Genomic DNA, 282,282 nt, shown 5'->3' on the forward strand with positions numbered 1-282,282 from the left:
AATTAGGGAGTGTTCATGCTTGCTGCTGGGAGTGGGTGGGTGTGTTTGCCGCATGTGAACAACTTATTCATGAGAAGCTAGGTAGAAGAAATGAATTTTGCATTCATTTTGAGTGTGATGTGGCCTGTGGTCATTCTTCTCACTTGTGGGAGTGAATTTCAGGTCCAACTCCTGTGAAGGGTCTGTCCCTGGCACCACAAGTCTCTCTTAGGCTCCCCTGTACTCACAGATCTGCTGGCTGACACTTGCATTGTTTGGCTGGAATGCAGCTGTTGTGGGAGGTTGCAGCTGTGAGGGTGGGGAGGTTTCTCAAATAGCGAGGGCATGTGCATGGAGGACTTTGACCATCACAGCAGAAATCCTGATCTGGATTCTGTATTCCACAGGGAGCCAGTGCAGAGAGTGGAGTACTGGGGAGATATAACCTTGGCAGCCTGTGCTGCTGTGTTCTGTACCAGTTGGAGTCATTTCAGGGGGTGAGGCTTCACTCCTAGGTAGAATGAGCTGCAGTAATCAAGTCTGGAGATCATGAATTCACGGGTTATCATGGCCAGGTCTGTATCTGATAGGATGAGGCACAATCTTCTGGTCCCCTGCAGATGGGAATGGGCACTTTTGTCATTGTCATATTTCGGTACTAGTAGCATTAAGTCCCAAAGGACCCCAAGGGGGTAAAATGACACAACAATGAACAGCAGATGCCTTTGATCGTGGAGAATGTTTGAAAGGAGGCCAGGTGTGATGCTGATGGACCAGGTGCCAAAGCCCCAGGTCTCACTGAACACTTTCACTTCATGAAAATTAATGGATGCTGCATGCATTGTTTTCCCTTATCTGTATCCTGTTATAATGTAATAGCAAACATTTACATTGCATATATCTCTGTAACTAAATAACCCATCAAATGAGAAAGAAGCCTTGGGTAATGCAAATGAAGAACTTTAACAGAAAAGTGCTAATTCTTGCACATTTCAAAGATCCCCAGAGTTATTCAGGGAAGCCCTAAGAGACTTTTGGGAAACTGGCAGAAAACTACATCTCTGCTACCATTTGGGAATTAGAGACTGTGACTCACCTGCACATATATTTTACCTGTTGTAACCTCTCAATAACTCCCATTTATTCTTCCCAGCTAATAAACCTTTAGTTAGTTTACTACAAAATTGGTGACCAGCATTGCCTTTGATGGGAGATCTAGAATACAAATCGATCTGGGTCAGTGACTGATCTCTTGGTACTGGGGGTAACCTGAATATTTGTGATTTTTGGTGTAAGTGACCATTTGTCATATAGTTCAGCTTGCCTGGGTAGCAAAATAGACTGAAGTGTCTAAGGGGACTACCTGTGAATCCATTATAATATTACTACAGTACTTTAGGAGTTCACATTTGTTACTGGCTTGGTGAAATCTAATTATAGAACCAGGTTGGAGTGTCTGCCCTGGTTCTGATAGTCGGCCCTGAGGTGGGTACACACAGTCATGAGCACTCCAGACAGCGGGACACCAGGTCTTACAAGTGCTTCTTTCTTTTGCTCCCTCTTGGCTAGGCTCAGCCCTAGACAGCTGCTGTTCACCCGGACACTGGATGTGTAGGAGATGTGGAGCTTGGTGTCCACTGTGAGCTGCTGGCATTAGCCCGGGCTGTCTCACCAGCTCTCTTGATGGCTTCTTATATCATGTTAAATACTGTGGTGCAGAGGGCTGGGCCCTGTGGGACTCTGGGGACAGGAGCAGTTCCCAGGACAACCTTCTGGGTTTGGTCTGAGAGGAAGGACCTAGAACTGCTTCAGAACATTCCCAATCCTGACTGCAGCCCTGGCAGATGGGACAGGAGTGTTTAGTGACCAATAGTATCACATGCTGCTGAGGGTTCAGCTGGGTGAGTCTCTGGCTGGAGTTCCCTTGTCTAGGGGCAGCAACAGTCATCTCTGTACTGGTCTTTGGCTTAAGTCCTGGCTGAGAGGGAACCAGGATTCTCACAGCTAAGAAGTTGTTTTTATTAGGCTAGACACCAGGCAGTAGTTTGTGAAATCTCTGCCATCAAAAGAGCACATTAGTGCTGTCATAATGCTGCACCCCCCCCCACCTCCCATGAACATGCACACGTGCGGGCGCGCACACACATGCACTGGCACAGACACAATCTGGTGCTATCTGCAGTCATAAATATACTCACTAGTGCAGATAAACTCATGTGTCTCCTCAACCCCTGCCCCACCCCGCCCCACTGCAGGTACTGCCACCCTCTTGCTAAGTAGTATTTTCAGCATTGTCCTTTCAAAATGTCTCCTTGCTCTCTAGATGGAGAAGTGCTGCTGTGGAAGGACAGGGCTGTGGAAATGGAGGCAATCGCTATTGTTTCCATGATGTTACAACGAGTACCTGCCTCCCCCACCTCACAGATGTGTGCAGCCTGCAAATGCTGTCTCCATACCATGCTCCCTGTTGTATGTTCCTGCCAGCTGCTGCTGGCTTAGTCCTGGGGGAGCTTCTTGACTCCCCACCCCCTGAGCTTCAGTGATTTTCTGGGTGTCCGAGAACAGGCAGGTGCCTGGAACAGACAGCAGAAGACTGTTCAGAGGGACAGAAGCAGCCCGGAGCCTGCCTGGTTTGTTCCTTCCCGAGAAGGAGAAGGATGCTCCCGGCCGTAGCCAGCGGCAGGGATGCTGGGTTGCTAGGAGACAGGTGAAGAGAGAGGACCGATGTGCAGAGGCGGGACGCTCAGGTACCTGCTGCCCTCTGGCAAACGCTGCCCAGGAATGGCAGGAGGGACAGTGGCGGCTGCGCCCGGGCTGCTGAGGTGGCCTGGAGCCCGAGAGCAGCCGGCTGCAGGACGGGGACTCCGGGACAGGCCCGGAGCGGGGAGCTGCGGCGGATGCTGAAGCCCAGGCAGAGCCCTGCCAGGCTCCGGATCGGATGCTGGAGCTGCCGGCTCCCTTTGCTGCTCCCGAGCCCTGCCGGTGCTAACTCCGCTCCCCGGGACTGACCGTCCCCTCTGAGCCCCGCCGCCGTAAGTACCGGCCGCGGCCCGCGCTGGGAGCGCCAGGGCGGCTGCTGCAGGACTGCGGGGCGGGCGAAGGGGCCGAGGGGAAAGCGAGGCACAGCGAGGGCGGCTCTCCCAGCTGCAGAGCCTGAGCGCGGAACCAGTGCCCTTGGGGCCCCGCAGCTGCGGCCGGAGCGGGGGGAACGAACCCGTCGGGAAAGCCGCAGCAGGGCCCCGAGGGAGAGACACACCTGGGTGGGCTGAGAGCGGGGCTGCTGGAGCCCGAGGGACGGAGCCTGCGGCTGCTCGGTGGGGGGGATGGAGCTAGGCGTGCAAGGCTCGCGGTGTCCTTGGGAAACCCGCAGCAGCGCCGGGAGCGAGGAAATGCAGAGAGACGCGGGCAGGTAAACAAAACATGAGGCAGGGGCTCCCCGGGGTTCCTCCGACTCCCGCCCTTGTGTCTGACCCTTCCCAGAGCAGCCGGGAGGGGCGCCCCGTGTTCAGGAGCCCCGGGGGGGACGGGACGGGGGACAGCGTGCCGGTAGTGGTACAGCGCGGCGTTTTGGCATGGCAGAAGGCAGCGTGCCACTAGCGGTATGGCAAGGTGGTATGGCATGGCAGAAGTAAGGTGGCATGGAATGGCAGAGGGCAGTGTGTCGATAGCAGTAAAGTGAGGCGGTATGGAATGGAAGAGGGCAGTTTGCCAGTTGCGGAATGGCTAAGCCATACGGAACGGCAGAGGGTAGTGTTCCAGTAGCGGTATAGGGAGGCGGTATGGCACAGCAGAGGACAGTTTGCCCCTCACTCTATGGCTAAGCGGTATGGCATGGCAGAGGGCAGTGTGCCAGTAGCAGTACGGTGTCTCTGTATGGAATGGCAGAGGGCAAGTTGTGGTATGGCTAGGCAGTATGGAATGACAAAAGGCAGTTTACAAGTAGCTGTATGGCGAGGCAGTTTGGCATGGCAGAGGGTAGTGGTATGTCAAGGCAGTATTGCACAGCAGAGGGCAGTGTGTTGGTAGCAGTGCAGTGAGGCGGAATGGAATGGCTGAAGACAGTTTGCTGTATTGCTAAGTGATATGGCATGGCAGAGGGCAGTGTGCCAGTAGTGGTATGGCCAGGCAGAATGGAATGGCAGAGGGGTGTGTACCAGTAGTGGTACAATGAGGCAGTATGGCATGGCAGAGGGCAGAGTGGTGGTACGGCGAGTTGGTATGGAAGGGCAGAGAATAGTGTGCTGGTAGTGGTACAGCAAGGTGGCATGGCATGGCAGAGGGCGGTATGCCAATAGTGGTACGGTGAGGCAGTGTGGAACAGAAAAGGGCACTGTGCTGGTAGCAGTTCAGCAACACAGTACAGAAATGCAGAGGGCAGTGTGCTGGTAGTGGTACGGTGAGGTGGTATGGCATGGCCAAGGACAGTATACTGGTAGCTGTATGGTGAGGTGGTATGGAATGTCAGAGGGCAGTGCCAGTTGTGGCATGGTGAGGTGGTTTGGCATGGCAGATGGCAGTGTGCCGGTAGTAGTATGATGAGGATGTATGAAATGGCAGAGGGCATGGTGCTGGTAGCGGTACGCCAATGAGTTATGGAATGATAGAGCTCAGTTTGCCCGTAGCAGCATCATGAGGCGGTGTGCAATGACAGAAGGCAGTGTACAGCTGTGCAGCGAGGCGGTTTGGAATGGCAGAGGGCAGTACTGATGGCTGTACGGTGAGGTGCTATGGAATGGCAGAGAGCAGTGTGCTGGTTGTGGTACATCGAGACGGTAGGAACAGCAGAGGGCAATTTTCCAGTAGCAGTATGGGAAGGCAGTATAGATCGGCAGAGGGCAGTGTTCCAGTAATGGTACGATGAGGCGGTGTGGCATGGCAGAGAGTAGTGTGCTGGTAGTGGTACGGCGAGGCAGTATTGCATAGCAGAGGGCAGTGTACCAATAGCAGTACGGTGAGGGGGTATGGAATGGAAGAGGGCAGTGTGCTGATAGCGGTATGGCTAGGAGGTATGGCATGACAGAGGGAAGTGTGCCACTAGCAGTACGGTGAGGTTGTATAGAATGGCAGAGGGCAGTGCCAGTTGCAGTATGGTGAGGTGGTATCGCATGGCAAAGGGCAGTGTGCCAGTAGTGGCACAGTGAGGTGGCATGGATTGACAGAGGGCAGTGCCGGTGGCTGTACGGTAAGGTGGTATGGAATGGCAGAGGGCAGTGACGGTGGCTGTACGGTGGGGTTTTATGGAATGGCAGAGGGCAGCATGCCAATAGCGGTACAGCGAGGTGCTATGGAATGGCAGATGGCAATGGTAGCGGTACGGTAGTGGTACATCAATGAGTTATGGAATGTCAGAGGACAATTTCCCAGTAGCGGCACAGTGAGGTGGTATGGAATGGCAGAGGGCAGTGCTGGTGGCTGTATGGAGGAGTGTTATGGAATGGCAGAGGGCAGTTTGCCAGTAGCAGCACGGTGAGGTGGTATGGAATGACAGAGAGCAGTGTGCTGATAGCGGTACGGTGAGGCGGTATGGAATGGCAGAGGGCTGTGTTCCGGTGGCGCTACGGCGAGGCAGTATTGAATGGCAGAGGGGAGTCTGCCAAGGGGTGAATGGTAGGGCTCTGAGTCTTCTTCCCTGCTTTCTCCTAGATCCCTATGTCGGAGCAAAACAGCACCAGTGATGGTGATGCGGATCCCCATCACAGCATGTCTATGCTCTTGCTACTCGTGCTGGTCTTCTTCATCATGGGACTTGTAGGGTTCCTGATCTGCCATGTCCTGAAGAAAAAGGGTTATCGCTGTCGGACCTTTCGCGATGAGCTAGACCTGGAGCACAAGGAGGTGCTGACGGAGCTGCAGGCCAGTGAGTAATGAGGCAGCAGGGTGTGGGAGGGGCTTTCAGCTGGACCCGCTCTGCATGTCTTGGCAGCCCCAGGTCACTGACAGGCTGGAGCTGAGTAAGGGAGTGCTGAACTTGGAGAGCCTATGGAAGCCAGTGGTGGGATAAGCTATACAGCGAGTGTGAATGGGTCACATCAAGTAAATGGCAATATAGTAAATGGCAAGCAACACATGCACCGTACATGTCACATGAGTGGGAGGGGCCGGAGAGCAGAAAAAACAGCCAATATCAGGGTGGAAGATAAAGAGCCCTCATTTTAGCATGTCATCAATAGGGTAAGTTTACCCTTGGTGTAACTGAGTACAAGTCCCACTGATTTAATCGTGCCTGCTTATGCTAAGGGCTAAATGTATAATTTACACTCCTTTTCCACTCATACTGACTGCCAGATCAATGACAGTTCCACTTAACATTCACAGCAGCCATGTAATTTACACCATCATTATGTCACCACTGAATTTGGCCCTGAGAAAACAACTCTGTTTGAAAAGGAGTACTTGTGGCACCTTAGAGACTAACAAATTTATTAGAGCATAAGCTTTCGTGAGCTACAGCTCACTTCATCGGATGCATCCGATGAAGTGAGCTGTAGCTCACGAAAGCTTATGCTCTAATAAATTTGTTAGTCTCTAAGGTGCCACAAGTACTCCTTTTCTTTTTGCGAATACAGACTAACACGGCTGCTACTCTGAACTCTGTTTGACTGTGTCTGGCTCAGAGATGCAGCAGTGATGTGCCTGGGGGATTAACAGGGCCAAGATCACGAGGGAACGAAAAGCAGGGGTGCATTGCCTATGAGCCCCTCTCTGTTTGGCTATTCCAACCCTACCACGGGAAAGGGAGAGCCATACACCTCGACTGCCTTAGCTGAGAGAGATCTCTGGGCATATCTTAGGCCACCAGCACTGGTAACAAATGAGTTCCTGCATCTAGAGCCTGCTGGGCACTGGGTCAGGATGACAGCACAAGGTTGCTTTCCTAATATAATCCCACACACGCTTTGTAAAGGCAGAGGTGGTGCAGAGTGTGTTGCTCAGTAGTAGTGTTAGTATCACAGATGGTTCTTAATGGAAGCTAGAAACTCGGTTAAGGTTCCAACACTCACGTCCCCATCTGTTTTCAATCTACAAGCAGGAGACCCTCTACAGCTGTGACACAAAATGCCAGTCTGTCCTGTTGAGTATGTTCTTCAGCTGCATGTTTCTATAGCCTATATGTGCACCCTTCAGCCTAGATCATGAGTAGGGGCATTTCTACTATGGATCAGGAGGCTGTCAAGGCTGTCCGTCTGTGAGATCTGGACCCCAGGTAAAGGGCCCCCAGATCTGGCAGTGCAGAGCTGAAGGCTGCTGGAGAGCCCTGCCCTACTGCCCTCTACCATGCAGGACTCAGACTGAGTGGGCAGAGGAGCACGCGAGGGAGCTACAAGGTGGCTTGCCACCAGGGCCGATTAACCTTTTGTGGGCCCGGTGCCAAACATATTTGGGGGCCCCCATGGGGGCAAAGGAGCATGGTGTGGGGAGTTCAGTCCCCAAAGCAAGGGGTCAGCCGAGGCCAATGGGGCATAGCATGGGGGGCCGGCCCCGCTCCACCCAGCCCAGTTCAAGGGAACTGTATACAAACCGGCAGTTGCCAGATGCACACTGGCCCACCCAGCCCTGTGCTGCCAGCGTACCCCTTGGTGGTGGGCCCATGCCATGCCACACAGCGCTCGACTCCCTATGGCCAGCCTCCCCCAGAACTGCTATGCCCATCAACCCTACACACAGACCCTCCACCACAAATGCACAGTGGCCTGCACACCACCACCCCTGCCCAGCACCCCACCACACACAGCTGCACCACTACTGCCCAATGCACTTCCCCACTGCCCACCACCACAACTACACAGCACCCCACTCAGATCCCCCCACTGCCCAGCATCCCAACACACAGACCTCCCTCAAGAGACCCTCCCACTGGCCAGCATCCCCCCCACACCTCCAGAGACCCACTCCCTCACACCCTGCCCCCACGCACCGGCCCTGCTGGAAGGTGACAGTGTCTACCAGGCTGAGCTGGCAGCGTGGCCAGGGCTGGTGCAGTGTCAGGGTGGGGAATCACTCCAGCCTCTCAGGAGTGGTGTGATTAGCCAGGCCGAGGTCTTTCCCCGCCCTGGCCGGACTCCCTTAGGACCCTTGCCTGGAGATAGGGTAACCATACGACCCCGTTTGGCTGGGACAGTTCCCTTTTTAAGCTCTGTCCCAGCCATCCTGACTTTTTTTGACAAAAATGGGCATTTATCCCATTTGCTCTTGCCAACCAATCAGTTGGCAAAAGCAAATGAACAAATGCCCAGTTTACCAAAAAAGTCTGGTGCACCCCCCTCACGGGGCGGGGAGGAACATGTGTGTGTGAGGTGGCAATGTGAGGTGTCATGCAGCAGGGCTTGGGGGTCAGCCTCAGCCCCTGCCAGAAGGGAGCTTGGGGGGAGGGGGTTAGGGGCCAGCCCCAGCCCCTGGCAGCAGTGTGGGAAGGGTGTCAGCCCCAGTTCCTGGCAGTGGAGCTCGGGGAGTGGGTGGTCAGCCCGTGGCTGCGGTGTGGGGAGCTATGAGGGAGGGGTCAACCCCAGTGGCAGATTTAGAGTTAGTGGGGCTCTGTGCTCAGCTTCATTTTGGGGGCCCCTCCTTGGGACCCAGCCAAGAAAAAGAACATTCTCTCTTATCTCCCTCCCGCCCCTGTTTTTCATTCTTTTTTTCTTCATCCTCCTCCTATAAGTTATAGCAAGTAAATGAAAATAAAGGGAGGTACCTTGATTGTTCTTGTAGTCTGACTTATTTTTCCACAGATCACTTGAAAATCGCGGGGGGTCTTGGCGGACACTTAATGATCTTTCCAAATATTGTTTGTACCGTTAGCTAACTATTGTAAAGCGCTTTGGATAAGAGCACTTTATAAAAAAAATGTAAAAAGACATTGGGGTGTGGGGTCTGACCAGGACTTAGGGTGCAGGAGGGGGCTCAGGGTTGGGACAGGAGGTTGGGGTGTGGAGCGCTTACCTGGGGCAGCTTCCATTTGGTGCGAGGGGTGCAGGTGGGGATGTGGGGGGGTGCAGGAGTCTGGAAGGGCAGGGAGCTGGGTGTGTGAGAGAGGGATGCAGGAGTCATGGCTGGGAGTGTGTGAGGGGGTGCAGGAGTCAGGGCTGTGTATGTGTGAGAGGGGTGCAGGACTCAGGGAGGGCAGGGGCTGGGGGTATATGAGGGGGTGCAGGAGTCAGGGCTCGGGTGCAGGGTCTGGGATGGAGTTAGGGTGCAGGAGTGGGCTCAGGGTTGGGGTGTGGAGTGCTTACCTGGGGCAGCTCCCATTTGGTGCGAGGGGTGCAGATGGGGATGTGGGGGGTGGGGTGCAGGAGCTCCCATTTGGTGCTCAGGGTGGGGGTGGGTATGTGCAGGAGTCAGGGCATGAGGAGGGGGGGCTGGGTATGTGTGGGGGGCCAGTGGCACCATGGTAAACCCGGTACTGCTTGCCACTCCCCGGGTGACTTGGTGTGAGAGCTGAGGGAAGGGTATTTAGGGCAGAGTCAGGTGCTGCCAAGCAGGGGCCTCCCCTCTAGCTGTGGGGAGAGGAGTAGAAGTAAAGCCCCTGCTCAGTATATGAAGTGTTCTGGCTATGCTGCTCTGTATGTTGAGTGGGTGGGGTAAAGTTGGATTTCTGGCTGGAATATGAAAGATGGCATCTCCCATCCCTATGGGGAAGGTGATCAGGTTAGGAGCAACGGGGCTGCTAGTACATTTCTGGGGCGTGGAGTCTACTCTCTAGCCCCAAGTGAGACAGCAGCTGAGGGAGGGGACCGTCTCCAGATCGAAGGTGAGGGATAAATGCAAGATGATGCAGTCTCTGGCTGGGAGCAGGTGGGTGACTGAGCCTCTGGCTTGTCTGGGGGGAGCAGTTACAGAGGAAGGGTAGGCATGGTGCTGGGGAAAGGTCTGTGTTGCCAGTGGGGAGGGGTGAGAGAAGCAGCATTAAGGGGCTCTGGTTTGGAGGTGGAGGAGAGGGTAGAGTTAAGGCTGGTTTGGAAGTATAGAAGTTTCACTGCAAATCTCCTGTATTAATTGTGTTTAGTCAGACACTGAGCCATTCTGTCAGTGCTGTTCTAAGGGGCGATGTATTATCAGCCAGAGCTCAGCCTTAGCCGTGGTTGTTTGGTAATTTCCTTAGCTTTTCCTGAAGAGGAAAAAATATATATTTTTCATGCTTCTTTCATAACTCAGACTGGCTGAGCAGCTCTTGCATAATTGCAGTGAGTCCTGCATTTCAGCAGTGGGTTTGGGAGAGCTGCGGGCTTGGACTGCCCAGATCATCTCTATCTGGCAGTGCTTACATCTTCTGTGGAGCACATGTGGCTCTCACCTCCATCGAACCCCCTCCCGCAGCTGCACAGATGGAACTTCCAGGAAGCCTCAGACCTAGGTTTGTGTAGCTTGGCTTAGTGGAAACATATCTGGGCTTCCCTGAAATCATTAGCTTTGTACGCTCAACAACTAGAGGGCTCAATCCAAAGCCCATTGAAATGAGTGGGACTTTCCTTTGGTGGATCGGGCCCAGAGATTGCAGACATGGGGAATGCTTAGTTTCAGGCCTCCCTAAAGTTACAAGCTCTGCTGGCATAATACTTGGGGGCTCCACGCTTCATGGTACAGCTCAGCTTTTAAATAACTAGAAAAGTTTTCATGGGGCTCAGAATTCAGGGCCCCTGTGGGAGCCACTGAGGAGGCCACTCCTTGACATTTTGCTCTGCCCATTGCAAGCAGAACACATGAGGCTCTGAGAGTGGACAGGCAAACCTGGCACCCCTACATGAGCACGGCCTTGGCGAATGCATCCCAGGAAATGTTTTTGATGTCCGATGACAGATCACTCAGGGGCATTCGTTCAAACCAGGTTTTAAATCAAAATAAATCATATGGTGTATGGAAAACTGAATTAAAATTACAGAGCTAAGATTTTAAATGTTCTGGGGTTTCCCAGTCCTGCTGGCAGCCGAGGGGGTTCTGAAGGCCATGTGTAAGCAGCAGTCAATTCAGCAGACAGTCGGCTTCAGTGATGCAGGGGGAGCTGTGCCACTGGTTTAGGGAGCAGCCTGCTTTGTCTCTGGTTTTTGGAGTTCCTATGTGCTATTGTTCTGAATTTTAAATAATAAAATAGGGTTAGATTGCAGCCACCCATGCAGGAGCAATGGTTTGTTTAGGTAACCTCTGTGTAGGTATGTACACTAGGAACATAACAACCCTTCCTCACTCTAGGTGGGGAAGATGGGGCAGGCTAGGCCCAAGGCCAAGCATCTGACACCATGTTCCCCTTGACTTAAGAAAGCAGAAGTCCAGCTTCCTGTAGTGGGCTTCAGTGATGCACTGCAGCTACCTGACCTGATCCCCAGCACACTGCAAATCCAGGAGCATGATTGACAGTGAAGCGTGCATGTCTCAGGGGGGCTGCGTTCTGGGATTTTATCTGAAGTTGTTTCTCTTGGATGCTGTAACATTCCTGCCTTTTGAACTCCAGTGAGTTCAGGAGCCACTGCCACGGGGAGCCATGGTTCCCCATAGGATGAAATTAGAGATGGGTATTCCACCTCCATCTGCCTACTTCGCCATAGGCATGAAGGCCCAGAACTTCAAAGGTATTTAGGCTGTGGGGGAAAGGGAGGGCTTAAGTACCTTTGAGGATCTGGGCTGAAGGTCCTACCACCACATGTCTTCTAAGGGGGATGTGAAGATTCCCTCCCGCCCGCCGCAGAGGAGAACGAAGTACCAGAGCATCTAGTTTCTGCTGCTGCTAAGGGGTTCCTGTAGCATTGAGGCTGGAAGGTGAACGAGAAGGCCCAGACACGTGGTGTGTCAGCCCCAGGGCACGGTGGCAGGGGAGCTCTGCTTTCAGGGCTCTCCATATGTAGCTGGGGAGAACTGGGCTTTACTCTGCTGTACTTCAGAGCTGGGGCTGGCTGTGGATGGCCTCCTCACCAGGCGACTGCCTGAATCCCTTCACCTGCTGCCACTTTCTCTCCTTCCAGACGAAGAGGAGGAGCTAAACGAGGACACGGTGGAGAAGATAGTGAGATGTATCATTCAGAATGAAGGTGGGTGTTTCCTGGCTCCAGCTCGGTGGGCTTGCCCAAGCACCTGGCTCCCTCACACATTTCCTCATTCTTCTCTTTGCCAGCAAATGTGGAGGCCCTGAAGGAGATGCTGGGGGACAGTGAAGGGGATGTGCCGGTGCCAATGCTCAGGTGAGGCATGCATCCACCACTCCGTGACTCTTGCAAGGTGTGCAGGAGTCGACTGGGTGCAGCAGAGAAGCTCTTTCTACTCTAGCAGCCTCTACTGGCAGCCACTCCAGTACTGTGGCGATCTGCCTCTTCTCACACCTCGGGCCTCCAGCCAGGTTACGTGTAGCCCCACCCTCCTGTTGAGCAGGAAGTCCCGTACCACAGAAGTCCAACATCCTTACGTCAGGTCTTTTGCCCCAACTCTGGGCCCCATGCTTCTTATGTCCTCTTATCTCAGGTCTCTCAAAAGTCCTTATCCCCTTATATCATGGGGCTTTACACCACCTTTTGCAGTTACTGGCTGGGAACCCAGGCCTGCTCTGTATGCTGGGTTCTAGTCCAGGGACCTATAACCAGCAGCCCAGATCTGCTCCATCAGCCTCTCTATGTTCACCCTTCTTTCAGGGCCAGAACTCACAAGCCTCTCCCCTGGAATCCACCAATAAATCCCAAACCAAAACCAACCTCTGCCCTCCACGAGCTTCACCTTTCATCCTTCTCCTTCCCTTACACATGCTCTTCCACTAAACACCTCCCAGGGCTCTCTCCCCCAGACTTTTACCAGGATTCACCACCACAGCCTGCCCACCCTCCTGGCTACTCTGTGTCTCTCTTGGCCTCTTGCCAGACTTCTCCACTGAGGACAGGATCCCTAGGCCAACTCTCCCACGGGCTTCCTCCTGGTCCCCACCAGTCTCTGGTTTCTCTACTGCCAAGAGAGGGACTACAGAGTTTCTCTCTGAAGCCCCCGTCTGCCCCAGACTCCCTCTCTTTAAACTATGCACTGAGAACCATCCTTAACTGAGCCTGGCATCCCCTCCTGGTGTGACCTGATGAGCTAATTTGCCTCTCCAGCTCCAGTTAACTTTTTCTGAGCCCATCACACAAAGATCTTAGGGATCAGCAGTGCCAAGGGAGGCACTCCATTCTGAAGCCCCCTGAGTTCACTCCAGCCCGTTGGCCAGTCCCACTCAGCCTCAGTGCCTGACTGGAAAGTATCTTGCCATTGATGAGGACGAGAAGAGGTTGAGGCCTTATGGTTCAGCCATGGAGAAGCCAGATCCTCCAATATATGGAGGCCTCATTTCTTTAACTCCATGTGAATGCTGCCCTGCCAGCAGGCTGGCACATGCCTTCCCTGCCTCCATCCTGTTGCCCTCATGTTGTGAGATAAAGGGGCATTTCCTCAAGAGCTGCTGCTTCTCAGAGTACAACCTGAAGCCAGGCTGAGGTGAGAGGTGGACCCCCAGGTGAAAGGAACTGACTGTTTCTTTGTTTGCTCTCCTACTGCAGCCTTTGTCCACATCGTAACAGCCAGGATGGGGGCCTGCCACATCACCATACGGTGCATCTGGGCTCCACACAGACACCATGCATTCACTGCAGCAAGAGGAAGAGGCCCCCACTGCAGCGCCAAGGCAGATCCAAGGACGGCAAAGGCAAGATGCACCCTAGAGAGACCACGGTCTTCTCCGTGGGCAGGTACTTGGCGAGACCGACCACCACATGTCTGTCTGCCCTGGTGCTGTCACCAGGTTGGCCTTAGGTTCTGAGAGAGACAAGGTGGGTGAGGTAATATGTTTTATTGGACCAACTTCTGTTGGTGGAAGGTGTGTAGCTCGAAAGCTTGTTCCTTTCACCAATAGAAGCTGATCCAATAAAAGATGTTCCCTCCTGCACTGAGTCTCCACCACATTTCTGTCAGCCTTAGCAGTTATTGTGTGTGACACTCTCCTCAGGGAGCCCAGAACTGTAAGCCTTGGTGTTACATCTCTGCCTTAGCAAGGGAGAACTTTGCTGGTGCTTGAACTGTGTCAGCCCCCTGCCATGCCAGCCTGCCTCGCAACTCTGCCAGTCAAAGCCTTGCAGTATAAGTCAGTGAACCCCAGCTTCTGAGTTCCCCAGAGACGTCCCAAGCAGTGGCCAGTCCCTCTCACTGAGCACTCACAGAAATGATTAGCTTCACTGCCTGCAAAGAGACAGTACACCCCACTAGCCTGTTAGCCCAGCCATGGACACCCACTTCATCTTAATCCACTGCACAGAGGCAGGTTATAGTAAAACTAAGAATAAATTTATTAATAAAGAGCAGAGATTTAAGTGATACTAAACAAGAGAAAAAGACAGGTCTAGTTACAAACAAAAAACAGTCTTTCTAGTGACTACAGCTTAACTTTAGCAAGCTATAATCTTCTCCTAAGCAGGTTTCTCATTTCCATCAAGCTGTCACCATTGCCTGGCCCTGAGACAGGAGGCTCTACCATTGTTCTCTACGTCAGCGTTTCTCAAACTGGTACTCCAGGGGGTCAGCAGGCCCCTCTGATCAACTCTTCCCCCTCCCTCCCAGCACCTCCTACACACTGGAAAACAGCTGTTCAGCAGTGTGCGGGAGGTGCTGGGAGGGAGAGGGAGGAGCGGAGACAGGGTGCACTCAGGGGAGGGGGCGGAATCATGTCCGGGGCCACTGGCCCCACTGATTAACTCCTCCCCCTCCCTCCCAATGCCTCCTGCATGCTGCTGTTCCATGAAATGCAGGAGGCACTCGGAGGGAGGGGGAGGAGCAGGGACAGGTGTGCTCAGGGGAGGGGTGCGTTCGGGGGAAAGGGTGGAAAGAGGGGGGAAAGAGGAGGAGTTGGGGAGGAGCGGGGGCAGGAAGAGGTGGGGTGGAGGGTTGGGGGGAAGGAGTGAAGTGGGGACAGGGCCTGGGGATGAATGCGGGGATTTGAGGGTCCATGAAAAATTTTAAATCAAAATGGGGGTCCTTGGGTTGCTAAATTTGAGAATTGCTGTTCTAAGCGATGGGTAACTAATGGCTTCTCTCCCCTGCTTTCTATCATCCATGAAACCTTTGCAATATATTCCTTCCAAGTACTCAGCCCAGACAGAGTGCTTCTCCGCCACTGGCATGCAGAAGCCATGCTGTCATCCTCATCCCCTGCTGTAACGCTGCTGGTTCTGGCAGGATCCAACTGAGAGTGCCAATTCAGGACAAATTGCTCAAAGCAGGGCAGTTACAGCCCGAGGCTGGGGTTTCTGTGCACACCAAGGCAAACCAAACCAGCCAAACAGAGAAGACTTTGGTTTTACCCTGCTGGCTAACCACAAGTCACACAAACAATTCCCTTAGACACCCCAGTTTCTCAGTATTAGCACCAGTGCCACTTGTTATGGGGACAAATGGTTATGAAAACCAATATCCCAGTAAAAGAAAAAAAGGTTCTCTTGATCCCAAAGGACCAAGCCCCAGACCCAGGTCAATATACAAATCAGATCTTACCCACAAATCACACTGTTGCCAATCCTTTAGAATCTAAAATCTAAAAGTTTATTCATAAAAGAAAAAAGATATAGATGAGGACAAGAATTGGCTACATGGAATCAATTACATACAGTCATGGCAAAGTTCTTGGTTCAGGCTTATAGCAGTGATGGAATAAACTGCACGTTCAAATCAAGTCTCTGGAATACATCCACAGCTGGGATGGGTCAGTCAGTCCTTTGTTCAAAGCTTCAGTGTAGCAAAGTTCCTCCAGAGGTAAGAAGCAGGACTGAAGATGAGATGGAGGAGCTGCAGCAGCTTTTTATATTCTCTTGACATGTGGTCTCTGCTTTCTTTGTCCCAAGGACAAGCTGTCCATCACATGGCCTGGAAAAACCTCAGAGTTCTGTCCATAGGCATGTCCCTGCATACCTTGCTGAGTCACAAGGCATGTCTGCCTTCTCTCAATGGGTCAATTGTATAGCTGATGGTCCTTAATGGGCCATCAAGCAAGCTAGGCAGAGCTGACACCAACTTGTCTGGGAGAAAGAAAAGGAGTACTTGTAGCACCTTAGAGATTAATAAATTTGAGCATAAGCTTTCGTGAGCTACAGCTCACTTCATCGGACGCATGCAGTGGAAAATATAGTGGGGAGATTTTATATACACAGAGAACATGAAACAATGGGTGTTACCATACACACTGTAACAAGAGTGATCAGGTAAGGTGAGCTATTACCAGCAGGAGAGAAAAAAAATCCTTTCGTAGTGATAATCAAGGTGGGCCATTTCCAGCAGTTGACAAGAACATGTGAGGAACAGTAGGGAGGGAAAATAAACATGGGGAAATTGTTTTACTTTATGTAATGACACATCCACTCCCAGTCTTTATTCAAGCCTAATTTAATGGTGTCCAGTTTGCAAATTAATTCCAATTAAACAGTCTCTCGTTTGAGTCTGTTTTTGAAGTTTTTTTGTTGAAGAATTGCCACTTTTAGGTCTGTAATCGAGTGACCAGAGAGACTGAAGTGTTCTCCGACTGGTTTTTGAATGTTCTAATTCTTGACGTCTGATTTGTGTCCATTTATTCTTTTACATAGAGATTGTCTGGTTTGGCCAAAGTACATGGCAGAGGGGCATTGCTGGCACATGATGGCATATATCACATTTGCTGGCACATCTACCAATGTGATATATGTCATCATGTGCCAGCAATGCCCCTCTGCCATGTACATTGGCCAAACCAGACAATCTCTATGTAAAAGAATAAATGGACACAAATCAGACGTCAAGAATTAGAACATTCAAAAACCAGTCGGAGAACACTTCAGTCTCTCTGGTCAACTGCTGGAAATGGCCCACCTTGATTATCACTATGAAAGGATTTTTTTTTTTCTCTCCTGCTGGTAATAGCTCACCTTACCTGATCACTCTTGTTACAGTGTGTATGGTAACACCCATTGTTTCATGTTCTCTGTATATATAAAATCTCCCCACTGTATTTTCCACTGCATGCGTCCGATGAAGTGAGCTGTAGCTCACGAAAGCTTATGCTCAAATAAATTTGTTAATCTCTAAGGTGCTACAAGTACTCCTTTTCTTTTTGCGGATACAGACTAACACAGCTGCTACTCTGCAACTTGTCTGGGGTGTCCCCCAGAAGCATAGCATAAGTTTGAAATACACACAGTATAGAGCCAATATTCATAACTTTCACTACAAAAATGATACACACATATAGACAGCATAATCATAACCAGCAAACCATAACCTTGTCTGAGACACCTTATTTGATCCCCTTTATACAAGATTTGGTGCCACTACAGGACATGCAACCATGTTCTATATGGTCCCAGTTCAAGTCAATAACATGACACCTGCCCAATTTGCTTTTCTGATTGGCTCAATCACTTTGTTTCCCTGAAAAAAAGTAAAGCGTTCCCTGAGCCATCAATATATGTCCATTGCCCTTTGCTTGTAATCAAGCCAGGCCACCAAGTAAATCCACCTCCCTTTCCCAAGGGCAGGCTTGTTTATCAGCTGCCTCCAGAACATATTTTAAGAAGCTTTTTCCAGCCCACAAACACAGCTCTATATCCACAGCCTGTCCATGCATCACGCACTGAGCGCGGCACCAGCAGGTCATGAATTTTACACGATACTGTAGGCGGCACTGTTTGGATACAAGGGTGTGTGGGGCAGCAGGTTTGTATAATTTTTGGTGGTGCCCAGAACGGGGCCAAGTCCCACCCCACCACACCTGCCTTGTAAGTCAATATATATTTTTAAAAATAATGTAAAAATGTGAGGGCTCTGGGGTGGGGCGGGGGATGAGGGGTTTCGGGTGTGGGAGGGGCTCAGGCAAAGGGTTGGGGTGTGGGGTGAGGGCTGTGGGGTGGGGCCAGGGATGTGGGGTTCATGGTGCAGGAGGGGGATCAGGGCTAGGGGAGAGGGTTAGAGTGTGGGGGGATGAGGGCTCTGGCTGGGGCTGGGGCTAAGGAGTTGGGGGTTTGGGAGGGGCTCAGGGCTAGGACAGAGGGTTAGGATGTGGGGGGCTGAGGGCTCTGGCTGGGGATGAGGAGTTTGGGGTGGAGGCAGGCTGCCCCAGGCTGGGGGGAGTCCTCCTCGCTGGCCCCAGCCCCCTCCCCGCTGGCAGCAGCAAGTTTCGGGAAAGGGGCCCCTGCCCCCCGGCACCACACTCACCTCACACCACTGTCACTGCAAGTGCTCCTAGGACCCCTCTCAGGTCCAGGAAGGCCCCCTTCCACCCCCCCCACCCCCCGTGGTGGATGCTGAGGTGGGGCAGGACTGCCATCATGTGTGCACCTCTTCCCCTGGTGCTCCCCTCACTGTAGCCTCACTGGGGGGTGGGGGATGGGGCTGTCCCTTGCCTAGCATGGGGCAGGAGAGGTGACTGTGAGCGGTGGAGGGTCCCGCCAGAAAAGGGAAGAGTCTGAGGCGGAAGGGCAGGGTCAGGGTCTGCCTGCTCTGGCACTAATGGATGGCGGGGGAGGGCGGCGGCGCTGGGACCCTGCAGCGGCAGGTGATGCTGGGAGCCGGCAGAGGGCAGAGCAGCGTGGGGCTGCAGGGGACAGCTGCCCATCTGAGGCAGGGATGCTCCGGGGCCCAGGGGAAGGCATGTGGGGGAAACAGGGGAGCGCTGGGGAACACTTGGGGCTGGCGCGTGGGAGCAGCAGGCAGGGCTGGGTCTCGGCCCCGAACATTGGTGGAGCCGGGCCCACGGGCCCTGAATATTGCCGGAGCCCGGGCACCATGGGCCCATATGACTCATCACCCCTGGGTATGTCCTGTGGCATTGGAGTAAAGGAGTTCCTAGGGTTCACAGTGGAAAGGGAGAAAGGAATAGTGTGACCAGATGTCCTGTTTTTATAGGGACAGTCCCAATTTTTGGGTCTTTTTCTTATATAGGCTCCTATGACCCCCCACCCCCGTCCCAATTTTTCACACTTGCTGTCTGGTCAACCTAGAAAGGAGGAGTCCTGGGGAGAGTCTCTCTCCTGCCCCCTTACTCCTCCCTTCTTAGTTAATACAGCCCAACAGGTTCCTGGCAACATGAGCATTAGGGGCCCCCCGACTATGTGTTTATGGCTCCGCACCACAGCACTGGGTCTACGCAGAGAGGGGTGTCCATCCATGGCAACACTGGCCTCTTACCTTTATACTGATTGGAGGAAAGAGAGAGGACAGGGTCTCGCCCAAAGTCACCCCTTGAGCCAGTAGCAGAGCAAGGTCAGAGCCAAGGGTTCCTTGCTCCCAGGCAAGCGCCCCTTCCCCCACCTCTTTACAGTCCATATTGGAAGAGAGAGAGAGCTTCTCCTCTGCCCAGTGCCCACTGACTAGTTGCCTTCCATAAAAAGCCAAAGGGAAGCCGATCCCTGTGTCCTCTCCCCCTAGGGAAAGTAGGCAGCTCCCACTTCCCTGGCTTGGCTCTGCTGGCTGAGTGATGCATGCTCGCTGATAGTCAGCACAGTGCCCTTTGCTCACAGGCCCAGCGACCCAGCAGCAAGTGACTCATGCTCTCCTGTCATGCAGGGGCAGGAGACCCCTGTCACCACTTTTGGTGTCGGGGTCTTCTGGGGTCAGGGGGCAAAGGGACCTAAGGCAGGGCCTGAGGACAAGCTGCCAGCAGCCTCTAGTGACTTTGGCAAAAGGCAGAGTGGAGCAGCACTAATAAATGGCTGAATGTGTCAAGGAAAGGCAGTGCTGGGCCCCTCTTCTATCAGGCTGGCTAAGCCACATGGGGAAACTCCATTCAGAGTTCATGGCTTGCAGGGCCACTGGGCACTGGGGAGGGGAGAAGGGGCTGATGCTCCATTTGCTAGAGAAATTACCTTCTCTCCAGAAGCCGAGCTACATAGGGCAATGCACCATTTGGAAATCATGTGGGACTGTCCCATGCGTGTCAGTAGGAAAGTTAACCAGACAATCTTCATACCAACTGGCATGAGGGATAAACAAATGGAGAGAGACACACGCCTTCTCCCTTGAGAGGGTATTCCCAACTGAAATGGTACCCTCTTTGGAGGATGACTTCAGGCTGGTCTCAACTTACGCCATGAGATTAAAACGGGCAGCTGCTGTCGGTCAGCCTCTCTCAGAGTTTTGTGACCAGCTAGCAAGACAAATATGACAGCAACAGCCATTCTGCAAAGCATGAAGGGAAATGTGTACAAAGAGGAGGATCAGGGTCAGGGAGGGCAGCATGTCCAAGGGGCGGGAACAAGGTGTGTGTGGGGGGGTTCAGGATGTGCATAATGAAGGTGTTTGCTTGAAGAGGGTCAGAGGTCAGTTGTCAGCAAGCATGCTAAAGTGTTGTGAGGGTCTGAGGTCCAACATCAGATGGCCTGTGGAAGTCAGAGGTCATTAGTGACATCTGAAGGGGTTGGCTTGATGGGGTCAGATGTAAGTACTAGCATGAAGGAAGAGTCAGAATGAGAGTTCAGGATTCAATTACAGTATGTTGAAAGAAAATATAAAGGAACTAGGGGTCAGAGACAGGAGGGGGGCATCAGCACAGCAGTAGGATGGGAACGAGGGGTCCGAGGCTGGAGGGCGGCACCGAAATGGAAATAGGATGGTGTGGTGGTGTATGCACACTCTGTCCCCCTCGACTGTGAGTATGCTGACACTGCAATTAGTCTACCCCAACTGTCCTGGGCCTCAACAATGTGGCCCAATGGCCAGAGTCAAAGTGGTGGCCCTTCGGCTCTGGGCTGCATTGTTACCTGTACAAAATTCTCTGTTACTCACACACTCTAGGGGGCACCCACTTTTACCCAGTTCCTAGGGCTCAAGGCATAATACTCTTAATTTAGACACACACACCCTTACCCAATTCCAGTGCTCAGGGTGTACTCTTTGTGGGTCTGCAGGACCTTTTACCAGTGAAAGAGCCTTACACAGTAATGACAGGTTTCAGAGTAGCAGCCGTGTTAGTCTGTATTCGCAAAAAGAAAAGGAGTACTTGTGGCACCTTAGAGACTAACAAATTTATTAGAGCATAAGCTTTCGTGAGCTACAGCTCACTTCAAGTGAGCTGTAGCTCACGAAAGCTTATGCTCTAATAAATTTGTTAGTCTCTAAGGTGCCACAAGTACTCCTTTTCTTTTTACACAGTAATATCCTTATCCTCTATTTATTAACAAATTACCAAGCAGAATACACATGCTAAGTATACAATGCTACACTCACCAATCCTGATCAGGCAGGCGGATTTTCCCTGATGACCAGGCAAGGTCAATCTCATCTGGATTCTGGTTGCTGCATGTCATGGTCGTGCAGAGGATTCATAGCAGCTTTGATCTTAAGCTGTCTTAGAGGTGAGTTCTTTTTCTTCTTCCTGGTCTTTCCTTCTTCTTATTCTTCTGTTCCTTCTGTTGATCTTCTTCTTGGACCCCAGTTTATATAGTGAAACTTGAGTCCTGCTTAACTATACCTTAACCAATCATTTTACTAAAATTTTACTAACCAATCCTAACCTATTGTAACAAAATTCTCTAGCCTAATCATACCCCACTACCTTATTAATTTACACCTAGCAAACTTAATTATGTAACAGACAGAAACAATCAAAGAACCAGACAGATCATACTTACAAATAATAGAGAAGTGGGTACCATAAAGAGAAAACAATAAAGAAATGAGGATTTCACAACCACAACTATTAATAAGTGATTTCTTGCCAAACAGAACACTATCAAACTAAGTTTTCTTTAACCATCTTAAGCTCTGTTTCTTTATCTGGTGATGACAGATGCTATTAGGATAGGACCTCCTTCTTAACAGCCCAATATTACCTTGTTTTAATGTAATTGAGATGGAATGTGAGGATGTGACTTCCTGCTTCATAGCTAATGGCTGCTGCTCTCCTAATATGGTTGCAGACAAAGGACTTAGGCCTTACGATATGGCTACAGGAAAAGGGCTTATCCTTATAGCACGGCCTAATGGCCCAAGAAAATGTGGCCGCCCATGAGCATAGAGCGATGTGGCCTAGTGGCTGGAGTCAATATAGCGGCCCTCGAGTGCAAGGCAGAGTGGTCTAGTGGCCAGAGTCAGTACAGCGGCCCTTGAGTGCAGGGCAGCACAGCCTAATAGCCAAATCTGGGGGCTGCCACCAAAGGGGGTGGCGGCCAGGATAGGGGACCCAGGCCCACGCAACAACACCAGGTCCCAACCCAGGGCCCTAACAGTGGCAGAATAGTCTAACACTGGGTCAGTGGGGAATTCAACCACACCACACTGACCTTACATGGGTGGGAGAGTCCACTCACTCCATCTCCCTGGGTTACTTCCTACCGGGCTTCCTGAAGCTGTAGTCCATGTGATGTCAGGCTCTCTGCGCTCCTTGGCACAGGTAACTCCCTGGGACTCTGACTCCAGCTGGTCAGCTGTAGGCAACAGGTCTCCAGTCTGGGTCTCAGGATCTCCAGCTCCTACAGGCAAGGGCTGTAATGGCTTCTGGGCTGGAGTCTCCACCACAGGTCCTTTCTCCTTGGCAGTCAGCACAGGCTGAGTTGGGCTGCTCTCCTTTATACTAGCACAGCAGTTGGAACATGCCCAGCAGGATTTGAGGGGTGGGATTTCCTCTGCCCATTGTGTGGGATTAACCCTTTCCTGCCTAGTTCGGGGTATGCATACCACATTACAGATGGAAATGATGGGTCCAAGGCTGGAGAGCAGCACCGGCATGGCGATAAAATGGGAACAAGGGGTCAGAGGCTGTAGGGCAGCACCAGCACGGAGATAGAATGGAAACGAAGGGTCTGAGGTGGAGGGCGGTGCCAGCATGGCAATAGAATGGGAACAAGGGGTCAGAGGCTGGGCGGCGGTGCTGGCACGGGTGATAGGATAGGAATGAGGGGTCCAAGGCCTGAGGGCAGCATTGGCATGGCGATAGGATGGGAACAAGGTGTCCGAAGCTAGAGGGCAGTGCTGGCACATTGAAGGGCTGGGTGAGATTGTAGAAGGGAGCCATCACCACTTGTGACCGGACTCTCTTGCCCCGGTAGGTTTCATGTGACCCACATTGAGAAGAAGCCCATTTTCCCGGAACAGCAGGATGTGTTGCTTCCTGATGGCAGCAAGGAAGCTGGGGCCAGAGACCCGGCGGCCCACAGCAATGAACAGCTCCATCAGGAGGGTCTGCACAATGGAACCATCCAGACAGAGGATTGTCCAAATGGAACAGGCCAAGGGGAGGATCCTCCTAATGCACCAGTCAAGGCAGATGCTCCCACCAATGGGCCAGTGGGGAAGAGGTTCGGTAAGACAGGTTCACTGCAGGACGTTGACCTCCAAGACCTTACCCCAGGGAATGGACATGACCAAAGCAAGGGGGAGGGGCTTCAGGCCCCAGGAATGCAGGGTGCTGGAGCCCCTGCAGATTTGCAGGAGGAGGTGAAGTGGGCTGAGCCACACGATGCCGTGCAGGAGGAGACTGTGCCAGGGGCAGCTAATGAAACGGCAGAAGTTAAAGGAAGCCAAGGTGTGCAAGAAGGAACCCGAGCTGCCATGGCAGGAAACAAGGATGCCAGCAGGAAAGAATCTGGAGTGGAGGACATGGGGCAACAGGTAAGGTCCCCTCCACTCGTTCCTCATCCCCAGTGCAGGGTATGCAAAGTCTGCCTGGGGCTCCCTCAGCAGCCACTCTGCAGGGAGTTGTGGCTGAGGAGTGTAAAACTACAAGGGGATAAGAAAGTTCAGGCAGATATCAAAGCCTGCACAGCGTATCCAAAGCCTGGAAGTTTGGTGCTGCTGAACAGACCAGGTACCATGAGTCCCCAGATCCACTGAGTTAGTGCAATGTGGATGCAGCACAGTGGGCGCAGTGCAGGACAAGCAGCAAAAGTGTTATGCTGTGAGTCATTGTTCAGGTTTCCTTTAGACTTGGGTTCTGGAGACAAGGAGCAAATCTGCCTACTCCAGTGTAACCGCCTGCTGGAAGAGTTCTCCAAGAGCAGCTCCCTCAGCACCAGGCCTGCAAAGGCCCCACAGACTTCAGCCCATTAGTGTGATGAGCCTCAGCTCCTTGAGGCAGAAATTGCTCAGACATTGGTGATGTGAATCTGTCTCCTTCCCTGGAGCAGAGCCCAGGGGCTGCGGGCACCTTCCTTGTCTACAGACCCTGATGGGAGGAAATGGCCCTTTTCTGGGAGGGGCTGGGGAAAGGCCAAGCATGTACTCAGGGAAGGCTGGGATCCCTGCATGGGGCAGCTGTTACCAGCTTTGTCCGTTACTTTGGGGTATCCTCGTTTATTAGGATTACTCTTCTGGGGAGGAGAGGGGGTTCTGTACTTCTATCAATGTACTGCTTGTATCACTTGTGTTCTCATACAGAGCTCTACTTCTCCCTGCTGCAAGTCCCTCCCAATGGAGCTAACCTGCAGGACCTAGGTTCCCCAGGGCTGGGTTCTTCGAGTCCCAGAATCAGACTAACACACACACGCATACACACACACAGAGCACATCTGAGAGGACCAGGTTAATCAGCACTCCCAAGCTGACCCCTTATATGTCCCTGGACTCAGTAAGCTTGGTCGAGCAGCACCTGCAAGCTGTCACCCTCATATGCCATCAGTACCGCACCGGAATAGAGCACGCCTGAGCAGGCTGGGTCGAGCAGCACTTCCAAGCTGCCACCCTCATATGTTCCAGGTTCAGCACATCTCTATCCCCACTTTCACGTTACAATTGTTCTGGTAATATCCCACTTCATGAGCAAACCCCAACAGGATTTTTGGGCACTGCAGGGATCGTTAGCTTAGGTACAAGGAGCATTGCTGCAGAGTGAATGAGGAAACCAAAAAACACTCACGAAGGGGAGAGAGAAAGAGACAGAGAGAGAGAGAGAAGCAACCAGCTTAATCATGAAAGTTATTTATTGCTAGGTAATAACCATAGGGGAGCCAAACAAACAAAACAGTTATAATATTAAATCTAACTTGCACTTGATTATAAAAGTTAGGTTTAGAAAACTATAACCAATCACAGAAGTCAGGGCCAGAAGGCTATACTTAGAGAGAGAGCGAGCTGGGTTCTCACCACTCTGTGAAGCTTGAATCGATCGGGGGTCCGAGGTGGTGGTGGGTAGCTTAGGGTCCAGAATGCTGGAGACAGGCAGAGCCCCCAGCATGATCAGTCAGGAGAAGATGAAGTCCCAATGGCACTGATACAGACTTTGGATTCAGGCATCACACCACTTACTTGAGCACGGATAGGGTTTTTTGTAAAGAAACAACAATGGTTCAAGGGAGAACACTAGATTTTTTTATATGTAAACAAGGTAGTATACCAGAGTTGTTTTGTTCAGGCTAGACATGGAAGCTGATCATTCCTGGCTATGGGCAGTGTTCCTTGGAGGGAGCTCACAATGCAGTTAGGGAGCTTCACTATTTTGGATACAAATAAAGGATTTATTACTAGAATCGGTCTGATAACTACTGAGCTGGCTGTGTGTAGGAGTGGGTTCATTAACATCTGGAGCGGAGATCTCCCATCATGCAGTGCTTTCCTTCTTTTCTGGTCCCAGAGTTCTGTGGGGTTCTTGCCTTGGAATCTCTCTTCTCCATTCTGTATGCTAATGGAGATGCCTACTTGTCCCATCTTCAATGCAAATGAAGCTAGGGGAGTTTCCTTAATCCTGTCATGCTTATCCCAGGGGTTTAGGTGTGCCTCTCACTGCCTTTTCATTGCTTTTTGTAAGTCTTTCTTCTGATGCAGATATTGTTCAAGCAGAGGCTGGGGGAGGGCAGGTGTCTTTCATGAGTCAGACAGGCTGGGTACTGTTCCCCCTGCTAGGTAACAAGTTCCCCCTTTGATAGGGTGCTTGCAATGAGCGAGTAACCCCATCACATCCTTACTCTGTGGTACCAGGTCTGATCTTCAATCCATTGCAGCCACCGCATCAGTTCCTGGATCCAGCAAACCAGAACAAGACTAATTGCTTGTATAATTTGGAAACCGATGATCACCACAATGGGGTGAAGCATGATATTCAAAAGACCTGTTGCACTGGGGCTCCATCCAAGCAAGTCTCCCACCAGGAGTGATTTTTAACTGTAGCTGCTAGCCTAGAGAGATCCTGGTTGTGGTGTTGAATCTCGAGTTTGCTATTCTCCCGCAAAGTCGGAGCTTCTGCAGCTCAGTCTGTAAGGAGAGATGAGTTAATAGTCCCTTAATGGCAGTGAGACCCATTCCCAGTGAAATGGGGGAAACCTCCTTGTAGAGCTCAGGGTAGGCTTTTAAATATTGTACAGTCCGTATAGGCACTGTACACTTAATATTACAACTAACAATAGTGGTTACATTACAGAAACAGCGATTAACATAAGGCAACATGGGTTAAATCCAATGTCCATTAATCAATACAATATTACATTTTGTTCTTACACACACGTGCTTTACCAACATAGATAAAAAACAAGACCCCTTTTCCTGGGTAACATCTAAGGAACAGTGAGACTTATTCCCAGGTTGTGGGAAGAAGTATTCATCATGTTCCTCCAATGCTTGGTCTTCACAGATATAGCCCAAACCTTCTTTTCTCCTAGACCCTTTTACATTTACTGTGTTCCACACATTATCTTTCTGCCAGGCCCAAGTGTTAGGATCTCTGGAGTACATTATTGAGTTATCATTCGTCTGTAATCCCAGTGGGACTACTGCGTGGATTACTCTAATTTCTTTACCTGCCACAGTTATCAAGAATAACTGCAAGCTTTGCTGGTGGTGATCGTACAAAGCGTTAAAACTAGTCTCCACCAGGGCCATAGGACTAATTCTTCTTCTGTTACATGGGACCGAATCAAGTTGATTGCTTCCCTGGGAATTTGTCCTGCTATGGGTTGCTGAATCATTCCCATGATTACGTTCTTGGTGAGAACCTGAGCTTGCTCACATGCTGAGGTCAATGAGACATTATTCTGGAGGGACTGTACATCAGACATCAACTCTTCATCTTTTTCTATGAGTCTTTCCCACCCAGGAAATACCTTACTTACTAACTGCTGTTCCTCACTTAACTGTTTCAAAGATGCTGTTAATGGGGTTCCCATCTTTCAATGCTGATTCCCTACTCTGGCACTTCGAGTGCAGAAGGCGGGGGCCCTCAAGGATTCTAAAAATTAAACTCCCAAGGTTACAGCTTTTCTCTGACCTTGGATGGGTAGATGCTGCCACCACCCAAGTGCCAAAGCCCTTTGAACACCCAGGAAGGCGAACTTGGGAATTCCTTCCTGTGGAGTACCCTCAAGTTCTTTCACCTCCCCTCCAGGGAAGAGCTGAGAAAGAAAAACAAAGGAAAATCAGAGGTTGCCACCAGCTAATTAAAACAACATGCACAAACTTCTTAGGACACAAAAATTCAATTCTGTTTTTTAAAAAAGGTAAATTTTATTAAAAAAAGAAAAAGGAAGAAAATACATTTGGGAACTTAGGCTATTGCTAGATATAAAGAGAACAACTACAATGATTAAGCATCAAGAATAGTTTCTTGAGGACCAGCTTAAAGGTTATAAGCAAAACAAAAGCATTTGGGCTTAGCACAGAAAAGTCCACAAACCATAAAGAAATAAAAAGAGAGAAACCTAATCGCATCTTCCTAGATATTTTCTGATCTACTTACATATCTGGGATTTCAAATGAGTAGTTTCTAGGTATGATACCAATGATTTTTCATACCTGGCCCCAAGCTTCTTACAGCATAGTTGCTCCCTGTCTGCCTCTCCCCGAGAGCAACCACAGACAGACAAAGGGGAAGTTTTTTCCCCAATTTTAAAAAGTTCTAGTCTTCTCATTGGCTCTTTTGGTCAGGTGCCCACTCCCTTTCTTTTACTTATGCATAGCAGGGAGACTTTTTAACCCTTTACAGGAAAAGCAAGTAGAGAACAGCTACTAAGAGGGATTTTATAGCTAACTGGCTGGCTGGGTGTCCATAAAAGGGAGCTACCCCTCTTCCCCAACTTCATTTATCACACCATCTTTCTAAACATATTCAGTGGCATATGATACAAGTTCTGGCTAATAAACTATGTTTGCAGCATCAACTAAAGAGATTCCTGTTCCTGCACATGCAATCCAATCACTTAATTCCCTTTTTACTTTATTTACATGGTCAGCCCCTTGCCACATTCTTACCCATTCATCCCAACCCTTATGGGTAGTTCCAATCAAGGGAGCGCATACAGGTGCTATGTGAGAGATAGTCATACCTTCTAAATGGATTTGAACCTCTTTCAGAGAATTCTGAAGTTGAAGAACCAAATGTTCTTGTTGATCCAATTTCAACACACGGGGTCCTGAAATTGGGGCTCTTAAATGTCAGAGAAGAGTGAAGTTTGTGATCAGAGGGTCAAAATTTAAAACTGTTTTTTGTTGTTGGACCAACCTGAGGAGTTGCCGACAGCATAGAACTGGTAGTGATGCTGCAGGGCCAGGGGGTTGCTTCCATTCCCATAGAATCCATGCATGTGGCACAGCAATTTTACTTCCTGGGCTCCAGCTGGCAAGCACCTCCAAAGGTTCAGAGGGATCACAGGTTCAGCATAGAGCCTGGACAGCATCAGACTCCAGACACTTGTGAACAGCAGGGTGCTGGTGCAATGGTGGGATGTCATGACTCGTGTTCAGGATCTGTGAGGGGGCAGAGAAGAGAGAACAAACTCCCACACTCCCCTGGTATATACTGGGAGAGTCTGGGACCAATATTACATGGTGAACATGAAGCAGTGACCTATGTGAGTGTGGCCATAATAAGTTGAAGACTTCTCTGGCCTTTTTCTGCCTCAACATCAGGGTAGGCACTGACAAGCCCACCCGACACATATTTTCCAAAGGCCCCAAGCTGTTCCTTCTTGCTAGCCAAGAAAGGTGGCTAGCAGAATGGAGAAGACAGTTATACTATTCCGTGTCAAAGAGTGCTTCTTCATTGAAAACTTCCTGTACGTTACTGGTTAGCCTAATTGTTACCTGCACAAAATTCTCTGTTACTTACGCTCTAGGGCAGGGGTGGGCAAACTTTCTGGCCCAAGGGCCACATCGGGGTTGCAAAACTGTATGGAGGGCAGGGTAGGGAAGGCTGTGCCTCCCCAAACAGCCTGGCCCCTGCCCCCATCCGCCTCCTCCCACTTCCTGCCTCCTGACTGCCCTACTCAGAATCTCTGACCCATTCAACCCCCCCTGCTCCTGGTCCCCCGACTGCCTCCTCCCGGGACCCCCCAACCCCATCCAACCCCCCTGCTTCCTGTACCCTGACAGCCCCGCTCCCTATCCACACCCCCATCCCCTGACAGGGCCCCTGGGACTCCCACACCTATCCAACCCCCCCATTCCCCATCCCCTGACTGCCCTTACCGCTCCAGAACCTCCGCCCCATCCAACCACCCCCTGCTCCCCGACTGCCCCCCCAGGACCCTTTGCCCCTTATCAAACCCCTGATCCCGCTCCCCACCCCTTACCATGCCACTCAGAGCAGCAGGAGCTCACAGCCCTGCTGGAGCCAGCCAGCCAGGAGCCGCAGGCCAGAGCACTGGCGGCACGGCGAGGTGAGGCTGTGAAGGAGAGGGACAGCGGGGGAGGGGCTGGAGGCTAACCTCCCTGGCCGGAAACTCAAGGGCCGGGCAGGACGGTCCTGCGGGCCAAATGTGGCCCGCGGCTCTAGTTTGCCCACCTCTGCTCTAGGGGCACCCACCTTTACCCAGTTCCTAGGGCTCAAGGCATAACCCTCTTAATTTAGGCACTCACACCCTTTCACAGTTCCTAGGGCTCCAGGCGAAAGGCACCTAACTTTACCCTCCTAGTGAAATAATTTTTCCTAATATCCAACCTAGACCTCCAGCACTGCAACTTGAGACCATTGCTTCTTGTTCTGTCATCTGCTACCACTAGAGTGACCCAATAAAATTGGGACTGTCCCAATTTTTAGTACTTTGTCCCACGTCCCAACTGATGCATGGTCGGGACGCCATTTGTCCCGATATTGCGGCTTTGGCCGCTCTGGCCGCTTTTTTTTTTTTCCTTCCCCCATGTGTCCCGATATTTTGTCCATTTCATCTGGTCACCCTAGCTACCACTGAGAACAGCCGAGCTCCATCCTCTTTGGAACCCCCCTTCAGGTAGTTGAAGGCTGCTATCAAATCCCCCCTCACTCTTCTCTTCTGCAGACTAAATAACCCCAGTTCCCTCAGCCGCTCCTCATAAGTCTTGTGACCCAGCCCCCTAATCATTGCTCTCCGCTGGACTCTCTCCAATTTGTCCACATCCTTTCTGTAGTGGGGGGCCTAAAACTGGACATAATACTCCAGATGTAGCCTCACCAGTGTTGAATAGAGGGGAATAATCACTTCCCTCAATCTGCTGGCAATGCTCCTACTAATGCAGCCCAATATGTCCTTAGTCTTCTTGACAACAAGGGCACACTGTTGACTCATATCCAGGTTCTCATCCACTGCAATCCCCAGGTCTTTTTCTGCAGAACTGCTGATTAGCCAGTCAGTCCCCAGTCTGTAGCGGTGCATGGGATTCTTCCATCCTAGGTGCAGGACTCCGCACTTGTCCTTGTCGAGCCTCATCAGATTTCTTTTGGCCCAATCCTTCAATTTGTCTAGGTCACTCTGGACCCTATCTCTACCCTCAAGAGTATCTACCTCTCCCTGCAGTTTAGTGTTAGCCGCAAACTTGCTGAGGGTACAATCCATCCCATCATCCAGATTATTAATGAAGATGTTGAACAAAACTGACCCCAGGACCTAAATTCCCTGTAAACTGTGTGGCTATGCAGCAGCCTATTTAGTGCCACGCAGGTACTCATCGAACCCGCCCAGGGACTTTCTGTGGCCGGGGACTGGCCGGGGGAGGAGCACCCCTTCCCCAGCCCCAACCTAACCAGGCCCCCAACCTGACGTGGCCAGGGCACCCCTCCCCCAGCCCCAACTTGCTATGGCCAGGGCACCCAGCCCTGCCGGGGTGGCCCAATGGGCCCAGCCCAGCCCGGACCAAGGAGCAGCTTGGGGTGGCGCAGACCCAAGAGGGGCCTGGCCTGGCCCGGCCCAGACCCAAACATGGACAGAGCGGCCCAGCCCAGCCCAGCCCTGTGTGTGGCTGGAGCGGCCTGGCCCAGCCTGGACCCAGGCACAGCAGAACCAGTGTGGCCCTGCCCAGCCCAGCCCAGCCTTAGCCACGGCCAGGGTGGCGTGGACGGCCCGGCTCCAGGCGCACCCAGGGCAGCACGGCCCGGACTCAGGCACAACTGGAGCGCCCTTCCCCTGGCCTGAACCCAGTCCAGGCCCGGACCTGCTGAGGCCAGGGAAGGGGCACCTATCCTTCAGCCCCAGCCCCAGAGATGCCACAGCATGGAGAAGCACCTCTCCCTCACAGCCCAAGTGTTGGTGCGGGGAGAGAGAGCTGGGGGGAGTCCTCTCTCCTTGCCGTAGCCCCAGAGCCCCCTCCTACACCCCAATCCCCTTATCCCAGCCCCACCCCAGAGCCTGCACGCCCAGCCAGAGTCCTCACCCCTGCACCCCAACCCTCACATATCACCTCCATATTGGTGCACATCAAAATTAATTCCGCACATAGGTGGGAAAAATTAGTGGGAATGCTGCCCAGGACCAACCCAGTCCACTTGATACTGGCTGCCAACTAGACATGGAGCCATTGATCACTACCTGTTGAGCCCAACGATCTAGCCAGATTTCTATCCACCTTATATAGGATGACCAGATGTCCCGATTTTATAGGGACAGTTCCCATGTTTGGGTATTTTTCTTATACAGGCTCCTATTACCCACCGGGGGGGGGAGGGGGGTTTGAGGCCCCAGGTCTCCCCCCCCAGAGTCTGGGAGGCATGAGCTGTGTGGGGGCACTTCTGGATGCCCCATAGGCCCAGAGTGGCCCGGGGAATTAGCGGGGGGCCGGGAGCAGCCCGCTCCGCTTCCCTCACCCTGGCCCCAGCCATGTCGCTTGGGGGAGGAGGCTTGGGCGAAGGGATCTGCCCCCCACACTCATGGAGCAGCAGCGGAAAATGAAGCAGTCCGGCCCCAGCCCGCTCTACTCTGCCAGCTCCCAGCCGCAGGGCTCCGCTTCCCGTCGCTGCCAGTGAGTGCGGGGTTGCTGGGGGAAGAGGTGGAATAGGGGCAGGCTAGGGGCGGAGCATGGGGGAAGGGTAGAGGTGGAACGGAGGATGTTGTCCGGGGCCCCACACGCCCCTAGGGATGGGGCCTGCTCCTTGCAGTGGGCGCAGCCCGTAGAGGGGGTGGGGGCGGCCGAGGGATAGGGCTGGTTACCAGGGCTCGTGCTGCTGCGTATGCAGCAGGCAGCTGCCTAGGGCACCATGAAATTTGGGGCAATTTGGTGCCCCAAATTTCGTGGTGCCCTACGCAGCTGCATATGCCTAAGGTAGCCCTGCCTATTACCCCCCACCCTGTGTCCCAATTTTTCACATTTGCTGTCTGGTCACCCTAACCTTATAGTCCATTCATCCAATCTATACTTCTTTAACTTGCTGGCAAGAAGCCGGCGGGTGGGGCCAAGGGGTGGAAAGGAGCCCTCCACCGGCTGATGGGCAGGCCAAGCAGAGCAAGTGATGGGTGGGGTGCGGTGGGGTGGGGGAGCTGGCGGGGTCTCAGGGCACAGTGCAAGCAGAGTAGGCCAGGGCCCCTTCTGAGCATGGGCCCAGCTCCATCGAGCCACTGGTGAGCTGGAGCCGGTTTGCTGGAACCGGTTGTTAAATTTAGAAGCCCGTTTCTAAAAGGGCTTCTAAATTTAACAACTGGCCAAAAGTGGCGCCTTAGGCGCAGACTCTGTGGGTGCTCCGGGGCTGGAGCACCCATGGGGAAAACTTGGTGGAGAGCACCCACCGGCAGCTCCCCGCCCCGCACCTGGCCCCAGCTCGCCTCTGCTCCGCCTCTGCCCCTGAGTTATGCTCCATCCCGCTCTGCTTCTCCAGCCCCCTAGTTTCCCGCAAATCAGCTGTCTGCACGGGAAGCCAAGGGGGGCTGAGAAGCAAGTGGCGGCTTCGCGCTCAGGCCCTGGGAGGCAGAGGCGAGCTGGGGCGGGGGGGGGCGCAAGGAGGGCCATCCGCAACGCAGCAGGTAACCCGGGGGGGTGCGCAGGGGAACTACTCCCCGCCCCAGCTCACCTCCACCTCCCTGGGCCTGAGCGCGAAGCCGCTGCCTGCTTCTCAGCTCTCACAGCTGATTTGTGGGAAGCCGAGGTGGGGCAGGGCGGAGAAGCAGGGCGGGGCGGAGGTGAGCTGGGGCTGGATATGGGGCAGGGAGCTGCCAGTGGAGTCTCTGCACCCACCAAATTTTCCCCGTGGGTGCTCCAGCTCTGGATCACCCCCAGAGTCAGTGCCTAAGGCGCCACTTTTGATGTGATCAGTGAGGGGAGCAGCTGCTCCCCCTGCTCCTCCCCTAACTACACTACCCCACCCCTAGGAGCCAGAGGGACCTGCTGGATGCTTCCTGGGAGCTGCCCTAGGTAAGCACCACCGGGACTCCCCACCTCGCCCCCCAGTAGGTCCCTCTGGCTTTTAGGGGTGGGGTGGGCACCCACTACAGTGGCCTATGGGACCCTCTTGCCTGGTTCTGGGGGCAGTCAGGGGACAGGAGTGGATGGGGCAGGGGTCTCAGGGGGGCATCAAGGAATGTGGGGGGTTGGATTGGGCAGGAGTCCCGGGGGGCGGCTGTGGGCTAGGACCCCCTCGTGGCGTGAGGGGGGAACTGGTTGTTAAGATTTTGGCAGCTCATCACTGCATGGAGCCACTTGCACCATTGTAAACCCGGCACTATCTGGATGGCAGTCTGCACAATCCCCCTCCTATGGCATCACCAAGCATCACGGGGTCAGAGCCCCCAGCCTCACAGACTGCTGCCCTAGGTCATGAGCAGGAGCTCAGTGGCGTACACTGCTGCCCCACTAGGCCCTTTCGGAATAGAGCCGGCATTTTAATTGTAAAGTGGGATTTTCAGCAGGCTCCCCACTGGCCTATCTCTGCCCTGAGTCCAGTGGGAGCCACATTAGGCAAACACTTTGGGAATTCCCACCCATGCAGCTGGAGGAGTTAGAGTTAGGGGCAGGCTTTTTACACACTTTTGGGACCAATCTGGCCATTGTGTTTTCTTCATGTTTTCAGGCCTTTCCTTTATAACTGAGACCAAGTCCTCTGGCCTCAAGCCATGTCCTTTCTGTGATGGTGCCAGGGCCATGACAGAGGTGTATGATCGATGTCTTCTCTGCCTAGAGGAGGGGTACATTCCCAGATGAGCTCTTTGTGCCAAGCTTTTACCTAATGCACATACAGAGCTAAAAAGAGTTGCCCTGAGCTCCAGCTGCTAGAAGTGGCCATGTGGGCGACTCTTCCTGGTTCTGATTGTTCAGAGGAGTCGCCACCCACACTCTTGCCCCTTGAGTCAGGAACAGGTAGCCAGATGGGTTCTGTGCTTGGGTTAAATGCAATAGCCAGAACACAGTGATGTCATCCCAGATACTATGCATCTGGTCTGAGAGTCGGTGTGAAGAGCCTGCAAGGAACTCTCTGGCCTTTTTGTCATATTCCCAAAAATCTAGCAGCAAGAGTAGGAAGAGGCTGACTCCACTACAAGCACTCGCTGACTTGGATGAAAAGTTCATGTGCCAGGCCTATGGAGCTGGTTCTGGAACTGGTTCCTGGCATGATATTTCATCCTCCGAGTTGAGGAAGGAGAAGCCCAGCATGAGTCACACACCTTGTCTTGACATCATGACTGCATGATGCAATACCAGCTTTGCTGCCCAGAATGATGGGGACCTGCCTCTGGAACCGCAGACCCAAGGGTCTCTGCTGCACAGGGCCGGAGCGTTCTGTAGTTGACTGCCCTGGGCTCAGTTGCCTTGGTGAGAGCCTTTTAGCACTGCATGCATCAAGCTCTCTTCCCTGGTGCTCAGTATTTTGGTTAGGGATCCTGAGCAGTGGGACAGTCAGTCTAGGGTGTCAGTTATTCTGGCACTGTCTGCTACTTTGATTGAGATCCTGGTCACAGATCTGGTTCCCTCGGCACCAGCCCTCCTGAGCCATAGTTTCTGAAGGCTTTGTTATCTTCTACAGCTGTGAGCTGGGAACCTTTCCCTGCTTCCCTTGTTCGTATCTCCCCATACCACATCCTGGAGGGGTCAGTCCTGTGGCTGTTGATGACCTCACTGCCTTCTGGGATGGTGCCCGAATTGCACGCCAGGAGCACTTGCCCTTATGGCCTACTTACATGCCTCAGCTCAAGTATTCCCCGGGTTTGTGGGTTCCTCTGGGGATGAATCCACCTCCCCTTAGGGGCCACTAGCACTTAGTCCTTTTGGATTACGTGCACTCAGTCACCTGAGACCTAGGAAACCAACCACTGCTCTACCAGAAGGACTGGGGAGTCCCATGTTATCTCCTTTTACAAGATGCCTTTTATCAGTCTGTGACGGGTTGGATCACAGAAAACCCTCTTGGGACTGCCAACTGATGTGCTGAGACTACTTCTGCCCCTGCCTTCCCTGCCATCTTGGGACTCCAGCAACCTGCCTGGTTGTGCCAGACACGCCTGCCGGCTACAAATCCAGATCCAGGTCTGAACCACATCCCACAAACTGCAGGCTTAACTGAAAGAGGCTCAAGAAGTGTTCCAGTCTCTAACACTCAGATGCCCAGCTCCCAGTGGGGTCCAAGCCCCAAATAAATCCATTTTACCCTGTATAAGCTTTATACAGGGTAAACTCATAAATTGTTCGTCCTCTATAACATTGATAGAGAGGTGTGCACAGGTGTTTGCCCCCCCCCCGAGGTATTAATACATACTCTGGGTTAATAAGTGAAAAGTGATTTTATTAAATAAAAAAAGTAGGATTTAAGTGGTTCCAAGTAATAACCAACAGAACCAAGTAAATTACCAAGCAAAATAAAATAAAAACATGTAAGTCTATGCCTAATACAGTAAGAAAATTGAATACGGATAAAACCTCACCTTCAGATGTTTCAATAAGCTTCTATCACAGACTGGACTCCTTCGTAGTCTGGGCCTAATCCTTTCCCCTGGTACAGCCCTCGTTCCAGCTCACGTGATAGCTAGGGGATTTCTCATGATTGCAGCCCCCTTTGTTCTGTTCCACCCCCTTATATAGCTTTAGCACAAGGCAGGAATCTTTTGTCTCTCTGGGTCCCCAGTCGCCCCTTCTAAATGGTAAAGCACCAGGTTTAAGATGGATTTCAGCACCAGGTGACATGGTCACATGCCCTGTGAGACACCAAGCCTTCATTCCTCCCAGCCTGACTCACAGGAAGGCCTGCCTGCAAACAGAGCCATCCCTAGTCAATTGTCCTGGCTGATGGGAGCCAGGAAGATTCCAAACCACCATTAATGGCCCACACTTTGCATAATTACAGTAGGCCCTCAGAGTTATATTTCATATTTCTAAAAAAAGAAAAGGAGTACTTGTGGCACCTTAGAGACTAACAAATTTATTAGAGCATAAGCTTTCGTGAGCTACAGCTCACTTCATCGGATGCTGTAGCTCACGAAAGCTTATGCTCTAATAAATTTGTTAGTCTCTAAGGTGCCACAAGTACTCTTTTTCTTTTTGCGAATACAGACTTTCATATTTCTAGTTTCAGATACAAGAATGATGCATAGATTTTTATTTCATTTGATTCTACATTTTCCTTACAAAAGACATTGCAGCTCCAGCAGTGGCCAGTCTCTCACCCTCTCTCAAGGTTCAGGCTGTGCCTCTAGGAGTGTGACCTGGGGCTCCCACCCCATGCGGATCCAGTGTAGGGGATGTCCATGGGCCATGTGCCCTGGGAACCTCACCGCTTGCTCTAGGCTTCCTGAGAGGAGGCAGGAGAGCTCACTCATGCCCCCATCTCCTCCAGAGTGATGATAGTGCTGTGCCAGCCTCCTCTTCCTGCAGCTCTCACTCGAGTCTGCATCCTCTGGGTGCCCAGGCACATGCACACACCCGCCTCCTCCTCTCTGTGCTGTTGTGGGCGCCTGGGCTCTGGAAATCACAGGCAGGATTAGCCGCCTATTACCAGCCCAGATTCAGTGCAATGATCCCCCAGGGCCAGCTAGTCTTGGTCCCTCCATAGGAAAACCTGGTGCTGCCTGCGTATCCCCACCCACTGTCTACATCCGCCTGGGACCCCTCTTTACTGCTCTTCGGTTTCCAGGAGAGCCCTCCCAATTCAGCAGTCTTCTCACGCATCTAGTCAGTGGCCACAGCCCAGCTCCGCAAAGGTATTTAAGCTCATAGCTTCCACTGATTTCAATGGGAGTCAGGTGCCTACATATCGCAGAGGAGCTGGGTCCAGCCAATCCTGGCCAGACTTGGCCTCTACCCACCTCCCTTGGTAGGCTCTAAGGAACCTGAATCTTACCTCTTGTAGGCACACAAAGGGCACAGACTCAGACTCATTCTTCCACAACTCTGCTTCCAACTTCGGTCTCAGAATCAGAGTTTTTCCTCACCTTACCCTCCATGTGCACTTTTCAGACATCACCCTCCTTCCCCCACTGCCCCCTAGGAGCCCAACAACTTAACATCACCCCATCTCTGGTGCTTTTCTTATGCAGACTGGAAGTAGCAGAAAACCCATCTCATTCCTGGCCCCACTTGTCACATGCAAGTGGGGATCTATGGGCACCCACCTCCCATAGAACTGCCTTATGCCCTGTAGGCACAGCCCCATTTTAGTGGGGGAGGAGAACAGGACATGCCCTGTTGCTGGGGTCTGCTAGGAGGAATGCTGACTGACATGGCAGTTCCACCTCTCTTTAGCAAATGCAGCATGTATGATCCTGACCTAGCAGTGCTGCTAGCACGGCTCTGAGCAGCCTCACACCTCCATGCAAAGACAGCCCCACTCTGGCCTCTATACCGCTTACACTAACTGCACGTGTCCACGGAACCCGCTCGCTGCCCCGTGCCGTGAGATCTTCTTCAGAAAGGGAGAAAGAACCCACATTACCATAGACAATGTGATATTGATCTTGCTAGTCAGTCAGCACTGTCTGTGACATCCTATAATGACAGGTTTCAGAGTAGCAGCCGTGTTGGTCTGTATTCGCAAAAAGAAAAGGAGTACTTGTGGCACCTTAGTGACTAACAAATTTATTTGAGCATAAGCTTTCGTGAGCTACAGCTCACTTCATTGGATGCATTCGGTGGAAAATACAGAGGGGAGATTTATATACACACACAGAGAACATGAAACAATGGGTTTTATCATACACACTGTAAAGAGAGTGATCACTTAAGATGAGCCATCACCAGCAGGAGCGGGGGGGAAGGAGGAAAACCTTTCATGATGACAAGCAAGGTGGGCCATTTCCAGCAATTAACAAGAATGTCTGAGGAACAGTGGGGGGTGGGGGGGGAGAAATAACATGGGGAAATAGTTTTACTTTGTGTAATGACTCATCCACTCCCAGTCTCTATTCAAGCCTAAGTTAATTGTATCCAGTTTGCAAATTAATTCCAATTCAGCAGTCTCTCGCTGGAGTCTGTTTTTGAAGGTTTTTTTTTTTTTTGAAGGATAGCCACTCTTAGGTCTGTAATCGAGTGACCGGAGAGATTGAAGTGTTCTCCAACTGGTTTTTAAATGTTATAATTCTTGATGTCTGATTTGTGTCCATTTATTCTTTTACGTAGAGACTGTCCAGTTTGTGCCAGCAATGCCCCTCTGCCATGTACATTGGTCAAATGCATCCGATGAAGTGAGCTGTAGCTCACGAAAGCTTATGCTCAAATAAATTTGTTAGTCTCTAAGGTGCCACAAGTACTCCTTTTCTTTTTGCGAATACAGACTAACATGGCTGCTACTCTGAGACCTGAGACTGGCTATCCTTCAACAAAAAAACTTCAAAACCAGACTCCAGCGAGAGACTGCTAAATTGGAATTAATTTGCAAACTGGATACAATTAACTTAGGCTTGAATAGAGACTGGGAGTGGATGAGTCATTACATAAAGTAAAACTATTTCCCCATGTTATTTCTCCCCCCCCCCCACCGTTCCTCAAACATTCTTGTTAACTGCTGGAAATGGCCCACCTTGCTTGTCACCATGAATGGTTTTCCTCCTTCTCCCCCTCCTGCTGGTGATGGCTCATCTTAAGTGATCACTCTCCTTACAGTGTGTATGATAAAACCCATTGTTTCATGTTCTCTGTGTGTGTATATAAATCTCCCCACTGTATTTTCCACCGAATGCATCCGATGAAATGAGCTGTAGCTCACGAAAGCTTATGCTCAAATAAATTTGTTAGTCTCTAAGGTGCCACAAGTACTCCTTTTTCTTTTTGTCACATCCTAACGTCCCCACTGTCTGGTGATGGACAGGACCACAGGACAACTAATGAACTAACCCCAGCCTTGAATTCAGTCATTTTTGTTGATTGACAGAGCCAGAAGAGTACCCAGAAGTCACCTACTACAGGACAGGCCCAACAAAGAAAACAACAGAACGCCACTAGCGATCACCTTCAGCCCCCAACTAAAACCTCTCCAACGCATCATCAAGGATCTACAACCTATCCTGAAGGACGAGCCATCGCTCTCTCAGATCTTGGGAGACAGACCAGTCCTTGCTTACAGACAGCCCCCCAATCTGAAGCAAATACTCACCAGCAACCACACACCACACAACAGAACCACTAACCCAGGAACCTATCCTTGCAACAAAGCCCGTTGCCAACTCTGTCCACATATCTATTCAGGGGATACCATCATAGGGCCTAATCACATCAGCCACACTATCAGAGGCTCGTTCACCTGCGCATCTACCAATGTGATATATGCCGTCATGTGCCAGCAATGCCCCTCTGCCATGTACATTGGCCAAACTGGACAGTCTCTACGTAAAAGAATGAATGGACACAAATCAGACGTCAAGAATTATAACATTCAAAAACCAGTTGGAGAACACTTCAATCTCTCTGGTCACTCGATCACAGACCTAAGAGTGGCTATACTTCAACAAAAAAGCTACAAAAACAGACTCCAACGAGAGACTGCTGAATTGGAATTAATTTGCAAACTGGATACAATTAATTTAGGCTTGAAGAGAGACTGGGAATGGATGAGTCATTACACAAAGTAAAACTATTTCCCCATGGTATTTCTCCCTCCCACCCCACCCCCCACTGTTCCTCTGATATTCTTGTTAACTGCTGGAATTAGCCTACCTGCTTGTCACCATGAAAGGTTTTCCTCCTTCCCCCCCTGCTGTTGGTGATGGCTTATCTTAAGTGATCACTCTCCTTACAGTGTGTATGATAAACCCATTGTTTCATGTTCTCTGTGTGTGTGTATATAAATCTCTCCTCTGTTTTTTCCACCAAATGCATCTGATGAAGTGAGCTGTAGCTCACGAAAGCTTATGCTCTAATAAATTTGTTAGTCTCTAAGGTGCCACAAGTACTCCTTTTCTTTTTGAGTCATTTTTGTGAATTTCATGTTTGGTTTTATAGTTTTTGCCTTTTTTCCTTGTCAGCCTTGGCCACAGTCTTGCTGACTCAAAATGGTTTTTGTCTAGGAATTTCCAGATTTTATTTTTAAGGGAGTTGATTTAGATTCTAGACATTTCCAAGAGTTCTGCATGATTCTTTCTGACTCTGTTTTAAAGCGGTAACCATCCTGGAAAATGCATAGTGAAGAATACAGACAACTTGTAGGGAATTTCCCATGCATCAAACCCAGGAAGGCATTGAAGCAGAATTAGTGGGGGCTGCTTGTTGCCTCCCAGGAGATCTGGGACATGGCAGCAACAGGGCTCCATTTTGCTAGCTAGGAGACTTAAGGAACAGAAGCACTGGTGACGTCACTCCCTGGGGAGAGATCCTAGGAGGAGACCAAAAAAAACAAAACAAAACACCAAGGAGTACTTGTGGCACCTTAGAGACTAGCAAATTTATTTGGGCATAAGCTTTTGTGGGCTAAAACCCACTTCATTAGTTGCATGCAGTGGAAAATACAGTGGGAAGATTTATCTATCTATCTATCTATACACACACACACCATGGAAAAAAAAATGGGGGTTGCCATACCAACTGAAATGAGACTAATTAATTGAGGTGGGCTATTAACAGCAGGAGAAGAAAAAAAAACTTGTGATAATCAGGATGGCCCATTTCAAACAGTTGACAAGAAGGTGAGTAACAGTAGGGGAAAGTTTTTATTTTGTGTAATGATCCATCCACTCCCAGTCTTTATTCAAGCCTAATTTAATGGTGTCCAGTTTGCAAATTAATTCCAATTCTGCAGTTTCTCACTGGAGTCTGTTTTTGAAGTTTTTTTGTTGGAGAATTGCGACTTTTAGGTCTGAAATTGAGTGACCAGGGAGGTTGAAGTGTTCTCCGGCTGGTTTTTGAATGTTCTAATTCTTAACGTCTGATTTGTGTCCATTTATTCTTTTACGTAGAGACTGTCTGGTTTGGCCAATGTACATTGCAGAGGGGCATTGCTGGCACATGATGGCATATATCACATTGGTAGATATGCAGGTGAATGAGCTTCTGATGGTGTGGCTGATGTGATTAGGTCCTATGATGGTATCCCCTGAATAGATATGTGGGCAGAGTTGGCAACAGGTTTTGTTGCAAGGATAGGTTCCTAGGTGAGTGTTTTTGTTGTGTGGTTGCTGGTGAGTATTTGCTTCAGGTTGGGGGGCTGTCTGTAAGCAAGGACTGGCCTGTCTCCCAAGATCTGAGAAAGTGAGGGATCGTCCTTCAGGATAGGTTGTAGATCCCTGATGTTGCATTGGAGAGGTTTTAGTTGGGGGCTGAAGGTGACGGCTAATGTGAGGCAGTGGTTCCTTTTTGCTCCCAGGGGTGGCAGCAACAAGACTCTGCTTCCTTCCTCATGTGCTGCAAGCACAGGGCCTATTAGTCCCTCTCAGAGCAATTGGTCTGTGAGGAATTCTCCTACCTGCTACCATGGAAGTAATGGTGGAAGGTTTCTGTGCAAAACACAGTTTTGTTGTAATGCCTAGACCAGCATCTACACAACAGCCTTCCATAGACGGCTTTCCATACACAAGCACACTGGCTAGAGGTTTGCTGTGCAAGGATTTCGGAGCTAGAAAGGCTCAGGTGTGAGGGAGTTGGGGCTAGAGCTTTCCTTCCATGCCCTGGAACACTGGGGAGGACTCCAAGCAGGTGTAGTAACTTAGACCCAGATCCCCAAAGATATTTTGGCTTCTAGCTTCCTTTGCTGTCAGTGGAAGTTAGGAGCCTAAACGCCTTTGGGAATCTGGCCCTTAAGCTGGGATTTTAAAAGGAGATCTAACGAGCCCAGCTCTTAGATTTTCATTCTGTATGCAAACTGCCACAGCTACCTAAACATGATACCACATCTTTCTCTTCAAGGTTCACAATGACTGGTTGGCTGTTTAAATGCAAGATACTGAGAATAAAGGATTTTTACGTTCTAGAGCAAACAAAAGTGGCCACTATAATTAAGTCTGTAGAAAGGAGGGGCTTGCACAATGTTGGCTTTAGTCTTTCCTAAGGCAGGTCAGCAAGAACTGGGCACCTAATTCACTTAGGCCCCTTTGAAAATTCCAGCCTTAATGATTTCCCCGATATTTCTGTCTTCAAATGTAATGATTGACCTTGATGAAGAGCTATTTGAGTTCTGAGACCTACAATGCAGGTTAGTACCTTGAGTGTAGCTGTTGGCCTTTGATCCTTGAGAGAGCTGTCATGGGTTCATGGTAATCAGCACTGGGTAAATGGCCTGCAGACTTTGTAAGCTTCCTAGCTGCACACGCAGAGTTTACCAGCTCTGAAGGCCGAGGGTCTTGTAAAGTCGGGGGGGGGGGGAGGGGCTTTTACTTTCTCTGGAGGTACTACCAAGCTGTGATGCCAGCCAGCAGCAACCACCCAGCTCAATGTCTACAAAGCTTTGAGCAAAGCTGATCTCCTCATGGGGGGAAAAAAAAAACCTAAGGACCATACCTCCAAGGGACATGGAAGGGGGGAGTTCCCACTCTCCTGCATCATTTCCCCTCTTAAGACCCCACAGGTGCCTCTTTAGGGAGACCCCAGAGGTAGGGTTGAGCATGGTTCTGGGGCTGGGGTGCTTTTTGCACCCCAGTGCCTCTAGCAGGGAAATTATTGCTGACCTCATCAGCCTTAGCTCACCCACTGTCCCACACTCCTGTGTGAACCCTGCCCTCTTAGGGGAATGGTGAGTGCATACAAGTCATAAGGCATAAAAATCAGAAATGCTTACAAGACAAATAAAGATAAAACACTTCCTGATGCTTAACTTAACAAACTACATTAGATTCAAAGCAAATTGTCACACCACATGCTATCAGCTTTGTTACTGACCAAATGCCTTAGGTCATGATCTCTCCCCCAGAGTTTATCAGCTGTTTCCTTTTTCTCTTCAGGTGCAGAGAATACAGTGGGAGGGGAGAGGTTCCTTGAGGTGTTTTTCCCTCCTTTTTATAGCTTCAGTCCCCCTCTTGCAAAACATTTCCAGCTGAGATCCAGGAGCCAAAGAGTCCATGTGGAAGGATGTTCCCTGCTAGTTTTTGCACCTGTTTGTACTTCCTCTGTTTCCCCTCCCTGCTTGATGACTCTGTTTATCGATTACATGCAAATTAAGCAGAGTGCATATTCCTTTGTTTAGGACAGAGCTGTTTGCCAGGTTCCATTTGCACAGGGCTGTGTGGTTTGGAACATGTGTTCATAACATCACACAGGGGAATCTTGTAACTTCTCATACAGTGTTGCCATACATATTTTACCAGGACTGTACTGACCAGCAAATTATGAGTTTTCAAAGGATACAAGGCATACCTTGTATACAGCCTAGTACCCTAGTGTGTGAACACAGGGGTGTATTCTGTCACACAAACGCACACAAAAAGGGAGAGACGAGACCAGCAAAGACAGAAAAATGCAGTTTCTGGCTCTGGTGTTTACTTTCACTTGCAACCTTATCTGCTGGAAAAACACAGGCCGTGCACAGGGTCTGATCAGCACCTCTGAGACCTGCCAAACTTCTACGAGCATCAGGCTGTTTAGGTCATTGCTTTGAGCTGCTTCTTTCTGGTTACAGCCTCACAGCAGCATTGCAAAATATACAGGCTTAGTTGAGTAAGACAGACTTTAATTAAACAGAAGGCAAAAGGAGAGAGAGAGAGAGGAAAGTGAAGAAATAAGGTGGGTATGGGCAGTAGGTATAGCTGCTGCAGGATGCTGGACTGGGTCTGCTCCAGCTCACATGGTTGAGACTACTCTGGCCCTAGGCAAGCCCGAGCTGCTGGGGCCGCTGGGGCCAGGTCTCGGGTCGGTTGGCCAGCTGGGGCTAGGCTGGGGCTCTTTGGCAGCAGGGAAGGGGCTCGGGGTTCTGGCTGGCCCAGGGCTTCTCTAGCCATGGGGGGGCGTAGTCTCAGGGCTCTGGCCACAGGGGGGCCTTGTGCAGAAGGGGCGGGGCCGCAGGACTAGCCTCCCTGATGCGGGGGAGAGGCACCTCCCACCCATTAAGGTGAGGAAGGAAAAGGATGTGTGGGTGTGGGGAGATGATGTTATCTGGGTCTCTCTTACTGGCCCAGTCTAGGCAGGACAAAGGCCCAACAGTATTAGGGGTGATCCCAGGGTCCCAGGAGATGGGAGGAGGTGGCAGCCATGAGGATAAAGCTCACGCCTTTCCTTCCTCACAGCCAGCAGTTGTTGTCAGACAGCTCCGTCTGCCTTTCCCCCCACAAATGACCTTTCTTGTGAGACCCCCCAAAGAGGGGGGGTGGGAGAAATATCCCATCCTCTCAGTATTTTGTTCACCAATTAGGCCTAATTGCCAAGACACCAATTTTGGTTTATTGATTTCCGGTCCCATGTGTTGCTTATTCACCAGACCTGATCCTCGCACAGCCCTACTGCTAGGAGGATGTTTTGTTTAGACTTATTTAGTTCTTTTATGTCTCACATTTGCACCTTTTTCCCATCAACAGTCAGTGTTATAAGTTAGTTGCATCTGAAGAAGTGGGTTTTTTACCCACAAAAGCTTATGCCCAAATAAATCTCTTTGTCTTTAAGGTGCCACAGGACTCCTCATTGTTTTTGTGGATACAGACTAACACGGCTACCATTCTGATAATAGTGTGACACTTTACACACTTTCACTCACTAGTCACAGTTGAGCTTGTATGTAAGCAGGGTCTGAATGAATGCTTCCCTGACAGCTAGCTGGGAGGGGAGAGGGAGAGACTTGAGTGTGTTTATGTGAATACAGGCTTCAGCGTAGCAGCCGTGCTAGTCTGTATTCATAAAAAGAAAAGGGGTACTTGTGGCACCTTAGAGACTAACAAATTTATTAGTCTCTAAGGTGCCACAAGTACTCCTTTTCTTTTTATGTGAATACAGTTTGCTTGTGCTCTGTTTATGTATTCAGCAGAATACAGTGGTGTCAAACTGGTGTTTGGTACAAATCATCTTAATACTGAATGCAAGAGTAGTGAAGTATGGTTTCCAGTGTTGTAATTGTTGTGGGAATACAGGAAAGCAGGACTATGCTTAACCTATCCCAAATGGGTGGGGGGGGCATCCTCAGATAAATGAACCTCATGAAAGCAGAGGCTCAAATGTCAGAGCTCTGTGAAAATGAGGCGGGTGGGGGAGAGGAGTCCCGGTATCATGGTCAGGAGGCTACATAATCCCCTCCCTCCAGGGTCCTCTCTACAGTGGCTTAACCTGTTCTTCCCCACTGTTTAAAGACTGGAGCTAAATAGGCTTTATTAGGAGCCTCTTGTTATTTTAATTGCTCAATCAGAGCTGAAAACAGTTGTAGTAGGACAGTATTTCTGTCCTGCCTGTGATGAACTAAAATCACTGGAGATGGGGCCGTGTTTCTGCCCAACAACCCAAAAGTCCCTTTCACATGCCTGACCCTTATCTGCACCCCACTCACAGTTGCTGTTCTTGGTAAGTGCAGACCCAGAGTTCAGAGGTGCATCTGCAGAGTTCACCTTCCACACTGGGGTGTGTGTGGAAAGAGGCATCTTACTTGCTCTGCATTGTGCCTCTCTGTCTGTGGCCCTGCTGGCCACTCATCACACCTCTCTGCTTCCACCCATTCACCAGCTCACTGTCAGTCATCTTCTGCCTCTCTGCTGTGACCTCAGCACATCAGTCACTCAATGATTTTAAGCTCTTAGCAAGCAGAGCAGAAGCATAGTCCTACCACAACTGGTTTCAGCTCTGATTGAACAATTAAAATAACAAAACTGGTTCCTAATGAAGCCTATTTAGCTCCAGTCTTTGAACAGTGGGGAAGAACAAGTTAAGCCAGGGGAGAGAGAACCCCCAGGAAGAAGATCATTCCACCTCCTGATCACAATACCAGGATTCTAACCCTGCACATGCCCCTCCTTCACAGGGCTCTGACATTCAAGCCTCTGCTTTCACATGGTTCTTAGAGGTGAGGGTGACCCCCCCAACCTCCATTTGGGACAGGTTAAACACAGTCCTGCTTTCCTGTATTCCTACAACAATTACAACATTGGTAACCATATTTCACTACTCTTGCATTCAGTACTAAAGTGATTTGTACCCAACACCAGTTTGACACCACTGTATTCTGCTGAATACGTAAACAGAGCAGGAGCAAACTGTATTTACATAAACACACCGGAGTCTCTTCACCTCTCAGCTAGCTGTCAGGGAAGCATTCATTCAGACCCTGCTTACGTGTACATTGGTGGGCAAATTTATCGCACCAGTCCTCACACAGCGCCATCGCTGCACCTGACACTTGACACATCTTGTTCACGGCGAGGGGGGCCCCTGCACAGCTCTGCCAGCATCCCCCATCCTAACCTGCAGCACTCCCCATCTCCTTTGTGTAGCATGAGCTACAAAACGCTCTCTGGTCTTGTCTCTCATGTTTCTATCTGCCTTTCCCTCAGGAGCAGAACTCTGTGGCGCACAACCCAGGAGTGACTGTGTGACGTAAGTACCACCTTCTAGATACTGGCAGCAGGGACCAGAGCCAACTTTGTGTGTGCGTGTATGTGCGTCTGTGCATATGTCCATGTGTGCATGCACATGTGCATGTGTGTGTGTGTATGTGCGCATGTTTGGTGTGGACACGTGTCAGTGATGCAAGATGTAACTCTGATGTGCAGCCACGCTGTCTCAGGTTGTGAGTCTCACTACGGTCACATGCTGAGCGGGCCCTGGCCTTGCAAATACCTGTGTTAAGAGAGCTCCAAGGAATTCCCGGGTGCGGCAAGAAATGGAATTGCTGATGTAGTAGGCACACGTCTCCCTTAGGCAGCACTGACCCCCGTGCCCTCAGTTAGCTGCAGTGGGGTGGTATAATGCTCTTGTGGTGGTTAAAGATGCCCTTGTGCTTTTCTCAGGAGTAGGAAAATCAGCCGCAGCCTCCTGGCACAATTCCGGCTTGTGTAGTTACAGTCTATTTCTCTAGACCTGCCACTGCATTTTCAGCCAGACACCGCATTCTCCATGCCTGTGCGAGGCTGCTGTATGTCATTCCAGTGGCAGCTGCAGTACAGTGGCAAGTGAAGTGTTGGGGACGGGAGGAAGCCATAATCAATGTTCCTGGAATCCCCCTGGCTGGAAGCCATCAGAGCTGCGCACTATAGAGACAGAGGCTCAGTGCAGGTTGGATGCAGGCGAGGTGCCAGCAGTGGGCTGCATTATCTCTATCCCTCTTACATCCCTGTGTTCTCTTTGTTGTTGAAGCACCGAACCATGAGATAAGGGCAGCAGGAACTACATCAGCGGCTCAAGACAGGCCTAGCTGGGGCAGGATGTCTTAAACAAGAATCCTGAACTACGTCATGGAGGGGCAGGGGGTGTTTGGTGATGATAGCGGGAGAGTGTGTGTGTTGGGTTGAGATTGCCAAGGCAGACAAGAGGCTTCTCTGCCTTTACACTGCCATTCCCTGTCTTCACCATTCCCATGTGCCTTCTCCATAGCAGCCTTACAGCTGTGTCAGCATAGGAACCCAGAACACGCCTATGCGTGGCAGGGCCCAGGCAGAGCACAAACACTGGGCCTACCAGCATGGTGGGTGAGATGGTCAAAGCTAAAGGAAATTACTTAGCAGACAGGAAACTCCATTGCTTGGAGACACAATTTTATGGGGGAAATCCATGGAAGTTAGGAGCCTAAATACCTCTCAGGATCTGGACCTCTGTGCCTGCCAGCCCTTCCCCTTGTGGGGGCCTTGTTCTCCTAGATCCCTGTCTCCACCGATTCCCTCCTCTTGCAGGCACTCTATGCCCACAGATTCCTAGACCTGCTGTGTGGGCCATGCCCTTGGGCTTTCCCCCCAACCCTGCCCATGGGCACCCGGGGAGCCAGCAGAGGAACTGGTGTTTGCAGCACTGAGAAAAGTAGGCCAGAGAGCTACAAGGGGCGGGGGCAGTGAATTTCTCCTCCTCACATCCTGGCCTACAGAAACTTGGTGTGATTTGCAAGGCTAGTGCTCAGCTGGCTCTAAGCCTTCTTGGGAAGGAATCAAGCTCTTCAAGGTGTTGCCTGGGGGTCAGAGGGAGAAGTACCCTGACATGGGTCAGCAGGGGCCAGACACTAGCCTAGCTTTGCTCACCACTGTTCTCTCTGATAGAGCAGGGGCCCTGCCAACCGAAGGGCAAGACAAGAGCCAGATGAAGGTTGGCATGGGTGGCCCAGTGCCAGTAGCAAGAGGAAGCAGGATAGGTGGGAGCGATGGCCAGGCTGGGAGGGGAATTGAATCCAGGTTTACAGCTGGGAGCGCCCTGGGAATTCCCCACTGACTGGCAGGACCTGGCCCAGGACAGTCTTGCCTCTCCGAGGGTTTCTCAGGTGCCAGCTTTAACCAGCACTAGCCAGAGCAGCACTCCAGCTTCTGAAGGGCCAGTGGCAGCCCTCGGGAGGAGAGGGGCCCGTCTGCAGCCAACACCTGACACGTTTCTGTTCATTCTTTCCTCTCGCAGCTCTCTCCATTCCCACACAGACACAGCCAACCTAAGGCAGGCTCAGCGCGAGGAGCTGAGTAGGGACAGTAGAGGCAAGCCCTGGCCCAGAAGAGCTAAACTACACTTGGCATGGCCAGAGCAACGCATGGATGCGCTGCTTCATTAAACAAATGACTACTTGGCGACAGACTCATACCCATCGGCAATAGTCATCGGAGCTTCCAGCCCCCCATGTGCCCCACCTCAGAGTGCAGGCTGCCCCATGCCCTGGGGACACCCCACATTTGGCCCTCTGGGGAACTCTTCCACTCCCACAGCCAGACTGGCACTGGTAGGAAATCACCAGCCCCATGAGCTTGGCATGGACATGCTGGGCGGGCCCAGCTCCGCAACCTGCACCCTGCTGCTATACAGATCTTCCCAGCTCCACCAACTGACTGGGCAGGACGCCCGCTCTGTGAGCCTGCCTAGCTGGGGCACTTGGACCGGCTCAGCCCTGCACTTCACTCTGGGGCTCGAGGGACTGAGCCATAGACACTTGGCTCCAGTCCAAGCTCCACCTCACAGCCATGGTGCTTCAGCGACACTCACCCTCCCAAGGGGTGACCCAGGGCCCAGTGCTTCTGAGTCATTCGTGGTTCTCAGCTCGGAGCTCACTCCTTGGAGGATCCGCTCTGCCCTCTCCTAGCGTCTGCCATTTCAAGCATAACCCGCGTTGTCTCAAACAGACCAGGGCTGGGCACCCCCTAGGAATTGCCATTCTGAGACAGCTAGTGAATGCAAAGGGGCCAGAGCTGGGATAGCGCAGCCTATGTCAAGCCCAGGGCAAGGACTCACACACTAACCAGCACCGGCTGCTGTGAGCAGCCTTAGCAAGCCAAGCCCAGCATGGCAGCAGCAGTGTGTCTGCACCAGCCCCTGCCTAGAGAGCTAAGTGCCATGCAGAGCACAGCATCTGGTGCAGCTCAGGCAGAGTCTGTCTGTGTGTGGCCCCACCAAAGCAAGCTGAGACAGACAGTCACTACCTCCGGCAGAGGGCACTGCCCAGACTACCACCAGCCAAGGACTGGCAGAGCTGGTACGGCAGTCTCTCTGTGAGGACAGAGCCACAAATGGCACCATCTCCTAAGCAGCTCCTTGCACAGCTGCTGCCCAATGAGCAGAGGAGAGCTGCCTGGATCAGCTCTGCTGTGGGACTCCAGGGCAGGGGACCTTGGCCATGGCCTGGGACAGACCTTGTGGAAGTGGCTTTCACCCAGCCCTGTAGCAGAGGGGCAGGAGCAACCTGCTCTCCACAGCCTAGCTAGGAAGAAGGGGTCAGAGCAGGATGGAAGCAGCTTCCCTGTAGCTACATTGGTGTCTGTTATAGTGTAGTGTGTGGGTGGTGACCAGAGCAGCGCGCAGCCCAGCTACAGGGGCCCAGCTTTGGAGTTTAACCCCACTGTGAATAGACAAGCTGAAACCATTAAAGCTGCTGAGCACACGTGCAGAATGAAATCTGTTTATTGGGGCCCAATGACCAGGCCGTCCCCAGCACAGGTGGGAGGCAGCCAGGGACCAGCCTGAACACAGTGGCTCAGCAGAAGCATCCACTGCTGAGCCCAGCAGAAAGAGGGGCACAGTGCACTGGCGCCCCGTGCAGTTCTTCCCATCCTGCCCTTCGCGCAACTGCAGCCTGTTCTTCCCATCCTGCCCTTCGCGCAACTGCAGCCTGCTCTTAGGACAGGGCACAGGGCAGGTCTCGGTGCCTTTCACAGGGCATGTGCAGAAATGCCAGCTACCAGCAGAAGAACCAGGGAGGAGCAGGATGGGCACAAAAGATGCTAGATACCCTGCACTGAAAGAGCAGGATTAACCCTCACATGCCCACAGGTGGGAGGGCCCCTGGGCTCAGCACTTGACAGGGGCAGGGGGTCTGGCAGAACTGAGAGCCAGTTGGAAGCGGGCAGTGAAAGGAGGAGGGAGACAGTGCTGGCTACAGGCCCCGAGCCTCCTAGGGGTGGGAGCACCCTGCTGGTAGCTGCCTGGAAGGGAAGTGGCTGCAGATGTCCTTCTCCATCCCCCTGCTGCAGGTCTCCTGGGGTGGGGGAACCACTGTCCAGTCCCCTCAGTGCTGGGGGAGCAAGGAGCATGCATTCGGTAGCGCTCTGCCCTCCCCTGGGACTATGCTCCCCCAGGACCCCTCCAGAATGATCAGCCCATGGGAGTGCAGACAGGCAACTTGGGCTGCTGATCAGACTCTCTGCCACACTAGGGGTGAGCTCCAGCATCCCCATCCCCACTGTGGGACCGTCCCCAGATTTCTGCTGCTGGCTGGGGAGGAGTGGAAAGGCTGTGAAGCAGCAGGAAGCCAGCACACCCACAGGGTGGTGAATTTGGTGGCAGCAGTTTTGCTCAGGCGACACACTGTGCTCCCAGCTGGGTAGCATCAGCTGATGCGTGGTTCAGGCTCAGGTTCTGGGGCTTTGGCAGGGGGTGGAGGCGGCGCTCGCAGCTGCAGAGAGAGAGAGAGAAAGAGTGTGATACTGATTACAAGAGGCCAAGGCCCCTGCACTGCACCCACGCATCTCCACTCCGTGCCATCTCCCCGCCCTCCCTCCCCACACACGGGGCACATGGGGAGTAGGAACACACCCCTCAAAGAGGAGAAGCTGCTCCAGGCAAAGGTGTAATGTCTGCAATCCCCACGGGAGGACTGGGGGCAGTGAACAGCACAGGACAGTCGGAGGCTGCCTTACATACCAAGCTCAGCAGAGATCCCCAAACCGTGGAGTTGCAATGGAGAGGCAGGGGTTAAGGAGGGACTCGCAGCTAGGGGAGAGAGGACAGGCCAGGGGACTAGGGTTGGACGATGGCTGTGGTGCTAGCACGGAACAGGGTGAGGAGATTTGGACATTTGGGAGGAGGTAACGGGGTGACATTGCTGGGAGCCGAGGCAGGCTCATGGCCCCCCCCAGGAAGCCTTTGTCCTCACACGCCACTTTGTGAGCACCAGCCCGAACCCCTGGCTGGGGCCGACGTGATTCATCCTGTGCCTGCAAATGCTTCTTACCGGGCGGATCCGTGCTGCTCCCAGGTCTGGAGAGCTGGATCCACTGGCTGCACCATCCTGCCTGCAAGCTGGGAACACAGACCGGTGTTAATGGCAGGACACCGGGCTGCTCTCCACGTGCCTGCACACCAGCCCAGCAGGGACCCCTCAGATGCTGGGCCCAGCCTCTTTCCACCCTCACCAGTTCCCTCCCTATCCCCCCAACCTCCACAACACAAACACCCCATGCGCCAAGCGGCCCTAGCAATACCCCTCCCACCAGGAACCCTCTTTCCATCCATGGCTGACATTGGGGGATCCTGCACAGAAGAAATGCCTGCTGTCTTGCTGAGGGAACATATTTCTGGAGGTTTCATCACATGACAATCTTTAATTTCTGGAGATTCCAGGACAATTCTGGAGAGCTGGCAACCCTAGTCTTGCCCACTTCTGAGCATTCTGTTTAGGCCGATGCCCTGGAGCCATCTGGGGGAAATCATTAGAGCAGCGGGAGGCCAGCACCCCATGAGGCACTCACCTCCCAGCAGCACCTCCGGAAGGGGGTGGGAGCCCAGCCTGGCACCGGGCACAAGGACCGGAGGGGAGAAGGCTGGAGGAGATGGTGATGGGAGCTCCTGGAAATACAAGCACAAGCAGGCTGCAATTAAAGAATTTTGGGGCCTTCATACTATGGAAATTGCTCCCGCCACCTTCCTTAGAGTGCCCCCACTCACACAGACCCCGCACGGCCCTCAAACCCACCAATCACCCTGGGGCGCTGTGACAATTTCTAGAGGAGGTGCTGAAAGCCATTGAACTGTAACCCTGGCATGATGGAAGCCAGGCATTCACTTGCTATTACTTCAATAGCACCCCTAGTTCCAGTGCCCTGGTATGCCCCACTAACCCGCCACCAGACCCCCAACATCCCAGCCATACATCCCAATCACCGCAGCCCCCAACTTCACTCCACAGCTCCCTCAACACTCCCCACAGCCCACCAACAACTTGTCCACATCTACTTCTTCCAGGACCTTCCTGGCCATTCACTGGTGCCCCCCACAGCTCAGCAATCCATTCCCGTCTCAGGCTAGGGTGGCTCCTTCCAATCACGGGGACCCATCACCTGCCCCACACATCCACAGCCCCACGCAGACAAAGTTCCCAGGCTAGGGGAAGAGTCTCCCCATGGGAATTCAGTGACCAGGAGCCAGAAGCAGAGCCTGGAAAGGAATTTATTCAAGGCAGTGCCCCCTCCTAGGCATACAGAGGAACTCAATCCACACCCTGGTTTGGTCCTGGGAGGAACAGGGAACACAGGCCTTGTCTACAGTAGGGAACTTCAGTACTTCTGAAGCCAGCTGCCAGTACCCATGTTAGCTGAGCAGGGCTGGGAACAGGGAGTCCTTGTCCGCTCTTACAACTGCTCTAGGCCACTGGCACAATGCTGGGAATCGGGGCCTGTCTCTGTCAGTCTGTCCTGGAGAGGGGGACACAGACAGCCAAGCCCAAGAACGGTGAAAGGGGAAGGGGAGACCAACCTGCCCAGCCACTCCTATGGCTCCAGTTATTTCTTCCACCACCAGTGAAGGGAAGACCCCAACACGCCCGTTGAAGTCCCCTTTCCAGAAGCCATCGTCCACTTCCCCCTCCTCTCTGGGGAGCACTCGGATTATGGCTCCCTCGGGGAAGGACAGCTCCTCCACACTCTGCCCCTCGTAATCATAGAGGGCTCGCACCAACCATGCTGCAGACAGCCAGAGAGAGCAGGCAGAGCTGGCACCAGCTGAGGGCACAGCTGCTCAGCACATAGAGACATTGAAGAGGCTCCACCCCACGTAGGATGGGCTGAGCCCATTCTTCTGACACTGAGGGACACTGAGGCAGAAGTGCCAAGGCTCAGGGGGACTAGGCAAATGCTGATCCCAGCTGGAGGCACTGGGGTTTTCAGAGGTGCCGGGAGCCCACATTGGCTCTGCAGGTCAGGGGGAGCTGCGGGTACTGAGCACCCCAGGAACCAGGCCCTGGGCATGACCCATGGCATGCCTGTTAAGTCAGGGGCCACTCTTGGAAGTTGCTGGCCAAAGGTCCCAGGGGAGACAGGCAGAAGTGAGCTCATGGTCCCAGTCCTGTGGCCAAGCCAGCGGCCCGTCCCCCTCAGCCACGCTGCAGGCAGAGCTGCTGGTCCCCAATCATCCAGGGACGGACCCTGGGAACTGAACTCCTTCCCCAGGTGTGTGTGCCCAGGGCACCCCTCTTCCCACATGTGGACACAGCCCCATTGTCCCAGTGCACCCACATGGAGCCCCAGGGCTTGCCACATACCTCCTGGCTCCAGCATCAGGTCCATGGTCATAATGCTCGTGAGCTCCCTTTCCAAGGCGGTCTCGGAGGAGCCCTCCTGGCAGCTCCCGGTCAGCGCCCTGCGTTCACTCCCCATGGCGTCCAGGAACATCAGGTACTTCTCGGGGACATAGCCCACCTGCCCCGCCTGGTTCCGAGCCTACAGACAGCCGCCGGGGGCAGGAGAAGCCAAGTTAGGAGAACCCAGCCAGCTCCCGGGGCCAGGCAGCAAGGACTCAGCCCTGAGCCAACCGAACTCCTGCATGAGAATCCAGGGCAGCCAACCCAAGGCTCCCCCATCCCATCCCAGGTCATGGGCCAGCGCCCAGGAGGGAGGGAGGCCCGAGGAAGCCAGCATCCACAGCCCATTCCTCAGCTCTCTCCGGTGCTGCCTCCAGCGAGGGAGGAGACTAGCTAGCTGCTGTGCTGGAAGGGGATGTGCCTGTGGCGGTTCTTCTCCTCCCTCATCACAGACACATCCCCACTGCCCCATGCCCACCTTGACCCATTCTTCCACATCGCCGTCCTCAATGACCTCCAGCTCCTCACCCTGGCGGATGGACAGCTCGTCAGACTGGCAGGCCTGCACAAGGGACAAAAGCCATGGGACAGGTCGGAAGCAGTGCTCCCTGCAGCCAGCTCCAGCTGCCAAGCCCCTGGAGGAATGCAATGTCCCAGCCTGGGGGGGAGGGAGCAGAGAGCCTGCTGCCAGCAGGCATTACCCCAGCCTGGGGCATAGAGCCCTTCACTCAGCATCCAGAGCACCCTGAAAGAGAGTTGCATGGTTCAGAGGTCTCCTGGGTGCTAGGCTTGTGTCCCTGGGGTGGGGGCCTTACCTGGTACCCAAAGAACACCCTGCAGGTGGATGGGTAGATGTGGGCAGTGCCAGGGCAGACACCAGCATCCTCAAAGAGCTCCTCATTGTCGTCATAATCGTCAAACTCTGCCAGATCGAACTCTTCTGCCTGGCGACAAACCCAGCATGAGAGAGCACCCTGCACCCTTTCGCCCTGCCACTCTCTCCAGGAGTGTAGACTGGAGTGTAGTGGCCCAGGCCACCCCAGCAGCAGATGCTCCCGCTCCCCACAGTCGCTGGCACAGAGGGCTCCACCCTGCGGGAGGGGTGCTCTGGGCTCTCAGGGGCGGATGGGAAACCAAGAGCACAGGGGCAACTCTCACCGTGGGAGTCAACTCCTTGTCCGACTTGCGGGCCTCGCTCAGCCGTCGCTCCTGCTCCAGCTCCTCCAGGACTTGCCCCATGGCCCCCGCCAGCCAGGTGTCCACGTCTAGGCCGGCCTGGCGCAGCAATGCCAGCCGGGCATCGGCCTTTACTCTGCTGACCTTAGGGACAGTTGGAGAGCAAGCACCTAGTCAGCCCAGGCCTCAGCACCTGCCACGGGCCTGAGCCCCGAGCCAGCCAGCATGAGGAGTCCCTCCTGCCCCAGCAGCATGGCTGGGCTGGGGCCATCAGCTGGTGCCAGAGCCATGCGGGTATAGGGTTGCCAACTTTCTAATCACAACAGACTGGACTTTTACCTGTCTATTAAAATCTCCCAGATTGCTTTCAATAGCCACCAGGAGATCAAGGCCGATTCCAGTACATGCACGGACAGTCCAGGAGGGTTGGTAACCCTAACGGGGCAGGGGCAGGAGGCCTTGAGTCTTGTTCAAGTTAGAATCATGTTTTTATGCAACTCCACTTGTGTCTCCAAGGAATAGCCCTGTCCCTGCTCCCCCCCGCAACCCTCTTGGATTTTTTTCCCACCCCAAGAGTTCTGCTCTACGAATGATTTGGGGGCAGGTCTCTGGCCTGTGCTATACAGGAGGTCAGGCTGGATGATCCCAATGGTCCTGTCTGACTTTAGAATCTATGAGTGCGTGTGAAATACACCCTGGACCTGCTTTGACCCAGACTAGATGAAGTATAACAGAATAATAGGGGACTAAGCGTGCCAGATTTGCCCCTACATGACCATTGACATTCACTGTGGCCAGAGCGCGCTGCACAGAGGGCTAAGGGTCTGCAGAGATGCATACCACATACATGGCAGGAACTAGAGATGCCGGGCCAGACTGTTGCTAGTGACATGAGTAGAGCCCTACCAAATTCACAATCCATTTTGGTCAATTTCACGGTCATAGGATTTTAAAAAGAGTAAATTTCATGATTTCAGCTTTTTAAATCTGAAATTTCAGTGTTGTAATTGTAGGCATCCTGACCCAAAAAGAAGGTGTGGGGGAGCAGTGGTGCTGGAACATTTTAAAAAGTGGGGGTGCTGAAAGCCAGCCCCCCTTACCCTTGTCCACTCCCCGACCCACCTGAGGCTGGGAGCAAAGCTTCAGGCGTGGGACTGGCAGCCAGAGCCCTGGGCCAGCTGCCCTGGACCGGCAGCACTCCCTGCATCTCTAGTTCCTGCACCTATGTGGGGGAGCTGCAAAGTTATTGTGGTACTGCTACCCTTACTTCTGCGCTCCTGCTGGCGGTGGTGCTGCCTTCAGAGCTGGGCAGCTGGAGAGCAGCGGCTGCTGGCAGGGAGCCCAGCTTTGAAGGCAGAGCCACCGCCAGCAGCAGCACAGAAGTAAGGATGACATGGTATGGTACTGCCACCCTTACTTCTGCACTGCTGCCTGCAGAGCTGGGCCCTCAGTCAGCAGCTGCTGCTCTCCGGCCAACCAGCTCTGAAGGCAGCGCAAAAGTAAAGGTGACAATACCGCAACCGCTGTAAAATAACCTTGCGACCCCCCGGCAACCCCCTTTTGGGTCAGGACTCCCAATTTGAGAAACGCTGTATAGTATAGAGTAAAAGCACACACAAGACCAGATTTCACAGGGGGAGACCAGATTTCACGGTCCCTGATGTGTTTTTCATGGGCGTGAATTTGGTAGGGCCCTAGACATGAGAGTAAGAAAAAGCCAATTCAAATACCGTGCAATGCTGCATGTGGAGCAGAGACCCTAGGACAGAGCCCAAGACTGCTCTATTGCCTTGAGAAGAGTTCACGGCCGGGTAATCCCAGACCAGCATGTCTGCTAAGGGGCAGAGGGAAAGCCAGGGCCACCCTGCTGATTCTAAGCAACACACGTGGCAAGCAGCATGTTCTCTCCACGATGCTTTCGTAATGCAGCATTATCAACAGCGTTGTCTGTGCATTGTGGGGCCCCATTGCAGCTGCCACAGAAGCATGGCGTGTCAGGAACTTGTGTTACCCAGCCCGTCTACTCCCCCTTGCTGCTGGGATTCACTTCCTGGCCAGTCCTTCCCACTCCAGCTGCATGGAGAGCTCTGCGGGCACAAATCCTGGCAGAACAAGCTGCATACAGCAGCAGCAGTGCTGGGTGCACTGGCCAGCAACAGGAGCAGCAGCACAGGAGCGGAGGATGGGTAACCAGTGGGCACAGTACAGGTGGTGCACATGGAACAAAGCCAGTAGCCAGAGGGATGCGTAGCCCTATGGACCTGCCCCCCACCTGCCAGACCCACCTCTGCCTTCCGGACGTTCTCGCTCACTTCTTCCATCCTTCTCTCCATGCTGGGCGTCTCCGCTTCAGGAGCCTGCTGCCTCCTGGCTTCCATCCTCTGCAGAACCTGCACAAGCCCAGGCCAGACTGAGCCCCACTGCCGCCTGGGGCTGCGGCTTCACCACAACCCCACCAGCCCCAGACCCCCGCCCCGGAGAGAGACCGAAACTACTGGGTTGGGGGCTGCCCTCACCTCCCCCGACGAGGCCAGAGACCCCCTGGCCATGCCCCATGAGAGTAGAGAGGTTGTTTGGGGGCAGGGAGAAGTGGATCCGTCCCCCACCGGAGGCACAGGACAAGCCCTGCAGCAAGGATGCTCGTTCTGCTCTGGGACGAACCCAGGGCTGGGGCTCAGCTGGACAGCCCTAGGCACTCACCTGCTTGCCATGAGTCTTTATTTTGTAGTCTCTGGCTGCCCGAGTGGCCCAGCGCCGAGCCTCCTTCTCCAGCCCGCTCTCCCCAGCGCTGCCACTCCTCGCCTCCAGGAGGCATGTCTAGGACAGAGTATCACAGGTCAGAGTGCATCCTGCCACCCCTGCTGCCAGCCCTCAGACAGGACTCTGGTGCACCTCTCCGGCTGCCTGGCACCATCCTGGGGGAGTCCTTTGTGCCAGGGAGTCCTTTGTCCCCACTGCTACGCGAGCCCAGCCTCCCATCTTACCTGGTCGGCGCCCGATGGCTGGAACTGCTGCTCAGGAGTTGGGGTGAAGGCAGTGTTATCCTGCAGGAACAGGAGGAGGCTCTGCTCCCTGCACACCTGCAGGAGCAACAGGGGGAGAGTGACCGGGGCAGCACACTGGCCCTGGGAGGGGATTGGGGTAGGGGCAGTCGGGGCCAAGTCACTGCTTGGTCACTAGGAACCCATGACCCATGGCAGTCCACATCCAAGCTGGGTGCAGGGGCACAGGCATGCCTGGGGGCTGGCACCATGCCAGGAGGTAGAGGTGTGGGGACAGCCAGCACTACACAAGGTGTGGAGATGGGATGGGACTGGCCCTTCCTTGCAAAGCAGGGCAGATCCCATTACCTGTGTGGAGGCCTCCAGGATCCCCTGAAACCGTTCCTGTGTGGCGTGGCAGGCCTCTAGTTCTGTCTGACTGACCAGGGTCAGGTGGTCCCGGAGCCGCTCGTACAAGTCACCATCCAGGGTCTGGAAAAGCACAATCAGGCCAGTTACTGGGGGGAGGACAGGGTTGGTGGGACTCCCGAAGAATGCCCTTGTGCGCCCGCAGGAGAGGAGAGTCCTCCTCTGAGCTCTGCTGCACAGGGGGAGGGATAGCTCAGTGGTTTGAGCATTGGCCTGCTAAACCCAGGGTTGTGAGCTCAATCCTTGAGGGGGCCATTTAGGGATCTGGGGCAAAAATTGGGGATAGCTTCTGCTTTTGAGCAGGGGGTTGGACTAGATGACCTCCTGAAGTCCCTTCCAACCCTGAGATTCTATGATCACACAGACCAGAGGAAAACTAGGACGGCTCCTCAAAGGACAAGAGAGCCCCCTACTGCCAGGGGAGAAGGCAGCCAGTGAATGGCAACAGGATAAGCTGAAGTGAGGTCTGCTTGGAGAAGGGGCTGGGGAGAAAGGCGTTAGAGGTGCACGGGGCTTCGTGTGGGTTCAGGCTGATCCATGATTTGCAGCTCCTGAGCCGGGCCCAACGGACATTCTGGAAAGAACTGAAGGGATGGCTGCTTGGCTTACGGGACAGGGCTGCACTCAGGGAAGGCAGGGCATCCCCCTAAGCTACTGTCCCAACACAGCATGAGCTTGTGTGGATCTCCCAGCTCCTGGCCTGACCCACCAGGGCGTGCTGTGGGAGGCAGGGCAGGAGTTCTGGCTGTAGGGGAGCTCACCATCCCAGCCTCTGCCAGGAAGGCTGCTGTAGTGCTGGGGAATCTCTTTCAGCCCATCAGCAGTTTCGCGCCAAATGACAATGGGCGTCTTCCCTGCCCGTGGGACACTAAGCTGGGGCTGCCCATTGGCAGCAACCTTGGACTCCTCCCCTCCCAGAATCAAGCGGTTCCACCATGCCTGATGTGCGGGAGAGGACCGAGCGCTGCATCCCCAGCCCTGGGAGCAGGTGGGTACATGCAGCAAACCCTCTAAGCCAAGAGCCACGCCCTGGTGCTCAAAGGTAGAGCCCAGGGGGCAGCTGCACAGGAGACATATCACAGGCTGCCCTGGACACTGGGGGGCCCAGGCAGGAGGGACCTGGCTTCAGGTCTCAGGGGAACCCCAACAGGAGGGAAAGGCCTTCACCCATTTTTGGTCCCAGCTGCACAGCAGATGCTTTTCAAAGCAAACCTGGAACTCCAGGACCTCAAGCCCACCGCCACCCAAGGCCTCTGCTCCCAGCTCTGCCACCCTCCTGGGGCAGGGCTAAGAGGCTCCTGCCTCCTCAGTGAGCTACACAGGGAACCTCCACAGGCCCCAGGATGCTGTCACCCTAGGGAACCCGGCAGAGAGAGGGGCTGGGGAACTCAGTAAAGCAGCAACACAGCTGGAAACAGCTCCAGGATTCGGGGTTGTCTCCCTCCCCTCTAGTCACTGGTTCCCACCTCCTGCCCCTAGACTGGCTCCTTATGGCAGGCAGGAGCATGAGTGCCCCAGCTGGAAGAGGGGCTGGCTGGCTGCAGGGCGAGGCTCTTCTACCTTCATGACGGCAGGCAGCTCGATGTGGTAGTAGTGTCCCAGGTGGGCATTGGCAGCTCCCAGCGTCAACAGGTATTCATTCCGCGCCACTGCCAGCTGCTGCGAGTACTCAGCCAGCTGCACAGAAAACTGTGGGTGGTGGGGAGAGCACAGCCTGGGTAATGGGGCAGAGCATGGCCAGCTGCCCGGTGTCCTCTGCGAGGAATCCCCCGATCAGCCCCAGCATCCCCCTCTCCCCACAATCAGCCCCTCCCTCAAAGGGCTCTGCCCTCCCCTCATATGGTGTCCCAGGGCCTCCCAGAAGCCCTGTACCCAAAGCACTGCCCCTCCCACAGGAAGAGCCAGGCTTTCCCCACTGTACCCGCCAGGCTCCCTTGACGAGAGGCCGGGCCTGCAACAACTCTGACCTTGGTGCTGAGCTTCTGCAAACTGGCCTTGGTGTGGAATATGCCATGGTCACTCCTCCGGAGCCTAGAGAAGGGACATGGTTATCAGTGCTCAGGTCGCTTCCCCTTCCCACAGGCCCCTCCAAGACAGGCACACTCACCCCACACCAAGGGAGCCATGCCTGCAGTGGGGGCTCTCTCTAGGCCCCACAGAGCACCCTGCTCTCATGGGGTGCAGCCAGAGGCAGAGGTGGGTGGTCAGGAGATCCCTCCCCAGGACTGGTGGGATCATGTTTCCTGCATGGACCATCTGACCAACACCCAGACACCTGGTGCCCTCTACCAGATGCCCTTACAGGCCCCCCCAGCCCCAATCCACAGGGCAGGTGCTGCTTGCTCACCGGGCCTCCACATCAGTCGCTTTCTCCTTGGCCACCTCGCTGACCCGCCGCAGATGCATGTAGCGCTTCTTGGCTTTGCCCACTTCCTTCACTGTCTCCAGGAGCTCTGCCTGTACCCTCTGCAGCTGCTCCGTGCTCTGGGGCAGAGAGGGGGTGTGAGCCCCACAGTCCCTCCCCCAGCCCACCCGGTGCCTGCCCCCTGCTCTGGGAAGCCCTCTGAAGAGCAGGAGGTTGGGGCCTGTACCCCAGTCTCTCCTCCCCTCCCCCACCTCCACAGACTGTACCTTTTTGAGCAGGTGTTCCTTGGACAGTCGGGTGGTTTTAGCCACCTCCAGACTCAGGCTGCGGTAATTCTCTGAGGCTGCCACCCGGGCCTGCCCGGTGCACACCGTGCTGTCAATTGCCCCCTTCCAGACGGCAAAGGCACTCCTGCAGGGAACGGACACTGGAAGGAGTCTGGCTGCCCCCACGGAGCGGAGCAGAGCAGCCCCTCTCCCCCACACTGGCCCTGTCTCCCACCCCGTCTCCACAGCAGCTGCCCCAGCTCCCCTATTGCACCTGGATGGCCAACCTGCTCCAGGGACCCCATGGCTCCCAGACCCTGAATGGAGAGCCTTGGGTCGGGTACTGTGCACAGCCCAGCCTGGCTGGCTCTTCCCTGGGTTTCTGCCGACGTGCAGTCCCAGATCTATCTCAGGGCCATTATCCAGCCCTGCCTCTGAAAGTAGCAAAGCCATTTCCTGAGCTTCTGTCCACCCGCCTCAGTTGCCTGAGCCCCACCCACATCCTGCATCAGCCTTGCGAACGACTGGCCATGCTTGCAGGCCATGGCAGAATCGCTGCTGTCCAGCTGATTTTTGGGAAGCCCTGTCCCTCAGGATCTAACACTGCTGCCCAGAAAGTCTGATCCAGAAAAACCCCGTTATTACAGCACAAAGCACCCCCACATGCTTCTCCACAGCCCCTGCAGAACATGACATGGACTAATGCTGCATGGCCTCCGATAGCTCCCTCCCCAGCTGCCTTTCCCTTCTCGCCCACTCCAGCTCCTAGCTCTCCCCTCCCACTGGCCTCCACTCAGTAGCTTTGGATTTCTCTCTGGCCCTGGACTTTTCTTCTCTCCCCACATGCGCTACATCAGCAAGGCAGGACATCTCCACCTCTGAAACACTACCCCTGCCCTCCCCTGTGCGGAGACCCTCTCTGAGCCTTCCTCTCCTGTACCTCTTCCTCCTCATCCCCACCCAACCTCCAGCTCCCCAGACCAGGGCTGCCCTCCTTCCACACAGGAAGAGGTGCAATCCTCAAACTTGGGCTCCCAGCAGGCACCACAGTGCAGGGGACAAGAGCCCCCATTTTAAAGCCCTTGGGGGAAGAGGCAGATTACCATTTTGAGGGGCCCTAGGCTAGAATAAGTGGGGGCCACTCCCCACCCCTTTTGCCTGCAGTCACCCTTGCCCCCCGCCTCTCCTCAGCACTCCTGCTGGGGAAATGACCTCCGGGATCTAATTTGGATATGGATAGAGCCCTTTTTAATGTCTTTAATAAAGTAAATACTAATGGAAACTGCGTGATCTTGGGAGACTTTAACTTCCGAGATATAGACTGGAGGACCAGTGCTAGTAATAATAATAGGGCTCAGATTTTCCTAGATGCAATAGCTGATGGATTCCTTCATCAAGTAGTTGCTGAACCGACTAGAGGGGATGCCATTTTAGATTTAATTTTGGTGAGTAGCGAGGACCTCATAGAAGAAATGGTTGTAGGGGACAATCTTGGCTCAAGTGATCATGAGCTAATTCAGTTCAAACTAAATGGAAGGATTAACAAAAATAAATCTGCAACTAGGGTTTTTGATTTCAAAAGGGCTGACTTTCAAAAATTAAGGAAATTAGTTAGGGAAGTGGATTGGACTGAAGAACTTATGGATCTAAAGGTAGAGGAGGCCTGGGATTACTTTAAATCAAAGCTGCAGAAGCTATCGGAAGCCTGTATCCCAAGAAAGGGGAAAAAATTAATAGGAAGGAGTTGTAGACCAAGCTGGATGAGCAAGCATCTTAGAGAGGTGATTAAGAAGAAGCAGAAAGCATACAGGGAGTGGAAGATGGGAGGGATCAGCAAGGAAAGCTACCTAATTGAGGTCAGAACATGTAGGGATAAAGTGAGACAGGCTAAAAGTCGAGTAGAGTTGGACCTTGCAAAGGGAATTAAAACCAATAGTAAAAGGTTCTATAGCCATATAAATAAGAAGAAAACTAAGAAAGAAGAAGTGGGGCCGCTTAACACTGAGGATGGAGTGGAGGTTAAAGATAATCTAGACATGGCCCAATATCTAAACAAATACTTTGCCTCGGTCTTTAATAAGGCTAAAGAGAATCTTAGGGATAATGGTAGCATGACAAATGGGAATGAGGATATAGAGGTAGATATTACTATATCTGAGGTAGAAGCGAAACTGAAACAGCTTAATGGGACTAAATCGGGGGGCCCAGATAATCTTCATCCAAGAATATTAAAGGAATTGGCACCTGAAATTGCAAGCCCATTAGCAAGAATTTTTAATGAATCTGTAAACTCAGGAGTAGTACCGAATGATTGGAGAATTGCTAATATAGTTCCTATTTTTAAGAAAGGGAAAAAAAGTGATCCGGGTAACTACAGGTCAGTTAGTTTGACATCTGTAGTATGCAAGGTCCTGGAAAAAATTTTGAAGGAGAAATTAGTTAAGGACACTGAAGTCAATGGTAAATGGGACAAAATACAACATGGTTTTACAAAAGGTAGATCGTGCCAAACCAACCTAATCTCCTTTTTTGAAAAGGTAACAGATTTTTTAGATAAAGGAAATGCAGTGGATCTAATTTACCTCGATTTCAGTAAGGCATTTGATACCGTGCCACATGGGGAATTATTAGTTAAATTGGAGAAGATGGGGATCAATATGAACATCAAAAGGTGGATAAGGAATTGGTTAAAGGGGAGACTGCAACGGGTCCTACTGAAAGGCGAACTGTCAGGTTGGAGGGAGGTTACCAGTGGAGTTCCTCAGGGATCAGTTTTGGCACCAATCTTATTTAATCTTTTTATTACTGACCTTGGCACAAAAAGTGGGAGTGTACTAATAAAGTTTGTAGATGATACAAAGCTGGGAGGTATTGCCAATTCAGAGAAGGATCGGGATATTATACAGGAGGATCTGGATGACCTTGTAAACTGGAGTAATAGTAATAGGATGAAATTTAATAGTGAGAAGTGTAAGGTTATGCATTTAGGGATTAATAACAAGAATATTAGTTATAAGCTGGGGACGCATCAATTAGAAGTAATGGAAGAGGAGAAGGACCTTGGAGTATTGGTTGATCATAGGATGACTATGAGCTGCCAATGTGATATGGCTGTGAAAAAAGCTAATGCGGTTTTGGGATGCATCAGGAGAGGCATTTCCAGTAGGGATAAGGAGGTTTTAGTACCATTATACAAGGCACTGGTGAGACCTCACCTAGAATACTGTGTGCAGTTCTGGTCTCCCATGTTTAAAAAGGATGAATTCAAACTGGAGCAGGTACAGAGAAGGGCTACTAGGATGATCCGAGGAATGGAAAACTTGTCTTATGAAAGGAGACTTAAGGAGCTTGGCTTGTTTAGCCTAACTAAAAGAAGGTTGAGGGGAGATATGATTGCTCTCTATAAATATATCAGAGGGATAAATACAGGAGAGGGAGAGGAATTATTTAAGCTCAGCACCAATGTGGACACAAGAACAAATGGGTATAAACTGGCCACCAGGAAGTTTAGACTTGAAATCAGACGAAGGTTTTTAACCATCAGAGGAGTGAAGTTTTGGAATAGCCTTCCAAGGGAAGCAGTGGGAGCAAAAGATCTATCTGGTTTTAAGATTCTACTTGATAAGTTTATGGAGGAGATGGTATGATGGGATAATGGGATTTTGGTAAGTAATTGATCTTTAAATATTCAGGGTAAATAGGCCAAATCCCCTGAGATGGGATATTAGATGGATGGGATCTGAGTTACCCAGGAAAGAATTTTCTGTAGTATCTGGCTGGTGAATCTTGCCCATATGCTCAGGGTTTAGCTGATTGCCATATTTGGGGTCGGGAAGGAATTTTCCTCCAGGGCAGATTGGAGAGACCCTGGAGGTTTTTCGCCTTCCTCTGTAGCATGAGGCATGGTTGACTTGAGGGAGGCTTCTCTGCTCCTTGAAGTCTTTAAACCATGATTTAAGGACTTCAATAGCTCAGACATGGGTGAGGTTTTTCATAGGAGTGGGTGGGTGAGATTCTGTGGCCTGCGCTGTGCAGGAGGTCAGACTAGATGATCAGAATGGTCCCTTCTGACCTTAGTATCTATGAATCTATGAGGTTGGGGCATGGGGGCTTGCCATGGTGCTCCTGCCAGGGAGTGGGGGAAGCCCCTACACCCCAATCCCATTCCCCAGCAGAAGCACTGGGTGGGTGGGCAGAGCAGGGCACGGGGGCACCCATTTTTCCAGGGCCCCGCAATTAGCGTGGGCCCCACTGGCCCAGTAACTAATCCACCACTGCTTCATGGGTTGCTCCAATGAGCCAACAGGTCTTATCTCCTGGCCCCTATATGTCTTTCCTCTCTGCAACTCCTGTTGCCTGTACTGAGCTTCCTGCATCTCTCTACCTCTGACTCTTGCCCCTCATATCTCCCAGGTGAAAACCTCTCTGCTCTCCACTGCCCCTCTCATATACCAGAAAATAAATAGCTCTGGACAGTGTTCAGAGGGAGCACCTTCCCCCTAGAATACCAGAGCTCTCAAGAACGCCACATGTATGCACACGCACTCCCATACACACACACACGTGCCACTGCAGTACATGATTAAACTCTGCCGCATTTCACCCCAGAAATGGCTGAATTTTCGTGGTAGATAAGGGACTCTCACACAGGTATCACTCATTCTGTAAATGCAGTCACCTCTGGGGAGAAACATGGCAAAGTTTAACAATACACTGCAATGCCACAAAACCTGTTTGGGGAATGGGAAGCAAAGAAGAATTTAATTGTGATGCTGGCAGCTTGTGCCAGGGTCCTAAGTCTTGCTGAACACTTACAAATGCATAGCTGGAAACCAGTCTTTCTTCCCTGTGTGTTGGCACAATCAAAATAGATGTTAGATGTGAAGTTGATAAGAATGTGATTAGTGTTTTATAAAATGCTTGTAGGATGCTGCATGTATTGTCCTCACTCATCTACGCCCCATGTTATAAAGTGATAGCAAGCATCTGCATTGTAAACCTCTGTGACTGCGTAACTCACCACACAGGGAAAAAGCCTTGTGTAATGCAAACGATGGGCTCTGACAAGATGTTAAGTCTTGTTCATTAAATGTAAAGGAGCCATTGGGTGTGAGATCAAGGCCCAAAGACTTTAAGTGCTTTCCATCCCATGAAGAAGGGACTTGCATGGGAACTGTTGCGATTGGCTTGATTTCTGAGGAAATAAGATATAAAAATGCCTCACAAGGAAAACAGACCATCTCTTTGCTGCTTGAAGCAAACAAGTCCAGGGCCAGAGACTCTATACTGAAGTGAGAGATCTTCCAGGGTTATCCCTGGGTTTGCCCAGAAAGACATTTTGAATGGACAGATTATTACATCTCTGTCATCTTTAGGAATCATACATGGCAACTCACTCGTGTATACATTTGCTTGCTTCAACCTGTAAATAACCCATTTCTTTATCTAGAGGTTTATTAACCAGGAAAATTTATTACAGGATTGGCTACAGGCATTGTCTTTGGTGTAAGACCTACAGTACCAGTTGATCTGGGAGTAAGTGACTGATCTCTTGGGACTGGAAGCAATCTGAATATTGTGTGATTTTTTGGTGTAAGTGACCATTTATCGCTAAGTCCACCTTGCCTGGGTAGCAACATAGACTAGAGAGTTTGAGGGGACTGTCTGTGACTCCATGGTGAGACTGGTACAGTGATCCACGAGTTCACAGTTATTACTGGGTTGATGAAATCTAATTATAGAACACACTGCCAGCTTGGGGTATCTGCCCTGTTTCTGACAGTCTGCCCTCAGTTGGCACTCAGTATCATGAGCCTTCAGACAGCATGACACCCCTCTCCAGTTCAAACGGGCAGAAAGATAATTGCCCACTTTCAGTACCAAGAAATTCCAACGGCCAAGGCACAAAGGCTGTGTCTGTACCAAGCATTCACAGCTCTCTCCCCACGGTTGGCCTAGGACTGCTCAAGCTCTGCCTGGGCTAGCAATGGTAGAAAGACCCATGATGGCTAGACAAGGGTGAAATGCCCACAGCCAACTCTACAGAACTGCTCCCACCCGGGTAGGGGAACAGGGGAACAGCAGGGAAAATGCTGAAATTCTACTCTAATAGCATTAGCTAGCAGGTGCCTCCCACCCCAAGGCCTAGCTACACCATCCTCCTTCCCCAACATCCGCATAGATCTACACCCTGATATAGACACCACCCTGCCCACAAGACCTAGCCGCACCCGCTCTGGGATCTACACAACAGACACCCCTGCACCCCAGACATCCCCATGTCCCCCTACCCTGACACCCCTGGGGATGTACACTCCAAAACAGAAACCCCAATAATCTAGCCTCTCCCCCATGCACTGTTCCTCTGGGATCTAGCCCCCTGCACCCACCCACATGCACTCTCTCCCCTCCTCGCTGATCAGCTGCCATAGCTAGGCCATCTTCCGCAGCAGGGCTGGGGGGGGGGGGTCTCTGCTCCAGTGCAGCTGGGAGTAGCACCACCTCTGCTTGAGCGCTGCTCCATCCCCCTCAGAGCCCCCGGCACAATTCCCTGCTGGCTGAAAATCCGGGACATTCAAAATGGGCCTGAGAGTGAAGCTGCCAAGTCCATGTACAGAACCAGCCAAACTGTCAGTGTGAGCTCAGGAACCTCCTGCTGGTTCAGCACTTGCACGTGCCATGCCATGCAGGGAGGCACCTGACAAAGACTTCAGGAACCTCACTGCAGTAACCTCACCCCATTGTTTACATTCTTGGCCTGAATTAGCTCTGACCTCCCCACAGCCAGCACTCCTGCCCCATTCCTCATAGCGCCCTCTGCTGAGAGAGGCTGGGGCTGGAGTACCTGGGAGCTCCCCACAGCCAGTGCTCCTGCCCCATTCCTCAGAGTGCCCCCTGCTGGCAAAGGTGGTGAGCTTTACTAATAATTGGGACAAATGTATCCTGCTTGTGAACCTAACTGTGGGAAGTGGCTAAAGATTTATGAAATGTTCCGATAACAATAAAGGTTGATGGGAAAAGGTGCAAAAAGGAGACAGGGAAACGGAATTAGTCCAAATAAAAAGGCTCCTGCTATCACTCAAGGATTGTACTAGGATCAGGCCTGGTGAACAAGAGAAGTGTGGGAATGGAAATTAATGGACCAAAATAGGGTTGCCAACTTTCTAATTGCACAAACCTGAACACTCTTTCCCCATCCTGTTCCTTCCCTGAGGCCCTGCTCACTCCACCCCTGCCTCCATCTCTCGCTCTCCCCCACCCTCACTCACTTTTACCAGGCTGGGACAGGGGATTGGGGTGAAGGAGGAGGTGAGGGCTCCAGCTGGGGGTGTAGGCTCTGGGGGGGCAGAAATGGGGGTTCAGGGCATGGGAGAGGGCTCTGGGCTGGGGCAGAGGGTTGGGGTGCAGGAGGGGGTGAGGGCTGTGGGCTCTGGAGTGCAGAAGGGCTGGGGCCAAGGGTTTCAAAGTGCAGGAGGGGGCTCAAGGGTGGGGGTTTGGGGTGCAGGCTCTGGGAGGGAGTTTAGGTGCAGAAGGGAGCTAAGGGCTGAGGCAAAGTGTTGGCGGGGGGGCTCTGGGAGGGAGTTTGGGTGTGGGAGCGGTTCCAACCTGGGGTAGGGTGTGGGGTGCGCTTACCTCGGGCAGCTCCTGGAAGCAGCCAGCATGTCTGGCTCCTAGGCTCAGGAGCAGCCAGGAGGCTCTGTGTGCTGCCCCTGCTGAGGAGCTGGTGCTTGCGGTGGGGGAAGCACACAAAGACCCCCTGGCCACCCCTCTGCCTAGGAGCCGGACATGCCAGTCGCTTCTGGGAGCCATGCAGAGCCAGGGCAGGCAGGGAGCCTCCCTTAGCCCTGTTGCGCCGCCAACTGGACTTTGGCCTATTAAAATCTCCCAGATCGCCTTTAATAGTTACCGGAAGATTGAGGCCGATTCTGGGAGACCCCCGGCCAATCCGGGAAGGTTGGCAACCCTAACTGGCAATTAGATCTAATTGGTGACCAACATACTGAGAGGATGGGCTAGTCCGCCAACACTGCTCCTTGTGTTCTCAGAAAGAAACTTCGGGGGAGGGAGAGGGGTGCTGGCTACTGAGACGCTGGCTGGCTGAGAAAAGGGAAAAGAGTGAGCTTCGCCATCATGGCTGCTACTCCAACTGTCTCCTGGGACCCCAGCCTTCTTAGTCCTAACCCTGAGAGCTGTCCTGACCAGATCAGACCAGAGAGAGGTACCCACATAGCATCACCGCCTCCACCGGCTCTGATTGAATCCCAACCACCACCTGGGATGGGAGACTGCTTTCCCCCTCCCCCCTCATGTGTCTTTTTTCTTCCCTACCTTCTTTATTTCTTCTCTTTCCTCTTCTCTTCTCCCCCTTCCCCTTTTTCCGTCTGTCTAATATAAGTCTGGCTTAACCGGCCAAGACTGCATATTTTGCAACACTTCTGTGAGTCTGGCATCAAAGAAGCAGCTCAAAGCAATGCCCTAATCAGCCTGATACTGGTACTAGTTTGCCAGGACTCAGGGCAGCTAATCAGACCATGTGCTGGGCCTGTTTTGTTCCAGCAGTGAGGCTGTGAATGAAAGTCAACACCAGAGCCAGAAGCTGCATTTTCTGCCCTTGCTGTTCTCATCTCTCCCCTTTGGTGTGTGTTTGGCTTGTTTTGTTTTCTAGACAGCAGGATCAGCCTTTAACAATTCCAGCTCACTTCTTTTCCCCGAAAGGCCAGTTATTACCATCTCTGATACCATCTAAGAGATTGTCCAATGAGGGCTTTTCCTTCTAAAGACTCTCCAGCTAAGGGGAAGGGACCCAGAGATGTGGTTACACTGACAGCCTGACTTAATACTTCACATTTCAAACACTTGAACTGTTTGTTCTCCTTTGCTGTATCTTCAATAACAGGCTGCTTAATGGGGTGTTGCCACAGTAAGATCCTGGCTGGGGTCTCTGGGTAGCAAACCCTGACCCTTGTTTAACCCTGTTTAGTGCTGGACAGTGAGTGAGTGGGTCACGTTAACACCTCTGACTCTTTGGGTCCATATATTTCACCTACTTATTCATCCCCAAACGGTTCTAGAGCAACCGTCCCTCATTCAAACTGGGTACCCAGGCTCAGCCCATATGTTGCTGGCCTGTGTACTGCAATGGTGCTGGCTGAAGTTATTGCTGACTGGCGTGGGCAAGCAATAAGGCTGCCATCCCCAGAAACCTTCAGGAGAGGATTTCAGGGCACCTCCATGAAAATTTAATCAAGATCTCTCAGGAGGATTCCTGTGACAGCGTGGGGCACAGGTCACTTGCTGGAGGATTCTCTGCACCTTGAAGTTTATAAACCACAATTTGAGGACTTCAATAGCTCAGACATAAGTTAGGGGTTTATTACAGGAGTTGGTGGGTGAGATTCCATGGCCTGCATTGTGCAGGAGGTCAGACTAGACAATCATAATGGTCCCGTCTGACCTTAAAGTCTATGAGTCTAAGTTAACAGACTAGAGCTCCCCCAACAGCCCGCTCTCCTGTTCTGCTTCCTACAGCGCCCCTGCAGGGGAAGGCTGGGACTGGAGTTACTCTGAGCTCCCTACAGCTGGTGTTCCTATGCTATTCTTTATAGTGCCTCCTGCTGGCAAGTCCACGACTAATGTAGCAGAGAGCTGCCCCTGGCTGGAGCTCCCTCACAGCCCCAGATGCTAGCCCAGTACAAACAGCGCGTGGCTAGCCGGCTCAGGCCCCAGCGAGCTGTCCCACCTGGAGTCGTTGGTCTCACTTCGGCCCCGCTGCCAGTCTCTCTTCAGGAACTGACCCGCCAGCCTCTGCAGTGCCTGCAAATAAACCCTAGATCAGTCACTGGTGCGTCTCCTCTACCGGCCCCACCTGGGGCTTCCAGCCAATGAGGGGAGGAGGCTTCTCCCAGACGGGGCTCGCACCCATGACACCAAGCTCCTCCGCCTCCTGGTTTGTTCCCAGCAATGCCCCACTCAGAGAACAAAACCACGGCTGTTCCTATGCACACTGCACTTGTCCCAGCAGCCCCCCCAACCCCCCAGGGCATACTTCCCACACCAGGATAGTCAGAAGAACTGGGGAATGAGCGTGGCACCGACCAAGACTGTGCAGTCACTCAGCCGGGTACAGAGTCAAGTGCGTTGTCTCTAACCATGAGCCCTCCCCCCCCCCCCCGGGCCTCCCTCTGGGAGAGGCCGGCAATGGAGCAGCGAGGAACCAGCACTAATGCACCTCTCCCTCCAGCGCCTCCTGCTGCGGGAGGCTGAGAGCGCCCCAAGGCCAGAGTTTGGCCATTGCTCTCTGCCCTTTTGGGCCCTTTGCTGCCTGCGACAACAATGAAATGGGAGTGAGAAATGGAGAGGCAGTGCAAGCAAAGGGATAGAATGAGTGGGACGGGAGGCCAGCAACAGAGCGAGGCAGCTGGAGAGCGAGAGCACAAGTATCTATTACAGGAGAACCCTGGTCTGCAAGGGAGGCAGGAAACGAGGCAGCTGAGTGGAGCAGGGGTGATGGAGTCACAAACCAAGAGCAGGCCTACACTCAGAAGGCTTGGCCAGGGTGGTTATACCACTGTCCTACACTGGCAACGTGGTCCTTACATAGATGCAGCTCAGCCTGGCAAACTGTATTTGGACCAGCCCATCTTAATCCAGTCCCCTCAGTGAAATAAGCCACTCTGGCAAAGATGCAATATGATGAGGGTTTGTGTTATCATCTCAGTGCGGCTGTGCCTGCACTAGGGGGTTTGGCTGGCACTATTCGGGCTATACAAATCCCTCTCTTCACCCCGCTGACCGACATGGCTAGGCCAGCGAAGTCTGTCATAGAGACGGGCCAACAACACAATCAGCTGCGTCCTGGAGGCAGGATGGGGTGGGGGCAGGGAGGGGCACCAGCCACTGAGACGGGAAGCCAATGGAGGGCAAGAGGCCAGCAATGACCCTGCTTCCAGCACAGAGAACTATGTGGGCAGCTGGCACAGGCTCCTGAGGGGGCTCAGAGCCTGGCACAGCCCCCTCCAACCCAGGGTCTGGGCCTGACTGCACAGCCGCCTTACACATTGTGAGCATCTCTCAGAGAAAGCAGGTAGCTCTGCTGCGGGGGCACATCTCCCTCCTGAGCACCACGCAGAAACAGAGGCCTGCTCGAGGCAGGGAGCTTGGCAAACTCTGCTGAGGCTGTGGCATCATTACATAATTGGTCGGCGAGACAAGGCCCACTGCCGCCCAATGCAGCAGGCACAGCCCATCCCCTCTGTGGCACTCACTAAGGGCTGTCCACACAGGGGTGTTGCACTGGTTTAATCCAGGGCATGAAACCCTTGTATGAATGCTCTTATTCTGGTTTAAACCAGACTTTTGTCCGTTTTGGTTCACTTGAGTGGGGACAGGTTCAGGCTACATGGAAATGAGCCGCTCGGGAAGAGAGTGTCCACGGCGGGGTCTGCATCACTTTAACAACACCACCTTCGCAACCAGTTCAAATGAATCCGGCGCATCCTTCCTGTGTGGTCACAGCCCAAGGAACATGAACCTCATGCAAGTGACACCTGCAGCTACTGGGAGGCCTGCATGTTACCTCCAGTAGGGGCCCCATTCTCCCAGCGAGCTCGAGAGCACAGAGCCTTGGGGAGGAGGAGGGAGTGGAAGAACCAAGCTCTGGCTGACGCTGGTTGCCCAGTCTCTTTGGCTAAGGGGACTGACCCAGTGAGCCCCAGTGCCCACAGGGTTCCAGAGCTTAGATATTAGCATGAGCTGGCTCAGCTGGCAGAGTCAGCAGCTCTCAGGAGCCTCCTAGCAACAAGGACACTATAGAGCTGCTGCCAGGGGACTGCAGCGAAATGTCAGCCTGGACAATAAGCCCCTGAATAACGTGATCTGGAAAGGGAACAGTCCTACCGCTCCTGGGCCTGCTCACCCACCATGGGGGGAAACCAGCAACAGGATTAAAGCAAATAAACAGTGACAGTTTTCAGGAGTGAGAGCAGCTAGAGATAAAGGAGTGAGGTCAGAGCCCCCTGGGCAAGCTGGAGAGCCTGCAGCGTGCCAGAGTTCAAGGCTATGAAATAGCTCGACCAGTCAGCCAATTCACTTGCACCTTCCAAAATATTCTCCTCCAACCCCAGACTAAATCCAAGACATGTCAGACCAGGAGGAGGGTCTGGGGGTTTGAGGAGTGACAGCAAGCTCCCTTCTCCGCCCCATCTCTCAAACTGGCTGAGAGTCATGACCATGACTGGCCAGCGAACACCCAGCTCTTAGCATGGGAAAAGGTGCCCATGCCAGGGGCCAGTTCAGAAGACTGTGTAGCAGCCTGGCAAATGGGGGCTTGCTGACAACACAGAATGATCTATTCTATGGTAATCAAGGCTGAGAGATTTAACCTAGGAAATGGGACATGGCAGCAGATGGAATCAACACAGACAGGTGGAACGCAACACACAGCGGGGCCACATCAAGTACTCACACACAGCTGGGTGGGGAGTTAGTGGTAATCTCTCGAGCTAGGCCTAGGAATCAACATGGGCAGTGACGACATCTGCTCAGCGCCCAGCAGCAGCCAGGAGAGAGAAGAAGAAGTTAGGTCGGAGCAGGGGCAGGCAGGAAATAACACAAGAAGGATGTCAGGTGCACAGGAGACACCTCTGTATTCACTCGCCTACCCACCTTACCAGAGGAGCGGGCCAGACAAGGAGACAGGCGGCCGGAGCAGCCGCGAGAGGAAGCAACACAGATCAGGGCCCTTTCATTTTGGAGAGGAGAAAAGCAAGAGGCACAGACAGGCCCCAGCCCGCAGTCACAGAGGCCTACAGCCCCCATCTCTGAGGTGTGCTTAGGACCATGGCCCCTCTCACAGGGACACGCAGCCCCCCTCTCTGGGGTGTCCCAGCACCTCCGTCCCTGTCACAGGGGCACACAGCCCCCCTCTCTGCAGTGTCCCCACCACCCCGTCCCCTTTCACAGGGACACGCAGCCCCCCTCTCTGGGGTGTCCTCACCACCTCCTGCCTTGTCACAGGGGCACACAGTCCCCCTCTCTGGGATGTCCCTTAGTCCTTATTCCCTGGAAGGAGCCCGTGTGCGCATCTGTCTCAGGGTGTTCCCAGGTGCCCTACTCAGCTTTGCTTGCTGCGCTCATCCACTTGGTGACACTGTCTCGGTTCCTGGCCAGCGGTGCCATCAGCACACAGAGGGCCTCCCACTCTCTGCGTAGCCACCTCTCTCTCCACCTTGCCCTTCTCCACTTCCTCTTGAGTGAAGGCAATTTGAACAGGGCCTGGCAGCAACCCTACCCTCCCTCATGCGAGCATGCCCCATATCCTCCTGGTGTCACCACTAGGAGCCCCAGCTTCCTCATTAGTCAGCTTCTCAGTGCAGCCACGTGTCTAAACTTGTAGGCATCTCACAGCCCTGCCACAGAGCCAATGGGGCCAGAGCCTCCGCAGCCCCGGCAGCCACTTGCTGGTGGGTCACACCTCTCGTCTTCCTTCCGCTCATGGCACAGTCCTCAGGCACCTCTGCTCTCTTTCAGGAGAGCTCACGCTCAAGCCCCTCTGGGAGGTCTGGCCCCACTAGGGGCACTTGGGAACCCTAACCCTTAACGCCACAGGCTGACCCAGCACTCCTCCCCTCATTCCTTCACGCCTGTCTCCTTCACTCCTCCTGTCTCCACGAATTCTTCTCTTGCTGAGTCTATCGCACTCTCTTTCTATTACCCCCAGCTCTTTGGGGAGCTCATTCTCTTTCCACCCGTTCAAACCCTCGCCTGGTACCTTCAGGTTTCTTCCCTTCCTCATCTTGCAGGCTCAGCATTTGGTTCTCCCTTGGGGGCTGCAGCTCAGGTGGGCTGGTGTTATTTATTGTCCTTTGTAGCAGAAGCTCTGTACCATGAAAACACAATGTAATACTGGAAAACGAACTCTCCTGAGAAGGCCACTTAGAGGCTTTCATTGCCTAAGGACCAGGTGGCACATGAAGTAAAAAGGCTAACGTTCTGAATGAATCAAAGGAAAGGATTCTCTGTTAACCTACGGAATTCACTGCAGCAGGACATTTGAGGGAAACCACTTAAGAAAAACCTGCCACTTAAAAGAGCAGCACACACGATGGCCCTAGCAAGAAGAACAGGGAAAGTGGGCCCCATTACCAAGTCCCTGAAAGATTATAGCCATTCCATATCCACTCTCTGCAAGATGGAGATTGGACTGGAACTTTACAAGAGGATTCTCCAGCTTCAGGGCAGAAGGTGGAGCTCAGCCAGGCTCAGAGAGGAATTTGCTTCCAACGGGTAACACTGTGGACACAACACATAGCATGATGGGCATTTCATGTTTTACATCAGACCAGTGATCTGCTTAGGAATGACGGTGCCTCTGTTTCTATTGCAGGTGGGAGGGAGCTATGTGGGGGAAGGGGGAGGGAGATCATGAGGAGGAAATCCAGAGTAAGGGGGATGGGGAGCCGGCGGGGGGAGCTGTGAGAGTGCAGGAGGCAAAAGGGTTTTGCTGAACGAACATCAAGCTCCTCCTTGGGCCCAGTTCTACAAACGCTTAGTCCCAGTCACGGCCCAGCTGGCTCCAATGTGGCCGTGTGGGAAAATTACTGCAGGATCAGGCCCTCTCTAGATATTTTGATTGCACCCACCGCCATGGTCTCTCTCTAGCGCCGGGAGAAAACAGCCCAGCAGAAGCGACCGAATGTCCCTGCCTAGGGGTGGTGCAAAATCATTTATCCTGGAAGCATTCTCATGCGTGACCTACGCCCGAGGAGAAGCTACTGGGCCAGGTGGGAGCAGGAGGAGAAAAGGGGCTAACGGCAGCAACACCCACTGCTGGTGGGACTCACCAGAGCCGCGAGGGTTAAACATATGCCCCCACCCCCCTCCTGCAGTCTTCCACCCAGCACTGCAGGCAGCAGGACGGAGAGATCAGAAGTGTGCCGTGTCAGCCTGGCAGAGATGCTCCCCTCTGACCAGGTGCTGAGCAGCCCTGCTCCACATGGCTGTTATGCCCAGGGCTCTGCACATCACCCAGATGGTTTCCCCAATGACAGCTCCATGGTGGTGCCAGCTGACACCAGAGGAGGCATCACTGCTGGGAGAGGTAGCGATGGAACCCGGACGCCGCATTGCCCCCACTCAGGTACCACTGGCGAAGGAGGGCTGACTCAGAGCCTGTCCAGCTGAGGAATGGCGAGAGCCGCCCGCTCAGCTACACCATGTCCAATGCCAATAGATCCTTTTGGACTCCAGTGGAAGGGCCCAGCCTGGCTTTCCCCAAACTTCACCCCAAGGAATAGACATATGACATGTGACCTGAACTCTGACCTCCCGCTAACAGACCTGATTCATCCCTGGGCTTTGGGCCTCCCTCACATGCACTCTGATGGCTCCACAGCATTCATGTGCCCAAATAACCAAAGCCTGGAGAACGAGACGATGACAGCGGCACAATTTGTCCTCCACCAGACCCCCCCAGTGGCTCTGGGGTTCATTCCACAGCTCGGAAGAACACTGGCTTCAAACAGGTGGAACAGGCCAGCCCTATTCCTCCTGCTTGGCGTGACATTACTGTGAGCTCTGAGCCATGACAAACAGACCATGACTAAGGCTGCCAAACTGCTTTGACTTCTTGCCCTAATTGCCTTCGAGTCACCCCTGCCATGGCCTGTGATTAGCCCCTTGGGATTCAGATTACACACACCTGTACCGGAATGCGCTCAGTGATGTCTCTGAACAAAGGCCAAGACGTGGCCCCTCCTTACCTGCCCATACTCCCGCTCGATGGCAGATCTCTGCTTGCTGTAGGACCTGCAGGGAGAGCACATGGTGGTAAGTGGCAGCATGCACATGGCTCAGGACATGCGCAGAGCCCCTCACCCTTCATCTGTCAGCACGGCTTCGTTGCAGCTCCCCATGCACCCTGCACGGCATCTGGGACACCACATCCGTTTGTCCCGGGGATTGCCTGCATCAGAGCTAGTAAAAGGGCATGGAGCCTTTCGCCTCCACGGCGCCCATCCCAACATACTCCAGCTGAGCAGCAAATGGAAGCTGTTCCCACGGGACGGCTGCTCAATGGCCCACAGGTGGAACAAGCGGCTGAGACTTAGGTCAGTCCCTGATTAGTACATATCCTCACCATGTAAAGCATGATCACAACCAACACCAGCCAGCACAGGCACAAAAGAAATTGGCCCACATTGGGGTGGGACGCAGGGGACACAAATGGGCCCCGCAGATGACACACCATGTCCGGTGGGCCAGCAGAAGTGTATTGCCACTGCCTACACCTTATAGGGCTGAGGGTTCTGTCTGTCTCCAGCCTTGGCAGTCAGTGACCTCTTAGTAGCTGCTAAATGCATTTTAAATTACTGTCTCTGTAATATATCCCCACTACTGCTGTCCCCCAGCCTGCATTCCCATGGGTCTCTTCTGGCACCATCACCAGGAGCTGCTGGTGAACAGCACAGGGCACAGGCTGCCCAGAGGGTTCCTGCTTCTCAGCTTCATTTGTCTCCTTCCTCCACCGTGAAGAAGGAAAAAGACTCCACCTAGCTCATTGCCCAAATGAGGGATGTCCCAGGGGGAGGGGTACAGCCTGACGGAGTTTGCAGGTCTCAGCCAGAAGGATCAGCCTGGGGGGCTGACAGCAAGGCACAAGGCGCAGGATAGACACAGCCACTCTCTGCTAGTCCCTGATCCAAGGCAGCTTTGGCCTCCGGTACCTGATGTCCTCCAACAGCTCTGTCTCTCGCTGCTGCTTACTCTGCAGGCTGGACAGCTGCTCTATGAAGCGCGCTTTCACCTCCTGGGTCAATTTCACCTGCCAAGGAAGGAGTTCTCAGGTCAGGGCCCGGACCCGAGCTCTCCACCCCGGGCCTCCCTCCCTCTGCAGCATCAGCGCCCCCCCCCCACGATCGGCTCGCCGCTGTCCACACCACAGACCCTTCCCCCCGCCCGGGGCGGCCTGACTTGCAGACCCAGCAAAGCAGGAACCCAGGAATAGCCTGGGAAAGCAGGAGCTGAGCGGGCAGGGCGAGGGCCGAGCGCGGCCACTGCCCACCGCCTGGACCCACAGCCCGCCCCGGACACTGCCGGTCTGGGCACCGGGCTCCTCCGCTCCGCTCCGCGCCGCGCCCCAGCCGCGTCCTGACCCACCTTGCGGGGAGGCGGCTGCATCCTCCCCGGTGAGCTGCGCCGCGTCCTGCAGCCGCCGGGTTTGCGGGAGCCCGGAACTGCCGGGATCCGCCCCCGCCTGTCGGCTCCGCCCCGGGCTCCTCCCAGCTGCCGGGTGCTGCTCTACGGGCACGGCCCGCGCCGCCGGCCCGCGGCGTGGGGAGGGCAGTGATCTCAGGCGGAGACTGGCCACGGACCGGCAGGGAGAGGCGTTGGGCTGGGCAGGGCACAGAGGGAGCCCTGGGCACAGCTGGGCAGGGAGGGGGCGCTGGGCTGGGCACAGAGGGAGCCCTGGGCACAGATGGGCAGGGAGGGGGCATTGGGCTGGGCACAGATGGGCAGGGATGGGGCACTGGGCTGGGCACAGAGGGAGCCCTGGGCACAGACGGGCAGGGAGGGGGCATTGGGCTGGGCACAGATGGGCAGGGATGGGGCACTGGGCTGGGCACAGAGGGAGCCCTGGGCACAGACAGGCAGGGAGGGAGTGCTGGGTTGGGCACAGAGGAAGCCCTGGGCACAGATGGGCAGGGAGGGGGCATTGGGCTGGGCACAGATGGGCAGGGATGGGGCGCTGGGCTGGGCACAGAGGGAGCCCTGGGCACAGACGGGCAGGGAGGGGGCATTGGGCTGGGCACAGATGGGCAGGGATGGGGCGCTGGGCTGGGCACACGAGGGAGCCCTGGGCACAGACCGGCAGGGAGGGAGTGCTGGGTTGGGCACAGAGGAAGCCCTGGGCACAGATGGGCAGGGAGGGGGCATTGGGCTGGGCACAGATGGGCAGGGATGGGGCGCTGGGCTGGGCACAGAGGGAGCCCTGGGCACAGACGGGCAGGGAGGGGGCATTGGGCTGGGCACAGATGGGCAGGGATGGGGCGCTGGGCTGGGCACAGAGGGAGCCCTGGGCACAGACGGGCAGGGAGGGGGCGCTGGGCTGGGCACAGATGGGCAGGGATGGGGCGCTGGGCTGGGCACAGAGGGAGCCCTGGGCACAGCTGGGCAGGGAGGGGGCGCTGGGCTGGGCACAGAGGGAGCCCTGGGCACAGCTGGGCAGGGAGGGGGCGCTGGGCTGGGCACAGAGGGAGCCCTGGGCACAGATGGGCAGGGAGGGGGCATTGGGCTGGGCACAGATGGGCAGGGATGGGGCGCTGGGCTGGGCACAGAGGGAGCCCTGGGCACAGACGGGCAGGGAGGGGGCGCTGGGCTGGGCACAGATGGGCAGGGATGGGGCGCTGGGCTGGGCACAGAGGGAGCCCTGGGCACAGCTGGGCAGGGAGGGGGCGCTGGGCTGGGCACAGAGGGAGCCCTGGGCACAGCTGGGCAGGGAGGGGGCGCTGGGCTGGGCACAGAGGGAGCCCTGGGCACAGATGGGCAGGGAGGGGGCATTGGGCTGGGCACAGATGGGCAGGGATGGGGCGCTGGGCTGGGCACAGAGGGAGCCCTGGGCACAGACAGGCAGGGAGGGAGTGCTGGGTTGGGCACAGAGGAAGCCCTGGGCACAGATGGGCAGGGAGGGGGCATTGGGCTGGGCACAGATGGGCAGGGATGGGGCGCTGGGCTGGGCACAGAGGGAGCCCTGGCCACAGACGGGCAGGGAGGGAGCACTGGGCTGGGCACGGAGCTCTGGGCACAGACCAGCAGGGAGGGGTCATTGGGCTTGGCACAGAGGGAGCTCTGCGCACAGACCAGAAGGGAGGGGGCACTGGCCTGGGCACAGAGGGAGCCCTGGGCACAGACCGGCAGGGAGGGGGTGTCAGCCAGGGATGAGCACCCTGGAAATATTGCTTGGTGTTACTGTTACACCTGTGTCTGTTGGTTGCACCAACCTCTGCCTGGGGCCCTGTGCCCTTGTCTCTACTCTCCCAGTTGCAGTTCTCAGTGCCAAGGCAGCCCCGGGTCTCTCTGGGGCAGCTGCATGCCCAGTGTCCATGCAAGGTGCTCACAGCCAGCCTTGCCCTGGACTCATGGCCACAACCACCACCTGGTGCTTCCTGTGGGAGCCTCACTCCTGCCTCAGCCAGCCTCAGCCTGGATGTTCTCTCTCCATCTCATCCAGCTGGATCCCCCACACCAAGGGCTCAGAGGACCAACTGGTGGGACAGGTCTCTGCCTGGTTGGGGGGATCTCATCTGGAAAATGTACAGTAGGGGCCCCCAGCAATGCTTCCCACCCCATCAAAGCTAGTTGGGCTACAACAGCTGCTTGCCTGGAGCTAGAGCTCTGTCCCAGTTATGCCCCTCACCCTGCCCTGGCCCAGAGGTGGGCACAGTGTGGGACTCGCACATACCTGAGTCCTGCGGGAGCTGGGCCCTTGGGGTGACTGGCTCTGGCTCTCTTCTGATGCCTGTGATAGTCCATAGGAAAGTGAGGGTTGGCACATCTGTGCCAATGCAGTTATGGGGGAGAAGCAGCATGACCAGCACAGAGGACATCCCTCCAATTGCAGGACGGGTAAGAGCTGTGGCCTTAGCTCCTGATGTGGTTCCAATTCCTAGGAGATTCCTTGGGCTGGGAGTCTGGACAGAGCCGGAGGACTGGGTTCAGCAGTAGTGCTGCAGTATGTAAGGACCTGGCTGGCCAGGTAGCCAGCACAACTGTCCCCTGCACCCCAGGCTCGGTGGTTATCCTGGCCAGCCTTAAAGGACTGAACAGCAGCTCTGGCCTTTCCAAAGCTGGTACACTCACAAGAAGCATGAGCAATGTCTTTCCTTGGGGGAGGGGCTCAAAGGCCCCTGGGGGGAGGGGAGATTGGGGGCAAGTGAGTCGGGTGGGGGGGTGCTGGAACAGTGCTGTGGTGTGGAGGGGGCCCCCTGGAAAAGGCTGAGATTATCACCTGATAAACTGTTGCCATTTGGTGTCAGGGATCCAGGCCAATCCTGCACTTGCATCCATCATGCACTACCTGCAAAGCTGTGTCTTTCCTTACTTTCCCTTGCCCTCTTCCTGCTCTGCCATCCCCTTCTTCCCCTTCCCCTCTGCCTCCAGCTCCCTCTCTCTGTCTCATACCTTCCTATCTGAGGCATTGCCACCCATGTGTTCCCTCCTCGATTAGCCTCATTTGCCGTGACTCGTTAATATTGCCCGATCCACCATTCCCCTTCCCTTTGCTCCACCTTCTCTCCACAAGGAGCTTCCCTGCACCCGGGGACCTGACTGGGGATGGGGCTGAGGGTGCTTCATGGGACAGGGACAGCCTGGGGTTTGGCCCACAGGAGCCAGGCTGGAGAAGAGATGTGTGGTACATAGAGACACCCAGATAAACCCTGGAGCGGAGTAGAGCAGATCAGGGTGAATAACTGAGGTTTTGGATTGGTGGCAATTCTGAAATATAGAAGAAAAACACTGGGTTCAGGTCCAGCCAAATCTGAACTGCTTTGTGATTGTTAATGAATCGAAAAAGCCATTTTTGGTCTGTTCCAGAGCGGGGATGTCCTGGGGTGGCACTGGGCATGTGGAGCTATTGCTTAGCCTGGCCCTGGGGGAGAGGGCTGGGGAACAGGGCAGTTCTCAGTCCTGGGACTGAAACATTCCAAGCCCGCAAGCTGGGGGAGCTTTGGGGGACCTGTCACTGAGGGATGTCCGGGGCTGGAAGGCTCCTCGCCAGCTTTGAAGAGTAGCTGTGGCTCACTCGCCCCATGCAGCACCCATGGCCCAAGCGCTGTCCCTGCACCGTACACAGTTACAAGGCCTGGGGCCCCTTGCTGAGTGGGCAGTGTCAGCCCCTAGCACTGTGCCCTCACCTGCCGCTCCAGCGTAATCTGGCCCGTGGTTCTGAGCTACACAGGTCAGTGACTAGTAGTGAGTATTAGTTAAATCCCCAGGGACGGGCATTTGCTCAGTCCTACATTTTCTGCTGTTACTTTAAACCAATCCATGGATCAGTGCTGCTCTCCCCACTGTGCTCTAGTGACTTGCCCACTATGACTTTTCAGCGCTCAGGCTCTTCTCACCTAAACAAGGTCAGAACTTTATAGCTGGGCAAATCCCTCTTCTGACTCCTAGCCCAGAAACACAGCCTGACTTATCTCAATTCATCTGAGACTAGCCAGTCTCCCTGCAGGGGCAGGTTTCGGCTGGTTCTCTGGCTGGGCCAACAGGGATTTGCAGCTCTAGCATGGGAACGTTAACCATGCAACGTTTTGCAACGTTAACCATGATGATCACACTCAGCATGTCAGCTGACGTGCTAGGCCCCAATCCTGTAACCAGATCCAGGGGGGCAAGCCCAATGGGTCTCTCATGGACACAGGTAGGGCTCCCAGCTCTGAGGTGCAAAATATAGGCCACTTGGGCTGATCCTGAGCCCATAACACTGGCCAGCTGGCAGTGGGCACTGAGCACCCGTCCAGCTTTCCTGGGACAGGAACCTCAAAAAATGGATGCTCCTAAGAAAACTTGGACAGGTGGCAGCTCTACTGTGGTTGTCCTGCTGCACAGATATGACCAAGCGACTGGGGCCTGAGTGAGTTTATTGGTGGTTTAAATGACAGAGGCTGGGCCCCCCTGTTCCAGGCCCATTCTTAATCTCACCCCAGGCCCAGCCTGACCTCCAGGAAAAGGTGTCATGGGGCCTCACTGCTTCTGATGCATCCAGTGAAGTGAGCTGTAGCTCACGAAAGCTTATGCTCAAATAAATTTGTTAGTCTCTAAGGTGCCACAAGTACTCCTTTTCTTTTTGCGAATACAGACTAACACGGCTGCTACTCTGAAACTGCTTCTGAGCTCTGCCATGTTCTCCACCCCAGGTCAGTTCTCTGAAGCGTGGCACAAGCTCTGATGTTGCTAGGCCTGGCTCCTGCAATGTCCCTGCGGTGCCCTGTTCCACCAGCCCAGCTCTTCGGAACATTCTGAAAATAGAATTGGTTGAATAATGCAGAAAAGTCCTGAATTATTTATTCACCGAATAACAATATTATTCACCATCTCCATTATTCAGTCAGCTGCACAGGGCTGGAGCCCGGCTCAGGGCTTTTTGCTGTTCAGAAGGCGCCACACTGCAGGAATGCTGAACTGCCCAGTCTGCCCCAGTCTTGCTGGGAGGTGGCGGGATTTCTGCTTTCTTTGCTGGTGCTTTATTGGTGTAAGGTGGCTGCAGGTGAGAGAGGTCCTGGGCAACAGCGCAGCACAACCTGGGCTGTTAGTTATGGCTTGGAATAAGGGGGTGAGATAGAAGCCATAGGGCACGGTCACCCTGCTGCCCTTTCTCTAGGGGACCCATAAAGGGTGCACAGGGAGTTGGGCCAGTGGATCCTTCTTCCTTTTTCCCATTGCTCGTTCCCCCTGCCCCCAGTATCTCATTGCAGGAAGCTGCATGGTTGGCTGACCAGGGAAGGATGGGGGGTAGAAGGGAGTCATGGCCAAGTTTCCCAAAGTGCTCAGCTCCCAGAGAAGGATGAGAGTGGCAGGGGCTGCTGGGGGTTGTGCTGCCTTGTCAGCCTGCTGCTAAGGAAGTGCCTGCACTGGCCAGCTCGCAAGAAAGCTAAAGGCAGCAGGGGGTCAGGGGGAAGCTGGACAGCAGACCAGGAAGCTGCATGTAGAGGTGGGTTGTAGCAGCTGCAAGATTCACACTTGGTGCTGCAGCTTGGCCCTGCTCTATTGGGTCCTCTCCATGCATCATTGGTACGTCCAGCAATGGGGCAAGTGGGGATGAGTTGATCCATCCCTGCACCATGGTGCTTGGGGGGGGGATGCAGGAGGGGAGTTCCCCTTGCAGTAGCTGCTGCAGCTAAAGCAATGATGGATGCTCCCACACCGTTGCAGTGGCCTGAGTGAGCGGCAGCTGGCTCAGTGCAAGCCTCAGCGAGAGCTGGATGTCTTAGCAAGCAGCCACAGCATTTCTGGGAGCCTGCAGCACACTGTCCTACCCCACCATGCATCCGATCCCTGCCCATCCTAGTCATTCCACGATTCACAGCTCTCTGGGAATCACCCATCTGTCACTGTGTCGCTGGACCTTACAGTGTGTGCACCCTGTGGAAAAGTCCTCCTGGGTGTAAAGGAGAACGAGGAGTCTCCAGAGGCTTCCCCTTGGAAAAGGACCCCGTTCTCTATGAAATGCTCCAGATGTCTAGAGTAATTTCTACAGGCCCCTATTAAACGGCTAGAGAACCCAGTAGTTTAATCCTTATTCCAGCCTGTTGGTCTGTCCCACAAGGGCATGGGGTGGGGAGAAGTCTTTGGCCAGCCAAAGAATTGCTTGTTCCTTTCAGCCCCAGTAACTGGTTGCTGGCCGTATATGTTTCCAAGGGACCTGGGCCAGATTTTTAAAGTTGCCGAGAGGCACTGGCTGGGACTTTCCAAAGTGCCTTGGTGCAGCTAAATACCGTTACAAATATGTTACACTGCTGAGCTGCGATGCTGCTGCTTAGGGCCCAGGACTGGCTCCCCAGGCTGACTACAGGGTGTCTTGCAACCTGCTGGCTGCCATGTGTGCCTATGGCATGTCTATGTCTCTGGCTCTCCCTGGCAGGTGTAGGCATTTGAAAATCCGGACCCCCTGTCTGGTTGCCATTACGCTGTCCCGGCTGTATGCCCCCAGAGACATGCTGTGGCTGGGAGCATTTCAGGCCTCCTCTGTCAGCTCCTCAGGTGTGAGCACCTGCCCTGGGCGTTCAAACGCAGAATCACAGAGACCCCGGCCTGCAAGGAAAGAGGAAGAGAAAGTGACAGAAAAGGAAGCAGAGAGGGAGTTGTCTAGAGCCTGTGCCATCTGTAGGACTCTCCCCTCAGGGGCCACTCCCTCATCCAGCACTCTACAGAGCCTGACAATGCACCACGCATGTGCTGCACTCGCTGCCCCGGTTCAGAGGAAATCAAACCCACCTGGGCTGCAAACATGATGTCCCTGAAGTCTGGGCCATACTCTGCAGCTCTCTGCACTTCACTTCTGCTCACCTGCACCTCGCTTGGCTGGGCTGAGCAATGCCCCACAGGTAAGCACCCTGCAAGGCTCCTTTGCTCCACCTGGTAAAGAGGTTTTCCCCTCCCACCCCCCCCCCCACTTCAAGCCATCCCAATGCCCAGGGGGAGTCTCCCCTCTTGGGCTCACTGCAGCAGGGGCAAGGAGCGACTACGGGGGGGACTCCTCAGCACTGGCTGGGTAGAATTGGACACGCTGCTTATAAGCTGCATAAGGCAAGTGGGTTCTTCCTTCTCTCTGCCTAGGTATCGAGCTGCCTGGTGGGTGAGGCTAGGGCCCCACAGGCCATCGGGATGAATGCATTGCCACGGCTTCCTGTTTGGTGCAAGGATTTCTTGTTCCCAGAGGCCTCGGCTGGACACCCTGTCTGATGGGTGAGATCCTGGCTGTGAATCCCATGACCTGGCTGGGGAAATTCCCACCCATAGCCCAGGGCTTGTGCATTGGGACCGAGCCCTCCTGTCCCCACTCTAACCGGTTGGCCCAGCCGCTGTTTGTTGTCAGGATGTCAGGGCCGGTGGGCTCTGTTATCACCAAGGACTGCTATTGTGAGGTGGTGAAGCAGGGATGTGCCTGCCCATTTGGAGCTGGGAGCATTTGGGGCAGGCTGTTTGTTCATCTCAGAGCAGTGGCTCTCAACCTTTCCAGACAACTGCACCCCTTTCAATCTGATTTGTCTTGTGTACCCCAAGCTTTACCTCACTTAAAAACTACTTGCTTATAAAATCAGACATAAAAATGCAAAAGTGACTCAGCTCACTGTTACTGAACAACTTTCTCATTTTTACCATATAATTATAAAATAAATCAATTGGGATATAAATATTGTCCTTACATTTCAGTGTACAGTATATAGAGCAGTATAAATAAATCATAGTCTGTATGAAATTTTAGTTTGTACTGACTTCACTAGTGCTTTTTCTGCAGCCTGTTGTAAAACTAGGCAAATATCTAGATGAATTGATGTACGCCCTGGAAGATCTCTGCATACCCCCAGAAGTGCACATACCACTGTTTTAGAGACAGTCAGACTGAGACTCCACTGGGGTTGGGGGAGGCGGGATGGGGGCCATGAACTTCTTTCTTCTCAGCTGGTAGACTTTCCAAATGAAAAAGCCATGGACTTGTGGGTTGGGCTCCCTTCCTTCACCTTGGCTAGGTAGAAATAACACCAAATGCCCCTGCTGGCCTGCAATGCTCCCTGCCTGGTCCGAGAGCCAAGGGGCAGGCTTGAGCGCAGGCTACAGGAAATCCATCCAGCTGGGTCTGAAACATGACCGAGGAACATTGCAGGCTGCTGTTTGGCTCCTACATCCATCTGCAGGCACCTAAAGGAATGGTTTGATTTTCAAAGGTGCTGAGCTCTCACTGGAGTCAATAGGAGCTGCTGGGGATTCGCTGCTTTTGAAAATCAGGCCATCTACTTAGGTACCTAAATATGTACCCAGGAGCCTGACCTTAGGCCACCCATGTTGACAGTCTTATCTGAAAGTTTTTGGTTTCCCCTGGTGCTTTATGCCCTCCTGTCTGCAACTCTGGTGAGCTCTTGACCTCCCTCCCTGGGAACTGCCCCTGCCCCACGCGCCTGAATTCCTGGGTTCAGCTGCTCGGTGCACTCGTAACATTCTCCCTGCTGTGGACGATGGCAGGGCTGGATGCACAGTGCTTCACAGACATAAATGGGGTTGGTGCACTAGGCCCACGGTACCATATTCAGGAAGAGCGTTGCGGGTATCACAACCACAGCAGGTCGATGGATGGCCTCGCTGCATGACTACATCCTGGATGCGGCAGTGTCCAAAGCTCTCGGCCACTCGGCCAGCTGTCATAGAATCCAATGGCTGTAAAGGAGGCTGGGGAGGACGGCTCAGTTTTATGGAGCACAGCATGAGCAGCACTGTGCTCATGTGCATATCTTACAATGCTGTGCATTCTTTATGCCCGTGCCAAAGGGGATGTTACAAATCGATACATTAAGCTCAGCTGCGTGGACCAACTACTTGGCTCCACACAGCGGAGTGTAATGCATTGACTTGTAACATCCTCTCTGGCACGGACATAAAGAATGCACAAATGCATTAACCATCCAACTTGCAACCTCTGCTAGACACCCAGTCAGCACTAATGCTTGCACCCTGGCAAACCTCTCTGTGTTTAGCAAGAGCAAACAGAGACCACAATCCCAACTGCTGTCTGCTGCTGCTTGCCAAGTCTCTCTTTCTCCTGAGCCCTGCAACCCTGCTGGGGCTGCAATCACCCTTGTGCATGAGGGGAGCTGCAGGCACCTCCCAGCTCTGCAGATTGCTCTCTCGGTTGACTCAAGCACCATGGGAAATGTGGCTGTATCTCTGATGTCGCTATATCTGCCTCCCCGGGGCTGTCGGCTCAGCCCAGGTCCCCCTTTCCAGTGGGGTGGTTGGAGATGGCTTTCCTTGCTGTGTCAGCCCAGATAACACTCTGGTTGCACCTTGGCTTGGCAATCAGTGAATTGTGTGTTCAGTTCCTCTTTCCTCAGTTCCTTGTCTGCTGTTCCCCTGGACGTTTCCCATCACTCAGGCTGCTACCAGTGCAGTCCGCTGAGGTATTCCACCCGGCTAGTGCAGCTCCTTGCCAAGCTCTAAGCAGCTGTGGCCAGGCTGCTGACTCAGGCTTTCCGCTGGGCTGTGAAGCTGAGTTCATGTGCTCCAACAGCCAGCCTTTGCTCAGACTCAGCACGAGTGAGTTGGGTGCCATTATCAGTTTTCACTTGCAGCACTGGCCAGCTGGGGTTGTGTAGGTGTCTGCGAGAGGATCCAGCTCCCAAAAGCCTAGCCATCAGCTCTTACTGAGTAGTCTGGCCATTTTGCTACAGTTCAGGCCATTCTCACTTGGTCCAAGCTTGGGTTGCCATGTCACATGTTATACATGGCTCCTTCGCTTGGCCTTTCACAAGGGCTCCAATTTTCAGTCCCCCTCTGGCCAGAATGGCGCCTCTCAAGAGTTGCGGACACTCGTGTGTGCAACTCAGTCGCTAGCAGGGATCCCTGCTGAAGTCTCAGGCCTCAGAACTCTGCATATGCTGGATCTTGGCCCTTTGGGTGTGGCCCCATGCTATACACACATTTCCTCCCCATTCCTACCACTGTCAGCGCCAGGAGCTTTCTCATCAAGCCATCCTGCTGGAGCAGTTGCTTCAGGGCCATGGGGCCTCATTTTGGCACTGATGCTATTGAATCTGCGTCAGGTGTGGCTTTGACACACAGGAATTCAGCAGAGCGACTTTGCTCAGGTTCTGCACTGAAGGTTGCTAAGGCAGGAGTTCGGGCCCATCCTGTAGGGCACTTCTAGGCTGTGTGGTGCAGCAGCAGCAATGAAGTGTTAGGCTGATGGCAGGTGTTGAGTCTTTGCTGTCTGCACAACATTAAGAAAGAGGAAGCCACATGAGCACTGCTGGTGACTGGTTTTAGTAACCACATGCAAAGCAGGCCTAGTTATATATATGTGCACTATTGCCCTGTTAAGATCTGGTGGCTTCTGCAATTGAGGACTGGAAGACTCACTGTCCAATGCCCGTCCATTACACAAGGTGTTCTGAAGATATTTTCCAGAAGGGGATGGTTCAAATTGACACTGACCACATCTTGGATATGGCTGAATCTCTCACATTCTGCCACTTATCACAGATGGGGTCAGGTTCCCAGAGCAGTGTGCTGTGTGGGAAACCCAGCCTCTAGACTCCTGTGTGTTTTAAGCCTCCTGAGTCTGAACAGTGTCCAGGCACTGCCCCAGGCTTGGGGTCCCTCTAGAGTGACCAGATGAAACGGACAAAATATTGGGACACATGGGGGAAGCAAAAAAAAAAAAAGCAGCCAGAGCATCGGGACGTCTGGTCACCCTAGGTCCCTCAGCATACTCAGGGTGCACACCATCGATCTAGCACCCCCTCCTGAGAGCTGGAGCCTACATGGTGCCCCTGAACTAGTACTGGCCCTTGGACTCATCTTGGAGCATAAACACACATGCTCTCCCAGAACTTCAGTGAAAGTGTGAACCTTTTGGGTTACGGTTAACTATCTCAGGGGTAGCACGGAACACACAGAAACTTTGCACAGAGCTCCATAACACTGGTGCTCTTTACTAAATCACACACAAGAAATACACAGATTAGGGTTGTTGATTAATCACAGTTAACTCACGCGTTTAACTCAAAAAAATTCATCACGATAAAAAAAATTAATTGCGATTAATTGCAATTTTAATCGCACTGTTAATCAATAGAATACCAATTGAAATGTATTAAATATTTTGGATGCTTTTCTATATTTTCAAATATACTGATTTCAGTTACAACACAAAATACAAAGTATACACGACTCATTTTATATTATTATTTTTGATTACAAATATTTGGACTATAAAAATGATAAACAAAAGAAAGTATTTTTTCAGTTCACCTCATATAAGTACTGTAGTGCAATCTCTTTACCATGAAAATACAACTTACAAATGTAGACTTTTTTTTTATTACATTACTGCACTCAAAAACAAATCAATGCAAAACTTTAGCGCCTACAAGTCCACTCAGTCCTACTTCTTGTTCAGCCACTTGATAAGACAAACAAGTTTGTTTACATTTACAGGAGATAATGCTGTCCACTTCTTATTTACAATGTCACCGGAAAGTGAGAACAGGTGTTCGCGTGGGACTTTTGTAGCTGGCATTGCAAGGTATTTACGTGCCAGATATGCTAAACATTTGTATGTCCCTTCATGCTTCAGCCACCATTCCAGGGGACACGCTTCCATGCTGATGATGCTCATTAAAAAAATAATGCGTTAATTAAATTTGTGACCGAACTGTTTGGGGGAGAATTGTATGTCTGCAGCTCTGTTTTACCCACATTCTGCATATATTTCATGTTATAGTAGTCTCAGATTACTCAGCACATGTTGTTCATTTTAAGAACACTTTTGCTGCAGATTTGACAAAACGCAAAGCAGGTACCAATGTGAGATTTCTAAAGACAGCTATAGCACTCAACCGAAGGTTTAAAAATCTGAAGTGCCTTCCAAAAATCTGAGAGGGATGAGGTGTGGAGCATGCTTTCAGAAGTCTTAAAAGATCAACTCTCTGATGTGAAAACTACATAACCCAAACTTTCTACTGATGGCATCTGACTCAGATTATGAAAATGAACACTCATCGGTCCGCATTGCTTTGGATCGTTATCGAGCAGAACTCGTCATCAGCATGGACGCATGTCCTCTGGAATGATGAATGAAGCACGAAGGGACATATGAATCTTTATCACATCTGGTATGTAAATATCTTGGGACACTGGCTGCAACAGTGCGAACGCTTGTTCTCACTTTCAAGGGACATTGTGAACAAGAAGCAGGCAGCATTATCTCCTGCAAATGTAAACAAACTTGTTTGTCTGAGCACTTGAACAAGAAATAGGACTGAGTGGACTTGTAGGTTCTAAAGTTTTACATTGTTTTATTTTTGAATGCAGTTATTTTTTACAAAGAATTCTACATTTTTAAGTTCAACTTTCATGATAAAGAGATTGCATTACAGTACTTGTATTAGGTGAATTGAAAATACTATTTCTTCTGTTTTTTATAGTGCAAATATTTGTAATCAAAAGTAAATATAAAGTGAGCACTGTACACTTTGTAGTCTGTATTGTAATTGAAACCAGTCTATTTAAAAATGTAGAAAACATCCAAAATATTTAAATAAATGGTATTCTATTATTGTTTAATCGCACAATTAATCGCTATTAATTTTTTAAATCATTTGACAGCACTGACACAGATCCATACAAAATAAACCCTACCTGCATTTCCCCCCATTCAGCTCCTTGGGAAGCGATCGTCAGGTAGATGGGTCCCACCACCACATCCAGCTTCCCTCATCTTAAACTGGTGAAAAATGAGCACAGAGAGAGAGACACACACACACCAGCTTCTGCCCTTCTAGTCCTGCAGTCACCATCAGGTGACTTTGTTGCCAGACAACCGCACCCCTGACAGACCAGTTCTCCAAGGTAATATCCAGCCTTTTGTCCAAGGGGCTTCCTTTTACAATGGAGGCCCATCAAGATTTAATGCCCCTCTGCTGTCCTAGGAGGAGGTGACACCAGATCATAAAGGATACACAGAGCCCAGGGGGCATTCCTGATTAAGTTGTACAGGTTGATTTCCAAAATCACTGCAACACTACAGCAAGTAGAGTAGGTCAACATGGTTTTGAACAAAAAAATCCTGGCTGGATTTTATTGGAACTCCAAAAGACCAGGTCCATTTGGCTAGAAGTTTTCTGTGGAAAAATGATGCCACTGTCCAGAGAAAACATTTGAGTATTTTGTGTTTCATGTTGATGTTTGGAAACTGAAAAACAACAACAAAAATGGTTTCCAATTTGGTTTGAGTATTTTGGGGACTTCCATTGGTAAAAGGGGTGTTTGCCAGAGTTGTGCCCAGTTCCTGCTCCTGTGCATCTCAGTGATTTGTCATTTCTGCGTTGGCATCAGGACTGGGTGGTGAGTACTTGTCTCTGTTTGATAGCTTTGTTATGTGCTTTGCAAACCAAGACACTGTCTGGGAATGGCACACGGTGGTGGGCAAACTGGCAGAGGTTGCTGTCAATCTTCAGCTCCCCCTTATGGCAAAACCAGGCAACACAGCAACTCTGCCTCATTTTCCCTATTCCTTTGATGTACCAATTGCCATCTAGCCTGCTTGTTTGAGTCTTTGATGTCACCTCAGCCCTTTGGCTAGGTTGTTGCTAGTCCTTTCCTCTTTTGGGATGGTAAAGAGTCCACAATGTCAGGAGGCCAGATGCCCTAGATGAGGGGCTCACAGTCCCTGGCCTCTTTGGGCATGGCTTGCTTTTTCAAGGCTTTAACAACCCAGGTGTAAGGGCCTGGGACGTAGGCAATCTGGCCTAGCAGTCACAGCTGGGGTGGTGACCACACATCAAGGATGGCATTGAGGCAGCAGTCAGCAAGCAGGGACTGGATTAATCACTACAGCCATGATCCATAGGCAAGTGCCAGGTTCAGGTAGGGGTGGAGAGCTGAGGTTGCCAGGCTGGGGTCAGATACAGCGATCAGGAAGCCAGGCGCAGTCTGGAGTTACAACTGACCAGAAGTCTGTATTTCTATCCAGACAACTTCCTGGCCCACCCTCCAGGCTTAAATAGTGAGCATGGGCCAATCAGAAACCTGCAGGGTGCTATCACTCTGGATCCTTTGGGCAGTACTTCCTGTGGTGCCTAATCTTCCTGTTTCAGAGTAGCAGCCGTGTTAGTCTGTATTTGCAAAAAAGAAAAGGAGGACTTGTGGCACCTTAGAGACTAACAAATTTATAAAAAGAAAAGGAGGACTTGTGGCACCTTAGAGACTAACAAATTTATAAAAAGAAAAGGAGTACTTGTGGCACCTTAGAGACTAACAAATTTATTAGAGCATAAGCTTTCGTGAGCTACAGCTCACTTCATCGGATGCATTTGGTGGAAAAAACAGAGGAGAGATTTATAGATTGTGTGTATATAAATCTCTCCTCTGTTTTTTCCACCAAATGCATCTGATGAAGTGAGCTGTAGCTCACGAAAGCTTATGCTCTAATAAATTTGTTAGTCTCTAAGGTGCCACAAGTACTCCTTTTCTTTTTGCGAATACAGACTAACACGGCTGCTACTCTGTAACAAATTTATATGAGCATAAGCTTTTGTGAACTACAGCTCACTTCATCGGATGCATTTGGTGGAAAATACAGTGGGAGATTTATATACACACACAGAGAACATGAAACAATGGGTTTTCCTTACACACTGTAAGGAGAGTGATCACTTAAGATGAGCTATTACCAGCAGGAAGGAGGGGGGGAAGGAGGAAAACCTTTTGTGGTGATAATCAAGGTGGGCCATTTCCAGCAGTTAACAAGAACGTCTGAGGAACAGTAGGGGGTGGAGTGGGGGGAGAAATAACATGGGGAAATAGTTTTACTTTATGTAATGACCCATCCACTTCTTCCTGTGGCACTCTGCATGGCCTCCTGGTAGTGACGTGGAAACGTCAGCCAGTCCAATCTCGGTCTCCTGCCCTACTTCCTTGCAAATGGATGAACTATTTTGGCTACAACTTTCCCCCCAAAGTTCTGCCTGAGGCAGGCACCCTGCGTGGACAATTTCAGCCCAAGTGGATAAGTAAAGCTGTAGGGAACTGAAAACAGGGCCCTGTAACAGGAAGTGCTAGGCCACCTTAGTAACATGTGGTACTACCAGCCCAGTTCACTCTGTGAAAAGTCCACTGCTATTTTCCTATGTACATTTCCCCTTAACTTCACCCCATTGCTCCTAGTCGGACCCCCCTTCTGCCTGCTCTGCCCTTGGTGTGCTCCCACTCAGATCCCTGCAACTGGGGAGTGCGGCCCTGCTTAGCCATTGCTTCTTCGCCACGCTAGGCTTTCTTCTTTCTTTACCAGGGAGGGCTGAGCTGCGTTGCACATACCCTGGGTGAGGGGTAGGGGCAGAAGGCATGCTGCTGTAATACATGTCAAACTCCGATAGTGGGCTCTGTGGGCACGGGATTCTTGCTCAGTCCTGCTAGAACGAACACCTGCAATCAGAGCAGCAAGAGATTCAGGGTCTATCTGGAGCAGGGCTCAGATGGAATTGTCTCAAACACAGTTTAATGTGCGACTCAGTAGTCTACTACCATGAGCCCTGTGGTTAAAGTGCTCTGCTCCCAGCTGTCAAGGACTACCACACAGAATACCAACAAACTGCAGCTAATTTCCTGTAACAGCGTCTGCCTGGTACTTTGAACCAAGCTTTAGTTAAGCATTAGCTGCTCTCGAACCTTTAAAGCATAAACTCCCCGCAGACACCTGTAACACATAGCAGAGCACCAGGCTCCTCCTCAGAACAGGGCTGAGACTAACTGCCCCTGGACCAGAGCAACCCCAGCCACCACAGCACACCCCTGGTGCATCTGCCACTTTGCAGTGTGTCCAGGCTGCTGCTGCTGGCAGCATCCTTTGATCTAGGAGATTTTCAACTGAGTCCTTTGGCTTCTCCCCACTGCTCTGGCAGCTCTCAACAGGCTGGGCCCAGGAGAAGAGCTATCAGAGGTTCAGGTCCTTCCTTCTTTTTTGAATATGGTTCCTGACACCTAATCTGGAGCCTCACCAGCCCAGCCCTGGGGATGGAGGCCGTGCTGGGCCAGTCCACCTGGACTGACCTGATGCCAGGAGTCATTGGAGGAAGCCCTGGCCCTGCCATCCCCTGCCTGCAACTGGCTTCTCGCTCCAGGGATGGCTGGGGGGAGGTGATGGATTCTTTGGGGCTCAGTGTACAGGGATCAGCTCACCAGGATGGGAGGGCTCTGGGTGGGGGCGGATAGGGAGGACAGCAGGGGCTATCAGTCCTGGTCACTTCTTACACATCCACCCCGGGGCTCCAATGACAGCCTCTGGGAGCCTGGGATTTAAAGGCAGGGCCATGTGCTCACAGTGGCTGTACAGCAGGGCTCATGGCTGGGCCTGGAGAGCACATCCATGCCACTCGTTCCTCCCCCGCCTGGGCCACAAGCAGGAGTAGGATGCTCTGTGGCTCTGCCATGGCTGCCCTGCACAGTGCCCCCTGCAGGAGGCAACTATAACAAAGACTGGGCCCAGCGTGTCCTCTGGGGAGTGCCCCCAAGATGGGGCATTGCCTGGGTCTGCCCTCCAAACACCCCAGCCTGCTCCCAAATGGGGTCCTCCTGGTTTAGTCCACGGGGCCCACCTCTACAGCGGCTCCCTTCTTGCCCTGCGCTCCCAGCATTCTGTGTGCTTCTGGCTTCACCGGCATGGGCAAGACTGGGGAGACCCCGCGGCCAGGAGCCAAGAGCAGGGGCTGAGCCCTGACAGCATCTCCCTCCCTACCCCTCCCATGCCTTGGGGCTGTGTGCCATCCCTGCCCCCCGTATACACCACCTTCCCCTGCCTCCCCCCTCATAGCCCACTGCTTCTCTGCCATCTCCTTAGGGGGTGCTCCTGTCCCATTTCACGCTGACCCCATCTCCCCCCACCTCTCCCTCACCATGTGCTGTGATGTGCTTGTCCTAGTGCTGATTCCTCTTTCCTGGCCCCCACACCTGCTCTCCCTGCTCCCCCCAACCTGACTGCGCCAGCCTCTGCACCATGCAGGCCATGCAGACCATGCAGACACGCCCTCTTCACCACCCGCTTGCCTACCTCAGCTCCGCCCTGGCTGCCTGGCCCTGCTCCTATTCCAAGTCCACCTCAGCCGCTCCCTCTGGTTCCCCCACACCGAGCGCCCCTCCCCCAAATGCTTATCCTGCTTTCAGAGTGGCAGGGTGACACTGGCAACTCATCAGGGTAGGCACCCGGCCTGGTAATGCAACCCTGCTCCTCAGCTGGAGCAAGAGCTATCCCCTACCCCCAACAAACATCTGCCCCCCAAGAAGTTGCCCCCTCCCTCCCCATTGAGCTGCCAAGGGGAGAGGGGTGTGATCAGTGTGGTACACTACCGGTCCTTGGTATCTCTTTGGCCAGGGCTGGGCGATGGGTCTGGGGTGGCTCCTGCTGGGCTACATTGGGGATAATCCCAGGGATGAAAGGGCTCCAGGCAGAGCCCAGTCTGGTATTCCAGTGCCTGGGAATCCCGCTCAGTCCAGAGCCAAGGCAGGTGAGCTCAGATCTGTCAGTGGGAGAGCCGAACTCTGAGGCTACACAGAGCTCTTCCTCAGCTGGCAAAGGGGCTCAGTCCAGGGTAAGGCAACCCAGCTCCCTCACTTGGGGTGAAAAATCCACCCCCTTGAGCCTCGAGTGAACCGGACCTCCCCCCATGTGGACAGCACTCTGGGGACAGAATCCTTCCAGCGCCTGCCTGGTGTGGGATTATGGCAACACTGGGAGGACCCGCGCCAGTGGCTACACTGAAGCACTGAAGTGCAATAGCTGTGCCCCAGGAGCGGTTTGAAAGTAGATGTAGCCTTGGAGTGTCACAGCTGAACACAGGGTGGAGAGGTCATTAATGGGTATTGAAGGGCCCCTGCCAGGTGATGGGGCCTGCAAACACCTCTGGCTCCGGGTACCTTTCCCAGCCCTGAAGGAGAGCTGTGTGTGGCTCAAAGCTTGTCTCTCTTCCCATCAGCGGTTGGTCCAGTGAAAGCTGTTCCCTCCCCCACCTTGTCTCTCTAGCATCCTGGGACCCACCTAGCTACTGTTGCAAATCCCCATCCATAGTCACTGGGACCCAGCGTTGTGCTAGAACGCTGCCCTCTGGTGGCTACTTACAGCCATGGGAAGACTGGTCTGTGGCTTACACACAGGACTCAGATCCAGGACTCCTGGGTTTTTATCTTGCCTCTGCCTGTCTTCATGGCCTTGGGAGCCTTCTTGCCTTGGGTCCCCTTCAGCAGAATGGGGACACCCATGGGTCTGAGTTCCCCCTGCCTGCGCAGTGCCCCAAGCAGGGGCTGGGCAGAGTGTTGGTGATCTGCAGGTCTGGCATGGGGGGGCAGCAGGCTGTGCCCAGGCTCCTGGCCTGCAGACTGTAGGAACACCCTAACCCTTCTATCTTGGCCTTGCAGCACCCAGGCAAACCAAAGGCCGAGCCATGATCCGCATCTCAACCTGTGAGGAGGCCGGCAGGAACACCACGTTCTCCAGCTCCTGGCTGGAATCTCACCTCCGCAGCCCAGTGACCACGCTGCTCCTCCCTATGCTCTACTCCACGGTGCTGCTGATCGGGCTGCCAGCCAATGCCCTGGCTTTCTGGGTGTTGGCCACCAAGACCAAGAAATGCTCCTCCACCGTCTTCATGCTCAACCTGGCTGGTGCTGACCTGCTCTTCGCCCTCCTGCTGCCCTTCAAGATCTCCTACCATCTGCTGGGCAACAACTGGCTCTTTGGGGATTATGCATGCTGTGCCCTGGTCACCCTTTTCTATGGGAACATGTACGGCTCCATCCTCTTCCTCACCTGCATCAGCGTGGACCGCTACATCTCGCTGGTGCACCCCTTCCTGTGGAGGGGCTCCTCGCATGTCTGGCAGGCAGTGGGAGTCTGTGTGGGTGTCTGGCTGGCCGTGGGGCTGGGTTTGAGCCCGCTGCTGCGCTACTATCATTCCCAGCACGTCCCAGAGTTGAACATCACCACCTGCCACGACATCCTCGAGCTGGACACAGAGCGTGAGCTGGCCTACTACTTCCCTGCGCTGGTGGTGTTGGGCTTCGCCGCGCCCTTCATTCTCATCACCTTCTCCTACACCTGGGTGCTGGGGTGGCTGCTCCTCAAGAGGCGGCACTATGGCCACGTGGTACGCCTCCTGACCCTGGTGCTGCTGGTCTTCGCCCTGTGCTTCACGCCCAGCAATGTGCTCCTCTTCTTCCACTACCTGCAGCCCCAGCCCGAGTGGCACAACCGCACCTACACCTGGTACGTGCTGGCCCTGGCCGTCAGCGCCTTCAACAACTGCATCGACCCCTTCATCTACTTCTACGTCTCCCGAGACTTCCGGGCCCGGCTCTGGGCTAGGCCCTGCTGCTGGAGGGGGGATGACAAGTCCTCCTCAGGCAGGGCCTCTGAGAACCTTGTGCTGCCCCAGAGGTCCAGCGAGCAGTGCCAGCTCTAGGCCACAGCCATGGGGAGCCCTCAGGCAGTGGGAGGGGACTGGGAAGCTGCTTTCTGTTTCCACCACCACTGCCCATGGGGCAACCAGGCATTTGGATATGGATTGCTCCCCAGCTCTACCCCCAGTGCTTCCTTTATGGTTCAGGGCCCGCACCTAGCCCTGCCCCAGCTCTGGGTGAGCTGCACAGAGGGCACCTCCAGCCATGCCATGGGCGCTATCTCAGGAGAGGGAGACAGAGACCAGGAGCAGCACTGACACTCCCTTCCTCTGGGTCCTTGGCTGAGTCCCTTCCCCTTTAAGCGGTGCAGCCCTACCCTATGGGGCTTGGTATCTAACGCACGTCAGCCCATCAGTATCCTCAGGTTCTGCATGCTCCAGTGAGCTGGACTCGCCAGCTACAGTAGGGTCCCCGTGGCCTCTGGGGACACACACTGCAAACTGGTAGTGTTCTGGATATCCAGATGTGGCCAGGGTCAGGGGTGCCCATGGACACATGGGCCTCAGTTACAGAGTCTGGAACTCAGCTCCGCACTGGCTGCTCCCCCCCGTCAGGTGTCAATGTGCTGCCATGTTGTATTGACTGTGTGGAGCTGCGCTGAGATGCGGCCAGGGGCATGTGGTCAGCTTGGTGGAGGGGCTGCTGGCCCCAGTTCAGCCTGTTTGGAATCAAGGGGGTAAAATATTCACTGCTGCGATGCTCAGTAGTGGGGTCATGTTTGTGCTGTCATTAGGTTTCAGAATCCACCCCTATTCAGATGAGGAGGCAGTTCCTCCCACTGGGATCTGTTGTTTCAGGCTGGCTGCAGACTCAGGCAGGCTCCCTGCATCGGCAACACGAGGGTCATGGTTTTGAGGTAACTGCACCCTTGCAAACAGGAGGCTGAGATCCCAGTACAGGTGTCTGCAGTGTGGGCTCCGCTCCCAGCCGTGTCCATTAAACTAAAGGCAAAGTGATTTTACCCTCACTGTTTTCTGTGTCCTCGTGTGTCTCGTGTACAGTCCCCAGCTGGCACCTCTCCTCCCCCGAGTGAGCCTGGGATAGTGGGTGGGGGAGCTGTTCCTTGGGAGGCCATCCCTCCCTCACCGCAGGGTGCTCTCAGCTCAGCCCCAGTGTGACCCTGAGACTCCCGCAGGGCTGACCCACACCCACCCCTTGACACCAGCTCCATGCCAGTAACTCAGTGACCCACTGCAGCCTGGAGCACCCCCAGTGCTGGAGCACAAACCTCGCTGTGACCCTCCTCTCAGCTCTGGCCCTGGGCTCCTGATGGGACCCTCAACCCCCCAGATGTGCCCAGGGTCCCAGATGGGAGTGCACCCACTGGGGCTCCTGCCATGACCGCCATATCCCTGCTGCAGCTCTGAGGCCCCCGCTCTGCCCCTTTTCAACATCAGTGTCAGCCCCAGCCCTCTCCCTTCCCCCAGGGCTCCCTGCAGGATGAGCACTGTCCCATGATGTGGTTCCCAGTTCCCCCCATGATCTCCAGCAGGTGGCCAGGGGCTGCTTTCCTGCTGACAGCTGTGTCATCTCAGCCACTGCCCGTCATAGAAAGCTGAGCACAGGCTCGAGAGCCAGCACAGTGCTGCTTCCCTCAGAGAAACCCCCTTCCTGCAGAGGCATCCCCCCCTCCCTCCCTTCTCTCTCCGTTTCCTTTTCTACCTCAAGTATTAACCTTTAATAATGTAACTGTTATGTTGGTTTAGGTTCTCCTTGTGTAGTTATCACTATTATTCAATAAATAACTTTTATGGTTAAGCTGGTTGCTTCTCTCTCTCTCTCTCTCTCTCTGAACTTTACTCTTGTGTTTTTAGCTTCCCCCATTTACTCTGCAGCAACACTTCTTTTACCTAAGCTAAAGATCCCTGCAGTGCCCAAAATACTGTGGGGTTTGCTCATCAAGTGGGTACAACCAGTACAATTGTGATGTGAAAGTAGGGATAGAGATGTGTTAAACCTGTGGCATATAAGGATGGCACCTGAAAGTGCTGCTTGGCCCAGCCTATTGAGACCAGGGGCATATAAGGGTGACAGCTTGAGAGTGCTGATTGACCCGGTCTGCTCAGACTTGCTCTGTTAGTGTGCATGCGTGTTCATCTGGTTCTAGGGCTAGAAAAACCCAGTGCTGGGGAACCTAGGTCCTGCAGGATAGCTCTATTGGAAGGAGACTTGCAGAAGGAAGGAGTAGAGCTCCATATGAACACACAACTGACATAAGCAGTATATTAATAGAATTACAGAATCCCCCCCCCGAAGAATAACCCTAATAAATGAGCATACCCCAAAGTTATGGGCACATCTGGTAACAGAGGCCCCAATGCTGCTGGGCCCTTCCCAGGGGTACTGCCTCCACCAGCTGGACCTGGGCTCTAGCTACACAGCAAGGATTGGGATCTTCTTGCATCTCCCCTTCAGTTCTGGACCCCTCACACCATGGGAGGTCAATCCCTCAGTACAGGAAACTACATGTCACGTAGGCATCATGCACATGGGAACCATAAACAGCCATCGCATATCTCCCACACAGCCAGCACAGGTATTGTGCACACTTGAACCACACACAACCATTGCACACCTCCTGCACAGTGGGCACAGGCACTGTGCCACAGGAACCACACACAGCCATCGCACACACCTCCCCCGCAGATGTAATGCACACTGGAGACACCCAGACAGAAAGATGCACACACTTCCCACGCAGACACCCAGACACAATGCAAGTCTGCAAAAATTCACCTCGTTCCTGTAATTTAGTTTCTGCTTTTCCCTTCTCAGAGACTTCCCTTTGCTTTGCAGAGCTGATCTCAGACACAATCTCCTCCTCCCGCCTCAGTTGCCCTGCCCATGACCCAGGGCAGGTTCCAGTCCCATGCCCTCCTGTGGGGGTATTGGAGCTGGCGTGTCCCCCTGCAGTGGGTGCAGTGCTCTGGTGGCAGACACTGCTCTGGCTCAGTGCTCAAGGGGCAGAGCTGACTTCTGCATCCCACTAACAAGCGCCTGGAGATGTCCCCCTTGCTGCCTTTAGCCGAAACCACCTGGCCTAGGCAGGAGAGCTGGAGGAACCCTGGGAGGGCAGTTTGTGATGTTATTGACCCAAACTGTGACCGTGTAGACCATTGTTGCAACCAAGATTCTGTAGTGGCACTAAATATTGTACAAAGGTTGTCGAGTGAGGTGTCTATGTCCAAGTTATGATTTGCTGGTTATGATTACGCTGTCTGTATGTGTATATCATTTTTGTAGTTAAAGTTATAAGTATATAGACTTTGGGAGATGCCAATCCACATCTGAGCTTTTCTGGGAACATTCAAACTAACATGTAAACAATGGCGTTGGCCTGCAAACTGATTCATGCATGGACATGTGACTTGCCCATGTGACTCCAGACTCCATCTTGCTGCTGTGATTTTCTACAGTAAAAACAAAGGGGTGTCCTTCCATGGGCAGAGAATATAAAAGGCCCTAAAAACCTCTCCATCTTGTCTTCAGTCCTGCTTCTGACCTCTGGAGGAACCCTGCTACAAACGGAAGTTCTGAACAAAGGAGTGAATGACCCATCCCAGCTGTGGATGTACTCCAGAGACTTGATTTGAACCTGCAGTTTATTCCATCACGGCTACAAGCCTGACCCAAGAACTTTGCCATGACTGTATGTAATTGATTCCATTTAACCAATTTTAGCTCTCATTTATATATCTTTTTCCTTTTATAAATAAGCCTTTAGATTTTAGATTCTAAAGGATTGGCAACAGCACGATTTGTGGGTAAGATCTGATTTGTATATTGACCTGGGTCTGGGGCTTGGTCCTTTGGGATCGGGAGAACCTTTTTTCTTTTACTGGGGTATTGCTTTTCATAACCATTTGTCCTTATAACGAGTGGCACTGGTGGTGATACTGGGAAACTGGAGTGTCTAAGGGACTTGCTTGTGTGACTTGTGGTTAGCCAGTGGGGTAAAACCAAAGTCCTCTCTGTCTGGCTGGTTTGGTTTGCCTTAGAAGTGGAGAAACCCCAGCCTTGGGCTGTAACTGTCCTGCTCTAAGCAATTTGTCCTGAATTGGTACTCTCAGCAGTGTCCCACCAAAGGCAGCATCGTTACACAGGGCTGGAGGCTTGAATGCTGTGTCCCGTCCCGGGGTGGCTTGCTCAGCTCCTCAGGGGTGGGGAAGGCAGGGGCACAGCAGTCAGCCCTGAGAATACCAGGTGGGAAGTGATGCAGGAGTGTCCAGAGAGGGCTCAGGTATCACAGGACGAAATCTGTGGCTGTCCCTGACACACAAGGTCACGTGACCTGCTGCTCAGGCCCGTCTGCCTGGCACTCATTCTTCTTGAGGATGATGCTGCTGAGTTCCTGCATGAGTTTCTCATTGATGGGCGACGGCAGCTGGGCACTCCTCTTCCTGGCACCATCCTGCGGGGACTCGGGGCTGGGAGACAGCTCCAGGGGAAGGGGCAGCAGCACAGCGTGTGGGTTCCGAGTCCAGTTCTGCTCCGTCCCCACAGCAGGCAGTGTGCGGGGCAGCTCCATGTTTCTCTCGAGCGAGGCTGTTTGGGTGGCTCTAAGCCCAGGGGACCTGTCCCACCCCATGGCCGTTTCAGAATCCAGGGTCGGGCCCCTTTCAAGGGAAAGTGACTTGGTGAAGTGGGCGCCAGACGCTCTCTGCTCTGGGCTGATGGGCCGGACGGAGTGAAGTGCTGGGGGCGCAGGCTGCTCTGGGAACAGGACCGGCTTCTTGGATCTGTCCACGGCGGGTACCTGGGAGAGCTCGGCCAGGAGGCCTCCATCCAGTCCCAGCGGGGCCAGCACTGGGAAATCACCCACCTCCTCGTAGACAGGCTCTGTGTCCGCTGTCTCCTCCTGCTGTTCCTCTACCGAGTCCTGGTGCATTTTCATGGGCTGAGCGAGGGCCAAGGGGAGAGAGGTGAGAGGGCTGGGAACTATGCCCCATGCTTCCTGGGCGAGTCCCCTGCAGTACCCAGCTCTGCCCTGGGGCCAAGCAGCAGGGGGCCCAGACCCGGGGAACACTGCGCAGGACTGATCCCTTCCCACACGGGCTGGGGGGCAGAGAGAGAGAGCAAGTACCCACAGACCCTCACTGCACAGCAAGCACAGGAACAGCAAGTGGCTGCCAGGGAGCAGGGGCAGGGCTTTTCTGGGACATCTGCCAGCGGGGGGGCAGGGGGGTGGTGTGAGCCCCCGGTTGCTGCCCCTGCTTCAGGGGGAGCTGCTGGGTCCAAGTGGCTCCTGTGCCTGACTCATATCGGGGGTCTAAGCCTCCCCCAGGCCTGGGCTGGCCCTAGGCAGGTGGGGCTTCTCCTGCCCCACTGCCAATCTGGGGCCTTCTCAGCCACCAGCTTTGCCTGAGACAAGGCTGGGAGCAAGCATGGGCTAGGACAAAGGGTGTGCCAGCTGCATCCCAGACAGCCTCCTCCTCTGCCCAGCCTGACACCACCCTCAGTGCCTGCCCAGCCAGACTTTGCCTGGGTGAAAGGGGTCCGTGGCCAGGCACCCAGAGCAGGGCCTAGACCAAGCCTGAGCTGGAGTGATCAGCTGGATGGATAGATTCTGTCCCTGGCCTAGGCCCACTGGCTGAGAGTGCTCGTGTTCGTACCCACAGCTGGAGCTGTGTCACCAGGGGCAGCGACCCCAGAGCAGGGGCAGGATGGCAGCAGCCCAGGAACCTGGGGTACAATATGCAGGATGTGCAAGCTAATGCTGCCCCTCCCCACTCCCAGCATGGCTGCTGACCCCCCTGGCCCAGCTTGTTCCCTGGGCTGGCTTTCAAGGCAGAGGCGGCTGGTAGAGTTTCTGCATCACAGCTCCTGGCACAGACCCTATTCAGCACCAATTGGAGCCATTCTGAGTGCCAGGCCCTGCCTCTCCCAGCCCAGCTACACTGCCTCCACCCCCCAGCTCCTTCCTCGCTTGTCGGGAGACTCCAGCGTGTGGTCAAGACAGAGCACAAAGCCATGCAGAACCAGCTCCCCCTGCCAGCTCTAGCCACCCGGCATGCTCCTTCCACACGCGCTCAGACTCCCCCAGCAGCCCTGGGCTGGCAAGATGGGGCCAGATAACTCCAAACACATGGGGGGAAAGGGTGATGAAAACAGTCCTTTCCTGCTGACACCCCAGATGTGCCCTTGGGGCAACCTGACCTGAGCCATGACATCACAGCACAGAGCATCTGGGGGGCTCTCGGCAACAGCAGGGAGTATTGGAACGATGCTAACACCTGCCTGGCGCTCGCTGGATGGGGCTGCATCGCTCATCTCTGGGCTGGGATGCGGCAGCTGTTGGACAGCACATGGAAACAGCCATTTGGGTCAGCAAAGAAAGGGGACTCCCATGCCCAACTGAAGGGGCAGGGGAATCTAGGGAGGCCAAATGGACTGACCCAGATTCGAATTTGGCCAGGAAACCAAAGCTTGAGAGAAAGGGCCTGGGATCTCTAAGGAGTGCAAGTGGCTAGGGCCTCCGCTTCCCAGTCCATGCTCCTCAGAGCTAGGTTCCCAGCCCATGCACAGCCTCTGGGCATGGTACTGCACTGGCCATGCCCGGGTCGGCACTGCCAGGAAAGCAGATTGTCCGTGGGGTGTGAGCTGAGGCCCTGGAGTGCAATGGAAGCGCTGTGACTGTAGCTAATCCAGAGCTCCCCGGGATACCCTGGGCATGGCACAGCACAGCACAGCAAGGTACACAGCAAGGCACCCTGCGGAAACATGCAGCCCACATGCAGATACTTACAAAGAACATAGACAAAGTCCTTCGGGTGTGCAGGCGGCGCTAGAAACAGAGGGAGACGGGGAGAGTAAGCGACTGCCAGTGCAGAGGGGTTGGGCTGCAGGAAAGGGCAAAGCAAACCCCTCTTGTGGGGCCAGGCAGGACACACTGCTACGCACAGGGGCGCACGGCTCACTGTGCAGCCGGGCTGGGAACGCTGCACAGACACAGTGTCACCCACAGGCACAGACACAGCCCTGGGGGCAGTCCCCCCCCTGCAGACACAGCCCTGCAGGCAGCCCCCGCAGAAGCGCCCCCAACCACAGACCTGGCCCCCACTCACTCTATCCCCCTGTCCCTCTATCGCTCACTCTCCCCACCCTCACTCTCTTGCTCGTTTTCACCAGGCTGACTCAGGGGGCTGGGGTGCGGGAGGACATGAGGACTCCAGCTGGGGGTGTGGGCTCTGGGGTGGGGCCAGAAATGAGGAGTTCTGGGTGCAAGAGGGGGCTCGAGGTTGAGGCAGTGGGTTGGAATGCAAGAGGGGGGTGAGGGCTCCGGCGCAGGGCCAGGGATGAGGGGTTTGGGGTGCAGGAGGGGGGTCCCGGATGGGGGGTGGAGCCGAGGGGTTCAGAGTATGGGAGGGGGCTCTGAGTTAGGTGGGGGTTGGGGTGTGGGAGGAGATATGGGCTCTGGGCTGGGGGTGTGGGTTCTGGAGTGGGGCCAGAAATGAGGGGCTCAGGGTGTGGAGGGTGCTCCGGGCTGGGGCAGGAGGTTGGAGTGCAGAGGGGGGTTGAGGGATGTGGGCTCTGGGGGCAGGGGCTGGGGATGAGGGGTTTGGGGTGCAGGAGGGTGCTCTGGGCTGGGACTAAGGGGTTTGGAGGGCAAGAGGGGGATCAGGGCTGGGGCAGGGGTTTGGGGTGGGGAATGAGGGCTCCAGCTGGGAGTGCAGGTTTGGGGACAGGGTCAGGGGTGCAGGCTCCAGAGCGCTTACCTCAAGCAGCTCCCGGAAGCAGCAGCATGTCCCCCTTCCCGCTTCTACGCAGAGGTGTGGCCAGGCAGGGGGAACACAAGGGGGACATGCTGGCTACTTCCCGGGAGTTGTGTGGCGTGGAGGCTAGCAGGGAGCCTGCCAGCCCCGCTGTGCAGCGCCACCAACCGGACAGTCAACGGCCCAGTCAGCAGTACTGACCGGAGTCGCCTGGATCCCTTTTTGACTGGGCGTTCTGGTCAAAAACCAGATACCTGGTCAGCATAGCCACCCTCCCCCCACAGATGCGGCCTTGCAGGCAGCCCCCCACCCGTTATGCGAAGACGTGGCCCAACCCACAGACGTGGACTCGCCCATAGCAACCCCCCCATGCAGATGCGGCCCCGCCTACAAACACAGCCCCATCCGCACCCTGTCCAGCCCCAGCCCCAGCCCCACTCACATCCAGCACTCCCTGCCCAGCCCAGCCCAGCTCTCACACCTGCAGCACAGAGAGACAGCCCTGCATGACGGACACAGCCTGCAGTACCCCTGCGTGTTTCACTGGTTCTCCCCTGAGGCTGTCTGGAGCTGGGTGGGGGTGTTTGGAGGTGGCGAAGTGGGCTGGCAGCCTGTCGCTGCCAGGCCCTGCGGGTGCTGGCGCTCCCTTACCAGGGTCTGGTTGGCGGAGAGCATGGTGGCATCTGAATTGTCTCCCCGCAGAGGGATCAGGGGCATGGTGCCAAACTTCTGCTTGGCGAGGTCAGAGGAGGAGCGCCGTCGCATGATCACTGGGCGCAGGTCGTCGTGCTGCATGAGAGTGCCAACAAGTCACTGCTTGGTGTTCCCAGCCCCGACCCTGCCCTAGGCCCACTACATGCCTGGCACACCGGCTCTCACCCACCTGAGCCTTCAGAATGCTTGTGGTCCAGTCCCACAGGTCGGCCTGCCCCATGCACGCCAGGTACCTGCAGAGCCAGAGGAGACACTGGCTGGATATTGGGGACTTGGTATCTGCTGCTACCCACAGAGAGAGGTGCTACCCCAGGGCAGTTCGCTGTGATGGCATCAGCCAGCGGCAGGGCTCTGCCCGCCTGGCTCTCAGCTCCCCCAGGGGCTGCCTGAAGATGGGAAGTTCCCTACACAGGAGCCGGGGGCTGGGAGCCCAGCAGGGATCAACTCACCCCACAGCCCGGGGATCTCTAACTAGCACCAATGCCAGCACTGCCTCCCTTTAGTGCTGAGAACTTTGTGCACAGTCACAATCCCCAGTGTTGTGGCTCTCACAGCACGGGCATGTGAGGGGAGACAGCTGGCAGACGAGCCCTGTCCCCCAGACTCTCTGGCTGTGGGGAAGTTACCATTCTCAGTCTTCATGCAGCACAGCCACAGGGGTCACATGCACTGAAGGGGAAAGAAAAAGGAAGCGGCTTGGCTGGTGTCACGCAGCCTGCTTTTATCATCCCTAGCAGTACTGCCAGCTACCAGCCCCGAGCCGGACCGGGCCGCTAGGACTGCTGGCTGCTCAGCACTGCTCCAGCAGAGCACAGGGGCAGGGACAGCGCTCTGGGGGCTGGCAGTAGGGGCGGGGATGCACAGCTGTCCCAGGGATACCATGTAGAGCAGTGTGTGATGCAATGAGCTCATGGGGGTAGTGGGAACATGCCATCAGGACCACACGCCCTGGCAGGCTCACTGGGCGGGGACCCAGATTGTGAGAAAGGACCAGGAGATGGACAAGCATCTGGCCCATCACAGGGGACGGGCTGGGGCCAGCAGACTTTTGACTGAAACCAGGAGTGTGGGAGGCCACCTGCTGGATGCTCTTAAAGGTACAGTGCATGGCAGGCCCTGGAGCCCCAGAGCAAGTCTGGACAGTCTGGAAAAATCATGTGGGGAGCAGTGAATTCAGGGGCAGAGGCCAGTGCAAAAGTGTGTGTATGCAGCACAGGGAGCAGGGGCCAGTGGGGGGCAGGGAGCAGGCAGTGTCCATGCTGCTGATGCTCTGCAGTCTGTGCCCCCAAGATGGGCAGCTAGTGGCTCTGGCAGAACCTGGCTGCCCATGCAGTTAGTCAGGGCTTGCTTATTTTCAGGCTCAGTAGGTGTGCTGAAGGCCCCGTGCTCAGCTGGGGCCAGGGAAATCAGCAAACAGAGGGTGTGAGTGCACGCTTACACACAAACAAAAGATGTGTGGGCACACAAACAGGGGTTGTGCACGCACATAGACACATACAGGGCATCACACACAAAGGATGTATGTGCACATGGAGCACATGCACATAGAGCACACGTGCACAGGATGCACATAGTGCACTTGCACACAGGGCACACACAAACACACACTCACACACACACACGTGTGCAGGTGCACCAGAATTTTTGAAGTAGACACACAATTTGCTTTCCCATTTTCGGGGGTCTATGCAGCTTCCCTGCCTAGGTCCCTCTGCTTCTGCTCCATCAGCTGGGGCTGCCAGCCCAGCTTGCGGCCTCAATAACCACTGGGGCCTGGTGAAAGCCAGACACTCCTGCCGTGCGCCCTCTAAGTGCCCAAGTCCGGCCTGTGCTCTGACTCCATGTCACTGTGCCCCTGCTGGGGTGCTCTCAGGTTCCAGCTCCCCAAGTCAGGTTCCTGACCCCTAGTTGCCAGGGCTGAGGGAAGGGGGATCCCAATGGCCTGACTGGAGCTGGGGATCCCGAGCAGCAGGCCATGGCTACCGGAACCCTGGCATCCTGTGTCCCTGGGGCGAGGGGACCCCACGAGATACTCACAGCTGCTGCTTGTCCAGGATCAGAGTGAATCCCCACCTAGAGCAGAGGGACACAAGGCACAGTCAGGCCAGGGCAGGCACTAGAGCCAGAGCTCAGTCGGGGGGCGGGGTTTGAACTGGGGGGTCGCAGTGTCTGAGCTGGGGCAGACTGGCAGGTCCCTACCAGGCTGGTTCTGGAGCTGAGGCTTGGGGCTGGTGCACTGCAGCTGGGCGATGGGATTAGAGCTTGCCTAGCACAAGGGGGGTTGAATCAAGGCTCCACCTGGTGGAGGTCACGCCCTGGGCTGTAGGACAAGTCTGGGGTAGGGTTAGGGGTAGCGCTAGGCAAACGGGGCCAGGGGTGCTGGCAGAGGCTAGGCACAGTGCTAGGGCCGGCTCTGGGCAGAGGGTGCAGGGAGGTTACCATCAGGGCAGGTGTTACCACTCAAAAGGCTCCTGCACCCCGGAGCCCAACTCTTACTGGGACGGCGGCTTCAGCTTCTTCCGAATCCCCATGTAAACCTTGGCCATGTCGAGGGGCCACTCCCGCTCTGGCCGGGCACTCTGGGGAGCGAGAGCCAGACAGACAATCAGCCCTGCCCATGGACACTCCCCATCCCCCCAGCCCTGCCCTGCCGTCCCCTCCCCTTTCTGCCGGCTCCCCTCCCCTCTCCCAGCCCTGCACTCCACTCTCTACCAGCACCCCCCCCCCACACTAGCCCAGCCCTTTCGGCCTTGCTGGCACCCCTCTCTTCCTCTCTCCGAGGCCTCCTATCTGCACCTGCCCCAGAGATGGGACAGGGCCCCCCCTGCACAGAGGGAAAGGGTCCCAAGACTTGGCTGTGTGAGGGGCACAGAGAGAATCCAGAACCTTCCCCTGACACAAGCTGGTCGAACGGCCGCCCCTCATAGCCAGCTCTGGCAGCCCCTCCCCCTGGACTGCACGCCCCATTCTGTGGCTGGAGGTAGGGCAGGCGTTGGCCTGGCTGCCCGATCTCTGGGAGAGCTTTCCACCACAGGAGAGGGGAGCCCTGATCCCAGGGGCCGTGGCAGGGCCCCTCCTAGCCCAGCACTGACCACGTGTCTGGGCTGCCCCAGAGTGCCAGGTCTGGGTCCTGCTTTACCCTTTTCTCCTTCAGCAGCAGCAGCTTGTGATCCTGGATGACGAAGTATCGCTCCTGAAACTTGCAGCCCAGGAGTTTGGGGGGCTCCTCCCGACACTTCAGCACCCCACACTTGGGGCTCTTGCGCTTGGCACCTGTACGACAGGGGAGAACAAGGGGGTGAGGAATATCCTGGGCACCCAGAGAGAGGGCCTGGGCAGGGCAGGAGCAGGATGGGGACGGGGATTAGGAGTGGAAGGGGTCGGGGGGGGTCAGACAATAGTGGGGGGGCAAATAGTAGGAGCAGAGGGGGTGTCAGACAATAGGAGCAGAGGGGGGATCAAGGCCCGCCTCGCCCTGGCTCTGTCCCCCTGGTTCACAGCCCTGGCTGGCTCTGAGCGCCACTAACAGGACAAGTCTCTTTTCACCTCCAGGGTGCGAGGCCTGGCCCAGCCTGGGGCCGTGGCATCACAGCTCACTCAGCGGCCTGTGCGTTCCCAGCCTACAGCCTGCGTCACACAACAGGCACTGACTGCCCCCCTGCAGGCAGCCTCAGCTCAGGCCACAGACTGCGCGGGCCATGGGAACCAGCCAGTGCCACTGTTCTGGGTCCCATGGCTGGGCTGGGCCAGGCTGGGGCCAAGGGCCAAAGCCATGGGCAAGGAAGGGCCTGACTGAGGCCATGGGCAGGGGGATCTGTGGCCAAGCTGGGCTGGGGCCATGGTCGGAGAAGCTGGTGCCAGGGCCAGAGCTGGACTGGGGCCATGGGCAGGGGGAGGGGGAGCTGGGGCCAGGGCTGGGCTGGAGTTATGGGCAGCAGGAGCTGGCTTTGCTGCGTGTGCTGCACCCTATTCTGCAGGAATGGCCGTGGGCTCATGCAGGGCCTTGCAGCCCAGCCACGGCAGGTGGCGCTCACCTGTGAAGAGACAGCTGCCTTCTCCAATGGGAACCTTCCTCACCAGTAGGTAGGCGGTACTGGGCTCAGGCAGCTTACACCACTGCAGAGCCTGCTCCAGGACCTTCTCCTTGGGGTGCAGGGGGCGCTCTAGGGAGAGGAAAGGAGGCCGTTTGCACCCCGGGCAGCAGAGGAACTGCCATGGGCCCTGAGGCCAGGGAGGGTCCAACTCCCTCAGCAGCGCCAGGCCCGCCACAGCTCAGACAGGGCCAGTGGTGCCCTGCTGCCATGGCGTGGGGCTGTCAGAAGGCATAGGCTCCCCCTGCCTCTGCAGCATCTGGGGCTGTGTAGGCAGGGAGAGGAGATCCAAGGTGTGAGCGCTGCATGGATGGAATGGTCCAACCTTCCTCCCCCCACAGCCCTATGGGCCTCTGTCCAGCACCTACCCCCAATGGTAAGCGACCACCCCCGTTCCCATGGAGAAGTGCTGTCCCCATTCCGCCCCCACTCCAATGACGAAAGGCCATCCCCATCCCTCCCTGTCTCCACCGCCACTCACCCAGCCCCTGCCCCCATGGTGAGGTGCCACCGCCGCTACTCACCTGGCCCCCCATCCTAATAGAGAGACAACACTCCCGTCACCCAGCCAGCCCCCCAATGGAGAAGCACCGCTGTCACTCAGCCAGCCCCCACCCCCAATAGAGAGATGCCCACGTCACCCAGCCAACCCCAGCCCTCTCAGTGGAGAAGCACCCCCATTACTCAGCTAGCCCCCGCTCCCCCAATGGAAAAATGCCCCTGTCACCCAGCCATCCCTCAGCCCCCACAGTGGAGAGGAGCCCCCGTCACTCACCCAGCTCCCCATTCTCCAGGGCCTCAAAGGTCAGCCAGATGTCCAGGCTCGCTGACACGTTGCGCATCTCCAGTACCTGATTGGTCAGTTCCTCCGCCGTCATGATAGGTGACACCTAAAGGGAGCGCAGAGATCAGCTCGTGCCCAGTCCCCACCCCAGGCCAAGGACTGGCCTGAGCCCTCTGGGCACCACCAAGTCTGTTGGCATCAGGATGGGAATTAGCGAGAGAGTGGCGCGCCCAGGCAGACCCTGGACTTCAGAAAAGCAGACTTTGACTCTCTCAGGAAACTGATGGGCAGGATCCCCTGGGAGAATAACATGAGGGGGAAAGGAGTCCAGGAGAACTGGCTGTATTTTAAAGAATCCTTATTGAGGTTACAGGGACAAACCATCCCGATGTGTAGAAAGAACAGTAAATATGGCAGGTGACCAGCTTGGCTTAACAGTGAAATCTTTGCTGATCTTAAACACAAAAAAGAAGCTTACAAGAAGTGGAAGATTGGACAAATAACCAGGGAGGAGTACAAAAATATTGCTCAGGCATGCAGGAGTGAAATCAGGAAGGCCAAATTACACTGGACTTGCAGCTAGCAAGAGATGTTAAGAGTAATAAGAAGGGTTTCTTCAGGTATGTTAGCAACAAGAAGAAAGTCAAGGAAAGTGTGGGCCTCTTACTGAATGAGGGAGGCAACCTAGTGACAGAGGATGTGGAAAAAGCTAATGTACTCAATGCTTTTTTTGCCTCTGTGTTCATGAAGAAGGTCAGCTCCCAGACTACTGCACTGGGCAGCACAGCATGGGGAGGAGGTGACCAGCCTTCTGTGGATAAAGAAGTGGTTTGGGACTATTTAGAGAAGCGGATGAGCACAAGTCCATGGGGCCGGATGCGCTGCATCTGAGAGTGCTAAAGGAGTTGGCGGATGTGATTGCTGAGCCATTGGCCATTATCTTTGAAAACTCATGGCGATCGGGGGAGGTCCCGGACGACTGGAAAAAGGCTAATGTAGTGCCCATCTTTAAAAAAGGGAAGAAGGATCCTGGGAACTACAGGCCAGTCAGCCTCACCTCAGTCCCTGGAAAAATCATGGAGCAAGTCCTCAAGGAATCAATTTTGAAGCACTTAGAGGAGAGGAAAGTGATCAGGAACAGCCAGCGTGGCTTCACCAAGGGCAAGTCATGCCTGACTAACCTAATTGCCTTCTATGATGAGATAACTGGCTCTGTGGATGTGTTATTCCTTGACTTTAGCAAAGCTTTTGATACGGTCTCCCACAGTATTCTTGCTAGCAAGTTAAAGAAGTATGGGCTGGATGAACGGACTATAAGGTGGATAGAAAGCTGGCTAGATTGTCGGGCTTAACAGGTAGTGATCAATGGCTCCATGTCTAGTTGGCAGCCAGTATCAATCGGAATGCCACAAGGATCAGTCCTGGGGCCGGTTTTGTTCAATATCTTCATTAATGATCTGGAGGATGGCGTGGATTGCACCCTGAGCAAGTTTGCAGATGACACTAAACTGGGAGGAGTGGTAGATATGCTGGAGGGTAGGGATAGGAAAGAGGGTCCTAGCTAAATTAGAGAATTGGGCCAAAAGAAATCTGATGAGGTTCAACAAGGACAAGTGCAGAGTCCTGCACTTAGGATGGAAGAATCCCATGCTGTGCTACAGACTAGGTACCAAGTGGCTAGGCAGCAGTTCTGAAGAAAAGGACCTAGGGGTTACAGTGGACGAGAAGCTGGATAGAAGTCAACAGTGTGCCCTTGTTGCCAAGAAGGCTAACAGCATTTTAGGCGATATAAGTATGAGCGTTGCCAGCAGATTTGGCACTGGTGAGGCCTCATATGGAGAACTGTGTCCAGTTTTGGGCCCCACACTACAAGAAGGATGTGGAAAAATTGGAAAGTGTCCAGCGGAGGGCAACAAAAATGATTAGGGGGCTGGAACACATGACTTATGAGGAGAGGCGGAGGAAACTGGGATTATTTAGTCTGCAGAAGAGAAGAATCGGGGGTTTGATAGCTGCTTTCAACTACATGAAAGAGGGTTCCAAAGAGGATGGTCCAGACTGTTCTCAGTGGTAGCAGATGACAGATCAAGGAGCAATGGTCTCAAATTGCAGCGGGGGAGGTCTAGGTTGGATATTAGGACACACTATTTCACTAGGAGGGTGGTGAAGCACTGGAATGGGTTACCTAGGGAGGTGGTGGAATCTCCTTCCTTAGAGGTTTTTAAGGTCAGGCTTGACAAAGCCCTGGCTGCGATGATTTAGTTGGGGATTGGTCCTGCTTTGAGCAGGGGGTCAGACTAGATGAGCTCCTGAGGTCCCTTCCAACCCTGATATTCTATGATTTTATGATCTCCGCACCCTGCAGGGCAGCTCCGGCCCCCTAAAGGTTCCCTCCCAGCTGACAGCGAGGCTGGGACACGGAGAGTGGGCGATGCAGCTGCCCTGCCTGAGCCAGGGCTGCAGCCAAGACATGCTCACTCACCTTCAGGGTGACACAGCAGTCGGGCAGCTTCTGCTCCAGGTAAACCTCAATGATGAGATCTCCAGCCTGTGAGAGCTGCGGGGAGAGACGGCAGAGGGTGGGCAAAGCCTGGGCGAAGTGCTGGACTGGGAGGCTGGCATGGGTGCGGCTGAGCCAGCAGCTCTCAGCATCTGCCTGCAGGGAGCTGAGGAAGGGGCTGCTTGCGTCCAGAGTGGCTGCATGCTTTGACTGGTGCCGGGGGTGAGAAGGGTGGGGGTTACAGAGCAGGTTGGGGGCCCCACCCACCAGGGAGAGGGACCAGGAGAGCGAGGGCCTGGGGCAGGGTGATGGGGGGAGGCAGGGCCCTTTCCTGTTCCTGGGGAGCCCTCGTAAGAGATTATCTCATTGCAGAGCGAACACAGGGCCCATTGTGTCGGTAGGGCAGCCCATGCTGGAGCTGGGATCCACTTGCAGCTAGGGCAGGGGTGGGCAAAATTTTTGGGCCAAGGGCCACATCTGGGTGGGGAAATTGTATGCAGGGCCGGGGCAGGGGGTGGGCGTGCGGGAGGGAGTGCAGAGTGTGGGAGGGGGTGCAGTGTGCAGGAACGGGCTCAGGGCAAGGGATTGGGGCAGAGGAGGGGTGTGGGGTGTATGAGGGGACTCAGGGAAGGGGGCTGGGGTGCAGGAGGGGTGCAGAGTGCAGGACGGGGCTCAGGGCAGGGGTGCAGGAGGAGTGCAGACTGTGGGAGGGAGCTCAGGGCAGGGGGTTGGGCTGCAGAAGGGGTTCGGGGTGCTACAGGGGGCTCAGGACAGGGAGTTGGGCTGCAGGAGGGGTTCGGGCTCCGGCTTGGGGCTGCTTACTTAAAGCAGCTTCGGGGTGGCAGTGGTGTGCACCGGGGCCAGGGCAGGCTCCCTGCATGCCTGCCCTGGCCCCATGCTGCGCTGCTCAGGGAAGCAGCCCCCTCTCAGAAGCGACCGGCACCACGTCCCTGCGGCCCCTGGGGGAGGGGGAGGCACAGGGCTCCGCTGCCCTTGCCATGCGTCTGGGTACCTCCCCCGAAGCTCCCATTGGCCATGGTTCCTGGCCAATGGGAGCTGCGGGAGGCAGTGCCTGGAGGCAAGGGCAATGCACAGAGCCCTCTGCCCTGCCCCCTGGGGCCACAGGGACGTGGTGCTGACCAATTCTGAGAGCAGCGCAGGGCCTGCGGCACCACAGGGGGCAATCCCATGGGCCGGATCCAACGCCCTGAGGGGCTGGATCCGGCCTGCAGGCCGTAGTTTGCCCAACCCTGAGCTAGGGGCCTGTGCTGGGCTGCTCTCCAGCTGTCTGCCTCCACTGTGGAAGCTCACCGATGTCCATGGGCCCAGGCAAAGGCTGATGGACAAATCAACAGGAGGATCCAAGGTATGAAGAGTGGATGACACCAATACCTGCACATCCCTCCAGGTGGTAATGAGGCTGTTCTCTAGATCCATCTGTGACACCTGGTCCTCGTCAATCTAGCGGGCAAGAGAAGGGACGTGAGGTGTAGGAGGGAGAGGAGACGGTGCTGGGCGAGGCAGGGCGAGTGGGGGGCTTACGTTGAAAATGCGGACGTAGTTGTCAATCAGGTCCTCCATCACCTTGACCTCATGCTCCCCTTTGCCATCTGTCTGGAAAAGGCTGGGAGCAAAGAGCAGTGACAGGTTCTTGGTGTTCATCTGATTGAAGTCAGCACATTTCTGCACACTGCAAGCCAGGGCAGAGAGAGAGAGAGTTCTGAGCATGTGCCCAGCAGCCCCAGCATGGGACGAGGCTGGGCCGTTCAGGACCACCCATCCAGCTGCTGGAGTCAAGCAGAACTTCTTGTTCTAAATGTTTTTCTAACTTCCATGAAAAAAAAAAAGGTCACAGGGTTATGAAATTTTCCACTTATCGCATCAAAACATAAAATTAAGAACTTTAATTTCAACACTTTGAATGTCAAGTTTTTAGCCTTTTGTTCCCCCTTTCGGCCACTGAATGCACTTGAACGTGCAATGGCCTCGGAGTGGGTTTCCCCTACTTCTTCCAATTTCTCTCTGTGTTCTTTGTAACATTTCCACCTTTAGAAAAGTCACATAGCAGCAAAGGGCAGAATTGACTGGCATCTGGCTGCTCTGTGACTCCTCTGGCATCAGAAAAGTTTTGAAAAGTTACAAAGTAATAAAAGGAAGATGGAAAGAAGATGAAAGTGTGAAGCCCCAACTGTGGGACATCCATCATTTTCTGGCAAAATAGAACCAGAAGATAACAAGTGGGGAGAAAGGAGGAAAAAACCTCACAAAGATTATAGAATGCTAACCCTGTAAGCTGGTCTGTGCCAACCTCTGAGAAATGCAGACAAGTCACCTTCAGTTGCACAATTGCTTGCCATTTTTTGCTGCCAGAGGGAAGGCCAAGCCCCAGGCTTACTGCACGGTCCTCCCAGCCTTTCTACACAGCTCAGAGACAGGGGGTGTCCCAGGGTGTCAAACTCTATCCCTGGATCACCCCCCGCTGGCACTGCCTCTCCGTATCCCCGGAGGACCCAGAGACCCTGCAGCTGAGTGGGAAGTGAAGGGGGCAGACAGTGGACATAGCGTGTCTGGACTGAACCATGTCAGCTGGTGACGCTCCCCTGATGTCCTGGACCATGCTGTTCCCTGAGGAAGTGACATATGCACACTGCCCAAGGAGGGACAGACTGACCGGTAGAGGTGAGCAATCAGAGCAGCCAGTGTCCTGCGGTTGAGGCGGGGCAGGTGGTTGATCAGTTCTTTGTAGCGCTCCAGCCGTTGGGACTTCAGGGCTATTGCTGGAGGAAGCAGACCATCACAAACACAACACTGCGCAAAGGCACAACTACCATCACCAGGCATGAGCCGCTAGCCCCAGGCCATGCACGGACTGGCAGGGAGCTGTGCCCCAACCTACCCACACTCATACCAATCACCCAGCCCCTCGTGGGGCCAGTGCTCCAGGTCAGACTGGGATGATTCCCACCCTCTGTGCATTAGCGCAAATGATGGAGTCAGGGGCAGGGGAGAATGGGGCCCAGAGCGCCCCGCACCAGTGGAGCTCAGCACTGGGCTGGCCTAGGTCTGTTCCTGGCATGTGGCCCTTGGTGGCAGGAGAAGGGGCATCAGTGTGAGAGGGAGCCCAAGGCAGAGAACAGCTGCTGCATGGTAAGGCTGGGGGGGACAGCAGGGAGATGGGTACCCGCAGCCTCCTTCCACTGGGGGTGCAGCTCCGAGGTGAAGACAGGGTCCTCGAGCTCCCGGAAGAATCTCTTCAGCACGTCGGTCACATCCTCGATGAAGTTGTCACTGATGCGCAGCTTGACGTTGCGGGCATCCCTGCGGAACTGCTCCATCAGCACCTTGATCCGGGACTTGGCTCCATTCTTCCGGTAAATGCCTTCATGTCGCAGCCCTGCAGGCAGAGCAAGAGAGAAACCATATCATGGGAGCCGCGTGCTAAAGGGGGAGCCCAGATCAGCACCACCAGTGCAGGGGTGGGGCAGGTAGCGGACTAATGGGGAGCCCAGAGTGTGCCCTCCCAGCTCTAGATCACTCTCTGTGTGTGTGTGTGCGGTAGTTGGGGGTGGTGTAAGCGGGTAGATCACAGCATGCCCTCCAAGGCCCAGATCAGTATGTGTGTGTGGGAGCTCAGAGTGTACCCTTGCAGGCCCTGATCAGTGTGTGTAGCTTAGAGTGTATCCTCGCAGGGCCAGATCAGTGTGTTTGTGGGGGGATGGGGGTAGCTCAGAGCATACCCTCACAGGCCCTGATCAGTGTGTGTGTGTGGGGGGGGTAGGATATGGGGGGGTAGATGTGAGTATGCCCTTGCAGCCTGCTCCCAGTGGCTGCCCCATGCCAACTCGGGAGATGCCTGACGGACAAGCGGGCAGCTCTGCACTCTCCCCTGAGGCGATGCCACCTGCCTCACAGGAGAATATGGCACAGGGCTCCTGGCAGCACTGCCAACACCCAGCAGGAGGTGCCAGGCCAGCCCCAAGCAGAAGGGCTCACCGTATTGGGTGATGAAGGCAATGCAGCTGTCCACGAGGATGGGGATGTCGCTCCTGCTGAGCTGCTGGTCGCGCAGGGCGTTGCCCCGTCCCCCTGCCGAGGCCTGGATGTCCGTGCACCATGCTGCAAAGTCCATCCGCGACACCCCCTGCAGGTAAAAGGTCCTGAGGACAGGTGTGACGTTATTAATATAACCTGTGACCGTATAGATCATTGGTGCAACTACTGTTATATATTTGCAGCAAATATTGTACAAAGGTTGTCGTGTAAGGTGTCTATGGAAAGATTCGCAAAAAGAAAAGGAGTACTTGTGGCACCTTAGAGACTAACAAATTTATTTGAGCATAAGCTTTCATGAGCTACAGCTTACTTCATCGGATGCATGCTTATGCTCAAATAAATTTGTTAGTCTCTAATGTGCCACAAGTACTCTTTTTCTTTTTGCGAATACAGACTAACATGGCTGCTACTCTGAAACCTATGGAAAGGTTATGATTTGCTAATTATGATTATGCTATCTATGTGTGTCTCATTTTTGTAGTTGAATTTATGAACATCGGCTATGTACTTGTATATCAGTGTGTTTTGATTCTGAAGTAGCCTTAGTAAAGCATTTGGTCAGCTTCTTGAGAAAGGAATTTGCAAATTAAATGCCCAATCAAGAAACACTTAACTGACAATGGGCCTTGGAAGACTCCAATCCCCATAAGAAATCTTGCTGGGAACGTTCAAGATAGCATGTGAGCAATGGCTGCTGCCTCTAAAGAACTGAGTCATGCATGGATATGTGACTTGCCCATGTGACTCCAAACTCCATTTTGCTGTAATTTTCCACAGTAAGAACAAAGAGGTGTTCTTGCACCTGGAAGAGACTATAAAAGGCAAATGCCTCATCTCCATCTTGTCTTCAATCCTGCTTCTTACCTCTGGAGGGACTTTGCTACAAACTGAAGCTCTGAACAAAGGACTGAATGACCCATCCCAGCTGTGGATGCACTCCAGAGACTTGATTTGAACCTGCAATTTATTCTATCACTGCTACAAGCCTGAACCAAGAACTTTGCCATGACTGTATGTAATTGATTCCATTTAACCAATTCTAGCTCTCATGTTTATTTCTTTCTTTTTATAAATAAACCTTTAGATTTTAGATTCTAAAGGACTGGCAACAATGTGATTTGTGGGTAAGATCTGATTTGTATATTGACCTGGGTCTGGGGCTTGGTCCTTTGGGACCAGGAGAACCTTTTTTTCTTTTACTGGGGTATTGGTTTTCATAACAAGTGGCACTGGTGGTGATATTGGGAAACTGGAGTGTCTAAGGGAATTGCTTGTGTGACTTGTGGTTAGTCAGTGGGGTAAAACCAAAGCCCTCTCTCTTTGGCTGGTTTGGTTTGCCTTGGTGCGCAAAGGAACCCAAGCCTTGGGCTGTAACTGCCCAGCTTTAAGCAATTTGTCCTGAATTGGCACTCTCAGTTGGGTCCCACCATAGCTATCGTTACAACAGGGCAGAGAGCGGGAGGTGAAACCCAGCTGGGGACACAGCGCAGGGCCTGACTCCCCCAGCCCCCTTCCTGCCCCTGGCATGCCCCATTGCCCTGGTGCAGGCATGGGAGAGCTGGCTGGCCCAAGATCCTGGCTCCTCCACCAGACACAGGCCTGTCCATAGGCACTGCCCTGCCCAAGCCTCAGGGGGCAGGGCAGACATTTAGGGGAAACCCAGGGGGTGTAGCTTGGAGTGTACCCTCCTAGGCCCAGATCAGCTAACCCCAGTGGGGTTAAGAGCAATGCGGGGAATTAGACAAAAGGAAAATCTAGGCTGAGTCTCAGGGTGCCCCCCGTGGTGACGGGCCCCACTGCGAGGCTGTTCAGCCTGTGCTGGCCCAGCAAACACAGCACTTCTCCCATCCCAGGGCAAGGATTAGATCCCGCCCGCCCCCATGTGGGCTCAGGCAGACTCCTCTCCCGGGCTGTGCCCAGACTCCGCTCCCTGGGAGTCCACTGACCAGGCTGTCTGTGTGTTTATTCACCCCCAGGCTTAGTCTGTCCAGACCCTGAGCCAGTAACATCTCCTTGCAGGTAGGAGGTGCTGCCAATCTGCGCCATGTCCCGCAGAGCTCACCTCCCCATCTCCACCAGGATCAGCACCTCCTTCTTCTCAGGAGTCTCAGTGAGGGGCACCACACCTGCACAGGAGCAAATGGAGACTTCAGACGCAAATCCCATCCAGGGGCCAGGGAGAGATCTTAGGAGCTGTGCTGGGCCCCCCAGGGTCAGCTAGAAAGATCCCCGATGGCTTACATACTGTGTAGATGCAATCGCTGACCCAGCACCGCAATGCATCCCCTCTGGGGTGGGTCACAGCTGCTGTTTCCCACAGTTGGGAGGGGCAAAGGCTGTACTCACTGAGCTCCTGCAGCCTCCGGAGGTTGATGCTGTCCTCGGCTGCACCTTCCTCCCCTGGGCAGAAGAACAGGTGGGCTTTCTGCAGGATGAAGAAGCCCTGCAGCCACTGCTCAGGACTGAGCATGGATCTGTAGTGCAACCGCCCCACTCTCTGGAACTCGTAGCCCAGCAGGCAGTGACACCTGAGCGGTGTGAACCACTGCATGGGACGGAGAGACCGGTTAGATCTGGGCTGAGTGCAGGGTGAGGGCATCACAGAGGGCTGTGCCCCAGGTTGGGTGGTTGCAAGTGGGGACAGGAATTGGGTGAAGGACTATGCCCTGCATTGCGGATGGAGCCAGGCAGAACACTATACCCTGTGTGTGTGTGTAAGGGGGCAGTGCCAGGGCGGAGGGCTATGCCCCATGTGGCAGGCAGGAGGGATGCTGATTGGATCCTGCACACACACCCCCACCAGCAGTATGCCAATGTGGGGGAGGGTCTGTCATGCCAGGGAGATGAGGCAAGTTAGTGCTGCAGCTTTCAGCAGCTGCTTCTCAGCCTGGCCCATGCAAGAGGCTGGTGCTGCTGGGCGCGGTGCCGCACTGGACCTGTGCCCTGGCTGACTTGGTCACACACCTTGCCGATGGCACTGGCCCAGGCCTGCAGGGTGTCTGGCCCATCAGCTCCCAGCTGCTGCACTTTGTCACCGCTCAGGAAGAGCTCCAAAGCGAAGCGAAACCTGTAGACGAAGACAAAAGCATGAGGGGGGGCAGGGCTCCCACAGCAGCCCAGTGCCCTGCCCCCCACAGCCCTTGCACTCTGGTTCAGCAGTGAAAGTGACCCTTCCTGAGGCTGCACCGTACTGAGCTCTGCGGCATGGAGGCCAAGGCCCTGAGGACTGGCCCTGCTCATGGGGCTGGCTAAGCCCAGGATGCAAGGCCAGCAGGTGGCCAGAGGGCAGCAGGTCCTTCCAAATGGCCCAGCTCTAGCTGCCTCCCCACACACAGGAGCCAGAGTGCAATTTCCCCAGGCAGCAGGAGCAGGGGGCCCAGGGTCACTAGGTAGCCTTCACTGGAACATCTGCAGCACCAAGCAGGAGACCCAAGCAGTCAGGGTTTGGGCCCAGTGGGGCGAACTCAGAAGCCTGGCTATGGAGAAGCAGGGAGCTGGCTGTAGGGACTCAGCAGGCCTGATCCCTGCATCACAGCCCCTTCAGCATAAGGGCATAGTGCCCCTTCAGTGCTAATCTCCCTCCCTCCCCAGTGCATGTCCCCAGAACTGCTTGGACCCCCAAGGTGGCTGCCTGCCTCTCCGTGCAGGGCAGCCCCATGCCCAACCCAGTGCCTGGGGGTCTGGCTGCCTCTGATCCGCTTGCCACATGGGGGTCCCAATAATGGACTGTACCCTGGGGGATTTCGGGGAGTAACCTGCCTGTGCTCCGGCAAGGGTGCCGACTGAGGTGAGAGAAGGCGGGCATGCCCCGGGGTGTGGATGGGGGGAAGGGGCTTGTCCCCTCGGGGCAAGGTACCTGTCCGGAGGTCCAGGACTAGCCAGTTCATCTGCTCTGCTCACGCCCAGCGAGACCATCTCAGCCATCTCAACCTTCCCTACTGACTCAGCACATTTGTCAGTCTCATAGAAGAGGAGAGACTTCTCCAGGGAGCACCAGACGCGGTGCAGTTCTGCAGGAAACACACTGTCAGCAAGGGCAGGTCCCTGCTGCACCAAGAAGACTCTATCCATCCTAGCCACCATGGGGCCTGGCCCATACCTACCATCTCTGCTTTTCCTGGTGCCGGAGAGCTTGGAGAGGGCTGGTGCCTTGTAGAGGTAGCCACTGTGCACCACGGGCTGGGTGATCTCATTGTAGACCCCTTCCAGACTCGGCTCCTGCACTGAGTGTGACATTATTGACATGAACTGTGACCATACAGATCATTGAAGCAACCAGGGTCCTATGTTGGTACCAGGTCTTGTACAGAGGAGGTCAAGTGGGGTGTCTATGGAAAGGTTGTAGTTTACTGGTTATGATTATGCTATCTGTATGTATTTATCATTTTTGTAGTTGAAGTTATGAATATTGGCTATGTACTTGTATCTTAACGTGTTTGATTCTAAGTAGCCTCAGTGAAGCATTTGGTCAGCTTCTTGAGAAAGGAATTTGCAAATTAAATACCCAATCAAGAAACACTTAACTGACAATGGACTTTGGGAGATGTCAATCCACATCTGAGCTTTTCTGGGAATGTTCAAACTAACATGTAAACAATGGCATTGGCCTGCAAAAAGCTGAATCATTCATGGACATGTGACTTGCCCAGGTGGCTAAAAAGTCCATCTTGTTGCTGTGATTTTGCACAAGAGAACAAAAGGGTTTCTGCCCACAAGGAGAGAATATAAAAGACCCTGGAAGCCTCTCCATTTCGTCTTCAGCTGGCTTAAGAGATAGCTTCTCCACCCCCAAGAGATGCCTGAAAGAAACTGGAACAAAGGACAGTAACTACAGGGGTGTGAGTGACTGCTGGACCCAAACTAGGAAGGAGTCAGGTCTGCGAAAGAAGCTTATTGGAACATCTCTGTACAGTAACTCCTCACTTAACGCTGTAGTTATGTTCCTGAAAAATGCAACTTTAAGTGAAATGATGTTAAGCAAATCCAATTTCCCCATAAGAATGAATGTAAATGGGGGGATTAGGTTCCAGAGAATTTTTTTTTGCCCTACAGTACAGTACTATAGTTGGGAGGGGTCCCTGCCTTACCCCACACAGGCACAGCCCACTGGCACTGCAGACAGTGAGGTAGGCAAGGAAGATGCTGTAGGCTAGGAGAAGCACGTTGCGCAGGGGCAGCTTCCCCTACTCTGCAAGCACCAAGTGCAGGGGGCTCAACCCTTGGTCCGCCCACTCCACCCCTCCCCCAAGTTCCCACCCTTAACCCCCCTCTTCTTCCTCCCCTCCTCCCCCTTTACTCCGCATGCCGCATCCTCACTCCTCCCCCTCCTTCCCCTGCCTCCTGCCCGGGGCAATCAGCTGGCTTGTACTGTTCAGGGGGCAGGAGGGACGGGGAGCCTGCGCACTGTGTCCTTGCTCCTCTCCCCTTCCTCCTGAACGCCGCAAGCCAGCTGATTGCCGCAGGCAGGAGGCGGGGAGAGGAGTGGGAGGGTGCAGGGGAGCTGATGGGGGGCTGCCAGCTGTGGACAAAGCAGGCTGCCAAATGACGTTATAGCGAAGCATTGCACAACTTTAAATGGACCATGTTCTGTAATTGAGCAGGGACATAAGATCAAACAACGTTAAGCGAAAGTGGGGAGTTAAGTGGGGAGTTACTGTATGCAGTTTCTTAATGTATTAGTCTTAGACTTGTGTGTTTTGTTTCATTTTGTTGGTAACTTACTTTGTTCTATTACTTGGAATCACTTAAATCCTACTTTTAATACTTAATAAAATCACTTTTGCTTATTATTGAACCCAGAGTTAGTGACTAATACCTGGGGGAGCAAACAGCTGTGCATATCTCTCTATTAGTGTTATAGAGGGCAGACAATTTATGAGTTTACAATGTATAAGATTTATACAGAGTAAAACAAATTCATTTTGGGGTTTAGGCTCCCAGAAAGACTGAATACTGGGGGCTGGGAAAGTCTCTGTTAACTAAGAAACCCCTGAGCTGAGTGGATCTCAGTTTCAGTGAACTGCAGGGGGGCGTGGCCCAAGCTCTTGGTCTGTGCTGTAACTGACTGGAATGTCTTAGTCAGTAAGACAAGAGTGGAGGGAAGCCTTCTCTGGCAGGAGGGTTTGTCTTCAGTGGTATCCCAGCACATCTAGTGACAGTCTAGTCACATCTAGTGACCAGACTGTGACCAGAATTGCATGCAGTATTCAAGGTATGGGCGTACCATGGATTTTACTCCTGAGGGCATTCGGCACAAAAATATTAAAAATTATGCTCACAATATTTTAAAATTCTACAAATGTTATTTGTCAAATAAATGTGAAGGCTCCAGCATGGCATGGGGGAGCACAGGCTACTGGCTGCACAGAGGTGGGAGATCACTTCAGGACACAGACTCAGTGGTGAGGCTGCACCCAATCCTGACACAGCACAAGGACTGGGCCTGCTCCAGAAACATCCCAGGGCCCTGCCCCTCCATGCCAGGTGCACCAGGTGTGGGCAGGCAGCCTCAGCAAAGCAGGATCCAAGTGTGGAGGGGTTTAGTGTGGGAGGATCCAGGTGTGGGTTGAGAGCAGGGGCGGGCAAACTATTTGGCCTGAGGGCCACATCGGGTTTCTGAAATTGTATGGAGGGCCAGTTGGGGGAGGCTGTGCCTCCCCAAACAGCCAGGCATGGCCTGGCCCCTGCCCCCATCTGACCCCCCCGGTTCTTGCCCCCTGAAAGCCCCCTTGGTACTCCTGCCCCATCCAACCCCCCTGTTCCCTGACGGCCCCCTGGGGACCCCTATCCCATCCACCCCTCCCGCTCTGTCCCCTGACCGCCCCCGGACTCCCCACCCCTAACTGCCCCCTGCCAACCCATCAACCCCCCCCTCTCCTTCCTGACTGCCCCCCCAGGATCCCTGCCACATCCAACCACCCCTTCTCCCTGTTCCCTGACTGCCCCCGGAACCCCTGCCCCAGACTGCTCCCCATTGCCCCATCCAACCCCCCTCTCCTTCTGGACTGCCCCCCCGGGACCCTTGCCCCCATTCAACCACCCAGTTCCCTGACCTCTGACTTCTCCGACCCCATCCACACCCCCATCCCCTGACCACCATCCCCAAACTCCTGTGCCCTCTAGCCAACCCTCCCTGCTCCCTGCCTCCTTACCGCGCTTCCTGGAGCACCGGTAGCTGGTGGCGCGGTTGCACCAGGACAGGCAGCCGCGCTGTCTGGCTGGAGCCAGCCACACACCACGCAGCACAGAGCACTGGGTCAGGCCGGGCTTTGCAGCTGTGCTGCCCCAGGAGCTCACTTTTCCACCAGCCAGAGCATTGCACCGGCGGAGCAGTGAGCTGAGGCTGCAGGGGGAGGGGGAACAGCAGGGAAGGGGCCGGGGCAAGCCTCCTGGGCCAGGAGCTCAGGGGCCCCATGGGCTGGATGTGGCCCACAGGCTGCAGTTTGCCCACTTCTGGTTGAGAGGGTTCTGTGTGGGGCAATCTGGGTGCAGGTGGCTCGGTGGGGGATCCAGGTGCAGGGGGGCGATCTGGATGCACATGGGCTTGTTGGAGGGTTCTGCAATGGTAATGGGACTCTGCAGGGGAGACAAGGTGAAGGTGGTTAGGGATCAGCGGGGTGCAGGGTCTGGGTGTGGGGGGTTCCAGATGCTGGGGGAGTGGGGCTCAGTGGGGATGAGATCCATGTGCAGCTGGTTGGGGTTCGGTAGGATGGGGATTCGGGTGTAGATGGCTTGTCAGGGTGGTCCAGGTGCAGGGGGAGTGAGCTCATCAGAGGGGGTTCTGGGTGTGAGGGAGTCTGGATGCACAGGGATTGGATGGATGGGGGTGCAGCTCCCAGTATAGTAATACCTCGCCCTGTAGCTCAGGAGCGATAGGCGCAGGAAGCGTGTGGTGGGGGATGGGGGGGGGAGAGTTTGCAGAGCTTCCTACAGCCAGAAGAAAAATCTGGGGGTGGGTCTGACATGGCCCTGGATGCCATGCAGGGAAAGAGGTAGTTCCATCCTCCCCAGCCCAGCCGGACCTAGCAGCTGAGCCCAGCACAGCGTAGGAGCCACCAGTTGGGTCTTCTCCAATCCCGCCCCCTGCCCCACAGTGATTTACCTCTCTGCTGGCTGCCCTGGGCACCTGAAACATACTGCTGGGGAGGGCTGAATGACCGCGCTTGTGGCTTTCTCCCCTGTCAGAAAGTCATTTTTCTGCAGGGAAGCAAATAAATCTGCAGGGAACATAAATTTTGCGCAGTGGTGCAGAATTCCCCCAGGAGTAGGATTTATATAGTGGCATTATGATATTTACTGTCTTATCATCTATCCCTTTCCTTATGGTTCCTAACATTCTGTTAGCTTTTTTGATTACTGCTGCACAATGAGCAGAAAATTTCAGAGAATTATCCACAATGACTCCAAGATCTCTTTCTTGAGGGACAACAGCTAATTTAGATCCCATCATTTTGGTATGTATAGTTGGGATGATATTTTCCAATATGCATTACTTTGCATTTATCAACATTAAATTTCATTTGACATTTTGTTTCCCAGTTATATAGTTTTGTGACGTCCCTTTGTAACTCTTTGCAGTCTGCTTTGGACTTAACTATCTTGAGTAGTTTTGTATTGTCTTCAAATTTTGCCACCTCACTGTCTGCCCCTTTTTCCAGATTATTTATATTGAACAGCACTGGTCACAGTGCAGATCCTGGGGGACACCACTATTTAGCTTTCTCCCTTTAGCTTTAGTTTCTCTGAAAACTGACCATTTATTCCCACGCTGTTTCCCGTCTTTTAACCAGTTACTGATCCATGAGAGGACCTTCCCTCTTATCCCACAACAGCGTACTTTGCTTAAGAGCCTTTGGGGAAGGACCTTGTCAAAGGCTTTCTGAAAGTCCAGGTACACTATATCCACATTGTCCACATGCTTGCTCATGCCCTCAAAGAATTCCAATAGATTGGAGAGGCATGATTTCCTTTTACAAAAGATGTGTTGACCCTTCCCCAACACACTGCAGAGAGTAGCAGAGCAAAACCTGTGGGTGCCCTGACCTCATGGAAACATTGACACCTTGCTGGAGTTGGGTGGTGACCCTGGGAAGGTCAATGGCATAGAGATCAATGGTTCAAGTGTTTGGGGAAGGGGTGTGTTCCAAAAGCAGTGGATTCCATGTGACGCTCGGAGATTCCAGGTGGGGCAGGGTGGGTTCCATGTGGGGCAGTGGGGGTCCAGGGGAAGTGGAGTTCTGTGTTGGCAGGGGGTTTCTGGAGGTTGTGGGTTGCCTGCGGAGCAGAGAGTCCCCTGTGCAAGACACAGGGGGCTCACAGGCATCCCTCTCAGTCTGCCATGGCTCAAAGGTGGGCACAATGTGGGATAATGACAAAGCTGGCCCCTGCGGGACCTGGAGAACTGTGGGCTTGGCCCCTTGGGATGACTGGCTCTGGCCAGAGCCTCAGCCTCACGGTTCTCTTCTGATGCCCCTGACGTTCCATGGGAAAAAGGGTGGCACAACTTTGCCAATGCTGAGGGGGCAGGGACAGGGGAGGGGGCAGTGACAGATAAGCCACCCCCACCACCGCTGTGGGGTAGGAGGCTCTGGGATCTCTAGTTACCTGGATGGTTCCCATGCCAGCTGCTCTCAGGGGTCCGCCAGAGCTCGGTTCCCTGTGACCCATTGCAGCCCCCTGTGTCAGCTGCCATCCCGGCTTCAGTGGCAGAGAAGAACTGCAGGATCGTCTTCAGCAGGCCGGGCCCTGCCACAGCAGCACAGAGCGCCTGGGGCGAAAGACACGATCAGATCCCTAGCCATGGCACATCCGCTGTCCATGGACACCTGGCTGCCAGCTCCGGGGCAGGAGGGGGAGCAATGCAGGCATGTGTGTGTGCCCACACAGAAGGCCAGGACTATCCTGCCCATCCCCATGGCTTCTGAACCCCTGCCACAAGTGCAGGACGGAGCGTTGGGTCAGTGAGGGAGTTCACTGTGCTCTCCAGAGCCTGTGCCACTGCCCCAGGACTGTCCAAGCCCAGTCTGCCGATTACCTGCAGCACGTCATCCTGGGAAGGGTAGCGGGGGTGCGGGCGGCGGTACCGCCCGTCGCGGTATTTGTGAGTGATGAAGGCCTGTCTCTGCTCCGTGCTGGCGTCTGGGTAGAGGGCCTCAGAGGGCGGGAGGCACGCGGCCCAGAACTGGTTTGCTCGCTCGTTCCCCAGCATGATGAACAGCTGAATGAAAGCGCAGAGTCACTGGGGAAGGGGGCGAGATAGCACGGGGGGATTCTGTGGGTTGTTGAGGGGGGACATTGCAAGCCCCTGGAGGGGGCTGGGTTTCAGAGATGGAGAGGGGATTCCCTGGGGGAATGCTCTGGGTCCTCTCCGCACTGCCAGGGCGTCCCCAGGAAGATCAGCCCCCCACCCCAGACCCCAACTGTGACACACATTTCTGTAACGTCAGCTCTGTCTTGTGGGCACTGGCCATAGCAGCACATGGGTGGGGGTGAGCAGGGCAGTCTCTGTACCTGGACAATCTCATTGCTCCAGACACTGGTGTCGAGCTTCAGGCTCTGCACCTTGGACACGCTGGAGCCCAGGCTCCGGTGCTGACCTGTCAGGAGCAGCAGAGAGACTGTGAGCAGCCCGGCTGCATTGCAACTGCACAATTGCTATGCCACTGACCTGGCCAGCCAATCAGCTGCCAACCCACCCACCTGCCCAGCCAGCCAGCCAACCTTCTGACCCAGCCACTCAGCTCCTCACTGATCCTCCAGGCCCCTATACTGACCGATCCACCCACCATCCCACCAACCCGCATGCCCCATATACTGACCCACGCACCCCCTGCCATCCCACCAACCCACTTGCACCATATACTGACCCACCCATCCCCTGCCATCCCACCGACCCGCCTGCCCCATATACTGACACTCCCACCCCCTGCCATCCCACCGACCCACCTGCCCCATGTACTGACCCACCAACCCCCTGCCATTCCACCAACCCACTTGCACCATATACTGATCCAGCCACCCACCATACCACTGACCTACCTGGCCAATATACTGACCCACCCCCTGCCATCCCATCAACCCATTTGGCCTATATATTGAGGCCCCCCCGGCATTCCACGAGCTGCCTGCCCCATATACTGACCCACCCTCCACCATCTCACCGCCCCATATACTGATCCACACACCCACCATCCCACCAACCCTCTGCCACATATATTGACCCCTCCACCTGGCCTGCCCATATACTGGCCCACCCACCCGCCATCCCACCGACCCACCTAGCCCATATTCTTACCCACCCACCCACCAACCCAATATACCGACCCATCGACCCACCTGGCCCATATATTGACCCACCCTCCCACCCCCTGCCATCCCACCAACACACCTACCCATATATGGAACCACTCACCCGCCATCCCACTGAGCCGCCTGGCCCATATGCTGACCCACTGATCCACCATTCCTCCAACTTGCCTGGCTCATATATTGACCCACCCATCCGCCATCCCACATTTCTGCCTGGTCAATATACTGACTCGCCAAAGTGGAGCACAGAAACTGGTCCAAGAGGTAACTATAACAGGACCGCTTGGAAATAGTAATCATAATATAATAACATTTAATATTCCTGTGGTGGGAAGAACACCTCAACAGCCCAACACTGTGGCATTTAATTGCAGAAAGGGGAACTATGCAAAAATGAGGAGGTTAGTTAAACAGAAATTAAAAGGTACAGTGACTAGAGTGAAATCCCTGAAAAGTGTCCATGCAGCTTGCAAAGACACCATAATAGAGGCTCAACTTAAATGTATACCCCAAATTAAAAAACACAGAAAAGAACTAAAAAAGAGCCACCCTGGCTTAACAACCATGTAACAGAAGCAGTGAGATAAAAAGGCATCTTTTAAAAAGTGGAAGTCAAATCCTAGTGAGGTAAATAGAAAGGAGTATAAACACTGCCAAAATAAATGTAAAAATGTAATAAGAAAAGCCAAAAAGGAGTTTGAAGAACGGCTAGCCAAAAACTCAGAAGGTAATAACAAAATGTTTTTTAAGTACATCAGAAGCAGGAAGCCTGCTAAACAACCAGTGGGGCCCCTGGACGATCGAGATACAAAAGGAGCACTTAAAGACGATAAAGTCATCACGGAGAAACTAAATTAATTCTTTGCTTCAGTCTTCACAGCTGAGGATGTTAGGGAGATTCCCAAACCTGAGCCATCTTTTGTAGGTGACAAATCTGAGGAATTGTCAGAGATTGAAGTGACACTAGAGGAGGTTTTGGAATTAATTGAGAAACTTAACAGTAACAAGTCACCGGGACCAGATGGCATTCACCCAAGAGTTCTGAAAAAACTCAAATGTGAAATTGCAGAAATATTAACTACGGTTTGTAACCTGTTCTTTAAATCAGCTACTGTACCCAATGACTGGAATACAGCTAATGTAATGCCAATATTTAAGAAGGGCTCTAGAGGTCACCCTAGCAATTACAGACCGGTAAGTCTAATGTCAGTGCCGGGCAAATTAGTTGAAACAATAGTAAAGAATAAAATTGTCAGACACACAGAAGAACATAAATTGTTGTGCAAAAGTCAACATGTTTCTGTAAAGGGAGATCATGTCTTACTAATCTATTAGAGTTCTTTGAGGGGGTCAACAAACATGTGGACAAGGGGGTTCCAGTGGACATAGTGTACTTAGATTTCCAGAAAGCCTTTGACAAGGTCCTTCACCAAAGGGTCTTATGTAAATTGAATAGTCATGGGATGAGAGGGAAGATCCTTTCATGGATTGAGAACTGGTTAAAAGACAGGGAACAAAGGGTAGGAATAAATGGTACATTTTCAGAATGGAGAGGGATAACTAGTGGTGTTCCCCGGGGGGTCAGTCCTAGGACCAACCCTATTCAACTTATTCATAAATGATCTGGAGAAAGGGGTAAACAGCGAGGTGGCAAAGTTTGCAGATGATGCTAAACTGCTCAAGATAGTTAAGACCAAAGCAGACTGTGAAGAACTTCAAAAAGCTCTCACAAAACTAAGTGATTGGGCAACAAAATGGCAAATGAAATTAAATGTGGATAAATATAAAGTAATGCACATTGGAAAAAATAACCCCAACTATACATACAATATGATGGGGGCTAATTTAGCTACAACTAATCAGGAGAAAGATCTTGGAGTCATCGTAGATAGGTCTCTGAAGATGTCCACGCAGTGTGCAGCGGCAGTCAAAAAAGGGAATCATTAAAAAAGGGACAGAGAATAAGAAGGAGAATATCTTATTGCCCTTATATAAATCCATGGTATGCCCACATCTTGAATACTACATATAGATGTGGTCCCCTCATCTCAAAAAATATATACAGGCATTAGAAAAGGTTCAGAAAAGGGCAACTAAAATGATTAGGGGTTTGGAACGGGTTCCGTATGAGGAGAGATTAAAGAGGCTTGGACTTTTCAGCTTGGAAAAGAGGAGAAAAAGGGGGGATATGATAGAGGTATATAAGATCATGAGTGGTGTGGAGAAAGTGAATAAGGAAAAGTTATTTAATTGTTCCCATAATATAAGAACTAGGGGCCACCAAATGAAATTAATGGGTAGCAGGTTTAAAACAAATAAAAGGAAGTTCTTCTTCACTCAGCGCACAGTCAAGCTGTGGAACTCCTTGCCTGAGGAGGTTGTGAAGGCTAGGACTATAACAGGGTTTAAAAGAGAACTGGATAAATTCAAGGAGGTTAAGTCCATTAATGGCTATTAGCCAGGATGGGTATGGAATGGTGTCCCGAGCCTCTGTTTGTCAGAGGGTGGCGATGGATGGCAGGAGAGAGATCACTAGATCTTTATCTGTTAGGTTCACTCCCTCTGGGGCACCTGGTATTGGCCACTGTCAGTAGACAGGATACCTTTGGTCTGACCCAGTAAGACCATTCTTCTGAACCGCCATCCCACATGCCTGCCTGGCCCATATACTGACCCACTTACCTGCCTAGCCCATATACTGATCCACTGACCTGCCAACCCAATGACCTGCCTGGCACATATAGTGACCCACCCGCCACCATCCCACCGATCCACCTGGCCCATATACTGACCCCTTCTGCCATCTCACCCACCCACCTGCCCATATACTGAACCACTCACCTGCCATCCCACTGACACTCCTGGCCCATAAATGGACCCACCCACCCACCAAACTGCCTGCCCCATATACTGACCCACCAACTCCTCCCCACCCTCCCCATATACAGACCCACCCTCCTGCCATCCCACTGACCTGCCTGGCCCATAAACGGACCCACCCACCCACCATCCCACTGACCCATCTGGCCCACATACCGACCCACCGATCCGCCGCTATCCCGCTGACCTGCCTGGCCCATATACTGACCTGCTGAGCCACCATTCCTCCAACTTGCCTGGCCCATATACTGACCCACCAACCTGCCATCCCACATGCCTACCTGGCCCATATACTGACCCGCCGATCTGCCATCCCACTCCAATTGGCCAATATACCCACCCACCCAACCAGCCCATCTACCCGCCATCCCACCTGGCTGATATACTCACCCAACTGATATACCTGCCCATCCACACACAAACCCACCCAGCTGATATATTTCCTCACCCACATGCCAACCCGCCTGGCTGATATACCCCCCGACCACCTGATATACCCAACCACCAACCCGCGCAGCCGATATACTAACCCACCTACACACTGACACATCCAAGCAGATATACTGCCCCACCCAGTCAGTATACCCACTTACCAACCTGCCCGGCCAATATACCCACCCGCCCAAACTATCTACTGATCCATCAAGCGCTTTTACCCACCCCTCTCCCACCGTCAGGGAAGGGAGAAAGGAAATGTACTGGCCTGCACACTGCTTGCAGATCACCACGCACAGGTTGATGGATGCCCAGTCAGGGCTCAGGGCTCTGCAGTCAGCACAGAACTTGTTAGCTTTGTTGGACCAGATTTTCTCAGCCACCTCGTAGTCATACAGCATCTCTGCAATGGCATCCTGCAGGGCCTCCATCCACTCCCGTTTCTCTCGCTCTGACTCGGCCACGAAGCTGGGCAAAGGCATAGCCAGGAAACTCAGAGCGTCCTGGGCTCGTCCTTGGGCACCCGAGTTAAACAGAGCCCCGCTGCAGCACCCAGGTATGCTGGGGCACCCAATACACTGCCCAGCCTCCAGCCAAACCCCAGACTGGCATCCCCCAGCGCAGTTACCTGAAGATCTTGAATGGGCTGATGAGCTCGAAGCTGCGGTTCTTGGCCTCCCGGATGGTGGCGCCGTGGAGCTCGATCAGGCAGATGGCGATGCCCATTTTAAAGAACTACGAATGGAGATGGATGCAGTGAGAGGCTGCAGCCTTAGCTCTGCAGAGCCATGGCCCAGCAGGGGGTACAGCACCCACAACCCTGCAGAACAGCTGCACACGCTCCAGGCACACCCACAGACAGCAATGCCTGCATGGGGCACTCTCCCCCTTGGCATGCCAGCGGGCCCGCTTTGCCAGCATGCACTGAGACTCCACACAAGCACATGTCCTGTGGGGTGGGGGTGGGTGGGTACACACCCCCTCACACGCTACCCATGTCAGGAATAACGCATCCCTGGTGAGGTGGGGCTCAGACTCTGGTCTTACAGCCCAGGCCTGTCTGCGACACTATCCTCTCTGCCCTGTCCCCCATCCCTGGCTCCTCCCGCACGCAGCTGGGGGTGGGCCAGGCCAGGGAGAATGGCCACCCAGTGTTACGGAGGGGGAGCAACTGGCTCTGGAGCCAGAGGCCATCATTTCCTCATCCCAGTCCAGTGCCCTCTCCTGTCAGGTCCCACAGGGGAAAGGGGCTGGTCCCCAGTCAGAGCAGCCTGGTCTGCACTGGCATTAGGCACACGTAATCCCTGAGCGGGCATCCACAGCTCCTTGGCCTGCTCACAGACATGGGCACACAGGCTCTGGGCCATCATCTCTGATCCCAATTACAGGGGACTCAGCAGCATGTGGGTCTCCCCTTGGGAGTCCCAAGCTGAGGCCATTGGGTGCTGGGCCCAGGCCCATGGGGGAGGCCTCAGACTCAGCCTGGTACCATGCTGCTGGGGACCTCTAGGACTCCTGACCTGCAGCACGGCCAGGCCCTGCCTCGCTCACCTGCTCACTCTTGTACAGCCACATGGTGGCCAGGCTGAGGGCTGCAAACAGCTTGGACTTGTGGCCCTTGAGCTCCAGGGTGCCACACTTCTGGCAGTGAGTGCTGCTGGCCAGGCGGGGCCGGGGGCTGACCAACCGCTGCTCTGCCACCTTTCTCTGCAGGGTGGAGCACCACTCGTTCCTCTGAGCTGCAGGGCACAGCAGGGGTGGAGTGGAGACAGGCAATGAGTGTCCACACGCAGTCCAGCACCACCAAATCTGGGCATAGCCAGGATACCACGGATGGAGCCCAGCCAGGAGCCAGCCCCGGACACCCTATCCCCAGGGCCTGGGAAGGAGAGCAGGGATGAGCAACTGGACCAGCAGCAGCAGAGGGGCGCTTGCTGCGGCAGACCTGGGGGAGCTCCCCATGGTGGCAGGCTGGGCCAGGGGAGCAATGAGCACTGGGAAGCAGGGACTCCATGGGGAAGCAGTAACTGAGGGAGGCCATGGATGGGGGGGCAGGGAGAGGAATGGTCGATACCAGGGGGCACAGAGATCAGGCTGGAGGAAGCAGCTGGGGCCAGGGAAGAGTTGTGGATGCAGGCACCTAAGGGAGTTTGGGCTGAAGGACCTGCAGTGGAGGTGAGGGCTCTGGCTTGGGAGGAGAGGGCTCTGGCCGGGGGCTGTGGATTAGGGGCAGTCTCTGGCCATGGGGGCTCTGGCTGTTGATGGGAGGCAATCTCTGGAAGCGGGGCTCTGGCCGGGGCCTGTGGATGGGGGGTGGTTTTTGGAGGGGGGGCTCTGGCCAGGGGTCTCTCTCACCTTCATTCTCAGCTCTGAAGACAAAGATCCTGTGGCTTGTGACAACCTGGAACTTGTTCTCCTTGGTGGCGCGCGCCATCTCAATGACAGAGAGTGGGATCACACCCTTGGGATATGGTTCCTGGAATGGCCCCAAGAGGGTTACACCCCAGACTCTGACAGGACCCCATTGCTGCTGGTGGCAGTGCGCCCCCTTCAGGCAGGGCCCAGGGAGTTTGCTTTGGGCTAACTTAGTGTTTACATTGCTCTTTTATTACCCAGAAGCTCTGTGTTTTTGGGGAACCAGAACGCAGTACTCAGCCTGTCTGACTCATGAAAGACCTACCCGACCACCACCTCTGCTTGAACCAAAACCGATCAGAAGAAAGACTTACAAAAAGCAATGAAAAGGCAGTGGGAGACACACCTAAACCCCTGGGATAAGGGTGACAGGATTAAGGAAACTCCCCTAGCTTCATTTGCATCGAAGATGGGACAAGTAGGCATCTCCATTAGCATGCAGAATGGAGAAGAGAGATTCCAAGGTAAGAACTGCACAGAACTCTGGGACCAGAAAAGCAGGGAAGCACTGCATGATGGGGGATCTCTGTTCCAGATGTTAATGAACCCACGCCTGCACACACCCAGCTCAGTAGTTATCAGACCAATTCTAGTAATAAATCCTTTATTGGTATCCAAAAGAGTGAAGCTGCCTAATTGCATTGTGAGCTCCCTCCACGGAACACTACCCATAGCCAGGAATGATCAGCTTCCATTATCTAGCCTGAACAAAACGACTTTGGTATACTCCCTTGAGCCATCAGTGTACACATAAACAAATCTAGTGTTCTCCCTTGAACCATTTTTGTTTCTCTACAAAAACCCCTACCCATTCTCAAGTAAGTGTTCTGATGCCTGGATACAAAATCTACCTCAGTTCCATTCGGACTTCATCTTCTCCTGACTGATCGTGCTGGGGGCTCTGCCTGTCTCCAGCACTCCAGACCCTCAGCTACCACCACCACCTGGGACCCCCAATCGATTCAAGCTTCATGGAGTGGTGAGAACCCAGCTCTCTCTCTCTGTATAGCCTTCTGGCCCTGACTTGAGTGATCAGTTACAGTTTCCTATCCTTGCAACAAAGCCCATTGCCAACTCTGTCCACATATCTATTCAGGGGACACCATCATAGGGCCTAATCACATCAGCCACGCTATCAGAGGCTTGTTCACCTGCGCATCTACCAATGTGATATATGCCATCATGTGCCAGCAATGCCCCTCTGCCATGTACATTGGTCAAACTGGACAGTCTCTACGTAAAAGAATAAATGGACACAAATCAGACGTCAAGAATTATAACATTCAAAAACCAGTCGGAGAACACTTCAATCTCTCCGGTCACTCGATTACAGACCTGAGGGTAGCTATCCTTCAACAAAAAAACTTCAAAAACAAACTCCAACTAGAGACTGCTGAATTGGAATAAATTTGCAAACTGGATACAATTAACTTAGGCTTGAATAGAGACTGGGAATGGATGAGTCATTACACAAAGTAAAACTATTTCCCCATGTTATTTCTCCCCCCCACCCCATCCCCCACTGTTCCTCAGATATTCTTGTTAACTGCTGGAGATGGCCTACCTTGCTTGTCACCATGAAAGGTTTTCCTCCTTTTCCCCCCTGCTGCTGGTGATGGCTCATCTTAAGTGATCACTCTCCTTACAGTGTGTATGATAAAACCCATTGTTTCATGTTCTCTGTGTGTGTATATAAATCTCCCCACTGTATTTTCCATCAAATGCATCCGATGAAGTGAGCTGTAGCTCACGAAAACTTATGCTCAAATAAATTTGTTAGTTTTTAAGGTGCCACAAGTACTCGTTTTCTAAACCTGACTTTTATAATCAAGTTTAAGTTAGATTTAATATTATAATTGTTTTGTTTGTTTGGCTCCCCTATGGTTATTACCTAGCAATAAATAACTTTCATGTTTAAGCTGGTTGCTTTTCTCTCTCTCTCTCCCCCACCCTTGTGGGTGTTTTTTGGTTTCCTCATTCATTCTGCAGCAATGCTCCTCGTACCTAAGCTAAAAGATACCTGCAGCACCCAAAAATCCTGTGGGGTTTGCTCATGAAGTGGGTTACTACCAGAACAATTGTAACATGAAAGTGGGGAGACGTGCTGAACCTGGGACATAGGAGGGTGGCAGCTAGGAAGTGCTGCTCGACCCAGCCTACTGAGTCCAGGGACACATAAGGGGTCAGCTTGGGAGTGCTGATTAACCCGGTCCTCTCCTATGTGCTCTGTTAATGTGTGTGTTTGTCTAATTCTGGAGCTGGTATGGAGGTGTCAGAGCTATTAACTGCCAAGTCTAGAGGTGTTAAATGGCTCACTGAGAGCTGAAAGCAGTTGTGGTGAGACTGTGTTTCTGCCCAGACCTGAAATCACTTGTGGCAGGACAGTATTTCTGCACAGAGCCAAAATCACTAAGAGACTGCCCAGCGGGAGCAGCAAGCAGGCAGCCGGTGATGAGAGGCCAGCAGGGTGGCAGCGGAGACGTGTGATGAGCGAGTAAGATGCCTCTTACTGCCCACTCAGGGTAGGAGGTGAACTCTGCAGATGCACCTCTGAACTCCGGATCTGCACTGACCAAGGGCAGCAATTGTGAGTGGGGTGCAGAGAAGGGTCGGGCATGTGAAGGGGACTTTTGGGTTGCTAGACTTAAGACCCTGAGGGAAAAAGAAACATTGACAGCGGATCGAGGAAGTGATTATTCCCCTCTATTCTGCACTGGTGAGGCCACATCTGGAGTATTGCGTCCAGTTTTGGGCCCCCCACTATAGAAAGGAAGTGGACAAATTTGAGGGAGTCCCGCAGAGGGCAACAAAAATGATCAGGTGTCTGGGGCACATGACTTACGAAGGAACTGGGCTTGTTTAGTCTGTGGAAGAGAAGAGTGAGGGGGGATTTGATAGCAGCCTTCAGCTACCTGAAGGGTGGGTTCCAAAGAGGATGGAGCTTGGCTGTTCTCAGTGGTGGCAGATGACAGAACAAGGAGCAATGGTCTCAAGTTGCAGTGTGGGAGGTCTAGGTTGGATATTAGGAAACACTATTTCACTAGGAGGGTGGTGAAGCACTGGAATAGGTTACCTAGGGAGGTGGCTGAATCTCCTTCTTTAGAGGTTTTTAAGGTCTGGCTTGACAAAGCCCTAGCTGGGATGATTTAGTTGGGGATTGGTCCTGCTTTGAGCAAGGGGTTGCACTAGATGACCTCCTGAGGTCTCTTCCAACCCTAATCTTCTATGATTCTATGAAAAGGAAACTGCCCAACCTACTTGGGGTGGGTCTTTTACTCATTGTTTATGTTTATGAACTCTGTGGTGTTTTCCCAAATTAATGCCAAGTTACTTTCCTCCTTTTATTAAGTTTCTTTTCTACACTCACTGTGCTTATGAGTGGGGAGGAAGTATTGCCGCTCAGAGGTGCCCAGGGGTGCTATGTAAATTTCCCAGGTTACTGGGTGGGGGCTCAAACCAATTCTGTGTTGGATCGATGGAAAGGAACCCCTAGATATTGAACCCGGCCCTGGCTGCAGCTGGCTCCACCTGGCAGAAGGGTTACACATGCATAAGTGCTGCCCTGCAACGCCTCTGGGATGGCAGGGGGTGTGAATGGACAGGCCTTGGCCCAGCTTGACTCAGAGCCCAGACCAAGTCCCTGGCACTGACAAAGTGAGCAAACAGCTTGGCCCTTGGGCCCAGGTGCATGCAGTGCATGTGCCTTGAGAGGCCATGAACAAGGAGCCCTTCAGCATCATGCACCCACGTCTCAAAGCCAAGCGCATGCGACTCCATGGCTCTGGCATGTTCCTTCAGGTGCCTGCTCCTGGGATATTCCTCATTCACAGCTCTGGGGTGGACACATATACAGCCTCTCCTAAGGATGCTGCCCTGGTCAGGCCAGAAGCACTTGGGCCCCTTCCTGGGCTGTTCCCAGGATCAGGCCACGTATGCACTGGGAGCTGCATAGCTCCTGGCTACTAGCTGCACCATTCCAATGTGCCTGGGGGCAGGAGAGTCCTGAGTGCCCAGGAGAGCAGCCCAGCTCCTTGGCACCCTGCTGGGGTGCTGCATGTCACTAGTGCGGTGGGCCCTACTTCAGCCTTAGCTCCCCTCTCCCTGAGCACAAGCACAGATCCTGCTGGGCGCCCAGGGCAACACAAAGGCCTCCAGCTCAGGCCAATCCACCCTGCTGTCCTGGGAAGGCTCCCAAGGGGACCCCTTCCCAGAGCTGGAGGGCATGGGGCTGTTCAAGGGGGAAAATACACCATTGCCCTTTCCCACCTCCCCTCGGACTCACAGGGCAGAACCAGTTTCCCTCATCCCCCTCCTCTCCCCTTGGCAAAGCCCAGCCTGGTCACAGCCCAAAGCGGGAGGGGCAGTGGGCACTGCAGCAGGGAATACGGGGGCAGAAAGAAAATGGAAACTGCTATGCCCCAGGGCACAAGAGGGTGCTCCTGCTAAATGAACTGGGACTGGGATACCCCACTCCCACTCCTTCCCCTTTCCCCTCCCCCATTAACCTCATCCCTATCCCCACCCTGGCCCTTCCCCTCCCCCATCAATTTTATCCCCTAATCCTTACCCCATAACCCTGCCCCTTCCCCCATTAACCTCACCCCTATCCCAGCCCTTCCCCCTCATTAACCTCATCCCCTAATCCCAACCCATCCCCCAACCCCAGCCCTTCCCTGACCTCATCAAACTCATCCCCATCCCCCACTCCTTCAACCTCATACCCTAATCCCACCCCATCCTCTAACTCTTTCCTCTCCCCCATCAACCTCATCACCTAAATGCACCCCATCCCCTAAACAGGGCTTAATTTATAATGGAAGAGGTGCTGGGTCTTAGACCCTGCACAGATTAAGCACTGGCTGTGAGGTCAGAGAGTGGCAGGTGCTGACTGGGCACCCAGCTCAGGACAGAATTAAGGGTGGCATGGTATGGAGGTGTCAGGGCTATTAAATGCCAAGTCTAGAGGTGCTGGGGCTCAGCCCCCGCACAAATTAAGCACTGCCCCTAACCCTACCCCTGTCCCCTCCTCGTAACCCTGCCTACCCCAGCCCCACCACACTCCCTGTCCTGCCAGCCCATCCCGTGACTGGGCCCTGGTAGTAGACTGCTCACTGTGCAGCTGGGCTGCGGTCCATGCAGACTCACCTTCTCGCTGTGGAAGTACATGAGGTTTTTCCCATCGAATCTGATGAAGCGCCTCTGGAAAACGTAATTCCTGGTGGAAGGACAGAGGAGGGGAGGCTGCTGGGGTCAGACCTGGCAGAGCCCTGGCCCCAGAGACACCCTCAGACTACCTAGAGCCCACTGCAGAAACAAGGGGAGGGCACCCCTGCAGGAGGTGAGAGCAGGGCTCCCTGGGTTGGACTCCCCGTCTCAGCAGTCGTGCTGCACTATCCCAGAGAGCCGACTGGCCCAGCAGGTCTAGGAAGGCATGTCATATATAGCAAGGCTCCCAGCAGTTGCAGGCTTACTTGCAGCTGGCAACCTCACCCAGCATGGCAGCACCCAGCGTATTCACATGCCAAGATGCACCAACACCCGCCATGGAGCAAACCAGCCTCCTGTGAGCAGAGAGTGATGCCAGGAGTGGAGCCTGGGCAAAGCCAGTGTGGATCCCAATCCCATCTCCAACCAGAGCTGCACATGACCTTACCCAGGCACAGGGCGGGGACCTGCTCCTCACTCACTGAGGTCCCCTGAAGGGCACTCACAAACCCTCCCCGGGGCTGGGCACTTACCCCTGCGGGGAGAGCTTGTCCAGCCAGCCGCTGAGCACAGTGGGTGGGCGCTCGGACAGCAAGGTGTAGCTGGCATATGGGGAGATGGTCAAGTCATCCAGAACCTCATCTGGGTAGAGGTGAGACGGAAGACTGAACCGGGAGCCCTCGGCCTGAGGAGCCTCCACCATGGCATAGTCCTTTGTGTTGTTCTGGAGCATCCAGCTGATCCGTTGGGCCCGGCTCTCGTGCTCCTCTGCCGTTCCCTCACTGCTGCACTCGCTGCTGGTCCTGCAGGTGGGACACAGCCTGCCTGCTGCTGCTTTTTGGACGAGGGACAGCTGGGGTCCAGCAGCCCCCAGGCAGCACAGACACAGCCTCAGACTTAGCCCTACCCCACTCCTCCCCACAGAGCCAGAGCTCAGCCCCAGCGCATGATCCACAGGGCACCAGATGAGATGTTTAGGCTGCACCTGTGGGGTCCAGGAGTGGAGACGTGGTGCTGAGTGTCACTGTCACACAGAGTGCCCCACAGACCCCAGCTGGCCCCCACAAACTTTAAATGACAAATTGCCATGTGGGACCAGCATGGGCACAGAACACCCCCTAAACATATACTCTGGTATTGCTCACAGAAAGCAGCAGAGCCTCTGAGGGGCATCCTTGGGCTACTAGTGGGGTCCAACCCCCCTTCTTCCCCTCAAACCCAGCACCAACCTGCCCCTGCCCCACAAACCCCGGCACTGACCCTCCCTCCACTCCTCAAACCCTGGCACCGACCCACCCTTCTCTCCCTCAAACCCCAGCACCGACCCACCCTTCTCTCCCTCAAACCCCAGCATCAACACCCTCCCGCCCCACAAACCCCAACACTGACTGTGTGGGAGAGAGGACTGTAGCATGGCACACAGGGTAACAACTAGGGCCAGGAGATGTTGCTGCTGTTGCGTACTCTGACCTTGTCTCTGTTTGTTTCCCCACCTGTTTTCCTTTCTCTAGCGTTAGCACCTGCCCCACCTCCGTGGGGCACCCCTCCTGTCTTGGTCTGTCATTTTTAATCCTCTTACTTCAGCTCCCTCCATTTCTTCTAGAAGGCCTCCCTTTGTAATGGAATGCTAAACTGCAGCCAGTCTATATGTGGTACAGAAGAACATGACATGGTGTCAGGAGTAAACTAAGAACAGAAACAGAAGGTAAACAGCAACAAAGGTTGCAGACGAAAAGAACAGCAACAAAGGTTGCAGAATCTCATCAACATGCCCCAGAGAACTTCAGCTTTAACAAACCTTCAGATTGGACAGACCAGAAACAATATTTTCCAAGATTTCACATTGCTCCCAAGCTGCACAATGAAACTGGAGATATACAGGTATCTTCTTTAATTTATGCTATAGGGAGGCAAGCTGGATGAATCTTTCAGTCCTCTGACTTTACTGAAAACAATCACGAAGTCTATGAAAGGGTTCTGGCTATGTTTGATGCATACTTTAAATTGCAGAGAAATACAACTTATGAAAGAGCATGTATTCACCAGAGAATTCAAGAACCAGGGGAAATGTTGAATGTTTTATAAGAACTCTGAATAAATTGGCTGAAAACTGTGATTTTGGGAATGCAAACCATGAAAATACACCTCTACCCCAATATAACGCGACCAGATATAACACAAATTCGGATATAATGTGGTAAAGCAGCGCTCGGGGGGGGGGGGCAGGGCTGCGCCCTCCGGTGGATCAAAGCAAGTTCGATATAACACGGTTTCACCTATAATGCGGTAAGATTTTTTGGCTCCCGAGGACAGCGTTATATCGGGGTAGAGGTGTATCAGAGAGAGGCTGGTCTTGGGTTAAGAGATATAAAACTTTCACAGCTGCTACAAGTGAAGAGAGATTTAACCCTAGCCACCGCTATACAGATAGCAAAACAGTCTGAAATGATGAAAAAGCAAAACCTAGAGAAACTTGACAAACTTGCAAAACCTGTGTAAAGCTGAGCCAATGAAGGATTAACAAATAGCAAGCTAGGGGACCTAAAAACAATCCTTAAGGGCATATCAAAAGAGTATTGCAATGGTAAACAGGGTCATTCCTTGTAGATGGTTAGCAAAGCCATGTCAAGTAGTCTAGAATCTTTAACATGTTTGTCTGAATTGTTAGCAAACCAAAGGGCAGATGCTAAGTCTATTCGTCTGTGTTTACTTATATCTTGTTAGAAGTTTAACCATGTAACCAGATTAGCTTGTAGATGCTAATTCGTTTTCATGTCTTAATTGCCTTATATTATGTATAAAGAAAAGGAGTACTTGTGGCACCTTAGAGACTAACAAATTTATTTGAGCATAAGCTTTCGTGAGCTACAGATCACTTCATTGGATGCATGCTTATGCTCAAATAAATGTGTTAGTCTCTAAGGTGCCACAAGTACTCCTTTTCTTTTTGCGAATACAGACTAACATGGCTGCTACTCTGAAACCTTATATTATGTATGAGGCTGGTTCAGTTAACCATAAGATCAAAGATGTAAGATATTGTAGGAAACAAATAATATTATTTATGTTGTCTTCAACTCACTATGCTATAATGAAATATTAGCTAATTGCCTGATGTCAATGAATGCAACTAGTTTACCGGTGTCTGCAGAGGAAATAGAAGATTAGCTTCAAAGCAACGCTCCACAGACAATCTGCACTGCCTATTCTTCCTCAGGGGCAGGTCCTGCTGTGACAAGAGGCTTGTCAGCTTGCTAGAGGGCTTTAAAGGAACACCCCAGGCCTTATCCTGCTATCTCTAGTCTGCTTAAACTTTGAACAGGAAAAATATAAGTCATAAGACGGAAATCTTCCAAATAATGATTTGGAATAATCTGGAAAATACTTGGAAAGACTTGAACAGATTCTACACTTGGACTGCCTATTGGACTATACCTCTTAAATTGATTCCAGAAAGACTTTTACAAATCAGCAGCCTCACCTCACCATCTCTGCTGTGAAATTGGCCTACGGACTTTACACATATCTGTATGTATATTGAGCTTTTAACCATTCTAACTCTCCTCTTTGTATTCCCTTTTTAATATTAAACCTGTAGTTTTTAGTTACTAAAGGACTGGCATCAGCGGGATTATTGGGTAAGATCTGAGACTCAAACTGACCTGGGGATAAGTCCTTTGGGATTGGCAAACCTCACATATGATGTACCAGGTTTTCAATAACCCCTCTCTATATTACACTTAGTCTGTCTAATTCAGGGGTGGGCAAACTTTTTGGCCTGAGGGCCACATCTGGGTGGGGAAATTGCTTGTAGGGCCATGAATGTAGGGCTCGGGCAGGGGGTTGGGGTGCAGGAGGGAGTGTGGAATGTGGGATGGGATGCAGTATGCAGGAAGGGGCTCAGGGCAAGGGGCTGGGGTAGAGGAGGCATGCAGGGTGTATGAGAGGGCTCAGGGAAGGGGGTTGGGGTGCAGGAGGGAGTGCATATTGCAGGAGGGGGCTCAGGGCAGTGGTGCAGCGAGGGGTGCGGAGTGTGGGGGGGGCTCAGGGTAGGAGGGGTGCGGGGTGTGGCCGCTGGCTGGGGTGCCAGGGAGGGATTTGGGGTGCAGGAGGTACAAGGGGGCTAAGGGCAGGGGGTTGGGGTGCAGACAGGGTCTCAGGGCAGGGGGTTGGGGTGCAGGAGGGGTTCAGAGTGCGGCAGGGGTTGGGTGCAGGCAGGGGGCTCAGGGCACGGAGTTGGGGTGCAGGGTGCATTCGGGATGTGGGCTCCAGCCCAGCGCCACATACCTGGAGCAGCTCCCTGCCTGCCTGCCCTGTCCCCGGCCCTGTGCTGCTCTGACACCACCTCCCTGCGACCCCTGGGGTACCTCCCCCAAAGCTCCCATTGGCTGTGGTTCCCCGTTCCCAAGACCAACAGTGGAGAATTCAACAGAAACCATTGACATCTACAATTTGTTCTTCAGAAAGATCAACAGAGAAAACACTACAAATGATAAATGCAGAACAAGAAGGCGGCTCAAGGATTCCAAACTGACCATAGCTAGTCGTTGCAACTAATGGACAGCCAGCTGACCAAGTTGTTACATGTTCGGGTATTGTAATTAGAAAACCAGCACAATTCAGAAACACTTAACAGACAAATCCTTATTGAACTTCAAAGACAGCATAAATATTGTAAATGGTGGAATATAGGACTTAAAGTGGGAGATGTGATGGAATGCTAAACTGTATTATACTGTTCAGCCTGTAGGTGGCAGTATGTAAAATACTGCATTTAAACTAACCTTAGTAAGATCTGGGAAAGCATTACAAGATCTTATGATGAAGCCAGCTGGTGTGTACAAGTAACCTCTGTAGCCACTCCAGATCTGGTAGAGAAGAACATGACACCCTCCATCCACCTCAAGTGAAGTGTGTGTGGGGGTGGGGTAGATCATCTGCTAAATCTGACCAGTTTTCAGAGTAGCAGCCGTGTTAGTCTGTATTCGCAAAAAGAAAAGGAGTACTTGTGGCACCTTAGAGACTAACAAATTTATTTGAGCTCACTTCATCGGAGGCATCCGATAAAATGAGCTGTAGCTCACGAAAGCTTATGCTTAAATAAATTTGTTAGTCTCTAAGGTGCCACAAGAACTCCTTTTCTTTTTGCGGATACAGACTACTAACATGGCTGCTACTCTGAAACCTGTTAATCTGCTAATGAGACCCTGGTACCCATTGATCAGCTAAACCATGCTCATGCAGCAGTAACTCCCTAGGACTCAGGGATTCTCACTGTTACACACTGTGTGCACCTGGCACTAAATGAGGGCAGCAGATCTTCAACTTAGATCCTTCTGTTCCAAAGGCACAGGCCCCTCATTCTTGAGCTGTAGGAGAGCCTTCATTGGTTAATGGCTGGCTAAAGGGAGCTGATGACATGCAGCCTTTGACACCATCCAGTACTAACTGGTTCATTACCACACACACATATTTGTGGCCGTGTACGTAGTCACCTCCTCCATGTAAAGAACATAAGACAAGACCGCTCTGATGATTGGAGGCCATGACAAATCATCTCAGCTTTGCTCTTCTGATTATTGTTTATGTCACCAAGGCTCTTTGATCCCACATGTACCTAGCACATTCCTCTCTATATATTTTAAAATATAATCTCCCAGCTTCAAGGACACGGAAAGAGTCAATACTAGATACCGAGTCTCCCTATGTCACTCAACATTAAGGAGTAGCAAAATAACTCTACTCCAAATACTGAACCTATTCACGGTGGCTTCCCTCAAGCACTAGCACAGAGAGGGAAAAATTCACCCCTGTGCAGAGATCAGCACGAAGAGGACGTAAATGAAGCCAAAGTGCGGCACAGATCTTGGGCTGGCCTGGGCCACAAAGTTTTAAGCCAGAAATGAACATTCACCAAGTTCCAACTGTCTGGGTCTTGGGTGTCTCACTGCAGAGATTTAGGAAAAAAGCAGTGACTTGGCTTCATAGAATCATAGAATATCAGGGTTGGAAGGGACCTCAGGAGGTCATCTAGTGCAACACCGTGCTCAAAGCAGGACCAATCTCCAACTAAATCATCCCAGCCAGGATTTTGTCAAGCCTGACCTTAAAAACTTCTAAGGAAGGAGATTCCACCACCTCCCTAGGTAACGCATTCCAGTGCTTCACCACCCTCCCAGTGAAAAAGTTTTTCCTAATATCCAACCTAAACCACCCCCACAGCAACTTGAGACCATTACTCCTTGTTCTGTCATCTGCTACCACTGAGAACAGTCTAGACCATCCTCTTTGGAACCCTCTTTCATGTAGTTGAAAGCAGCTATCAAATCCTCCCTCATTCTTCTCTTCCTCAGACTAAACAATCCCAGTTCCCTCAGCCTCTCCTCATAAGTCACGTGTTCCAGTCCCCTAATCATTTTTGTTGCCCTCTGCTGGTCGCTTTCCAATTTTTTCACATCCTTCTTGTAGCGTGGGGCCCAAAACTGGACACAGTATTCCAGATGAGGCCTCACCAATGTCGAAAAGAGGGGAACGATCACGTCCCTCGATCTGCTGGCAATGCCCCTACTTATAAAGCCCAAAATGCCATTGGCCTTCTTGGCAACAAGGGCACACTGTTGACTTATATCCAGCTTCTCATCCACTGTAACCCCTAGGTCCTTTTCTGCAGAACTGCTGCCCAGCCATTCGGTCCCTAGTCTGTAGCGGTGCATGGGATTCTTCCGTCCTAAGTGCAGGACTCTGCACTTGTCCTTGTTGAACCTCATCAGATTTCTTTTGGCCCAATCCTCTAATGTGTCTAGGTCCCTCTGTATCCTATCCCTACCCTCCAGTGTATCTACCTCTCCTCCCAGTTTAGTGTCACCTGCAAACTTGCTGAGGGTGCAATCCACGCCATCATCCAGATCATTAATGAAGCTATTGAACAAAATCGGCCCCAGGACCGACCCTTGGGGCACTCCACTTGATACCGGCTGCCAACTAGACATGGAACCATTGATCACAACCCATTGAGCCCAATAATCTAGCCAGCTTTCTATCCACCTTATAGTCCATTCATCCAGCCCATACTTCTTTAACTTGCTGGCAAGAATTACTGTGGGAGACTGTGTCAAAAGCTTTGCTAAAGTCAAGGAACACCACGTCCACTGCTTTCCCCTCATCCACAGAGCCAGTTATCTCGTCATAGAAGGCAATTAGATTAGTCAGGCATGACTTGCCCTTGGTGAATCCATGCTGACTGTTCCTGATCACTTTCCTCTCCTTTAAGTGCTTCAGAATTGATTCCTTGAGGACCTGCTCCATGGTTTTTCCAGGGACTGATTTTTCCAGGCTCTGTTAGCAGGGCAGGACAATGACCTGGTGTTTGCTAAATGAATCAATGGGAAAAGCCATTTTCTTTTGCCATGCTAAGGGGCTACCAGAAGTAATAGAAAGTCAATTTAAAAATAAGTATTGGATAGTGAACCTTTAAATTCTGCTGGGATTTACCTGGTGTGGGAGGGGCTAATTTAAACTCCTGAGACTTTCTGATGGGCCGAGGGAGAGAAGTGGATTTCTAAATGGGAAGATGCAGTTGGCTAAGTAAATTCTACAGAAAGCAGCATTGCCTCGATCTCGTTAACAAACAAAGGTGTTTGGGAAAATAAGAGCTGGTAGCAAAGAACAGTGATACCCATGAGGGGGAAAAATGAAAAAAAATCTAATGTCTGTAAGAATCATTTTAATCTAATCTGGGTCCCAAAGATTGAAATGTTTTAATCGTAATTGTGCGGACTTTGTATGGTGTCACAGGGCAGTTACTATATGGTAGTTTGCAGAGTTAGTGTTATTCCTAAACTAATTAACAGATTTACATGCTGTGACCAAGTGGGAATATTTTTATGAGTCCTGTTTGTGCCTCAGTTTCCCCTATGTACTGCACTGTTACCAAATGAGTGGAAGGGGACTGTTTGCTCTCAGGGCAGGCTGACACATACAGGTGTGGGTGTCACCTACTGTCTGGGCTTTAGTCTCCATATGAAGGGAGCATCTGAGAAGGCAGTGGCAAATCCAATCACTAGGACATTGGCACCTGGCAACCAACAACCCAGAGGGGAGATGGATTTCCATGCCTCTCCTTAGGGAACATGTACAACAATCCCTCAAGTTGGGATCAAAAGACTGGAGAGATGGGGAATAAAAGCTGGCTGCTGTAAGGAGTCAGGGCTCTCAACTGGTATCTGAGGAAGGAGATCAGACAAAGGGACAGACCAAGCTTGAACCAAGGGGTTCCCTATAGCTTGGCTGGGCTCTGGGCTGACCAGAATGGACTATGCGTTAACCTTCAGTTCTCTGTACTACCCTAAGGCCTTTCTGTGCTGTGTGCCAGTTAACAAGAAAACCCGACTGTGTCAACAGTGCTGGGTGAATGTCACTGCCAATGCTGGGCGAGGTGCATTGATCTCTGCAGAGAGGATCTTGGGGTCTGGTCTCCATTGGGGTCATCTCAGTTGGACTTGCTGAGCAGAGCTCATGGGGTGCAGCAGGGGGGCTGGAGCCCCAGAGGTCCAGTCTGAGGAGACAGTGAAGCCATGTGGCTGATTGTGGAGGAAGAGTGAGATCCCTGGGTGTCTGGCACACTGAGGGGTTCCTCCTAGACACTGTTACACAGCTGGGGGTGTAGCCCCAACCCTGTTGATCCGTGACATGCCCATGCTGTGCTCAGAGAGTGAGTGATGTCGTTTTGAGAAAACTAAATCCTCGGCATTTTATACATAAGAGCCTGAATCAGGACTTCAAGTGCAAACTTCAACCCTACTCTGGGGCCGCAATCGATGCCTCTGCCTCTGCATTAGGCCCCAGCCCCCTGCAGCTACCATCACCCTGGCACAGGCCATCTGCAAGCAGGCATGAAGCTCGGGAGGAGCGTGCTGAGGACACTAACAATGGCTGAGAGGAAAAATGCATGCGACACCCAACCAACCCTTGGAGCATCCATCCAACCAACCCCTGGAGCATCTGGCCAGGCAGGGAATAGCTTCTCTGCAGAATCCTCTGTGAGCATGTGGTGCCATACCTTGCCAGGAGCGCTGCTCTGCCCCCTACATACCAGGGGCTGCTGGTCCATGGCATGGCACGACTGTCTCACCCCAGCTAATGGTGAGAGAAGGAGCACATCCAGCTGCAAGGGACATACAACAAACACCGGTTCCAGCCTCGCCCACCCTGGCATCCCCACCTGCTCCTCCATGGGCTGGCAGCCAGGTTCTCCCCACACACGGAAGGAGCAGTTCCCTCAGTCAAACCAGATTGACCCTGGCTTTCCTTGCCCTCTATTGCCCCAGCAGCAGACACCTCTCCCCAAAGCCTGGAAATTACCATCCGATCTGCTTCTCCTGCCCCCTGAGAGCATAGAGGCTCCATGGAGCAGATTTGGGGCCAGGGGCTATAGGCAGAGGTGCTTACCTGGGCCTCTCTCTCTCCAGCTCTGGGAAGTGCTCTGGCACCGCTTCACAGCCTGGCAAAGCGGGGGTCCCTGTGCTCTGAAAGGAGACCCTGGTGAGAGCTCTGCTCCATGGCTCTGTCTGCGCAGCCACCCACCCCTCAACCTCAGGCCTCCTTGGACTGCCTTCCCCTGCATCAGCCAGTTCCCAGGAGCCAGGGCCTACCACCACCCCATTGCCTGGCTCTGCCAGGGCCTGCACTCTGCCAAGCAGCCGAGGCCTGTGGTCCAGCACACACTGCTGCGAGGTGCAGCCAGAGGGAGCAGAAGCCGGAGTGTGGTCTCACTCCTATTTCATCCAGACTCGAGGCAGGAGCTGGGCCCAAACATCCCCGCCCTCCAGCCTGCACCCTTGGTGGCCCTCACCTTCTGCTCCCGGGCAGGGAGCCCACGTCCAAACACGGCCTCACAGTAGGGACTGATGGGCTCCTCGGCAGGCTCTGCGGGCACAGACACAGCAGGAAAGGCAGTGAGCTGCTAGTCAGAGCTCTGCTGGATCTGAGAGGTTGGGGGCCCAGAGGGGATGGGGATGGGGTGGGGGCCCACAAGAGCAGGAGAAACCCCCCTTGTGACTCTATCCCTCAGCACTTGGGCAGTGCTGTGGGAGGCAGGAGGGCCTGGCGTGGGACGCAGGGCACGCCATTCACCCCCTGGGATGTCCCTGACAACAGCAACTCTCATAGGAGCACGGCCCAGCACTGGGGGCAGCGCCGCCTACCCACAGCGCTTCCCAGCGGGGCGGTCCAGGCATGGGTCTGGGGACAAGCCCCTTGCTAGACAGAGAACCCAGGAGTCACCCTGGGTGACCTGACAGTGACCACCATGGAAGCAGACACCACTGGGTGGGTTCTGGGGGGCAGGCAGCTTCCAAAGCCACAGAAAGACATAGACTCCCCAACTTCCCTTTGCTCTAGCAGTGCCCTCACCCCCATCCCTGTATGGGCACCAAACCCCCATTCTAGCAATGCCACACCCCCAAACCGCTGTGGGCCTCAACTCCCCGCATTCTAGCCATGCGCCCCATGGGCCCCAAAGCCCACCCAGCCCTAGCAGTGCCACAGCCCCCATATGAGCTCCCAACCCCTCCCTACCCAATTCCTCTATTGCCCACCCCCCACTCCAGCAATGCCCCACCCTGCCTCCCTGTATGGGCCTCAATCCCCTCCTACTCTACTAATGCGGCCAAAAGGGCCAACCCCCCAACTCCATTTTTGCCCCTGCACCACCCCCGTCCCTGGGAGGAGGCGACACGGGGGCTTTCAGGGGGACAGGCTGTGCATGTAGAGTGCCACAGCCCCCAGCTCTCACCTGGCCTCTGTGGGATGGGGGGCAGGTCCAGGCTGGGCCATCTGGGAGAGCTAGGAGAGCAGAGGAAACACATCAGAGCCTCGGGCAGCAGGGTCACCACCTGGCACCCTCTAGAGTGGGGCCTGCGCTTGGGTCGACCCTGCCTGTGATGCGCTGCCCAGACAGGGAGCAGCAAGGCAGCATGGGGCAGAGGAAGGCCCAGTACTGGGCTGGGGGGAGGGAGCTGCGGAGCCTGGTGCAGAGTGCTGGTCAGTGTCTACAGGGAAATCTCCCAGGGTGAGGGGAGGACTCCGACCTCATGGCTGGCAGCGCCCTTGGGAGAAGGGCTGGCGCTTGCACCCGCTGTCTTCCCCCAGCCTCTGACTGCACAGGCCAGACTGGTGGGGGAGGGGCTTCCTGGTTCCTGCCATGGGAGCAGGGCTGCTCCCCTCCTCAGTGCCACCACGGAGGAGCCTGTGACTGGAAGGAGTGCTCCCCTCCCCAATGCCGCAATGGGGGAACCTGAGACTGGCGGGGAGCTGCTCCCCTCCCTGGCACGGCCACGGGGAAGCCTGTGATGGGGGCTTGGTTTGAAGGCTTCTTTCCCCTGGATTTCCCATCAATCCTGGACTGCAACGAGGGTCATCTGGAGGGCAGGGCCTCGGCCTGTCCAGACAGCCCCCTCCCCCACCCGGCCCCCAGCTTTACTTTCCTAGCTCTCCAGTGGGCTCAGGCCATTACTGCTGCCCACACCCCAGGCCTGGCACTGATGCTTCAGATTCCCTCCCCCAGTGGGTCTGCCCCAGACACCCAGCTATTGGCCACCAGCTCTAAATCATCAGCCAGGCCTTCTGATGCAGCAGCCTGGTGCTGCCTGCCCCACCTCACCCCACTCCACCCAGCCCAGCACTGCCCACTCTCCATGGCACAGTAAGGCCCAGGCTGGCTCCCTGCAGACGAGCCCTGGGCTGCCCCTAAGCTCCAGGCAGTGTGCCAGCTGCCAGGAGGGCACGTGCGTGCTGCATCGGGACTGTAGGCGAACGCATTCCCCAACTAACTGCAATCTAGCTAGACAATTGCAGTGTGGCCCTGGCATCATGGGCAGCAGCATGGGTGAGCCACCAGAGTATGCACCCAAGGTCCTGGGCAGGACTGGACCCAGACAGCTGGCCCACTATTCCACCACAGTTACACTGCTATTCCCAGGGAGCAAGCTCCATCTCAGCTAGCGAGGGCAGGGGAACATGCACCCGGGAGGCAGAGTCTGTTTCCCCAGGTGAGCGAGGAGGAGACCGGGGACGGAGCAAGGACTGAGGGAGATGACTAGAACCCTACCAAATTCACGGTCCATTTTGGTCAAATTCACAGTCATAGGATTTTTAAAATCATTGATTTCAGCTATTTAAATCTGAAATTTCACAGCGTTGTAATTGTAGGGCTGCTGACCCAAAAAGGAGTTGTGGGGGTGTTGCAAGGTTATTTTAGGCGGTGAGGGTTGCGGTACTGCTACCCTCACTTCTGCGCTGTGGCTGGTGGTGGCGCTGCCTCCAGAGCTGGGCAGCTGGAGAGCAGTGGCTGCTGGCAGGGAGCCCAGCTTTGAAGGCAGAGCTGCCACTAGCAGCAGCGCTGAAGTAAGGATGGCATGGTATGGTGTTGCCACCCTTACTTCTGCGCTGCTGCCTGCAGACGTGGCCCTCAGTCAGCAGCTGCCACTTTCCAGCCAACCAGCTCTGAAGGCAGCAGCGCAGAAGTAAGGGTGGCAATACTGCAACCCCTGTAAAATAACCTTGTGACCTCCCCCCTGTAACTCCCTTTTGGGTCAGGACCCCAAATTTGAGAAACGCTAGTCTCCCCCCTGAAATCTGAATAGTATGGGGTAAAAGCACACACAAGACCAGATTTCATTGGGGGAGACCAAATTTCATGGGCTGTGATGTGTTTTTCATGGCCATGAATTTGGTAGGGCCCTAGAGATGACCCAGCCCTCCCCATCCCGCTACAGCCCCTGCCCTATGACCCGACCATGGGACCCTGAGCCCTTCCCAACCTGGCCCGGCCCCTTGCACTGTGACCCAGTCACTGGGCCCTGATCCCTCCCCAGCTTGGCCCCCTGCACTGTCACCTGGCTACAAGACCCCGAGCCCTCCCCAGCCCCCTGCGCTGTGACCCAGACAGGGCCCTGAGCCCTCCCCAGGTGGGTCTCTGAGCTGTGACCTGCAGGCACAGCTCCTTCCTCTTTTAACCTTTAGTAACTGGTTCCTGGAACAACAGCAATGCTGCCCACTAACCACAGGCACCTCCACTGCTCCTGAGCCAGCCCCAAAGTAACCTCAGCAAGTCCCCTTCTGCCTAGAGGTCCGCAAGACCCAGCAGATCCCTTCCTCAGGGCGTAACCCGTGCTCAGGGCCCAGCACTAGCCTGTCCCCCAAGGCCTGAGAGATCCTGGCCTGGCCCATCCATGCTGTGCGCCTTGCCGCAGGGCTCTCCTCATTTCTGACCTCAGTACAGAGGAGTGCTGTGAAAGGGTCTTTGATAGGGTTGGCTGGTAGGCTACTTCCAGAGGGTTGGGAGCTGCAGTGAAACAGGGCCTGGAGCTGTCATTTAGGCCAGATGGTTGCACTGCTGGATGAAGCTCTCAGAGGAGACCTAAGCAATGTCTACAGGAAACATGAGGAGCACAGCAGGAGTTCGGCATGCCCTGCCCTGCCTGAGCTCTGCCCCTTTTCCTGCTTCCAGGTAGAGGGCAGACCGTGGTACTAGAAGCAGGCTCACACTTACTCAGGCTTCTCTGCTGGTGTGGTCCCTTGCTGCGTGGCTGAGTCCAGTGGCCATGGGGTAGGTCGGTTTCTCGCAGGCTCCTCATACCCTGAACACCCAGCTGGTTGTGAAGGGGGCTCCAGTCCCTCATAAATGATATTGGAAACCATCTCCATCCTGCCCCATGCAGAGGCTGGCTGGGAGGGGGTGCCCGGGGCTGGCGAAGGCTCTCTTTGTGCGCTGACAGAAGGGCTGGTTGGAGCAGACCATGGGAAGCTGCACAGTGAATGGCTCATCCCTGGGCTCGCGGGGCTGCAATCAGCTTGCTGAATCCCTTGGCCAAGGCATGGAGAGACACTGGGGATGGAAGGGGAGGATTTTCCACACCCAGCCTGGATATCCACATCATCCAAACCCACTTCAGCCACCCCAGCCCGGGACGCTGGCGTAGGCTCCAGAGCACTCTCCCTACCCACAGGCTGGAGTGGCTGGGGGCCTGCTAAGCCTCTCTCTCCTGAGCCGGCCTGCTGCTCCAGGGTGAACTCCGAGCGCCCAAGATCCATGGAGCTTTCCCCTGGCACAAACCCCTCGTGTACAACGAAAGCAGCAGAAGGCCCCTCACAGCCAGGTTTGCGTGTTGGCACCGACGTCCGTGCCAGCGGCGTGGGCACCAGGCCCTGCTCTGGCCTCACTGCTTGGCTAGGGCGTTGGAAGAACGTCCTGGGCTTGGGTACCGGCTTGGCAACTGGTGGAGCAGGCGCCCTTTCCAGAGGTGGGTTTTGGCTGGGGCCAGCTGAGCACTGGTGGTTCCCAAGCCCAATGGTTGCTACTGGGGCTCCATTAGCAGTACTTGTACCATTGTCCTCCTGGCCTGCTTGGCACACTCTGGGCACATCCAGGGGCTCTGTACATGTGCCAGGCTTGGTACAGGCATCTCCTGCCATTGGCCTGCCTTTGTCTTGCACCAACAGCTGCGTCTGTTGCACCAGACTCAGGATCCTTTTGCGGTGCCCAGTGGCAGTGATGCCGATCCGCTGCAGGTCCTCGTTACCCAGGGAGATAGCATCTCTGGTTACTTGGTACCCATGCTGCTTAAAGGTTTCCTGGTATCTCTCCAGATGGATGGTGGCCAGCCAATCAGCGATGTCAGAGTCGGCATCGCACGGAGAGAACATGGCCTGCGGACCCCCACCAGGGGACTGTCAAGACATTATCTGAGGAAAGAGAAGAAAGAGGTTGCGGCAGCATTGAGGAGACAGGAGGAGATGGCAGTGCCACAGAATAGCCAGAAGGCCCAGTGCTTGGGAGAGCCTGTAGGATCCATGTCCACTCCAGCGCTTTGCTAGGACACCCCTCTGAGCTCTGATTGCTCTGCTCCCAGCTCTTTTAAAACCTGCCATGGGCAGTCAGTGGGCTCACTTGCTGTCAGAGAGTGTGAGTGCCCTGAGCAAGGGTCGGAGTATCAATTGCCCAAACCCTGCCCCAAGCCTTCAAACCCTGACCCCCCTTTCATCTGAGAGGTCACGACCCCAGCCTATGCAGGAACAGTCCCGCCCTTGCAGGCTGTGAGGGTCTCACACAAACACAGGCCTCCGGCTCCTGAGAAAGAGCTGATTCGATCAGACACAGGGTTGTCCCTGGCCAGACAAAAGCAAGCCCTGTCAATGGGCATCACTGACTCCATCCCTGCCAGCCCCTCCTCAGGCAAGTCAGACAGAGGAGCCAGTGCCTGGCTCTGGCTGGGATTTGTGCTTTGCTGGTAGGGAGGATATCGGGCCATTTGCTGTATCCAGAATCTCAACCCATCCCTTGTGGAGGGGGGCCAGGGAATGCAGATACCCATGGTGCAGCTGGCCCCCTCCCAGGGACGGTTCTCTGTTGCTGGCTGGCTTGGGGAGGGCTCTGCTCAGCTACTGGAAGGACAGCATCAAAATCTCCCTGATGGTAGGGAGGCCATGGGAGAGGTCAGCATAACTCATAGGCAAGCCCAGGGAGACAGCATCTGGGACACAGCCCCCAGCCACACGCATTCCAGGCAGACAGGCTCCCAGCTGTGCTCCCCACACTGCCTGGGGAGATTGCCCACACAGCTTGGAGGGGCAGCCCCTCTCCCTTTGGATAAGGGCCTCTTTCAGATACCTTGGGACTCTGCAGGGCTGGGGCTGTCTCTCCCTGTATGTCTGTGCAGCACCCAGCATGACAGAGGTCTGATCCTGCTTGGGGCTTCCATAACACAAACCATAATAACACCAGCTCTCCTCCGCCCCCAGCTCAGAGCTGCCAGCAGAGCGCCCTCCATCCAAGGTCCCAGGACAGAGCTCAGGAGCCCTGTCTGCAGCAGGATGCGGCTGCTGTGAGGTCCTTTTCCCATGAATCATACTGCTCTGTATCAAGCCAGCTGCGCTGATTCCACAGCCACCAGCAGGGTTTCCAGTTCTTCCATTTCCCCCTATTGTTCAGGGCAGACTTCCTTCCTTCCTGCCGCTCACATTCTCCCACGCAGCCCCCATCCCGCCTCCCCGGAGCCCTGTCGGCCCTGCACTGGGAATGTGCAGCACTGGGAATGGGTAGGTGCGCATCTGTGCACAAGTGTGCGCTGGTGTGTCTGCGAGCGTGTGATATGTGAGGCTGTGAGAGTCTGTTGGTTTCCGCAGCAGCTTGGTGCAGATGTGTTTGTGTGTGTGCAGATGTGGTAAGAACAGAGGATACATTAATCTGTCCGGAACCAATTAGCTAAAAAGCCTGGTATGCCAATTAACCTGGAAAGCTCTCCCCCTTACAGCAGGAAGCACTGCTGTTTACATGTAGGACCTACACTAAATGCCATGAATGTTTTTAATGCCATTCAGTTTTGGAAAAGTGCCCAGGCTAGAGCAGGCCTGTACATCAGTGGGAACATTTGCCAGGATCCAGGCTGTGCTGGCACTCAACCATCTGGACCTTTGCTGGCAGGCCCATGTCTGCAGTATGGAAAGGGAAACCTAGTCCGCTGAGGTGGGGCAGTAGCAAAGCAGGGTCCCAGGCCTGCTTGTGGCTTTATAATCACACCTTCCTAACAAAACAGTCGCTCTCTCCTCTGTCAGCGCAGGAGGGCCCCAAACAACAACTAGGCAGAGACTGTGCAGGGCAACGGTGATCCGGCCAAGCAGAGGGCATTGGCTGGCAGAGTGGGGGGTTTCTCAGCCACCCAGTACCAGGTGCCAGGGGGCATTGGCTGGCAGGGGGGTTCTCAACCCCCTGTACCAGGCACTAGGGGGCATTGGCTGGTGGGGGGGGGGGGTTCTCAGGCCCCTTGGTACCAAACGCTGAGTGCATAGACTGGGGTGGGTTCTCAGATCCCTGGTACCAGGTGAATTGGCCGGGGGGGCAAAGGAGAGGGGAGAGGGCACTGGAAGCTGACCGCCCCTGCCAACTGTCCAACAGAAAGAGAATGTTTCCTGCCCACCGGAGAACAGAACCCCCCGCCCCTGGCCCGGCTACCCGAGCCCACAGAAGCCCAAGCGGGAGGCGAACCGCGCCAGTCACCGCTCCTGGCGGTTAACTCTGGAGCCGAGCGATGTCGAGTCCGAGGGTGGCCACCCCGTTCGGGCTGTCAAAGCCGAGCCCCAAAGGGGAGCCGAGTCGGCCCGGCCCCGCGGGCCCCTCCGCACCACCGGCCCTGCCTGGCGGCGCCCTGAGCCCCGTCCCGTCCGGTCCCTGGAGCCCCTCACCTCTCGCCCCGCAGCGCCGTCCGCTGTACCCGGCGCGGCCGCCAGCCCGGGCCGCTCCTCGGCACAGGACTCTGCGCCGCTCGTCGGGCTCAGAGGAACTGCGGCTGGGGCTCAACAGCAGGACGGGACTAAGCGCCCTCCCCCGGCCGTCCGGCCCCTCCCCTCGCCGGCACTTCCTCCTGTACCCTTGCCCCCGCCCCGCAGTGCCCTTGCCCCCTGCCCTGGCACTGCCCCCTGCCCTCCTCCCACACATTACCCCTGTCCCCTCCCTCCCTGGCCACTACCCCTGCCCCCCTACCCCACCTGCATTGCCCTTGCTCCCTCCCTCCCTCCGCATTTCCCCTCCCTCTCTCTTTCTGGGCACTGCCCCCCTCACCCCTGTATTGCCCCTGCCCCCTCCCTCCCTGGGCACAATCCCCTGTCCTCTGCATTGCCCCTCCCCCACCCTCCCTGGCCATGCCCCCCCATTGCTCCTGACCTTCCCTCCCCCCAGCACTGTCCCCTGCTCCTGTCCTTCCTCTCCCATCCACCAGCCCCTGCCCTTGCCCCCACCCTCCCCACATTGCCCCGTCCTCTGCCCTTCCACTCCCCTCCCCTCCCGAGCACTGCTCCTTTCCTTCCTTCCTCTGGCACTGCGGCTGCCCCCTCCCTCCCTGGGCACTGTCCCCTGTCCCTGTGCTTCCACTTCCCTCTCTTTGCTGCCCTTGCCCCCTCTCCCCCATCCATCAGCCCCTGTCTCCACCTCTGCCCCCTTCACATTGCCCCTGCCCCCTCCTTCCCTGCGCACTGCCCTCTACCACTGCACTTTGACTCCCCCCCGGGCACTGCCCCATCCTTCCTCTTTCATCCATCATCATTGTTCCAGCCCCTCTCTTCCACCCGCCCTGCCCCGGCAATACCCCGGCCCCTGCTTTTCCTCTCATATACACAGGACCCTGCCCCTCCATCTGTCACTGCTCTGTCGCCAACACTGGATCTGCTGATCTGCCCCTGCCTCCCACTCTGCCCATGGCCTGCCCCTTTGCCTTGGCCCTTCTCTCTCCTTCTCAGCCCTTTTCTTGCCCTGGCAAGACTGTCTGGCAGTCGATCTCTGAAGCCTCCAGTGTAAGCTGCTGTGGGGTGAAGATACTGGACTCAGCAGGGCTGTGGTCTGGTACGTGATGGGAGGGGAGAGATACGGGGTTGAAGGGCCCTCGATCTGAGCTGGTGGGGCTGGAGAAGTCTGAGAGCTGCTGAAGGGGATTCCAGGAGCCCCTGGCAGCAGGAGGGAGCCAGAGGGGATGTAGTGCAGGGAGCGCCAGTTACAGGTGGAAGTGGAACCATTGTTTACGCTGAAGCCCTAGACTCACCAGTGGGGAAGTAGCTTGGGAAGGCCTGGCTTGGAGTCTTGCTCTCCTGACAGGCATGACTCACTCGCCCATCCAGCCGGCCCAGGGAGCCCAGGTAGCATCTTTCCCCACAGAGAGAAGCCACAGGGACAGCTCCAGCCCATGCTGGGGTCCCACTGAGCACAGTGCTGTGCAGGAGATCCGTGGGGAGTGCCCTGGGCCAGGGCTTGCTGCCAGGCCTGGGCCCCTGCCAGCTTGGTGCAGCATGGGCTCCTGCCGCATTAGCATGGGAGAGAGACACGGCCTCGCTGCTCAGCCTGGGGCCGAGGCGCTTGCGACTGCTGCGCGGTGCATGACACACTACTCCAAGCTGAGCCCCCTGCAAACATGAGCACTGCTGGCCTCCCTCTCGCTGGACGCTGACTGGCCATGGCTGCTGGAGGAATGAGGCCCCATGAGCTGGCCAGATCCCTGGGGCTGCAGCCTTGGGTATGATGGTGCTGACAGAGCAGCTACATGCTATTGGTGGAGCCCTTGCATTGTGTGGGCTCCATGGGAAGCAGGGGATGAGCTAGCTGGTGCCGCCTCTGCCCCTCATGGCAGAGGAGGAGTTGCTGCTGGAGCATGGCTGGGCCTGCTTTCTCCTTCACCCCCAAGGCACAGGAGTCCCCTAGCGTCCCCACCTCAGCTCCAGAGCTGCTTTCACACAGCCCAACCTGCTCTGCTCAAGTGCAGCCCATTGCAAGAGTCCTGTACAGCCTGGGGATTGCAACACTGCTGCCCTGTTACCCAACCCCAGCCACAAGGCTAGGTGAGCACTAAAGGGAGAGGCTATCTGTTGCTGGGGGGGCAGAGGCTGAGCTTCCGGCCAGTCTCACAATATCCATCAGCCCCTCCTATGGCTACTAGCAAGGTGGAGAAGGGCTCTGTGCCCAATCAGGATTGCTCAAGTGCCCAGCAAGCAGGGCAGGGGGAATGCAGCCACGGGTGAGAAGCCATGTGGAAGTCTGAATTGTGCTACTGGGGCAGAGGCGCAACTTCTCCTTATCACTGGCTTGTTTCCACTTTAGACACAGCAGAAGCAGAACTCTCTGTAAGGGCTCAGAGCTCAGTCTAACCAGAGCCCTCCTTCCTCCATCTCCCTCACTGGCCTGTCCACTGTGGCGTAGCCTGAGCCTCCTGGAGCTGCAGTCCTACACAGGCCAGCATCGCCAGCAAGGGATTGTGGCAGGCCATCTGCAGCATCTGGAAAGCGTGAGCTGGGTGACCACCAATCCTGCCATCAGATAAGGCTAGCAGCTAACACCCTGCCTCTGTCGGCGGCTGCATCCGTTCAACTGCTGGCTGAATAGAAACTGCTCAGCTGGCTGGTGGAAAGTTTGGCTTTGCAGAGGCAGGAGCCACCCTTCTCAGCATTGCTCTGTCTCAGCAGGACAGGCCTGCTGAGGGGCTGTTTATACAAGGCCCATACTCCTGAACAGGGATTGGGGTGATCCCAGACACATGGCATGGACGTTAGAGAGCTGGTCAAGTTCTGTTCCATCACCGGCCATCTCTTGGGCCTCTGGCCTGGTCTTCACAGAACGCTTGCTTGTGCTGTGTCCTGAGATTCACCAGTGCTTTTTTGTTATGCTCCCAGATTCCCCCTAGCCATCCCATCCCCCGAGGTATGGTAGGCGAGCAGGCGTGCCCTAGGCTGCGGGGGAGGGAAGGGGAGAAGCAGGTATGCCCTAGGCATGGGGGAGGGGAGCAGGCAGGGCCTTGGCATGGGGTGGTGGGGGAGAGCAGGCAGGGCCTTTGGACAGAGCGGAGGGAGCAGATGGGGTTTGCTCTGCAGTGCCGCAGGGAAGGGAATCTGTGTGAGTGAGAACCTGTCACTCAAAGCTATTTCTGACAGTGTTGTGACTAGGGCCCTTCCTCTGTTTCCTGTTGATGTATTTGAGGGCGTGCTGGGTTAGTCCTGCTGCCTACGGCCTGGCTGTCTCTGCCTGTGGGAACTGGTGGGACATTTTTGATTAAATGTCTTTTCACAGAAATCTTCTGTTTCACTGAAGCCAAAACATTTCATGGAGATGTATGGATTTTGGTCAAGTTGACAGGAAGGTCTCTGAAGTCAAGGGGGGAGTCAGTTCCAGAGAGAGAGGAGCCCAAATCAGAAACTCGATCTTTTTGATCCAAAAATATATGTTTTTACACAATACCGTTTTGTGATAACACACAAAAGGGTTTAGTTTTGCTCCAACGTGAAATCTCCAACGTTTCACAAAATGGAATTGTCATCCTCTGACCAGCTCTTCTTTTCTATCTATCCATCCCTATACATCCTATCTATCTATCTATCCCCATACATTCTATGGGTGCGTCCTGGTTGGAGAGTAGAGGCTGGCAATAGCACATGCAGTTGGGAGCAGGTGGGGTATTAGTCACCCGGTCTCTGCAAGAGGCCTGTAGAAAGTGCCAGTAAGAAATCAAAGCTGAACATTGGGGACCAGTAGCAGGTCGGAGAAGCCTGCCCTGTCTGCAGTGCCCTTCATGCCCTTACTCTCAATGTGTAGTGTGACCTGCCAGTTGGGCTAGCCACTGTTAGTGCCATACAGCCATGCTGGCTGCTGCGTGGCTGCAAGGGCCATTGCAGTGTGACAGTTCCAGGATAGTAATGACATATCTCCCTTTATTGGGGGCACTTGGGGCCTGGACTGAGGACCCAGCCCTGTGCACATTCATAGACCTGGGTATGCTTGCGCATAGCCCAGCCACTTTGCAGAGCTGCCAGCCGTGCACAGGCTGAGGACTAAGAGCCAAGGTTTCAGAGCCAAGCCCTCTGACCTCAGGAAACGTGTGTCTCAGTTTAAGCCCAAGTTCCTCTGGCAGCCTGATGTGGGGGCTGGCTCCTCCCTCATGTCTCAGTCCCCAGCCCAGCCGGGGCTAGGAAGTGATTGAGATGAGCAGATAATGTACAGGCAGAGCATGACTGTCACAAAAGGAAGAAATTGGGGGTGGCGGGGGGAAAGAGCAGGGGGCTGGATCCCTCCAGAGATGCAAAAGCAGTTTAGGGATGAGACCCACAAAGGCCTTCTAGGAATCCCTGTTCCTCAAGACAAGGAAGGTTGCTCAGAACTTTCTTCTGCTGCCGCAGTGACCTTTCCCTGTGGGGCTGCCCTCCACATGACCCCCGTCTGTGCAGTAGGGCTGGGTGTGGCTGGGAAGGGTGTTGCCTTTGGTTGAGAAGAGCAGATAATATAGCAGAGCATGACTGTCATGGAAGGAAGAAGCAGTGTGGGATTGGGGGGGGTGTTGGATCCCTCCAGGGATGCCTGGGGCCCATTTGATTGAAGAAGGGTAGTGTAGGGAGCCCAGGGCTGATTGCCTGTAGGCAGGGATTTCCCCACACACACCCTGAATTTCCCCAACACCTCCTCCCAGTTTTGTGAATTAGTTACGTGCGGTGTTGCCTATTTAGTGACTGTTTGGAAATTTGAATTGAAATTGAAACATTAATACACACTTTAAAAACATATACTGTGTATGATAAAATACGTGTATCTGAAAAAGTATAATAGATTTGAAAAGTATAAACATAGACTAGCTTCCTTATACAGCTGTCGTTTTTTATGACAATGTCAGAATTCATTTCGGGGTTGTTGGCCAACCTAATAATTTCAAATTATGATTTGTAAACAAAGTCTAAATGAGCTCTCCTTGGAAACTAGTGATGAGCTAGGGGATGGGGGGAAAGGCATCAGGACCAGATTGTATTTACATTCACACCTAATCTACCTAGGTATCCAGCAAACAGAGCTGCATTGCCCAAGTGATAGATTCTGGCTGGGGTTGGGTTACAAATCACTTGAATGTGGGGGGAAAGCAGGTAACAAAATGTTGTTCTTATTGTAGAAGTAAAGAGCAGTAGAACGGTACTTAGTCTGTGCTGATTGAGGGCATCAAGACAGAGGGTGGGGACTTGTGTTTTGCTTGATGGTCTGCCTGAGTCACAAGTACTATTTGACCTGTCCCTCTCCACTGTTTAAAGACAAAAAGAACAGGAGTACTTGTGGCACCCATGAAAGCTTATGCTCAAATAAATTTGTTAGTCTCTAAGGTGCCACAAGTATTCCTGTTCTTTTTGCGGATACAGACTAACAGGGCTGCTACTCTGAAACCTGTTTAAAGACAGAGCTGATTAGGCTCCATAGATAGTCTTTTGTTTTGTTAAGTGACCACTACAGCTGAAATCAGGTCTAAGTGCTTAGACCTGCTGGGGGACAGTGTTTCTGTGGAAGAGATGGCCCAGTCTGCACTATCAGCAAGGTTCCCCCACTGAGAGCTCAGCTGAAATCACTGAGAGCTGGATGGAACCTCAAGAGACCAACTCGCAGAGGTCACGGTGGCAGCAGAAGGTGACGGCGCAGGGCCATTGGCAACAGAGCGATGGAGTGAATGGTGGCACAACGAACAACAGTGGCCAGAGTGAACAGTGAGCAGCTGGAGGAACGAGCAAGGTGCCTTCTTGCCCCCCACCTGGGAGGTGAACTCATGTGAAAGCACCTCTGAACTCTGAGTCTCCACTGCCTAAGGACAACACTGGTGAGTGTTAATGAGGCTCTTAAGAATGCTGGAGACACAACACAGTTCATGCCAACAAACATGGCTGTGGCATCATACTATCTATTTAAGCAAGAGATACCACACACTACAAACTGGAGGCCAATGTTAAGTGCATTGTCACTTGTTCATCCCGAAGTTGAACACTGGTTCGGAACAAGACCAGCAAATGCTCACTATCTGCAAGAAACTCAATTGACTGGCTAAAAGCATGTGGTGAAACAGTGAAAGACTCAACAGCTGAAAAAATGAAGAACTCTCTCACCACAAAAAAAATTTGCATACATGGCTGATGAATGCACCGATGCAAATGGGCATCGAGTAATTAAGTCAGTGTGTACATTACCTTGATGTCAGTGGTAGGCCAATAGATGCATTTCTAGATGTTTAAGTTATAGAAGACACATCGGCTGCATCTGTGACAACCCACATCTTAGAAGAGTTAAATGCTTGTCAATTGGACCCCAAACAGATGGCTGCTTGTACATTTGATGGAGCTGCAAACTTCTCTAGAAGACATGGTGGGAGTACAAGCTTTGCTCAGAGGAAAGCATAACCCTAATCTCTCCTATACACACTGCAGAGGCCATCTACTCCAACTAGCACTAGTACAAACTGCAGACTCTTCAAAAGACATTAAAAAAGCATAAATGTAATGTCTTCATCATATTATTTTTTCAGCAAGAGTCCAAAAAGATTGAATATCTTGGAAAATATAGAAGATACACTGGGACTGAAGTTCAAATTAGTCCAACCTGGGAAAACCCTCTGGCTTTCTCATGAGTGACCCTTGGCTGTTGTCTTAAAATTACTCCAGCCATTATTACTGGCTTTGGAAAGTATCTACCAAGATGGGATGGATCTAAGTAGTGAGGCTGGTGGATTACTTTTGCTACTACGTTTAGAGAAGACTATTGCCATTCTCTCCCTTGTCAGTCTACTGTTGAAACCACTTGGGTCATTAAACAATGCCATCCAGGCATCTGCTACAACAGTAGTAGATCTTTGTCCAGCAACAGAAGCTCCATTTGGATCAATCGGAGAGCTATCCATTGAAAAAGTACTGAAAGAAGCAAAGACTTGTCCAGAAGTTGAGTAATGAAGGCATTTATATTGAATCCTTAAGCGAAGAGGACAAGAAGTGTTTGTTAAGACAACTGAAAAAGTACATAGACTTGATTCTTAAAAATCTACAACAGCGATTTCTAGATTCTACTCAACCTCTACGTAGCTTTTCCAGATCCCTGTCGTATAAAATACTGACATTTGAGTGAAGCAGCAATGGAGCTGCCATGTGCTCAGGACAGAATAGAGAATTTGAACACACAGTGGAATATCATACGACGAATGAAGATTTGACTTCATCTTCGTTTTTATCATCACTAGTGGCTTGATCCAATCTTTGTGCTATGTTTCCTGGGATGAAAGAAGTAGAAATTCATCTTTTGTTACTCCCAGTCACAACATCTACAGTTGACCATTCTTTTGCCTTGATTGAATAGAATTTTGTGATCTGAAAGAAGTCACCTTCTGCCTGATCATGTGAATGATCTAATGAGCGTATCAATTGAAGGAATGGAAGTATCAGACACACGAGAAGCCACCAAAGATGAACGCATTGCATTCAAGAAGTTCATTAACAGAGTTGTGCAAAATTATAACAAGAAACCAAGAAGGATGAAGATGTAGTGCTTTATAGAAGGCTTGAGTAGCCAACTTTAATTTGTGTGATGATTTTAAAACATGAGTTAAATCTAATTAAATGGTCATGAAACATTTTTCAGTTTTTACTATGGTGCCATAGAGCCACCTTAACCCTCACAGTCTCACCCCTCATCGGTCCTGACTCCCCCCCTGTAAATTTGAACACCCCCCCACCCCATTTCAATTCCTGGGGAAAACACTGGCCTGTAGGGACTGACTCCCTCTCTGACCCCAGGAGGAGGGGGCTTCCCTCACACTTGCTAGTCTCAGATTGACCTGTCCCCTTGGAATGGCCTTGGGACAGCTGGTTGCCTGTGAGGGTCAGGCGACTGCCCGGGGCTGCCCCTCCAGAAGGTGCTGTCTGCTTTGGGGGCAGACAATCCCGGTGCTCTGCGGGCAGCACTGTCAGGTAGGCGGTGCCTCTGGAAGCAGCGTGCTCTCCCCAGGCACAGCTGCACCCAGCAGAGGCATCCAGGCTGCGGGCCCTGGGAGCTGCCAGCAGACGTCCTCCATGAAGCCACCCAACTCTGGGACATGCTTGTGCTCTTGCTCAGCTGGAGCCCAGGTGGCTCAGCTAGGCTCATCTTCCTGCAAGGCATGCAGAAGAGGGTGGGATGGGGCTACTTCTAGGACAAGGCCTGGATCTGGCGAGGACTGTGGGGCACTGGCTATTGGGGAGAGGGTTAATGGGGGTGTTGGCTATCAGGGAGAGGGTTAATGGAGGCACTGGCTATCGGGGAGAGGGTTAATGGGGGTGTTGGCTATTGGGGAGAGGGTTAATGGGCGTGTTGGCTATTGGGGAGAGGGTTAATGGTGGTGTTGGCAAGACTAAGTTCTGTAAGGGGTGCTGGAGCCTGGAGACAGCTGTCTAGTTTTAGTGTAAATGCAGACAGTAATGGGGCACTGTGGCTCCAGCACGTCTGCAGGCCAAGAGGGAAGGCAGAATGCTGAGGGACGGAGGCTTGCGGGATCAGCAGCTCGAGAGGGAAGGGGTGGAGGGGAAATCAGAAGGGGACTACCAGCCTCTGTCCAGAACAAAGGCAGAACGAGCCAAGTCTGTGAGACCATGACACAATACGGTCCCTGCCAGAGCTGGCCACACTGGATGGTATCTTGGGTCCTAAGCTCACTAAGGGTGGGGCAGGCATCTAGTCACAGATTCCAGGCCAGAAGGGGCCAGTCTGACCCTCTATATCACACAGGCAAGAGACCTACAAGACCTACAAGAGACCTACCCCAGAAGCATTCCTAGAGCAGAGCTTTGAGTAAAAGAGCCAATATGCATCTAAAACTTGCCAATGACGGAGAATCCCCCACGACTCTGGGTAAATTGTTCCAGTGGTTAATTACCCTCGCTCTTAAACATTTTCACTTATTTCCAGTCTGAATGTCTCATTTCAGCTTCCAGCCATTGGATCGTGTTATCCTTTCTCTGCTAGACTGAAGAGCCCATTATCCACAGGCACCGACTTTGTCATTGCCCAGGGGGTGCTCGACCCCCGCTCCACCCTAGGCCCTACCCCCACTCCACCTCTTCCCCAAAGACCCCACCCTCAGCCCACGTCTTCTGTCCCCCGCCCCACCTCTTCCCGCTCTTGTGCCATCCCTCCCACCTCAGCGCCTCCTGCATGCCACTGAACAGCTGGTTGCGGCGGGCAGGAGGAGCTGGGAGGGTGGGGGAGGAGCTGATCAGCAGGGCCTGCCAGTGGGTGCTGAGCACCCACTATTTTTTTCCTGTGGGTGCTCCAGCCCCAGAGCACCCATGGAGTCGCGCCTATGCTGTTATCAAATATTTGTTCCCCATGCAGATACTCACAGACTGTAATCAAGTCCTCACTGGAGCGTCTCTTTCCTAAGCTAAATAGTTTGACCTCCTTGAGTGTATCATTATAAGGCAGAATTTTTAATCCTTTAATCATTCTTGTGGCTCTTCTCTGACCCCTTTCCAATCTATCAACATCCTTCTTGAATTGTGGGCACCTAGAACTGGATAGTGTATTCCAGCAGCGGTCATACCAGTACCAAATCAAGTGGTAAAATAACATCAATTAGCCAATTTTTAATCCATTTAATGTGTGCCTTGTTAATTTTATATTGTCCTAGTTTTTAAATCAAGATGCAATGTGGCGCTAAATTAAATGTCTTACAGAAGTCTAAGTATATTACATCAACACTATTAACTTTCTCAACTGAAGTTATAAGCTTATCAAAAAAGATATCAAGTTAGTATGACAGAATCTATTTTCCATAATGCCATGTTGCTTTGCATTAATTACATTACCCTCATTTCATTCTTTATTAACTGAGTCCTGTATTAGCCACTCCATTATCTTGCCTGGGATCAATGTCAGGCTGACAAGCCTATAATTACCCAGGTCATCTCATTTATGCTTTTAAAAATTGGCACATTAGCTTTTTTCCAATCTTTTGGAACTTCCCCAGTGCTCCGAGCCTTATTGAAAATCAACATTAACGGTCCAGCAAGCTCCTCAACCAGCTCTTTTAAAACTCTTAGGTGCAAGTTATCTGGACCTGCTGATATTAAAATGTCTAACTTTAGTAGCTTCTGTTTTACATCCTTCAGAGATACTAGTAGAATGGAAAGTGTGTTATCACAACTACATGAAAAGACTGCATCATCTGTTTTTTCCCTCAAATATAGAACAGAAGTATTCATGGAACACTTCTGCCTTTTCTGCATTACTACTGATAATTCTACCAGTTCCATCTAGTACCAAAATCACTCTCAGGATTCATTTTGTTCCAACTATATTTTTTAAACTCCCTCTTAGGGAAGGTCTACACTTAAAATGCTGCAGCCATGCAGCTGCACCGCTATAGCGCTTCAGTGAACACGCTACCTACACCAATGGGAGGGCTTCTCCCATTGGCATAGTTAATCCACCTCCCTAGTCGATGGGAGAAGTTCTTCTGTTGACGTAGAGCTGTCTATGTGAGGGTTCACTCAGTATAATTGCATTGCTCAGGGGTGTGGATTTTTCAGTCATGGGATAAGAGGGAAGGTTCTCTCATTGATTGGTAACTGTTTAAAAGAGAGGAAACAAAGGGTGGGAATCAATGGTCAGTTTTCAGAATGGAAAGAGGTAAATAGTAGTGTCCCCCAAGGTTCGGTACTGGGTCCAGCCCTAGTCAACATGTTCATAAATGATCTGAAAAAAGGGGTAAACAGTGAGGTGGCAAAATTTGCAGATTATACAAAACTACTCAAGATAGTTAAGTCCCAGGCAGACTGCGAAGTGCTACAAAAGGATCTCTCAAAACTGGATGACTGGACAACAAAATGGCAGATGAAATTCAATGTCGATAAATGCAAAGTAATGCACATTGGAAAACATAACCCAACTATACATATAAAATGATGGGGTCTAAATTAGCTGTTACCACTCAAGAAAGAGATCTTGGAGTCATTGTGAATAGTTCTCTGAAAACATCCACTCAATGTGCAGCGGTAGTCAAAAAAGCGAACAGAATGTTGGGAATCATTAAGAAAGGGATACATAATAAGACAGAAAATAACATATTGCCTCTATATAAATCCATCATACACCCACATCTTGAATACTGCCTGCAGATGTGGTCGCCCCATCTCATAAAATAAATATTGGAATTGGAAAAGGTTCAGAAAAGGGCAACAAAAATGATTAGGTGTATGGAATGGCTGCTGTATGAGGAGAGATTAATAAGACTGGGACTTTTCAGGTTGGAAAACGGGGGATATGATAGAGGTCTATAAAATCATGACTGGTGTGGAGAAAGTAAATAAGGAAGTGTTATTTACTCCTCATAACACAAGAACTAAGGGCCACCAAATGAAATTAATAGGCAGCAGGTTTAAAACAAAAAAAAGGAAACATTTTTTCACACAATGCACAGTCAACCTGTGGAACTCCTTGCCAGAGGATGTTGTGAAGGCCAAGACTATAACAGGGTTCAAAAAAGAACCAGATAAATTCATGGAGGATAGGTTCATCAATGGCTATTAGCCAGGATGGGCAGGGGTGGTGTCCCTAGCCTCTGTTTGCCAGAAGCTGGGAATGGGTAACAGGGGATAGATCACTTGATGATTACCTGTTCTGTTCATTCCCTCTGGGGCACTTGACATTGGCCACTGTTGGAAGACAGGATACTGGGCTAGATGGACCTTTGGTCTGACCTAGTATGGTCGTTCTTATGTTCTTAAGGTGTGTCTGGGCCAGGACATGTGCCTGCTGCCTGGATGCCTGCCTGCTCCAGTGAGAAATCCTCATTCTCTTACTGGGACAGGATAGAATCACTGGGACTCTCTGAGGACTGGAGCCTGGAGAGATCTGTGTTGGGAGCACCTTCAGTGTCGCCACCCCTATGCATTCAAAATGATGAGTAAGTTTCCCCAAAATCATGAGATATAAAAACCAGTGCTGTTGTGCTGGAAGCTGCTAGTGGCACCATCAATCACAGACCTGGGTGAAGATGATGGATGAAAACATCCTTCTTCAGGCTAAATGCAGGAGCAATTAAGTGTCCCTTTGTGTGGTGCTGGTTGAAGCAATAGAAGACACTGGACAACATGGCAAGGCTGGAACAGAATCATAGAACATTAGGGTTGGAAGAGACCTCAGGAGGTCATCTAGTCCAACCCCCTGCTCAAACCAGGACCAACACCAAGTAAATCATCCCAGCCAGGGCTTTGTCAAGCCAGGACTTAAAAACCTCTAAGGATGAAGATTCCACCACCTCCCTGGATAACCCATTCCAGTGCTTCACCAACCTCTTAGTGAAATAGTGTTTCCTAATATCCAACCTAGACCTTTCCACACTGCAACATGAGACCGTTGCTCCTTGTTCTGTCATCTGCCACCACTGAGAACAGCTGAGCTCCATCCTCTTTGGAACTCCCCCTTCAGGTAGTTGAAGGCTGCTATCAAATCCCCCCTCACTCTTCTCTTCTGCAGACTAAACAAGCCCAGTTCCCTCAGCCTTTCCTCGCAAGTCATGTGCCTCAGACCCCTGATCATTTTTGTTGCCCTCCACTGGACTTTCTCCAATTTGTCCACATACTTTCTGTAGTGGGGGGGCCCAAAACTGGATGCAATACTCCAGATGTGGCCTCACCAGTACCGAATAGAGGGGAATAATCACTTCCCTCGATCTGCTGGCAATGCTCCTACTAATGCAGCCCAATATGCCGTTAGCCTTCTTGACAACAAGGGCACACTGCTGACTCATATGCAGTTTCTAATCCACTGTAATCCCCAGGTCCTTTTCTGCAGAACTGCTGCTTAGCCAGTTGGTCCCCAGCCTGTAGCAGTGCAGGGGATTCTTCTGTCCTAAGTGCAGGATTGTGGACTTGTCCTTGCTGAACCTCATCAGTTTTCTTTTGGCCCAATCCTCCAATTTGCTAGGTCACTCTGGACCCTATCCCTACCCTCTAGCGTATCTACCTCTCCCCCCAGTTTAGTGTCATCTGCAAACTTGCTGAGGGTGCAATCCATCTCATCATCCAGATCATTAATAAAGATGTTGAACAAAACCTGCCCCAGGACCAACCCCTGGAGTACTCTGCTTGATGCTGGCTGCCAACGAGACAACGAGCCATTGATCACTACCCGTTGAGACCGATAATCTAGCCGGCTTTTGATCCACTTTATAGTCCATTCATCCAATCCATACTATTTTAACTTGCTGGCAAGAATACTGTGGGAGACCATACCAAAAGCGTTGCTAAAGTCAAGATATATCACATCCACTGCTTTCCCCATATCCAAGGAGCCAGTTATCTCATCATAGAAGGCAATCAGGTTGGTCACGCATGACTTGCTTTCCCCTCATCCACAGAGCCAGTTATCTCATCACAGAAGGCAATTAGGTTAATCAGGCATGACTTGCCCTTGATGAATCCATGTTGACTGTTCTTGATCACCTTCCTCTCCTCCAAGTGCTTCAAAATGGTTTCCTTGAGGAGCTGCTCGATGATTTTTCCAGGGACTGAGGTGAGGCTGACTGGTCTGTAGTTCCCCGGATTCTCCTTCTTCCCTTTCTTAAAGATGTGCACTACATTAGCCTTTTTCCAGTTATCTGAGATCTCCCCCGATTGCCACGAGTTTTCAAAGATAATGGCCAATGGCTCTGCAATCACATCGGAAGCTAAGCCATACAGGCTCGCTGATTTCCCTGAGACTGTTTGCAAATGCAGGGGCTGGGACATTGATTGGTTATATGTATTTGTGAGAGAGAGAGAGAGCGGCAGAGAGCAACCAGAAAGCCAGGAGAAAGCATCTGGTCCTGAGAAGGAGCAAAGACAGCACTCCTTGGGGCACAGGACCCTGGAGAGGCAGACCTGGAAATTGTGAGCAAAGAAACTGCCTGCTGTCATTTGTTCCTGCTGTGTTCATGGAAACAAGACTTTGTACGCTCTTTGTAAATAACAGGATTGCATCAAAGAATATACCTGACTCATATAATCAATTTCTCCTGCTAATGAAAGCAATCTGCATGGCCCCGAACCTGCTAAATGTTCAGTCCAGACCCCCCAGTGGGGTCTTTTCTTTGCCTTCTGTTTTCTGAGTCCTGAGGTCACACTCAGTCACCGTTTCTGGTTTTTGTCCACAAAGGGCCAGACACCATTAAATGCAAGCTGAGAATCTCACCTACTCCCGGGACTCCAGGAGCTCAGGCTTTAAAATAAACACCAAACATCATGAGGCACAAGAACACGTGGCGAGCCTGCAATGCTGCCCATGGCGCCCAGCACTCGCTACCAGCCCCCGGGCAAAGACTGGCATAGCACAGCATGTGCAATGACACTGTACTGCCACAGCACTGCTCTGTGGTCACTGAAGAGCCCCCTACCATTTATCACACAGGCTGCAGGGTTAAAGCCAACTTGGCTGATTCCACTTTGTCGCAAGGCCCTCCTGCTGCTCTGGAAACCCCAATTTCAGCTGGATAAAGGCTTCCCTCCACTCCCTGGCCCATCACATGCTGATGTGTGCTGGGCAGGAGCTTGTGAACCGACCCCAAAGGGAGTTGCATTTAATGAATCAATACTAGGTGTGAGATACAGGTGATGCTATACATGAGGGGTAAATACCAGCTGTGATTTACACAGGATAGATACTAGGTGTGATATATGCAGGACGATACTAGGAGTGATATACAGGGGATAGATACTAGGTGTAAATGCCAGGTGTGATATATCAGGGCTGGTGGTGATGGCAGGAGGAGCAGTTAGAGTTTTTCATTTCACGTCCCCTCCCCCTGCATCCCACCTGCCAATCCCTCCCTGGGCCAGGGGCCAGGGCTTAGCTGCCATCCCAGGTGCAGCGCTGCCGATTCTCTTGCTCTTTGGTGTGTTTCTCGAAGCCCCCGCTCCAGGAGCCCTGTGACTAGGGGAGGGTACCAACCTGCATTTTCAAGACAGTAAGTGCCTTGTTGAAGAGAGAAGCTAGACAGCATGGCTCCCCCAAGCTCAGAGATGCAACTGCAGGGACAAATCTGACAGGGGTTATTTTCAAAGATCTCTGCTTTGGGAGGTGAGTTCTGGATCCTGGGGTTGGTGGGTGGGCTGGCCGTGCTGCAGCTAGCACCCTCCCTCCCCAACTGGCACTTGGTCTCACAATGTCCATTTGGGCTGAGGCCAGGCCAGACTTTTCAGCCTGAATGGCCTAGAAAGGGGTCTGGGCTGAGATGGGCTCATCAGCCAGAAAGGACTACTTAGTGCTGGCCCCAGCACTGCCCAGAGGCTCCCTCCCTTCAGGGACCCCTCCCACTCAGCAGCTGAACAGCCCTGACCACAAAGGCTTTGCTGCCTTGTATTTCCCTCCCCAGTGAACCTTTGCCCCATGCCTTGAGGTTTATCTCCCTGCCCAGCTCTGGGGAGGAGTCTTTTGCAGGGCTAGTCAGCCAGCCTCATGCTGACACCAGGTGGGCTCAGCATCGCAGTGGAGCTGAAGTTTCTAGATCCAGGACATGGGGGCTGCACAGCTGTAGGGTGCAGGAGGAACTGAGGAAAGGTCTTGGCTGCCCGTGGTGGGGTACACTGGACCTTTGGGATTCAGTGCCAGCAGCCCATGAGCCCTAAACCCCACTGCCCCTGACTGTGGTATGGGGTTTAACCTGCAGCCTGTTGTGTTAGCCTGCCAGCTGGGCCCGGATAACCAGCTGACCAGGCTGGCAGCCCAGGCAGCCCACAAGGAGTCTCTACCCCAGGTAGTTGAGGCCCCTGGTCTAGATGCCCCTTTCTCGTAGATGCTGCTGAACCCTAGAGACCCAAGGGAGGGGGGCAGGAGCCTTGGTTTGTTCTGTACCAGCCCTCAGGGAGCCGGACAGCACCAGGCAGGAGCTGGGCAAGGAGAAGCCATTGTCTGCAGGGCAGTGGGGGCTGGAGAAGGACACGGCAGTGCAGAGCAGGCCTATCAGAGCTGAGGGGCTGGCTGACGTCACCTGTCCCTGCTGGCCTTGCTTCCCGTCTGCATGGCTAATCTCAAGCCCAGCACTGCTTCCTGTTTCCTCTCCAATCTCTGCCTGGGAGGGGGCTCCAAACAGGAAACCTGGCCAGCTGTGTCCTGCAAGAGCCCCCTCCCCACTCAGCCACAGCCCCTGCTCCCCTGGGACTGCCTCAGGCCAAGGGGGCTGAGTGCCCCAGGCCTGTGGCATCTCTCCTCCCCAGATGCTGCCTGTGGCTCCCCTGGGCTGAGCCCCTGGGGCTCACCGCGGATGGGGCTCTGATTGGGACTTGAAGCACAAATGCCTTCCTGTTTATACAACAGGAAGCCCAGCCATGAGTCATCAGGCACTAAGAGAAAGCTGCACCGGACTCTTTCCTCAGGCCCCCAGAGCGCCCCACAGGGCTCGCCTGCCTGCCCTACCCCACCCCCCAGCACCGCTGCCAAGGTCAGTGCAGCTCCATGAGTGAGACTGGAAGCAAATTCTAATGTGAATATTAGCAAGTAATTTGCATATCATTGTAAATTCTAGCTTAACAAATTGTGCAGCTGAAGCGCTCATGCAGCCCTGGGGACGAGCCCTCTGATTATCCTTGGACAGCAACAGGGCAGCTTCCTCCACCCCCCTGCCCTGCCAGCAGCCTCACCCTGTCCTGGGAGCTGCATCTCGGGGCCATGGGGCAGTTCAGTCCCCTGGCCCAGGCTGTTCTCGGTCACTCTGCTGGGTTGGCCAATCAGTGCAAAGTACAGGGTGAGTTTGTGATGTGGGAGCTGGCACTGAGACCCTCCCAAACTCATCCCATACAAGCCTGCTGTGAAACATGAGACTTGTATGTTTGTTAATGTCACTTTTCCCAGCCTCTCTGCTAGCCAGCAAGTCTGCTGTGAAAAGTCATGTTAACAAACACAACTAGCACTGTTCACAGCAGCAGATTTACTAGCCAGCAAGTCTAAAGAAAAAGCAACCAGAAAACCAAAAGAAATAACAATGAAAAAGAGAAGAACGTGCAAAGCATCTTATTTGTGTTTCTAGTCTGTGTAGATCCATTAAAGAATAGAGACAACTTCATATTATTTTGATTGTCTGGGAAAAAAAACCCCTACATGAATAAATGCCATTGTTTTGGATCTGTATCTGTGCATATTAATTTGTTTTTTCCTAAAGTTAATTACATATTGTAGGAAATATTGTCAGTGTAGCCACCAGCAAGAGTTGGTGGTCGCACTCTGAGGCTACCAAGAATTTGTTAAAAGGAGTATTTGTGGCACCTTAGAGACTAACAAATTTATTAGAGCATAAGCTTTCGTTGAAGTGAGCTGTAGCTCACGAAAGCTTATGCTCTAATAAATTTGTTAGTCTCTAAGGTGCCACAAGTACTCCTTTTCTTTTTGCGAATACAGACTAACATGGCTGCTACTCTGAAACCAAGAATTTGTTGTGAGACCTCCTGCCCTAGAATGTAAGCATCAGCTTGTTTTTAAAGAGACAGCTCCCATAGCCCAAAAACGAATGCCACAGCCCTAACATAACCAAACCTTACCATGCCCTGGGAAGTCACTGCTACTGGTAATGGGGTGAAGTAGAATAGCCTCAGCCCAGCATACACAGATTCCCCCCTCAGGAGGGTTTGCAGATTCACACTGGGCCATGCTGGTGTTATAGCTAGAGGAGTGCAGTTCCAGCCAGCAGGCACCCCTTGGGGTGAGCTAGCACTAGGGCACTGAGCCTTGTGGGAGGATCTAGAGCAGGGGCGGGCAAACTTTTTGGCCTGAGGGCCACATCAGGTTTCCAAAATTGTATGGACGGCAGGTTAGGAGAGGCTGTGTCTCCCCAAACAGCCAGGCGTGGCCCGGCCCCCGCCTCCTATCTGACCCCCCCGCTTCTTGTCCCCTGACAGCTCCCCCGGGACTCCTACCCCATCCAACCCCCCCGTCCCCAGAGGGCCCCCCGGGACTCCTGTCCTATCCACCACCCCCTGCTCCCTGTCACCTGACCACCCCCGGACCTCCCACGCCTGACTGCCCCCTGCTGCCCCATCCAACTCCCCACTCTCATTCCTGACTGTCCCCTGCCGGGACCCCTGCCCCATTCAACCCCCCTGTTCCCTGCCCTCTGACCGCTCCGACCCCTATCCACATCCCCAACCCCTGCCCACAGCCCCTGAACTCCCCTGCCCTCTATCCAACCCCCGTTTCCCCCTTACCGCGCTGCCTGGAGCACCAGTGGCTGGAGGCGCTACAGCCGCGCCGCCCAGAGCACCGGGTCAGGCCGCGGCTCTGCAACTGTGCAGCCCAGCCGCCCAGAGTGTTGCACCAGTGGCATGCTGAGGCTGTGGGGGAGGGGGAACAGCATGGGAGGGGCCAGGGGCTAGCCTCCTGGGCCAGGAGCTCAGGGGCCGGGCAGGAGGGTCCTGCGGGCCGTAGTTTGCCCACCTCTGATCTAGAGACAGCACTATCCAGGGACAGCATCTGCGTTGGGTCACCAGCAGGAACCGGAGGCGGGCTCTCAAGTGAACATTGGGAGGCGCTCTGTGTGTTCTCTGTCAGTTCAGCAGCAGCAGACTTGTCAGCCTTCATCTCCCAACTAGCCAGCAGGGCAGGACAAGGAGCTGCAGGGTTAATGGGGGGTGGAAAGCATGCAACTGGGTGCAGAACCCCCAAGCACCAGGGCTGCAGAGCACATGAGCTGTGGCTGTCCAAGTCTAGTACTGGGTTCTCTGCCCCCGCTGCCTGCAGCCCCCTTGTGCAGTTGCTTCATAACCCTGTGCTTTAACCCAGGAGGACTGTGGCCTCTCCTGAGGTTGCAGAGCAGGCGGCTTTGTGCAATAGGCCCTTGGACCACACAGACGAGCTATTGGTGGACTCCTGGGCTTGGAGCTCGCTGCACCTTCCTCTTGGCTGCAGGGCACGGGGCGGGGAGCTGCTTCATTGGCAAACACCCAACATATTTTGCCAGCTACATATGACAACTGCAAAATGCACAAGTGTTGTGTGTGCTGCATGGCACTGCACAGGCTTCCTGGGGTACTCCCTGCCTTGCACCCTCCAGAGACCCCCCCTGTCCTGGGCCCCCAGGGGTGCCTGGCCCCTTACCTCTATTGTCTGCTGATTTCACTGCATGATTCCCGTGCCCTTTAGTCAGCAGCATTATGGAATCAGGGAACTAGACTCATGCTTTCCACCTCCCCAAAGCTGGGGATCCCCCAAAAGCCTTGGGGGGCCTCTGCCTCAACTGAAGGGGAGCAGCAGCCAAGCACGCCCTTGCTGTCACTCACCGGAGGGAGGGTGGCTCTGGGGAATGGCCTGGCTGGGCCAGGGGAAGCAGTCTGCAGGGTTGGAGGATAAGGGCTCAGAAGGATGGCAGTCATTTCAGAAGAGGGGCCACGGGAGGCTAAAGGTGCAGCACAGCCTAAGAGTTGCAGCAAAGGGCCCTGGAATTGGGTAACCCTGGGATTGGGTGGCCAGGAGGAGCTGGGGACACTGTTCACAACCGAACTAGGCCAGCCTGGGGCTCAGCCCTAGTGCCAGTCACCCAGGATGAAGACATAACCTCTGAGCTGCCGCTGGCCAATGTGAGTGAGGGCTTGTCTAGATCAGAGAAACAGGCCTAATTGTAATGGCATGGCTGTCCTAATTGGCATGAGCCTCTCATGGAGACAGGCCTAAGGGCCAGCCAGGGAGGCCCCTTGATTTCTTGTGTGGACAGTTCTCAGCTAAGCTGCAACCTCGATGGGCTCTCTGGGCGGTTTGAAGAGAGCATGAACAAGGACCTGGCTGCTGGCACTATCCCGGCTCCAGAGCGCGTTACCAGGCACAGGGCAGGCCCCATTTGACCACAGCATGTGTGACCACAGAGCGTGCGACCACAGCACGGGATGACCCTCAACCTGTAGGCACCACTGCAAATCTTACAGCCAAAGGGGAAGGCGGGCAGGGGCCACATCTGTGGAAAGGAGTGTGCCAAGTGAGAAAGGGGGTGCCAAGTGTCCCCAGAGACAAAAGGAGCCTGGAGGGAAGGTGAGGCAGCCCAGTTACCAGGGCCAGGAAGAGCTCCTGCCGCCAGGGCTAGTTAGCCAGTGGAGCTGCTGGGTAGGTCAAACAGAGCTCAGCAAGCTGAAGGAAAGAAAGGATTTGCTGTCCCTATGTGGTGCACAGCATCTGCATGTGCAGTGGCTGGGATAAGGATGAGGAAGGTTCCCAACCACTGTGCTGCAGGGCGCAGGATGCTCACAAGACAGGGTCAGGCAAGCCCCTACGGCCCAATATGGCTGCAGTTTGGAAGCGTTTTACAGGTTGCCCTGGAGCAGGGAGCACCAGGCACTGCCAGAGGCAGGAGACAGGTGGGAGGGCCATTGGGGCTGTTCCCAGGCAGCAATTCAGAAGCGCAGTTTTATCCGCAATATTGTTCCTTTAGGCAAAGCTGGCTACTTACCAGAGCCCTCGCTCTTCCTCACTGCTTGTCCAGCTGCAGGATGTCCCGTGTGGGGCCAGCAGGAACCTGGATCCACAGTTCCCAGAGACACCAGCTATCTCCACAACCTCCACTATTAGCAAGTCCCCAGGTGGACACTCATTGACTCCCCCAGCGCTCCCGGGTGGGGCTTGGAATGGGTGGGCTGCTGTGACTTCCCCACCAGAGATTTCCTTTGGTCAGCAGCACCTGGAAGGATGCCTGGATCCCATCCAGCAGCTGCGACGATCATGTGCAGAGCAGCAGAATGTTAAGGACACTCCAGAAAGCCCAAAGCTGCGTGGGATGTTCCCAGGAGAGGGCAAGTGAGATGTCCCAAGCAAATGTGGGAGGGGATCAGGCAGCCCAGGGCCACAGAGCCCATGCACCTGCCCCGTGAGCAAGAGGGGCTGAGGGAAAGCCACCAGGGTGTTAGACCTACAATAGAGGTTTCCCTATGGGATGGGGAGCAGGCAGATACTGGACACAGTGTTGGTATATAATACTCTAAAGGGGGCACAGGAGAAAGAGCCATAGACCTAGTTTGACTTCTATATTTGGGGGAGCAGCTCCAGTCAGGCCAATGGGGCTCTGAATGGGGGGTTGAAAATTCCAACGTCCCTTGCCCCTCCAAACTACACCCCTGGAAAGAACCCCTAAAGCCACAGACCACTGGGAACAGCTCCTGGGAAAGGAGGAGCTGCCAGGTTTGGAGGCATGCTCCAGAGCGAGATCACATCTCACCTCATGTCACGTACCCCTGGACAGTGCCAGAGGCAGATGTGCCCACCCCAGCCTGCCTGCCGCGGAGCAGAGAGCTGGGCAGGAAAGGGGACAGCACCCAGCAAAGGGCCAGGCCGAGGCCAGGAACTTTCCTGTCCAGTAATCAGCCTGGGAAGCTCAGGAGCAGGGTCAACCCCTAAGTAGCGACCAGCCCTTCCTGCCATCCTGGGGAACTTCTTCAGGGGCCAGCACCCCAGAGCTACTGCACTGACTGTCCTCTCCTATAATGGAGTGAATGGGGAGCCTTCCCCCACCAACTCCACTTCTGCTTTCCCCACTACCACCACCACCGGGTCGGGGCTCCCTGGGGTCTCTGCAGTTCCCCAAGTATCGTTAGGGACACCCTCAACACCGGCTTAGCTCTGCCCTCAGCTGCTGGAGTGTGGGGGCTGGGCACTGGGCTCCTTCCCCTGAGCACCGCAGTGTGACATTATTGACATAAACTGTAACTGTATAGATCATTGTTGCAACCACTGTTATATATTTGCAGCAAATATTGTACAAAGCTTGTCGTGTAAGGTGTCTATGGAAAGGTTTTGATTAGCTGGTTATGATTATGCTATCTATATCATTTTTGTAGTTGAAGTTATGAATATTGGCTACGTACTTGTATCTCAATGTGTTTTGATTCTAAGTAGCCTCAGTGAAGCATTTGGTCAGCTTCTTGAGACAGGACTATTCTCAGTAAGTGGCCAATCAAGAAACACTTAACTGAAAATAAACTTTGGGGGATGCCAATCCACATCTGAGCTTTCCTGGGAACTTTCAAACTAACATGTAAATAGTGGTATTGGCCTGTAAAGAACTGAGTCATGCATGGACATGTGACTTGCCCATGTCACTCCAAATTACATCTTGCTGTTGTGATCTTCCACATGGCAAGAGACTATAAAAGGCTGCTGCAGCTCCTCCATTTTGTCTTCAGTCCTGCTTTTGATGGGACTTTGCTATAGGCTGACGCTCTGAACAAACAAACAAACAAACGACCCAGCCACCCACGCTGTGGGTGTACTCCAAACACTTGATTTGAACCTGCAGTTTATTCTATCACTGCTATAAGCCTGAACCAAGAACTTTGCCATGACTGTATGTAGTTGATTCCATTTAACCAATTCTAGCTCTCATTTATATTTCTTTCTTTTTATAAATAAATCTTTAGATTTTTAGATTCTAAAGGACTGGCAACTGCGATATTTGTGGGTAAGATCTGATTTGTATATTGACCTGGGGCTTGACCCTTTGGGATCGGGAGAACCTTTTTCTTTTGCAGGAGCATTGGTTTTCATAACCATTTGTCCCCATAATGAGTGGCACTGGTGGTGATACGGGGAATCTGGAGTGTCTAAGGGAATTGCTTGTATGACTTATGGTTAGCCAGTGGGGTAAAACCGAAGTCTTCTCTGTCTGGCTGGTTTGGTGTGCCTTAGAAGTGGAGAAACCCCAGCCTTGGGCTGTAACTGCCCTGCTCTAAGCAATTTGTCCTGAATTAGTACTCTCAGTTGCGTCCCACCAAGGGCAGCATCATTACACAAGGCTGAACAGCCTTTAGCTGAACCAGCGGGGGAGGGGGCCTAGGAGCCATTTGGGTTTTACAGAGCTGGGGGGGGCAGGGCGTGCAAGTGATTCACATGATAACCTCTGGCCATGTCTGCCCCATTTCACCTGGATGCCTCTCTGGCGGACGAGGGCACTGGTATGGTTTGACACCAGCGGGTACATGAGTCACCAAGCTGGCTTGGAATGCTTGGTTTGGGGGTTGCTCTCTTTGCACCATGTCTCTCAGCTGCCCAAGGAACACAGGGAAAAGGGTATTTTTGGTAAAGATCCATCAGCTGATGGGCTGAGGGAGTTCATGGTGCCCACACCCAGACAGGCAGCACAGGCCATGGCAGCCCAGGATCTAACAAGGTAAACTCAAGTAGCTGCCCCCCTAGCCCAGCCCACCCCGCCCACCTTCATTGATTTGCTGGCCTAAGGAAGCACCCAAGGGCACGACCCCATTTCCCCTCCTTGGCTCTTTACAGCTGATTTTTTCAGCGGAGCAAACTCAAACCCAGGCCAGGAACGAGCGAGACCCCTGCGGAGGTAGGTCGAGATGCTGGCTCCTCCCGTGCTGGTGCCTGGCACTGCCAGGGGAGTGGTGCTCATGGCTCTGGTCTATGGAGATCACCTTTTCAGAATGCAAAAACAGGACACATGCAGGAGCCCCAACCCCTTTCCGTGGCCCTTTCCTCCTGCTCTTTCTCTTGTCCCTAGGCCCTGCCTCCTGGCCAGGCTGGAAGCCTGAGCTGGGCCATGGTAAGAGGGAGCCCTGGACCCTCTACCTGTCCTGAGCAAGGGACTGGGGTGCCTGAGAGCAGCTCCCAGCCCATGTCCCCCTTCCCCCAGATGCACTGCCAAGGGCAGGTGGAGGATCCTGGGCTCTCCACAGCTGCCCAGGCTCCCTGGGTGGTTCTTACCTTGGCCCAGCTCTGGCTTCCAGCCTAAGGGAGTGGGGCATGGGGGGAGAGGAAGAGGGGCCCCATGGTGATGTGGGGTTAAGGCTCACCTCAGGCCCCCCCTTATTGGGAAGAGGCTAGTGCTACCCCGAGCCTTGGGCTGGCATGGAATGGCACTCCAAGGAATCCAGACAACTGCCAAGAACCTGGACTTGAACTCTGCATTTCGGGACTGTCCTGCCCAATTCGGGATGGGTAGTCACTTGGTCCCTGGCACATCCTCCGTGGGGGCAGCCTGGCCTTAGCTCTGAGCAACTGCAACAATTAGGCTCGCCAACCCTCCAGGATTGGCCTGGAGTCTCCAGGAATTAAAGATGAATCTTTAATTAAAGATTATGTGAAAAAACCTCCAGGAATACATCCCACCGAAACTGGCAATCCTAGCAACAACTGTTCCCTCCCTTCCTAGAGACCATGGTGACCACAGTGGAGTGGGTGGGGGGGCTCTGCAAATAAGGTCCCCTGTCTAATGGAGGTGGCCATGGCCCCCTCAGCCATATGCGAGTTGAGCTTGAACCTGAACCATCCACAGCAGGCACTCCTGGGGACAGGTGCCCTGGAGGAGGCCCTGCATTCTCTGCTGCATGCCCACTAGGGCTCCCCACTTACACCCCTTGTGGCTGCTAGGTCTGGCCCAGCCATCACTGCAGCCAGCCTGAGGTGTTCCCTGCCACTGGCTGCTGTGGGAGGTGGCTCAGGCCCCAGGGGGCAGCTGGCTGACAGGGCTGCTGCACAGGGCTGGATGGCCCGACCCATGACCTACGGAGCTAACCTCACTAGGCTCTCCCCTCTGGCTGTGCCCTTGGCAGTACTGCACACAATCCGGTGACAGCACAGAGCATTTCTTTTGGACGCCAGTCCTGCCTCGGCTCTGGAGCCACTTGGTACTGGGATGAATGAACCTGACACAAGTTCCACCTGCCTCCTTTTTCCCAGAGAGAAGCTAGTGCAAAGATCGGCTGGGGCCATGGCTCCTGCCCAAAGCCTTGCTTGTGGAGGGGGCAGGGGCAGAGCTGAGATCCAGCCTCGCCCTGCACCTGTGGAAGGCAGTGGCCATACTCCCGTGGAATTTCTTGCGAGCCAGATTGAGCCCACACCTAGCAGTAGCAGCACAGCTCTATTCCTCTGTACCAGGGGAAGGACAGTGCAGGAGTTCAGATCACAGGGGGCCTGGATCCAGTCCAACCAAAGGCCCCTTTCCAGCAGTGCTGCTGGCTGCCTGCCCTGTCGGTGCTACTGACACTTAGGCCCCCTGGCAGACTCCAGCGTGCTCTGGGGCTGGCTGTTCCTCCTGGGTCCCAACTTTGTGGGTCTATGGGCACCCTGCCAGCACAGGGCCTGAATCTATGGGTCCTGCTTTGATCCTCCCCAGGCTAAAACATACCAGCAGAAGTAGGTCTAAGTGTGAGCAGCAGGGAATCTCCGTCCCCCGTGTTTGGGGTTGAGCTTGTATATTAAAGGGGGCAGTCCAATGGGATAAATAACTGGATTAGGTGGGGCAGGAGGGGACCATGCGGAGGGATGCAGTCCTTGGGCCATGCTAGACTTTCTAACCTTCCCCAAAATAATTCAGCGATCCCTAGGGTCTGTGCAGGCTCACCCCATGCCGGTAGGATGGGGAGATCAGGGGAGCAGATCTGGTGAGAGTCACTGCCCAGGATGCATGAGAACAGTGGCCTGCCCTCCCCCACCCTGCGAGCTCTGTGGGGTTCCCCTGCAGGATGCTCAGGTGGGGGAATAGCTTCTCAGCCACCCGCTCTCTCCCTGTGGGCACTCTGGGAAAGGTCTAGCCCATTGGGGGTGGAGGGAGCTGAGCTACGTGGGGACAAGTCCCAGCCACCTGCCGCTGGCTGCTGCCCCACCCCAAGGGGCAGAGTTTAGAGGCTGTTGATCTCTGGACAGCCAGAAGTGGTCCAGGAATTTTGCCAGAGCAATCTGCACTTCCCCCTTTGGCCACCAGAGGTTGCTGTGCCCCGGTTAGAGGAGGCAGGGCAGAGCTATAGGGAGGGTAGGGGTCAGGAGGGGAGAGATTTGGGCAGGGGGCGGGAAGGGGGAGTGGAGGAAAGAGGGCTGGGGGCAGTATGGTTGCCCACTTTCTATTTGGAGAAAACCAAACACCCTTGCCCCAACCCCGCCCCGCTACAGTCCCGGGGCCCTGCTCATGCCCTGCCCCTTCTCAGTCCATCCCCCCTCCCTCCATCGCTCACTCTCACCCATCCTTGTTCACTCACTCATTTTCACCGGGATGGGACAGTGGGTTGGGGTGCAAGGGGGGGAGAGGGTTCTGGCTGGGGATATGGGCTCTGGGAGGGAGTTTGGGTGCAGGAGGGGGCTCAGGGCTGGGGCAGTGGGTTGAGGCACGGGAGGAGGTTTTGGGTGGGGGTTCCAGGAGGTGCTCATCTCAGGCGGCTCCTGGGAAGCAGCGACATATTCCTCCAGCTCGTAGGCATAGCAGTGACAATGGGGCTCTGCGCGCTGACCCCATTAGCAGGCGCTGCCCCCACAGCTCCCATTGGCTGCAGTTGGGAACGGAAGCTGTGGAGCCAGCGCTCGGGGCGGGGGCAGCGCGCAGAGCCCCCGTGGCTGCTGCTATGCCTAGGAGCCAGAGGGAGATAATGGCAGTTTCTCAGGAGCCAGGCGGAGCCAGTCAGGCACCCTGCCTGCCCCGCTGCGGGCAACCAACCGGACTTTTTATGGCCCAGTCAGCCAGGATTCCTTTTTGACCAGGCGTTTCGGTTGCCTGGCAACCCCAGGGGGCAGGTGGAGGCAGGTGTTGGGGGGAGAAAAAAAGGGATGGGGACAGATGGATGGGAGAAGAGAGAGGGCTGGGAGCAAACGGATGGGAGAAGAGAGAGGGCTGGGGGCAGACAGGGGGGAGAAGAGAAGGCTGGGGCAGATGTGGGAAGGGAGAAAGGGCCGGCAGAAGATGGGGGTGGAGAATAGAGACGGCTGGGGGCAGACAGGGAAGAGACCAGAGAGGGCTGGGGGAGGTGAGAGGGGGAAAAGAAAGAGGTCCAGGGGCAGACGGGGGATGGGAGAATAGAGAGGGTTGAGGGCAGGCGGGTGGGGGAAAAGAATGAGGGCTGGGGGCAAACAGTGAGAGACAAGAGAGGGCCAGGGCAGAGGGGGCCAGCAGAAGAGGTGCGGGAGGATAGAAGCATAGAACAAGGGTTGGAAGAGACCTCAGGAGTCATCTAGTCCAACCCCCTGCTCAAAGCAGGACCAACACCAACTAAATCATCCCAGCCAGGGCTTTGTCAAGCTGGGCCTTAAAAACCTCTAAGGATGGAGATTCCACCACCTCTCTAGGTAACCCATTCCAGTGCTTCACCACCCTCCTAGTGAAAGAGTGTTTCCTAAGATCCAACCTAGACCTCCCGCACTGCAACCTGAGACCATTGCTTCTTGTTCTGTCGTCTGCCACCACTGAGAACCACTGAGCTCCATCCTCTTTGGAACCCCCCTTCAGTTAGTTGAAGGCTGCTATCAAATCCCCCCTCACCCTTCTCTTCTGCAGACTAAACAAGCCCAGTTTCCTCAGCCTTTCCTTGTAAGTCATGTGCCCCAGTCCCCCAATCATTTTTGTTGCCCTCCGCTGGATTTCTCTCCAATTTGTCCACATCCCTTCTGTAGTGGGAGGCCCAAAACTGGACACAATAGATAGCGAGGTCCAGGGGAAGACAGGGAGGAGACCAGAGAGGGCTGGGGGCAGGTGAGCAGGGTAAAAGAGAGAGGGCCAGGGGCAGGTGGGTGGAGGAGAAGAATGAGGGCCGGTGGCAGACAGTGGGAGATGAGAGGGCCGGGAGCACATGCGGGGAGAAAAGAGAGGGCTGAGGGTAGACAGGGAGGAGACCAGAGAGGGCCAGGGGCAGGCAGGCAGGGGAAGATGGGGGGAGAAGAGAGAGCGCTGGGAGCACATGTGGGGAGACAAGAGAGGGCTGGGAGCAGGCGGGCGGGGGAAAAGATAGAGGGCCGTGGTAGATGGGGGGGAGGGTGGAGAAGAGAGAGGGCCAGCGGCAGACAGTTGGAGAAGAGAGAGGAGATCTGTGATTTCAGTCTGGCCCTGCTCCGCTTTTGTGGGGATTTCTGTCCCAGCCTTTGTTGGATGCAGAGAAACCTTCATATTAGTAAAAAGAAAAGGAGTACTTGTGGCACCTTAGAGACTCTAAGGTGCCACAAGTATTCCTTTTCTTTTTGCGAATACAGACTAACACGGCTGCTACTCTGAAACCTTCATATTAGTGACATCCCTGTGTGACGTGCTGGTGTGAGCCGAGTGCTCCTCAGTATCTTTCACCTTTCCTCCAGCTCCTGGCTGACATAACCCCAGACCACAGTCATTTTCTGTGCCAGGAGCCTGGTTCTCTCTGGCTAAGGTGGAGTCTGTCCCTCCCATCCAGGCTCTCTCTACCCCACGGCACCCCAGTGCCTCATGCATTTAAACACAATGACCTGCTGCCGCAGACATCTGGGTGCTGTTTGTGCACCCTGGGGTGTCGCTCCAAAGGAAGCACACTCACACCCCAATTCCTTTATTGGTTTGGTAGAAATCACAGCAGCAGCAGCAAATGCTGGAGGAGGATCGCTGGGAGAAACATCGGTTGGAGCCCAGTGGTTTGGAGAGCAGCCACCCTGCTGGGTCCAGTCCCAGGTCTTGAAGGAAAGATCAGACCAGTCTCCTGCCCCCCCCCCATCCCCATGTGCTCCCAGGGCCCCAGAATGATGCTGGGCTGGAGTAGCCCCACTAGGTTCCTGGGGGATGGCTAGACACTGGGGGTGCGGCTGAGGAGGCACCCCTGAGCTGAGCAGGTGACACAGGGCCAGGAACACTGAGGTCTGGGAGGGGCCATCCTGTCTGAGTGAGCTGCTGGGTGGGAGGTTGGGAGCAGAGAGGGGAAATACAGGCCTAAGTCATTCTGGTGCTGCTGCAGAGCCTGGGACAGGGGCTGATGGTGGCAGTTTGGGCCAGTCCAGCCCCCTCAGGGGATATCCAGCTGTCTAGAGCCCCACTAGATCCCGCAGCAGTGGAGGAATAGCTGGGGTAGGAATGCTGATGCCTACTCCCTGCCCTGCCGCAGCCATCCCCAGCCCCCTGAGAAGCCTTGAAACACCCCTGCACACACTGGGGCCCCTTCTTACACAGCCAGTTCCCTGTCTCTGGCCAGGGTATCCCCAGGGGGCTGGGCAGCTGCCCACAGAGCCTTTGATCAGGCAAAGTAGGGGCATTTCCCCCAACAGAGAGCTCTGTGTGCTGGGGGGTGTGGGTGGATCAGGGCAGTTCTCTCTCCCTCCAGCAGAGGTTTCTGTGTGTGTGTGCGGGGGGGGGGTTGGGGGCAGTTCTCTCTCCCTCCGGAAGAGGGCACTGTGTGCCAGGTGGATGGGTCGGGGCAGTTCTTTCTCCCCCCAGCTGAGGGCTCTGTGTGCCAGGAGCAGGATGAACAGATGCTGAAGGATACATTCACACCAAGAGTACTGGAGACAAATTTGTAACTATGCCCCCAACCTGCTGCCAGGCTTCTGTGGGAATGGTGCTGACTGCCCCTGAGCATGCAGTGGAGGGGCAGGAGCCTGGCCTCTCCCACGTCCTGCTGGCAGACGCAGGGTGGCTGTGGGACCCCCTCACGCCTCGTCATCGCTGATATGTGTCCTGTCCTCAGCCAGGCCACTCTCATCAATGTTCTCCAGGGAGTCAGCGTGCTGCAGGGACAGCTCGGCCAGGCTGATGCTGGGCAACGTGTTCTGCTCTGGGTACATCCAGGGCTTAAAGCCAGGCTCATGCTTCTGCTTCCACTCCCGGTACTTCAGCCCTGCCTTGTAGATCTTCTTCATGGCCTGGAAGGGCAGAGCAGCCCTAGCCTGTCACCGAGCTCCATCAGCAGTCTGCCCATCCCCCCGGGGCCCAGGGCTGGAGCCTGCCCTGCAGTCCATTCCCATTGGCTGGAGCTCACCAGGCCTGGGCAATGCCCTTGGGTGCTTTCCTCCTGAGCCCCTTTCCAGGCTCCCCTGGGATGCTGAGGGTCCCCTAAAGGGGGCCCTGGGGCAGGAGGGTGGGAGTGGGAGCCCTCCCCTGCCTATGGCCTCACAGCCATGCTCATGTGCAGGGTATCGACTTGGCTCCAGCCCCAAGCACAAGAGGCAGGATAGGAGCCCCGGGCTGCATATGCCGTGGAAGCCCCATCCCTGCTTTCATGCTGCCAGCCAGACTGGCATTGTAGCCACTAGGATTAGAGACCCAGCCCCATCCCAGAGCAGGGGAACACCTCTCCCTGCCCCCACCACATACACAGCCGGGAAGGAGAAGGGCCAACACACTGGAGGGCAAGGACAGGAGACCCTGAGTGCCCCAGGGGAGGGGAGAAACCTCCCTGTAGCAGCCAAGGAAAGAGGGACACCCCTCACAGCATCACCTACAGTGCACAGCACTCCCCACCCCCCCTCCCAGCAACAGGGAGGGAGGGGCCGGGAGGGTTGGTGCCATGGCACACCAAGGCTGGGTGTGGGGTCACCTGAGGTTGCCCCAGCAGGGGAAATGTTCTGCCTTGAGTTCCTGCTGTTGGTGTGTCAGGCTGGCTCAGCTCCGTGCTCCGAGCATGTCCTGGCGTGCAGTGCACACAGCACCACAGTCCCTGAACCTCCTACCCGTGTCTGCCACCGCTGGGCTGCTGCAGCAATTTAAAGACAACTCAGCTCATAGGGAGTGGCAAGTCTTGGAGCAGGCCTGAGCAAATCAAAGCTCTGGAGGCTCTAAGCTGCAACAAGAGGCCTGTGAGCTCGCACCAGCGGCGTGGACGGGGGCCTGTGCATGGGATGGAGTCACAGACATGCCGTGTGCCCACAGTGCTGGGAACTGCGTGAACTCACAGCCACACTTAGATGGCGCAGACCTAGGCAGCTGCTCACCACGGACCACGTGTCACACAGAATGCACCTTGACAAGCACCATGGGGCAGTGGCTTGGACACCCTGTGGTCTAATTGATCTTCGAGGCTGCAGCACAGTGCCACTTCGTTATATGCCATGAGGTGGCTGGATCCACCAGGACAGGGAGGGACTTCCCCAGAGCGATTCCCCTTTCTCTGCCTCACTGGTAGGATCTGGTGGGCCCGCCCATGGCATTGGTACACCGTGGCTGCACAGGGCTGGCCTGCCTGAACCTTGTCTCTTCCTGCTTTGCCCAGCTGTATTTCCCTGTCACTGCCATGCTCCTCCCTGGGCCCACAGGCACCTGTGTATAAGGGGATTGTTGTCCCTTTACTAAAACTCAGTGGGCTTTTTTTTTGGTTGGCTAGCTCCCAGTACCAAAAGTAAGGGGAAGGAGTCAGTAAGGGGAAGCCCATTCCTGCATCTGATGGTTATTTGCTTACAGGACACTGATATGAACCTGTGAGTTCTAGCCAATGACCTGGGCCAGGTCTATTTTGCCAAGTGTTGCTGGCTTAGCTCTGTTGGCTAGTATAGCTCTGCTGGCAAAATTCCCTGTGGAAATGCAGCTTATACCAGCAAAAGAGTCATAAGGGTGGCCCTACTGGGTCAGAGCAATGGTCCAGCTAGCCCAGTGTCCTGTCTTCTGACAGTGGCCAATGCCAGGTGCTTCAGAGGGAATGAACAGAACAGGCAATCAAGTGATCCATCCCGTCGTCCACTCCCAGCTTCTGGCAGTCAGAGGCTAGGGACACCCAGAGCATGGGATTGCATCCCTGCCCATCTGGCTACTAGCCATTTGGGCCTATCCTCCATGAATTTACCTAATTCTTTTTTTAACCCAGTTATACTTTTGGTCTTCACAACATCCCCTGGCAATGAGTTCCACAGGTTAACTGCATTGTGTGAAGAAGTATTGCCTTCTGTTTGTTTTAAACCTGCTGCCTATTAATTTCAGTGGGTGATCCCTGGTTTGTGTGCTATGTGAAGGGGTGAATATCACTTCTGTAGTCACTGTCTCCACACCAGCCATGATTTTCTTGCCCTCTATCATAGTCCTCCTCAGTTGTCTCTTTTCCAGTCTTTGTAATCTCCTTTGCTGGGATAGCTCATACTCCTCAGGGTGTGATTATGCCGGCAGAACAGCACCAGTCACGCTGCACCCCAATGGGGTGCTCTGCACGGCTGCACTAGCCAAGCCGGTGCTGAGAAGACAAAAGGCCTTTTTGCTGTTGCAAGCTGTCATCACTAGGGGTCAGCGGCTGGTGTAGCTATCCTGGCAAACTATTTCTAGTGTAGCCGAGGCCTATGTGAGCAGAGTGGGGAAAGCAGAGCCCCCGGGGGCATGGCCAGGCCAGGTCGGAGACTGCTCCATTCATCAGGCCTTGCTCTGATAACAGCCTCCAGGCGTGGCTTAGCTATCACTCTGCTAAAGGGGAGCGGTGCTGCAAGCTGGCTAAAGGGGAAGGTGCTGCAAGCTGAACCCGCTGGCGCCCGCTGCTCCTGCCAGCATGCGGTAACCTAGCCGCCTCCGCACCCAGCTTACCTTTGGCGCCACAAACTGGGACACTTTGTTCACCACCCACTTTGGTAACGAACCTAGAACAAACCTGAGTTACTCAGACAGCAAGAGAGGCAGCTCCAGCGCTCCTCTGGGGTTGCCTGTCTCTCTCTGTCCTTGTTTCTGGCAGTCCAACAGTGTAAATACCAGAAAGGCAGCTTGACAGCAGGTAGTGTACACTCCGTGGAGCCATCCCTCCCTGGCGCTGATGCCCCATCACCAGGGGGTCTAAGCTCCTGTCTGTACTTCAGTTTCATGTTAAATCTCCTGTGATGGCAGGGCTGGAGCACTAGTGTATACAGGGCCAGCACTCCCTGGGGCTCCTAGGCCTGCCTGGCGCACAGTGGGCTGGCTTGGTCTCTTCCTCCAGCCCAGAAGGTCAGTAATGCTGCAGACACTACCAGGAAACCAGTTTATGCATAAAACCAAGGAGCAGCTTTCCCTGGCGTACCCCATGGAAGCCACCAGGCCCCTGCCTAAATTCCACAGGGAGCTCCTTGGGGCAGGGCTCAGGTGGGAGATCTGAGCAGCTCCAAGGGTACTGGCTGCAGCTGTAATTAACCATAACCATCCAGCTGAGCTCTGGGAAGGAGGTGAGAGCTCCCCAGCTGAGCTGAGTCTGCTGGCCCAGCAACCACACCTGGGGCAGGTAGAGGAGGCACCAGATCTTGCAGGATAAGCCAGGGGTCAAGCCTTTCCTGGCTGGCTGAGTGTCCCTCTCAGCCCCATTGCTGTGGTGGCTCCTGACTGATCCCAGTGCTGGAGTTGTGGGGTGCCCAGCCCCATGGCTGCGGCTGAAGGGGGGCTCCCTCCTCAGCACTGTTCGGAGTGGCTGGGGACCTGTCTCTTCTTGTGGGCTGAGCAGGGCAGAGGGCTGGACTCTGGCTCTATATAGCCCTATACAGCTTTTTCCCCACTTCAGTGACTTCAGTCCAGGGGTGCTCAGTGTGCCCCCCAGCAACAGAAATCCTATGAGCCTCAGCACCACTGTGCTACTCCCTGAAAGGGGGCAGGTTTGGGCTGCCCTGGGACCCTGAAACCTATATCAACAGCTGCTTAGCCAACAGCAGCCTCCAGAACTTGGAGGGCAGGGCTGTGGAGCTGTCAGTGCCCTTGGGATGGGCTCAGAGCTCAGGGGCAGGGCTGTGGGGCTGTCAGTGCCCTGGGAATAGGCTCAGGGGGCAGGGCTGTGGGGCTTGGCAGGGCCCTGCGGATGAGCTTGGGGGGGGCTGTGGAGCTGACAGTGCCCTGGGGATGGGCTCAGGGGGCAGGGCTGTGGGGCTGTCAGTGCCCTGGAGACAGAGGTGGCTCTATCAATTTTGCCGCCCCCAGCAGTTGCTGCCAAATTGCCGCTGTGGGACTGCTGCCCCGTTCTTCATGCCAGAAAGCTGGTGCCTAGAGATAGGCTCGGGGGTGGGGGACCAGGGGCTAGTTCTGATGTGATAGCAGGGAAGAGAAGGCTGCAGCACATAACCATGGTGTGAGCTGGGTGGAGCCGAGCACAGGGCACAGCAGCTGGCAAACACTAACCAATGGGCCAGGCCACCCAAGGCGGGCACAGGAGCCTAGCAGAGAAAGGGGATGGGGGGCAGGGGGAGTGGGCAGCAAGCCCCACCAGCCATGGGCACTGAGCAGACAGGTGGAGCTGTGTGTCTGTCTGTCTGTCTGTCTCTCACATAGTCTTCTGCTGCCCTACTGATATCCCCTGCCCTGACTGGGAAGGGAAGGGAAGCAAAGGGCTGGCTGCTCCCTTGGGGACAGGCCCCCCTGGGGATGGTCCATGTTCTTGCCTCACTGTTCATCACCAGCTTTGTGTTTGGGGGGGTGCCAAGAAATTGGCCCCATCACTTTGCGGGGGTGTCTCCTCCCAGGTACAGCATGTCAAGAATTACCTCCCACTGCATGGAGCTACCTCTGCCCCCCAAGCCACCTCTGACGCAGCAGGAGGAACTGCAGCATTCCCCCTGGCTCATGTGCCATGCTGGGTGCTCACCTCGGGGGTCCATCTGGGTGAGGTAGTAAAGGGTGCAGCCGTGGGGGCCATTGGCCCTGACCAGGTAGCCCGTCTGCAGGGACACAGCCCTCACAAAGTCCTTCCGTGGTGGGTACTTCTGCAGAGAGACACCGCACACAGCTCAGTGCCTGCTGTGCACAGGCTCACCGGGCAGCCACGCCACACAGGGGCCATGCTCTAGCCTGCTCTGCCACAAGTTGTGTCCCCTGTGGCTGGGAGGCCAGGCCAGCACCAAGGCGTGGCCTGGGTGGGCCTTTCCCACCAGCATTGCTCTGAGCCCTGCCCCTGAGCCAAAAGGCCAGTGCCTGATGCCAGGCTGGGGAGACAAGCTGGCGGAAGGGGCGGTGCTCGGTAAAGGCCTGGCTCCCCTGGGTGGTGCCAGGCAGCAGGAGCAGAGCTGTGGTCAGCAGGGCAAGGGCTCACCGGGTGCTTGACGCTATAGTTGATGATCATGTAGTCGTTGCCCAGGGGCAGCCAGGAGCGCAGGGTGACGAAGTCCCTGTTCTTCAGGGGGCTCGGGCACTTCCCTGCAAGGGAGAGAGTCTGTTATCCCCCAAGCACCTGCAGCCATGTCTCCCCACCCCCTCCCAGGGACATCCCGCCCTGGGTTCACTCGCAGAGCTAGGACCTCACGCAGGGCCAGGTACGGTTCCCAACTTTCTAATCACACAAAACCAAACCCTGCCCCACCCCTTCTCAGAGGCCCTGCCCCCCACTTGCTCTATTCCCCACTCTCATGCACTTTCACCGGGCTGGGGTTGGGGAGAGGGAGCAGGTATGGGCTCTGGGCTGCGGGTGCAGGCTCTGGGGTGGGGCCAGGAATGAGGGGCTTGGGGTGTGGGAGGGACTCCAGACTGGGCCAGCGGGTTGGGGTGCAGGCTGGAGATGAGGAGTCTGGGGAGCAGGAGAGGGCTCTGGGCTGGGGCAGAGGGTTGGGGTGTGGGAGGGGGTGCAAGGTCCTAGCGGCACTTACAGCAGCTCCGAGGAAGTGGCTGCCAGATCCCTGTGGCCTCTAGGCACGTAGGCAGCCAGGTGGCTCTGCACAGTGCCTTTGTGTCCTCAGGCACTAGCCGCCACAGCTCCCATTGGTCACGGTTCCCAGCCAATGGAAGCTGCGGAGCTGACACTTGGGTGGGGGCGGTGCATGGAGGCTCTCTGGCTGCCTATGGGCCACAGGGTCCTGGTGGCTCCTTCCGGGAGCAGCACGGAGCCAGGGCAGGCAGAGAGCCTGCCTTAGCCCCACTGAACCGCCGACCAGACTTTTAACAGCCCGATCACCGGTGCTGACTGGAGGCGCCAGGGTCCCTTTTCTGGTCCAAAACCAGATGCCTGGCAACACTAGGGCTGAGGCCCTGCCTGACGGGAAGGGTGGCAGGTGAAGGGCCCAGGGGAGGAGAGGGTTGTTGCCCCACCTCCCCAGCCCCCCATTGCCCCCACTCACAGGCATAGTATCCCACATCAGCGTTGGCCGTCAGGCGCCCGATGTCATAGGTCTCGATGACATTGGAGTCCCATTTTTTGCGGTAGTGGGTGTCATGCAGCACATCGTAGAGCGTCGCGGCCGGCACGTCCTTGCAGGTGATGCGCAGCTGCAAGGGAATGATGGAGGGAGGGCCGTCAGTCAGCGAGGCACTGACAGGAGCCCAACATGCCTGCACAGGCTTGGGGGTGCGGGCAGGGCGCGCCAGGGGCAAGTGTGAGAGAGGGGCACATGCGTCTGACAGCAGCCATCTGACCATGCTTGTCAGGTACATTGGCACAAAGGGCTAGTGTGGCTCATCGCGGCTAGTGTGTGGATATGTATGGAGGGTGGCTCAGGAGAGTGCGTGCTAGGATAACTGCAATCTAGGGCTGGAAGGGCCCTCCAGAGGGCATGTAGTCCAGCCCCCGGCACTGAGGAAGGACTAACTATACATATAAAATGATAGGGTCTAAATGAGCTGTTACCACTCAAGAAAGAGATCTTGGAGTCACTGTGGATAGTTCTCTGAAAACATCCACTCAATGTGCAGCAGCAGTCAAAAAGCAAACAGAATGTTGGGAATCATTAAGAAAGGGATAGATAATAAGACAGAAAATATCATAAATCCATGGTACGCCCACATCTTGAATACTGTGTGCAGATGTGGTCGCCCCATCTGAAAAAAGATATATTGGAATTGGAAAAGGTTCAGAAAAGGGCAACAAAAATGATTAGAAGTATGGAACAGCTTCCGTATGAGGAGAGATTAATAATACTAGGCCTTTTCAGCTTAGATAAGACATCTAAGGGGGGCTATGATAGAGGTCTATAAAATCATGACTGGTGTGGAGAAAGTAAATAAGGAAGTGTTATTTACTCCTTCTCATAACACAAGAACTAAGGGCCACCAAATGAATAGGCAAATAGGCAGCAGGTTTAAAACGAACAGAAAACAGAAACAGAAAACGAACAGAAAAAAAGGAAGTATTTTTTTCACACAATGCACAGTCAACCTGTGGAACTCCTTCCCAGAGGATGTTGTGAAGGCCAGGACTATAACAGGGTTCAAAAAAGAACTAGATAAATACATGGAGGATAGGTCCATCAATGGCTATTAGCCAGGATGGGCCGGGGTAGTGTGCCTAGCCTCTGATTGCCAGAAGCTGGGAATGGGCGAGAGGGGATAGATCACTTGATGATACCTGTTCTGTTCATACCCTCTGGGACACCTGGCATTGGCCACTGTGGGAAGACAGGATACTGAGCTAGATGGACCTTTGGTCTGACTCAGTATGGCTGTTCTTATGACCATCCCTGATGAGTGTTTGTCTAACCAGCGCTTTAAAATTTCCACTGGCAGAATCCACAACCTCCCTGGGCAATTTATTCAAGTGCTTAACTACCCTGACTGGTAAGGAATGTTTCCTAATGTCCAGCCTGAACCAACCAGGTTGCAACTGAAGCTGATTGCTTCTTGTCCTGTCCTGGGGCTAAGGAGAACAACTGATCACCCCTCCTCTAGGTAATGGGTTTCTAAAGCGGGGTTTTCAAACATCCGACTTTCCAGGACAGCAGAGGGGACCGTCCCAGTTTGCTCCATTAACAGCAACCTGAGCCTGCCTGCCCAGCTCTGCCTCAGCTCCCAAACCCACTCTTCAGTCACACAGAGCTGGCCCAGGGTGGATTCTGCTGGATATACAGCCAGCTGGCAATACAGTGGGCTTATGGGAGCCTGAGAGCAGGGGGAGAGGTCTGGGGAATTAATGTGTGACACCCAGGGATGCTGGCTTTGTTCCCTTGCCCCAGTCACATGACCTGGGCCAGGGATCCCAAGGGGCTACCTCTGGAACATGGCAGAGGCTGGAATTAAATGCATATTAAAAATGCCAAGCCAAGCCAAATGCCACAACTGAGCCCATCCCCATCCCCAGAGGGCACTCAGGGTGACGGGCTGCACCCTGGCATGGGCTTTGGTCTCTCCTCGGATGGGCCAGGAGGTGCCTATGGGGGACTTCTGGGGGGAGCTGGGCGGTCTGACCGTTCCATCTGGGCTCTGAGCAGTGCCCCTCACCGAGATCTCTGACAGGAACGACCATTCCTGCTCTCTGTGGGTCTGATCATGTGGCCCCCACTTGTGCTGAGAGCAGGTCCTGCTACTGCGGGGTCAGGGGCCACGCTGGGTCTCCCCGGAGCCTGTGTTCACTGCTTCCGGTGCATCTCACTATCAGTGGCAGGGTGGGCAGGACAGAGGGAGGTGATTGGGAGGAAGTTCATGGGATCCCAGCCCTGCTGAGGCTCTGCTGCCTGCACGGAGGTTGTGGCTTTCTGCTCTGTTCTCCAGGCTGGGGCTGTGTGTGCCCCAGGCTCACAGAGCACAGCTCTCTGTCCCCCTCCAGGGGCTGGCGCACAGAGCACTCCACTGGCTCGGAGCTCACAATGGGTCCAGCAGCTCTGACAGGCGAGGCTCATGTGCCAGGCCCAGAGGGGGTGGGTCTGTTCCCACTGCTGCTGGCAGGGCAGGAAGCTGGCTGGTGGCTCCAGCTCCTGACCTAGCTGTGTGTGGGGCTTTTTGGGAGAGTCCTGGAGCCATCCCACCCACCCTCACTGCAAGGGGACAGGCCCTTGAGACCCTGCAGGGGCTGGGGTATTTGAGGGACTGGCTACTCTCTGCCCCAGGAAGCTGTAGGCAACGAGCACTGGCCCAGCTCCCGGGAGGTAGAATCTACGCACACAGGTTGGCACTGGTGCTGGGGTGGCCGGAGCTGTCAGAGCGCTTGCCTGGGCATGCCTTGTTTTGCCCAGTGGCTTGGCCTCTCACTCCCTGAGACAAGGGGCAGCTGCATGCTGAGCGGGAGATCTCTTCCACCAGGTGGGGGTGTGAGAGGTGGGCCCTGGGGCTGTGAACGCTGAAGGCAGCCAATCTCTCCCCACCCCCCACCAAATGAAACCCTCTCATCTGAAAACCGATCCAGCCATCCCTGTGCATTGTCCCATCCAAATCACACCCCAGAGCAAGCAGGGTTGGGTTTCTCTCCCCGGCCCCTGGCTGGGCTCTTTGAGATCAGCGGTAACCAAAGCTATTAACTGGTAACCCAAGCTGCAGCGCGGTATCAAGTCTTCAAGAGAGCGGGTGCATTATTGATGAGCCCACCCAGCCTGGGTGGCCTCAATGCTGTGTGGCTGCAGGCGCAGCACCGGGTGGGCTGATGGAGACCTCTACGACTCCTCATTAGAGGCCCTGCATTTTTGATGAGGTGCTCAGCAACTGCCAGGTAATTAGAGACAGCCCTTTGTATAGCCTGCCATTGTCTCTCTCTCTCTCTCTCCCACACACACACACACACACACACACACACGTGCGCCAGTTAATCTCTGACGGGCCCGCCCAGCTCCCCCCAGAAGTCCCCCATAGGCACCTCCTGGCCCAGTTTGTTTGCAGAGCAGATGCCTCATGACGACACTGGTGAAACGTTATCCTCTCTTTTCCTCTCCTCTTGTGGGCAGGTGCTGGAACTTCTGGCAGCCTGCTGACTGCCCCCATCGCATGTCCACCTCCTAGGCCTGCAGCCTTCAGCCCTCAACGGGCACTTCTGGGTGCAGGGTGAAGCTGTACCTAGGACAGAGAGGCCCGGGCCCCCTTTTCTGCTGTACTGCCTATGCAGGGGCCAGTAAGGATACCCCCAGAGTGCACCTGGCAAACTGCACAATGCTGAAGAGTATCTGAGCAACGATGTGGTTGGGGTGGGCAGGTTCCAAACCCCCAGGTCTGCAGCTTGACTTAACTAACTGGAGGCGTTGAGAAGTGGGCTTAGCAGAGCTCAGCCAGAAAGACACAAGAACTCCATGCATTAAAGCATCCCTAGCTCACCAGGGTTAGAGTTTCACAGCTGGAAATTGGGACATATGTCTCTGCAGCTTCCCCCTGTATCAGCCCCCCTTTCCCCGCCCACCATGAACACCCCAGCTCCCAGCCAGTGGATCTCCATGGCTGTCCCAACAGAGGCCAAAGTCCCCAACTCAGCTGCTGCATGTGCACCCAGCCCCTCTGCAAAGCACCATCCAGAAACAGCTCCCTCCCCAGCCCTCTGCAATCCAGGGACCCCCAGACTGTGCCACACAGATCGGAAACCCCACTTTGCCGGGACCCCCTTGTTCCCAAGGCGCTCACAGGCTCCATTGCAACCCCCCGGTCTGGCGGGTGCTGGAGTCCCACAGTCACAGACACACTGAAGCCCATGGCCAGAATGGGGGCGCTTTCAGCGGGGGCAGTGCCATGAAACATTTCTGAAGTTGGGCTGCTCTCAGGCTCCCTATGAGCCCTGGGTAGTGGGGCTGGGGGCAGAGCTAAGGGTGTTGGATTGCAGACGTGTGGAGTTTTAAGAGTGCCTGTGTTCTGTTGAACTGAATATGCCTCTGTAAACAGCCCAGTGAGCTGTGGGTGCAGCTCCCACAGCGACTCCAGCTCAGACGTGCCTGCTCCAGAGGCTTGTTCTGACAGCCAGCCTGAGCTCCAGGCAGCAGCTCAGGCTCCCTCCTCCTGTGCACCACCTGCCACAATGATTCTGCAGCCAAGCCAGGCCCTTGGTGACAACAGTGCAAGTTCTGCCTTCAAGGTGCGTGCCCTGAGTGGCACTGATGGACTAAGATGCACCGCCAGACTGATTGCAGAGTCTGCCCTCTCACTCCCCATCTCCTCTGGCTAGGGAGCATGCATGAGAAATGCAAGCTGGGAAGCAGCCTTCTGGGAAGGGTCTGAGTGAGGGTTCAGAGCAAAACGTGAGTTCCAGACCATCTCGCTCCCTGGTCATGGCTGCAAGATGCTGAGTTACAATGCAAGTTTTCTAAAGCAGTTGCAATAGTGTTATGCTATGTATCTGCTCCCATTGTTATAGTCTCTGAGCCCCACATCAATAGCCACCTTGGGGAGGCCAGGCAGCACCATCAGGGCCATTTAACGGGGAAACTGAGGCCCAGGCAGGCTGAGTGACTGGCCCAAGGTCACAGAGAGAGACTGTGGCAGAGACCTAAACCTACGCCTTCCAAGGCCCCAGCTGATGCCTAAGCACTGGGCCATTCTGCCATCCCCAGCATATGTGTGTGCATGCACCCCCACACAGAATCACCCCCCACCACCCTACACTTCCATGCACAGTTACACACCCGCCAGAGGACACACACTGTGTGGCCATTCACCTAAAGAGACTCTCCACCTGCCCATGTTCACACAGCCTCTACACATTCCGGATGGGGGTGAAGCTGTACATGGCCTAACTCACATCCAGCTCAGCTCCACGAGGCCCCAGCTCCATTTCAGTGGCAGAGGAACAATTTCCTTCCTCTGTGCTGCAGGCTAGCCCCACAGCACGGGAGTCAAGTCTGGAGAGTGAGTGGGGGAGGGCACAGTGCATCCTGCCTGGCTCAGGATGAGGAGCAGCTGTCCCACATCCCACTGACTGGGCAATCAGTGCATATAGAGGCAGCTCAAGAACTCAACATTGAATCTCAATGAATCTCCCCAGCTAGCACTGGCCCATAATGCACTGGGTCAGAAACAGTGAGAGCCCATGACTGGTGTATTGTTTTCTGCCCCTCTGACACCCTGCACATCACACATGAGCAGTGCAGGAGAGCTAGCCCAGCAGGCAGGAGAGATGATAAAAGCATGCATAGTTAGGAATGTTCCCTTTAGGGCAGGTACCCCCGTGCAGAGATACCCAGGGCCCCTGTGGGGCAGGTACCCCTTTGCAGGGATACCCAGGGACCCTGTGGGGCAGGTACCGCCATGCAATGATACCCAGGGCCCCTGTAGGGAGGGTATCCCCGTGCTGTGACGCTCAGTGCAGGGTGGGGTGGGGAGGAATGAGTAACAAATGGAAGATGAAGGATTTGGTTTGCACCATTAATAGGCAATTAGCAATTTTTAAATTCCCTTTCCTTTCCTACCCACTAGTATATTATTGCTACGCCCACCACACCCACCCCAACAATGGGACCTGTGCACAGTGCCAGCTATCGACCCTTCTGCTGCTCCTGGCTGTGTGACCGTCTGCCCATCATCAGAACCTTCCTGTGTCGGTCTCCCCAGGAGATGTCCTGGTGCCTTTGACAGTGCCTGTGTCACAGACGTGGCATGGCAGCTGTGCCATGGGGCCAGCTCTGTCCTGATGACCTCAACAATGGCAGGACCACTCTCCTGCTGCCCTGTGGTCACTGGCTGGAGAAGATGCAGAGCAGCTGCTCTCCTACAGGACTCAAAGTGTTTTCTGTTATTACCCTGAATAGCCCCCGGGAGCATCACCAGACTCCCCCTCGAGCTTGCTGACCACAAGGCAGGCTGCGAAATCCATGCAGCCTGAACTGGAGCAGAGTGGTCCAAGGGTCCCACATCCTGGGGATAAACACACTTCTGGGAACACCCTGCCTATGCTGGCTAGTTAACCCCCGGAGGCCTTCCTGGCTGCTCTAAGGCGCATGTGCTCCATACTAGCTCCCATGTCCAGGGCTTCCTGCGGTTGAGCTCAGGCCAGTCCCACAGGAAGGAAATGCCACCAGTGGGGATCTGACTATGGCAGCCCAGTGCGGACTCCAAGCATCCATGTGACTCTTGGAATGCTGGCAGCCCCTGGGCATGGTGTGTATGCCCATGTGTAGCCAGTGGGTGGTGTGTATGCCCATGTGTAGCCAGTCCCCCCAGCCAGTGCTGCACTAGACTGCCCCCTGCTGCACTAGGGGCCAGTTCAGATTTGGCAGCACAGCCTAGCGCCCTGGCCAGCACCCCACTCCCCTCTCTGAGCATGAGCCCTTCTCCCCTTCATTCCTAGCAGAGCCTGCACAGGGCCATGGCACTGACTGGGGATCACGGGCTGGGGGAGGGTGGTGGGGATCAGCAGCTGCTCCCCTGGGCTACACTGTGTGCGCACCATCCATGAAAGTGCTTTGGTGCTCCAGCAGGACAGGCCTTGTATCTCAGCAGCTCAGTATCACTAATGCATAACTCACGAAAAGAAAAGGAGTACTTGTGGCACCTTAGAGACTAACAAATTTATTAGAGCATAAGCTTTCGTGAGCTACAGCTCACTTCATCGGATCCACCAAATGCATCCGATGAAGTGAGCTGTAGCTCACGAAAGCTTATGCTCTAATAAATTTGTTAGTCTCTAAGGTGCCACAAGTACTCCTTTTCTTTTTGCGAATACAGACTAACACGGCTGCTACTCTGAAACCTGGCATAACTCACGGACTCCTTTGGAAAGCCAGCCAGTGCCCTGCCATTCGCAGGAGCTGGGAGCAGCCTGGACCAGGGCAGGGAGGGGCAGTATTTAATGCAGTGATGATGGCGATAATCAGGCTTTGCAGGTTTCCTGGGATCTCAGGATCTCAGCAGCTTTATGGACATCCTGGGACTGGCTTCACAAGCCACTGGGCAGGCTCCTCAACTCAGCAGGGACTCTGCAAGGCCCTTAGGCCCAGCACTCAGAACAGCGCACATCAGCTGGTTACCCAGCTCCAGTCAGTGCAGCTGGGATTTGCTGCCAGGCGCTTGGGGACGGGGGTGACACAGTAGCCATCATGTGACATTCCTCCCTGTTTGGGAACTGGCCTGTGCCTGAGGCATACGCCGAATCCTTGCATGTGGGGTCCCAGGGCCTGGGGTTCCCCCTACCCTGGCCTGGCCCAGCACAGCTCTCTCTGTGCAGCAGCATCATCCGCATTAGCTCTCACGGCTCTGGTGTGCAGGCATCTTTGGAGGGTGCCCCAGCCACACTTGATTCAGCAGATTTCTCAGGTAAGACTAAGCGCCATTGTGGGCCATGGATCTAGGCTGCTCCTTCCCAGCTCCAGACCTGTGTACTCTAACAGACCAGGGCCAGCCTGTGCTTTCTGGGACAGGCCTGACATCACCTTAAACTGAGTCTCCCCAGCTCATCATGCAGGGCCTGCTCAGCATCCCTGGGCCCTGGCAGGGGTAGCACAGCTCAGCCTTCCAGTGCCACCCTAACCAGAGCACTGCAGAGCCACCGCGCCAGCTGGATGCAACTGATTTTAATCAGCACCCATTCCTTGAGTTGCTGTTCCCCTCCTGGGCCCAGCCCGTTCTCCCTGTTCCCTTCCCCCAGTCCCTCCTGGCCCCTTGCTGCAGCCAGCACCTGGCCCACCTCTAAGTCTTGAGTCCCAATAGCCAGAGCTGCCCATGGCCACTGCAGGGGGAAGAGCTTTGCTGGGGAGGTGGGATGGGACAAAGTGGGAACTTTGTAGTTTTATAAAGCCTATGTGTGCCTCAGGTTCCCCAGTGTGCTGCATTGTTACCCAGTGGGTGAAAAGGGGCTGTTGGCTCTTGGGGTAGCTAAGACACAGGTGTAAATGGCACTTAGCTGTGTGGGACTAAGTGAGTCATTGGCACACTGAGGGTTTCCTCCTGCAGGCTGTTCCAAAGCTGGGGCCATAGCACCAACCCTGTGGGTCCGTGACAGGGGAATGGGCTGCCCAAGTGGGAACATGGGAAGAGCAACAGAGTGTGTAAAGGAGAAGTGTTCAAAATGGTGTGTGCTAACCTGGGTGAATGTCCCCACCCTAAGGGGCCTCAGACATAAGGTGGGCACACACCAAGGATACGTGCAGGTTAGCAAGCTGGGTCTGTGGTTAGAGCCCAGGGCTCTGGAGTCCCATTGCTCCACCCTGCCCTGACTGCATCCCTGGACATGTCTCTGTGTAGGATTGGCACAGGGGCACACAGCCCCTCCCTGGCACTCCCAGGCCTGGGTGGGTGTGGGGCTGACGCTGGTGGAGGGGCAGATGTGTTCATACACCGAAGTCGTGGGCCAGCCCCAAGGGGAGAGGGCTAATGACTCGGGGCAAAAGCTACTGTACTTCCTGCCCTCAGGAATCTAACACAGTGTCTAGGGCTTGGAGAGGGTGTTTGTGCAGAAGTTTTGGGGGGAGGGTGTGAGGTGTGTGTTTGGGGGGATAGTGTGAGTGTGGAAGCAAGGGGCTGTTTGTGCAGCAGTGGAAGTAACCTGTGGGTCTCACTCATTTCAGAGCAGGAAACAGTCTAGTCTGGTGACTTGCACACTGGGCTGGGACTTAGGAGCCCTGGCTTTATTCCTGGCTCTGCTACTGAGCCGCTGTGTGCTTGGCCAAGTCACCTCCCCTATCTGTCCTGTCTGAGCAGACTGGAAACTGATAGGGCAGAATCTCTGCTGGGACTCCACCAAGCGGCTGTCCCTCTGCATTTCGGGAACATACTGTAACCACCCCTCATCATATTTGGTGTTTAGCTTAAAGGCCCAGCTCCAGAAGTCACGTGATGTCACAGAAATCTCAGCTTTCATTTAATGAAGTAAGTTGCTAGTGCTCGCAGTCATGGTAGCAGAGAAAGGAGCTGGCATAGGAGCTGGAACTAGGAGTGCAAGGGGTACCAAAGCACCCCCTGGCTTGAAGTGGTTTCCAGCATATACAGTTTGGTTCATATACAGTTACCATCATATACAGTGGTTTCTAGCATATACAGTTTAGTTCAATGGCTCTCAGCACCCCCGCTATAAAAATTGTTCCAGCACCCCTGGGAGCTGGGAAATGTGACTGACCGCCTCCTACAGGCTTAGGACCCAACATGGATCTGGAGAACCCAAAACATATAAAATCTCACAGTTTTCAAGCTAACTCCATGATCTTTTGAGACCTACCCTCTGGTGCATGAGGTCGCAGTGCTGGGAGTGCCCACGGAGCACTCAGCATGCTCACCCCTAAGAATCCCAGGCAGAAAACAATCAGTGCAATGCAGCCCCCACAAACAAGCCAGGCTCTAGAGACTAAGCCATATCTGGGGCAGAGTTACAGGCCACCTCCATGGCTGGTATACGTGAGGTCTCTATAGAGGGGGCCTATGCACTGGTCAGTTACCAGTTGTGGACAGGAGACCAGGGAGTATGGGCCAGGCACAGGTGATAGGCAGCAGGCAAGGAGCAGAGTCAGGGACAAACCAGGGTCAGAAGCTGGCACTTAGGGCCCATAGCAAGGTGAGAGCTGGAGGAGAAGCAAGCAGGCACCTGCCAGACAGCTCCTCATGCTGGCTTCCTGGTTTATATACCAGCAAGAGCCAATCAGAGGGCTGCAAGGGGCTGCCACTCAGGGCCTGCTGGGCGATACTTCCTGCAGTGTTTAGCTGCCCAGGGTCCTCCAGCAAAACTCTAGCCTGAGCTTCAGCAATACAGCAGGAGCAGCCCCAGGCTTTAGTCCTGCAGGTTCTTAGCTGTTCCTCCCCACTGCTGCCAGTTCTCCTGTTGGTTATCTACCTTGCATGACTGTGAGAATAACTCTGTAGTCTGGTGGTTAGGCTAACCATGTGGGAGGTAGAAGAGCCAGGGGCCTTTGCCCCTGTCATAAATATAAAGGGAAGGGTAACCACCTTTCTGTAGACAGTGCTATAAAATCCCTCCTGGCCAGAGGCAAAGTCCTTTTACCTGTAAAGGGTTAAGAAGCTCAGGTAACCCCGCTGGCACCTGACCCAAAATGACCAACGAGGAGACAGGATATTTTCAAATCTGGAGGCGGTGGCAGCGGGGGGGAGGGACAAAGGGTTTTTGTCTGTCTGTGTGATACCTTTGCCGGAAACAGATCAAGGATGCAAGTTCTCCAACTCCTGTAAAGTTAGTAAGTAATCTAGCTAGAAAATGCATTAGGTTTTCTTTGTTTAATGGCTTGTAAAATTTGCTGTGCTGGAGGGAATATATATTCCTGTTTTTGTGTCATTTTGTAACTTAAGGTTTTGCCTAGAGGGATTCTCTGTGTTTTGAATCTGATTACCCTGTAAAGTATTTACCATCCTTATTTTACAGAAGTAATTCTTTTACCTTTTCTTTAAATAAAATTCTTCTTTTAAGAACCTGATTGATTTTTCATTGTTCTAAAGATCCAAGGGTTTGGGTCTATGTTCACCTGTACCAATTGGTGAGGATATTATTATCAAGCCTTCCCCAGGAAAGGGGATGTAGGGTTTGGGGGAATAGGACTCCATGTGGTCCTTTCCCTGTTGTTTGTCTAAAACACTTGGTGGTGGCAGCGTTTTACTAATCCAAGGGCAAAGACTTTGTGCCTTGGGGAAGTTTTAACCTAAGCCTGTAGAAATAAGCTTAGGGGGTCTTTAATGCAGGTCCCCACATCTGTACTCTAGAGTTCAGAGTGGGGAAGGAACCTTGACATGGTGGCAGAGAGGTGGGATCATTTTGAACCAGAAGCACAGTAGGATTTTAAAAGGACAATTTTTTTTTCCTTTGGGCTGCTTGGAAGCAGGTTTTAAGTTGAAAGCAGTTAGAGTTTTTCTCTCTCTCTGCCTGGGGGATAGAGCATCTCCATAACAAAAGGATTTTTCTGTAGGCTGAGAACAGCTATCAGAGACAAAATGTATCAGGTTTCAGCACAGCAAAATTTGACAAGCCAGGTTTTTTTTCCTTTCTTTCTAACTCTTGAGTATAGCTAGGTTAAACACAGAGAGGTTAGGATGACAGAATGCAGTGTTCAACAGAAACTGGAATTAGCCAGATTGGAAGCTGAGGAAAGACAGAAGGAATATGAAAGATGGATAGAACTCAGACAGACGGAGATTGATACACAAGTGGCCAAATAAAAAGCCAGGGTGGAGGCAGAAGAGGCTGCCCACGAGAGCGCTATGGAGGCAAAAGAAAAAGAAAGGGAAGAGAGGGAAAAAGAGAGGAAGCATGCACTGGAGATAGAGAAGACAAAGGCTCAGCAGAATATACCGAATAACCCTAAGAATCCTTCCCTAACAATCCACAAATGGGAGCGACTATGTCCACAGTATGATGAATCCAGTGATATTGCTGAATATTTCCTCACTTTTGAGAGACTGTGCACACTCCATAAAATTTCTGAAGCTCACAAGATGACCACATTGGTTGCAAAATTTACTGGAAGAGCTCTGGACATATTCAATAAGATACCTATCGAGGAGGCTTCTGACTATAATAAATTCAAGGATTTGGTTTTAAAACAATTTCAAGTTATACCTGAAATTTACAGAGTAAAATTTAGAGCCCTTAAGAGAGAACCTGGACTAAGTAATGTGGCTTATGTAAACCAGATGACAGATCTGTTTGATAAATGGCTCAAAGGATGGGATGTAACTAGCTTTGGAGGAATGCGGGATTTGATGATACAGGAGCAATTCCTGAATATGTCCAAGGATGATATAAAACAGTGTTTATGGGATAAGAAAATGGACTCAGCAGGAAGTCTTGCTTCTTATGCTGATCAATACGAGCAGTCCCAGACCACTAGAGAGGCGGGGCAAACCGGAACAAAACGGGTGGAGGGAGGAGAGAGAAACAACCCTGGTCACAGTTGGAGCGGATACCAGAAGGGACACTTTCAGACCACACCCTACTGCTGGGGGCAGCCCAAGGAACACTCCAGACACCTTATCATCCCGCCACACTATTCTTCAGCAACCCACCTCACCCCGGTGACCAGTCAGCTGGACGATGTTTTAAATGTAATGAGCTGGTGCATGTAAAGGCCAACTGCCCCAAGAATACCAACAGATTACAGTTCATTGCTTGGGAGTCCCACCAAAGGTCCTCAGGCCCAGATGCCTCCCAGATTCCCTCTGCTCTGAGGGTAACTGTGAGTATGGGTGGGAAGAAGGTCACAGTGTGGAGGGACACTGTAGCACAAGTGTTGGCTATCCACGATTCCTTAGTGGACCCCAGTTTAATCGACCCAGAGGTCCAAGTCACGATTCAACCCTTCAAGTCAAACTCTTTTGACTTGCCTACAGCCAAGTTGCCGGTCCAGTACAAGGGCTGATCAGGAATGTGGACTTTTGCAGTCCATGATGATTATCCTATCCCCATGCTGTTGGGGGAAGACTTGGCCAATCATGTGAAGCTAGCCAAAAGGGTGGGAATGGTCACCCACGGCCAGGCTAAGCAAGCTGTCACACCTAGCTCTGTTCCATAGACTTCTACCAGGACCTGGTCAGAGGTCATGGAACCGGATCACATGCCAACGGCTGCAACAGCAGTAGTGGATCCAGTCACAGAGACCCAGACAGAGCCAATCCCAGAACCGGAACAACCAGCACCAGAACCATTGCCAGCACTGAATCCAGTGTTTGCAACCCCAAGACCAGAAGGCCCCACCGAACCTGCACTGGCAGCAGCAGATAACCCAACACAAGAGGCGAAGGGCAACAAAAATGATTAGGGGTCTAGAGCACATGACTTATGAGGAGAGGCTGAGGGAGCTGGGATTGTTTAGTCTGCAGAAGAGAAGAATGAGGGGGGATTTGATAGCTGCTTTCAACTACCTGAAAGGGGGTTTCAAAGAGGATGGCTCTAGACTGTTCTCAATGGTAGCAGATGACAGAACAAGGAGTAATGGTCTCAAGTTGCAATGGGGGAGGTTTAGATTGGATATTAGGAAAAACTTTTTCACTAACAGGGTGGTGAAACACTGGAATGCGTTACCTAGGGAGGTGGTAGAATCTCCTTCCTTAGAGGTTTTTAAGGTCAGGCTTGACAAAGCCCTGGCTAGGATGATTTAACTGGGACTTGGTCCTGCTTTGAGCAGGGGGTTGGACTAGATGACCTTCTGGGGTCCCTTCCAACCCTGATATTCTATGATTCTATGAAGAGGCTCAGCTGGAGCCTGAACCCCAACTTAGTGCACCAGCGGAGAGTGGTTCACAGTGCACGGAAACACCCCATCACCTGCATCACTTCCAGAGGGACCAAGCCCAGGTCCACAATCCAATGAGGAACTGATGTCCCCAGCATCAAGGGAACAGTTCCAGACCAAACAGGAAGCAGATGAAAGCCTCCAGAGAGCTTGGATGGCAGCACGGAGCAACCCACCGCCTCTCAGCTCTTCTAATCGATCCAGGTTTGTTGTAGAAAGAGGACTTTTATACAAGGAAACTCTTTCTGGTGGACACCAGGAAGACTGGCATCCTCAGAGACAGTTGGTAGTTCCAACTAAGTACAGGGTAAAGTTATTAAGCTTAGCCCATGATCATCCTAGTGGCCATGCTGGGGTGAACAGAACCAAAGACAATTTGGGAAAGTCATTCCACTGGGAGGAAATGGGCAAGGATGTTTCTACCTGTGTCTGGTCTTGTGAAGTGTGCCAAAGAGTGGGAAAACCCCAAGACCAGATCAAAGCCCCTCTCCAACCACTCCCCATCATTGAGGTTTCATTTCAATGAGTAGCTGTGGATATTCTGGATCTTTTTCTGAAAAAGACACCCAGAGGAAAGCAGTACATACTGACTTTCATGGATTTTGCCACCCAATGGCTGGAAGCAGTAGCTCTAAGCAACAACAAGGCTAAAAGTGTGTGCCAGGCACTAACAGACATTTTTGCCAGGGTAGGTTGGCCCTCCGACATCCTTACAGATGCAGGAACTAATTTCCTGGCGGGAACTATGGAAAGCCTTTGGGAAGCTCATGGGGTGAATCACTTGGTTGCCACTCCTTACCACCATCAAACAAATGGCCTGGTGGAGAAGTTTAATGGAACTTTGGGGGCCACGATACGTAAATTCGTAAATGAGCCCTCCAATGATTTGGACCTAGTTTCTCTTTGCCTACAGACCTGTACCACATCCCAGTTTAGGGTTTTCACCATTTGAACTTGTATATGGTCGCGAGGTTAAGGGGCCATTACGGTTGGTGGAGCAGCAATGGGAGGGATTTACACCTTCTTCAGGAACTAACATTCTGGACTTTGTAACCAACCTACAAAACACCCTCCGAACCTTTTTAGCCCTTGCTAGAAAAAAAAACCTAAAAGATGCTCAAAAAGCCTGGCATGATAAACATGCCAGAGAGCGTTCCTTCAAAGTAGGGGACCAGGTCATGGTCTTAAAGGTGCTCCAGGCCCATAAAATGGAAGTGTCGTGGGAAGGGCCATTCACGGTCCAAGAGCGCCCGGGAGCTGTTAATTATCTCATAGCATTCCCCACCTCCAACAGAAAGCCTAAGGTATACCATATTAATTCTCTAAAGCCCTTTTATTCCAGAGAATTAAAGGTTTGTCAGTTTACAGCCCAGGGAGGAGATGACCCTGAGTGGCCTGAAGGTGTCTACTATGAAGGGAAAAGTGACGGTGGCGTGGAAGAAGTGAACCTCTCCGTGACCCTTGGGCGTACGCAGTGACAGCAGATCAAGGAGCTGTGCACTAGCTATGCACCAATGTTCTCAGCCACACCAGGACTGACTGAACGAGCATACCACTCCATTGACACAGGTAATGCTCACCCAATTAGAGCCCAACCTTACCGGGTGTCTCCTCAAGTTAAAACTGCTATACAACAGGAGATCCAGGATATGCAACAGATGGGTGTAATCCGCCCCTCTAGCAGTACATGGGCATCTCCAGTGGTTCTAGTTCCCAAACCAGATGGGGAGATCGTTTTTGCATGGACTACCATAAGCTAAATGCTGTAACTTGCCCAGACAACTATCCAATGCCACACACAGATGAACTATTGGAGAAACTGGGATGGGCCCAGTTCATCTCTACCTTGGACTTAACCAAGGGGTACTGGCAGGTACCACTAGATGAATCCATCAAGGAAAGGTCAGCCTTCATCACACATCTCGGGCTGTATGAATTTAATGTGCTCCCTTTCGGGCTGCAAAATGCACCTGCCACTTTCCAAAATCTTGTAGATGGTCTCCTAGTGGGATTGGGAGAATATGCAGTCGCCTACCTTGATGATGTGGCCATATTTTCGGATTCCTGGGCAGAACACCTGGAACATCTACGAAAAGTCTTTGAGCGCATAAGGGAGACAGGACTAACTGTTAAGGCTAAGAAGTGTCAAATAGGCCTAAACAGAGTGACTTACCGTGGACATCAGGTGGGTCAAGGAGCTATCAACCCCCTACAGGCCAAAGTGGATGCTATCCAAAAGTGACCTGTCCCAAAGTCAACAAAACAGGTCCAATCCTTCTTAGGCTTGGCTGGATATTACAGGCGATTTGTACCGCAATACAGCCAAATCGCCGCCCCACTGACAGACCTAACCAAAAAGAAACAGCCAAATGTCGTTCAGTGGACTGAAGAGTGTCAGAAGGCCTTTAACCAGCTTAAAGCGACACTCATGTCTGACCCTGTGCTAAGGACCCCAGACTTTGACAAACCATTCCTAGTAACCACAAATGCATCCGAGCGTGATGTGGGAGCAGTCTTAATGCAGGAAGGACCGAATCAAGAATTTTCTGGAGCACCCACAGAAAAAAAATGGATGGATGTGGGTGGAGCCTGGGGCAGAGATTGAGCACCCCCTGGGAACTCAGAAAGTCGGCGCCTCTGTTTGAGAGCGTAGTGATTGTCTGGTTTCACCCACACTGTTGTTATTGGGGCATTTAGTGCACTGGATGAGATATACCACATGTTGTGATAGGTATGTGTAGGACCCATGGATCCTGAAAGATTTGTGGTGAGGTGTGTGGATCATCGTAGCAATGGAGATATGTCTAGAGGTTTTGCACCTATTGTTCTGTCAGAGTCTGGTGCTGCTTTGAGTTGGTGTGTCCTGGTTTGTGGAGAACTTGCTTCTGATGATTAATTTGGTGAGGTTGGGGGATTGTTTGAAGTCCAGAAGAGGGGGTTCCAGAAAGATTTATTTCAGAATGTGGTCCCCATTGAATATGGGTTGTAATTAAAAATTAGGAAAAAAACTGAATGATAAATCCTTAACAAATATCACATCCACTGCAATCTCTGCACGACTGACAGAAGAGTGATACAGTCCCTGAAATTCAACCACCTGATAGTGATCAAACCAGCAGACAAAGGGGGTGCCATTTAGTTCAACTGTGAAGACTACATCAATGGGCCAACTGACAACTCTCCAACACCACCTACAATAAAGAACTCAAAGAAGAGCCCACACCACAATTCACCGAGGCATATCATCAAATCCTTCCCCAAATAACTCCAAGAGAAACTCTACAACCTCATCCCAACAAACCTATCCCAGGGACCTTCTACATGCTTCCCAAGATACACAAACTAGGGAACACAGGCAGACCCATCCTATCTGGCCATGGTACTCTTACTGAAGGAATACTGGGACTCATAGAAACCCATCCTCAAACCACTCACCACACAAAGGACCAGCTTCCTTCTGGACACAGTTGACTTCCCCAGATACACCACAACATTAACAGCCTCCCTCAGAACACCATCCTTGCCACCTTGGATGTCATCTCCCTATATACCAACATCCCTCACAATGACAGCATTGCTGCCTGCCTCACATATCATAATAGAGGCTCAATTTAAATGTATACTCCAAATTAAAAACATAGTAAGAGAACCAAAAAAGTGCCACCATGGCTAAACAACAAAGTAAAAGAAGCAGTGAGAGACAAAAAAGCATCCTTTAAAAAGTGGAAGTTAAATCCTATTGAGAAAAATAGAAAGGAGCATAAACTCTGGCAAATGAAGTATAAAAATATAATTAGGATGGCCAAAAAATAATTTGAAAAACAGCTAGCCAAAGAGTCAAAAAGTAATAGTTTTTTTTTTTTAAAGTATATCAGAAGCAGGAAGCCTGCTAAACAACCAGTGGGGCCACTGGACGATCGAGATGTTAACAGAGCACGCAAGGACAATAAGACCATTACAGAGAAACTAAATGAATTCTTTGCATCAGTCTTCATGGCTGAGGAAGTGAGGGAGAATCCCAAACCTGAGTTGTTCCTTTTGGGTGACAATCTGAGGAACTGTCCCAGGTTGAGGGGTCATTAGAGGAGGTTTTGGAACAAATTGATAAACTAAACAGTAATAAGTCACCAGGACTAGATGGTATTCTCCCAAGAATTTTGAAGGAACTCTGTAGCGAGGAGACGCGGTCTCCCAGTCTGTCAGAAGGGGAAAGACCCGAGATTGCCCTCTGGTGGGCAGAACCAGGCCACCTGCGGCTGCCCTGCCAGAAGCAATGGGGTGGGACAGGAGGCTGGATATAAAAGGTCAGCCTCCCAGCTCAGTCAGGAGAGGGCTGCTAGAGGAGCAGGATGTCTCTTCCCTACTCCTGGGGCCTAGAGCTGAAGGAGATGGCTGCCGGACCAGAGGAGTTACCTGAATTGCAGGAGACCAGCAATGCTGACAAACTGCTGGGGCTGCAATTGGCTGTTTAGCCTGGAGAGACTGAGGATGACCCAGGTGCCCCAAACTGGGGAGGATAGGAAGGAGCCCAGGGACGTTGAATAGGGTTTGGCTGTGCAATTATTGTGAACTGGCCAGCGTGTTGCGAGCGGATCCCTGCTGACCTAGTAGTGAACTACCCTGCCACTAATAGAGCCCTGGGTTGGGATGCAAAGGAGTGGGAAGGCCTGCATTCCCCTATCCCAGGCACCCTATCTGTGGAGGATGGTCACTTCCCCACTCAGAGGCCAGGAGGCCTGAATTGGTCTGGCACATGCCAGAGCTAGGGCGCCAGGTGCATTTGCTGTTGCTCCCAGTTAAGAGCTAATTCCCTACCCTAAACTGCTGGGCTGTATCACAGGGACTCAGCCTGAGCTATAAACTGTGAATTGCCCTGATTGAGGAACTGGGGCGGAGAGACTAATTAAGGCCTGGACTTGATTGTCAGCCAGGCCTGCTAACTGCTCACTGCCCTGATTGAAGGAATGGGCAGAGGGACTAACTGCTACTTGGATTAATCACCAGGTGGACTCACCAGCTGGGAGCTGTGCCCTGCTTGAGAAACAGCAAGGAGGTGCAGCCTACCTCCCTGTCAGAAGGGGAGAAACATGTGCCCCTCCTTACAAACTCAAATGTGAAATTAAAGAACCACTAACTGTGGTATATAAACTATCATTTAAATCAGCTTCTGTACCAAATGACTGGAGGATAGCTAATGTGATGCCAATTTTTTAAAAGGGCTCCAGAAGTGACCCCAGCAATTATAGGCCAGTAAGCCTAACTTAAGTACCGAGCAAACTAGAAAAGAATGATCAGACACATAGATGAACATGATTTGTTGGGGAAGAGTCAACATGGTTTTTGTAAGGGGAAATCATGCCTCACCAATCTACTAGAATTCTTTGAGGGGGTCAACAAGCATGTGGAGAAGGGGGGATCCAGTGGATATAGTGAACTTAGATTTTCAGAAAGCCTTTCAAAAGGTCCCTCGCCAAAGGCTCTTAAGCAAAGTAAGCTATTATGGGATAAGAGGGAAGGTCCTCTCATGGATTGGTAACTGGTTAAAAGACAGGAAACAAAGGGTAGGAATAAATGGTCAGTTTTCAGAATGGAGAGAGGTAAATAGTGGTGTCCCCCAGGGATCTGCACTAGGCCCAATCCTATTTAACATATTCATAAATGATCTGGAAAAAGGGGTAAACAGTGAGGTGGCAAAATTTGCAGATGATACAAAACTACTCAAGATAGTGAAGTCCAAAGCAGACTGCGAAGAGCCTACAAAGGGATCTCACAAATCTGGGTGACGGCAACAAAATGGCAGATGAAATTCAATGTTGATAAATGCAAAATAATGCACATTGAAAACCATAATCCCAACCAGTGTTTCCTCTAATTTTTCTCACCTATGTGCAGAATGAATTTTGTTGCATGCACCAATATAGAGGTGATGTGTCGCACATCACCTTCATATCAGTGCACATAACAAAATTCATGTGCAGAGGTGGGGCCGAGAGGTTTAGAGTGTGGGAGGGAGTTCAGGGGTGGGGCAGAGGTTGGGGTGCAGGGCTGTGAGGGCTCTGGCTAGGGGTGCAGGCTTTAGGATAGGGTTGGGGATGAGGTGCTCAGGGCTGGGGCAGAGGGTTGAGGTGCAGGGGTGTGAGGAATCTAGCTGGGGGTGCTGACTCTGGGGTGGGGGTGGGGATGGGGATGAGGGGTTTGGGATCTGGTAAGGTATTCTGGGGCTATGGCAGGGAGAGAGGACTCCCCCTAGCTCTCTCTCCTCGCAGCAGCAGCTGGATTAGGGGAGAGAGGCACCTCTCCCCGCCGGGTCAGCTCTGGGGGCGGGGCCGCAGGATAGGCGCCCGTCCCCCTGCCTCCGCAGGTCAGGCCACGGCTGGGTTCAGGAATGGGCCCTCCAGCTGCAACAGGTCTGGGCTGTGGCTGGGTCTGGGCCATGCTGTGCTGCCCCAACTGCAGTTGGGTCTGGCCCGGTCCATCTGGGTTTGGGCCAGGCCGCCCTGTGCTGCCCTGGCCATGGCTGGGTCCAGGCCGTGCCACCTGTGTTCATGCTGGGACACTGTGGCTGGGTCCGGGTCATGCTATGCCGCCCCGGACAGATCCAGGCCAGGGTAGGGACACCCTGGCCATGGCAGGTCTGGGCTGTGGCATAGTTGGTGCCGGGGGCTGCCTCGGCCGTGGCAGGTTGGGGCTGGGCTAGGTTGGGGCCGTGGGAGGGCCGCCCCTCCCCTGGCCGTGGCAGGTCCCTGCACAGGTTCCCTGAGTGCCTGTCTGGTGCTAAATAGGCTGCTGCATGGCCAGGTAGCTTACCCGTACAGTTGGGATCTAAGTTCTCTGTAACCATTCTGCCCATCACAGTTGGCAACAACAAGGGCCGGGTGTCTAGGGCAGAGGTGGGCAAACTACGGCCCCACGGGAGAGTCCTGCCCAGCCCCTGAGCTCTTGCCCGGGGAGGCTAGACCCCGGCCCCTCCCTGCAGCCACGCTGCCCCGCAGGGAGCACTCTGGCCTGCCCCTCCTTCTGGGCAGCGTGGCTTGCACCCGCCCACCTCCCAGGCTTTCTAATAAGCCAGTCCTGCAACTCTGAGCAGCATGGTAAGGGGGTGGGGAGCGGGGGTGGTGGTGGTGGTGGTGGGATAAGGGCAGAGGGTCCTGGCAGGCAGTCAGGGGGCAGTTAGATGGGGGTGGGATTCCGGGGGGGGGCGGTTAGGGGCAGGGGGTCCCAAGAGGTGGTCAGGGGACAGGGGATGGTTAGATGCGGTGGAGGTTCTGGTGGGGGTGGTGGTCAGGGGATGGGGAATGGGAGTGGTGGATAGGCGTGGGAGTCCCAGGGGGCCTGTCAGGGGGTGGATAGGTGTCAGGGGACAGGGAACAGGTGGGAGGGAGTTGGATAGGAGGTGGGGTCCCAGAGGGGTGGTCAGGGGCAGGGAGTCCCGGGAGGGGGCAGTCAGGGGACAAGGAGCAGGGGGGTTGGATGGGTTGGGGGCTCTGAGGGGGGCAGTCAGGAGGGAAAGGGGCCAGGGTTTTTGGGGAGGCACAGCCTTCCCTACCTGGCCCTCCATACCATTTCGCAACCCCGATGCAGTCCTCAGGCCAAAAAGTTTGCCCACCCCTGATCTAGGGGTTCAATTTTGATAACATAATGCAAAACCGGCTCAAGCCCCCACCCAGTGACCTGGGACAATTACATACCACCCCCCTGGGCACCTCTAAGAGGCAACACTTCCCCTCTCGCAAGCACAGTGTCTGAGTGTAGCAAAAGCCTTTTAATAAAGGAGGGAAACATGCAGCATTTTGTTGGGGAAACATCACAAACAGGATTCATAACTCAAACCATGAGCAAAAGACCCACCCCAAGTAAGTTTGGCAGCGTCCTTTTCCCCACAGGGTCTTAAGTCCAGCAACCCAGCGGTCACCCCACCCACAGTTTCTGTCCTTGGTCAGTGCAGCCCCCAGAATTCAGAAGTTCGTCTGCAGAGTTTATCTCCCAGCCTGGGTGGAAGTGGTAGGAGGTATGGGGGCATCTTACATGCTCCATTGCTTAGGTCAACAGCTGATTGCCTGCCTCTCCATGGGGTTCTGCTGCAGTCCTCACCACTAGCCATCCTGCTAGCTACTTGCCAATATGTCTTCAGGCCCCCACCCTCAACACAGCACTCAGTAACTTCAGCTCTTTAATGATTTCAGCTGTCAGTATGGGACCCCCAGTGCTGGTACACTCAGAAGCACTAGCCCAAGGCAAGCTTAATGCTTAGATCTAGGTATCAGTTATTTCAGCTCTGCAGTATATAACAAGGCTCCTAATGGAGTCAAAATTAGCTCTATTATTACAAAGTAACAACAGCATAGACTCAAAATGATGTTCAAAACCCCTCTTTCCCCCAATTCACTGGTATTTGGAATCTATGTCCCTTGCCTAGCGAGTGCTACTTAGTTGAGGGCAAGTCCCTCCATCACAAAATGCCAAGTACAGTTCTACTGTCCTTGATTCACATAACCAGGATAACAACACTTTATTACTCCTGCCCCAATAACAAAGAGACTGGGGATCCCACAGCAGCCAAAGTGACCATTTGGGCAAGCAGTCCCATCATGCTAGGTGGGGTGGGTGTGCCCATGCAAACGAGCTCAGCCCCTGAAGTTCTTTTCCACAACTCACCACCAGATGTCAGGGTAGAGCTCATTCTGACTCTGCTTACATACCTATAAAATGATGGTGTCTAAATTAGCTGTTACCACTCAAGAAAGATCTTGGAGTTATTGTGGATAGTTCTCTGAAAACATCCACTCAATGTGCAGCGGCAGTCAAAAAAGGGAACAGAATGCTGGGAATAATTAAGAAAGGGATAGATAATAAGACAGAAAATATTATATTGCCTCTATATAAATCCATGATACGCCCACATCTTGAATTCAGCATGCAGATGAGGTCACCCCATCTCAAAAAAGATATATTGGAATTGGAAAAGGTTCAGAAAACGGCAACAAAAATGATTAAGGGTATGGAATGGTTTCCGTATGAGGAGAGATTAATAAGACTGGGACTTTTCAGGTTGGAAAACGGGGGATATGATAGAGGTCTATAAAATCATGATTGGTGTGGAGAAAGTAAATAAGGAAGTGTTATTTACTCCTTCTCATAACACAAGAACTAGGAGTCACCAAATGAAATTAATAGGCAGCAGGTTTAAAACAAACAGAAGGAAGTATTTCTTCACACAATGCACAGTCAAACTGTGGAACTCTTTGCAAGAGAATGTTGTGAAGGTCAAGACTATAACGGGGTTCAAAAAAGAACTAGATAAGTCCATGGAGAATAGGTCCATCAATGGCTATTAGCCAGGATGGGCAGGGGTGGTGTCTCTAGCCTCTGTTTGACAGAAGCTGGGAATGAATGAGAGGGGATGGATCACTTGATGATTACCTGTTCTGTTCATTCCCTCTGGGGCACCAGGCATTGGCTGCTGTTGGAAGACAGGATACTGGGCTAAATGGACCTTTGGTCTGACCCAGTATGGCCATTCTTATGTTCTTATCTACAAGACAATGGACAACCCCAGACACATCGCCAACCTCATCCCTTTCATCCTAACCCATAACAATTTTACATTCAACAAAAAACTGTCCAAGCCATGGGAACAGCCATGGGTACTAGGATGAATCCCCAGTATGCCAACTTCTTCATGGCCATCTCAAGGAAGAATTTCTTCAAATGCACTACAAAGCCAGTGATATACCTGAGATACATCAATGATATTTTCATCCTCTGGACAGATGTCCTAAATTCCCTCATAGACTTCCACCACAACTTCATCAACCACCACCAATCCATTAAACTCTCTCTAAAACACTCCTGCATCAGCATTAATTTCCTGGACACTAGAACCAGCTTCTGCAATGGAATCTTACAGATATCTGTATACAAGAAACCCATGAATAATCACTCTTACCTTCACAGATCCAGTAACCACCTGTCACGCACCAAGAAATCTGTTATCTACAGCCAGGCAGATCCCACAGAATATGTTCTGAGGAGGAAATCTTAACATACTCAAAACTCCTTCACCAAACAAGGACATGCCACCAGAGAAGTAGATCATATCATGGAATGGGCCACCCAAATACCCCAAGAGAGCCTGCTGCAATACGGAAAAAAAAACAACCAACAGCACACCCCTCATTGTCACCTACCACCCCACAATGGAACCCATACAAGGTATCATTAAACAATTACAACCCATACTCAACAGCAAGGAATTTTAATGAATCTGTAAACTTGGGGTCATACCCTATGACTGGAGAATTGCTAATATATTTCCTATTTTTAAGAAAGGGAAAAAAGGTGATCTGGGAAATTACAGGCCTGTTAGTTTGACCTCAACTGTATGCAAGGTCTTGGAACAAATTTTGAAAGAGAAGGAATTTAAGGACATAGAAGTTAACAGTAACTGGGATAAAATACAACATGGTTTTAAAAAAGGTAGCTCATGCCACACCAACCTGATCTCCTTTGAGAAGATAACTGATTTTTTAGACAAAGAAAATGCAGTAGATCTAATCTACCTGGATTTCAGTAAGGTATTTGGTACAGTTCCACATAGGAAATTATTAGTTAAATCGGAGAAGATGGGTATTAATACGAGAATTGAAAGGTGGACAAGTAACTGCTTATAGGGGAGAGACTACAGTGGGTCATACTGAAAGGTGAACTGTCAGGTTGGAGGCAGGATACTAATGGAGTTCCTCAGTGATCAGTCTTGGGACCAATCTTAACTAACAGTTTTATTACTGACCTTGGCACAAAAAGTGGGAGTGTGCTAATAAAATCTGCAGATGACAAAAAGTTGGGAGGTATTGCCAATATGGAGGAGGACCGGAATATCATACACACAGATCTAGACAACCTTGCAAACTGGAGTAGTAGAAATGGGATGAGATTTAATAGTGCAAAGTGGAAGGTAATGCACTTAGGGACTAACAACAAGAATTTTTGCTATAAGCTGGGGACGTATCAGTTGGAAGTGACAGAGGAGGAGAAAGACCAGGATTTATTTGTTGATCACAGGATGTGTATGAGCCACCAATGTGATGCAGCCATGAAAAAGGCTAATGCAATCCTGGGATGCATCAGGCGAAGTATTTCCAGTAGAGACAGGGAAGTGTTAGTACCCTTATACTAGGTACTGGTGAGACCTCCTCTGGAACACTGTGTGCAGTTCTGGTCTCCCATGTTTAAGAAATATGCATTCAAACTGGAACATGAGCAGAGGAGGGCTACTAGGTGATCAGAGGAATGGAAAATCTACTTCATGAGAGGAGACTCAAAGAGACTCATAGACTTTAAGGTCAGAAGGAACCATCATGATCATCTAGTCTGATCTCCTGCACATTGCAGGCCAAAGAACCTCACCCACCTACTCCTGTAATAGACCCTTAACCCCAGGCTGAGTTACTGAAGTCCTCAAATTATGGTTTAAAGACTTCAAGTTACAGAGAATCCACCATTTACACTAGTTTAAACCTGCAAGTGACCCGTGGTGAAACCAGACAATTACTATGCTCTCAAATTAACTTTACACAGAAAAATGATAAAAGACAAAAACACCCTATCACCTGTGGGTGGACCCTCTTCACAAAGCGACCACTCTACATCTGACTTGCCCCTCCTTGTTTTCAAAGGAAACCTGCACAAGACCTTCAAAAGACAAGTCTGGGTGTTTAAATTCATAACTTTGCTAGACACTAAATTCATAACTTTGCTTGACATTGTACTTCATAATGCTTTATAGAAATATGCTTATGAATGTAAATATGACATAATGGGAATATGTTTTATGCTACTGTCATAAATATAAAGGGAAGGGTAAACACCTTTAAAATCCCTCCTGGCCAGAGGAAAAACCCTTCCCCCTGTAAAGGGTTAAGAAGGTAGGATAACCTCGCTGGCACCTGACCAAAATGACCAATGAGGAGACAAGATATTTTCAAAGCTGGAGGGCGGGAGAAACTAAAGCTCTCTCTGTCTGTGTGATGTTTTTGCCGGGAACAGAAAAGGAATGTAGTCTTAGAACTTAGTAAGTAATCTAGCTAGATATGTGTTAGATTCTGTTTTGTTTAAATGGCTGATAAAATAGCTGTGCTGAATGGAATGGATATTCCTGTTTTTGTGTCTTTTTGTAACTTAAGGTTTTGCCTAGAGGGATTCTCTATGTTTTGAATCTGATTACCCTGTAAGGTATTTACCATCCTGATTTTACAGAGGTGATTCTTTTACTTTTTTCTTTAATTAAAATTCTTCTTGTAAGAAACTGATTGCTTTTTCATTGTTCTTAAAATCCAAGGGTTTGGGTCTGTGTTCACCTATGCAAATTGGTGAGAATTTTTATCAAGCCTTCCTCAGGAAAGGGGGTGTAGGGTTTGGGGAGGATTTTGAGGGGAAAGACATTTCCAAGTGGGCTCTTTCCCGGTTATATATCTGTTTGACGCTTGGTGGTGGCAGCAATAAAGTCCAAGGGCAAAAGGTAAAATAGTTTGTATCTTGGGGAAGTTTTAACCTAAGCTGGTAAAAATAAGCTTAGTGGGTTTTCATGCAGGTCCCCACATCTGTACCCTAGAGTTCAGAGTGGGGAAGGAACCTTGACAGCTACGTATTCCATGTAACATATCTTTGCAAAGGTTATATTCTACTGAATGTATTCATCCTATTTGTAGCATGTATCATTTTTGTATCTGAAGTTATGAGCATTAGCTCTAGGCTTGTATTTAAAGTGTTTGCTGTAGAAAGCACCTAAGGCAGATTTAGTCAACATAGTGTGAAGGGGTTATTCAAGTAGTTGGGAGTACTTGGCCAACAATGGACCTTGATAGATGCCAATCCACATCTGAGCTTTCCTGGGAACGTTTGAGCTAACATGGCATCAGCCTGTAAAGAACTGAATCATGCATGGACATATGACTTGCCCATGTGACTCCAAAACTCCATCTTATAGCTGTAATTCTACACAGGGGGAGAGAGGGATTTCCACCCACAAGAGGGAGGCTATATAAGCCTCTGGGAAACCCCTCCATTTTGTCTTCAGCTGGCTCAAGAGATAGCCTCTCCACCCCAAGGAGATGCCTGAAAGAAACTGGAACAAAGGACAGTAACTACAGGGGTGTGAGTGATTGCTAGACCTAGACTAGGAGGAAGTCTAGTCTGTCAAAGAAGCTTATTGGAACATCTCTGAGGGTGAGATTTACCTGCATTTAGTTTCTTACTGTATTAGGCTTAGACTTGCGTGTTTTATTTTATTTTGCTTAGTAATTCACTTTGTTCTGTCTGTTATTACTTGGAACCACTTAAATCCTACTTTTTGTATTTAATAGCTTATGAGGGGGTAGGGATAGCTCAGTGGTTTGAGCATTGGCCTGTTAAACCCAGCATTGTGAGTTCAATCCATTTAGGGATCAGGACAAAAATTGGAGATTGGTCCTGCTTTGAGCAGGGGGTTGGACTAGGTGACCTCCTGAGGCCCCTTCCAACCCTGATATTCTTTGAATAAAATCACTTATTAATTAACCCAGAGTAAGTATTAATACCTAGGAGAGCAAACAGCTGTGTAAATCTCTCTATCAGTGTTATAGAGGGTGAACAATGTATGAGTTTACCCTGTATAAGCTTTATACAGGGTAAAATGGATTTATTTGGGGTTTGGACCCCATTGGGAGTTGGGTATCTGAGTGCTGGAGACAGGAGCACTTCTTAAGCTGTTTTCAGTTAAGCCTGCAGCTTGTGGGGGTTGTGGTTCAGACTTGGATTTGTTTGCAGCAAGCAAGCATGTCTGACTCAAACAAGGCAAGGTACTGAAGTCCCAAGCTGGCAGGGAAACAGGCTCAGAGGTAGTTCCAGCACATCAGGTGGTGGTTCCGAAGCGGGTTTCTGTGACCCAACCCGTCACACTAAGGCTATGTCTACACTACGCAGCTTTTAGCAGCCTGGCAGCAGTGTAGAAGTTGTGCAGTGTAGCCACTGTTTGTTGGCTTGCCTGCAAACAAAAAACTTACATCTCCGAGTGGCATTTGCATTGTCAGCAGGAGCTGCCGATACAGCGCTGTTCACACTGGCACTTGTCATTGGCAAAACTTTTGTCTTTCAGGGGTGTGTGTGGGGGTTAACACCTCTGAAAGACAAAAGTTTTGTCATTCAATTGCCAGTGAAGACATAGCCTAAAAATCATGGTCTTGCAGAGACACTGGATTTATGGCTTACTACAACAATCTGTAACCCACTAACCCCCTTCTTGTCCTATGACTGCAGAGGTGTGAACTGGCCACTTCACCTTGAAAGGGCCCTTACAATATGAGTAAAGGACATATGCTAAACAATCTGTTTCACCTTGTATTTAGCTGTGAGACTCTGAGTACCTTTCCTAGCCCTGAAGAGCTCTGTTTAAGCTCAAAAGCATGTCTCTCTCCCCAACAAACGCTGGTCCGATAAAAGCTATTTGCTCCTGCACAGAGTATCTCTAATATCCTGGGACCAATGCTGCTCCAACGGAAGAGATTTATTTATTAGCCACAGTGAAACAGCTTTCATGGAGAGACTGAGGAAACCCTAGAAGAATATGCCACAGCTCGGTGGTTAGAGCACGCTCCTAAGCAGTGGGAGACCTCTGTTCCAATCCCTTTCTGCCCTCTGACCTGGAGGTGGGGAGGAATTGAACCCAGGTCTCCCATATCCAGGTAAATGTGCTACCCATTGGGCACCACTACTTCCTCCTCTAGCCAGATTCTGAATGGGACACACTCCAACCCTGAATTAGCACACCTACTGAATCGGGTGCCAGGCACAAGATAGACAGGTGAAACCTTGTCTCCATAGGTGTGGGAAGTAGGGGTGCAAGGGGTGCTGCAGCACTCCCAGTTTTGTGTGGGGTCCTGGCCCCGCTTCCCAGGATCCACTATTGGCCCCACACGTGAGGTCCCGGCTGCCGCTGGACCCGCACCCGGGGCTCTGCTCCCAAACATGAGCTGTCACTACCACTATACTATCAAGGAACCCATGAAAGTTACAACATGTGTCACAGTTCAGCCTCTTGCATATTTTGTTTCCCCTCAGAGCTAGCAAAATATGCTTGCCATGTAATGGAAATGCTTGTGGGCATTTCTGAACAAACCTGGTCAGTGATCTCCCCACTGCCAAACTTTCTCCTACCGCCCTGCAATGCAGGCTGGGTCATTCAGGCTGACTGAGTGGGTGGCGCAAAGAATGTGCTGAGAACTGCCCTGTGCAATGTGGTGGTGGGGAACTGGGGGGGGGAAGAGGTGGGCACTAGTGCATAGATGTTTCCTGCTAAATTTGGAGATAGTGGAACCTACAAGCTGACTTATACAGGGTCTAGATGAGAGGCCTCAACTGTCCTTTCACTATTTGTTGTGCTTTAAGAGCTTTCTTCTCAACGTATATGGAAAGTGGAAGTGTCTTACAGCTATAAACCTGCTCCCCCTAACATGCGAGTTGTCTGGTGATTTTGGAAAGAGGACTTTTCCTGTCAAAAGCTGAAGTGACAGCTCAGTCCCGGACCCGTACTCGGGGTCCCGGCTGCAAGACCCGCACCTGGGGCTCTGCTCCCATCCCCAGCTGTAGTCTCAGACTCAGTTCCCTTACCCCTGTCCGCGTCCCCACATCCCAGAGCCAGCTCTGGGCAGAGGGGGCACGGACAGGGATAAGAGGGGGGTGTGAAGTAAAAAGTTTGGGGACCACTGGCTTTCAGCAACCCCACTGTAAAAATTGTTCCAGCACCACTGCTTGTCTTTCTCTGGTTTGTGAATCACTCAGAGCCTGTGGGGAGCTAAGGGGCCCAACACCTACAGAGTGGCAGCAGGGCTCATGCACAGAGGCAGAAACTTAAGCAACGAGTGAGTTTAGGGGCCACAGGATTCGGTGCAAATGTTGTGCAGTGGAATCAAAAGTGGGACTTAGGTGCCTAAATCTGAGATTTAGGTTCCTAAGTCGGGGGTGTAGGCACCTGAATACCTTCAGGGCTCAGGGTCCTGGCCATTGCAACTGTAACAAGAGAAATATAGGCGTTTGCACTTGGCTAATCTACATCATTCAGCAACAGCAGCTGTCCCTGCTTCCCAGCAGAGCGTTCTGAGCCTTCACTATTCTTAGCAAGGCTTCTCCTGAATATGTCCCGGGATACCCCTAAGTGTGAGCTTAAACAATGAACAGGACACAGCCAGCTCCAGCTTGGCTCAGAACACATACGGCTCATTCTCAGGCCAGCAAGATGGGGGTGTGTTATGTTTGATTTGAAAGGAAATAACTGTTTTTGTCCCAAAACTATTCCCTGCATGTGTGACCCCAACATCACAGGCTTCAGAACCCCAGAGGGAAACTGACTCCCACTGTGTATCATCGACCCAGAGAAGACAAAGGCAAAGCCAAGAAGCAAACAAACAGCAGGCACCCGGGTGGGTGTTTAGATAGCCTTACCATGTGAATAGGCTACTGTACTCTTAGGGATGAAGGCAAAGAAACATGTTTGTTTCAAGCAGGATTTTTCACCTGACAGTGTCACTTTAAGACAACACCACAGAGGGGTGCCAGTGTAAATGAGCCAAGTCTACTTTGCACCTCAGTCCCCATGCCTTGGTCGCATGGGCTCCAAGAGTGCCCAGATCACCAACCCTTACTCTCCAAGTAACACTACTGGAGTTCATAGGGCATTGCGCTGAACAGAGACCCAAGTTTGCTCATTTGCAGATTCCTTTATTTTCACTTGCTTCAGTTCTAATGTGGGGATGGGTGAGTCGGTAGGCGACAGCAGTCCAAAATGCCCACCAGCGTTAAATTTGCAATGAAAGAGGTGTTGGGGCGCAAGCAATTTTTTTTACATTCATAACTGATACAGGAAGCCCAGAAGTACCAGGGCTCTGAATGGCCAAGCCTAGAGGTGCCGGGGCTCAGGCCTGGCACAAATAAAGCACAGTTGCCCATAAATGGGTACTCATCAGAAAATGAGCCTGAACTACTTTCTGGGAGCTGTAGCGCTTCAGTGTAACCACTCACTGCTGCAGATGGGAAGGGTTCTCCCATTACTGTAGTTAATCTGCCATCCTGAGAGGTGATAACTCAGTTGACAGAAGAAGTCTTCCCCCGACCTAGTGCTTTCTGCACCAGGAATCAAGTCGGCTTAACTGCGTCACTCAAGGGAGTGGATTTTTCACACACCTGAGTGACGTAGCTGGATTGACCTAGCTTGTTAGTGTAGCCCTGGCCTAAGTGACCCCAAGGCTTCCTTGAGTCTAGAACTAGCTGTGTGTGCATGTGTGTTGTATGTATGTTTGCGTGTGTGTACACACATGTAGAAACTTGGCACTAAGCAGCTTTAGTGAAACGCGTCAAAGCAGATTTGTACCCTCCAAACACACAAGGAGATTGAAAGTGGCAGAGAGGCCCCTGGCCACAGCGGGGGTTTGCCCCGACTCCTCCTGGCAGCAATGTGTCCAGGAAGGGAGGGGATGAGAGTGGGTGCTGGCGGGGAGTCCCAGCACCTGGGGACAAAGTGTGCTGTTGCTGTGGCACTGGCTGCGTCTGCACTGGGCTCTTACCTTGATTTTCTGGACTGTCCGGCTCTCCCCTGGCGCCTGACTCCACACCATCACCCCACCCTTGTTGTACTGGCTATGCCAGCCCTCCAGGCTCTCGCACTGGTCCCTGAATGAGCTGAAGTCAGAGTCGTCCGGGATATAAACCATCTCCCCTCCTCTCGACATGGAGATGAGCTTTGCCTGGCCCAGAGTGCCGTGGCCAGTGTGCGCCAGCCACTGGGGCCTGGGAAGTGGCTTTGCAGCACCTGGCACAGGATGGGTCTCTGCCTGACCTGATGAGAAACTTCCAGCTGCCGTCCTGGCTCTGCTCAGCTTTGTCTTGAGCTGGCTGCTCCGCTGTGCTGCGTCCCTGCCCTCCTCACCCTGCCACCCTCACACCCAGAGCCTGGAGTCCATCCCTCTGCTCTCCCCAAACTTCCCCTTGACAGGAGCTGTGCACTGTGTCCTCTGGCAGCCCCTGGGCTGGAGAGCTGCTGCTCCTACTCTCTCTGTTCCATAGACTGTACTGTGCAGAGTAATTATCAGGAAGGCTCCTTCTCTATGGTTGTTAATGCAGCTGCTGAGAGCTCAGATATCCAATAAGTTCTGCTGACTGGTATCCCATTCCCTGGCCAGCAGGATCTCTGCTCCTCTATTATTCAGCAGGTAATATCACACAGGTGTCTCAGATTTCTGCTCCAAGCTGCTTCCCGCTTTCCCTCCCCTGTCACTTGCTGGCTTCTGTCTCACAGTCTCTGAGTTTGACTTTGCAGCACTGACTTACAGAACAGCAGATCACCTGCTGGGAACAGCAGCCAGCCACCGAGTCTGATGGGCCTCGCTAACTGCAGGACATGGGCCAGAGGGGTCAGAGAGGGGACAGGCCTGCCTTGGCCAGCCTGCAGAATCACACCTGTCCAGGACAAACTGCAAGGCTCTGGCAGTGGGTTCAAAGGCCAGGCTGTCTCCTGCTGGCAGTGCCTATGACTGAGGGGCAGGGCAGTGCTGTGTTGTGACCCCGAGAACCCCTCAGTGCCAATGACAAAGGGTTCAACGTCACGTAACTGCAGCACCTACCATGCCTGACAAACTCGCTACACCTAACACATTGCTGTCATGGTGTTTATCTACAAAGAATATTGTGTAAGATCAGACCTGCGACTGGTTGTCAATATCACTGTGAAATGTACGTACTGACACTTGCATGAGGAATTATGAATACTCATTGATATTATGCTTTATAGTCTGTAACCAAACAAAGAGAACCGGGTTTTCCCCCAGACAAGAAAGTGAAGGGTTACCGCCCTGTCTAGTGAATGTTTTTGAGCTGCTGCCTGTGTTAATATCACTTATAATATCTGTATCCCATACTGTAAGGTAATATTTGAGCAGCTGAGTTGTGAATCCCTGTGACTGTGTAAATCCAGCAGACAGTAGAGAGACATGAACTAGTGTGAAGGGCTGGTCTCCAACAGACAGTTAGTTAAAAAACAACATACATAAATAAATACAAATATCTTTTATTGGGCCAACTTCTGTTATCTCTCTCACCAGCAGTAGTTGGTCCAGTAAAATATATTACCTCACCCACCTTGTCTCTCCAGTATCTCAATGGTGTCCTGTAAAGTATTGTGTGTAAACTGTGTAAACGCAATGGCCTTGAAAATCATTATGTGATGTATGTCTGGGTTGGGTACGAAGAGTTATAGACGTGGGCTGGAAATATGTTCTTAAAATGTTCAAAAAACCCAGCCTGCCCTAAACAAAGGAATGTGTATTTACTCTCTGACAGGCTTGGTCACTGGCAGAGGACAATGGGAGTACATTTACATATAAGGTAAACAAAGCCATCAAACTGAATGAGCAGGGAAGAACCTTATTTAACAATCGGAAGAGAGGACAGAATCTGCACCCCAGGAATTCTCCCAGTTCCTGAGGCAGAGACAATGGACTTTAAGTAACATAAGGGCAGCAAAAAGACCTTTCAGTGATTCATCACTGAGGGGGCATAAGGTACAGCTCCCTGAGAGCCTGGGAAAGTGGCTTCCTAGTCTGGAGGGCTGGGGATGCTGGCAACTTGGTATAAAGAAGAAAACTGCAGAGGCAAAGATTGTAACTTGCTAACATTAAGCTGTAGTCACTAGAAAGCCTGGTTTGTTTGGTTTATAACCAGACCTGTCTCTTTTTCTCTTGCTTAGGATCACTTAAAGCTCTGCTCTTTGACAATAAATTTATTCTTGTTTTATTTCAAAACCGTCTCAGTGCTGCAGGTTAGAGTGAAGTGTGAGTCTTCAGCTCACTTGCCAGGTTGAGGTGTGCCCTGTCTCTTTGCAGGCAGTGAACCTATTCATTTCTATAAGTGTCCAGAGAGAGGGACTGGACACTGCAGGGTGATGTCTGCGGAGAACTTGGGAGCTGGGGTTCACTGCCTTGTGGCTTAGACTGACAGAGTGCTGCAGAGTTTGCTGGCAAGGTGACAGGCTGGCATGGCTGGGAGCTGACACAGCTTATCCGCAGCAAAGCTCTTTCTTGCAGAGGCTGAGAGTGGTAACACAAGGGGCTCACAGCTCTGGGTGTCCAGAACAAGTCACACCCCTTTTATTGGAGACACTCCATATTGCTACGCTGACCAGACCCTCCTGTCCTTCCTACCAGCCACTTCCCTGTCTAAGGGCTCCTCAAAGCCTGCAGAAGACACAGCCCTGGCACTGTGTGTGGGTGGAGGATTGAGTGTGCACTGCCCAGCTGGGCTTTGATAATTAGTTTCACATTAACATGTCTCCAGTACAAAGTAGGTTGCTTCATGTGTCCTTTCCATATAGGAGTTGCACCCTTCTGGCCTGGGGGGTGTTTTGTGTGTAGAGAAATGGCAGCTCTGCCTTGTGTTTCTGGGCTAACTAGAACCTCGAACCCAGGCAGATGTGAGGAGTGGCTGTGTTCCATGTGCTATTGGACTGACCAGAAGTTTGAATTAACAGCAGATCTATTCCTGTGGCCTGAGCATTCCCACTGCAAGCTGAGCTGGGCCTGGCATGTTTCCATCCCATGCAGAGCTGAGACTCTGGACACACCAGTCCCCAGCCGAGCTAAAGAGATGAGCATGGACCCTCCCCGCGTCTCTGGACACTTCACCTCCAGCCCAGCCATGAAGACAAACACGGACCCTTCCCGCATCCCTGGACGCTCTGCCCCCAGCCCAGCTATGGAGTCAAACACAGCCTCCCTGAGCAGACTGCCAAGGCTATTACAGTATTTGTGCTTTGGTTATTATGCAAAAATGGCCTCATGTTGGCACCTCCCCATTGTTTCCTTTGAGGAGCAGCTGGTATATTTTGTGAGGGCTTCTCTCATTGTTTGGCCATTTGCAGCCCAGTGCACAAAGACCTTCCCCTTCATCACCCCTTTCTTTGATCTTGTGCCACTCCTATCCAAACAGTGCCCGCCTACTTTGTCAGTGCATCTCTCCCCTAGCCATGATGCCCTCTGCATCCTGTACAGTCCAGAGGACACTCTTCTAAAGCCTTCTCAGGCCATCGTTCATCTGACCCCTCTCTTTGTGGTGCCTTTGCTGGGTCTGGATGGGGTCATCAGCTGCTGAGTCCATAGGAGGATTCTACTGTCCTCTGGCCTGATCCCTGCTCCACTCATCTTGACTTCACCCCATGGTCTCTGCCAGTGGCCAGGTTTGAGCATCACAGGGGGGTGTTCGTGTGTGGATGGATGGGGCAGGAGTTTGCAAGGGTTCAGAGGACTAGGAAGGGTTGAAAAGGGCTGTTTGAACCTATGGAATCCCTTCTTTGACTCCAATGCCCTGCCCCTGCAACGTGCACCCAAAACCTGCACAGACCCCAGTGAAGACTGTAATGGCCCAGGTAGGTTGAGGCTCCCCAGGGCACACCCCATGCAGGAGCTAGGCCAGATATTGTAAAATTCAACTTTGAAAAGACTCAAATGAAATTCTGGACCAAGTATTCAATTTCCCCCAATCTTCGCAATCCGGGAATGGGCCTGAGGTTGGGACAAACCTGCAAGGTTTATAAAGATCTTCCTTGCCCCCTGACGATTCGCAGTGTTCAAAGCTGCCACTTCGCAGCTGCTGCCGCCGATGTCTGGGTCATGTTTCCTCAGAGCATTGCACTCGCATGGATGCCCCGTAACCAGTGATGAGCTGCCAAAATCTTAACAACCTGTTCCCTATAAAACGTTCTGATTTAAGGGATGTGCCCCAGTATGTATTTTTTGTACCAACAGGGTTACCATACGTCCGTATTTTCCTGGATGGAGATTTAAGAACCAAAAAGCCTGACCTGTCTGGGAAAATAGGGATGTATGTTAACCCTGCCTAAAGTTCTTTTTTTAAAAAGATGGGCTGAAACTAGAAATGAGCTCCGTTTCACATGTGTGGGTCCTCACCACTCCTTGGGGGTGTGCTAGGGTGAACAGATGTCCCGATTTTAGAGGGACAGTCCCGATTTTGGGGTATTTTTCCTTATATAGGCTCCTATTACCCCCCACCCCGTCCTGATTTTTCACACTTGCTGTCTGGTCACCCTAGGGTGTGCACATGTGCGGGTTCCAGCTGCTCCATGCCCCCCTCATTGAAGCAGGTGTGCAGGGTTACTGCCCTGGGAACTGCAGGGCACCAGTGGATGTGGGGCCAGCTGCAGACAGGGGCGTGGGGCAGGGCTAGCTGGAAGCAGGGGGTGCGGGGCTGGCTGTGGACAGGGCAGGGTAGGGGGTGCGGAGCTGGCTGGAGACAGGAGGGTGTGGGTTTGGCTGGAGGCAAGGGGCTGGCTGGAGACAGGGCAGGAGCTGACTGGAGGGAGGGAGGTACAGGGCTGGCTGGAGACAGGGGCTGGCTGCGGGCAGGAGGTTCAGGGGTGGCTGGAGACGGGGCTGGCTGCAGGCAGGGGGTGTGGCGAGGGCTGGAGATGGGTCCTGGCTGCAGGCAGGGGGTGCGGGGGTAGCTGCAGGCAAGGCAGGGCAGGGTAGGGCAGAGGGGGGCTGGAGGCAGAGGCTGGTGCGGGCAGGGGGTGGCTGGAGTCAGGGCAGGGGGTGCGGCAGGGGTTGGCTGCAGGCAGGGGGTGTGGGGGTGGCTGGAGGCACGGCAGGGGGTGGCTGGAGGCAGGGGGTGCGGGGGCGGCTGGAGGCAGGGGCTGGCTGTGGGCTGGGGTGCGGGGGCGGGGGCGGCACGGCAGGGGGCAGCTGGAGGTGGGGCTGGCTGCAGGGCAGGGGGTGCGGGGGTGGCTGGAGGCACGGCAGGGGTGGCTGGAGGTCGCGGCTGGCTGCGGGCAGGGTGGTGGGTATCCCCGGGGAGAGCAGCAGGACGCAGCCCAGGCCCAGCAGAGCAGCTGGGGACCCACCAGGCAGCAGCGGGAGCCCCAGGGCCAGGGGAGCAGCAGCAGCAACAGGGCTTGTGCCCAGGGCCAGGCGGCAGCCCACATGGCTCCCGCAGCGCAGCGCCCCCGGCGGCCAGAGGAGGAATTACATCACTTCCTAGCCGGAGCCCATCAAAGCCTCAGCGCCCCCTGCAGGGAAGCGGGTTAACAAACGGTTCTAAAACTGCTTCAAAATTTAGCAACCGGTTCGCGCGAACTGGTGCGAACTGGCTCCAGTTCACCACTACCTGTAACCCTGACTTCCGGCTGCAGCACCTTGTCCCTTGGAAAATTTCAATGCATCTCTGCACAAGAAGCAGCAGGAGCCACACGTGCTCTGTTGTGTGGCCTCTTGCAATCTAGCATTTGACCACTGGGTGCCTCCCAAACTCCACCAAGAAAAAATCCTGATTCAGCTCCTCAACGGGTGCAGAAATGGGTCACTCCCCTGGAGCCTGGGAGGAGCACCGCTGATTTATACCCTATGGTCTGGCCCTGGAACATTGATCCCACTCAGTGCCGGTCCAATCCCTTCAGGAGCTGAGTTCACAGACCTCATAAAGTGAGACAATTCCAGTACACTGCAGTCTGCAGGGCCCTTCTCCCATGCTTCTGCTGCTGTGTCTATGCTGATTAGGTATGGTCTGTTTGTACAGCACCTGGCACAGCATGGCCCTGATTCCAGCGTGAGCGTCTAGGTGCTACCACAATAATGATACAGTGTGTTTCATCAGGAGATCTCAAAGGAAGTCAGTATCACTATCCCTAGTCATCAATGGGGAAACTGAGGCAAACTGGCCTACAGTCACAGAACAGGCCTGCACCAGAGCTGGGAAGAGAACCAGAGTCCCCTTAGTCCTAGGCCAGCACACCATGCACTAGGCAACATTTCCCCCTAGCAGTAAGTGACTGTACCTGCATGACACCCCTGTGAGGTAGGGCAGGTGTAATTTAGGGTCCAGTGCTGGGACAATTTCTGCAACAAGAGCCCCGTAGTCTGCTGCTGGGTTAATTCCCTAAGGCATACAGCTGGAGGTTGGAAGTTCTCACAGTGCAGGTGTCACAGACTCATTCTCTCTTGGCTCTGTACAGCCCCTGGGAGTAACCGTCCTTCAGTGTGACAACCTTCCATGAGGTTGCATTCTCTTGCCAGGGTTAAGCCCTCTGGCCTCTCTACCCCCGGGACTATACCGCTGAGCTTTCTGCACGCCTGTCTCTTGCCATGTGCCCCCTCAGGGAGTCCACTTGCTTTGGACCCCCAGGGCCTCCACACCCAGAAGGAACAATGCCATCCCGGTTGCTAGCCTGTGCCAGTGTAAAACAGGAGGGTTTATTGAATGTCTGAACCTAGCACAGGCACTTCTCAGGGCCCTCAGGCCTAGCAACCCTCAGCACAGTACATCTAGGTCTCTCCTGCATCCAGGTGGGTTCTGGCTGCTTTCTCTCCCCAGTCCAGACGCCCCCTTTTTCCTGCCAATCATCCAATAGCACCTCCCCCAACAGCTCCTCCCCTTTCCTTTGTCTTCTATCCCAGGTAAACATGTTTGTTCCCCCACTGGCTGGAACAGCCTGGTCAGGTCACCAGGGTCCTCTCTCCTCAGCCCTTTGTCCTCCCACTGGCCAGAACCTGTGGCTCCTCAGCTCAGGAGGTTACTAGTCACTAGGGTACCCCATCTCTAGGCCACTTCCAGGCTGCTAGGTGAGGTCACACCTAGTCTAATGCAACAACAAACCCTCTCCCACCACCTTGTTAAACATGCAGCACACAAAAAGAAAAGGAGTACTTGTGGCACCTTAGAGACTAACAAATTTATTAGAGCATAAGCTTTCGTGAGCAACAGCTCACTTCATCGGATGCATTTGGTGGAAAAAACAGAGGAGAGATTTATATACACACACACAGAGAACATGAAACAATGGGTTTATCATACACACTGTAAGGAGAGTGACATCATAATCAAAAAGGCTGACAAAGGAGGTGCTGTCGTCATCATGAATAGGTCGGAGTATGAACAAGAGGCTACTAGGTAGCTCTCCAACACCACTTTCTACAAGCCATTACCCTCTGATCCCACTGAGAGTTACCAAAAGAAACTACAGCATTTGCTCAAGAAACTCCCTGAAAAAGCACAAGAACAAATCCACACAGACACACCCCTAGAACCCCGACCTGGGGTATTCTATCTGCTACCCAAGATCCATAAACCTGGAAATCCTGGATGCCCCATCATCTCAGGCATTGGCACCCTGACAGCAGGATTGTCTGGCTATGTAGACTCCCTCCTCAGGCCCTTCGTTACCAGCACTCCCAGCTATCTTCGAGACACCACTGACTTCCTGAGGAAACTACAGTCCATTGGTGATCTTCCTAAAAACACCATCCCGGCCACTATGGATGTAGAAGCCCTCTACACCAACATTCCACACAAAGATGGACTACAAGCCGTCAGGAACAGTATCCCCGATACTGTCACGGCAAACCTGGTGGCTGAACTTTGTGACTTTGTCCTCACCCATAACTATTTCACATTTGGTGACAATGTATACCTTCAAATCAGCGGCACTGCGATGGGTACCCGCATGGCCCCACAGTATGCCAACATTTTTATGGCTGACTTAGAACAACGCTTCCTCAGCTCTCGTCCCCTAATGCCCCTACTCTACTTGCGCTACATTGATGACATCTTCATCATCTGGACCCATGGAAAAGACGCTCTTGAGGAATTCAACAATTTCCATCCCACCATCAACCTCAGCCTGGACCAGTCCACACAAGAGATCCACTTCCTGGACACTACGGTGCTAATAAGCGATGGTCACATAAACACCACCCTATATCGGAAACCTACTGACCGCTATTCCTACCTACATGCCTCTAGCTTTCATCCAGATCATACCACTCGATCCATTGTCTACAGCCAAGCGCTACGATATAACCGCATTTGCTCCAACCCCTCAGACAGAGACAAACACCTACAAGATCTCTATCATGCATTCCTACAACTACATTACCCACCTGCTGAAGTGAAGAAACAGATTGACAGAGCCAGAAGAGTACCCAGAAGTCACCTACTACAGGACAGGCCCAACAAAGAAAACAACAGAACGCCACTAGCCATCACCTTCAGCCCCCAACTAAAACGTCTCCAACGCATCATCAAGGATGTACAACCTATCCTGAAGGACGACCCATCATTCTCACAGATCTTGGGAGACAGGCCAGTCCTTGCTTACAGACAACCCCCCAATCTGAAGCAAATACTCACCAGCAACCACACACCACACAACAGAACCACTAACCCAGGAACCTATCCTTGCAACAAAGCCTGTTGCCAACTCTGTCCACATATCTATTCAGGGGATACCATCATAGGGCCTAATCACATCAGCCACACTATCAGAAGCTCATTCACCTGCGCATCTACCAATGTGATATATGCCATCATGTGCCAGCAATGCCCCTCTGCCATGTACATTGGCCAAACTGGACAGTCTCTACATAAAAGAATGAATGGACACAAATCAGACGTCAAGAATTATAACATTCAAAAACCAGTTGGAGAACACTTCAATCTCTCTGGTCACTCGATCACAGACCTAAGAGTGGCTATACTTCAACAAAAAAGCTTCAAAAACAGACTCCAACGAGAGACTGCTGAATTGGAATTAATTTGCAAACTGGATACAATTAACTTAGGCTTGAATAGAGACTGGGAATGGATGAGTCATTACACAAAGTAAAACTATTTCCCCATGAAGAAAAGGAGTACTTGTGGCACCTTAGAGACTAACAAATTTATTAGAGCATAAGCTTTCGTGAGCTACAGCGCTTTCCCCATGGTATTTCTCCCTCCCACCCCACCCCCCACTGTTCCTCTGATATTCTTGTTAACTGCTGGAATTAGCCTACCTTGCTTGTCACCATGAAAGGTTTTCCTCCTTTCCCCCCCTGCTGCTGGTGATGGCTTATCTTAAGTGATCACTCTCCTTACAGTGTGTATGATAAACCCATTGTTTCATGTTCTCTGTGTGTGTATATAAATCTCTCCTCTGTTTTTTCCACCAAATGCATCCGATGAAGTGAGCTGTAGCTCATGAAAGCTTATGCTCTAATAAATTTGTTAGTCTCTAAGGTGCCACAAGTACTCCTTTTCTTTTTGCGAATACAGACTAACACGGCTGCTACTCTGAAACCTGTCATGCAGCACACAGGGAAACTGAGGCATGTACACAGTATTCATGTAAAACACTAGAAAAATCCTCAGTGAGGAGTGTGTCACCACTGGGCTCCAGGAGTGGCCCAGCTCCATGGCCTCTGCTGTGACAATGCTGTCTGGACAGCCTGGCTCTCCTCCCCTGACACAGTGCATGCCGTGGAAGGGGGAGTGTGCAGTCACCTATCCTCCAAGCAGCCCAGTCCCCCAGGCTGCACCTTCAGCTCCTTCCACTCGCTGGCTGCTCCCTGGCCTCCAGCCCTGGCTCCCTGCCCCCGCTGGGTTCTACAGTGCAGTGCAGGGAGCACGCTATCATCAGCTAAGCTGGTTTGGGGGCCTTGCTCCTGGTTTCTGACACCTGGGCTTAGTGGCACTGTGGGTGACGACTCAGAGCAGGAATCTGGAGCACAGGCAGCCGCTGGCTCCACACAGAGGAAAAGGGCAGCAGAGGGAACATCCCCCTCCCCCCCGTGGGGTCACTCACTCCAGCACCATCCTCTTGGGAACAGGGGGTCACAGATCCGGGTGGGCCCCCTGCTGGTGGACTGCTGTGAAAGGACCCGCCTTTAGCTCCACAGGTATTGTAAGTCTCCAGGACCTGGATAGAGCTCCAGCAGTGCCCCTCACTCAGGGTCCCCAGGCACACTCTTGGGGTGCAGACCTGCTGCCTAGCACTGCCCCCTGAGAGTTGGAACAGCTGCCTGGCCCTTGGGCTCAGTGCTGACCCTTTAGACTCCCTGGTGTCAGCCCCCTGGATTTCAAGGTAACTCTCTCCGTGTTCATTGTGAAGCATTTAACACACAGAGAGACACTTTCCCAGAAGCCTAACACATGATTGCTCTTTGCACTTATCAGATAAAGCACAAGAGAGCCTCCTGCAGGCCTCTGCGTGTTGTGTGGCTTCTTCCTCTGAAGCCTGGCCCGCTCTCCTGTCCAGCCACCTTTCCTGTTCTGGTGTGTCCTTACTGAGATTGCCCAGCTCTCCAACTTTCTGCTGCTCCAACCCCCAGCCCAACCGCATACACTCCCTTGGCTCCAGTTACTCTTTAGCATAACTGCCATGGTGAAAGCACAGGACTTCCCCATTGTCCTCAGGCTGGGGAACAGGCGGGTAGGGACAGTGGATACACATACAGAGAGGTAGCTATGATGCAGCAGTTTTCATAGTCACAACTCATAGTAACTTTATAGTAGCTACCAGATTCCCAAATCGTCACACGGGGGCTAAGGCACATGAGAGACCCAGGGCCTCTGGAGGGAATCCCATGGCCCCATCACAGCTCTGCTGGGGTGGTGTTGGGGACCCTGCATGCAGAGGCCTCTGCTGGGCTGCTGGCAGTAAGGAACTTGTGCACAAAGTTCCCTACTCAGGGAGGGGAGGTCGGAGCCTTCCCAGAATGGACCTTGGCCTGTCTGAACCAGGGAGCAGCAGACCCCCAGCCTGCCCCCGCAAGAGGAGCAGAGACAGCCTCCTACCAGCCCAGCTAGGTTGCCAACTTTCTACTCACATAAAACCGAACACCCTTGCCCTGCCCTGCCCCTCCTCCAAGGCCCTAACCACCGCTCACTCCATCCCCCACTCCCTGTCGCTTGCTCTCCCACTCTCACTCACGTGTTCATTTTCACCTGGCTGGATTAGAGGGTTGGGGAGCAGAAGGGGGTGAGGGCTCCAGCTGGAGGTGCAGGATCTGGGGTGGGGCCAGGGGGTTTTGGGCTGGGGAGTGGAGCCGAGGGGTTTGGAGTATGGGAGGGGGCCCCAGTCTGAGGCAGGGGGTTGGGGTGTGGGAGGGGGCATGGGCTCTGAACTGGGGATGCGGGTTCTGGGGTGTGGCCAGAAATGAGGGGTTCAGGGTGTGGGAGGAGGCTCCGGCTGGGCCAGGGGCTTGGAGTTCGGGAGTTGTGAGGGCTCTGGTGGAAGGTGCAGACTCTGGGGTAGGGCTGGGGATGAGGGGTTTGGGGTGCAGGAGGGCGCTCTGGGCAGGGACTGAGGGGTTAAGAGGGCAGGAGGCCGATCAGAGCTTGCCCCACCCCTGTTCTGCCCCTCCTCCAAGGCCCCACCCCTGCTCACTCCCCCCACCCTCATTCACTCACTCACTCATTTTCACCAGGCTGGGGCAGGGGGTTGGGGTGCGGGGGGGGCTCTGGTGTGGGGCTGGGAATGAGGGATTTGGGGTGCAGGAGGTGGCTCTGGGATGGGGCTGAGGGGTTCAGAGGGCAGGAAGGGGCTCAGGGCTGTGGCAGGGGGTAGGGGCGTAGGGGGGATCAAGGCTCCAGCTTGGGGTGCAGGCTCTGGGGTGGGGCTGGGGATGAGGAGTTTGGGGTGCAGGAGGGTGCTCCAGAGTGGGACTGAGGGGTTTGGAGGACAGGAAGCAGATGAGGGCTGGGACAGGTGGTCGGGCTGTGGGAGGGGGGCAAGGGTGCAGGCTCTGGGGGGTGCTTACCTTAAGCAGCTCCCAGAAGCAGCGACATATCCTCCCTCCAGCTCCTACGCGGAGGCATGGCCAGGCAGCTTTGTGAACTGCTCCATCTGCAGGCACTGCCCCCGCAGCTCCCATTGGCCCAGGTTCCTGGCCAATGGGAGCTGCACAGCTGGCGCTTGGGGTGGGAGAAGCATGCAGAGTCCCCTGGCTGCTCCTATGCATAGGAGCCGGAGGAGGGACATGCCACTGCTTCCAGGAGCTGTGTGGAGCCATGGCATGCAGGGAGACCTGCCTTAGCTCCACTGCGCCTGTGACTGGACGCATCGCAACTCCCTGCTCCAGCCCGGAGCCCCCTCCCGCACCCTGAACCCCACATTTCCGGCCCCACCCCAGAGCCCGCAACCCCAGTAAGAGCCCTCACCCCCTCTCACACCCCAGCCCCCTGCCCCAGCCCAGTGAAAATGAGAGGAGCAGAGTGAGCTACAGAGATAGGGGGAATGTAATAAGCAGGGGTGGGGGCCTCAGCAAAGGGGCAGGGCTAGGGTGTTTGGTTTTGTGCAGCTAGAAAGTTGGCAACCCTATAAGGAAGCCTGATCACTTTTTGCTGACTGTGCTAGGAAGGTCAGAGATGGGCTGTCCTCACCTCATCCCACCCCAGTCAACCCGCCTTCACCCTGTCCCACTACAGGTATCCCCTCACCTCACTGTAGTTGTCTGCCACAGAACCTTCTGGACCCCCATGCCCACAGAGGGGCTTCCCAGCCCCCTCTCTCCTGGCACAGGAGACAGATGATTTCTCTCCATTCTAGCCAGAGTGGTGCAGGTGGCCCAATGCAAGCCACTGAGCCACGGGTCCAGGCATGCTCAGCAAGGCACAGGAATGGCTGATGAACCGGGTTTGGCCAAAATTATTTCTCCTTAAGCCTCTGGTGCCAGTGTCCCTCCCTTAGGTCTAGCGTGGCACAAGGTACTTAGCTTTCCCAGCCCAGGAGACGGCTGGCCTGGCACCCTAGATCTGCCACAGCTCTGCGGGAACTGTGCGCTCCCCAGAAACCAGCGCAGAGCTGAGTGCTCCATTGGGCAGAGGGGCCAAGACAACAGGATTCTCCCACTTGCTGGGACTCTTCAGTTACACTGAGCTCGGCACATCCTGCTATCCTTTCCCACCCCTTCTGAGCCACAAGGCAAGAGCTTCGTCAACATCACCCAGGCTCTCCACCAGGATGTTTTCTGGCTGGGAAAATCCCCCCAATCCAGTGCCTGAGCCCAGTGCCTTTTGGTCACCTCACTTAGGCCTGACAGCGCTGTGGCTTGTGGACCTAAACCAATCAGCCTTTCCAGGGGCCGGCTGGCCATGCTCTCCACTCGCTCACCCAGCAACATAACCTCCTTTTCTTGTCTGGGCCCTGAGTCGCCTACTCAGGCCTACCCACTCTCCTTAACCCGGCACTAGTGTCCTGCCTCTGGCTAGGGGCTTGCTCTCCAAACAAGGCAAAAGGAGGAGCACCCATGTCTGGGATGAAATGCCCTGTCTAGACCCTTGGTTGCAGAGTGCTTTCAGTGCTTACTGGGCTTGGCTCAGTCCTCGCGGGCAAGTCCTTCCTAGAGCCCAATCGGTGCCTCACTTTGAGGCTGCCCTGAGCCATCTTTGTGAGGAGGGAGCTCTGGCTTTCCCAGCTTCTGTACACAGTGCCAGTGTTCATCAGGCGCAGAGCTGTCACTCAGGGAGCGGCTTAGAGGGCACCTGCTCAGCTGACCCTAAGGGGATGAGCAGGGAGGCCAGGGTCTTTGGATCGCTCCCATGAATTTCCATGGGGAGGCCTCCATTTAACTGCAGGACCTGGCCATTGGCTTGTGGGGAGAAAATGGCGGCTGCAATGGCTTGGCCTTGAGCAGGTTGCTTTAGATGGGCCCCGCACTTTGTCCCCTGGCAAGAGGGCACCCAGGAGAAGTCCTGCTGGAGTCCTTTCACTGCCCTTCCCCAATAGTGGGCCAGTGAGGGGCATCGCATGACACCGCAGTGACAGCCAGGAGGAAGGGTATCCAGCACGTCTCTTCTGCCTGCTCTGAGCCGGGCAGCTCATTGTGGCAGGTCCCGTGGGGCCACTCGCCGGCTCTCAGGGCCTCTTTGTAAGTTACTGAGGAAACAGCAAGTACCCTTGGCTCTCTCCCTTGCCAGTGACCAGAGCTGAGCAGTGGGTTCCCTGCAGGCTGGTCAGGCGCGCCAGTGGGAATGGGCCCATCTAGTCTGTGGGGCCTGTGTGGGCCTGGTAGCTCAGGACAGGGGAGCCTGGCTCCCAGCTGGGTGACTGTCCCATCTCCTACTGCAGACCAGCAGTGCACCCTAACTGCGTTCTGTCACCCAGCTGCTCAGCTCCCAGGCTGTGGGAATTTGCTAGGCTGTTTGCTGCTAGAGCAGGGGCTGGGTCCACTCTGAGTTATGGCTCAGCAGCCCAGCTGGCTGCCTGCCTCTGACCTAAGCTGCAGCCATGGGCAGCTTCTTCTGCCACTCCGGGGCCTGATCAGAAAATCTCCCATTTCATCAGCAGCTAATAACTCACCAGTGGAGCTCCGGGGAGAGGATTTGACAGCTAAGCAGGGATTATTTCCAGTTCCCTTCTAGGGGAAGATGTCCTCCTCCGCTCCTGCATTCTTTACCTTCCCTTCCCATAATGACATCTCTTTCGACTCCCACTTCCCTTAGACACAAGCAAATGTTGCTTCTGACTTCCAGTTGTCATCTGTAGTGTCTGGACAAGTCCTTGCAAGCCTCCACTCCTCGGTCTATTCCCAAGCAATTCAAAGGAGGGGCGGAACCGTGCTGAACATGTTCGAAGGAGTACGCAAGATGAAACCTACTGTGGATCAACTGAACATACCATTAAAGATCTTCTCTAAGCAATTAGCACCAAGACAACTAATAATTACTTTGTGCAGCGTGTTCGAAACACACTACACACATCTATGTAGAATGACTATTCCCATAATATTAAGATAGTGCTGTTAACAGAAACAGGCACCTATGAAAACATCTCTGTGCTAATTCCTAATAAGCAATTGTGTGATTCCTCCATTGATACCGAAGGATGAAAAGAACCCTGCTGCGTCCCACAGTAACTGCATTGCTTCCAGAGATGCACCTGCCGGTGTACACCCTTGGGAGCACTGTGCCCACGGCATGAGGCTCAGACGGGCATAGCGAGCAGAGTGCATTGGAGTCACGCACTGCTGCCCCGCCCCAGCCCCTGCAGGGCTATGGGGTATAAACTGGCTGTGTGGCTGCACTGTCCTTCAGTTCCTTCAACGCCTTCGGGAATCCCTCTGCCAGGGAGTGTGGTCTATCTGGACAGCCACCCTGCAGAGCACCAGTGGGGCTGGGAAGGGATCGGTTTCCTCCTTTGAGATTTGTCCCCACAGGCTAGGAGATGAGCAAGTGGCTGAGGAGGCAAGGCGTCTGCTGCTGTGGCTGGTCTTTGGAGCTGCTCTGCCTTGGAGGTTGGGCCACGCAGCTAGTGGCCTCTCCTGGACACCAACATCAAACAGGTTTTTGGAGATAAACAACACAGTAGTGCACAAAGCCTTGGACCAGCTCCCGGGGGCTCCAGCTGCAGCACCCCTGGAATCGGCAGCAGGCCCTAATGAAGAGCAGAAGGAAGCACAGCCCAGTGGTGCCTGCAGCAGCCCAAGGGAAGCCACACTAGAGGGCTAGGCCCAGTGACAGCAGTGCGAATGGGGAGGATTGCTAGTTTACCTGCACTAGCCCAGGGAAAGACCAGGGTGTGGTGGGCCATAAGATGAGGAGGTAACTGGCGAGGAGGCAGCCCCAGCCTGCTGCACCCAGGCTCAGGAGCTACCAGGCATCCAGGGCCACAGCCCCTCTCCTACCCCAGGCCGCTGGGAGGGGAAAGCAGAGTATCAGAGATCCCAATGGACACAGGAAGGTCCTGCATTCGGGACAGCCAGGGCACTCCGTTTCTCTCTGTCTCAGAGAAATGTTCTTCAAAGGGTCTCTATAAGAGAGGCCATGTCTGCACAGCTAGTTTGGGTGCTGGACAGCTGGTGTGAGCTGGGCATGGATGGCCCCACTGCAAAGCCCTGCCCGCATTACTGTGCCCTCACTGGCACTGGGCTTCTCCATGTGTCTGGGGTCATTCCAAGGCCCCTTGCTCTGAAACACTGGGATTCTGTCCCAGTCAGTTGTATCCATGGCAGGGAGCTTGTCTGCCCATTGGGGGAACTGTGAGAAGGCCTTGGGGGGCTGTGAGCCCAGGAGTGACCGAGCCCGCATCCTCCCTGCCACGTGGTCAGGTTCAGCACAAGTTAAAGCAAAGCCTGGGTTCTAACCCACCCCAAGCTGGCCACTAGCCTGCATTAGAGCTCCTCCAAAGCCGGCTCAGGGTTTTCTGCGCGGATAGCTGGGGGGTGGTTGGGCTAAAACCTGGGTTAGAGCCTGACTTAAGTGTCAAGTGCAGGAATACGTGTAGTGGGGCTGCTTGGGACCCTGCGCTCTGGGCCTGCCCACCTTGCATGGGCCCTTCATCTCAGCCATGCCATCGCCTGCCGGTCCCCCACCCCAGGGGAGTCTAGAGATGGACTGTTCTCCAGGTATAGTGTTTCCAGAACACTCTCTTTCTTTAGCTGGATTCCAGATCCCTGAGGGACTTGGCCCTTCCTCTCTGCAAGACCATTAGCTTGGTCGGTCCTGGGTCAGTTGTACATTGAGTTCCCTTTTCCTCCTAAATAGAACAAAAGCTTCTCTTCCTGATGGCTGCTCTCACGGCACTTCCTTCCTTTCCGGAGTGTGCGGTGCTAGCCGGTCAGCATTCATAGCTCCTTCCTCCTGTAGGAGAGCTCGTGTGGTTGGTAGCAGCTCCCTCCCTCGGCATGAGGAAGTCACCATGTTCCCTCTTTCCAGACAGACTTTCCCCCACCGCCCCGAGCTAAGCTCCTGGAGTGACTGCTGTCCTGCCACCGGGGCAGTGGGGCCCTTTGGTCAGTTCCAGGTGGTCCAGCCAGCCCTGGAACCATACGCCTCTCCTGGAGGCTGCCACTGGGTTCTGAACAGGCTGCCTGGGGTGGGAGTAGTTTGCCTTTGGCCCCCTGTTTGAGAGGCCCCCCCAAACCAAGTGGTGGTGTGATCTGGTGTGTGGGGTGGCAGTGCCCCTCAGGTTTGGCCCAGTTGTCCCCTCTGGCATGACAGAGGGGTGGCCAGGCCAAACCTGAGTGGTGGTGTGACCCTGCACTAGGTCGCAAGGCCTGAAGTTGGGAGCTGGGTCAAATACCATGGGACAGGAGCCGCAGCACTGCTGTGGGGTTAGTGTGGGGTGATGCAGGCTCATTCTCCGGTCCCCCCATGCCGAGGGCCTCCCCTTTAGGGTAACATGTTTGGAAGGGTGACAAGGCTCAGTTTCAGACTTTGCCCTGGGCCTCCAAAGAACTATGCAGCCCTGCCCCATGGTGTCTGTGCAGGGCACTCGCTGCTCACGTACCCCCAGGGGTCAGGCTGGCACAGTCACTGAGAGTACTTCTACACTGCAGTTAGACACCTGTGACTGGCCCGTGCCACTCGGGCTAGCAGGGCTCTATGGCGGGGCTGTTTTATAGCAGTGTAGACACCTGAGCCCGAGCTCTGAGACCCTCCCATCCCGCAGGATCATAGAATCATAGAATATCAAGGTTGGAAGGGACCTCAGGAGGTCATCTAGTCCAACCCCCTGCTCAAAGCAGGACCAATCCCCTATTAAATCATCCCAGCCAGGGCTTTGTGAAGCCTGACCTTGAAAACCTCTAAGGAAGGAGATTCCACCACTTCTCTAGGTAACCCATTACAGTGCTTCACCACCCACCTAGTGAAAAAGTTTTTCCTAACATCCAACCTAAACCTCCCCCACTGCAACTTTAGACCATTACTCCTTGTTCTGTCATCTGCTACCACTGAGAACAGTCTAGATCCATCCTCTTTGGAACCCCCCTTCAGGTAGTTGAAAGCAGCTGTCAAATCTCCCCTCATTCTTCTCTTCTGCAGACTAAATAATCCCAGTTCCCTCAGCCTCTCCTCATAAATCGTGTGCTCCAAGCCCCTAAGCATTTTTGTTGCCCTCTGCTGGACTCTTTTCAATTTTTCCACATCCTTCTTGTAGTGTGGGGCCCAAAACTGGACACAGTACTCCAGATGAGGCCTCATCAATGCTGAATAGAGGGGAATGATCACATCCCTTGATCTGTAGGCAATGCCCATACTTATACAGACCAAAATGCCATTAGCCATCTTGGCAACAAGAGCACACTGTTGACCCATATCCAGCTTCTTGTCCACTGTAACCTCTTATGTCCTTTTCTGCAGAACTGCTGCCTAGCCATTCGGTCCCTAGTCTGTAGCAGTGCATGGGATTCTTTCGTCCTAAGTGCAGGACGGAAAAATCCCAGGCACTGTAGCTGTCTGGGCTCCACCCACACCCGGACAGCTATACAGCAGTGAAACAGCCCTGCAGCCTGAGCCCCACGAGCCGGAGTCAGCTGGCACAGGCAAGCCGCAGGTGTCTAACTGCAGTGTAAACATACCTTTTAAGGAATCACTGACTATCAGCATTTTGGGTGTTGGTCTCGCTGCTCCCTGACACCCCTGTGAAGAGCCACCCATGCGGTGTGGGATACACATGGCCAATGCCTGGCACTGGGCAGTGCCCCCACCTCCATGGCCACTAATAGCCTTTGAGAGCCAGGCCCCTCTGGGGTGAGCAATGCAGTGCGATGCGGGTGGATGGAAAACATCCTGTTGGAGTCCCCAGCAAAGCTGGGGCTGGTTTGTCCACAGAGTATGGGTCCTGGTGCACGTGCTGTCCCCCCAAGACACATTGCGCCTGACGGAGCAGAGGGGAAGAGCCACCTGGGCTCCAGCTGCCACCTGGGCTTGCAGCCTCAACCCAAGAGCGAGGTTTGGAGACCAGGGAATTCCAGCTCCAGAGACACTGGCTGATCAGGCAAAGTGGGGCTCAGCACCCAGGCTGAGTTCCATAGAGCTGGAGAGGGGCTCCCAGGGAGGGGCTAAGGGACAGGGAGGGGTGAGCAATCTGCAGTACAGAGGAGAGTCTCCTCTGGGAGGCTTCCAAGTAGTCCTGAGAAGGTTCTGAGGGGGCCAGGGCCAGGGGGATTAGGCACAGAGGAAGGGGCTACAGAGGCAGTTCCCCGAAGTAGATAAGCTGCTGCAGAGCTCTGGGGCAATGGCAGGAACCTACATGGTGCTGCCAGAAAAGCAGGGAGCAGTGGCAGGATCAGACCCTGCTCTGTGTGCAGTGCGTCCTGCTTTTATTCTGTAAATTTGAAACAGTTGTGATTAACATGGAGCAACCCCTGGGGATTCAGTAATACCACTATATCCGTACAGTTTATTCCCATTAATGTGGGGCCATAAGCTGAGTGGGCACAAATCACCTTCATCCTGGGATCTCTGCAGCCATCATGGGGTGTGTACCAGTGTAGCTAACCAGCTCCTAGCTGACAGGTAACTGGGTACAGAATGGCCTGGAGCTGGCCGCGGAGCATTGGAGATGGCCCAGCCTGCTCTCGTGAGAGGCAGGGGGCCCTGTCTGCCACCAGCTTGGCTCTGCAGATCTCCTATCTGTCTCTGTAAGGGGGCTGCAGAGTCCTCACGAGGGCTGCCAGGGATCACAAGGGGCGCATTGGGCCAGTGCTGAGAGTGTTTGAAAATCCTTCCTTAATCCCTCTGGGCTTCAGGCTCCTGCCTGTAATAATCCCAGTACCCCAGCTCCGTCCCCACCCTGAATCTTGCCTGCACCATGGGGCAAGCTGTTCCTGGCAGGGATGGGACCTTGCTCTATGGCAGTGCAGAGCCTGGCGCAGCAGGGCCAGGATTTGGGTGGGGATCTCGAGGTGCCCCATGACACACGGACAGCCAGTAATAATCACGTCCCGAGGTGGCGAGCCCCCAGCGAGGCATCCCTTGCCTCTAGTTCTGTCAGGCTGGCCTAGGAATCACTCACCTCACTGGGCCTGCTGAGCGCAGCGCACGAGGCAGGAAGCGGGAGCCTTTGATTGTCAGGCCCTCTGAGAACTGTGATGGGAAAGCTGAGGGCTCTGGTAACCAGCTCACTCAGCCTGTATTCTCATCTCCCCATTGTGCTCAGGTGAGTGGCCTGCATTGCGTGCCAGCTGCAGCCTCTGCTGGCTTCCACCATCAGCTCCAGTCTAGGACGTGTACGAGGGCAGGTGCGATAGGTGAGACTCAGAGCCGGGCAGCCCACCGGTACATTGCCTCCGGTCTGGATCATGCCCCTGCATTAGCAGCTTTTCCCTTCCGAGCCCACCTGGCAACCACCCATCCCCTGTGCAATGTGCGAGCTGCGTATGGCATGGGGAGCGGAGTGTAGGCTGCCAGGAGAACGGGGAGCATGAGGAATGGGCACGACTATTGCTAGTGATTGTCAGAGGCAGGAGCAATAACTGATGTCAAACAGGGCTTGGCACTAGAGACATGAGAATGAGGGATCTCATGGAAAACCTCAGCCTTCAGACTCGGCTCCCCAGCTGCTGTGTGTGAGGCTCCAGAAGCAGCAGCGTCTGAAATGATGTGTGCATCATTCAGCGGAAGTACACAGACTGGCAGGCTAGGTGCAGGGAATGGATTTCTGATCTCTCCCCTAAGCCCGCTTGGAGGGGGCTCCCCAGGCTCTTATGCAGCTTCCACATGCCCCCAGAATTATTCTTTACCCCAATGGCCTGAGCAACAGGCTTTTGCAGGCCACTAGAGCTTGGAAGTCCTTGTCTGTAGATAGGAGCAGAGTCCCTCACACCCTGGTTTGTTTTGTGAATTACTACAAACACACACTAACGTGTGCACAGCCACACGCATGGGGGCCAGGCACAGATGCACTGTGCACACTTTTTCCCTGTCAGTCCCATCAGCTCCACACAGGGTGCAGAGAGGCAGGGAGCGCGGCGCCGGGTGCTGGGCTGGCAAGTGCTGCTAGATGGCAGTGTTAGACTGAGAGACCCGCCCGTTCCGTCCCCACTGGCTGGGCTCAGGTTCTCCAGGGGCGGCAGCTGGAGGCAGAGGCTGCAGCGCTGGGAGAAGCAGACGAAGCAGCAGCACAAGGCAGGACAGGAAGCATTTCCTGGCATCATGAGGTGGGTGTCCAGCCGCGCAGGGGCACACCCAGTAGCACAGGCCTGAGTGGGGGCTCTGGAGCTCTGCAGCATGGCTGAGCATCACGCCCAGGGTGGGAGTGGGGGGTACACTAAGAAGGGCCAGGCCCTCCCATCGAAGGCACTCCTCTCCCAGTGCCTCAGTGGGGGGCAGGCTCTCTGCACTTGAGTGACAAGGAGGGGGCCAGGAGCAAGTGCCTCCCTCCCCAGCAAGAAGGCAGCTATAAAGCATCTTTGGGCAATCGAATGGGGAGATGCAGCCACTTGCAGTGCCCCCTTCCCCTGCTCCATGGCTCCTGGGGTTCTGCCTCCCCACAATGGGTAGAGCCCTGTACAGATACTTGTATCTGCATCCCATCCACAAACGTGGTCCGTGGATACCCGCATCCCAATATCCATAGGATTGGGGAGCCGCAGACTTGCAGGGCTCTACCAATGGTCACTGCGCTGGGCAGAGCTGCAGAGGGCACCAGTCACTGGATGGGGTGGGGAGTTCCCCCCTCCCCAGATCCCTTCGTCCTGCTCTTCCATACACCCAGGGGTCTGCTCACAACCCTCCAGCACACACACACACAGAGCCCTCCAGCGCACACACACACACACCTCCAGCACGCACACACACACACAGCCCTCCAGTGCACATGCACACGCAGCCCTCCAGCGCACGTGCACACATAGCCCTACAGTGCACACGCACACAGGCCTCCAGCACACACACACACACACACACACACACACAGAGCCCTCCAGTGTAAGGATAAGGCCATTTCCTGTAGCCATATCGTAAGGCCTAAGTCCTTTGTCTGCAGCCATATTAGGAGAGCAGCAGCCATTAGCTATGAAGCAGGAAGTCACATCCTCACATTCCATCTCAATTACATTAAAACAAGGTAATATTGGGCTGTTAAGAAGGCGATCCTGTCCTAATAGCACCCCCATCACCAGATAAAGAAACAGAGCTTAAGATGGTTAAAGAAAGTTTGATAGCATTCTGTCTGGCAATAAATCACTACTCAACAGTTGTTGTTGGGAAATCCCTACTTCTTTACTGTTTGTCTTTATGGTCTCCACTTCTCTATTGTTTATCTGTTAGAGTTGCCAGGTGTCCGGTTTTCGACTGGAATGCCCAGTCAAAAAGGGACCGTGGCAGTTCTGGTCAGCACTGCTGACTGGGCTGCTAAAAGTCCAGATGGTGGCACAGCAGGGCTAAGGCAGGTTCCCTGCCCAGCTCCGCACAGCTCCCGGAAGTGGCGACATGACCCTGCAACTCCTTGGCACAGGGCAAGCGAGGGAGACTCTGCCAGCTGCCCCAACCAAGCGCCGGCTCCACAGCTCCCATTGGCCAGCAGCCGCCTAGAAGCCACAGGGACGTACTGGCTGCTTCCGGGAGCCATCTGAGGTCAGCACCACCTGGAGCCCACACCCCCGGACACCCTCCCATGCCCCAACCCTCTGCCCCATCCCTGAGCCCCTTCTTGCACCCCGAACCCCTCATCCCTGGCCCCACCCTAGAGCCTGCAGCTAGCCCTCACCCTCTGCCCCAGCCAGTAGCCCCCTCCTGCACCCAATCCCCTCATCCCAGGCCCCACCCTGGAGCCCGCATCCCCAGATGGAGCCCTCACTCCCTCCCACACCCCAACCCCCTGCCCAGTCCAGTGAAAATGAGCGAGTGAGCAAGGGTGGGGGAGAGTGAGTGACAGATGGAGTGAGCGGGAGGTGGGGCCCTGGGGAAGGGGCAGAGCAAGGGTGTTTGGTTTTCGGCAATCAGAAAGTTGGCAACCCTATTATGTGTATGATCTCTGTCTGGTTCTTTGATTGTTTCTGTCTGTTATAGAACTAATTTTGTAAGGTATAAATAAACAATGGTGGTGGGATATAATTGGTTAAAGAATTGTTTTACAATATGTTAGGATCTAAGTTCCCTAAAAGCTGCGCAGCTGCATGGCAGCTCGGCAGGCTATCAAGGACACCAGAGGGGCAAGAGGCACCTCTGCCCCAGCCCCAGCCTTGGAGCTGCCACAGCACGGGAGAGGCGCCTCTCCCCCGACCCCAGGGGTCGCCTCTCCGTGGCTGGAGAGAAGTTCCCCTCTCCCAGCCGCAGGCTGCTGTGTGAGAGAGGGCTAGGGGGAGTCCTCTCTCCCCACGGCAGCCCTGAAGCAGTCTGCACCCCAAACTCCTCATCCCCAGCCCCACACCAGGGCCTGCACTCCCAGCTGGAGCCCTCACCCCTCCACACCCCAACCCTCTGCCCCAGCGCTGAGCCCCCCCCCCGCACCCTGAACTCCTCATCCCTGGCCCCACCCCACAGTCCTCATCCCCAGCTGGAGCCCTCATGCCCGCACCCCAACCCTCTGCCCCAGCCCCACCCCACAACCTTCACCCCTTCCTGCACTCCAACTCCCTGACCCAGCCCGGAGCCTCGTCCCGCCCCCTGAACCCCTCATTTCTGACCCCACCCCAGACCCCACATCCTGTTAGAACCCTGACCCCTCCTCACACCCCAACCCCCTGACCCAGCCCAGTGAAAGTGAGTGAGGGTGGGGGAGAGTGAGCCACCGAGGGAAGGGAAATGTAGTGAGCGGAGAGCAGAGCCTTGGGAAGGGGAAGGGCAGGGGCGGGGCCTTGGGAAAGAGGAGGGGCTAAAGTGTTCTGTTTTGTGGGATTAGAAATTTGGCAACCGTAATTGTATGCTTAGTGTGTGCATTCTTTTTTGGTGATTGTTAATAAATAGTGGTTAAGGATATTACTGTGTAGGGCTCCTTCACTTGTAGAAGACCCTGTAAACCTGCAGAAGATTACTCCCTGTGCCCTTGGAACTGGGTAAGCATAGCCCTGTGTAACAGAGAATTTTGTGCAGGTAACAGCAGCACACACACACATAGCCTTCCAGTGCACATGCACACAGAGCCCTCCAGTGCACACATAGAGCCCTCCAGCCATGCACACACACACAACCCTCCAGCACACACACAGAGCTCTCCCGTGCATACACAGAGCCCTCCAGCACACACACACACACACAGCCCTCCAGCACACACACACAGAGCCCTCCAGTGCCCATGCACACACACACACACACACAGCCCTCCAGTGCACACGCACATAGAACCCTCCAGCACACACACACACACACACGAGCCCTCCAGTGCATACACACAGAGCCCTGCCCACAGCCTTCCAGTACACTATGGTTCTCAACCTATTTATCATTGTGGGCCACATATGTGGCCCACAAAGTGTTACCTGGGCCGCAGGTTGAGAATCACAGTGCCCCTCCACAAACCCCTATGCCCAGCGCCCTCTGCCCAGAGCCCCCTCCTCAGAGTAGGGCCAGGAGCAGAGAGCTGGGAGCGAGGCTGGGGGCAGCTAGGACCCTGGACCCTGCTGTGTGGGGCCAGACAGCAGCCGGGACTAGGGTGACCAGACAGCAAATGTGAAAAATCGGGACAGGGCGTGGGAGGTAATAGGAGCATATATAAGAAAAAGACCCAAAAATCGGGACTGTCCCTATAAAATTGGGACATCTAGTCGCCCTGGCCAGGACCCTCTGCCGTGTGGCAGCCAGGAGCCCAGAGCCACGGCCTTTAGCACACAGCTGAGCTAGGCCACAGTTGTGTGCTAATTGGGCAGCAAGCAGCCCACAGGCGGCAGGTTGAGAACCATCGCACTACACACACATACACACTCAGAGGGTCCTCACAGCCCTCTAGCGCATACACACATGCACACGCACACACAATCCATTCCAGCCCCTCCTGCATGCCTGTGCGCACATCCCCATTATTCATCACACACACATATCTCCAGCCCATCACAGCCTTCTTCCCCCTGCCCCCCTCCCCCTCCACCTGTGCAGATTTGCAAACCCTGGAGCCGAACTGTCAGTGCGCAGTTGCGTGGGGCGTGCTTCTGGTAGCTGAGCGGGGATGGCACTTAGAGAAATGTGGAAAAACACATTTCAGTCTCGCTTCTTGCTTGTCAGGGCAAGTGTGTGTGGCGCGGCGGGGGCTGCAGGGCCGCTCTCGATGCTGGGCTTCAGCCACCGGGCTGAGGACAGGATGGTCTCCTGCTCTGGTGCGGGGCAAGAAATGCTCCCTGGACCTGCCTGCCTCTCCCTCTCCCTCCCACGCCCACGCCCTTCAAACTGGCCTTGCTTCCTGCCAGGCAGTTACCTTGCTGGCTCATGCTCCCTTCGGGCCGCACCGGTAGGATTAAGCCGGGCAGGAGCATCATACTTCAGTGATGCCAGAGGCACTCCCAGCAAGGGGGCCAGGCCAGGCCTGGGTGTATCATACCTGCACCCACAGCTTTGTCTGTCTTATGCACATCCCCTTAGCGCCCCTCCTCTCGCTACCTTTCCCCAGCTCCCCTCTGGCACACCCGCACACCGCCCTCCCCTACACTTTTCCCCTCGCGTCCCCGCACACTACAGTCCCCCACACCCCCTTTCCCAGCTCCCCCTCATATACGCGCACACCACCTTCCCCCCAAACCCTTTCCCCTCTCCCCCTCACACTCCACCTTCCCCACACCCCCTTCCCCAGCTCCCCCTCGTACAGCCGCACACCGCCTTCCCCCACCCCTTCCCCTCTCCCCCCTCACACTCCACCTTTCCCCACACCCCCTTCTGCAGCTCCCCCATACACCTGCACACTGCCTTCCCCCCAAACCCCTCCCCTCTCCCCCCTTGCACTCCACTTTCCCCCACACCTCCTTCCCACTCCCCCTTACACACCTGCATACTGCCTTCCCTCCAAACCCCTTCCCCTCTCCCCCCTCACACTCCACCTTTCCCCACCCCCCCTTCCGCAGCTCCCCCCATACACCCACACACCGCCTTCCCCCCAAACTCCTTCCCCTCTCCCCCCTCGCACTCCACTTTCCCCCACACCCCCTTACCCTCACACCCTCGCACATCACCTTCCCCCCACCAATCCCTTCCCCTCTCCCCCTCACTCCCCTGCAACTGCCTTCCCACCACCAACCTCTTCCCCAGCCCCATCTCTCCTCTCACCCCCATTTCCTTCCCCCATCCCTCCTTCCCCATCTCTCTCTCACAGACACCCTGTCCCCTCCCCCTCTCCAGCTTCACTCCTTGCCAGCAGTGACTCTGCTAGGGCTTGCTGCTGCAGAGCACCCGCCAGCCAGGGAGGGGCTGCAGTCAACACTGCTGGGGAGGGGGGCACCCTAGTAAAATACATCACTTTGCTGCTCTTCAAAGGATGCTTCTTAAGTCCCCTCCTCTAATCTCCCTAAGCCCTCTCCATGCCTGGTCTCTGTGCTCCCCTCCAGCCACTTTCCTCTTCTGCCTTGATCCTTCCCTGCCCCAGCTCCAGGCTCCAGCTCTTCTCCATCAACCTGCTCTCTACCCTACCAAGATATTTCTCCAGCTCTCCCCCCTGCCTCTCTGGTGGCCTTTTTGCCTCACTCCGTCTCCCTCCTCTTTGAGATTTATCTTCATTTGAATCTCAAGCATATTTGACACATCTCCATGTTGTTTTGATGCAGCTGGTTTGATTGGGGCATGTCAGGCTCTCACACGACTTTGCTTTAATTGCAGTGGGGTGTGACTTCCTAAGCTGCTGTGTCAGCCGAGGAGGAATCGCTAATTAAAGCTTTGGAAGGCGATGACTTTAAAAAACCCAAAAAAACAAAGCAACACAACATGGAAAAACCCAGCCAGCCTGCACTTCATTTCCTGCATTTTCATTCCCTTCTAAACCTCTTTCGCTTGTTTTTATTTCCCTCTGGAACAGCTCCAAGATGTGCAGCCCTTCTCTAGGCAGCTGGCCCGTATTTCACATGCCGGCATTACTGTCCACAAGGTGCTCCTTCTGCGCACTTGGCTTTCTGCACCAGCGTCCCTGCCCCCAGCATCACCTCCTGCCCCAGGCTGGCTCATCAACCCAAGCCCAGTTTGGGCTGGGAGGACGAGATCCTGACCCCCTGGAATGGGCTGTGGGTGCGGCCTGGGATGTTAAGACAATGGCTTTCTCTCCTCTGCACCCGAGGCTCTCCACGCAGGTTGCACATTGAGAAGACTAGCACCTCTCATCTGGCTGAGTCTGACAGCCAGCAGCACCTGCCCTAAACCCTGGAGGTCAGCCTCCACTCCCAGAGGATTACCACACTGATGAGAGGGCCCGGTGAGGGCAGGGACTGGCCGTGGGTCTCACAGCAAGTCTGCAGCGGACCCAGACTGCTATGGCCCAGGCCTTATTCTGGCACCTGCCAGTTGGTGTCTACTGGATGGGGCGGTCCTTTGCTTCCCCCAGTGCTGCTGCCAAGCCAGGGCCCCGCAAGAGTCCCTGGCTGGCTGCTGTGGGCTGGGAGGCCAGGAGCTGGATGATTTAGCAGGATGGTGAGAAATGTAGTTATTTTTTCCCATTCGGCTGGAAGTCAATACTCAGGGAAGGGATGTTTAATTATCTCTCTCGCCCTCCTAAATCTCTTCAGGAGAGGGCTTGGCTGCAAATCTCCACATCATGGCAAAGTTATTGGTTGGTGCAGCGCATGGCAGCACAGTAAATTAGCAGATTAGAAGGCGCCTGCCTTCCCCCCATTTCAGCCGGGCGTCTGGCTGCACTGCGCATGCCCACCAGTCCCAATCAACTCTTTTAATAAGAGGGGCAGCACTGTGGGGGGCGGGAGTGTGGGGTCCTTGCTGTTGATGAGATGATAAATCAGGAACAAGCAGAATCACTGGCATAGCATGTCAGTGCTGTTCAACTCACAAGGCGAGGGCAGGCAGGGGTGCTGAGTGAGCACGCAGGGGGACAGGAGAGCTGTGCTGAACAGGGCTGCAGGGGGCATAGACCCTGACCCCCTGGCTCGTTGCTGAGAACCTCCCCCCAGGCTAGCTGAGCTGGAGGGGAAGGAGCCAGCACTAGGCACTGCACTACCCCCCTTCAACTTCCAGGGGGCGCTGTAACCTCTAGGGTGCAGGAAATGGCAGTGCCACCCTGAGGCCAGAGGGGAGCAGGCAGGGGAGGGACCCAGGGCTGCGTGAGGGCAGGAGCCAGGGCTGGAGGCAGCAGTCTGGCAGCTGGCAGGGGGATGCTGGGAGCAGGGTCCTGAGAGCTGGGCAGGGCAGCAGTAGGGTGACCAGATGTCCTGATTTTATAGGGACAGTCCTGATTTTTGGGTCTTTTTCATATATAGGCTCCTATTACCCGCCATCCCCGTCCTGATTTTTCACATTTGCTGTCTGGTCACCCTAGGCAGCAGCCTGGTGGAGGGTGGGGGGCAGGTCAGCCCAGCAGCAGGAGGGGACAGGGAGCCCCATGCTACATGTATGCAGCAGGAGGGTTTGGATGGACCCTGCTGGGCCCATGCCCAGAAGAGCTGAGCTTCAGCTGGGGGCTGCAGGCTGGGTGCTGCTGGCCTGTGGGAGAGCGGTGGGCCGGGGGCTCTCCCTGGCACGAGGCTGAGGAGCCCCCCAGGGCAGAGGAACCTTTGCACCCTGCACTGTGCTGCCCCTAAGGCTGGTCTGGGCACTGCTGGGGGATCTTTTACTGGAATTGCCGAGTCCCTGGACTTAAGGGTATTTGCCCCTTTATTTCTGCCAGCCCAAGCAACAGCCTCTGTGACTTCCTGGGAATGGACAGGCATCAGTGGGCCCACCGAGGAGAGCCCCATGCCAGGAGCACGCGCAGCCTGCAGCTGGGGGTGAGGGTGGCTGGAGAGCTGCAGTGCGCAGCCCCCCTGCTGTGGAGTTGACTACATTAGCATCTGTCTTGCTGTCAAGCCCAGGGACCCAGTCAGGATTTGCAGGATGCTGCAGAGTTTGTTGCGTGCATGCACATGGCTGCGCTTGCTTTGCAAACTCCCCTTTGCATTTGTGTGTGCCCAAAGCTTGTGCCAAGTGCGTGCCCAGGCAGGGCCTGGTGGCTGGAGTCCCCAGGAGCACCAGGCATAGGATCACAGCCACAGGGCAGCAGGGAGGAGAATGTTAGAGATTGCACTTTGACCAGACCTCTGCCACGCTGAACAACTGAGGAGAGGCTGGGGGCAGAGTCCAGGCGCCCACCCCAGTCGCAGGCTCTACCTGCAGAACGACTCTTTCCTGGTTCTTTGCCAATGGTGTGTTTGTTCTGCCCGCTTTGTCCTCGGCTCTGAACCTGTCTCCCCAACCTCATGGCTCCTGTGTGTCTGAGCAGCGGAGCCCGACTTGTGCTGCACTGCTGGTAATGAGGACTGGGATGGAACCAGCGTCCACCCTCACCGTTAGGGAAAGACGGATGGGGCCTCAGCGCCACCACTGAATCTAAAACCGAATCATGGAGAGGGACCAGTGCCCCCATCTCCCTGGGCCCAGCCAATTGCAGATAATGGATGGGACTCTCTGCTAATGGGATATTGACGTGGCAGCACCAGGGGCCCTGCTGCAGCCACTTAATTGCTAGAGCTGACTGATCACTGGAGTTGCTGTTGCTAATGCCTGATGTGCCTCTCCTCTCCGTCTGTGCCCACCCCGGAGAGCAGGGGAGTGGGAGGGAGAAAATGAGGCAAGGCGGCATAGAGGACGAGGGGGCAGCAAATTGGTAGTGAAGATTCATTTCCATGGCACGCTTCTTCGCCTCGCCATGGGGGAGCCCACAGCTGCTCAGCCCTGCCATCCCCCAGCAGGGGCACTGTGGACTTGAGGGCATTCCGCAGCTGCCCATCCCTGCTCCCCAAGCAGGGGTGCTATGACAGCAGGGGAGCCTGCAGCTGCTCAGCACTACCCCCCAGTAGGGGGCACTCTGCATGTTAGGGGGACTCCTGTAGCTGCTCAGCCCTGCCCCCAGCAGGTCTGGCCCTGGCACGGGGGCGTGACGCCCTCAGGGCTCCCAGGGATTGCAGGCAGCAGCTTCTACCACACATATATTGTGGCTAAAGCAGCAGAACAGGGAAGCGGCTTAGGTGAGCTGCTTTGGCTGGGAGAGCAGAGTGCCACGGTTGCTGTGTAATTACAGGCAGAGCACACAGCGCAAGAAGGAAGTTACTACTGGGCCAGGTGGAGAGGTAGAGATAAGACAAACCCGAGTGCAATTAGCAAACAGACTGCCAGACGGTGACAGACACCCAGACAGCGCTTCATGGGGAAGGCCTCTGAGCGGCACCCCAGGTCAATCATGCTTCTGTCCCTGATATCCTGGTAATCCTGCCAACACCTCCTCCCCTTGCATTCAGCTAGGGCAGGAAGACAGGATTGGCATCTTATATGGAGTATGCAGTAAGGGGGACACACAGGCTGTGGGCTCCTGTGCAGTATTTCTACCTGGCCCTCAGCACTCCCAGCCCCCCATCTCCCTTCTGACACACATCCCTCCCTTAGCCACTGTCCCCCATGTGCTACCCATGTACCACTCAGCCCTTGTCTCCCAACCCCTGTCTCTCCTTCTCTGTGCTCCTCCCCCCAACTTCCATTTTTACAACCCCACAGGCAATACCCAATGTGACAAAGTGGGAATTTTTCATAATGTTTTGTATGGGTATGGTGCGTGCCTCAGTTTCCCCTATGTGGTGCATGGTTAACTAGGTGGGGGGAAAGGTTGTTTACTCTTTGCAGAGCTCCAGGTGTGACTGATGCCTGGCTGTCTGGGGCCTGGGCCCATGCCCATGGAGAGCCTGAGAAGACAATAGCACTCCAATTGCCTGGACATTTGGTAACTGGCAACTAATGACCAGGGAGGGCTGACCCCTCCACAGGAAGTTAGCTGGGTGTGACTAGCTGGCAAACAAAGAACTGAGGAGGGGCCAGGTGGGGTTGTTAAGTGTGGGCTGCTGGAAGGAGATGCTTCTGGACTGGGACAAAAGAGGGGTCAAGGGGCTCTGGATTGACCCATGTGGACTATTCTGTAACTTTCTATGCTCCATGTTCACCAAGGACTCTCTATGCTGTGTTCCAAATATCTAATGAACCCTCCTACTTTGACACCGCTGGCTGAGAGTCACTCCAAACTGAGGAATTTAGGGGTGTATTGCTCCTTTTGGGCATGTAAGTCTTTCTCAGGCACCCAGTCCAGGTGGACTCACTGTAGGGAGCTCACAGCATGAAGCAGGGGGGCTGAAGGCTCCAAAGTTCGGTTCCAGGAGGTGGTGAAGCCCAGGAGCCTACCCAGAGAGAGTGTGACCCTTTGGGGGCTGACACTCTGAGGGGTCCTCCCCGCGACTGTTCCAAAGCCATGAGACAGCCCCAGGCCGTGGATCCATGATACACAGACCTAATCTCCTTTTTTGAAAAAGTAACAGATTTTTTAGATAAAGGAAATGCAGTGGATCTAATTTACCTAGATTTCAGTAAGGCATTTGATACCGTGCCACATGGGGAATTATTAGTTAAATTGGAGAAGATGGGGATCAATATGAACATCAAAAGGTGGATAAGGAATTGGTTAAAGGGGAAACTGCAATGGGTCCTACTGAAAGGCGAACTGTCAGGCTGGAGGGAGGTTACCAGTGGAGTTCCTCAGGGATCAGTTTTGGGACCAATCTTATTTAATCTTTTTATTACTGACCTTGGCACAAAAAGTGGGAGTGTGCTAATAAAGTTTGCAGATGATACAAAGCTGGGAGGTATTGCCAATTCGGAGAAGGATCGGGATATTATACAGGAGGATCTGGATGACCTTGTAAACTGGAGTAATAGTAATAGGATGAAATTTAATAGTGAGAAGTGTAAGGTTATGCATTTAGGGATTAATAACAAGAATTTTAGTTATAAATTGGGGACGCATCAATTAGAAGTAACGGAAGAGGAGAAGGACCTTGGAGTATTCGTTGATCATAGGATGACTATGAGCTGCCAGTGTGATATGGCTGTGAAAAAAGCTAATGCGGTTTTGGGATGCATCAGGAGAGGCATTTCCAGTAGGGATAAGGAGGTTTTAGTACCATTATACAAGGCACTGGTGAGACCTCACCTAGAATACTGTGTGCAGTTCTGGTGTCCCATGTTTAAGAAGGATGAATTCAAACTGGAGCAGGTACAGAGAAGGGCGACTAGGATGATCCGAGGAATGGAAAACTTGTCTTATGAAAGGAGACTTAAGGAGCTTGGCTTGTTTAGCCTAACTAAAAGAAGGTTGAGGGGAGATACGATTGCTCTCTATAAATATATCAGAGGGATAAATACAGGAGAGGGAGAGGAATTATTTCAGCTCAGCACCAATGTGGACACAAGAACAAATGGGTATAAACTGGCCACCAGGAAGTTTAGACTTGAAATTAGACGAAGGTTTCTAACCATCAGAGGAGTGAAGTTTTGGAATAGCCTTCCAAGGGAAGCAGTGGGGACAAAAGATCTATCTGGTTTTAAGATTCTACTTGATAAGTTTATGGAGGAGATGGTATGATGGGATAATGGGATTTTGGTAAGTAATTGATCTTTAAATATTCAGGGTAAATAGGCCAAATCCCCTGAGATGGGATATTAGATGGATGGGATCTGAGTTACCCAGGAAAGAATTTTCTGTAGTATCTGGCTGGTGAATCTTGCCCATATGCTCAGGGTTTAGCTGATTGCCATATTTGGGGTCGGGAAGGAATTTTTCCTCCAGGGCAGATTGGAGAGGCCCTGGAGGTTTTTTGCCTTCCTCTGTAGCATGGGGCATGGTTGACTTGAGGGAGGCTTCTCTGCTCCTTGAAGTCTTTACACCATGATTTAAGGACTTCAATAGCTCAGATATAGGTGAGGTTTTTCATAGGAGTGGGTGGGTGAGATTCTGTGGCCTGCGCTGTGCAGGAGGTCGGACTAGATGATCAGAATGGTCCCTTCTGACCTTAGTATCTATGAATCTATGAATCTATGGCGGTGCCCCCGTCATCCATCCTGCTGTCCCTCCTGGCACACCACTATGGCTAGGCCTTGGCTTTCTCTCTGCTCCTTGCCTCCTTGCTGGGAATCCAGGGCTTCCTTTAACCAGTTTAAAGAACAGGAGTACTTGTGGCATCTTAGAGACTAGCAAATTTATTTCAGCATAAGCTTTCATGGGCTACAGCCCACTTCATTGGATGCATACATCATTTCGTCATTTCCACTGCATGCATCCGATGAAGTGGGCTGTAGTCCACGAAAGCTTATGCTCAAATAAATTTGTTAGTCTCTAAGGTGCCACAAGTACTCCTTTTCTTTTTGCGGATACAGACTAACACGGCTGCTACTCTGAAATCTAACCAGTTTGAACCAGGGCTAAGGACCCTGTCCCTGTCTGCTCTGCCCTGCCAGTGCATGGTGCATATTGTGATTGTGCAAATCTCTAGCCCTCGTGGTTGGGAACAAAACCTTCCAAAGGTAAGCCAGTGTCAGTGCTGCTATCTCCCTGAGTGTGCAGAGAGCCTGGAACAGTGGCTCAGGGCTCCTCTTCCTCCTTCACTCACACATCTCTCTGAATGCTAATGGCCAGCAAGCACACTGTCAAATGCCAGCACCAGTTAGCTGCCAGTTGTCTTAGGGCAGTGATACTCAGACTGAGGCTCGCAAGCCACAAGTGGCTCTTTAATGGATCTCCTGCAGTTCTTTGCAGCACATGATATTAAAACATTGTGTGATTTAATTTTTAACCAATCAGGAGGCTTTTACTATGTTATTAACCAATTAGCTGATCAAATAATAATACTTGGTCAGTCGTTTGGCTGTGAGAATAATATATATGTGTATAAAAACTACTTCCTCTGCCCTACTGTTTAATATGACTATATAGTACTCTAGTAAATGAAACCCTGAATTCACACATTGGTGGCTCTTCTGGGTAATGCTGATTTGTTAATGTTAATTATTAATGTTAATGTTAAATATGTTAATTTGGCTCCTGAACCACAGTGAGTAGCACTGTCTAGGATATGGGATGGTGGGGTGATGCAGGGATGGGGGCATGAGGAGACCCGAAGGCAGGGAGGAAGGAGGTTTCTGCTGAGCTGGGAGCAGAGCAGAGCTGTCTCCTTCTCATCCAGCCCAGTGGCTCTGAGGGGACCCCACTGGTTTCGGGGCTGGGAACTAAGGCCCGGATGGGCTGGAGTGGGTGTCTCTATCTGCCCTGCCCCTGCCCCATTTGGGCAGGATGCTCCTGCCTTCCCCCAGGGCCCTGTGTCCAGCACATGCCCCTCTCTAGCTGGGGCTGACCTCCTAGCCCTGTCGAGGTGCATGCTGGGCCACCCGGGCTGGCACTCCCAGCTCCCCCTCCCAGGCCAGGCACTCACCCACAGAGCTATGTTTAGCTCGCTCACACAATTCTAGCAGGTGCTGGTGCCTTTGAAGTGCTGATGGAGCATTTGCTGTTTGTGCAGCTGACGCAGAGCTGGGGGTGCTGCGGATGCAGTATGTGGAGCTGATGAGCCTGGGATGAGTGCTGTGTGGTGCTGGGGCGATGCGGGGACTGGGTGGTGCGGGGGCAGTGTGGTGCAGTGTGGTGTGGGGACAGGGCGGTACTGTGTGTTGTTGGGGCAGGGAGTTGACATGCCTGGTTTTGACACCAAGTAGAGCTGATGGACTCTCACTGGTGCCATGTGTTGTAGACATTACACAACACCTTCCCCGTGCACACCCTGTCACAAACACTACACCAGCAACACGCTGACCCAGTACAGCCGGGCACATCCCATGCACACCATAACAGCTTCGCTCCCCTGACAGGTTTCAGAGTAGCAGCCGTGTTAGTCTGTATTCGCAAAAAGAAAAGGAGTACTTGTGGCACCTTAGAGACTAACAAATTTATTAGAGCATAAGCTTTCGTGAGCTACAGCTCACTTCATCGGATGCATTTGGTGGAAAAAACAGAGGAGAGATTTATATACACACACAGAGAACATGAAACAATGGGTTTATCATACACACTGTAAGGAGAGTGATCACTTAAGATAAGCCATCACCAGCAGCATGGGGGGGAAAGGAGGAAAACCTTTCATGGTGACAAGCAAGGCTCTCTGCACATGGCATGTACACAGGTGTCCTGACACACAGTCCTGTACTAAGCACTGCTTGGGGGCCATCCCTGCCAGCCAGCTCTGCCCCCGAGCGAGAACTGTGCCTTGGAGGTCTATCTGTCCACCCTTGCACCAGGCCTTCCTGGAGCAGGCCCTGCCTTGCCCCACCCCGGGGCTGGTTCCCACCAGATGGTGCCTTTGTGCTTCCATAAAAAGCAGCAGCAGCACTGGGAAACCCATCCTGGAAACCAGTTTGCAGTCAGCACCTGCAGTTGCAGACAGTGAGTGCCCAGGGCTGTGCCAGTGAGCCAAGCAGAGATGGCACAGCCCCCCTATCCACCCATCTGCAATGCTGCAGGCTGCCCAGGGCACTTCTCAGCAGTGCTAGTGCTAAATGCACAGCCACGGTGTGGTAGGGAAGGGACCCCAGTGACCCCACCAACTGCAGCCAGAGTAGGAATGGAGTGCCATGCATGGCTGGGTATGAGCGGTGCCATCCCACTCCAATGGGGGTGTCAGGGCAGAAGAGTGCAGCGTTCCACCCCCAGCAGATGGGATGAGACCCTGGATCAATCCCTGTGCTCTCGGAAACATCCTGTGGGGCCGCAGGCTGGAAGTTCTGGTGGTCCCTGCCCCCAGGCAGGCTTCTGTGCCCTCTAACTGGGTACGTGCTCCTGGCAGGGCTCAGGGCTGTGGAACCAGCCCAGCGAACAGGGCACCCGCCCAGTTCAGACCATGCGCTCCAGCAGGGGGCAGCGCACATGCCAGCAGAGACAAAGAGGCTGCTAGGGAGATCCCTGCAGGCCCAGCCTGAGAACCCATGAGGGCCCATAACATGCCTGTCACCTTGTCTCTGGAGTGCAGGGCTGGCAGGAGAGCAGGGCACTGACATGTGTATGTAATTACCCACTCTGGGGTTGGAGGTGCCCTCAGGTGTCCCCAGCCCATCCCCTGTGGGTTCCTGTGACTGCTCTAATCAGGGAGTGGCTGAAAAGCAACACGCTTTCCCAGCTGGCGGGTCTGGTCAAGGAGACAGTTCCCTCCCCAGGAGCGGGACCCTCCTCCAGGGCCTAGCAGGATCATGCTGGGGCTTTGGAAGAGGCTGCCTAGGAAATGGCCCGTGTCTCTCTCAGCCTGGGAGCTGAAATCCAGTGCCAGCTGCTCCCCAGCTATTTCCTGATGCACAATAACAGAGGCCATCTGGTGAGAGCCAGCGAGATCAGCAACCTGAGAGCGAGACGGGAAAGGACGGCTCACAGAGCAGCTTCACAGGAACAAGGGATTATGCAGGGGGCACTGCCCGCCCCTTTGTCCCGGGCCTTAGCCCCACCCCTCCCACAGCATTCCCCTGCAGGGGACACTGCCAGCCCCCCCAGCCCCGGGCCTGAGCCCCACCCCTCCTAAAGCACTGCCAGCCCCCCCCCCAGCCCCGGGCTCTGCCCCTCCCACAGCATTCCCCTGCAGGGGGCACTGACAGCTGCCCCAGTCCCAGGCCTGAGTCTTACCCCTCCCACAGCACTGCCAGTCCTGCCCCCCACAAGTCCTGGGTCCTGCCCTTCCCACAGTGAAGATGTGATGATGCCCTTTCTCCCTTGGAGCTGCGACCAGACCATGGTTGACAGATAGCACTAATCCGGTCCTAGGGGCAGCAGGAACAGCCAGGGTGCTGTCCCCTGATGCTGGGTTGGGGTCCAAGATATGACACTTGGCTTCCACCCCTCAGCTGGTCCCTGAGTAGCCAAGCCTGCAGGGCAGGTGTGTTAGGATGTGGGGAGGGGAGCCCTTCCCCTTGGTATGTGCAGCCCCGGGGCAGTCGCTGCAGTGCAGCTGGACGCTGCATACTGGGAGATGAGCACAACACTGCTCCCTGCTGGGCTTGGGCTCACTTCTTCATCCCACCCTTCCCAGTTCTGGATTACTGCTGCCCGGCCTCCCTAGGGTTGCCAACTCTGATTGAAGCTATGCCAGGAGATTTTCCCCCCCGCCCTCCAACATGCTGTAATGTCATTTTCTTAAAATATCCTATTAAAATCGCCTGGATTGCTTTCAGTCGTCACCAGGAGATCGATACCAATTCCGGGAGACTCCAGGCCAGTCCGGGAGGGTTGGCAACCCTACCTCTGGGGCAGGGATGCTATGGCATCAGCTCCCTGGAGCAGACCCAGTGGGGGCACCCTGTGCGAGTACCAGACTCAGCTTCCTGCCCATCCCTGCTGATCGTCTGGAGAGTGGGGACACAGAGCAGCCTCCAGCCCCATTTGCTGCGGCAGGGGATGCACCAGGCAGCTGGCGCACTGGGCCTGGATGGGGCAATGCACTCAGCCTGGGGTGGGCTGGCGGCTGGACACAGGTGCAGTGCAGAGCAGCCCTGGCTCTGTGGCAGCTGGCCCCTGGTCTCCTGGGTCAGTCAGAGATGTCAGGTGTCCCAGAGTCCCTCACATAGCCAGGCTGGAACAAAGGGGCCACAGGGTGGGCACAGGTTTCACAGGGGGTATGGGGAACAGGAGGAAGGGGTGGTGGATGGAGCAGGTGGAGTGGGGAAGGCAGAGCTGGTTGCAGAGGAAGTCACGCTGCCATACAACTGGGGTAGGCAAGCCCACCTATGGATCCCTCCTGGAGCATGGATCTGCCTGGCCCCTGCCCCATATGTTAGGCTTCCTTGAGCCTGTGGAGCGGGTTTGGGAGCCCTGCGTGGCGCCCCATCCACGTCCTGGTCCCCAGCCCATCGGGCCCTCGGGGCACGGGTTCTCTGCTCCTGCTCAGAGGTGCTGGCTTTAGTCGCCAGGAGGCGGCCAAGGAGGAACAGCCTGGCCAGGGGCAGGAGCAGTGCCTGCTCTGGAGAGGCTCAGAACCCTGGTGCCAGGCCCAGCCAGCTGTGAGGATGGCCCCTCCCGCTGCAGGCCCTTGGCTCTGGGCCTGTCCCTCCCCAGGGCCTCAGGAGCCTCTGAATTCCCAGAGCATCTCCCCAACCTGCTGTGCATGCAGGGGTGTCACAGGCTGGTCCCCATCCCCAGGCAGTGCTCGCCCAGCAGGGAAGCTGAGAGCAGCCGCACCATGAAACATGGAGAAAACAAAGCAGAGCGAAGTTGCAGCCGCACTTAATTAAATGGTGATGGGTGCTGCAGCCAGGAAGCAAGAGCTATCACCCCGTGTGTCAATGCTGGGAGCCTGTCAAGGTCTGGGCTTCTTCTCCTCACAAGCCATTTGAGGCCTGTGGGAGAAGAGTGAAGGCCCCAAGCCATCGGAGGCGGAGGATGGGCGATGCTAGGGAAGGGTCCTGCCTGTGAATCTCACTCCTGCTGGTGCATCTGGCACTCTGGTCACTACCCCTCAGAGCTTGGGGAAAACGCCACATATAACTGGAGGTGAAAGTTCTTGGCAGGCTGATGGAGGGTTTGCTGGGGGATGGATGGTAAGGGCTGGATCACATCCCTCAGGCCATCCGTGGGCAGCCCCCCCAGGGGCCCATCTCCACTTGTTCCCAGCGGTCAGACCCGGGGGCATTGGCCAGGACTGCCCCTGCACAGCTGCATCCCCCTGCTCCTGCGCTTTCTGGGAGTTCAGCGATGCCCCTGCAGAGCGTATAATTGGGAGCCCTGCCTCTGCTTCCTCCCTGCCCTGCAATGGAGCTCCTGATGGTGCTTCCTCCCGCCCTCCCTCACCCTCCCATGGAGCACTTCAATCAGGCAATGCTGCTTCTCCACAGGAGGCCAGTTTGGGATGTGCTTAGTGCCCTGCTCCCCAGTCAAGAAGCTGTGTCTATAGCGATGGCTGCTGGGAGCCTGGGCTGGCGTGGGAGAGGCAGCAGCTCTCTGCCCCACCTTTCGTGCCAGGCGCTAGTGTCCTTGCAGCAGGTGTGGAGGAGCTGCCTGGGAGCGTGCAGAGCACCACTCTGGGGTGCACCGATTGCACAGGAGAGGGGACAGAGGCCCACTGAGCTCCATGAGTACATCCCTGGGGGCCTAGGGCAGGACTGGCCCTCACAGGCTACTCTGCAATGGTTGGCCAATACAGTTGGAAAGGGCTCCCAGTTCTCCTGCAGCCTGAGCAGATGGCTGTGGAAACTCCCAGCTGGGCTCCCTGGCCACACCTCTCCCGCTCTGCGCCCTCAGAGGCAGCTCCCACGGCCCTATGTCTACTGGCCTTTGCTGGGCACCTCCAAGTCCATGCTCTGTTGTCAGCCAGGCCCTCAGCCTTCAGGCACACTCCTTTTCTCTAAAAAGAAAAGGAGTACTTGTGGCACCTTAGAGACTAACAAATTTATTAGAGCATAAGCTTTCGTGAGCTACAGCTCACTTCATCCGATGCATGCAGTGGAAAACACTGCTTATGCTCAAATAAATTTTTTAGTCTCTAAGGTGCCACAAGTACTCCTTTTCTTTTTCCTCCAATACTGTCACTCACAACTCCCCACCCCACCCCACCTCACCCCTGCTGCCCAGCCTAGGGGTGTGCACCAGATGGAGGCACCAGCCTGGGGACAGGCCCTGGTGGGGGGAGGCTTTGAATCCTAGGAACTGCCTCCCCTCCCTGGGACAGTGCCCTGTTCCTCCTTAGAGAATCATTTTGAGTCAGGGTGTGAATTTCATGAGCAATGGAGCTTCTACAGCGAGGCAGGTTCCAGGCCATGCAGCCTCAGGAGCGGGTTCCAGGCCATGCAGCAGTGCCTTAGGCTGCAGGAAGCCGCTGTGTCCCTCTGTGTGCACCTTCCCAGGACTTTGGGGAGCAGATCTGCTTCTCCAGTAACTCCCATTTCTTCAGATCAGTTTCAAGGTACAATTCAAGGTGCTATGAGTTTGGTACAGCTCATTTCACATTATGAAAAATCCAGTCCCCAAAGTCTGTCACAGGAGAGAGCTGCTGGGAAAGCCAGGAACACTTGATGTCTGTAAGGCCCTGAGGGGCAGGATCAGTGAGCTGTGTAGGGCCCTGGGGGGTGGGCCTTGGGGGGGGGGTCAGTGTGTTGTGTAGGGCCATGGGGGGCAGGGTCTATGTGCTGAGTCGGGCCCAGGGGGTGGGGTCAGCGAGCTGTGTAGGCCCCTGGGGGGTGGGGTTGCTGTGCTGCCTTTAGGGTGACCAGACAGCAAGTGTGAAAAATTGGGATGGGGGTGGGGGGTCATAGACACCTATATAAGACAACCCCCCAAATATCAGGACTGTCCCTATAAAATCAGGACATCTGATCCCCCAGCTGCCTCTTCCCCTGCTGTGGTCTGGTTTCCATTCAGCCCACTCCCCTGTGCTGTTGCTCTTCTCCCTGGAGGCTGAGGCTGGGCCAGTGGCTGCTCCCCGCGGTGTTTGTCTGGGACATTAAGAAGGTGTTGCGAAGGCCAGAATGCTCCCTCACAAATTCCAAGGATCTTGCAATGGACAGACGGAGGGAGCGTCTGGCTGCTGCAGGGCACGGTCCAGCAGCTGCTGGGCAGCTAACGTACCCTGTAACAAGATGCTAGAGAATCAGTTCTAGAAGCTGACCCCTTCACCAGCCTTGCTGGCCTGGTGGCAGCCCTGCCCTGGGAGCCTCAGCATTAGGAGCCTAGCTGCAGATCTAGGAGCCACTGGGGCTGGAGGGCTGGCATGTCCCAGCAATTAAGCAGCGCTAGGCTGGCTCAGTGCCCCCATGGGAGGCTTCCAAGTGCTGGGGTGTTGGGGAGGCGCTAAGGCCCAGCTTGTCAGGGATTCAGGCACCTGCCATGGGAGTTAGGTGCCTACATGTCTATGAGGAACTGTGGCACAGAATGGCTGAAATGGAGGGAGCAGGTGCCCTAGAGCCCTGCTCCCCTGGTACCTGGGATGGCTGTGGGGTGAATACAGGGCTGCTGCACCACACATACTGTGTCAGAATGGGCTGCCCTGAAAGTAGGCCAGGGAGGACTTGTGTCTGGGGGGATATCTGGGGTTTTTCCTTGTGCCCCCCTGGCCTGTTCTGTGTGGGGGGGGGCGGAGATGGGGCCACAGTGAGCACTGCTTTGCCTGCCCACTGGGGCACTGTGCTCCTGGTACCAGACAGACGTAAGACTTAGCTCCTGGCACTTGTAAATCAGGCCCCTTCTATGAGAACAGCATGTCCATGCTGGCGCCCAGCGAGAGGAGTGACGTTCTATCCTGTTTCAAAGTAGTAGCCGTGTTAGTCTGTATCTCCAAAAAGAAAAGGAGAACTTGTGGCACCTTAGAGACTAAAAAAAGATGCCATAAGTACTCCTTTTCTTTTTGCATTCTATCATGTGAGGCCCTCACTGCTCCGGGGAGTGCAACTACAGTAAGAGGGGTTGGGGCTGTCTGGCCCTGCTGGGGGCTGGTGTGGATGGGCCATGTGTATACGGTATATACTATGGCAATGGACACCAAGATAAGGACAAACTCCCCTTACAGTCCCTAATGGGATGCAGTGTTCCCCTAAACAGTGTGGTGCTGTTGTTCATTGGTTGCTGTGTTCCATCCCAGAGAAGGGTGCAGGGATCTGTACTGTATAAATGTAAGTTATTATTAGTCATAAACCGTCTGCTCAGAACTACCAGGCACCAGTGGCTGACAAACAGCAGCCAGACCCTGACAACTTGTAGCAAGAGAGCTCAGATCCATCTAACACAAAACAGCCCTGATGGATCCTGGAGGCTGGGACTAACCCGCCAACCCCAAGCTTTTCCGGCGAAGCCTCGCCTTCCAGAAAGGAGCTGTGAAGTTCTGTACTCTGCCTGAAAGATATGCCGGCGAGATGAAGCAAATTTTTTCCCACAACTCCGGCACAGAGACTGTGCCGACGGCCAGCAGGCAGGGGTGCCAGGCCTGGGCTGCCATGGCTAGGGATGACTCCTGGCTGAAGGCCGTTACTGTGTCTCAGACACGACCAGGCTCTGGCTCACAGCCACATGTGCTGTCAGTGCTCTGATAACCTGGACCTGACAGCACACAGACAGCGGTTTGTTTGAAATGGGGTGTGAGCAGACAGCAGGGGCAGTCGGCTCCTCTGGCCCTGTGTTCAGTGGGGAGCCTTCCAGCAGGTTTTCAGCACTGATAGCAACAAATCCGCCCGCCCCCCCCTTCTCTCCTACCATAGAATATCAGGGTTAGAAGGACCTCAGGAGGTCATCTAGTCCAACCTGCTCAAAGCAGGACCAATCCCCAATTTTTGCCCCAGATCCCTAAATGGCCCCCTCAAGGATTGAACTCACAACCTGGGTTTAGCAGGCCAATGCTCAAACCACTGAACTATCCCTCCCCACTCCTCCTATCTCAGGTTTTGTTCCTTCTTCTTGGCCTGTAAAACATCCCTGCAAACACAGACAGCTCTGCACCTGTTGGCCTTACCCTGTCCTAAGACTCACGTTTCATATCAAGCCAGCAGAGCTGGGGCCAGTAAGGAAGCCCGAGATATGCCAGAACAAAATGCCATCTTCGCCATAATGCCTTTTATTGGACTAAATGCCACGCAGGCTTTAGGGGAGGTGGAGAAACCTCTCAGCTCATCTGCAGAGAGGATTTCCACAGCCCTCCAGGCTCCTTGTCAAGATTGCGCTGTGAGTCCCCTAAGCGTTTTTCTCTCCCGGCGCGGTGCTGTGTCTGGTGGGAATTGAATGGCAGGTCGGCCCTCTGTTTGCTGCTTAGAAAGATTATGCCGCCTTTGAATAAGCTCCATGGAGCGCTGGCTGCAAACCCATCAGACAGGACTAACCAGAAACTTAGCAGGGAAAGCAAACTTTGTGGCAGGAACATATCTCCCTCCCTCTCTATGTGTGTGTGTGTCTCTCTCTCTCTCATGCTCTAAGCCAGGAGGTGTCAATAGGCGGCCAGCAGGCCAAATCTGAACTGCCAAACGCTTTTGAACGGACCCCCAAATCATTTTATTTACGTACTATTACCATTCTTGTTACTATTATTTTTATTATTTTCTCTGAAGTCTGGACTATCACTAGACCTTGACCAAGAAATTTGGACCTTGACAAAAACTAATTGACTTCCCCGCTCTAAGCTGTATCAATCATCAATTTTTAAGCAGAACTTCTCATTAACTTCAATTATTAAATCTGCTTTAAAATAAATAGCATGATACAACCAAGTGTGCGTGTCTCTGGCCCTCCCCACCCATCCACCCAGGTCTGTCTCTGAGCACTGTATGTGCACACACCTGTCGGTCTCTCTCCTAGCATTGGAGGTGTTTGTAAGTCTCTCTCTCTCCCTGGCTCTGGAAGTGCTTTGCACACTCAGCTCCAGCCAGGGGAAGCCAGGGTCTCTCTGTCTCTCCCCAGTGGGTGATTTCTCTTTCCCATCCAGCACCAAAGGGATGCTGTTGCTGGTCCCATCCCTGCCCCATTCGAGCCTTGGACTGATGCCCTCTCCTGAAACCGCTGGCTTGGGAGTCCCATGTGCCGCTGGCCTTCTCCCTTCTCCTGGCCCTCCTATGCTCAGCCTTCTGCACTCAGGCTGGGCTGTGGCACATAGGCAGAGCTGTGTGTGCCAGGCCCAGGGGCGGAGGAGAGGAGGCCATTGGGTGTGGTGCCCAGTCTCAGGCTCCCACCTGGAGGGGATACTGGGGAGGGGAGACTGCACTAATCTGGAAGTGGGGAGGAGGAAGCAGGAGAGACCAAACAAGGGTAGGGGAGAGCTGGGGAGGCTAGGCAGAGCTGGGTGGGGTTGGCAGTGCTGCCTTGGTGCTCTGTAGTGGGACTCTGGATGGGCTGCTTTGTACTGGGGGGTTGAGGAGATGCGGGTTCCCCATAATACTAGGGGTTCCTGGGCTGGCTGCCAGGGCACCTGTCTCTGCAGCTTCTACCTCTGGCAATGCCATCCCAGGATGCTGGGGCAAGGCTTTGTGCTGGGGGAGCGTACAGGCTGGAGTCCCAGCTGGCACTGTGGCAAAGAAGCCCACCGGTGCCCCAGCCTGCACTGCTTTTTGTGCCATGCTGGCAGCATGGTGGCGGCTGTGATGGGAAGCGAGTTCCCAGGCCGGCACCAGGCACCCCTACACCAGGAGGGGCGCCCTCCTTTTCTCTTGAATTGAACGGTGAGCTGAGGAGCAGGTGCCACCCAGGCTAGCATGGGGCCCGCACAGCAAATTGCACTGCAGCTGCAAATTGAGTTACGCTTTGTCCAATCTTCCTGCCAGGAAGGAACAGGTCTTCAGGCAGCCCCTCAGCTCTACCCTCCCCCACCTCAGCCTCTGCCAGGCCCATGGGGTGTACTGAGAGTCAGACCCTGCCAAGCTTCCTGGCATCAGCACATTGTGCCCCGCTGCCCAGTGTGCCTGGCGTGTTGCTACAGGGGAAAACCAGCAGGAAGCTCCAGGGGAGGCCAGCGCCCCAGCTGGAGTGTCACCTGGTGCTGGTGGGGGCATTGAGGGGGGCTAGGCTGGGGGACGAGCATCTGTTGAGGGATGGAGGCAGGTTGGGGTCATGGCCAGCGATACATGCACTCACATGAAATGAGAGACCACAGGGAGCGTGGTGTGGGAGATGGGGGGCACGTTCAATGTGAGAGGCACGTGGGAAGCAGGTGGTGCTGAGGGGTTTTCTAGCCAGCAGGTGGGGAAGTCTGTGGGATGGCATGTGGGACATGGAAGGTATGTGGGGTATTGGGGGGGGATGTGGCATGTGGGGATTCGGGGGGACAGAATGTACACAGCAGGCCTCGTGGATGCTTTATGGGCATGTGGGGAGCTGTGGGGGGCCATGGGCTGTGGGGGGGCTGTGGAATGTGGAGGCTGGGGGATGTGGGACACAGGTAAGTATGTGAGATACGAGGGAAAGCCCGTGTGAAGCCGTGTGCGGGTGTGATTAAAACCCACTGTTTGTTTGACTTAAGCACAACAGTCAGAGTTACAGGGCAGTGAGCTAGAAAAATAACATTTACAGAAACAGTGCTGCCGCCGCCAAGCACCCTGACCTTTGCAAACCTCATTACTGCCATTCACACCCCCATCCCGCTGAAGACCAGGGCTCACCTGCCTTCACCCCCAGCCCTGCTCCCTGTCCCCACGCAGGCCATCAGTCCTGTCCCTGGGTGGCAGTGCAATGCCTATGCCTGGCTCTGCAGCCTGCTGGCAAGACCAGCAATGCCCACGTTCACCCAGCTCTGCCTAGCACATACCATCCAAAGCATCCATCCTGGGCAAGGCCAGGTTGCTGAAGCAAGGGTTGTCTGTCTACTCCATCACAGGGCTGCTCAGGCAGAGGAGTGGGCACCTGGCCCAGACGTGGGGTGGCCCAGGACACAGTCAGACAGGATCAAAACATGCCAGGGCAGGGCACCCCTTCCAGCCTGAAGCTCCAGCTGAGACTCAAGAGCGCCCCCCCCCAGCACCACAATCAACCAGCCAGGACAGAGTAGCAAAGGGACAATAGAGGACGTTTCAGAAATGCTCTGGAAAAAGGGACAAACAGGGAGGTGGCAATTTGCAGACAATATAAAATTACTCCAGATAGTTAAGTCCAAAGCATACTGGGAAGAGTTACAGAGAGATCTCATAAAACTGGGTGACTGAGCAGATGAAATTCAATGTTGAAAAATACAAAGTAATGCACATTGGAAAACATAATCCCAACTATACATACAAACTGGTGGAGTCTAAATTAGTTGTTACCATTCACAAAAGAGATCTTGGAGTCATTGCAGTGTCCCAGGGGTCTGAGTGACAGACCTGGCGCAGGCAGTAGGGCGGGGGCTGACCTGGGTGAGGGTTGTTCATGGCCAGAGTGACCCCCTTTGTTGGATGGACACAAGGGAAAACCTCATGAACAATAGGGGACATTTAGGGAAACTCTGTTTCCCTTGGCACCCACATATCTCTCCAGTGAACATACAGTGCAATTAGCATAAGCTTCAGCTTAATGTTTAACATGGTCAGGGGACATCCCTTAAACCAGGGGCCACCCTATGCTGAGGCTGGGCAGCACCTGGCTCTTAGTCTTGCCAGCATGAATAGAAGCCTGGCCATGCTGGGAGCAGCCACCAGAGAGCCCCTGGCCTGGCCCCTTCCCTGCTCCCCAACCTGCTGGGCCAGGTTGAGTGCCTTCTGCCTGGGGCCCAGGCTTGGGCTTGCGCCAAGAGGGCAGCAGGCAGCTTTGCCTGCAGTAGCTGATGCCCCAGCTGTGTGAACCTGTCCACATAGGGTTGCCAACTTTCTAATGGCACAAAATCAAACACCTTAGCCCTGCCCCTTCCCCTCCCCCACCCTTTCCCCGAGGCCCCCTCCCCCCGTTCACTATATTCCCCCTCCCTTGGTGGCTCGCTCTCCCCCACCCTCACTTACTTTCACTGGGCTGGGGCAGGAGGTTGGGGTGCAGAAGGGGGTGAGCGGTCTGGGGTGGGGCACGGGATGAGGGGTTCAGGGTGTGGGAGGGGGCTCTGGGTTGGGGCAAGGGATTGGGGTGCAGGGGAGGTGAGGGCTCTGAGCTGCGGGTGCAGGCTCTGGGGTGGGGATGAGGGTTTTGGGGTACAGGAGGGGGCTCCAGGTTTTGGGGGAGGCTCAGGGCTAGGGTGCAGACTTACCTCAGGCGGCTCCTGGTCAGCAGCGCAGCAGGGCTAAGGCAGGCTTCCTGCCTGTCCTGGCACCATGCTGCACCCCAGAAGTGGCCAGCAGGTCCAGGTCCTAGGCCAATGGAGTGTGGAGCCCATGCCCAATTTGGTGGGAGCAGAGTGCAAAGCTAGGAGCTGGACCTGCTGGCCACTTCTGGGGCACAGCACAGTGCTAGGACAGATAGGGACTAGCCTGTCTTAGCCGTGCAGCACCTCCGACCAGACTTTTAACGACTCGGTCGGCGGGGTTTACCGGAGCCGCCAGAGTCCCTTTTCAACTGGGTGTTCCGGTTGAAAACCAGACACCTGGTCACCCTACGCCCATTCCTGTTGCTTGCCACTGCCCTGGGGAAGGAGACCACCTGGTGAGCGTTCCCTGGGAAGTGCCCCTGAGCTGCCGCTCCCTCTGCTTTATCCAGGCTGTAGCAGGGACCCGGGGAAACCGCTTCACCTTTTCAGTGTCACATCCACCCCTGCAGACCAAAGCCCCAAAAGGTCACAATCCTGCATGCTTCCAAGCACAACCTGAAGGACACAGACTCTGGGCTCCCCTGGCAGCCCCCACAGGCTGAGCAGGACCCGGCGTCAGAGCTCAGGTGCCCGCAGGAGCGGAGCTCCAAATTCCTGGCCTAGTCTGCATGCTGTGTGTTTCTAGTGAGATTCGGGACCCCAGCAAACATCCTTCCAAGCTCAGCTTGGTGTCAGCACTTTGCCTCTGAAGAGCCCTGCCGCCAGCGCACCAATCACAGGGGAGCCTGGGGTGGCCCTTATTGCTTGTAGGGGCTATCAGCCCACTTCCGTGTCATGGCCCACTTCCTCTCACCACAGGTTAAATTAAAGCAGCTTGACATTCAGGGCCCTCTGACTTGCCCCCCATAATTCAAGCACTGGTGCCAGCCCTGCCAAGAGTCCTGCTGCCCCTCGGCTATTGCTGTCCTCAGTCACAGACTCTCCCTCAAGCTGTCAGCTGGACCCATCACCACTGGGTCTGAGGTGAAGCCAGGGAGCAGGGGTCCCCTCCGAGCCCCAGGAAGGGGAGCTGGCTGCTTCCAAGCTAGCTGGCCTAATCCCCCTTCCCTCTAGTGCCCCTTGACTCTGTCACCTGACAGCCAGAACCCATCCTGCCCATTCACTGCCTTCGCTGTCCAGTAATCCCTCCCTTCGACTGTGCATCCTTCACACAGCCCTGCGGCTGCCAGGTTCGCTCTGGCCACCCCCCTCCAGAGCTGAACATTACCCTGCATTCATGTAGGGGGCTCCTCATTGCCTTCTCTGCTGCCTGCACTGGTCCCCAGCTCCATTGTCCAAGGCACTGCACTCCCCCTCGGGTATGCACCAGGCACCACGTGGATGTGTCCCCAATGCCAGCCAGCTCCTCCTCCTGCCCAACATGCAGGCTGTACCACCATGCAGGTGCCCTGCTGCCCTGGCACTGGGGGCAGTGCCAGCTCTGTGCTGCTAGCATTAGCCTGGTCTCACTGCTCACAAGAGGGGTGGGAGCTCCCTTTGCCATGGCTGGGGTGCCTGCCCTGGCGTCCTGCCAGGCCCACTGGCCCTGCTTCCTGACAAATGCATTTCCTGGAAAGGACTGTCCAGCCATAGTAACAGTTGCTAAGGTTCCCTTTCCTGGGCTCTGCAGTTTAAGGCCCCGGATCCAGCACAGCTGGGGATATGTTTACATGCGATTAATGCTCATTAATTAGACAGAGACAACGGAGCCCACCCCTGTGACAGCGCATGGGGTGAATCCCAACCCAGGGAGGGAGACAAACCATTCCTCAGCACTGGGGGATGCCCTGCTACCCCCCTCCCATGCCAGGGAGAGACAAGGCAGAACAGAACAGACGGCAGGGCAGGGCAGGGCCCTGGTGGCTGCTTTGCACAGCTGTGGGTGCTGTCACACCTGAGGAGGGCAGTGTGCCCTCACTGGGGAATGTGGGGCTCACAGAGCATTTCCCTGTTGCCCTGAGCCCCATTCAGGGGTTCTGTAAGAGGTTGTGCCAGCGGAGCAGAAACCTGGGCCATGGGAGTGTGATGGGGTGTACCTGACTGCAGGATCATTCAGTGCTAGGGTAAGACAGTTTCCCTCCCCCAAGCTAGGTGTGAGGGGTAGGCAGGGCAGGGGCCAGGGGTTGGAAAAGGCGGCCGAGTCCATGCAGCCAGGCTGTGAGTGGGCATCAGAGAGACTATAATCAGTGTCGCCATTACAGAACTCCCCCCACCTGGTCCTGCTTGACCCTGGGTCTTGCTGCTTTCCATACTCTGCTCCAGCTCAGCCATTCCTGTCAGCAGAAGGCAATACTGGGATACTGGGCTCCCACTCTGCTCAGAGTGTGGAGACCTGCCCAGTCACGCTGAGCAACAGTTCCTTTGGGGCCAGGCATGGATGGGCTTCACACAGAGCCCACTGACATTGTCCCTAGTCAAGAAGGAGCCAGGTCCAGTTTGCCCCCAGGACATCGGAACTGCGTGGAGGCCGGGGAAGCCAAGCACTGGATGGATGGGCCCCGCGGAAGCAATGGCCCAGTCTCAGGATCACCCAGAGATGCTCATTAGCTGCAGTTTTCACACCCCTCAAAGCAGATTCATCCCTGAGCTGGTGCAAGTACCGGTGCAGGGGAGACACCTGTGCCTCCCTATTCAGGAGTCTGAGAGCTGTTCTAACTCATACCCCTGTTTCTATGGCCCCTCTGGGGCTTTGCAAGGGGGAAAGTCTGCCCACCCAGGCCATCCCCGCTCCTGGCCCTCCTTCTCCCAGCGTGCCTGCCTCTAGTCTGCCCCAGTCCTGTGCCATAGAATCATAGAATCGTAGGACTGGAAGAGATCTCAGGAGGTCATCTAGTCCAGTCTCCTGCACTCATGGCAGGACTAAGTATCATCTAGACCATCCCTGACAAGTGTTTGTCTAACCTGCTCTTAAAAATCTCCAATGGTGGAGATTCTACAACGCCCCTAGGCAATTTATTCCAGTGCTTAACCATGCTGACAGGTAGGACGTTTTTCCTAATGTCCAACCTAAACCTCCCTTACTGCAATTTAAGCCCATTGCTTCTTATCCTATCCTCAGAAGTTAAGAACAACAATTTTTCCTCCTTCCTCCTTGTAATAACCTTTTATGTATTTGAAAACAGTTATGTCCCCGCTCAGTCTTCTCTTCTCCAGACTAAACAAACCCAATTTTTTCAATCTTCCCTCACAGGTCCTGTTTTCTAGACCTTTAATCATTTTTCTTGCTCTTCTCTGGACTTTCTCCAATTTGTCCACATCTTTTGTGAAATGTGGCACCCAGAACTGGACACAATATTCCAGCTGAGGCCTAATCAGCGTGGAGTAGAGTGGAAGAATTACTTTTTGCTTCTTGCAGATCCCTTTCCACAGTACTCCTTCCTAGGCCGTCATTTCCCATTTTGTATGTGTGCAACTGATTGTTCCTTCCTAAATTGAGTACTTTGCATTAGTCCTTATAGAATTTCATTCTATTTACTTCAGACCATTTCTCCAGTTTGTCCAGATCATTTTGAATTATAATCCTATCCTCCAAAGTACTTGCGACCCCTCCCAGCTTGGTATTGTTCATAAACTTTATATGTACCTGTAAGGGAACTCAGCCGGGGCTCGTCCTTCGGCGGGGTGGTGGGACACCACATCGACTCACTACACTCTCTGCTGGGTTGGGGAATACCCAGTCTATGGCCCAGACCTTCAGGTTGGGTCCTGCAAGCCGTTCAATACAAGTCCAGTCCCTGGGTCAGGGCAGGGCAGCAAACAAACAGGCAGGGGCTGAGCAAAATAGTTCAATAGAAGCCCAGACCCCTAGCTTTAGGGAGCAGGGGGAGGAGGAGACGGTCACCCACGAGGTGGGTGACAGGGGGGATGCAGGCCCACCCACTCCACTGCGTCCCAGCCCAGGGCCCTAGCAGCGACTGAAGACCTGCTGCTGTGTCAGTGGGGATCCTGGCCACAACACACTGACAAGGGCTCTGGCAGTGCTGCAGCTAGACTGGGGTTGGCTGCCCCCTGGCTACTTCCAGATTCCCCTTCGTAGGGTATCTGGGTCAGGGTATCATCCTTGGAGGGTTCCAGCACCATGGGCTCCTCTGGATAGCTGGCAAGGGGTAGGCTTGGCTGCTCCTCTGGGTAGCTGGTGAGGGGTAGGCTCGGCAGCTCCTCTGGGCATCAGCCAACAACAAGCATTGGCCGGTCTGGCTGGTCCTCAGGTCAGCCGTGGCTTGCCGGGGTCTCCCAAGCCGGAGCCAGGCCACAGGCATCTAACCTCTCCGGCAGCTGCCACCCAACTGAGCTCTGGGGTTGGGCTTTTCTACTTCCTGTCCTGCGCCTTGACCTCTGGGGGCGGGCACAGGATCCACTGTCTCCACCCATTTTGGTGTCTGGGGAGGTTCTTCCCTCAGCAGGGTTGTTGGGGCACCACACTGCCTCACTACAGTACCTTTCATGCCATTATCTAAATCACTGAAGATACCGAACAGAACCAGAACCAGAACTGATCGCTGCAGGACTACACTCAATATGGCCTTCCAGCTTGATTGTGAACCACTGATAACGGCTCCCTGGGAAACGGTTTTCCAACCAGTTATGCACCCACCTTATAGTAACTCCATCTAGGTTTTATGTCCCTAGTTTGTTTATGAGAAGGTCATGTGAGACATTATCAAAAGCCTTACTAAAGTCAAGATATACCATGTTTACTGCTTCCCCCCATCCACAAGGCTTGTAACCCTATTAGGTTAGTTTGATTTGATTTGTTCTTGACAAATCCATGTTGACTGTTACTTATCACCTTATTATCTTCTAGGTGTTTACAAATTGATTGCTTAATTATTTGCTCCATTATCTTTCCGGGTACTGAAGTTAAGCTGACTGGTCTGCAATTCCCCAGGGTTATCCTTATTCCCCTTTTTATAGATTAGCACTATATTTGCCCTTTGCCAGTCCTCTGGAATCTCTCCCATCTTCCAGGACTTTTCCAAGATATTCGCTAATGGCTCAGATATCTCCTCAGTCAGCTCCTTGTGTACTCTAGAATGTATTTCATCAGGCTTTGGTGTCTTGAAAACATCTAACTTGTCTAAGTAATTTTTAATTTGTCCTTCCTCTGATCATACCGCATTCACTATGTTAGCCGTCCAATCGCTACTAGCCTTTCTGGTGAAAACTGAGACAAAAAAGTCATTTCGCATGTCTGCCATTTCCACATTTTTTGTTATTGTCTGTCGTCGCCCCCTCGGTCATTGAGTAGTGGGCATACCCTGTCCTTGGTCTTCCTCTTGCTTCCAATGTATTTATAAAATGTTTTCTTGTTACCCTTTATGTCTCTAGTTAGTTGAATCTCATTTTGTGCCTTGGTCTTTCTAATTTTATCCCTACATACTTGTTTTGTTTGTTTATATTCATCCTTTGTAATTTGACCTAGTTTCCACTTCTTGTAAAACTCTTTTTTGAAAAAAGAAAAGGAGTACCGGTGGCACCTTAGAGACTAACAAATTTATTAGAGCATAAGCTTTCGTGAGCTACAGCTCACTTCATCGGATGCATTTGGTGGAAAAAACAGAGGAGAGATTTATATACACACACACAGAGAACATGAAACAATGGGTTTATCATACACACTGTAAGGAGAGTGACATCATAATCAAAAAGGCTGACAAAGGAGGTGCTGTCGTCATCATGAATAGGTCGGAGTATGAACAAGAGGCTACTAGGTAGCTCTCCAACACCACTTTCTACAAGCCATTACCCTCTGATCCCACTGAGAGTTACCAAAAGAAACTACAGCATTTGCTCAAGAAACTCCCTGAAAAAGCACAAGAACAAATCCACACAGACACACCCCTAGAACCCCGACCTGGGGTATTCTATCTGCTACCCAAGATCCATAAACCTGGAAATCCTGGATGCCCCATCATCTCAGGCATTGGCACCCTGACAGCAGGATTGTCTGGCTATGTAGACTCCCTCCTCAGGCCCTTCGTTACCAGCACTCCCAGCTATCTTCGAGACACCACTGACTTCCTGAGGAAACTACAGTCCATTGGTGATCTTCCTAAAAACACCATCCCGGCCACTATGGATGTAGAAGCCCTCTACACCAACATTCCACACAAAGATGGACTACAAGCCGTCAGGAACAGTATCCCCGATACTGTCACGGCAAACCTGGTGGCTGAACTTTGTGACTTTGTCCTCACCCATAACTATTTCACATTTGGTGACAATGTATACCTTCAAATCAGCGGCACTGCGATGGGTACCCGCATGGCCCCACAGTATGCCAACATTTTTATGGCTGACTTAGAACAACGCTTCCTCAGCTCTCGTCCCCTAATGCCCCTACTCTACTTGCGCTACATTGATGACATCTTCATCATCTGGACCCATGGAAAAGAAGCTCTTGAGGAATTCCACCATGATTTCAACAATTTCCATCCCACCATCAACCTCAGCCTGGACCAGTCCACACAAGAGATCCACTTCCTGGACACTACAGTGCTAATAAGCGATGGTCACATAAACACCACCCTATATCGGAAACCTACTGACCGCTATTCCTACCTACATGCCTCTAGCTTTCATCCAGATCATACCACTCGATCCATTGTCTACAGCCAAGCGCTACGATATAACCGCATTTGCTCCAACCCCTCAGACAGAGACAAACACCTACAAGATCTCTATCATGCATTCCTACAACTACAATACCCATCTGCTGAAGTGAAGAAACAGATTGACAGAGCCAGAAGAGTACCCAGAAGTCACCTACTACAGGACAGGCCCAACAAAGAAAACAACAGAACGCCACTAGCCATCACCTTCAGCCCCCAACTAAAACCTCTCCAACGCATCATCAAGGATCTACAACCTATCCTGAAGGACGACTCATCACTCTCACAGATCTTGGGAGACAGGCCAGTCCTTGCTTACAGACAGCCCCCCAATCTGAAGCAAATACTCACCAGCAACCACACACCACACAACAGAACCACTAACCCAGGAACCTATCCTTGCAACAAAGCCCGTTGCCAACTCTGTCCACATATCTATTCAGGGGATACCATCATAGGGCCTAATCACATCAGCCACACTATCAGAAGCTCGTTCACCTGCGCATCTACCAATGTGATATATGCCATCATGTGCCAGCAATGCCCCTCTGCCATGTACATTGGCCAAACTGGACAGTCTCTACGTAAAAGAATGAATGGACACAAATCAGACGTCAAGAATTATAACATTCAAAAACCAGTTGGAGAACACTTCAATCTCTCTGGTCACTCGATCACAGACCTAAGAGTGGCTATACTTCAACAAAAAAGCTTCAAAAACAGACTCCAACGAGAGACTGCTGAATTGGAATTAATTTGCAAACTGGATACAATTAACTTAGGCTTGAATAGAGACTGGGAATGGATGAGTCATTACACAAAGTAAAACTATTTCCCCATGGTATTTCTCCCTCCCACCCCACCCCCCACTGTTCCTCTGATATTCTTGTTAACTGCTGGAATTAGCCTACCTTGCTTGTCACCATGAAAGGTTTTCCTCCTTTCCCCCCCCTGCTGCTGGTGATGGCTTATCTTAAGTGATCACTCTCCTTACAGTGTGTATGATAAACCCATTGTTTCATGTTCTCTGTGTGTGTATATAAATCTCTCCTCTGTTTTTTCCACCAAATGCATCTGATGAAGTGAGCTGTAGCTCACGAAAGCTTATGCTCTAATAAATTTGTTAGTCTCTAAGGTGCCACCGGTACTCCTTTTCTTTTTGCGAATACAGACTAACACGGCTGCTACTCTGAACTCTTTTTTGAGTTTCTGCTCATTGAAGATCTTCTGTTTAAGCCAGGGGGGGTCTCCTGCCATACTCCCTAGCTTTCCTATTCAGTGGGATAGTTTGCTCTTGTGCCCTTATAATGTCTCTATTATAATAATCCTATCTATTACAAATAAGGCCCTTGTGCCAGGGTTGCTGTGACGCAACACAGAGCTGGGGCTGCACCAGACATAGGTATACCAGGGGAATTCCCCAGGGGTCCTTACACCGGTGCCTTGCTGTAGCCTTGCTGCTGCAAAGGGTTTGCAGGGCAGCGGTGAATTGGGCCCTTACCATTTGCATGAGCACAGGTGTCAGGATGTGGGGCACAAACATCCCCCTACCTACACTCCGCAACCCCGGACCAAGGGCACAGAGAAATGGCTCAGCATGCAGTTACAGCCTGGTTCACTCTCAGGCCCCACTGGGTCATACCTGGACCACGGCAGCCCTTTATGCAGCCAGTGAAGTGGCCCCACTGGGGCAGGTTTGAGCCCCTTTCCTCCACGATGCACTCAGCATGCGAGCTGCTGGCCCCCTTCCAGGAAGCTCCATAACACTCCTAATGCTTTGTCATGTAAATGTAATCAACTTCATTCTCCTGCTGCAAGGAAATGAGCTGGGGCTTGTTTGTGGGGTTTGCCCACATGTGTTGAAGTGGAGCTGATGCGGGCAGCTGGAGGGCATGCAATCACTTAGCAGCCTTTCTGAGGCGGCTGCACCTCGGAAAAACAATAGCATTTGGTAGCAGGAGAAGAGACTATCCTCCCAGAATTGATTTAAATTACACTTTGATTGGGAACAGATGTAAGAGATAATGGTGGAGAGGCAGGTACCTGCAAGCAGAGGCAAGCAGGGCCATGCTTAGTCTGATGTCTCATTTACTCACTGCAGGGGGAAACAGCCCCCAGGAGTGCAGGTGCTGCTAGCCTGCACAGCATGTGGAGCCATGCCCAGCCATGCCAAAGCAGGCCCTTGTGCAACAGGACCCAGCCCTGCCTTCATCCAGCACCAGAATCCCACATGCAGGAGTGCCCCCACTATGACTTTAGAGGGAGCAAAACCTGCCCTGCCTGGAATGGTGGCATGAGGCTCTTGGGGCATCTGTCCTGGTGCTGGAGAGGCTTCAGGTGCCTTTCCCAATGAAGCAGAGGCAGTGCAGGGGAGATACACCATTTGCAGAAGGAGAGCATCTAGGGGGACACCATTCCCAGAGGGAGAAGAAAATGTAAGTGGTCTCCATGGGGATGCCTGGGCTCTGGGGACCCTACATTGGTGGCACAGAAGGTTCTTGAGGATGCATGGGCTGGGAGCTGGGTGCGTACTGGGCGAGGAGCGGAGGGCCTGTGTTATGCGAAAGCAGAGGTTGCTGGGGGTTGGAAAGGCTCTTGGAGGTGCCTAAGCTGTACTGAAGCATTCTGGGGCCCCTGATGCTATAAAATCATGGACAGCCCTGCCCAGCTGGGCTCCAGCAAGGTCCACTCACTGGGTGGGGGAGGGGGACCAGCAGAGCATATTCCCTAGCCGAGCGGCGTCTCCCCCTTTCCCAGCTCTCTGCTGGGTGGGGGCATCAGCTGGGCCATGGAGTGGACGTGGGGAGCTCGGGGTGTGCAAGGAGCAGAACAGGGTCCCAAATCATAGACTATCAGGGTTGGAAAGGACCTCAGGAGGTCATCTAGTCCAACCCCCTGCTCAAAGCAGGACCAATCCCCAACTAAATCATCCCAGCCAGGGCTTTGTCAAGCCTGACCTTAAAAACTTGCAAGGAAGGAGATTCCACCACCTCCCTAGGTAACCCATTCCAGTGTTTCACCACCCTCCTAGTGAAAAAGTTTTTCCTAATATCCAACCTAAACCTCCCCTACTGCAACTTGAGACCATTACTCCTTGTTCTGTCATCTGCTACCACTGAAAACAGTCTAGATCCATCCTCTTTGGGACCCCCTTTCAGGCTGAAAGCAGCTATCAAATCCCCCCTCATTCTTCTCTTCCTCAGACTAAACAATCCCAGTTCCCTCAGCCTCTCCTCATAAGTCATGTGTTCCAGTCCCCTAATCATTTTTGTTGCCCTCCGCTGGACGTTTTCCAATTTTTCCACATCCTTCTTGTGGCGGGATGTGCAGCCTGTCCACAGTGCCAGCCCAGCCCCGTCACTGGTATTGTGGGGCTAATCCGAGGGTGTGCCCGGCAGGTGGGGTATGACATTGCACCCCATAATGCTTTATAGAAATAAGCTTATGAGTGTAAATATGACATAACTGGAATATGTTTTATGCTAGATATGCCATGTAACATATCTTTGCAAAGGTTATGTTCTTCCGCATGTAGTCATCCTATTTTTATGCATGTATCAATTTTATATCTGAAGTTATGAGCATTGGATCTATGCTTGTATTTAAAGTGTTTGATGTAGAAAGCATCTAAGGCAGATTTGGTCAACATAGTGTGAAGGGTTTCAGAGTAGCAACCGTGTTAGTCTGTATCCGCAAAAAGAAAAGGAGGACTTGTGGCATCTTAGAGACTAACAAATTTATTTGAGCACAAGCTTTTGTGAGCTACAGCCCACTTCATCGGATGCTTGTGCTCAAATAAATTTGTTAGTCTCTAAGGTGCCACAAGTCCTCCTTTTCTTATAGTGTGAGGGGGTTATTCAAGTAATTGGGAGAACTTGGTTAACAATGGACCTTGATAGACACCAATCCACATTTGAGCTTTCCTGGGAAAGTCTTGTAGAAAACTGAGTCATACATGGACATGTGACTTGCCCATGTGACTCCAAAACTCCATTTTTGTAGCTGGATTCTACACAGAAGAAGAGTGGGGTTTCCACCCATAAGAGAGAGACTATATATGCTCCTGGGAAAACTACTCCATTTTGTCTTCAGCTGGCTCAAGAGATAGCCTCTCCACCCCAAGGAGATGCCAAAAGAAACTGGAACAAAGGACAGTAACTACAAGAGTGTGAGTGATTGCTGGACCCAGACAAGAAGGAAGTCTAGTCTGTCAAAGAAGTTTATTGGAACATCTCTGAGGGTGAGATTTACCTGCATTTAGTTTCCTACTGTATTAGCCTTAGACTTGCGTGTTTTATTTTATTATGCTCGATAATTCACTTTGTTCTGTCTGTTATTACTTGGAACCACTTAAATCCTACTTTTTGTATTTAATAAAGTCACATTTTACTTATTAATTAACCCAGAGTATGTATTAATACCTGGTGGGGGGGGGTAAAAAAAGCTGTGCAAATCTCTCTATTACTTT

The 282,282-nt window shown here is 53.6% G+C and overlaps 5 protein-coding genes across 14 annotated transcripts; 2 read left to right on the forward strand and 3 right to left on the reverse strand.

Annotated features, from left to right (window-relative positions):
- The first annotated feature begins 2,316 nt into the window (after positions 1–2,316).
- On the forward strand, positions 2,317–50,392 carry RELL2 (RELT like 2). 3 transcript variants are annotated; one of them, XM_038412710.2, is made up of 8 exons: positions 2,317–3,011; positions 5,623–5,836; positions 11,925–11,990; positions 12,074–12,140; positions 13,473–13,661; positions 22,971–23,532; positions 46,887–46,929; positions 48,928–50,392. In XM_038412710.2, exons 2-7 carry the CDS (start codon positions 5,629–5,631, stop codon positions 46,926–46,928), a joined length of 1,134 nt encoding a protein of 377 aa, XP_038268638.1. In that variant the 5' UTR covers positions 2,317–3,011; positions 5,623–5,628; the 3' UTR covers position 46,929; positions 48,928–50,392. The 3 variants fall into 3 exon arrangements, with proteins under 3 accessions (XP_038268638.1, XP_038268639.1, XP_038268640.1); XM_038412711.2 differs by having other exon boundaries at positions 2,317–2,726; XM_038412712.2 differs by lacking the exon at positions 2,317–3,011 and adding an exon at positions 3,268–3,388.
- Positions 50,393–50,394: 2 nt separating this feature from the next.
- FCHSD1 (FCH and double SH3 domains 1) lies at positions 50,395–78,805 on the reverse strand. 3 transcript variants are annotated; one of them, XM_038412706.2, is made up of 20 exons: positions 78,676–78,805; positions 78,243–78,340; positions 77,280–77,325; positions 71,261–71,334; positions 61,522–61,666; positions 61,238–61,374; positions 60,858–60,921; positions 60,451–60,579; positions 58,831–58,953; positions 58,465–58,560; positions 58,181–58,297; positions 57,766–57,870; positions 55,463–55,624; positions 55,120–55,248; positions 54,783–54,866; positions 54,266–54,443; positions 53,482–53,687; positions 52,479–52,575; positions 51,962–52,029; positions 50,395–51,403 (listed from the first exon to the last, which is right to left on the reverse strand). In XM_038412706.2, the coding sequence occupies exons 1-20, from the start codon at positions 78,694–78,696 to the stop codon at positions 51,338–51,340; spliced, it is 2,145 nt and encodes a 714-aa protein (XP_038268634.1). In that variant the 5' UTR covers positions 78,697–78,805; the 3' UTR covers positions 50,395–51,337. The 3 variants fall into 3 exon arrangements, with proteins under 3 accessions (XP_038268634.1, XP_043347396.1, XP_043347397.1); XM_043491461.1 differs by lacking the exon at positions 78,676–78,805 and adding an exon at positions 75,290–75,397 and having other exon boundaries at positions 78,243–78,338; XM_043491462.1 differs by lacking the exons at positions 50,395–51,403; positions 51,962–52,029; positions 52,479–52,575 and having other exon boundaries at positions 53,484–53,716.
- A 6,640-nt stretch (positions 78,806–85,445) lies between these two features.
- On the forward strand, positions 85,446–99,205 carry LOC119860771 (proteinase-activated receptor 4-like). 2 transcript variants are annotated; one of them, XM_043491463.1, is made up of 3 exons: positions 85,465–85,622; positions 86,964–87,147; positions 97,198–99,205. In XM_043491463.1, the coding sequence occupies exon 3, from the start codon at positions 97,224–97,226 to the stop codon at positions 98,238–98,240; it is 1,017 nt and encodes a 338-aa protein (XP_043347398.1). In that variant the 5' UTR covers positions 85,465–85,622; positions 86,964–87,147; positions 97,198–97,223; the 3' UTR covers positions 98,241–99,205. The 2 variants fall into 2 exon arrangements, with proteins under 2 accessions (XP_038270809.1, XP_043347398.1); XM_038414881.2 differs by lacking the exon at positions 86,964–87,147 and having other exon boundaries at positions 85,446–85,622.
- A 666-nt stretch (positions 99,206–99,871) lies between these two features.
- ARAP3 (ArfGAP with RhoGAP domain, ankyrin repeat and PH domain 3) lies at positions 99,872–157,710 on the reverse strand. Of its 5 annotated transcripts, none has more exons than XM_038412851.2 (34): positions 157,573–157,710; positions 153,884–155,076; positions 151,127–151,176; positions 150,185–150,258; positions 149,782–149,858; positions 140,868–141,137; positions 140,275–140,344; positions 135,070–135,190; positions 134,266–134,453; positions 133,343–133,449; positions 132,983–133,182; positions 128,602–128,687; positions 128,126–128,308; positions 127,696–127,858; positions 122,196–122,315; positions 121,949–122,102; positions 121,057–121,159; positions 120,439–120,637; positions 120,155–120,218; positions 118,033–118,196; positions 117,221–117,433; positions 116,711–116,816; positions 115,582–115,729; positions 115,432–115,500; positions 114,022–114,096; positions 111,531–111,645; positions 110,699–110,827; positions 109,804–109,937; positions 109,161–109,243; positions 108,702–108,737; positions 106,834–106,897; positions 106,602–106,739; positions 104,984–105,022; positions 99,872–103,135 (listed from the first exon to the last, which is right to left on the reverse strand). In XM_038412851.2, exons 2-34 carry the CDS (start codon positions 155,035–155,037, stop codon positions 102,521–102,523), a joined length of 5,511 nt encoding a protein of 1,836 aa, XP_038268779.1. In that variant the 5' UTR covers positions 155,038–155,076; positions 157,573–157,710; the 3' UTR covers positions 99,872–102,520. The 5 variants fall into 5 exon arrangements, 4 of the variants coding, with proteins under 4 accessions (XP_038268779.1, XP_038268786.1, XP_038268780.1 ...); XM_038412855.2 differs by lacking the exon at positions 99,872–103,135 and adding an exon at positions 103,142–104,529; XM_038412852.2 differs by lacking the exon at positions 104,984–105,022 and having other exon boundaries at positions 101,631–103,135.
- A 28,187-nt stretch (positions 157,711–185,897) lies between these two features.
- LOC119860072 (START domain-containing protein 10-like) lies at positions 185,898–272,614 on the reverse strand. Its single transcript, XM_043490962.1, has 6 exons — positions 272,432–272,614; positions 193,319–193,466; positions 192,301–192,404; positions 191,857–191,974; positions 189,849–189,901; positions 185,898–187,213 (listed from the first exon to the last, which is right to left on the reverse strand). The coding sequence occupies exons 1-6, from the start codon at positions 272,456–272,458 to the stop codon at positions 187,001–187,003; spliced, it is 663 nt and encodes a 220-aa protein (XP_043346897.1). The 5' UTR covers positions 272,459–272,614; the 3' UTR covers positions 185,898–187,000.
- Positions 272,615–282,282: the final 9,668 nt, after the last annotated feature.

This window comes from Dermochelys coriacea, chromosome 8 (genome assembly GCF_009764565.3).
Source record: "Dermochelys coriacea isolate rDerCor1 chromosome 8, rDerCor1.pri.v4, whole genome shotgun sequence".
Taxonomy (NCBI): Eukaryota; Metazoa; Chordata; order Testudines; family Dermochelyidae; genus Dermochelys; species Dermochelys coriacea.

Excerpts from the sequence above, each read along its gene's own strand:
- RELL2 (XM_038412710.2), top strand. The coding sequence starts at position 5,629 with ATGTCGGAGCAAAACAGCACCAGTGATGGTGATGCGGATCCCCATCAC. Across the intron at positions 12,141-13,472 it reads GTGCCGGTGCCAATGCTCAG|CCTTTGTCCACATCGTAACA; the intron begins GTGAGGCATGCA and ends CTCCTACTGCAG. Across the intron at positions 23,533-46,886 it reads TGGAGGACATGGGGCAACAG|GAGCAGAACTCTGTGGCGCA; the intron begins GTAAGGTCCCCT and ends CCTTTCCCTCAG.
- FCHSD1 (XM_038412706.2), bottom strand. The coding sequence starts at position 78,696 with ATGCAGCCGCCTCCCCGCAAG. Across the intron at positions 54,444-54,782 it reads ATGTGGAAGAATGGGTCAAG|GCTCGGAACCAGGCGGGGCA; the intron begins GTGGGCATGGGG and ends GGCTGTCTGTAG. Across the intron at positions 52,576-53,481 it reads CCATAGGAGTGGCTGGGCAG|GAGCTCCCATCACCATCTCC; the intron begins GTTGGTCTCCCC and ends TTGTATTTCCAG.
- LOC119860771 (XM_038414881.2), top strand. The coding sequence starts at position 85,469 with ATGTGCTGCACTCGCTGCCCCGGTTCAGAGGAAATCAAACCCACCTGG. Across the intron at positions 85,623-97,197 it reads GGCTGAGCAATGCCCCACAG|CACCCAGGCAAACCAAAGGC; the intron begins GTAAGCACCCTG and ends TTGGCCTTGCAG.
- ARAP3 (XM_038412851.2), bottom strand. The coding sequence starts at position 155,037 with ATGTTCTCTCCGTGCGATGCCGACTCTGACATCGCTGATTGGCTGGCC. Across the intron at positions 141,138-149,781 it reads CTGGAGAGAGAGAGGCCCAG|GACCAGCAGCGAGTGCAGCA; the intron begins GTAAGCACCTCT and ends TCCCACCTGCAG. Across the intron at positions 135,191-140,274 it reads TGTACTTCCACAGCGAGAAG|GAACCATATCCCAAGGGTGT; the intron begins GTGAGTCTGCAT and ends GGGCCATTCCAG.
- LOC119860072 (XM_043490962.1), bottom strand. The coding sequence starts at position 272,458 with ATGAGGAGCCCCCTACATGAATGCAGG. Across the intron at positions 193,467-272,431 it reads GCCCCCTACATGAATGCAGG|CTGCGCATCACCTGCAAGGA; the intron begins GTAATGTTCAGC and ends ATTCCCTTGCAG. Across the intron at positions 191,975-192,300 it reads ACTATAGCGTCAAGCACCCG|AAGTACCCACCACGGAAGGA; the intron begins GTGAGCCCTTGC and ends GTCTCTCTGCAG.